This window comes from Opisthocomus hoazin, chromosome 4 (genome assembly GCF_030867145.1).
Source record: "Opisthocomus hoazin isolate bOpiHoa1 chromosome 4, bOpiHoa1.hap1, whole genome shotgun sequence".
In the NCBI taxonomy this organism is placed as follows: domain Eukaryota; kingdom Metazoa; phylum Chordata; class Aves; order Opisthocomiformes; family Opisthocomidae; genus Opisthocomus; species Opisthocomus hoazin.
Genome location: NC_134417.1, coordinates 75,311,156 through 75,584,104, shown reverse-complemented (window position 1 = coordinate 75,584,104; position 272,949 = coordinate 75,311,156). Strand labels below are relative to the sequence as shown.

The 272,949-nt window shown below is 42.4% G+C and overlaps 1 protein-coding gene and 2 long non-coding RNA genes across 6 annotated transcripts; 1 reads left to right on the top strand and 2 right to left on the bottom strand.

Annotated features, from left to right (window-relative positions):
• Positions 1-16,368: 16,368 nt before the first annotated feature.
• On the top strand, positions 16,369-45,961 carry LOC142361061 (uncharacterized). The gene is made up of 6 exons (XR_012763594.1): positions 16,369-16,438; positions 17,070-17,205; positions 20,293-20,355; positions 41,409-41,474; positions 42,703-42,743; positions 45,327-45,961. It is a non-coding gene; the product is annotated as an uncharacterized LOC142361061 (long non-coding RNA).
• LOC142361060 (uncharacterized) lies at positions 22,751-38,450 on the bottom strand. Of its 3 annotated transcripts, none has more exons than XR_012763593.1 (3): positions 38,361-38,450; positions 37,452-37,720; positions 22,751-24,449 (listed from the first exon to the last, which is right to left on the bottom strand). It is a non-coding gene; the product is annotated as an uncharacterized LOC142361060 (long non-coding RNA). The 3 variants fall into 3 exon arrangements; XR_012763592.1 differs by having other exon boundaries at positions 22,751-24,431; XR_012763591.1 differs by lacking the exon at positions 22,751-24,449 and adding an exon at positions 36,640-36,969.
• Positions 45,962-58,839: 12,878 nt separating the features above from the next.
• On the bottom strand, positions 58,840-267,958 carry GPR158 (G protein-coupled receptor 158). 2 transcript variants are annotated; one of them, XM_075419553.1, is made up of 12 exons: positions 267,021-267,958; positions 250,584-250,689; positions 184,779-184,881; positions 176,865-177,082; positions 156,476-156,544; positions 117,796-117,905; positions 86,272-86,510; positions 71,678-71,816; positions 67,392-67,497; positions 65,322-65,468; positions 63,720-64,542; positions 58,840-63,593 (listed from the first exon to the last, which is right to left on the bottom strand). In XM_075419553.1, exons 1-12 carry the CDS (start codon positions 267,875-267,877, stop codon positions 63,088-63,090), a joined length of 3,423 nt encoding a protein of 1,140 aa, XP_075275668.1. In that variant the 5' UTR covers positions 267,878-267,958; the 3' UTR covers positions 58,840-63,087. The 2 variants fall into 2 exon arrangements, with proteins under 2 accessions (XP_075275668.1, XP_009943736.2); XM_009945434.2 differs by having other exon boundaries at positions 58,840-64,542.
• Positions 267,959-272,949: the final 4,991 nt, after the last annotated feature.

Here is a 272,949-nt window from a genome sequence, read left to right as displayed (position 1 = left end):
GATACTGCCTTGAAGGAAGGAATATGTCCTTTTCTTGTGCCATGGATTTACCTCTTGAACCACACATGGAAGAACATTAAGATTTACAAAGCTATTATAACTGACAGATTAAATTTCATGGGGATATGTATTTTAATTGATAATCATAAAGGCAGTGCAGTAAAGGCTATCTTGCAACTGTATTTGGAAATTGCTTTCATAACATCACTTAATTCCTCCAGAAGTTATCTTTAATCAAAACAACTCTTTGCTGATATTATTACACACATTTTATCTGAAAGTGACCCTATTTTGTCTTGCTGTGACCTTATCTGTGATCCAGCAAGAAAGGGAACTCATTTACTTCCCATAGATCCTTTTACTTCAGATATCTTACGTAGATTTTCTATCCCCAAATAGACTAGCTCAAGCATATAACCACTTGTTATTGATATACTGAAATCCCTGCTCAGAAAATGGCTGGCACATAATGGTATCCTCAAGCAACTGACTACAAAACATTAGAGAATTGTGACAGAAAGCTGATTATTTTCCTCCTGATTTTGGAAAGTTAAGATTTTGTGGAGGGGAGGTGTGTTGACAGAAAACCAAAATAATACTGTGGTGTCACTTACTACATATCACATAGAGTTGTTTTCCTCATTAGAAGAACTCTAGTTTTTGTCTTGCCACACCGGCTCACGTCTCTCCCCAGCCACAGGTGGACAGTCCATCAGCACCGCAGTTTGCCTCCCCTCGCACTATCGGGTATCCACAACCTGAATGATGGTGTTGTGAGAAACAGCAATTTAAAAATCTCCCTGGGCTGTGTAAGAGCATCACCACTTCAGGGAGACATAACATCTTGGAAGGCAATTTGACTGGCAGCTTCAGCGTTTCAGTCTGTGTTTTCCCTCCTCCCTTATTAAAACATACCGGCTGTTCAGCTGTGCGGGGCTGCGGAGCAGGCAAGAGCGTATGAAGGCTCTAGGGGTGGCTGTAGGGGTGGCTGTAAGGGTGGCTGTGTGAGCACCAGAGAAGTCAAGGGGAGCCCGTTTCCAGCTACAGGGTGGACAGAGTATCCTGTGGTTTGCCTTCACTGGGGCTGTTGTTATCACACGGCTCCTGCTCTGACATACAACACTGAAGAAAAGCAGTGAGCAATAAAGACGGAGCGCCAGCACCCTCTCATAATGCTGCTGAAGAGCAGGCAGACAGACAGACACCTGGGAGTGTCAGAGGCATGATGGACAACAAGGCTGCAGAAGAAGTCTCCAAGCCAGGAGTAAGACACACAGTCTGTGGCCCCACAGTCCATGGGATGTACATGATGTTGTCCCAGCGGCTGGTGGGGTTCAGCCTGGTGGGTGTCAGCAGGAGCCAGGAGACCACAGCTGACGTGCTCTCAGCAAGGCTCTGCCACCCGTCACTTTGGCACCTCACACCTTTTCAATGTTTTTTCCATCCCACCAATGTTCTGTCAAACTTATTTGTGTGGGGTGTTAGCAGACACACCGTGTTTTTGGACCTTTTTATGCACTGTTCAAAGGAGGGCAGAAGGATTTGTACTGTTTTCCTGAAGAATTTTTTTTCCTTTGTTTTTAACATGACAGTTATTGTATTCATGACATAACACATCTAATTGTTAACAAAGAAGCAGCGTGCGTTAGGGAGTGTATCTATATTGTGCAAGAAAGGACAAGTGTTAGAATTACTTTCAGAATTGAGAAGAAGTAAAAGGAGAGCCCTGGTAATGCTCAGGTTGTTTTACCTTCAGGGCTCCTGTGCAGCACGTGCCTCATATGGTCTGCGCTCCAGGTGCTGGTTATGAACAATCAGACTGTACCAGAGACATCTAGTACTAACTATACATGGAGAAGACATCATGAAGGGTCAGAGGGAAAAGCTATGGAGCAAACAGGGACAAACTGAACTGCAACAGCTTACTGAGACCAGATGATTTCCAGCTGGCATCAATAGATCTAGACATCAATATACAGGATGTCACGGATTTAGATATCCAAAAGTTATTTGACAAGGTCACTTCTCAAGGGGCTTGTCAAGTAGTTCAGCTGTCAGGGAGGAAGAGAGATGGCCCTGGCCTGAATAAATTAGGTGGTTAAAAGAGAGGAAAAAGGTGATGGGAATTAATGGTCAGTTTTAACATTAGAGGTGGTTACCAGTGGGGCCTGAGTGGTGCAGCATAGTCACAGACGATCTGGAAAAGGGGTGAGCAGGGAGGTGACATGGCCTGCTGGTGACACAAAGTTATTCAGGGAGAAAAAGGCAAGGGCTGATTGTTAAGAGCAGCAGAAGAACCTACAAGTGCTGAGGGACTGGGCAAAAAAAATAGGAAAGGAGGTTGAATGTAGACAAGTGTAAAGAAAAAAGAAAAAAGTGTGAACTGGCTTGAGCAAAAACTTGGACTATAAGCATCCCATTAAAACTGTCAGCTCAAAGTTCAACAGCAGTCAGAGAAAGGCACCAAATGCGAGGAGTTATAGGAAAGGAATAGAGAACAAATCACAGAACATGGTTGTGCTTCTGCATAAACACATGACGTGTTTGCATCTTGACTTGTTTATGTAGTTCTGGTTCTCAGAGTCCAGCCCACGGGGGAGATACTGGAACTGGAAGAAGTTCAGAAAAAGGGAGTGGGATGGTTATTGGTACAGTGCAGCTTCCATTTAAGCATTGATTAAGTACACCAGGATGCTTTTCCTTGGAGTAGCAATAAATGAAAAGAGTATCTATAAAAGCATGAGTGACCTGGACAGGGTGAACGTCACAGTGAGGAAACAGTAGATGGACTTCAGATGAAAAAAATCATAGGATCAGAGCAAATCAAATGAGGTTGTTTTTCCCAGAGCAAATCAAATGAGATTGTTTTTCCCATGACGTACAGTAAAACTGTGTTACTCCTAGGTGCAGAATTGTGGCTTCTAAGTGTTGTTTCCATAGGACCAAGGAGATGAATTCCAGGAAGAAAAATTTACTAACAGATATTAAATATAAAGTAATTTCTGTCCCAAGAAGTGCCTCAGGTGCAGATTTTCAGAGGCTGGAATGGTAGAGCCAGGATGCCTGATTCCAAGCTTGCCCTATGGTTTTGCTGCTCTCTAGCTGCTGGGCACTGCTCAGGGCAAAGCCCTGGGCTGCCTGTGGTTGTGGCCTGGCCACTAGTACCACTCTTGTGAGAAAAAGCATTGAACAATAAGTACACCTTTCCACATTTTGCAATAATTATGTGAATACAAATATAAGGAAAGAATGGAAAAAGTGGCAAACTGACAAATGTCTTACAGTGCAGTAGTGGATCCCATGGTAGTTGCTGTCTTGTTGTGGTCTATCCAGGAGATATTTTCTATGTATTTCTACATGTTTCATCCATCTACAGTATGCCTGAACATTTTCACCAATCATCAGACTGAAAAAAATGGGACTTTCTGTGGAGTAAATCTGCACTGTTCAGCTTGGCAAAGGAGTTGAAACTGGTATTTTATAACTGACCCAGATCCACAACTCTAATCTGCCAGTACAGAACTGATAAGAGGCAGGAGGACCACCATTCTTGTTGGGGTCAATGTAGCTTGAGAGTTAGCATGACTAGGCTGCTTAAGCAAAACAGTTAGCAGAACTGAATAGGCCGCTGGAAAGGACAGCTAAGAATAACAATTGAGAAAGTTCTGATAGTGCACATGGTGTGGGTTAGCAAAAACAAGATGTGTTCAAGGACGTGGAGGCGGTCTGTTGGTATTGGCGTTAGTGCATAGTTACCAATCATAAGGGAATATGGGGTGCATGAACAGAGCGTGATTTATGTCTGTAGCCTATCAGAATAAGCGTGATCACGTGTACAGATATGAAAAATGTATATAACCATGCAAGCAGAGCAATAAATCGAATCGACTGTGCATTGTATCAATGTGTGAGAGTCGTTCCTGTCCCTGCATGGAAGCTGAAACTCAGCACATGCTCATATTAATTTAACACCTAGGATAAATAAAAAAATTTTGCTTATATAAGATTACCAAATTAAATAATTGCTGGCCTTTTTGCTGCTGTTTGCAGAAAGCACACTGGGGCTTCGTTATTCTTCTGTTATTTCTTAGGATTGATTCAGATTAATCAGAAAGCTCCTGAAACCTTTACATAGTATTAGAGAGATTATGCCGGTTCATCAGCATCTTTAGTCCAATTTTTTTGACTGCATAACAAGTATATATCATTTCCCTTTCCACTCCGGGAACTACACGTTAAGTGAATTAAACGTATGTGTACTGAAAAGTTCAGAAAAGTAGAGATGCATTAGGGGAAAAAAGAAAATAAACAAAAATTAGTACCTGCCAAGTGACTTCAGAAGCATATAACCCCCCTTTGCTCCCTGGGTGAAGACCAGACATCCTTGGAGAAAACATCTGACTTGAATGAGGAACTTGCATGCTGAGAAAATTCTGTTATAAAGAAAGAAAGGAAGTGTTGCAACCTGCCTCTTGGGGGAAAAAAATGTGTGTTTTAGATATGAAGAAACAAGGCTTCTCCCGAGGCTGATATTTTTACTTATCTTTTGGCACAACATATGACGTGATTTATTTAGCAGATCTCTTCTTTCACAATTGTTGTGGGTTCAGAAACCCTATAGAAACACATCCTGCTAAATTCCGAAGAGCTTTTCGATAAAATAAATATCTTCTTTTCCCAGTTGTTTCCTTTGTATATGTCTTCTTCAAAGGTTTGTGTTTGACTAAAGCTTTCTCCTTCAAAAACGAGACATTTGGAAAACTGCACTGCCAAAAAATCCCAATCAAGATTTAGAAGAGCCTGTTGCTATGGAAATAGCCGTGACATCATGTGTTCAATACAACTTCTGCTGTGTTAAAAAGCAGCCTGAAAAAAACAGAAAACTGGCCTGAGTGAAATAAATCAACACAGTAAACCAGTCGAGTGAATTACAGGAATGGTACATTAATAGTGAAAATTTAGCCTTTATTAATTATGCTTTCATTGGCTCTTTTTACCTGCAGGCAGAGGGACTGCGTCCCTCCCAGGTAGGGGGGTTGTAGCAGAGAGGAATTGCTTGCACCCAAGCGCCCCAAATGAGTTCACTATTTTGCTGAGTATATGTTTAGTTGGGGTGGTTGTATCTCCTCTCATTCAGCAGTGCTGACACCAAGGGTTGAGAAATCATGACTTTACTGTTCAAAAATTAAGTTGTTTTTGCAGAGCAGAGGCACCCGGCTCCAGGAGAGTGTGTGCATGGGGGCTGCAGTCAGGGCTGCCGATTAGTCTCATGAACTGCCAGGTCCCTACAAAATCTCAGCCCCACAGAAAGCCTATGGCAGCTTATTCTACACCCCAAACTAATCCGGTTGCACTGTCCAGGTATCATTTCTATCCCATCAAAGACCAAGACACAGTAGTCTGCGTCTCCAGCCTGCATGTCTGACAAGTCCCCTGCACCAATTTTGTCCTTTCAGCTCCCTCACATCCCATCCGTTCACCCAATTTTGGCCTTCTAATATTCAACTGCTATGCCACTTAAACTGAGGCAAAAACATCATGCTGTACTGCAAAAACTGACCACAAGTTCAGGAGTAACAGGGTCTAATCCTAAGTCTATCACAACATCAATTCTTGAGACTATAATAGCTCTCCTTTTGTTTAGTTCAATACCTAGTTAAAAGATTACTGAAGTTGAAGATAGAAATCATCATTTGTGCCTGGAGAGTTAACAACTCTGAAGGTGATTCAGGGGGATTTGCGTCCTGGCTCAGGATGTTTTTCATTTGAGGTAGATCTCACTGCTTTGGCAATTCTCAAGAACATGGAGTCAGTTTAAAAATGAAAGTTCAGGTTGTGGAACAAGAGCTGCTGCCAAGCAAGATGAGTAGATACACATCCTTTTTAGGGTTATTCATGGACAAATGGAGGTAGTGGGTACAACGGTAACTGAGTTCTTTACAGAAGTGACTTTACAGCACTGCCACATGCTATGCAGGGTTGCCCTGTGCATGTATAGCTCAACTGTATGTACATTGTGCAAACACGTTGCTTTTCTGGGTACCCTGCACCTGGATATCTGGTTTTAGATCTCAGCAATCACATGACTGCTGCAAAACCTTCCTGCAAAAGTGTATACTTTTGGAGAAGGATGAGGTATTTGATGTACAACATGGAAGAGCCCATGTTGTCCAGGGTGCCTAAATGTGGTGTTAGCGTATGGATCTTGAAAGTCTTCGGCCTGTGTGCTGTGAATCCACGCCTTAATACCAAGCTGATCCAATGCAGCATCTCGTAAGGCATCTCATGCCAGTGATGACTGCAGTGAAAATACTTTTAAAAACTAGAACAAAATTGTCTGGTTATCTCAGCTGAAATTCTGCACCTTTTAGTTTAACCTGATATGGCCTCAGGAGGCAAAAAGAAACAGGAAGAGTTAAGTCCAATGTTGGTGGAAGGACATGCTCTAAAAGCCTGATTATCCAGACGGAACAGATAAATCTGTTACTCTTTTTCTAAATATCAACACTGCATAATTAGCAGCTGCCAAAATAATGGAAGCCAATTGAAGAAAAACATGATATGCTCTACATTCATTTATTAAATACCTTATGTTTCCAAACAGAGCTTTCCATATTTGCTGCAAAACTTTGTAGCTTCATGCTCTACACGACCGAGCAAAGATGACAGCACTGAAATGAGCTATTACTATTTCCATCAGGAAGATATGGGAAACTAGTCTGTGTCTTTGAGGCAAAAATATATATTCATCAAATGGAAAAGCTTTAAAAAGCAGCACTATCTAAGACACCAGCATCCCGTCTCCCTTGGAGACAGCTAAACCCCACATTTATCTAAATTATCTTGGTAATATGACAGAGTGATTGCTCACTAATGGTCAGTAACAGTTTTCTTTGTCATTTTCCTAGTCATTACCTCCTCAGAATGAACTCCAGAATAAACTGCTGATGCGTCGTGACTAGAATATAAAGCGCACTGTTACAGCAGAGACCATTTCTGTTAAACTCACGAACCTGTACATTGGACTTCTGACATTTTCATTTACGAAAAATAATACCCCTCTATTCCAAACCCTGATGAGCTTAGAGATATTTTTTGCTTAAAACAGAAGCAAAGTAATATTTATTTTGCACAGCTGTCTTCTATTTTCTTCCTTTTCTCCCCACAGCTACTCACATACAGGAGCCACATTCTCTGCAAAGTGAAGAGCACCATTCAAAGAAGGCTAGTTTTGTAGATACTGTATTTTGTGGCCCATTCAGCTGCATTTTCTAATTTGGATGTTTAATTCTATTTGCCCTTTTTCAGGAGCTGGAGAAAATCACTGATTACACAGTCTGCCTGAGTCTCTTTTCCCCTGCTGAGTCTGAGAAAAGCCCTCACAGAAATGTTGTGTGAGTGGCAGCTGCTTATTGACTCCTTCTTCTCCTCTCGAAGAGCAGAAATTTTCAGTGCTGAAATCCATTGTCTTCATTTCAATTTAAATGGAGCTGATCTGTTGAACTGCAAAGATGGAGGAAACAAAAAACTCGAGCAGAAGTAGTAAAGGAGCCAACGTGCTGCTGTGCGAAGCTGCATGATTTTGAAATACTGCATCAGCCTAGAAAAACAGAGTTTGGGTGACCATAAAGGAGGCTCATATCTTCCCCAGTGTCACACCAAACAGATGCATACTGATCCTTCAGCGAGTCCTAAAGGCTAAAGGGTTGGGCAAATGCTGTGCTGCATCATCTGACATTCTTTTCTGCAAGAGGGGATCTTGCCTATTTGCTGTGCAAATGAGCATTGACAACATGGGCACCCATAGAGTGACAGAGGTGCTTCCACCTGTGAACTGTCAAATGCTCTTCCAACCTTGTAAAAAACACATGCACAAATAAACTATACATACAAAAAGCTATCAATACTTTTTTTTAAGCTCTGTTGTAATTAGGAGGGAGAAGAGGATCATAGCACACTCTGACTCCGAAAAAAGAGGGGCCTGCCTGAAAAGACTGAGATTGCTAAATCATTAGGGCACAAGGACTTGAAGAGTTAAATCAAATTTCTATTTCTTTTAAAACAGGCCACCAAGCCACATAATTTCCCTTGTTTTACAGAAAACGCCATGTATCTTTGCTAGCCTAACTTGACCATGGAGCTTAGGTCAGGACCATGGAGTTCATGACTAGTTTCCCATGATCAGGTCCTCAGTTTAGCTAATCCAGAGGTATACATCTTACAAAACAAAAACAAGGCATAAGACCCTCAAGAATAAGCAGTGGTTATTTGAATGCATTCAATTTCTTCCAAAAAGTGCCCTCCAGCAGCATCGGGAACCCCCTGCCCCAGAGCACCAGAGCAGAGAGCCCAGGGAGGAGCAGCCCCAAGCTGGGCTTCTGCCCTGAGCCACGTCCCAGGGCTGCACAGTGGTCCGCTCACCAAGGTTTTGGCTTATTTGTGGCAGGGGATGATACAAAAAGCTTGTTGCCAGCAGCTTTCAGGCACAACCTTCTAAGCAATACAGACATATTCTTTCTCTTTCAAAGGGTGAGAAAAAGACATGGACATGAAGTCTGACCGTGATTAGACTTTAAGAGTCCAGGCTGCCTCATTCCTATTGCCTTCCCTGAAACATAGTGTTGAAGATTTGCATATTTCTGTGTATATGCAAACAGTAGATCTCTTTGGCAGGCATTGTATTTACCTGAGAGGACAATGAAGGACTGGCACAGAAAGAAACATTTTTCCCTGCCAAAATGTTGGTGCATCATGGCTTTTCACCTCTATTCAGATTCTGTTTTCTTATTTTCAAAAAGCTGTCTACCATCTGAATGTGATCAGGCTCCTTGAGGGCTAAGAAACAAAACGGTGCATCTGTTCCATACGCTGAATGGGCCATGAGGCTCGGGCTGGGAAGCCATTCTGAACCATACGAGCCCTGCTCCCATGGGGTTAGGGAGCTATACCTTCAGCGTATACAGTAGGAATTCCCACTACATCATGGACTTACTTGTTATCTAATATTCTGAAACTAGATAAATTTCTAAATTTTCTAGGTGCAGGGTAAGAAATACAACAAGAACCCGAGAGTGTAAGACCCAACAGGCTGAGCTGGACAAAAGCTCAGTTTAGCTCATTACCGTATCTCCAGTGCCCAGCATTGCATGAGTATCCACATTTGGCATTTTACTACATCAGTAGCAGCAACTGAGTTCCACAGTGTAATTATTCATTCTGTGTCAGATTGCTCTGTTTTTTGAGCCTTGCTGGAAATGTCATTTAATGCCCTTTAGTTGCTGCATGTGAGAAACAGTCACTAATTTTTCACCTTCTCTATACTTCTCTATCTCCTAAGTCATGGGTTTTTTAAGCTGTGCTTATACAAAATTTATTCCCATAGACAAGTTTTGAATGTTAAATGACTGATTTGCAAATCAAGTAACTTAATGAAATGTTTTAAAATAAGGATAATATGCCTAAGAATAATAACTATTTGAAGATGAAGATCAGTTCAGACAGCACTGAGATCTGTAAGATTATTTGCACTGTTTAGTCCTCTGCTCTTGGAACAAACTCAAACACTCAAAGATTTGAAAATATATATATTGCAATAAAGAAGCAGTAAAAATATCAGCAGGAACCACCTAAATATGTGTGGGAGATGTGAGAGGAGGCAGGAGAAAAGAGAGAAGGAGTTTAAGCTAGCATAGAAAATTTCCTCCCCAAAATCATTTGAATGCAATAAGAAATTAATCTATTCTGTGTATTTCCCATTGTAGTGAGTTATTTTTGCCTCAGGCTGCCAATCAATTCTGCTGACAAAGACCCTAAACCTTCAAATGTCTTGCATCACACTCTTACACGAACTAAAAATTTGCACTTAAATGTAACAGAGGGTTAGGAACAGATACGGTAAAACGTTGCTAAATTTATTGACTAGAAGAGTGGCAATGGCTAATTTATAGCAAATAATTTAATTCTCCAAGGTGATTTAGTCTCTCTGCCTTTTATCACTGTGTCTAAGAGCTTAGCAATCTACGTAAGCAAAATAAGTCTTTTCAAAATGCGCGGTAGATCTGCAGACAGATATTTGGACCCTTAAGGAGATCTTAATCCATGTTTGCCTAATCCTGAACCCAAGTTTCCCATGGCCTTGCCTGAGGGGGAAAACGAGGTAAAGGAAATAGTAATGCTACAGAGAAACACCACTATCCCAGCTTGGCAAAAGGGGAAGTCGAGTAAGAAACCAGCCACATGCCTGGGGTGTGCCCCGCTGGTGTAAGACCAGTGTGCCAAAGTGGATTTTCACTTGCAAGCCGGAGTCTGGGGCTACCTCAGGACATCCCCTCTGGAAGTGAGAGCACAGAGTAATCACTGCTGATCACATGCGGGATGCTTCTCTTAGAAGACTGGCCTCTACAGAGTGAACAGAAGATATCTTAATTTTCAGCGTTATGCATATGGTGGTATTTGCAGGGAAACTGAATTTTTATACAAAGAAGTTTTGGTATTTTGAAAATGAATAGGAGGCCTTTTTGACCTGGTATGACATGCACAGTTCTCTAATCCTCTCAGAAGCACCCTCCTCAAGCCACACGAACAAGTTAGAGGAACTCCGGGCCACTCTAAAACTAGGGGGCATATGATTAGCATTAAACCAAAAAGCATTTTAATCCTGCTGCAAGATTAATAGGGTGCTGAAAAACAAAGTGGTGCTCCTGTTTCCCTCCAAATGAACTATTTCATTCAATAACCAAAGGAAGCTCTAGAGAAGAAATGCCTGCACATTGGAGTGGACGAGAGTGTGGCTGGAGGGCTTTTCAACTTCTATATATCCAGCTATCGACCTCAGAGGGGATGCTCCAAATCTGCATCTGTGCCGCTGAGAGCAGACCCTGGTCTCCAGACCTCAGACCTTGTCCAGTTCACAAGCGGCTTATCTATAACTCCCTAATAAGTGGCTCAGCTTGGTAAAAGCCACTTTATAAGCTGCCTGCTACAACAGAAAGCTTCCTTCTTTGATTAAAAGGTACTAGATTTATTGGAAGACAGCAGTGGTAGGCCTTCCTGTCGCTTAACGAGAGCACACTGTTTTATGAAAGCAGACAAGCCAATAAAAATGTATAGGTTGAGTCAAAAGTACTTTGATGGAGCTGAATAATATTATTTTAGATATTTCTAAGTGATGAACTACATCCTGGACCTAGAGACACAAATTGAGCACTTTTAAAAATGTCTCTATACGTACACACTGTGAACATGGGGGTGAAGTTATCCTATTCAGTTTTGGCAACTGGTTGACCATCATCAGCCTGGGCTATCTCTTGGAGCAATGGGATCAACAGTGCTCTGAAGGTGACTATTTATTTAGGCAGGACTGAGGGATCGTGGGTGATGAGGCTTCTAATTTTTGCAACCCAGAAAAGTTCCTAAATCCAGACCACAGACTGAAAATATGAGGAGGCATTACTGCCATCCTGCCATTCCTTCATTATTGTATCTGTTTAATTTGGTCTTGAACCAAGACAGGACAGGGATTTTACCTTACTATCTATCGATTTGTGCAGTATCTGTAATACATGGAACCATAAGAAATAAAATCCAGAGTGCTGTGGTAAGATGAAGTACCTACATTTATTCTCCCATCCATTTTCCATAGTTCATGGCAAGTTCCATCCCAGCTAATGGAAATTATAGTATATTGATGGAAGATGATCATTCAACATCTTGCAAAAGAAGGGACAGAAAAATCAAAGCAAAACTTGCAGATTCAGCATCCTTATTACAACATAATAACAGCAGAGCATATCTTTTCTTTTTGAGACATTTCATTAACATGTGACTTGCTTTGGATTCTTGGATTTAAGAAAAAAATGTTAACCAGCACTTGATGGGAAATGTACTGCGAGAGGAGCCCTGATGCTATGGTAACAGAGCTGCACGCCTGTGTGAGCCGCACTGATGCAAGAGCCGTGAAACCCCAGCTTTGCTCCTACCAAGTTCAATGGGAAGAGCCTCTGTGATTTCAGGTGTCATGAAATCACTCTTTGTTTCTACATCAGTGCAGGATAGTCTTTATCTAGATAAGTTCCCTTCAAAGAAAAATTTTTAAGGGAGCATGCGTACAAATCATGTACGGTAAAATGACTTCTTTGAAAAGACATCTGTCCTGGTTTCAACTGGGATGGAGTTAATTTTCCTCTCAGTAGCTGCTATGGTTTGGATTTCATGTGAGAATAATGTTGATAGGACACTGATATTTTTAGTTGTTGCTAAGAAATCAAGGAATTTTTCCAGCTTCCCATGTTTGGCTAATGAGCAGATGTGCGTGAACTGGGGGGGAGCACAGCCAGGCAGATAACCCAAGCTGGCCAGCAGAAATATTCCATACCATAGGCATCATGCTCAGTTTGTGAATGGGGGTTTGCTGGGGGCAGGAATCTGTGAGTTCTGTGATTGCTGCTCAGGGACAGGCTGCAGAGTTAGGCATCAGGTGATGAGAAAAATTGTATTGTGTATGGCTTGATCGCTTGTTTTGCATATTCATCATCACTATTAGTAGTATTATTGTTATTATTATTAATAACAATAATTCCTTTTTTGTCTCATTAAACTGTCTCTATCTCCACCCACGAGTTTTACTTTTTGTCCATTCTCCTCCCCATCCCACTGAGGGTGGCGAGTGAGCGGCTGTGCGATCCTAGTTGCAAGTTGCCGGGTTAAACCACAACAATCTCCTTTGTTCAGAGTTAACCACTCAGATACCAACTTCTACTTCACCTGCATCTTAGATTTACTCATGGTTCTGTTACCCTATTTGCAAATAGTCCGTGAAATGTAAGGAACTAAATATACATGCCAAAGATCTGAAAAAAAACATACACACCTTGCTCTGTATTTACCAAGTGGCCAGTGGCTTCCTGAGTCTGCCTTTTCGAGGTCCGATTTCAAGCACCGTGATAGGTGTGTACAGGCAGATAGCAATTCCTTCATACTAAGCTTCAATGATCACTAGTCATTTCTGAAAATGGAAGATGCGGACTGCTTGCATGGAAGCATTGGTGGGATCAGGGTCTGCTGGTGACTAGCAGGTATCTTCTGAACAGCCCCCAAATCCTTCAGGAGATTATCCGACTTGAACTGTAAATCTCTTCAATTATTTCTCAGTCTGCACTTACTTTCAGACCCTGACATAGTTTTACTGGAAACAAACCAAGAAACAAACAAACTGAAGTTGCTAATTTTAAATAGATTGCAAATGCAGCAGTACAACTAATTATGCCCAGTGTCATGACTCGATAAAATGGGTCACGGCAGAGATGGGGAAGCATACATGGCAGCTCAGTGTTTCTAGGGTAAGTGTGAGGTAGACTTAGCCTTTACTTTAGGAGTTTAATTTGGGTGCTGCATTCCCAGAATTTTAGGGGAGGGGTTGCCTACTCTTCCTAACTGCTGTACACCCATGGAGAAATGTGCTGTGAGTGAGACCCAGCCCACCCTGCATGGGAGCCTTGCTCCCTGCACCGACTGATTGGGGAGGTCTGAGGGACCGCAGTGGTCCTCTAGGCCATGGCAGTGGGGGGTCACCCTTTCCACCAACATAAGTAGCTGGAGGGGTATGATAGATGCCGTAACCTCCCATGGGTTTGGTCTGCATGGACCTCCCGTGAGAGCTGTGTGCTATTTAGGGCACTTCTCCAGGGCTGCAGGACTTGCTCAGCTTGGGAGGGATCAGACTCTGTCTCCCACATTTTAGGAAAGTGTTGAACCCACCAGAACAAGGGATGCACTGATGAAATGACTTTTCTTTTGGTGTGCTCCCCTGCCCAGTAACCCCTGGGCCACGCAGCCCGGTGAAGCCCGCAGAGGAGGGTGCCTGCCTGAGGACGTCTGCTGCCTGAGCCAGGCGGCTGGGGCCCTGTTCCCAGCCTGGCTTGCTTTTCACTCATCCACGGTCCCACAGTCTGGGAAGCTGGGACCAGAACCCCAGCAGAGGTGAGTAGGGGATAAAGCACAACTTTATTGCTGCTTTAACACACCTTGTTAAACAGAAGCTTACAGCCTCATGATTTTAAAATTGCTCTAGAGCAAGCCTTCTTTCATCTTTTGCCAGACAAGATAATGACTGTGGTGCTCATTTTTCCCCTTTAAAAGAAGAAGCCAAATGGAGACTGCACAAATAATACTATGACCCTCAAAAAAAAGAAGACATAAATATTGAACAGATGTAACTGCACTTCAGTAAAGATCTGCGAGTACAAAAAAAACCAACCCCAGCATAATATTGGAGACAGTAAAGAAATGAGATTGGTCTTTTCCAGAGAAGTTCTTTGAAGGAAATTAATCTCTTGTTGCTTGCAGATTGATCCTTGCAAAGTTTTGACCAGGCCTGCATGCAGAAGTAGGACTCAGGGTATCGTGGCAGCATTTTCCTCAGAAGTGAAACATAGTTTGAAAGCAGGTGTTTACACATCCAATACACAACACAGCAAGTATCAATGCAGAGACGCAAGACAATGACAGGACATTGCTTGTGCAACTTCCTTCAAGTGTTTTTCTGTGTTATTAGAGAACAAAATTTGGGCTCCAAGACCCTGGTGGGACTTTTCGTTTACCAAAGTGCAAGGAGTGTAGCAAGAAGTGGGCCCGTGTCAAGAGAAGAATATTATAGGGTCTCTTGAAGATATTTGTAATGACTTTCAACCCTGCCCATGTTTATGGCTAGGTGCTGCCCTCGCTGTCTTCACTGCCCCTCTTGTACGTCCCTCATTTCCTCCTGCAGTGCTCAGGCAGCCATCCCTCTCCTGCCTCTCAGGAGTGAGAGGCCTGGGGCAGGCGTTGTGGGGAGGAGTACTGAGCTACTTCAAAAAGTCACTTAGAGAAGGAGCAGCTGAGAGCAAGTTCTCATCACTCAAATGCGTGTCCAATGTACCGATCTAAAAATAAACCTGCGCAGTCTGTGAGATGTGACAGTCCGTTACAGCCTCCACCTTGCCTTTGCTCGCTGCGTCCTCACAAGCTACGGAGCAGCACAGCTTCGGAGGATCACCCGAGCTGACCAGAGTAAGCCTGCCTATGCCCCAACAAGTAAAATAATTACCCACTGAAGAATGAAGGTGGTTCTTTGTGTGTGTGTATGTGCTGTTCAGTGCAAGTAGTTGTCTAGACTGCAGCCTTAGACAAATCGGTACCTGTAATAAGGCTCGTCGTCTTCCAGTAACTGCTGCACTCTGCATAGGAAGACGCATGCTGGAAGAAGAGGAAATGTGTGCTCCTGGGGGAGAAGGCACTTAAGAGTAAATTCTCATTAAGTGAAAATTATTTGCTGATGAAAGATTAAGCCAGTTGGCAACTGGACAAAAGACAGGTGTACGGCAGGGAAAGAGCACATAAAGTTTCCCAAATAGATGAGCCAAGTTTGTGTTGTCCTCGTTCTACGTAAGCAGCAGAAAATACTGCAGTTTTGCTCCTTTCCTGTCAAGCACGGCCAATTTTTAATTACTTTTAAGAGTTTTCCCACTATTCCTACAGAAGAAATGAAAGACAAATCTATTGGAAAATAACTGGAAAGATTATTTTTCTGTCTTTAGTTAAATATTGTAAAGAAATTCATTTCTGAGAGAAAAATATGTTAATATTGTAGTGTGGGGTTTTTATCCCCAAATGTGTGGTTAGGCTATTAGAGATAAAAGCAGCGATGATTTTTTTATACAGATCTGATGGAACAGCTTTTTCATTTACATTTCAAAGGACGAATTGGATATGTGAATCATGCAAGAAAAGAAAAGAAGACAGAAGAAAAAGAAAGAAACTAAAGAAAGAAGAGCATCATACTGCTACAAACATCTCCTAGATGTACTCTGGAAAGAAGATTGTTCACAGCTCACTGTAGCTTCATGCCTGACAAATGGCATTTACAATGCAACAAATTTTGACCATTTTACTGCAGGGACAAGAGCATGCATTGTGTGTTCAGGAGCTGAGGGGGAGGGCTTCAGATGCTTCAATTACTGAGTGTTGGCTTCACACCACTAGTAAATGCCTCTTTACATGTGCCCCTGCAAACAACTCTTCCTTGACAAACCCAGGGAGAGATAGACCCATGCAGATGGAGCCCAACTCCCATCGATGTCCATGGGTCCTTGGGAAGCAGGACCCAATGTCCCTTGGGACCTTGCAGAACCGATCACCTCTGGCAGCGCACTCCTGCATCCAGTGGGACTCTGCACCATGATTGCTGAGGATGCTGGTGCAGAGGAAAGATTTGCATTCCCTCTGCTTGCTCTTGCCACAACAAAATAAACTGAAACCCACGGTGGGGAGGGTGTCTGTCTCTGACGCTCTGCCTCCTGCCACTTGATCTCCCAGCCATTCAGTCCCTCACTCTGCTTTCCAGCCAGCAGCAGGCGAGAGCCAGCAGCCCCATCCGGAAAGGGAACAGCCTGGTCGAGACAGAGTGAGTACGATGATTTAAATAGACAAAGTCGGATAGTTGTTGATGGAAAGGAAATGAGTTGGAATCTAAATCTAACTAAAAGAAGCTACCCAGATTACCAACGCTGTAAATTGGATTAAAATTGTCTTACAAGAAAATCAATGGAAAGTGATAAGAAATTAAGTCAAAATGACAGCAGAATGAGACAGGAGCTCTCTGAGAGCTTATTCAAGAGAACCGATCAGAAGCAGAAAAGAAATTTTAACTGACCCAATCCCTATCTAAATGGTAGAAAAATAAAGGGGAATTGGAAGAGTTAGAGAGAAAGCCCAAGGGACGTATTTTGAAGAAGGTTATAAATCAGTACACAAAACAGAAAATGGGGAAAAAATAAAAGAAAAGAAAGAGGCAATTTTAATTATGTCTTACAGCAAGTGAAATTAAGTGCCTAGGAATAATTTTTTTTACCATGCATTTATTTACATAGAAGTAGACTTTGATTGACATGCAGATGTTGTTTTTCAGATAACAGGTTGATTTGGTTTTTGCCCTGCATGTTCAGTTACGAAGCCTCTGAAATGCATGTGTTCTCACTCCATGCTCTGAAAAAACCGCTTCCCCCCCCCCCCCCCCCCCCTTATCTCTTTTACAGGTCCGTCCATTAGAGAAGTGCTGCCCTAGGCTGTGGGCAGCCGGAGCTGCCTGCGCCCTGCCAGCCCCCCCACCGAGAGGGACCCCGTTCCGGGGGTGAAGGGACCCCGTCCCGGGATGAGGGAGCCTGTCCCGGGGTGAGAAGGCTTCACCTTTCCTCGGCTACAGCTGCCGTGCCACTGGATGTCACTGTTGTTTCATGAAAGACAAAAATCTTACCGACAGCCTTTTTACAGCTGATGTTTAGTAAATAGAGATATATGCGTTTATATCCCCTTCCCCGCAACTGTTCTGCACCAGGATCGAAATTACCGAACGACTGTGCAACCCCCTGGCTCTCACCCACATTTTTGATGACTGTTTTACCGTGGTTGTGTTTATGGGTCCTTCTGTGGCACTCTAAGAGGCATCTTTTCCATAACAGATTGCTTGCTGCTGTGGTAGAGTGTGGCAGAGCTGACATGATGAATTTCAGTTGTGTTTTTGATTTTTTTCTTCCATTTGTATTACTTTATGGGAAATATTTCAGCTCGCCTGGGCTGGACGGACGGCAGCTGTGCCTGGGCGGAGGAGTGAGCGGCCCGGGGAGCAGCAGCATCGGCTGCGGTTGCTCTGCAGCCCTGGAGAGCCAGGCATGGCAGGGGAGCAGAGCCCATAGACCAGGACTGCCCTGGAGCTGGCTGCTTCTCTCCACCGTCACAGAGGCTCTGCCTCTAAATCAGGCACCTCTTGTACTAAAAGGCAGTGAGAATCTCAGACCCCATTGCTTACAAAGGGAAAAGCTTTTTTTTCCATGCCGGTTGCCTGAGGTGGTGTTCAGCCAGCCAAATGAAGACATATAACTCCCTTTAAAAGTCAGTGGAGAGGAACAGGCAATTCCAGGAAAGTGATTCACCCTGTCAGAGAGAACACTTCTAGCAGATAGGTCAGGTAGGTAAAGGCTTACAGGTACCTCTTTCTGCCAAGTGACAATGCAGGAGTCCTCAGAGACCAGTCGAAGGGTAGACCAGTCAGATGAGAAGAATCCTGTCTGTTTTACCTGCTATAGGCGCCTCTGCAGCACGGACAGTTTAAACAGTTTAAACCAGATCTTTCCTACATAAACTTCACTCCACTATTAATAATCTCTGAGCTGTCTTTTTACATATTTCCGTAATGCTAAACATGCCAGAAAAGGCACGCGATGCTGAGTGACCCACCCCAAGCCGCCCACCAGGAACGGCCCCGGCCTGGGCTATACCCCCTGGGACTGAGAGTGGTTCAAAAGAGCCCTTGATAACCCCTGTTGAAAACACACCAGGACCTGATCTGTCAATTTGACAGCCATGGACAGGGGCATTCCCCTGCCCAGCAAGGGTCCTACTGCCATTTCATTGTCAATGCTGCAGCCTAGGTGTAAAAAAATATTTCCTATTGGTGGCAGGTACATAAAACCCAGTTTCAGCATGGTCCCCAGCTCCCAAAGGCTTATCTGGTATATTGAGGATAACACAACTGTTGCTACCTACAACAGGATATGAAATACAATGCTGAGGAAGTGGTCCTCTATCATGAAAATAGACTGGCTCTGTTAGCTGTTCTCTATCTCACACCTGTATGAATTCCAAGCGATGCTGTTACAGACTTCTTTAAGACCTCAGTGACCTCACCCAGCACAAATGGTCCATTCAGTGAGACAGCAGCTGCAGACTTCCATACAGAAGCAGAGCACCAGAGTCTAGCTCTGCTTAGAAGGCCAGGCAAGTCCGAACAGTGTACATAAGGAGAATAAGAAATTTCTGATGGTTGCTTGAATCACTTCATGGGAGAGAACTAAAAGAAAAGGCAAAGCTTGAGACTTCAAGCCTAGTTATTCCAGCGAGGAGTTAACAAACTTGGGGCTAATGGTCATGAAGGCAGGCAGGCCTAAGAGATTTGCTGACTTTAATTAAAAATGATGCCAAAACCACTAGGTGGGATAATGTGTGCTGTGCCAATTGAATAGGAGCACTCCTCAGTCCCTGCTGTTTTTAGCAGTGCTATTTTCATTCTGTATCCCGACATAAAGGGTTGTGGAATGACTGCCATTCTTTAATAGGGCACAGCAAAAATGTGTGAATCATGCAAAGTTAGTTTCAGGGAATCAAAATGATAAGACATTTCTAGAAATGAGGATTCCAGGAGCGACTGCTTGGACTAGGGCTCCTCTGGGGTGTGACAGGCAATTGCCCTATTTCTCAATAGTACAAACCTTTGCCATCACCTGTGTCTTTGGGCTACTGGTACCTACAGAGGAAGGAAACTCATCTCCCTGGTGTATGCATAGACAGCTTAGTTGCATCTTCTGGGTTATCTTTTGGTTGCCATCAGTAGGTTGTACCTGCCAGGCAGCCTGGGCTCCTCCTTGGAGGTGTGCAGTGCTCGGCGGCTCCAGCCTGGTTCCCCACAGGCTCCCCTGAGGCTCCTCAGGAGAGAAAGCAAGGCTAAAAATGGCAGTTTTCCCATATGCATCTTCATATGCATTTTTCCCTAATTTGTTGCCATTATTTCCATCACCCAAAGCGTGACTAGTGGTTTACAGAAAATGGAGCAATCCTGGTCCTGCCCAGGAGAGCCTGCATGTGTTTGCTTCCCGAGCTGTTTCATGGTACGTGTCCCCATGGTGGCCGTGGAGATCTGATCTGCTCCACGCTCCTGGCTCGGGTGGCTGGAGATCATCACAGGCAGGGAGCTGGGAGACGTTGTTCCTTCACGCTCCACAGTGCAGGGAGGCCTGGAGATCAACACAGCCCACACCAGTGCGGGGCCTCGCAGACACAGGAGCTGCTCCGAGCACGCTGAGGGAACCCTGGCCCTGTGGGGAATGTTTCTGGGGACAGGGACACCCTGAGCGGGAGTGGGATGCTAACAGCATCGCTGCGCGGCATCCTTTCAGAGAATTTCTGCATTTGCTGTTATCTCCACGAGTTAAATGTATGCAAATTAAACATGGCTGGTAGCCACTAAATAGGTATTTCTTGCCAAAAATATCTGCTCTCTGGGGTCTCCACCTCTCTTCTGTTTGCAAGCTGCATCAGATGCCGCATAAGTCATTCTGCAAAATGTGCTGACACTGATACCAATATCAGGCAAGAAGTTCCCAGCCCTCCCTGCTTTTTCCCTTTAATCTTTTTTTTTATTATTATTGTGATTTTAGGCTTTTGCTTTTACATTTCTAAGCAATTAATTTTTTGGCTCCCATGCAGGATCAACGGGTGTGGAGTGACTGGCACAGCCCTGATAGGCTCCATCTGGTTGCTGCTGATAAGGTAATCCTGCGGGCTGAGGGGCAATATCTCCAATAAGCTTAAGAGGCAGCAGCCTAATCTATTTGCAAGAGAGAACAAGCCCTTCAGCCAACATCGTTACTCCACGGGAACAATTAGGCACAGACAGCACTTTCACAGGCGCGGTGGGGGGGCTTTCACCCAGCTATTTTTCCCCTGGGGGTGATGATTCACCCGGTGCAGTTGTACCCCCTCTCAGAAGAAGGAGAAGCTTTGCTTTGTGAGTTACTTGCCCCCTAAACACACGATTTCTGAATCAAACCGATTATCGCTTTGCTTATTTGCCTCCGTAAACTCTTGGGTCCTTATTTAATCTTCCCCAAAGCAACGGAAAAAGATGCCTTGGCTTTGTGTTGATAAGAAGTATGGGGTTTTATTCTGTAAGTTCCATAATACTATTGCAGCGGCTGGGTTCTGAACATGGGGGTGTGATGTGAGCGACGCGGCTGTGCTCGGGGTGCCCTCTGCAGATGGAGGGCTCGGTGCAGGTTCGGGTCCGCGGTCCCAGCCGGGAGAGCTGTACCTCCCCACGGGGTGCTGTCCCGGCTCACGGCACCAGCCACGGAGCGGTGTGCCGAGGGCATCCCAACCCCACATCTGTGTCTTCCACGGCACCCGTTTTGTGGGATTTCAGCCAACAGCTTCAGGGTTTATTGTATTGATGATTTCTGTTCCCCAGGCTGGGGAAAGCGCAGAGGGAATTTTCTAGCCAGCCTCTGCCTAGGAAAGCAAGCGGGCAGCGCGCCGGCAGGCTCATTTCCCCACGCACAGGACGGGGTTACCCCACTGCCGTCACGCAAGGGCAGTGGCGTCACGGAGGTGCATGCCTGCAGAGCTGCCTACCCGAGCTGGGCTTCATGCCCCGGTCATGAGCACAAGCAGCATCACCAGCAAACACGGCACTGCTCGCAGTGGTGGCAGTTATCACGTCGTTGTGTCATGCTTTCTACCTTTGCTTCTGTCAGCCACGGTCATGTCTGCTGTGTGTGTGGAAACCGAACACGCTTCCCTGTGCCCATGCGGGCTGCAGCCAGCAGCCATCCTCCGGAGCGGGGGGAAGCCAGGAGCATACGGGATCTCTTGCATGAAAAATTAAGCTTTTCTTCGTGTATGCCTTGAGCGGGTGCTGGTGCCAAAAGCTGCACCATCTGCTGGTGAGCCAGGCGGAGGAGATCGCAGTGGTGAGGGGGGATTTCTGCCGTCACACTCCCTCCCACAGTAGGAACGTGTTGCAGAGGTGTCTCGGCTGTTTCTGGCGCACGGGGGTGCGGGGAGCCCCTCACCCTGCCAGTTCCGCTGCAGAGGGGCAAACAGGAATGCACCCCAGAACGTGATGGGGGGACCACTGCTGTCCTGTGCGATGGAGGCACCATGATGCCACAGTGATGGCCTGGCTGCGAGGTCCCGCAGCAAAGGATCGGGGAAGGCACCACAGGAGGAGGGTGGGCAGGTGACCAGGGAGAGGTGGTGCTTGCAGGGGAAGCATGGTGGGAGATGAGGCTGCTCTTCATGGGGCATTGTAGCAGCAATGCCGGGCTACAGCTGGTGCTCACCCCTTGGCTGGGGGGAACACGAGGCCAGGAGCTTCAGTTTTAACCAAATATACTTTTCCTGCCCCCATGGTTTATGGCATTCATGGATTGACCAGATGAAAAGTTAGATTATCAGATTAAATATACATAGTTGATCCTCTACTCGGAGAGATCTTTGTCTCTGGTGCCTCCCTTCCAAATCTCCCAAGGATGTCTGAGCACTGACACAAGACTTCCCGTTCCCAATTAAAAACAGGTAGTGCCTCTGCCAGCACTTTCAAAACTTACAGCTCAGAGATTAAAAGCGGCTCTTTCCCCTCCCAGCTCTCCCCCTGCCCAGTCCCAGGCAGCCCCAGGGGCAGGGTCTCCAGCTGCACCCCAGCATCCTTTTTTCCTTGTTCCTGCAGACCCTCTGCTGCTAGGAGCCTGTGCCCACACCGGGCGCTCAGCTGGGCTGCTCCTGTTTGCACTGGAGACAGCATGTGAAGGAGGAATGAGCATCAGTGACTACATGGAACAGTTTATATGAGGCTCTAGTACATGAATTTTGGGACAAGCACAGGGCACAGAGGTGATGAGGGAGGTCTGCGTGCTGTTATCCCATCTCAGACAGAATGGTTAAGGCCAAAATTTTGATTGCTTTTACACCTGGGTAGCTTCACTGGTGTTAATTATGTGGTGGAAATGAAGGATCTATGTAAGCAAGATTCAAATCAGACACTGGTATTTAGCTCTGCTTCAGGTCTTCTCTGTAGGGTTGCTTCTGTCAAAGTGAAGAATGAAACAAAGAGGGAAAAACCTAAATAGCAATTAATGAAGAACAGTTCATATTTAATCACAGCTTTCAATTCAGACTTTATAATTTCAACTTCAGTAATTGTCTTCATGATTTTGGCATCTGCTTGTCCCAGCCTACACACTATCTTTGAACTAACAGCATGGCTTATCTTTGCAATTAGGCATTCAGTGTAGCAACAAGTCTTCAATTTGGTGTGAGTCACTCAGCTGCTACATCAAACAATGTGTCACTAAACAAACCAGTTTCCTCCTGACCTCATATGATGATAATAACGACTTGTGAAACCATCTCGAGATTTCTTTGGTATAATTTACTGGTACTTTCTGACACACTCATTTTCATAAATATAATTGAGATACAGCAGTACACAAACAATTGGTAGTAGTTATTATTATGGAAATGCAGGCACCCCACCTTGAAACCAGTTGCTCAAAAAGCAAAATAACTGTCTAAAAATCAGAGCTGTAAGTGCAGGTTGAGCCAAAGTTGCAATTGCATCAGCTCCGATGGGCGGGTGGGGATCTGGACACCGGCTACGGGCATGGGCAGCACGGGGGTGGGTGCTCCTGGTGCAGACAGCAGCCCCGTGCCTCCATAAGCCAGCTGCACACCCACTGCTCTGGATCACAAGTGTCTGTATGTGAAGTCATTATTAGAAGTAATTCGTAATTTTTAGCTTAATGTAGTCAAGGTGACATTTGGTGCCAAAAGGTAACAGTACCTAGAAACTCCATCGCTGCATGCAGCTAGAGAAGAGGCTGGGGTGGAAGTTGGGATGTGTAGTCCGAGGGTAGGATGGGCTCCCAAAACACACGCCGCTATTTCACACAGCTGAATTTTCTCAGAAGCTGGATTTGGAGTCTTGGTGAACACAGGCAGTTTCTTACGCTGGCAGCACTGCCTCATTGCAGTCACTCATCTCTGAAGTCCATAACGCACAGAAACTGGTGGTGTCCTTGTGGGTGTTTAGACTATTAGTGCTCTGTGTCCTTGGAAGCCACCAGAGCTCCACCACAGCTCTTTCTCCACTGCAGCTGAGAACAGCTGAGAGGGCTTTTACTTCAAAGGTCTAGCAGTGGGACATCAACGCAGCTCTGCGTGGCTTTTGCTGTTAGCTGCTGACACAACATGGTCAGCAGTCATCCTCGTTTCAGACAGCAGCACAGGCTGCAGCATTGAGCTGACACTGCTGCCTGCTATCTGGGTCTTCAGGGCTTCCTGGACCTCGCAGAGGCTTATCTAGCAGATAGATACTCTGTTGCAGTGTCTTTAGTGGCATACTTTCTCCTTAACTGAAGGGATCCAGGCAGAGAGTCATTCACCTGCTTTCCCATTCCTACCTCTGATACAGCTCTTTGTCCCTTGACATTAGCTTGTTCACCTCTTGCAGTGAACCTAATGCATGCAGACAAGTTCTCATGTCCGCGTGTCAGCCGGTGTCACATGAGGTTTGCACCTTTTGCGCAGCACAAAAGGAACTTGGCAATTTGAAAAATGTGGCCTGGAAGCTGTGCAAGAGTCAAGAAATCTTAGTCATGGTGGCCTCCTGCATTCAGGCAAACATATTAATCCAACTGTAGTATTTAATTAGCTTAATCGTATTTTTCATTGTACTGCACCACTTCAGTTCTCAAAATGATGTGCAAAGGCAGAATCCTCCTTTTTCCAAAGGCGGAGATGGTATGAAGAAACAGAGGACTCAGCATTAGATATGGGACATCACCTGCCTGAGTGAACAGATGAACCTGAATAAATAGGCAGGAGAGAGCCACTTACTAACACAATTTCACATTTCAATCAATGCAACTAAGGTGAAATGAAATAAAGTCACTCAAGTTTGATACCAGTGCCAAGAGAAATAGACTTCATGCTCTGTGTTCTCTTTAATTACTGCCTTTGTCTGGTTCAGGAGCTACATTAGCTATAGTGCTATTACTTACAGTAGAGCTGCTGATATGTAAAAAAAAGCGGTATGATCAGATGTCAGCAGCGAAAAGGCAAGACTTCAAAAATCGATTGTTTCTATTAGGAAGAAAGCAGGTATCAGGACAGATGACATTCACCACAGAAAAGGCAACCACTTAGAAAGACCCTGAAAGCATGACAAATCTCACTTGGTTTGATTATATGCACTTTAAAAGTTTGATTTTTCAAACCTTCACATTCATTTGTACCACTGAGTTCACCAGCATCACTCTAGCAGCCCAGGCTGGAACAGAGTCCCCCTCCCAGCCATTCCAAGCTTGGAAATGCTGCCAAGTTGCCAAACCATCTCATTAACACACAAAAATTGAAATGAACCAACTTATTCCCTTCACGGTGGAAGCATGATGGGTATTTTCAATTTTGTACCTACGAACTGCTCTTGCATCATGTTTTCATGTATAGTTTTCATCTGTAGTAATTTTTTAAAAGGTGATAGCTGAAATGTTCGTATATCCTATGGCTCCAAGAGCTGGAAGAAGCACGCTGCATGTCACAAGGCTCATGGTAAAGACGGGTCACACAGCTATAGGAATGTTCGTGCCAATGCATGCAGTCCCAAGGAAGTGGTGCTAAACAGATCACACCTTTCACACTTCCAGAGAGATGATTGAAAGATACAGTTCCCTCCAAACTCATGCCAGACAGAGTTGAATAGTATTAGCAGAAAATGAAGACATTTCATGCAACCCTCTCCAGACAAAATTAGTTCAGCTGTTGTGAGTGGTAGGTTTGGAATAGCAGGATGCTCTGAGCTTCACCATTTACTCATCCAAGCCACCACATTTGGTATGGGACAGGGGGTGACAAGCAGGTGGGTGGGAAGTGCACACACTGCCACCAAAGTTACATCCCAGCTCATGTTTTCTCCACCCTAGCACATGTTTTCTCCATCACTTCATTTGCCTGGATGCCTCCAGGAACCATCGCTGGTGGGGCAATCAGCCTCAGGAATTTTGGGTTTCATCCGCACCAGAGACTGCATAGGCGGCCTTTCTACTCATAAGCAGCTGTAGCTTTGTGAGGAAATCCGCCTCTGTGTGTTCCACCTCTGGTATTCACTCACAATTTACTTATTGTAAGCACCCTTAGGAAAAATCTAGTGGCAGGCAGATTTCCTCACGGAGCTATGGCTATAAGCAAATGCCAGGCCCAGTGCAAGTAAGTCTTCAAAGTATCCCTTCAGTGTTCTTAGAGCAAAAGTCGGTCAGACCTTGCAGCTTAAGTGTGCTGGGACTTTGACTTTAGTTAAAGTGTAAGATATCAGCACACCACCCTCACCCAGGCACACAACAGAGGGGATATGCTGCGATTACCGCTTACAGATGCAAAAGCACAAGGAGGGAGCTCCCCTTCCCTGTCTGCCTGCCTCAGAACGGAGCCCTGGAACAGGCTGCCCAGGGAGGTTGTGGAGTCTCCTTCTCTGGAGATATTCAAGACCCGCCTGGACAAGGTCCTGTGCAGCCTGCTGTAGGCGACCCTGCTTCGGCAGGAGGGTTGGACTAGATGACCCACAGAGGTCCGTTTCAACCCCTACCATTCTGTGATTCTGTAAAACACACAGAAACAGCACTTTTGATATTATGAATCCATTCAACTGATACACAAATTATGCGTCAGGTGGAATGACACTAACAGCGCTTTTCTTTACACCACTGGCCAGCAGAAAGCTTCCCGGAGGGAGATGCCATGTTATCCAAGCAGCTTTGCCTCCACAAAGTACTTGGCTTTGGCAGTGCATGATCCTGGGAGGTCCCTGTGGGGGCTACCAGGCTGCTGCAGAGCAGAGGGACAGACCAAACCCCCAACATCTTCAAGCAGAAACTTGTATTTCACCACAATTTTCTGTGGCAACTTTGTAATATTTGACAGTTACAAGAGATGTTGCTGAGAGTGAAGTGTCTGAGGTCAGTGAAAGGCTGACAGTGAGAGATGTGTGGGATGCTGGAGCTGGTGGCAGGAACTGGAAACTGGTGTCACAGTGTGTGGTGAGCTAATGGATCACCTCATTCTCACATTTCCAGGACACAAGAGTGATATGGCAGCCTAAAAGAAAATATTTTCAGCTGCTTTGTGTAATTTATTTTAGCTTCTTGTCTTGCCAAAACAGCGCTTTGCTCAGCCTGACAAAGTTAGTTCAATTTTATTTTTTTAGATGTGGCTGTGATGGCATAAATACTGATCTGGCTCTGAGAAGAGAGGTAAAGTAGGAATGCTGGTTCCAAAAAGGCTTTATGAATTGCACCTGATGGCAGACATCTTCAGGTATGCATGACCTTATATCTACTCTGCCTACCTGGGATGAGTGTCAGCTTTCAGGGCAGTTTATGCTTACTACCAGACCAGGCTAAATGCCTCCTAGCTGGTTTGCTTTATTCTATCAGTAAAAATGAATACACTTTTGAGGAAGCAACACTGGGCTAGCCAGACTGTCTTTTTTGGATACCAAATCCTGACCCATGTACATATACACTCATGACCCTTCAGAACACTCAATGCAGAAAGATGTGGTCTTGTTAAGTTCTCAATGTCCATAATAAGTTCCCAGATAAAGTAGAATATCTAATATTTTCATCAAATGAATGCCAGTTTTGGAAGAGGGTTCTTCTTTGGTTCTGCTTAAACAATCTCATTGCTTGCCTGTTACAGAAAGCCGTAGGACTACAACTTCAGGGTACAAAGGACCACTTTGATAATTTGTGCTGGGTGATGGTAGAAGAGTGAATGGCCATCCGTGAACGGGCACTGCAGGTTTCACAAATGTCCTCTCTGTGTGTACTGGTTTGGGCTGGGGTGGAGTTAATTTTCTTTGTAGCAGCCCGTATGGTGCTGTGTTTTGGATTTGTGACCAAAACAGTGTCAATAACACACCAAAATTTTAGCTGCCACTAAGCAGTGCTTGCAAAGCATCAAGGCTTTTTCTTTTTCTAATGTTCCCCCCACAGCAAGTAAGGTGAAGGGTGGCTAAGAGACTGCGAAAAGACACAGCTGGGACAGCTGACCCCAGCTGACCGAAGGGATATCCCATACTGAATGACACCATGCTCAGCAATAAAAGTTGGGGCAAAAAAGGAGGAAGGGGGGACATTTGGAGTGATGGTTTTGTCTTCCCAAGTAACTGTTACGTGTGGTGGAGCCCTGCTTTCCTGGCAACTGCTAAACACTTGCCTGCCGATGGGTTGTAGTGAATTAATTCCTTATTTTGCTTTTTTTGTGTGCACAGCTTTTACTTTACCCAGTGCTTGATGTGCACATCATCTCAACAGTCATGCCAGTTTTCAGAAGAAAGGGGAAAAAATTCTTGTCTCATTTACTCTGCAGGGAAATTTGAGTTATTTTACCAGTCTCCTTGAAGATTTTTAACATTTAATGATGGATTTTGGCTCTGAGATCTAGGCTTTAGATGCAGAAATTGCTGGGCTGATCAAAAAAGTGACACATGATAAATATCTCAGATGGATGCACTCACAAAGGGCAGCTCTTCAAAGAAAAAGATAATCTTCCATATTCATCCACATTTACATCTTAGAAAGATTGAGTCAGAAGATACGCAGAAGCTTGAGATCTTCAACCCTGCTGACAGCAGCATTGGTGCAGGAAGGATTTCTTGCTGGGGTTACCAGTGAGCTGAAGTAGTGATAGCAAATGCCAGTGGCTTACGGTTGCATCATGATCCCCTTGTTTCTATGTCTTTCAAAGCTTACGTTGCCATTGGTTTTTTAGCTCCTGTGAGAAAACTTGGGAGTTGGATCATAGAATCATAGAGTAGTTCAGGTTGGAAGGGACCTTTAAAGGTCATCTAGTCCAACCCCCTCCTGTAATGAGCTGGGACGTCTACCACTAGAGCAGGTTGCTCAGAGCCCCATCCAACCTGACCTTGAATGCTTCCAGGGACGAGGCATCTACCATCTCGCTGGGTAACCTGTTCCAGTGTTTCACTGCCCTCATTGTGAAAAATTTCTTCCTTACATCCAGCCTGAATCTACCCTCTTTTAGTTTAAAGCCATTACACCTTGTCCTATCACAACAGGCTCTGCTAATAAGTTTGTCCCCATCTTTATTATAAGCCCTCTGCAAGTACTGGAAGGCTGCAATAAGGTCTCCCCACAGCCTTTTCTCTTCTCCAGGCTGAATAACCCCACTACAACTCTCTCAGCCTTTCCTCATAGGAGAGGTATTCCATCCCTCTGACCATTTTGTGGTCCTCCTCTGGACCCCTTCCAACAGGTCCATGTCTTTGATGGGATTAATCTATTCAGGGATTAAAAAAATTAAATAAATAGAATCAAGCCACTGTCAGTAAAGAGCATTTCTGCACTGCTACAGTTACAGTAATACTGTAACCTGTATTTAGAAACTTACATTAGAGGAACACAGGAAATATTCTAGACTCAAGTGTACTCTAAGATGTTGTCTGTCTGTATCTGTCCAGTCATCCTCAATATTTCTGCCTTGTCCATGTCTGTGCTGTTCTCAGCCTATCCCTGAGTTTTCTCTTGTCTAACTTAGGAAAATCAAAATGCAAATATTTCATGTGAAGTAATCACCAAACTGAAAGTCAGTGGATCAAGACATTACTTCTCAGAGTTAGTTCACTCCCACCTAAGGTAGGCACTTGCAGAGGACAGGTAGCTAACCACTCACTACAGAGGTTTCATGTTTTGAGGACTAGAATTAGGTGAGATGCCACTCACTGTTCAAATGAGGTTCACCCTCTCCTCCTTGACTTTCTCTGCTAACCCACTCCTGAGGAAAATTTCCTCCCCCCGGCAAAAAGAAGAAACCAGCGAGTGCAATTGCCATTGCCTTATGAGGCTGACATCCACTGGTGAGGACAGAAGAGCAAATGAGGCAAGTTTATGTGTTATTATGGCAAAACCATGTCAGATTTGGCCAGATTTCACTTTCTAAAGTAGAGTTTGTTGCTATTTGGCTTGTCTTTTCTTGACCACTGAACTGGGAGGGGGCAGAAGATGGGCATGTAACTGTGGGGAGCATAATTTTCCCCAGATCTGGATCAGAGACAATTCAAATGTCAAACATAAAGGAGGAACAGGGAGAGGTAGTAGCTGCCAAAGGAGAACCAGCCCTGGTGTCTGCACCCCTTTCCCCAGGGGACACCTTGCGATGCTCTCCCACAGCCAGAGGAGAGAAGAAACCTGCACTGAGCACCCCAGCCAGCATCTGCTGTCTGGCGTATGCTTCAGAGCACAACTTGTTTTACTCACCTCTCACCCCGTGGACCGATGGAGACTGGCTTTAGGGAAGCATCTCGCACCTTCCCAGGCAGTCACACACATTTCCAGCACTTGCCCCATCAAGTAGCTGCTTGTCTCTGTGGCTATTATCACCTGGGTCTTTTTAGTGGTCATTTAAAACTGCTTTCTTCCAAACATTCTTTTTTGGCCTCAGAATAAGAGTGAAATATGAAGACCAGAAAGTGGTTTTGGGGTTATTCTCACTGTGGCTTCTTACTGAACTCAGCTGAACATTTGTTGTGGTTTAACCTCAGTTGGCAACAAAGAACCACGCAGTTGCTCTCTCACCCTACCCCCTCTCTGGTGGGATGGGGAGGAGAATCAGAAGGAAAAGGCAAGACTCGTGGGTTGTGACAAAAACAGTGTAACAGAACAGCAAAGGGAGAAGAAAACAATAACAATAATACTGATAAAAAGAATATACAGCATGCAATGTTCTCAGCACCTGATGCTTAGCTTGCTCCTGAGTAGCTAAATGCCCTTCCTTCAGCCAGCTCCCCACGTCTCCCCACTTAAAGAGTGGGCATGACACCTTGTGGCACAGAATATCCCATTTGATTGGCTGGTTCGGATCTGCCCAACCAGCTTCTTGTGAAAATTAACCCTATTCCAGCTGAACCCAGAACAACATCTCTTAGTGAAATCCTTAAGTTTATCTAAAGATTCTTTGATCTACCTTGGCAACATCTTATGAGAATGCCAGGAACAAGACAGAAATGCTTCAGATCAACAGCCATGCTGCAATTTCCATTTCCATGCTGCAAGCATGTGACATGCTCACTCCATCCCTCCAGCCACCACACGTTGCGCCTCTGGAGGTCCTTTCCAGCCTAAGCAAGGCTCTGATTTTATGGCTGCTCAAGCACAGCTCTGCATCTTGAACCGAGTTACACATAACAAGGGCATTTGTTAAACAGCATGTCCTTTTGAGGTATGTTGATGCTTTTAGATTTCTTTTCAGAGATGTTTCCTGGAATAAAATATCACACAGCTTTTATTCTAGTCACATAAAGGGTTTATGCCTGTCTTTTTCTGAGATGAGTGAAGAGAGGCATTCTGTACAGGAAAAAGGAGAGCAACACTTAATATGTTGCTTCTTATGTATACTGAAATTAAATTTTCATTTATCACCATGTTACCTTCTAAATTATATGTGCATGGAAAATTTACAGACCTCCTCCGCCCCTCTTAGTGTCTTCCTTCCTTTCTTCCTGGAAACTAACATATCTTGGGTATTTCCATTGCTCTTTCCCCAATATAAGGAAATAATTAATATAACTTTCACTGCATTTTTGGTGCCTCTTTTTCTTTATAAGGTTTACATCAGCTCTGGAGGGAGATTTTCCACAGGTATGCACTTCCACTGGAGGAAGCAGGCTCCAGCAAATGCCTATTATTTCCTAAAAGAAAAGTTCACACATATGTGGATAAAAACGTTAGTCCTGAGCAATTTTTTGGCCTCAGCCACCGTGGTACTTGGTGGGAATGACGTGGGTGTGGGTGCCCCATGGCAGTCACTGCCCTGTCAAGCCACTGGCCCCATAGTGCGCCAGAGCTACACATCCCTGCAGACAATGGGCTGACACTACATGCCCTTGGGTCATTCCAACAAATAAAGACATTTTAATTCAGAAGTTTGATTTCAGTAGCAAACGATGACATGCAAGTTATTCAACATATGTGATGCCACCTCCCTGGCAGTGTTCAAGGCCAGGCTGGATGGGGCTCTGAGCAACCTGGTCAAGTGGAATGTGTCCCTGCCCATGGCAGGGGGGTTGGAACTAGATGATCTTTAAAGTCCCTTCCAGCCCAAACCGTTCTATGATTCTAAAATTCTATGAAAAAGTCTGTTCAAAAAATTGTTCTTGTGGGAAAACTGTTCCAAATACTTTTCTCTTCTAAAGCGTATTATAGATGAGATCTCCAATGCAATTTCTAAGGAATTCTTCAGGGAATATTATTGTCCTGGTTTTGGTTAAAACAGAGCTGATTCTCTTTTAGCAAATCTTCCTTACAGCAAAGTTCTTCTAAGTAGCTGTATATTTCTGAAGCTGGCTGAATGTTTTACAGACAGTGTCCGCTCCAAAGCTGATAACGCCTAATGCTTATAGGTACACTGAGCTAATGGTAGGAATGGAAGGTAGAAAAAGGCCCCTGTCTATAATTATTACTATAGTAGCCAAGGTCACTGATAGACCTTTTAGGTCCCGGAAGTGAGGATTTGTAAAGGGTCGCACATGCAAGGAGGGGCGACAGGACAGGTGACCCAACATTGACCAGCGAGGTATTCCATGCCATACGTGCCATACTCAGTTGAAAGCTGGGGGATTACAAGTGTCTTGCTCTCTTCATCCATGCCTGGCTTCTGAAGAAGACCCTGCTCTGTGCCCTGCCTGCGATCCTGATCCAGATCCTGATGCATGAATTCCTGAGTCCAGTTTCTGCCTGCTGCCGAGGCCAGTCCGGGACTTTCTGGTGCTGCCCGGCGTCTGCTGGTGGGACACCAGCGTCCGGCACCCAACTCTGGGAAACTCAGTATTGGTTTTGTATATATTGTTTTATTTCTCTTATTATTAATATTATTAGTACTATTAGTGTTATTAGTAAAGCTGTTTTAATATTCAATTTGTAAGCCTCTCTCCCTTTTCCTCCTTTTTCCCTTCACGGGGGGTGGGGTGCAGCGGTTAACAGAGAGCATCTGCCACTCGGTTGATTGATACCCTGCTCGAAACGGTGACAGATTTATTGACGCCAAACGTGGGGCTTGAGGGCTCTGAGTTTGAATCCAGTTTACCTCAATGAAGAAAGGTGGTGACCTCTGTGAAGAGCTGCTACCTGCACGCCAGATCGGAGCCCTCCAGAACTCTGTGACATAGAGCAGAGAAAGGAACCTGCTGGCTCTGGCTGGCCCAGGAGTTCTCCAAAGGTACAAATTTCCCTTGGAGGAAGGGACTTTGCAGAAAATACGCTCCAGCCCCGCTTCACACACCTGTGCCTTCCTTCTGCCTCCTCTGGGCTGTGGGGGAGAGAAGGAGGCCAGCCCCACGTCTCCGTCCTGCCATCACGCAGCAATGGAAAAGTTCCCAGAACAAACATCAGCCTTTGCACAGCCATGAATTTCTGAAACTCACTGTACTGTGTGGGCTTCATTGGTTAACAAACCAATTTTACTAGAGAACACATTTTTTTAAGCCTGTTATCAGAAAGGAATAGAAAGTAATGCACAATTAATTGCAAGTCATAATAATTTAGATACTTAGGGATAATCAACTAAACAAACTGTACTGGAAATGCTATTCAGTAAACCACAGACACTGAAGTAAATCAAGCAAACTGGAGCTGTTCATAAATAGAGTTGAAAAACTTAAGAATTAGGACAGTGCCACAGAGCACCTAGCTGTTTTCTAGCGTTTGTTTGGGAATAAACATTTGTTATTCACAGCAGAGGGCAGCTCTTACTGTGCCAGCATTAAATAATAGTCTTCCCTCAGTGATTCCACCAAGAAAGGAGAATTGATCGGCTGAGAACACTTTGCTTTGCACTAAAGCAGATTTGGGGTATGACTTTGCGGGCAGCCTGAAGGAAAGTGAATATTCCCCATGAATTTTCTATGGAAACCCAACTTCAGAGTTGACTGGATGTGCTTGTCCTAAGCCCATATGTCTCTCTCAAAATGTGACCAAAACACACACAGTCTCACACCCTTTGCTCTAAGATGAAACCTTGAAGTTCAAATACCTTCCCCCGGTCTTCTGAAACCTTACTGACCCCCTCTGGCTCCCTCCACCTCCCTGGGGGGACTGAAACTCTCACCACCAGGGCCATGGGCTTCCCCGTCACCTCCCACGCCGTCCCCATGCACCACACTTTTTGGTTGCTGCTTTTGCATGGCTCAGCAGCCAGCATCTCTATGGCTCTGCCAGGGCCACCTCAACCTGCCCATCTGCATCTTATATGGCACTGAAAAAAATCTCATTTTGACAATTTCCTACAAAGCGAAGTTTTTAAAACTAGTAGGGAAAGAGGATGTAATAGCTATGAGAGCAACAGGAGCCACTGTGGAAGACGCGGCACCAAATCCGCAGGCTGAGTTTTAAATACAAAGAAAATGTATGTGGCTCTGAGGGTCTTGGCCACGGGAAGGAACGAGGGCTGCTCCTCCACTCACTTATGCTGCTGTCCCCACAGTGGGAAAATAAAAAAGAAACTTTAAAAAAGCCTTCATTTTGTTTAAAGTCCTTTGTGCACAAATTTTGCAGGGTGACTCCCAGCCCTTGCGGGGGGAGCCATGCCGAGTAGCTGCTTGCCTTCTAGAAACTAGAAAATTGTTAGTTTTCTGGAAACTAGGAAATTTTAAATTGTCATTTAAAGTATTTCTAGTTTATATCCCTTTGCTCGTCACTTTTTCAGGCTGTTTACTCTTTCTTTGAACAGTAGCTGTTAGATACTCTGATCATTTAAACATACACCAGTTTTTTAGGCCTATTTTATCCTTTTATAGTATGGGGAAAGAAGGTGGCTCCAAGTAATAACTCTACAGTACTTACGTCATGGCACATGGCGTTGCCTGTGTTAGTCACAACTCTCCCACTGTTAGTTCCTGAATATCCAGTTTTTCTCTTCAGCTGCTATCAAGAGAAGGGCTGAGTTTTTTCCTAAGACTCCGGGATCTTTTTCTTACTTATTTGAGGGCCATTTTACATTTGCTACTTACATTTTGTCTCCTGCTCATCTTCCATTCCTGATGCATGTGTAGCACATGGCTACCTCCATCATCTGAGAGGATTTCATGGGCCCCTGTGAGGTACCTTATTGCTATCGGGACCGTCAGTGTGCAATCATCTTTGGCATCATAGTTCAGCTATTTGTTGAAAATTAAATCCTCCGTTTTTCAATCCCACATTTGCCCTCACAAACTTGAGGGTTAAATGCCCTCTTGGGTGGGAGAAGATCAGGTGGTACCGAAGGCAGGATGAGCTGATGTGCTCCAGTTGTGCCATCCCTGCTGCCTCTGCTCTACTTTTCAGTCCTTTATCCTGCGCGTTTTGCCAAATGCCAGCTTTCTCTTTTATGATGGGACCCTCTGAGCTGTATGCAATGTTCAGACAGATGCTTTTCCTTTTCTCTTTGCATCCACCCTTGTTTGGGAAGGTGATTTTAGGGGGGTGAGAAATGTGGTTTCGCTCGTTAGCCCCTACCTTAGACAGATACAGTTAAATTGTCCCTTCCTCCCACTGCCTACAACCAATATGTGATGACGTCTGTTTGCGGATGTCACACAGATGTCAAACTTTTTGCTAGCATTCTTTACTTGAGGGACTCAAAAAGCACTGGGACACGAGCTGTAGATGCTGCTGTTTTGTTCTGTGTGATGAGCTCCCTTGAGCCTCACGTGCCTCGTACCCAGGCAGGGCCTGGTAAGTCCACAGAGATTTTCATAGGAACAAAAGCAGCAGCAGGCAGCACCTGCAGTAAAGCATGTGAAGTTAGTACGAGTCTTTTAGGCTGTCACCTTCATTTTTTGCCCTGTTCTTTATCCTTTGCTCTTCAGTGCTTACACACCAGGAGAAGGCAATGGCTATTTGCTCTTCCCCTCGCACGCCTGCCCGCAGGAGGCTGCCACACAAGTGTCCATGCAGTGCTCTGCACTGGGGCTGAGTGCTCAGCGCTTGTGCCTGTGCCTACGTGCTGCATCCTGGGCCAAGGGGCAGGTCGCAGTGCAAGATGCTTCCACTGCATGCTTGTCTTTTAAAACCGAGGTGTAAACCATCTTGCTGGAAGCACAGGCAGTTCCTTTGATTTAGATTACCAAAATGCTACCTGGAAAGGAGAAACTGGGCAGTATAGCAAAGACGAGAGGAATAAATGTTACATAGCATCCTTGTATATTCACTCACTTACCTTGTACCTCTCTTTTCTATTATTTTGTAACCACTACATAAATAAGAGCATTTTTTCTTCCACAGCCATCCACATCTTTTACTTTATGCTGCAATGGCCTTAGAAACCACTTGGGGGTACTTTTTCCATTGAAGTTAATTATAGATAAAGAAACTGTGTTGTCACAAATACATACTGATCTGACACAGCTGCTTTTATGAGCACTGAATATCATAGAAATCCAGCTGATCTCACTGAGAAATCTCAAATGCTTCGGACGCTTGAAAACAAAACATTCTTTAGATTCCCTACTCTGGGTGTATAGTTCGGGAAAGTTTGGACTTCAGTGAGTCCCTAAATAAAGATCAAACTAGCACTGAAAGGCTTTTTTTGAGTCTCAAACCATATCCTGACCTACAAAAATGGGGAAATGTTATTTAGTTGCTAAATAGGATTTAGTAGTTCTGTAAGATAATTACTGTGAACGGTTAGATTGATAACGTGCTAGAAATGGTTCAACACAAACCGGTGTAAATATTGTGGGGATTTTTCTTCTTAAAAATCCTTCATTTAATATATTGTTTGGGCCCTCGTAAGCAGAAGCCGGAGTGGAAGCCGGGATGAGCACGGAGAGCCCTCACCACCAGCAAAGAGTTGCAGAACAGCACATCACCAGGTGGAGCTCTGCCCTCTGGTCGCCTTGAAAATCCTCCCTCTCAACGCAAGGCCGTGCCTTTTACGTGTGTAAGGCCATACGATTCACAAAATACAGTTTTTAATGTCCTGCAAATTTAATTTTGAACGCTCCATAGCATAGTGCTGCTGTGCGGTGCTGCACTGCCCGTGCCGGGGATGCGCAGCGAGTGGTCCCAGGCCGGTGAGAGGGAGAGCTTGCAGGGATGCTCTTTTGGGAAGGGGCACTGGGGAAGGCTCACGGGTGGGAGGCACTGGGACATCTGCGATGGGCACCGGGAGGCTTGCATGTGGGTCTTCCCTTCACTGAAGGAGCTGTAGATTTTGTCAGACACTTACAATACGCGCAGTGGATGTTTTCAGAGGGCTGATCCAGCCATCCCGTCCTGGTGCAGGCACACGGCAGCCCCAGCAGCGGGGGAGCCACCAGCACTGGTTGTTTCCTGGGGACTGGAAGACACAGCACCACATCCAGACAGCTCCAAGAGAGGGGACGAGGCCACAGGGAAGGGCCCTGTGCCCCTCCCACTTACAGCCCTGTAACTCTGCCAACGGCTCCCGCTGTTTCCAGCTCAGCTGCCAGGCACCAAGCGCTGCCCTGACACATTTTGCCCATTAATCAGTTTTGTCCCTTGGACGCTCTGCTTTCTCCCGCCCAGCCTGCTGGCGTGCGCAGCCTTTTCCGGCCAGGCCGCCCAGAGCACTGCAGATACCAGGATTACAACTCTTCTCATGCTGTGATTTTTCATGAAACACCAACACAGTAAACCAATATGCTTCCAAGAAGGGCAGAAATGAAAACTTACACAGTATGGGGGCCAGTCAACTTCATGCCTCAAACTACATCTAACTCCAGGAGCAGCTTTACTTAAAACAAATGGACTAGTAAGGCTTTAATTTATGCATTTGAATGAATATCTAAATCCCTTTACCTGCAGCAAATCATGGAAACCTCCATGTATGTTCCAGTGAAATCAATGGAGCTCAGGTCCACAGCTGAGGTTCAGCATGTGGCTGGTTGCTGTCCAGGACTGGGGTCGGTGAACACTGCCCTGTCCCCTTCCACCTCCTCCTTCTCCTGCTCCTCTCCTCACTCCGTGGGGCCAAGGGGAAATGCTCTGAGCAGAAGCATTTTTCTCTGTGATGTTACTGAATTCTGTAGCAGAGGCCCAAGTGTCAGTCCTCCTCGAAGTGCAAGTGGCTGGAACAAACCAATGGACTGGTGTGAGGAAAAAAAAAAGAAGGAAAGGAAAGGAAAGGAAAGGAAAGGAAAGGAAAGGAAAGGAAAGGAAAGGAAAGGAAAGGAAAGAAGGAAAGGAAAGGAAGAAAGGAAAGGAGAGGAGAGGAGAGGAGAGGAGAGGAGAGGGAGGAGAGAGGAGAGGAGAGGAGAGGAGAGGAAAGGAAAGGAAAGGAAAGGAAAGGAAAGGAAAGGAAAGGAAAGGAAAGGAAAGGAAAGGAAAGGAAAGGAAAGGAAAGGAAAGGAAAGAAGGAAAGGAAGGAAAGGAGAGGAAAGGAGAGGAAAGGAGAGGAAAGGAGAGGAAAGGGAAGGAAAGGAAAGGAAGGAAAAAGGAGAAAGGAAAGGAAAGGAAAGGAAAGGAAAGGAAAGGAAAGGAAAGGAAAGAAAGGAAAGGAAAGGAAAGGAAAGGAAAGGAAAGGAAAGGAAAGGAAAGGAAAGGAAAGGAAAGGAAAGGAAGGAAAAGGAAAGGAAAGGAAAGGAAAGGGTTCTGCTCTTCCAAGATTCTGAGAAAGAGCCTTGTCAGAGGAAGCCAGAGAGACCAGAAAGCAAGGGTCTGCTGCTCCCTGCTGCTGCAGCCCTAAGGAGAGAACAGGGAAGCAAATACCTTTAGAGGTCCCTTCCAACCCAAACCATTCTATGATTCTAAGTGAGGCAAAAAGCTCCACAAAGTACAGAGGGAGGAGGCTGGCCCTCAGCAAACAGACGTGTCCTTTAAGAGAAGGGAAGGTTAGAGAGCTCAGAGGAGGAGTGTCTGTCACTTTGCTACTATTTTGCACTCTGCATCCAGAAGCCAAGCTGACCGAAAGCAATCAGGACAGGGTTTTGATGGCCTAAACTGCTGCTTCCGTGGAAAGTGGATTTCATCTGTGCCTCTGACTGCCTAGCTGTGGGAGATGCCTACCTCTGAGAGAGGGACAAGCACAGCATCAGTGCTGAATATTTGGCCCTCCAGCCTGCTGCCTCCTCAGCACGGCCCACACACAGGGCAGCACTCCTCAGGATGGAGGGGCACCTCAAGGCATGCCTGAGCTCTCATTTTAGCCACCTTCAAAATCAAGATCAGTGCTGATGGCCCTTTCTTCTGGCCTCTCATTTTCTTTTTTTTTTTTTTTTTATGGCATCACTGACTCTTTAACAACATTCAGTTTCTCATCTCTACCCTTTCACATGGTAGTTCTAGACAATAACTATGCCTAACTTAACATTTTATCTATTTTTTGGCTGCCATGTATTACCATGGACCCATGCATTTGGAGAATTGTGGGATAGGTACAATGCCATGGAAAGGTGGCTTTCTCAGAGTCCACAGGATATGTCCTCACGTGCCTGACAGCAGATGTGTTCCAACTCCTCTGCAGAAGAAACCCAGTCTGGTCTGGCCTGGAAGGACAAAAGGGTTTCTGGAACAATGCAGCTCACAGTTGTTGGGAATGTTATCCACTCAGCTGAGAACAGAGATAGTACTAGGACAGGATGTGACAAACATGAGACCTATGAGGAGATGTGATTATTGAGAACACACAAAGTACTTCATAGTGCAAGGTATGCATATAAATAGTTATTCTAAGGTTGTTTTTCAGTAATAAATATGATTTTATGGTCTTTGGCAGGTGATTGGATAAACCTCAGAGACTCAAAGCACAGCTGAGCTCATGCAGCTGCCCTTGGTGGAAGGCCATCACTGCGATTTGCAGGAATTTGCACTGTAAAGGCTTGGCTTGGACCAGACCATCAGGGGATTTCTCCCCTGGAAAAAACAACAGATTGGCATTTGGTATCTCCCTGGTATGACTTTACACAGTTAACAGGAATCAAAAGGTATTATCACGCGTGAGCTCAGAGCCCCAGCGCTGCCCAGCCAGCTCTCTGCAGGGCTCCAGTTTGCCCATCACCAATAGACTGGGTTTCTTTCACTGTCAAGAAAGCCCCCAGCTTCTATCTGGGACATCTTGGGAGCATGAGGATTTACATCACCGTTTAAATGTTTGATTCACAGCAAACATTATATCTGTTATGACAATTTTTGAATAGAGATTGAAATGATTATTTTTCTTCTTGCTGTAGGAGTACACATTTTTCTTCCCCTCCTAGTCTAGAGGCTTAGGGTTGCCTGGTTACTCTGACTCAGAAGCTCTGTGAGGTGTCTCTTGATGAAGGAGCAGATACAATTTGGCAATTAGAGAAGCTTGATTTGTCATCTAAATGTAGAAATCCTTAGGAAAATATAACCATTTGAAGAGCAGTTGTACAGAAACTGCAGTGAGAAAACTCTCAGAATGTGCATTGGTACTGAGCGCTGCTGTTTTTCTTACTGCAGAGGCATGAAGGTCATTAATAATATATGCAATAATTAGGATTTTTTTCCCAGTGTTCAATTAATAGAACTCTGTTCATAGCATATATGAATTGCAAATGTGATCAGAAAAGCATTTTTGTTGAAGAATTTCCCCATGGACTAGTGCTATAAAAAAGACTCCATTCAGCCACCAATCTACTCATCTCGGCTGGAGTTAAAGGAAAATGGTGCATTCAGGTGAGGGCCACAGTACCACTGCCACAGCAAGCCAAAAAGTGTCTTACCTGCTTAAGTGTGCATGTGTGTACATATATATATTTGTATATGTTATATGTGTGTGTATCAATGCATGCAGATGTTCTTACGACCATACTTATGCACTGACTTGGAAAATCTGTGATTGAAGAAATGGATTTATTTTTCAAAGTATTTTCTTTAGAAGTGAAGCCATGTTGTTTGAGCTGTTGCTTCATAGACGCCACTTAGTTGTTTGCATTTTGATGAATGGCAGCAATCACCTTAAGAACAAGGAGGGGCTTCTAATGGTTGGAAAGGTGGTTTGCGGAAAAGTGAGGTCTGTAGACTGACAATTTTGGTTGGAGGTCTCCGGAGCAGAAAGACTCAGCCAGTGTAAACTCTAAAAGGTCAGAATTTGGTTTAATGAACTTAACCTTCAAAAAAACGAAGCCTTTTTCATGTAGGGTATCCGCTTAGGCTTGCTTCATTCAACTAGCAATAAATGCAGAACAAACTGATTGATTAAAAAGTCCCATTTTGTAATCTTGCCATGTTTTTAATCAAGTGTAGCCAACTCATTTTATATAGCCTAAGATCAAATTTCGGCTACCTAATTCTGTACCTAGTAGGGCTAGTGTAAATCTATGGCATTGTGCTGGTTCCTTTCTACCCTTGTATTATGCCCACTAGTGTAACCTACATTGCCAAGGTCTGAATCATCATCTGTAACTTCTGCACCAGATGTGCTCTCATAGATTCCCTTTGCATACTACTCAGTTGCAATGGGCTATTGGCTTAAACACCTGCATGCTGCTGGGATTCCCTGCTTCTCACAGTCTGCTTTATTCAGCATTTAAAATGCAATGGCTGTAAGAGAGAGAAACAGAAAGCTATAGGTGTTTTCCTCTTGTTATTAAAAACTAAGGATAACCAGGAAGAACATACATCACCCTGGATTATTTTTAGTATATAACTGGCTGTAACAATCAATAATTTAAAATGTGAAACAGTGAAACTCTTCAGTAGTCATGGTATCATGGGATTCTTGCCAGAACTTTGCCAGAGAAAAACGATGCCTCATTAATCTCTTACTTAAGATTTTTATTTTTTTTTTTTCAGAAACAATTGCACAGCTAATGAAACAAAAAAAATCAGGATAAATACCAGTTTTCAGCATGGCACAAGGTGAGCCTGATCGACAGATTCATGACTACAGGGATGATATATAATCTATTTACTAAGTACTGTGGGTAAAGTCCAGTAAAGTTTGCGGCTAACTCATCCCCCCAAAATTTGCATTAAAATACGGGAAATGGAGAAGAGTTTGGAAAAATGTACTACAGCAAAGCTGGGTAAGCAGTGACGTGGGTAGCGGCATGCGGAGTGGTGCTGGCAGGAATAATTAGAGATAATGGCAGTCTGAATTAGCACCACCAGTTAAAAAGTAGCTACGTACTTCAGCTGCTTGAGGTGGAAGGTCTGTGGTAGCTCCTATCCTGTGTGCTCCGAGAACCTGCAGGCCCCGGAGCTCGGCATTGCTGGGTCAAACCCTGCCCATGCCCTCCCCATCGCTCCGCATGCACCAGCAGCAGGGAAAGGAGCAGGGAAGAAATGTGTGAGAAATCAGCTTGAGAAGAAATGGCCTCAGAGATTACACTGAGGATTCGTTGTTGCAGATGATAAATCAGCATTCTGTCTGTGACCAGAAAAAGGATTTAAAATCTGTTCACCACAACAAAACAGGATTTAACAACAGGAGAGCTAACATCAGTGATATGGTTATTCTGAGTGAGTGGCTACCTCCCGATAGGCTGGTTATTCTGTAATGACTGATTAAAGCAATATTTGCATTCTCCCTTGAGAGTCCTCCACTTGCTTCTTTACTGAGCCGGTCTACTGGGTGAGAGCTGTATGGGAGACAGAGATATCCGGAAGGCAGTATGACAATACTTGTGCTTCTATATTAAGATTCAATCACAGGTTTAACAACATTATTCCAACTACTGTTATAGTTTTGACTGATATATGTCTTATGTTCTATTTTTGAAGATTATATCCATGTTAACTCTCAGGGAATCACAAAATAAAATGAACTTCACCAACGTGTTTTGTATGTTTTCACTGGCCACATGTATGCAATACACTTTGTCTATACAGATAGTGTATTTAGGAGAACTTAAAGAGAAAATTGCAAATCAGAGATGCATTATATTTTTATTCCTGTCTGTAAATGCTTTTTAGCTATTAAGATTTATATTTGCCTTTAGTTAGAAATATGGTCTTTCACATCTTTTGCCAGTCATGTTATGGCTTATAGAAGTTGTCACAGTAAAGGGATACTTTGCATTTCCAGGTTTCTCCAGCAATTGCCCCACATGCGATATTCACAGGATTTCCATGCTCTCTCTTGCAGGGGAGGAAAGATGCAATAACACCGAAGTGGAAAGCCCAAGGGTAAGCAGGATCTGCTTTTACCACAAATTTCTCACAGCATCAAGCACTTCTTTGTAATGCTGCAAGTATCTGGGTACTCCAGCAAGATGCATTTAACAAAACCACCTTCTGAAACGTACACAACACAGATGCAGAAAAAGCTTTCAGGTCCAAACCTGAGTCTAAAAAATTTACAGAGAAAAAAAGAAAACACAGTGTGGAGCAGACTGACTTCTCAAGCCCTGAGGGACGGACAGTCTCCTAACAGAATTAGGTAAATACAGTTGCCGAAATGTTGGCCTAAATTGAAGCCCTCAGAAGGATTAGACCAGGAGCAAGCTTCAGAACTCATTTCCGCTCTTTTGATTTATTTTTAGTACAAGGAAAAAGATTCCAATATTGCTCTTTCTTGCCTAATGAATGATCAAAGTTTTCCACATCTTCAGATGGAAACATGCTGGGCCTAATTTTTTTTCCTAGTCTATGCCCACACGATGCACTCACAGCCTCCCAGTGGAGTAACGTTACTTGAGGCTCAGAGAAAGAATACATAAACTAGTAAGAGGCAGTTGTATGACATATACATTCACATATATAGCTGTGAGATTCTGGTCTCATGCTCAGAGCTCCTTTTTACAGGCTAGTCCACAGCCTGGTATGCTTCTGGCTTCTGATTGCGAACTAGTTTACCCCTTTTTAGTCACTTCATTACATATCTGGTGCATAATATTAATGACATTCCCAGCAAATAAGAAGAATTAAACACCAGTGATGATGGACAAATAATCAAGAAGGAGAAGGAAGTTTCTAATGGGAAAATGGAGCCTCCCACAGAGAATTCTGCTTAAAATATCCTCTTTTACTAATTGATATGGCCACTGATGTTGGAGATGATGTTGTTTTGCACCTGATTTAAATAGTGTTCAAGGAATGCTTAAATCAGACATGGAACTTGAAGTGCTTATTGTGTTTTTTCCTGAAGCAATCAGTGTTGTAAAAGGAGTATTTTAGGGACCCTGGAAACTAGCTGTGTGGAAAAGGGCTGGGACAGTGCAGTTTTGTATTGTTAGGTGGCCTAGATACTCACCCAGGCACATCCACCTCCGCCTGAAGGAGAAATGGTGATGGTTGCCTGGATCCTTACTCCCCAGAGGTCAGTGCTGCAGGAAAAGGAGGAGGAGACGAGGAGAATTAACTCACCTGCCCAGTGAAAGGCTCTCTATGAAACCTGCAGTGGGGTGGGTATGGATTAGTAAGAAGATTTCTGAAATGAATAGTCCAGTCCTTCTGGGTTTCCCAGGCTCCTCTGAAGGATTAAGTGCACATTGCTGTGGATTTTCTTGCGCCTGGAGCTGTGACTGCAGAGTGACAGTATTCACACAGGACCCCTGGGGACCCTTGAATCCATTGCTGACAAAAAGTAAGCTGCATGTGTGTGTCGCTGCATGTAGGAGTTAGCTGCTCCTCTGCCATGAAAGTATCCTCCTCAAAGTTATTTTTGTACAGCCGCTCTTTCTCTCAAGTATGTACAAAGCCTCAAGTTTTAATTGCCTTCTGATGTTTGAGCCTTTAGGATTCATGTTTGCAGCTATTTAATTCATGCAAATTCATATAAATGAAAGCTGATTTTTTCCACCTAATAAAGTCCCTGCATTTAAGTAAGGAAACTAAAGACACACATTTCTATCAAAGAACTAACTGTTCATTTCAAATTTTTTTCTGCATTATTATTTAATGGTGTGGGATGATGGGGAAAGGGAAGAAATGCGTTTCTCTGATTCAACCACAGAGGTGCAAACCATGAGCCGCTCCTCCAGCTGCCTTCCTAGCAAACAATGGTTCTTAGAACCAGCTTAAGATCACTTTTTCATATGATTGTTGACTTCCTCAGCATTAACTTTGAGGAAGAGAAGTAATGCTGTGCAGCGGTCTGGCTTAGTGGGAGACAGCAGCAATATCTACAGGAAGGTTTCTTAAGCCTTTCTGAAAGCAACACATCAAAGGGCAAAAGCTAAGCTACAGACGATGCTTACTGTGCCAGGACAATAGCACAGATACCCTCACTGGAGCTGGATATTTTTTCTCAGGAAGGCTTTTATTTTGCTGTCAGAAAATGCCAGCCCATTGAAACTTTTCATGGCAATGTACTGATGTACCTTTCCTCAGTAAGAGCTTCTTTAATTCATAACGTACACCTGGTCAAAAAAAGAGAAGAGAACTCTCCACAATGCACCAATGTTGCCATCATCTCCAAGCTGCAGTTACTCTTCCCAGATTTTTTAATTAAACTTGAAAAGAACCATAGAAGTAAGAAATGACACTCTCCATGGAATACAGTTTTTATTTTTCGAGCTCTCCTTAGTCCTCTCCTAATGGCAACACACTGTGTCAGCTCAAAGAACATACGTCTTGGAGAATCTCTGCCAGGAGGAAGGAAATTGGATTGCTGTTGCTAGAGGGGCAGAGATGGGGTTTCCAAGGTATTTTAGCATTGCATTTCCTTACTTTCAAAAATGCTTATATTTCTTTTAGATTAAAAATTGAGGCTGAATTCATAAATTGCTGCAGGTTTTCTTGTGACTTATACATTTTTGTTCTCTTCAGGCTGCTGCCGTATATGATGAACCTGAACTGTGTTCAATAAGATATTAGGAAGATAGTATATTGCCAGTATCAATGAAGACTACAGCTGCAATAGCACAGTCATCTATAACACTCCTGTACAGAAGATACAAGCGTTTTGTACAATGGAAACCTCTGATGGGGAATGTTAACACCACCAGAGCATTCCTCGACTCTGGGAAAACACTGCCAGAGAGTAAACCCCAATAAAACAAGACAAAAGATGACTTAGATTAGCATCTCATGTCAGAGTAGGTTGGAGTAGATTGGCTTCTTTTTACTTAAATGGATTTCTAGAACAAGGCTGATGTTTCAGAGCTTCTTGATGTTTCACAGTCTCTTGTCTAAAGGTCTGCCTGCAAAAAGCAGCAGTTCACTCCATAGTGACTCACTTTAGCAGATAAAACACAGAAAACCTCCCCAACAGCACTTAGTATTCTGAGTCACATTTCTCGGAAGTAGTATCTATTCAATCAATGTACACGGACTGACTGTCACCTTACTTGATCAATTAAAATCTGGAGCATTGCATAAACATTACTGGGGGAAAGGTATAGCCTAATGGATTTGCGGACAAAATGGTGATGGAATACATCTGCATAACAATAAACACACAGAACTAGTCTCTTGCTTTCAGAGCTTTTTGTATTTTTTAAACAACTATTTCTTATATGTCAGGGTCTTCAGGCAGCACCTAGGATATAACCAGGGATAGCTGGATATAACTCTGTGTGTGCCTAGGTATGTCGTTAAATGCATTATACTTATATAGACACACGCACGTCACACACACACACACACACACCTGCATATACATATAAGCACACACACAAATATTTTTCTACATAAATTACGTTGGTTGGCTATTCATGAAACCATGGTACAAGAGAGAGCTCGGAGACTTGTAGCAGAGTCGTGGTACGCTGGTGGCTGCGCACCATTGGTGCTCCCAGAGGGATTCTGGCTGAAGTCAAAGCAGCCTTCATGGGGCGAGAGAGCAGGTCGCAGAGAAGAGCCCAGGGCAACCGGCAGGCAGGTAGTGCAGGAACACAGGCACAGGGGCAGAGTTAAGAATCAAGACTTCACTTGCCCCCTGACAGCAAACTAATTGCAAATTAAGGTGCAAACTTGAGACTCCCCCAAACTCCTATTAAGTGTTTCAAGCTTATTCAAGACAAGAATATTAAAATGGATAATCGTAATTATGGAATATTCGGGGGAAAAATACACTATACCCACAGAAGTTAAATGACAGCTTAACAGTTATAGTTCTTGACAAACCTGACAAACACAGGTTTTGTTACTCATAATTAAGTAGGAATCCTACTTAACGGTATTCTGGGAAGGAAATGTGGCTTTCTCAGTAAAGAAAACAGTGGTAGCTCTTACCCTAGTTATACTTTAGATGTGTACAAGGTCAGCACTGATGTTCGAGCTTGAACTTGAACCTTAACTTCCTTCATGTTGAAGAGAGAGAAGTTAGTATAGAATCATAGAATCGTTTAGGTTGGAAAAGACTGGCAAGATCATTGAGTCCAACTGTTAACCTAACACTGCCAAGGACACCACTAAACCACATCCCTAAGTGCCACGTCTACACATCTTTTAATTACCTCCAGAGATGGTTGCTCAACCACTTCCCCGGGCAGCCTGTTCTAGTGCTTGACACGATATTTTGGGGTGTGTTGCATTTGATCTCTTAGATGTGGAGTTTAGCAGGAGACTAATTGTGTCCCAGACTCCATCAACTATATTGATTCGATCTCCGTTTGTAAAGGGGACCTAAGGAGACTCACAGACAGAGATGTTGGGTGGATGGATGGATACTCAGATGGATACTATTTTGGGTAGTCTTTGCAAAGAAAGTTGCTGATACTTCCCAAGTTTCCTCAGTTCCCTCTCCCATCCCTCCCACACACCTTTCATGGTGTTCTCTCTTCTTGTTGGTTTTTTTCCCCAGCCCCTGCAGCACCAGGGAATCGTGGCTCCACTCAGTTCCCAGTATGGGATTTGGCTGAAACATGGTGTGAAGGACAATCATCTTGGTGAACCATCATGATCTGTACAGCAGGTTTGACAGCAGGCTCTGGTGCTCACAGGGACCATTTCACCTGCTTGCACCTGGGCTCAGCCCTTTCACCAGGACACAATGCCAGTGGCCCTGTGGTAGAGCTCCAAAAGACATGAGCGGAGCCCGGGTAGTTGCTGCTGAGCACGGTGGTGAAAGAGCATGTCCCAAGGCTGCGGAGTCATGTTGCCATTTGGAAATGCTGTGCCATTACTGTGCTCCTGCATGAGGGAACACAGGAGTACTGTCCTTGCACATTTAAGCAGGGTTAAATACAGGGTTTAACCAACAAAGCATTTGGAAGGAAGTCAACTCTCACCTGCACTTGGATCCTAGTATCTGTTTCTTGGGTTAATGAGGCCATCAGGGGGGATATGGAGTCATGGTGCTCAACCACGGTGCATTACTGAGGCATATAGTTTACTACATTGATGGTTGCTATGGACTGTAGAGTTATAATGCAGGGCAAAATACAACACCCATGCACAAAGAAATGTGTGGATATTCATTTTGCAAAGAAAGGGTATGATATTTAGCTGAGTGGTGTAAAGGATTGGCTTCAACAGCAGGCAGGCCAGCTATGTATCTCGGGAGGTGTGATCACGCTGCATGTATCACACCTGTGCTATGGCATATAGCAGTTTTTGAGGAAGAGAAAGAACTTAAATGGCTAAGTAGATGTGCTGATTTAGCTCAGTGATAAGTGACATTTTGGGGGCAGAAAGCAGGGGTGGTTAGATTTCTGAGTGGGCTGGAGTGAGATGTACCATTTGCACCCTCACCATTGATAGGGCGAATCTCAGCCGCTCCCCGTAACTATACAGTAACTGTCCAGCTCTCTGCACTCGATTGTGTATGGAGCATCTTGTAAGCCTCACTTCATCTTCAGCATGACCTGCCACAACATTAGCATTATGATCCATACGCTTCACGGATATCCATTTTCACTGTCATACAGCTTTTCAAACTTGGCAAATTATGGATCTCAAATTCATCACATCCATATCTAATAGTTTCCAGTGCTGGAATAATTCTGTACTACCTAGCACTTCCTACTCATGATTAATAGCCTTAATATTCACCTCACTATACACATATATTTTACCTGATACTATAGTGTCACTCTTAATTTCAGTAATTTAAGGTATTCTTTCAATGTTTAAAAACTATATCAGTTTCAAGGGAAGTTGCAATCCATATATTATTTAAGTAATTTCAATCTTCAAGTCACTTTATATGACATCATTTCAATTACATCCTTGCTCAAAATATAGAGCACTTAGTCATAAAAGAGAATGAGTTAGTCAGATGTACAGAGTTTTCAAGGTCACTATATTGTTAATAAAACTTGTTAACTGACACAGACATTAGTCATCAAGCTGAGTAAATGTAGTGATTAACCCACTCACAGTTCCTCACCATTCTGTTGCATCCTGCCTTCTAAACAGAGAAGTTTTATTTTGAGGCCTGATTTAAACCTACTTAAGTCGGTGAAAGAACTCCCTGTGGCTTCATTGGGCTTCATATCAGACTGCCACTACTTAACAGAATCACACTCATGAAAGGAGCAGACAACAGGTTGATAACTTGGAGACACTTCTACCTACCAGCTCCTGGCACAGTTCATAGCTTTAACGTCTCAGCAAAACAGACAGAGCTTGACCAAGCTCTAGGTGGAACTGTAATTACATTTTAGTACTTCAGACATCTCTCACTGCAGAAAGCACAGAAATTCCCTGCTGCAGCAAGCATGAAATAATTATTGTTTGGACTTCCTGGAGGTTTGCTGACCCCCCAGTGGCGGGCTGTTACTCATTCGCTGGGTGCAAGGGATCAAATGAAAGTACACGTGCAACATGCAACCACACAAAGCGTGCAACAGACAGAGGGTTTGATAACGAAATGGAGACACTTCAATTTAATGAAATCCCCACTCAGCTCCTGGGAGAGATCAAAACAGCTCAGCTCTCTTGTAGTGATAAGGAGTACATTATTTCTGTATACATTACCACGCTATACTGAATATTAATGACCAATATGTATTATGTTTAAAAGTGAAGGATTTTGTCTGGCCTGTGTCTGCTCTGCCTTACTCAGATAGTCACCCATGCTGTAAGATTAGGTGTTCGAATGATCCTTGCCAGATGAAAAGTTGAGAGGCTGGAAAGAAGACTAAGGCATTGTCAGTGCCAATATGTACAACATAGGATGAATCACGTCCTATGTGGGATACCACATCTCACCTACTATGAGACATCTTGGATACTTCTAAATCTGAGCTAGTCGTCCTGATCTCCATTGGAAAATGGAAAGATGGCGATTTCAGGGTGCCATTTAAATGACCTCTGGTAGGCATTGTCTTTAGTGTGAAATTAATTACGCCATAGACTCCAATGACTACTGAATAAATCTCCACTGACCATATAAGAGTCCTAAGAAGACTTACTCATATGCAGGTTTCCACAAGGTGAGATTCACTCATATCAGTCCCACCCGAAACATCTGCTGCTGGGTACCACGAGGCAACAGAAAGACCCAGTTGCCAGTACACATTCATAGAATCATAGAATTGTAGAATGCTTGATCACAGTGCCACCAAAACGGCCAGCATCCCTGCCTGGAAACACTGCACTGCACCCCTTAGGAAGCAGAGTCTGCCACAGAGACCAAGGCAGCACAGAACTCCTCTGTGAGGAGACTCCACTGCAGTCCCACGTAGGTGCAAGGGCCTGCATACCGGAGAAAATGCCCAGTTGAACAGACAACATGCTGAACGAAAACATACATATACAGGGTATACATAAAGTGGCCACTGACTTCAGAGAGTGAGAGATTAAATATATTGGAAAGTAGTGGGGGACAGGTAGCACCTCAGCCAGAAAGCCGATCTGGTTAGGACCAGCAAGACTGTGAAGTCTTCGTCATTAGGGGGAGCTGGAAAAAACAGAGTGTATGAAGGGTACCATCAGAGTCACACAGCAGAGGGACAACAGCGGCAAGGTGAAAGGACTCCTCCTCTGGTAGTAATGATAATAAGGGAGCACGGAATTCAAAACCCAAGACACTTGAAGGATGAAGAGCATCCAGCAGGTACAACAGAACAGCAGCAAAGACTTTGTCCTTTAGCGTGATTAATTTAGTAGCAATACAGCCCCTGCTACAGGTAGCTGCCCACTGAAACAGCTTTTTCTAAACAAAGCAAATCCTAATCCAGCATGGTCCTAAGAAAGGAAAATCAGCGTTTTGGGAGATGGACCAGAAAGAAGCAGCAGTCCATGCACATCGTTGGATTGCGACTGGCAAAGCAGTTAGAAAATGCAGCTATAAAATTATCTTAAGAATTTGCAGTTTATGTAAACAAGCATGGAGTCTTCCTACATAGAATCACAGAATGCTTTGGGGTTCACGAAACAGTATGGATACACGCAGAATTTAGTTTAGTCAACAGAAATATTTTTATCTCTTAAAACTATTTTGATCTCTTTTATCTTTTATTTTTGCCTGAAAATACTCTTAACAAATCTTAAATGATATCTTAATAGAGAAAAGTAGCTCGAAAAGTGGTGGATAAAATTTTTTATTGACAGTGATGTGTTCGTTCTACTCACATGATAGTCACCTCTTTTCCCCATTTGTCACCATCTTCCCATAATCCTAGGCTGTAAGGAGTGAAAAAAAGAAAATCAGCAATTCTTTACATGTATTTTTGTACAGTGCCTAGGATAACCTAAATTGACGTAATGATACTGCCACTCCTGCCTTGTGCTGCTCAGAGAATTCAGCAAGGCTGAGGGGGGGTGAGGCAGAGCCGGGGGTTGAGTCCAGTGGGCAGCCGTGTCTGGAGCGAAATGCATGTGTCAGTGGGGAGAAGAGAATTCAGAGCAGAAGCCAAGGTGAGGGGTGATACGCTCTGTGCTAGCTGAAATGATTTTGAAGCTGCAAGAACAGGAAAAGTGGTAGGGTTTAGTGAAGGTACAAGCACAGGCCTAACTGAAAAGGCAGAGGAGAACTGGAACACAAAGTTTCCATGGCTGAGACAAAGATAGAGAAGCTAAGAATCAAAGAAGGAAACATGCAGGAGAGACAGGGTAAACAGAATTTTTGAAAACACCTAAATTCTCAGTGCTTCAAAGTCTCTTTTGTTTTCAGTGTCCTACTCAGAAGCAACAGATAGAGCTAAAAAGTTCCACCTAAGAGTAAGAGCTGGATCTCAAGCATGCAAAAAGGGTTATACAAGAAATCCGCAGCCATGGGTTACAGACATAAAGCGGCAAGTTTAGGAAACAGTTGTGCATCTGAGCCTATGTTAGTAAATGAGCTCATTTTGATCACTCTTTGTAACAGAAAAGAGGGGGAGAAAATGCAGTCCTTGAAGGAGATCAGTAGAGAACACTACAAAGACGACTCAGGAAATGCACTTAAAGCTTTCTTCAATATCTGGGTTTACTTTGCGTGAAGGTTGTGACAGTGACATTAAATGTAAATAAACTGGATGCTCAAGACAGATTTGATCTCCAGATTGTGGCACAACTTACCTTTCTCCTGAGCAGAGTCAGCTCTGTTTACAGACCCCAGCTATTTTAGTTAAGGATGTAAAGAACAGACTTTGATATTAATTCTTTGAATTTACCTGGCCCCACAGAATTGAACAGAGATGAAGAGCTGCTGAAGTTAAACAGACGTACCAAATTGTACCAGATGTACCAGCGATGCAAACACCCAGTACCGTCCCTGTGACATTTGGGCAGTATTTGGAGAAGCAAGGAGGATTTTTAATGCGCTCCTCGTGTACACAGGAATGCTACAACAGCACCAGCAAGCTGTGCAGGTGGGCAAGGGAAATTCTGGAGAACTCCTGATGCTGGTGCCAAACAGCACCAAGGATTAATTTCCTATGTTTGAACAGCTCCGGAACTTTAATGCAGGAAAAGGTCAGGTCAGATCATCTTTGAGTTTGTCTGGGTTTTATCTGTTTTGCTGAGATAAAATGCAAATTATAAAACAGCCAAGAGGAAATTTCACATAGTGTAAAATTGCTTACATTAACCAAGCTTCCATAACTTGCAAGTTGTTAATCACCTACTTGGTGAATCAATATGCATTTTACTGCCATTCAACAGCATACAATCCATTGCCACATAAAAGGTGAAGAGCAGGACCATGCTTGTGTTTCTCAGTGGTATCAGGACCATCTGAAGACTGTACGATTTTGACTGCATCCTTCTTCGTACCCTCTTTTGGAAGCAGTCAGGTCATCCTCACAAAATGATGGAAAACTAAGGCACAGGGAGCCAGACAGGTGCCTACATAAAAATCTGCCCCTAAATGATGTGCCAAATATTACACTGGAAGTTTACAGCTAGGCAAAAAATTGTTTGAGTGTGGCTTTGTCCAAGCTGTCTCCGGGTTGGGGGGGAGGTATTTTACCAACACAGCTCTAGTCTGTATGGTAGCATGTGATTTAGAAAAAAAGTGGGATGTTTTGAGAAGATGAGGACAATAGTGCTGCCATCTGCCCGGGACTTGAGCTGGTGAAAGTAACTGCAGGGATCAAAAGCAGCTGAACAGCCAGTAGAAAAAGCTGAAAAGAGCTTTAGTTTGCAGCACAATGCTTCTGGCCTCTGGCTGAAAAGAGAGCAAAACCAAGCGTAAGCCACTGCGACATTTCCAATGAAAAGGCCAACCTTTTGTGCTACCTGCAGGGTGGCAAAGGGCAGCAAGCACCTGGTGGGACCACCAGCTGGAGAGCAGGCGTGTCAGCGGGCAGCGGCAGCTCTTGGGATGATGAATGCTTTTTTGTTCCTCAAGGGTTTTGTATCAGGCGGATTGCTGACAGCAGGTTGCTGTTTCCCTGGCAGGAATGTGAACCGGACCCTGACTTAACACGGGCCAGCTCGTTCGGTGGCCTAGTTACAATGAGCTTGTGGTCTCTCCATCCCAGTCTTGGTGAAAAGGTGTCTATGCTGTCAAACACATTCTCCTGTTTGGCTCTAATTACTCATTCCTGGTAGTCCAAAATGCATTAATTTAGTGGACGTGAGGTCCTGAGTGCTGTTCAAAGGAGTTTCCCATGCCAAGAGTCCACTCGGCCTAGCATCAGCCTGTTTCTCCAAGTGGCTGTATGAGGGCATGGACTCTTTTGCTGACTTTGCAGATTTGCTAGTGCCATTTGTAAAGATTCCTGGCACCATCAAAACCAATAGTCTAGTCTCTCAGACCGGAGTTTTCAAAGAAGTAATTGAATTCAAAGAGGACTGTAGACTAAATTCCTTTTCTGGTGGCTTTGAAAATCAGTATTTCTATACTAAGAATTAATCAACTAATAGTTTGCCTCTCATTCAGTACCTTGATACCTCCTGTCCGCTAACTCTTTTTTTGGGTCTTACTAAGTTACACTAGCAAATGTGTTTCCTATGTGAGGAGACAAGAAACAAGCAGAGGAAAGTAGGAACTCTGCGTGAATAGCCCCTAAAAGCTGTGCTGTTTGTTTTGTGTATTTCCTTTTATCACTTGCCTGTTTGATACTCTGAACATGCACACACTTTCGAAGTGACAATATCCAAATAATTTACTTCCATAGAAAGGCAATTTACTGTGAGGTAAAAGCAGGAACAGAACAAAAGGGTGCCTTAACATAAACACAATCATACACCGGCACGGACTTTAATATATGCAGATGTGGTTTCTGCACCTTCTGTTGAAATCCATCCCCACAGGGTCAAATGCACCACCAGTAAAAATTGTGTTTGGGACAAGAACTACAAGATACAAATTTGTTTCAGCTGAAATCACAACTAATTTAAATACACGGAATGTACAGGGCAGTCTCTGATCAATCAGAAATGTAGTAAAGTTTTCTCTGAGTTCCTTAATACTAAAAATAATTGGTTCTGAATGGGAAAGTAGTAACCAAATTCCTCATTATTTTGTTTTGTTTTCTTCCCCAGGAATGCCAGGGTTTTCACATTTTCACTATTGTGTTTAACAAAGAAAAAGAATATCCAGTTTTATCTCATTGATTTTCTATTATTATCTGCTAGGCCATTATATTGACTTACAACGTTGATCCCAAGGAATTAAGAATAATATCTAAATTTAGAAGGTAATGCATAAAACACCAAAGCAAGTGGTTCAGCAAGTAGTTTAGCTTGTGTGTGAAAATGCTTGTCATACAGTGGTGAGATGGCAAATCTAAAAAAACCCCAAACCCCATCGGGGCACTGGATTTTCGTCATATTATGATTTTTCAGTTCCAGTTGTAGTGTAGACAACAAACAGTTGAATGGAAAGGTCATGCAGTGCACAACTGCAATCTACAATTAATCATAAAACCTGGAAGCAAAAACACATTTAAATACCACTTGGAAAGCAACAAAGGTAGCATTTTGCTAGCAGTTTTTACACATTGCAATTTTGTTGGTCATTAAAACAGTATATATAATCAATCAGAATAAAAACTGTTAAAGTTCTATTTTAAAATATTTAACTAATTCTGAAGGAAAATTCCGTAAATTGTGATCCTGTTGTCTTCTGACTTCAAACACAAAGAAATCTGTGAGGATAAGGATGGCCTTGCAATGGAGCAGCTAAGATGCAAATCAGTTTTGTAGCAAGTTCCTGTAAAATAATTTGAAAGAAATTCATAGAGACAACAAAACTGCTGTCAACAAAGGGAAACTGATATATTATGAGCATTAAAATGAGTAGAAACATAGCTATTAAAATACACTGCCTACAGAGGAGCACTTGCCAATTTCGCTAGCTTATACAAATCACATGCACTTGCCAAATACCTCATAAAATGTGATGTGGGAACAGAGTTGGACAGGTGTCTTCGCCAGTGCTGCTGTAATTTTCCCTTGGTGAAGTCTCCAGGACGACTGCTGGGAACCACACGGCTCTTACCACCCTGCAGCTTTAAAAAATCTTCATGGAACACAGACATCATTACACGATACTATTTTTAGCACTGAAGTATGTCAAACCAACATGTTTCTCATCTGTAGTACTGCAGCCAGTCTAAACTCCCTGTCAGCATCATCTGTCAGGCAGCACAGCTAATAGCGTTTAACTCCAGATGGATCCAGGCAGCCTCCAAAAGGCTTGCTCTGCCCGGCTCTGGCATCCCTGCGTGCCCACAACACACCAAACCAGCTCAGCGCCACGGCTCCTGTGAACTTCTTTGCAGCAGCAGAGGAAAAGGTACGACAGAAAGCCACCATTATGGGTGCTTGCCAAGCAGATCAGCCAAAATCAAGGTTTTTAAGTTTATTCCATGATACCCCCTCATGAAGTAAGGGCACAGCAGGGCAACCGCAAGCAGGAAAACAAGGGGTCACACACATGGGCACGACAGCCCACGCCATGGTGGGACTGGACAGCCGTCTGCATTTGCTCTGCCTCGGAACATCTCTCCAACAGCCAAGGAGCAAACATGTCAGCAAGCCCTAATTTAGCACATATTTTATGCTGGTAGACCTGAAAGACACCCAGCGGTTTGAACTTCATTAGACGACTTCCATTGAGCAGGCTTAGCAATCTTCTAATTGCTTTTAAAGGCTGCTACAAAAATGTAATAATGATTGTGTACACTTGTACATAAGATATCTATATTATACAGAAGATGATAAATGCACATTTCAAAAATATATGGCTATTTTGGGTACACATAATGTTTTTCCATGCATGGCATAATGAAAAATTGCACCCAACTCATATATCCAGAAATCTAAAATCCAGTAATTTGATGGTAAAATGTCCAGTGTTTGATTTGTTTGTACACTTTCAGTGACTAAAAAAGGTAACCCGTAAATAAATGAAAAAAAAGAAAAATCACTTGCATAAATGGAGAGATAATGCTCAATTTTCCAAGTATGAGAGAAGCAGAAGATTGAATATTGCAACATGATGGCAGCCGGCCAAAGCAAGTGAAATAATCAATATCTTTTATTAAATTTCTAACATTGCTAAAGCTAATTTCCAAGTTGATGAAAAAAAGCTGCTTTAGAATTGGAAAGTTTGCTTCGCCTGTCAGAAATACTATTTTAATAAGGGAAAAAAAAGGTGTCCAGTGTGAAATAATTTCTTTGCAGGCAGGCATGCAGCCCTGTCACCCTGACATAAATCAACTGCCAGTCTGAAGAACTGCATTCACAACCCCCTCCCAAAATTTAGAATTTAATGGTTCCTTCAGAATCCAGTAATGCTTTAAAAGAATCCTCGAAGTGTTAGAGAAAAACATTATCCTTTTTTTAGGGTTTGGGGTGTTTTTGGTGGAAGACATTCCTTCCACTGTGCACCAGCTCAAGCACTTACTCAACACAGGCAGCTAAAACTGTTCTTCCCAGCCAGCTCTAAGCAAAATAATTTCCTTCCTCACTTTGTCACCGTGCTTACTCTGGGCTGTGGGGATCAGAAGAAAAACAAAATGCCTTTCTATTGCAGCAGCTGGTGTCTGCTGAGGGGGCTTGCCCACAGTTACACTTTGTATAATTGACTACACGACCTGTAGTGTCAGGCAGGAGTCAAAGCTGCCTGGGGTGCCCACCTGCAAGCTTTCAAAAGGATGACGTGAACAACGTGTTCTGGTAGTGAACACTGTTCATAGGGCGATAGGATTATTCAGGCAGGACCTCAGGAGGTCTCCAGTCCAACCTGCTGCTCAAAGTAGCATCAGCTACAATATCAGCGCTTTATGCAGTTGGTCCATTAAAAGCTCCAAGGATGGGAAGTGCGCAGCCTCTGGGTAACCAGCTCCACTTCTTGACCTCTCTCATGGTGAAAAAGTTTTCTGAATGTTCAGTCTGAGCCTCTCTTGCTTGAATTTATGCCCATTGTCTCTCTCTTCCTCCCACCACGCACCACTGCGAAGAGCCCATCCCTGTCTTCTGCACGCCCTCCCCATGGGTGCCTGCAGGCTGGTGGCATCCTCTCAGATGAAATACAATAGGAGGAGAAAGAAAGGTTATAGAAAATACAGCTGTGGATATTTTCCAAAGCCACAAAACTTTGCAAATCATTCCCTTACTTCTTAAAAGCTGTGAAGATGTCAGCAGCGGAGCTCAGAAGGCTGCTATTAGTTACAACATTCTGTGCCTGAGTGAGAAAAGCTGCCCTAGGTTTGAGCTGAGCCCCATGAAGTGGTTCAGAGGAAAATCTCCAGGCCTTGCTTTCTGATAGCTGGACTTCTTGCTTGCAAAGGACTTGTACATAGTTCTTTTACTGAATGTAAGTAATTATCTTCCTCTTCTCTCCCCATCATGTCCCCATTATGCCCGATACCATGACTTAGACTGGGTACCCAAATGGCAGCATTTCAACCCAGGAGCCACTGGGGAACATGCAAACGAATATATATATGTCTGTGAAAGAACCTAGCAGAACTCCTACATCAATACTGGGTCATTAAAAAACCAGGGATGACAACAGAAAATAAACTAATTGCGGCTAACTATCTGTATTTATGCAGACATAAGAAAGTACAAAGATTGTGCTGGATGAAATGCTCATCTCACACTATATCCATCCGTGGGTGATTCTGGAAAGAAAACTGGGTGATAATGCAAAGACAATTCTCCTACTTATCAGCCATCTACAGAAAAGCGATTTAAGAATTTTGTAGCCACTGTTTTCAGGGATCTTAATGGATTTCTCTTCCATGACCTCTCCAATGTTTTTTGAACTCATGATAACCACAGCAATCTGTGAAAATGAGCTCTGCAAGTTATTTATGCCATATCCAGAAGAAAACTTCATTTGTTTTAAACTGCTGTATGATGGCTGCCGTTGGCATTCTGTAGTTTCTGCATGACAAAACCCAACAAACGTGTTTCCTAATTATCTTTGGACCATTAGTAATTTTATATAGGTCTCATCCCTCTCTCAGTCATCTCTTGTCCAAGCTAAGCAAGTTGCAGTTGATGTAGTCATTGCCCACACAGCAGCCATTCTCTGTCTCTGATCATCTGTGTTACCATTCTTTGTGCCCTTCCTGTATCTGTTAGACATATATTTTAGACGAGGAATCCAGGCATGCACACATATAGTACAGATGAACTACAGAAGTTTACAATATCACAAAACGCTATCGATGTGTTTCCTAATATTTTCTAACATTGTATTTGCCATTAAATTAATGAGAATATAGCATGGACCCTACAATTTTGCTCTCAAAATTGCAGCCACTGAGAAAAGAGAGCTGCTGGTCATGCTATTTCCTTCACCTGAAATTCCGAACACAGTACTCAGCTAGTCTAAAGGTTGATATCAAAAAAATACGAGGAAAATCTGGAAAATGCTAATGACGTGATCGGATCATATAAGCTGTAAAACTCATTGTCAGTTATTTTACAAGTTTGATGAGAAACCTGTTTAGTTTGGATCAGTAATGACTTCAGAAAATCACAACACAAAAGCCTCCAGACAGGCTTCATATAAATGTGCTTTATTGCAGAGAAGTTACATTATTTACATGCTGCAACACATTACAACATAAATCTATCAAGTATTTCATGGTGGATGCTGTTGGTTGCCAGATAACATTGTCATAAGAACCACATTATAAAGTGAAGAGACTTACAGCTTTATATACTCTACAACTTGGAGTAGCTAAAATGTTAAAAGTCAAAAGGCAGTGTTTTCTCAGGCCTGCCTGTTGTCATATGCATGCAAACGCCTAAGGAGAGCAAATATAAAAGTATTGTCTGGTTTCAGGTCTATGATGCCACCAAAGCTGATGATAGGTGTGTACTGATTTATATTTTAAAGCGTATAATCTTGCATAAATTATACAAGTCTAGTAAGATTGGTAATAAACCTAATCATTTATAAACCATGGCTTAGAAATAAAGGAGGAATGCAGCTTGCACATGCATTTAAAAGGACAACCTAGCAAATGTTTGTGACCTTAGTGTTTATTATCTTTTCCCTTAACAGATCTGCTAGAAAATACCTTAATTCTAGAGTTGCACTTCTCTTGGTTGAATAATGACAATGAAACTCCAGAAGAAGACAACTAAGCAATCTAGTCAATATAAGCTGGTGGAGAAAAATCTATGAAACACATAACATTATTTATGTCTAACTTAGTATGTCTTCATTAAGCAATGCTTCTAGCAGCATCATAGTGAAATAGAATAGTTGAGTGAAGTTTGGCCCCTCATTTTCTTAAGTGCAAAATAATTTAAACTCCCAGTTGAAGCTATAGCCCAAATATCCGCTGCTAAATAAACTGGGGAAAGCTTTGTTGCTTTCTAAAGGAAAAAGTTCTCCAATTGTATCAGTCTTAGGATATGTCACTACAACAAGCCTAAAGAACCATAACAGACATTTGTTAAGAAGTCAGGGAAAGGGTCAGGATGAAAGAAAACAAAACCAGACAAGAATACACAAGCCAGTGCCTTCCCTGGTAAGCGGCCGTCGTTCTTTTGCTTGCCATGCAGCCAGGCTGTTTTACACCAGCCAAGGAACGGGCTGTGTTTCTGGGTTTCCAATGAAGTTATCTTTTAAAAAAGAAAAGAAGGGAAAAGAGCAAGGAATTGTGGACAGGTAGTGGTGGCACAGACAGAGTGATGCACAAAGGGCTTGATCCTGCCAGGGATGCAAGGGGCAGCGGTACCGTGGGGATGCTTTGCCAACGCGGATCCCCTCACCCTTGGTGCACGTTGCACCCCGACACGGCTGCTGCAGGGCAGGGGCAGCGTGTCCTCGCTCAGTCCCGAGGGGAAGGAGGGAGGGAGGACAGGCGAGGGCGCAGGGGCTGGGGCCCGCTCCTTGTGACCGTCTGTCTGCGAGAGGCAGTGAGTATGTACATCCCCTTCCATGACTCCTCTGTGGATGCCCACTTCTAAGCTCAGTGCCTGGCTCCGACACGGTGCTGACTCCCGCTAGTGAGTCCGGGGACCCTGCCATAAGCTGTCCCCCCGGCCCCGCTCACACAACCACCGCCGAGGTGGGCTGCAGAACCTCCCTTCGGGGGTAGGGGAGGCGCGAGGTGGTCACCACGCTCAGCAGGTTTGAAGCTGTGCGTCTCTCTGCACACAGAGTCAGCGTGCTCCTGGAGGACCCCCAGAAAGCTGTGTTCCCAGGATGGACTTCTTCCCGTGCAGGGAAGATTAGGGTTACTTTCTCTCTGAGGAGCTGATCAAAGCCTGCTGAAGCTGATGGAAAAGTTACTGCCAAACCCCGTGAGTGTCTGGGAGTGGGAAGGGAGAATCTGGGCACACCGGGTCTAACCTCAGCAATTTTCCACACTAAGCAGAGAGCTGGATTTGGGCTGCACATGGGATGCCACTGCCATATTGTGTGCAAAGTGGGTGCACAGATGCCCAAAGCACCCAGGCTCAGATGTCTGACTCTCTTTCACAGGTGAACAGAAGATGTGTCCTGAAGGCAAAGACCAGATCTCCTAGGCCACAGCTACACCCTACAAAAGAGGGGCAGGAGAGTCAGACGAGCCCAGGGCAGCAAAGACCTAAGTCTGCATGTCCCCATGGTAGAATGGAGCACCGTTCAGGCTAACCAGGTTGGTTGGGGCCGTTCAGCCACTTTAATCGGAGCTAATGAGCAGAATTTATGAGCGAGGCCAATGTGTTTCGACAGCACTGACCTGAGCTGACTTGTCCCCAGCTGGCTCGGCTGTCAGCACGTTCCAGGTTTAGGCTTAGCAGATGCAGTAGGAAGATCAGATCCATCTTGATCTGCCTGTCTAGACGTGCCCATAGACTCCTGTCCTTCACAAAGGACAAAAAAGGTCCTCCTCATGCCCAGCATGTCTAAGTCCCTCTGCTCATTGCATTTTATCTTAAGCCACTTTTTCTATGATGCCACAAAAATCAGTTTATACTACATACGTGTAGGTGCATGTGTGTATTAGATATGACATTCTATATATATATTAAACATATATAAATATCTATTTTTTATATATATTATATATATATTAAACAACACATTCTATTCAATCATCCTCATTTCATGTTCTTCCACTGAATCCCATCACTTCTCTCAAATTGCACCAGTTCTTTAGGACTGAGCCGTCTTTGTTTTGGAGTACTGCATGTATAGCCAATTCTAGTGAATAGCACTTTACTGGTACTGCATTTAGATGGCTGAGGGTTTTTTATTATTCGTGATACTCCTCAGAATCTTTACAAAACATCCTCAGGCCCTGATGGCGTACCATCACTAAGACTCATAGTTATGAATGGGCCATCTACGAATTAAGCTAATATGCACGATGAGGACTGCAGATCTCACTGAAAATTAGCACTGTATTAAACACTAACTTTTATTGTTAATATATGTAAAAAAAAAATTTAAAAAATGAGTGCGGGAGAGATGCCATCATTTCCATTCCCACTATCTGTTACGATTGCATATATGGGGGAAGAGTAATATTTTGGACTTCTCTCCTCACTCCAAAGGCAAATTTTTTGAGGTCTGCCAACAGGGATAAACAGTACACTTGTTCTAGATGAGCTAGCTAATATATTTCCCAGAGTTGTGCAGTTTTAGTAAAACAGGTGATCATTTCTGGGGTATATTCATTGTTGTTCTTGCTTGTATTTTTAGCAGGATGTGCTCAGTATGAAATACTGAACAAAATCATCACCATGAATGTTTAAACTAAGAATTCTGGTTTGCTGGATGATATTTTAAAATTAGTAACAAACAACAGATAAGTTGTCCTAAGACTTACCAGAATATGCAGCTAAGACGACTGAATTTCCACTATTAACAAAGTCTATGAGCATTAAAGGGAAGTACATAACAAGTAACTTACCGTGTATAAAACCCCTGAATAATACAGTATCAAACTATAAATTTAAATAACAGAGAGTAAAACAAAAAAATTCACTATATAAACCACAGGAAAGGAAAAAGAAATAATCTCCAAAGCCCAAAGGAATTTCCCGATATGAATTACAGCTTCCATAGCCAGTGAAAGGTTACTGCAATTCTATATATAAACAAAAAAGTCTACAGCAGGTATTTTAACTTGCAATTAGAAGAAAGTATCTGCAGATTGCATAAATGTGTTGTTGTGTCACATAATATCAAAGTTATTTGCAAAAATTATACAATCTGGAATGCTTTAATATGAGACACAACAATGTACTTAAACACACAGTAATAAGAAAATGAGAGCATTCGTTTTATAAAATGTATTTTGGGGATGCATTGAGTTAGCAGTGCTATCTAGATTAAACACGTAAAGTGAAAAGTCGTCATTTTAATAAGCTGCTCATTGATACCTCTTTTTGCCATCAGGTCATTTTCTGTGCCCTGTTTCTGCTGGATCTTTAAAGTCCCAAGGGCAAATGAAAGCCAGTTGTGGCATTCAGAAATTATTCGGTTAAGAACTACACTGTGCGTTTGTTACCACCATATTCTTCTTCTTTTAAAAGAGAATTGATTTCATAAAGGCAGATTTCTTTCACTGACACAGTAAAAGACCACATTCTGGGCACTGCTAATCACATTGTTGGCACTCAACAAATAAATAATAACAACATTAATGATAATTTACTTTGCTTAAATCCTACTTATTTGTAGTGCTGATTCCCTTGATTTAAGTGATGCTCCTTAGGAATTTTCAGATCCTTTTGGCCTAAGTCCCCTCTGTCTTTCCTGTTGTCTTCTCAATGTCGCTACTCTCCTCAGTCCCAAAGCCTCTTATTTTCGAGGTGTTGCTGTTTTATTTGCACTTATAGCAGAGGTGTTTGATAAAGCTACACTTCTTTCTGCATTTGGTAAATCTGGTGTATCATACTCCCAAGGGCAGACTTCTGCTCGAGATGCTAAAGGTTGCTGTAAGTAACTACTTGGCTTATGGGAGTCAGATGAAAGCACGTTTCCCTCGGAAGAGGCATTATTTTTCTGTTCTGCCAATTTATTGAGGTTTTCCTTTCCTGCTGCTTTCTGGGGTGGCTCCTCCCGCTCCCCAGCACAGGTATTAGGTGCATATCTATTAACATTCTCACACTTCAGCCCAGGGGAGACCTGAGACTTGGAATTGGACTGTTTTTTCTCATTTTCAAAGACCTGCTGCTCTTGTGTCTCCCAAGCGGTTGCCTCCACCTTCTCTGAGCTCTTTTGATTTGATTGTTGATACCCTTCAGGTGTCTTCAGCTTATGATGAGGCTTCCCCTTTGGCTGGGAAGGGTAGTTTTTCTCTGGCTCTGAGGAAGCAATAGACACATGTTTTTGAACTTTAGAGTCAGAAGGCACAGGACCAGGAGTTTGGTCATATATCTCCCAAGGACAAACTTCTCCTATGTCGAAATTGTCCTTGTGCAGAGACTTACCTGGGCCTGTGTCTGGATTTGCAGGTGTTTGAATAACCCTTTGCTGTTTCATAATCCCAGATTTATGGGTTTTCTTTGTTTCCTCAGAGTGGGTAGAGTTCTTCCGCTGGGAATCTTTATGCTCCCCTTTATCGGAGGCTGAGTGCTTTTTGCTGACCTCCTTACTCTTCTGCTGAGATTTATGAGATTTAGTGCTTTCTTCTAGACTTTGTGTTTTACCCGTTAGTCCCAGAGTCTTTTCCTTGGCACTGGCAATAACACTGAGGGATTTTTGTAACACAGATGTTCTTGGATGCAGAGGCTTCTTATCGGCACTTAAGTTATGTGCGCTTACTGATTTGCACACCAAAGGGACCGATTCGGTGGAGACAGCTTCAACTTTTTCTGGAGTATTTTTGGTTAATTTGTTACCATTCAGGGAATCCAGAAGTGAATTCTCAGCAGCTACAACTTCTGTGCTTTCTGTACTTAAGCTATTCGGTTGTTCTGTTTGATCCCTAACATGATCATAAGTGCTGTGGGACTTCTTTAACGAAAAGACTCTGTTTTTCAAAGTCTCTTCCTTTGGCTTTGCAGAACTCGTGGAATCCTGTGGGTTTTTTCTCAGGGTGGCCGTGTTCTTCACAGCACTGTGTTCCATCAGGTCCTTCTCGTCCCTGGAGCACTGCCTGGTGACCGTCTCAGGGATTTCTGTAATACGTCGCATTATTGAGCGCCCCAAGCCCTTTTTAGAGCACCTTTTTTTCTGGAGATGTGGGTTATTAGCAATCATTTTTTTCCTTTTATAGATTTCAAGCTGGGCATATAGTTTCTTCAACTCATCCTGCAAAGCAAAGTGAATGGCAAAACTAGTATGTACAGAGCGAGTCTAGTCAAACAAGCAGCCTGATGAATGCATTACCTATTGCTCTAAAACAGCATTAAATTTATTTCACTGTTCTTTTCCTAATTCTTGAATATGCCATTTCTCCATCAACTTGAATCCCATTTCCTTCCACTGTAAATGTAAGTTCAGCCCTCGTTCACAAATCAGTTACGTTCCACAGCTGTGCATCATATAGTATGCACATATACATTCATGGTGTATGTTTCAGATTGTGCAATGCTGTGGTGCATGCTTTCCTACTGAACTCTATAGCTATTCTTTATTCTGGGAACATAAGCCCTTTTATCATGTAAGATAGGAATAAAGTATTTTCTTCTGTTAACCATATGATTTTAAAATTTCATGTTATATAGTTATGTACAGTTATCTATATGTTACGTACAAATGACTCATTACACTGACACCAAATGCTGTTTGCACTTCAAGATAATTGAAAGAGCCTATGTAAACTGATAAGCAGCTCTTGCTGTGGATGATGACTCCTCTTTAGCCTCCAGCCTGACTTTTACTACAACTAGTAATGCAGCTTCTCTTCATACTAGTGAGTATTTTCCATGAGATTTTACATGACTTGATACCACAATCACTGAGGCACCTAAGCTGTCCTGTTTCAGCTGATAGCTGCAAAAAAAGTCAAATGGATGTAATTCAGAGGTTACTGAGAGGAAAAAGTGTTGTTCTCAATAATAAATGATATTTAAATGAGTTATATATACCCGAATATCTTCAGGATCCAAACTATGTTCACTCCATGCTGAATTGATACTGCTGTTCAGATAGGATCCAGATCGACCCATATCAAGCTCATCTTCGTAAGCTTCTGTAGCTATATCATCTCTCGGGTTATTGCTTGAATGTGAAAACTGCAATAAGTGTTTATAAAACAGATGTTGCCATCAGTGCAAAAGTTTACTTCAACATCACTGTAAGAGTTTACATCAAGTGTTTTTATGTCACAATGATCTTTCTATGGATTTCATGTGATTTTCTGAACTCAAAACACTAGCTATAAGCATCACTGGTATAAGTACTGTCCTACAGAATATCAGTATTGTAGGAACTCCATAAATGATTGCTTAACTTAATAAATCTTTAGAGATTTGCATAAGGAAAAAACCCCACATTTATTTTGATGCTTATTTGAATCTCTTTAAATTGCATTTAAATTAAGGTAGTATAGAAATAGACTTTCAGCCAGTACTTCCAATTACGCTGCTATAACCACAAAACTGTATTTTATGTTCCATACAGTTTAACAATCCTGCAGAAAGCAATTCTCCCATTTTAGATCCTGATCCTGAAAAGGAAGAGATGGGGTGGCAAAAAAAAAAGGAAAAAAGAGAAGCTAACAAATAAAAAAGTAGACAAATTAATTTCTCTCTTCTAAGTTTTAGCAAATGCTCGGATCAAGAGTTGTAGAGAGGTTGTCAGCGATTTTTTTATTCATACTGATTCACTCATCTGCAGTTACTATTGTCCACAGTCATCTGGCCTCAGGACTTTATGAACAGAACTAAACTTTGTGAATGTTCTCTTAGTTCCCTGAATTCTTTGGTGTGCTGGAAGAAAAATCTGTGTAGTGTTACATGGATAATAAGCTAAAAATGGAAATGTTCATCAGTAGTTATGAGTCAGCTTCAGAAAGGTCAACAAATTTTCTAGATTACTTTAGAAAGACATCTCTGAAGATACATAATAAAGTATATGAATATAAAATAGAAAATAATAAGTCTATTGCTAAAGACCAGAAAAGTAATTTAAAATAAAACAAGGTTATTCAGTATTAAGGCTGCATCAATGTGTCCCCTTGTTATGACTGTTTAATGTATGTATATTTGACAGTTATCAGCATACCCTGTTCTGACACATAGGCAAAAGGCAGGAATAGCAGCTTCATTAAACTGATAATTCTATCAACTTGAACTGCTTAAGGTTCTTCTTTCATATGTAACTTTCACATTTATGTTCTCTTTCACTCTTGACCTTTCGATTAATACAATTGGTCACTCCAAAAGCCATTATAAAATCACTCGCGCTGCTGAGCAGAAAGCTCCATTCCGACCATGCGGAGCGGTGCTGGGGACGGGTGGAGCTGCCGGCGGCGCTCCTGACCTGGTGGGACTGACTCCGCTCCCAGCGCCTGATGCAGGCATGCAGCGGTGCTCGGACCCTTCCTCTTCTCTGCCCCATCTCTTGCCATCCTCCATCTTCTCCTGGCCCACAGGCACTCACCCTCTTACCCAGTAGCTGGCTCCGTATCATAGGCCACATCTCCTCTCGGTAGTCAGCATCTGCCCGTCCCTGGCTCTGACTTGCAAAGGGCTCTCATTTTTCAGTCTGTAACAACTGCCTGGTTTAAGTCCCAACCTCTCTATCTCATGGCTATTCCAAGCTCCTCATTCTAGTTTTATTTAGCAGTCCATCCTAGTCTTTCTGTCCCCTTGCCTAAACTCTTCGTCTGAGCTCAGCTACTTCTAGCAGCTTCATGGCCACCCAAATACCTGAAATAAGCATCGTTAAGGAGGATTCTTTCCCTCTTCTAATAATCACATAAAAATTTTAAGTACTTTAAACCCCTGGAATTTTGAAAGCTGAAAGAAAGGATCTTTGAAAGTGTACAAGAGTTTTTAAAATAAAAGAATACACAGCTTTTTAGGTAACATAGCCAAATTTTACATCTTCCTTTTCTACCAGCTGCTTGCTAATTTTGTACAGCATTGCTTCTGCATGACAACATTTATCTTCCTCAGTGCTGGCAAAAAAAAAGAGACGGGAGACTCAAATACCTTAGGGATCAGAAGTAGCCCAACAGTGACTGTCACAGTCAAGTGTGTGTGTGCAAAGAACAGCATCAGCATCCAATCAGACTGAAGTCTTGAAGCAAGAATGAATCTGAAAATAGAATTCAGGGTTGAAATTTACTGCCTTTTCTCCAGTGCATTAGATTTAACATTTTTAATGTTCTTTAGGTTTCTTTTCGTTGAAAGGCCAAACAGAACTGGTTTTGTTCTGTACTGTTTTCATATAGACTAAAAATTACATCCACATGATTTACTTCTATACCACAATTTCAAAACAACTCTGAAAAAACCCCCAACGAACAAGCCAAAACAAAATATAAAAAAAAACAACAGACCTTAAAGGATATTGCTTATTCCATCATTCTCACTCTATTTAGCTGTTTTTTGGGATGGTTTATATTGTCACAGCTTCTTTGGCTTGAACTGAGTTATGGCAGTTTACATACATTAAGGAGCTGAATGGATGGTTTTAGGTTAAGTAAGCACATGTACTATGATCAATTGCAGTGCACTTCATAAATATGGGATGTCCATAGATCGCAGCTACAGAGTGCAGCTGATGAGTCACCAAAGAGAGAACTGAACTGAAATGCATTTTAGCGGGGAGCAGAGAAATGGTCTTGATGGCAGGACCACCCAGCTCAAACCCGTGGGGCCCAAGAGCCTTGTGAATGCTAGGAAACGAGTGGCTGAACCTCCCGCATGAAGCAATCCCTCGCTGACCTTTCTGAAAGAGTGCTAGAACAAGCGCTGCAGTTGGAGGTAGCTGGAGCATGCTTGGCTTATCTGCTTTAGTGGGCTCCCAAAGACAGAAATGGTAAGCAGTGCAATGGATGAATGGATGTACCACTGGCTTGTAATTTGCGGTTTTATAAAAATAATTCAGATAGAAATGACATTTGCAACTTCGCCAAGTCCACGGAGGCACATTTTGCAGAAGCTTTTGTTAACAGAAATAGTCTGGCATGAAACACTGGCTTGTATGCCATAATAATACAGTCATCATTTCTTGTTTAATATTTTGTAAATGAAATGTTTCATGAACACAATAAAATATTATCATTATTTCTTACAGAGATGTTGTTGAGGTGTGCAGGGATATGAGGATGCTCAGGCCTGAGGTTTAACTAACAGAACACAGCATGAGAACTATTGAAGATGACATGAGAAACTACTGGATATAACAAATAACAGAGCAAAAAGTGAACCAGAATTACAGACAGTGCTGTGAGGGATGGCAAGATTTCACAGGTGGTTAACAGGGAGTCATTTGAAAGATGGCCAAACTTCACAGGTAACTGAACGGAGCACTGGGGGCCTTTGGGGAGTAGAACTTGCAACGTCAGCAGTACTGATGTAACCATATCAGTAACAGCGTATAAGGCTGTGATTACCTAGCTAATGATAGTAAAAATACTGAATTTGAGTAGAGATGTGGCAAAACTGGGACTGATAGGAAAACGGTAACGAGAGGTGGGTTGTTTATTTGGCTGAAGACAAGGACAGAGGCAGAGAGGGGGAAGAAGCAGCATGGAAAGAAGGGGGGATAAAAGGGGCTAAGACACCCACCGAGCCCTGTACCTGGTCACTGCAGTATCTCGTATCTTCTCATTCAGTCCTTCTCCTAATGTCTGTGTGATCGCACTCTCTACACTGTGCATGTATGTATGCTCAATTCACAAGCACGTTTCAGGCTGGCCTAGCCAGCACGTGGGAGACCCACATCAGGGAAGACCAAGGTCTCAGTCCGTGACTGGGTATGGGGCCCCAAATTCAAAGATAGACAGTAGATTGGCTTAAGGACTGTGCTCGTATTTGATGGACCTCTGAGTGTGGTGTGCTTGTGCACCTACACAGCATACACATTTCGTTAGTGAACAGGAGCAACAGCACCAGGCTGCCCGTCCGTGTTGGACCCGCACTGGTCCCTGTGGCCAGCCATGTGCTACGTGTGGCTGCACCCAAGGTGGATGTGCTCAGCCTCCATAGGCCTGCAAATGGAAACAGCAGCAGACACATCCATCAGAGATGGTAGAAACCTCCCAGGTCCTGATGCCCACCGGATTTGGCTAACCCTTGACAGCTCCAATCCTCAAATTCTATGAAGGCTTTTTGCTTGCTTTTGTGTGAAACCCTGACTGATTAACGTAGCCATGCCACACCCCTGAAAGCAAAACAGCATTTGCAGTAGCTTCAGACCAAGCAGAGATGGGGTTTCTATTTGAATTTTTTTCCATATAAATTTTTCATTTCTCAGTAATACAAGAGAAAGAGAAATGCAGGAATTTAATGCTATGCTGATATGAAGATAATCAAGAACACTCTGTTTCTGAAATGGGAATAATACTTTTAATGGAAAACAAAATGCAAACAGTTCAAGGTTTTATTCAGTGCTCACATCAATCTTATATGAGCTTCGGGAGTTTCCAGACTGGATGGCTACCTCATAATAGTAGGTGTCCTTCAAGGCTCCAATGCTCTCAACTTCATGACAACTCAGATATGTCATATAAATCTGAGTCTTACATTTCTGCTCTTTCAGTTATATCCAGAACTTGGCAGGAAAGATAGATGCAAAAAAAAAAAAAAAAAGTAAGGAAATGTGAACTTCAAATAGACTGGATTAAGACTTGTGTAGACAGAAATGGACGTAATCTCTGGAGGGATCATGTACTTCCAGTGCATTTTATTCACTCCTATCCATAAACAGTACATGAAATTTCTTCAACAAACCAGCATATATCAGATAGCGCAAAGAATCAATATGAAATCTGTGTGGGGTTTAAAACAAAAGCAAGAAAGAACAAAAGCAGACCGTAGGCTGAAGGAACAGGATCTTCACTAGCATAAACTCAAAGGCCTTTACTGTCTCCTTCATAAGGCATGTACTAAAATGCAGCACTTCCCCCTTTCTCCCTCTCTTTAATCCAAGATTACTTTCACCCTGTCCTAGTGTTAAAAGAAACTTGCAGCTCACATAACAGCTCTCCTAACGCACTGAACTGTATCTTCTCACATGGCCCGAAATACAGCTTAGGTATACTAATTAATGGCAGAAAATTTTAACTGAGAAGCTGTCATATTGGTTATAATAAATGCAAAATATTGTAACTGAACTTTATATCTATCAGAAATTAAAAGAAAAATGCTTCCATCAAATACAGATTTTAAACTTTGTTTTTGCAGATGTTTGTGTTAGGGAGTAAAGAAGAAGATTTTGAGAGTATGTGGATGTTGAGATGTGGGGTTAGGAGAAGGTGAAGGAAACAAAAAGTTGCAAGCCTGAAAAGTGCAGCAAACTTTACCACACTGATAGGGGAAATAATGCAGCTGGAAGGAACAGAGATGACAGAGTTGCTTTGCTGATGTTTACTCAGAAAAAATGACGTCTCATGGAAGCAAACATCAAAAAAGCAGAGAGAAATGTGAGTTCCAAGACAGACCAAGGAACAGAGTATCTGAAGACTGTCAATGGAGCAATGTAAAAAAAAAAAAAAAATCTTAGTAGAAAAGGTCTGTCAGCAGGCAAAGGAAGGCATGAGAACGTCATAAGCAAGTCACAAGAATCTCTTACAGCATGAGATGAATTAATGCCATCTTGCTATTTTGAATTTTCTAGGATATTTCATTTTTACAGCATACTTTGTAGGAAAAGCGTATATAATAACTTTCATGTAGCCCTGGCAAAGACCCTTATTTAGTTGTTACCATTCTACTAATTTACAAGTATGAAATGTACAGTTCATGATAAACTTTATAAGAAACACACGCTTTATATTACTGTTACAGCATCATATGCACAACATTTTTTTATGTCAGCTTATAAAACACTATACTTCATGCACAAACCAGTAAAATTATCTTAATATACAGCTGCACCTTGCCAATCTGTTACAAACCAGGAATACTTCATTCAAACCAACACTCTTACCTGCTGTTTTTCTAGGGATACAAACCAGTCAGCAGTATGTAGATGACTGTAGGCAGACAGTAGTTTTGCTATATCTAATTTATCATATACACTGAACTTTGATACAAGAACATATCAGCTAGCTATACTGATAAAACTCCTAATTATACAATCAACAAGTTGATTGGACATATTCTTGAATCCTTTGAGAACAGTTTTAAGTCTAGTAATCACTTAATTTTCAGAATTAAATATTTATGAGACTTTCCGTTCTGCATCCTATCCCATTCACCCATTTTAAGTTGTACCGCATGAAACCTGAAAGATAAATAGTTAATTACTAGATCTACAGATCACTTGCCTAATTGTATGGAATATAGCAGAGATAATGAGCTCATTGTGAACTGCAACAGCCATATAACGTGGCTCATGAAATGCTGATGGGACTGTCCGCACTGCATAGCAGAGATAAACACCCCACAAGAGGAATAAAAATTCAGCTGTGAGAAGAACAAAAAGAAATAATTTGCAATTAGTTTTATATATGAAAAAGGAAGGAAATTTGAAGTACTATAGTATCTTCTGTATGTGTGAGTATCTATGCAAAGACAGTATACACTCATATATGTAGACACATAAGCATTCAAACTCTTTCAGATATTGTCACTGCACAAGATACTTTTGGTTTTCATTTGCACACTTCTTTTTTCCAGATCAGGAACCTTTGCATTCATGGTGTTTCAGATTTTTCAACTGACAAACTTTAAGACAATGTCTAATAATGTCTTGGTTTTCAAATTGGTACTATAGAAGTTTGACATCACTTAAAATAGTAAGTGTTTTTATTTGAGGCTTTGGTTCTTGTTATAGAGGCAGATACCGCTGCTACTACTAGACTACAAGTTTTTCAAGAGAACAGTTTCATTTCAAAGGTTTGTAACTCAGATAAAACAATACATTTTGGGTTAAAAATGATAGTTCATTCTGCTGGTGCCCATAATATGATGAGTCATTTCCGAGGGTCTAATGAAATTATAACAAATGACGTGTTTCTCTTCGCTAGGAGAAAAATGAGTAAAGAGAGAAAGGAGCAGGGTAAAGGGTCAGGATCAGCTTAAACCATCCTGTTAGAGCTAACTCGTCTGCACCCAGCAGTACTCTGACTTCAGTTTCCAGCAGACAGTCTGCTGTCATATCATTTTGCTTTTGATACCAATGAAATAATTTCATACCCATCTTCAAAAACCTCCACTTCCAGAAAAAAAACAAACCCACAGGTCTTCCATGTAGTTATGAGTAGAGCTGGCGCCTCTGCCTCTCACCTTGCAGTCTGGGTTGATGATGGCTGGAAGTGGTTGAGCCTATCCAGCCACATGCAATTCCACGACAGCCCTCTGCAATGCCTGCACTGCTCTGAACCAGCTTCAGAAATTGAGTGTGATCCTGTTGTTACTCGTATGTTGCTTTTGCCTTGTGAATTTTTGCAACAAATCCATTGACCATTGTATCCCTTTACTTACTGGCTATTACGCTAGTGACGCCACTGTACATTCAGCTCTGCTGAGAGCAAGTTCGTACACTTGAGAGAAAAAAAGTAAAATGGAAGGGATGGGATTTAACTCACCTATACCCAGTCACCGAAAAGGGAGGTGTCTAGCTCAGCCTGTGATCCTTCTGCTGCCTACGAACGGAGTTAGTTGGCTCTACAGCGCAAATCATCACATCCTGACCCAACAGTTGGTGCCACATCTCTCCTTGAATACCGAGAGCACTCTAATGAGTACTCTAAGCACCTAAATGGCAGACATTCTGGCAGATGAGCTGAACCCTTCCATAGCCCACAGAATCACAGAATCACAGAATAGTAGGGTTTTATCACTCAGCTGTACATATTATACCAGTCTGAGTCTTACCTCTACTATCTCAACCTCATATTCCAAGGCACGGTGAGTTATCATACTGCCTGTTTCACTCTAGCAGCATGGATCACAGAATCACAAAATCACAGAATAGTAGGGGTTGGAAGGGACCTCTGTGGGTCATCTAGTCCAACCCCCCTGCCGAAGCAGGGTCACCTACAGTAGGCTGCACAGGATCTTGTCCAGGCGGGTCTTGAAGATCTCCAGAGAAGGAGACTCCACAACCTCCCTGGGCAGCCTGTTCCAGTGCTCCGTCACCCTCAGAGGGAAGAAGTTCTTCCTCATGTTCAGACGGAACTTCCTGTGCCTCAGTTTGTGCCCACTGCCCCTTGTCCTGTCACTGGGCACCACTGAAAAGAGCTTGGCCCCATCCTCCTGACACCCACCCTTCAGATATTTGTAGGCATTTATAAGGTCCCCTCGCAGCCTTCTCTTCTTCAGGCTGAACAAGCCCAGTTCCCTCAACCTCTCCTCGTAGGGGAGATGCTCCAGTCCCCTCACCATCCTCGTAGCCCTCCGCTGGACTCTCTCCAGTAGCTCTTCATCTTTCTTGAACTGGGGAGCCCAGAACTGGACAGAGTACTCCAGACGAGGCCTCACCAGGGCAGTGTAGAGGGGAAGGAGAACCTCCCTCGTCCTGCTGGCCACACTCTTCTTGATGCACCCCAGGATCCCATTGGCTTTCTTGGCAGCCAGGGCACACTGCTGGCTCATGGTTAACCTGTCGTCCACCAGGACACCCAGGTCCCTCTCCGCAGAGCTGCTCTCCAGCAGGTCCACCCCAAGCCTGTACTGGTGCATGAGGTTGTTCCTCCCCAGGTGCAGGACCCTGCATTTGCCTTTGTTGAACCTCATCAGGTTCCTCTCTGCCCAGCTTTCCAGCCTATCCAGGTCATGCTGAATGGCAGCACAGCCTTCTGGTGTATCTACCACACCTCCCAGTTTGGTGTCGTCAGCAAACTTGCTGAGGGTACATTCTAACTCTTCATCCAGGTCGTTGATGAAGAAGTTAAACAAGACTGGGCCCAGTACTGACCCCTGGGGGACACCACTTGTCACCAGCCTCCAACTAGACTCAGCGCCACTGATGACAACCCTCTGAGTTCTGCCATTCAGCCAGTTCTCTATCCACTTCACCGACCACTCATCCAGCCCACACTTCCTCAGCTTCCCTAGGAGGACATCATGGGAGACTGTGTCGAAAGCCTTGCACAACATCCACGGCTCTCCCTTCGTTTACCCAGCCAGTCATGTCATCGTAGAAAGCTATCAGATTGGTCAGGCACGATTTCCCCTTGGTGAATCCATGCTGACTACTCCTGATAACCTTCTTTTCTTCCACTTGCTTCATGATGGCCTCCAGGATAAGCTGCTCCATCACCTTTCCCGGGATGGAGGTGAGGCTGACCGGCCTGTAGTTCCCTGGGTCCTCCTTCTTGCCCTTTTTGAAGATTGGAGTGACATTGGCCTTTCTCCAGTCCTCGGGCACCTCTCCTGTCCTCCAGGACCTCTCAAAGATGATGGAGAGTGGCTCAGCAATGACATCCGCCAGCTCCCTCAGCACTCGTGGGTGCATTCCATCGGGGCCCATGGATTTGTGGACATCCAGATCACTTAAGCAATCCCTCACACAGTCCTCCTCGACCAAGGGAAAGTCGTCCTCTTTGTAGGCTTCTTCTCTTACCTCCGGGGCCTGGGATTCCTGAGGGCCAGTCTTAGCACTGAAGACTGAAGCAAAGAAGGCATTCAGTAGCTCTGCCTTCTCCGCATCCTCCGTCACCAGGACACCCGCCTCATTCAGCAGCGGCCCCACGTTGTCCCTAGCCTTCCTTTTGCTGCTGATGTAGTTGAAGAAGCCCTTCTTGTTGTTTTTGACATCCCTTGCCAGCTTCAATTCCAGGTGAGCCTTGGCCTTCCTCGTCGCATCCCTGCATGCTCTCACCACGTTTCTGTACTCTTCCCAAGTGGCCTGTCCCTCTTTCCACATTCCATGGACCTTTCTCTTCTGCCTGATCTCTGCTAGAAGCTCCTTGTTTAACCAGAAGCTCCTTGTTTAACCATCATCTCTGAAATGAATTAAATCGGCTGCTTGAGCTGAAGGAAAATCCTTTATTAAACTTTTTCTTGGTGGTTTTTTTTTTTTTGGTACTTTGTCATTTCATCTTAAATTATCACTGACTTTATGTAAAGATAGAAAAAATACATTTACAGTAAAAATACAGTCAATTGTAGTATCATAGAAAATTAATTCTTTCTCATAATTCTTTTAGCCAATACATGTTATTGTACTGTAACTACAGCAGGTGATGAGTGTCATCACCCCATAGTAGCTATCAGCAAGTCACTGCTCATCTGATTTGGATAAGGAAATAAATGTTTGTGAAGCCACACTAGGAACAGATTGAAATAAAACATCTGCACTGGATATCTCATGCGAGGTCCTCAAGTTCTTCCATTTTTAACAGTGTATAACTGCTGTAAATTACTTATATTATACTGTTATAGCATTTCAAAACTTTAAATTTTGCTACGAATTTCAGGTAAATCAATAAGAGACAAGTTTTGATAAAATTATTTCTGTTGCACCAACCTCTCTGTGCTCTGATGAATTCAGTTTGAGTAACACTTTTCTGCTTCTTATTTCTATTGAATATAGATGGCCTAGCTTTAAACTCATCATTTTCATATTAATAGTTTGACTTGGGACCTTACTGAGTGTCAATATGAAAAAAAGCGTGGTATAAATCTTCTGGACTATGTGTCCCAGCCTGGTTTTGGGCTTTACAAAAGCACACAGGTGGTATGGCTTTCCCACATCCCCCACACACTCACCGCTTGGGCAAACTGGCTACTAGTTCCACCTAATTCCTATATAATTAGCTATGCTGCCAGTGAAGTCTGTTACTCTGGTTTCTTAAAAACACTATGCAGGAATGACCTAACAAGCCATCTTGTTCCTGAAGTCTTTTCTGAGCAAGTGGAATACAAATTCTGTTTCAATGAAACAGCATTAAAGGCCCCTTTACAAATGTTGGCCATTTTGGTTTCTACCTTGTAAGTACACTTGCCTTGCATGTGCACAGTCGTGCCACTGAAATGTCCTGCTCCTCAAAGCACTGAAATTTATTGCTGTAATTGCCCCATGTTGATTTAGAAGAAATTGAAAAGGAGAAAATGGTTAGAATGAGGTTGCTAAAGCCAAATCACTGTATCTTACTGTCCTATGTTCTATGGAAACTCTTCCTATGAATACGGTTCAGCAGGTATTCCCCTGGACAGGCCAGAGAGCCTATTTCCTCTCATTTTGCCTTTCAACCAAAGTCCCCCTACAGTAAAAAAAACCTCAACATTAGCAGCAGACCTGAATAGATGAGCTAATTAAGAAATAACAGGTACACTCCACAAAACTATCCATGGTCCATTCTACTTTCCCTTCCTCAACTGAAGTGAGAAGAGTCCCAAGTCTCTTACTGATTTCAAAGATCAGTTACAAGTCCTAACAGAGACTGAGATTTCGAAAAAGTTTAGCTCTTAAAGGGATGAAAATGCATGTATAAAACTCCATGTGCTGAAGGTATTGCTACTTAAACTAAAGAGTGTGGTACAAATTTTCCTTATTTTTACAAGAAAAAAAATCTGCTCTAAGTTTGAAGATTTACAAGAACTGGGTTTTTCTAAATAGATTGAAAAAAACTTTCAAGGTATCTCAGGGAGCAAATGAAAGTGAAAAAGCCACACTCCCATAATAAAAACCAATTTCAGTGAACTGGGGTAAGTAGGAACCAAGGTAGCATTTGATCTCCAGATCTTATTAATTCCAAAAATTTCACAGTTTTCAGTTTCACAGTCATAGTTACAAGGAGTTCTAAGACAATGAGAGGAGATTCCAAAGTACTAATAGGCTGGAGCATAACAGTAGTTTGCACCATTTAATGCATAAGGTTTTTACAAAAGCTTTACATTTGGAGCAAAGCTGGCATTCCTGTCTGCAGATAATAATTAGTGTGACATCTGGTATGCAACACAAATAGGGAACAGCTTTTAAAACACACAGTAAAATAACAGAGTTCCTACACATGCTAAGTCCAATGTTACAGTAATTTCATTAGCAAAACCAAACAAAACAGACTGACAAAAAAACAGTTTATTATCTAAACCACTAATTACACAGCTTAAATCTATCATGTAGAAGCTGTGCTTGAGGGGGGTAATAAAGTTCACATAGCTACAGACTTAGTGCAATTTATAACAAAACTCTGAAGGTGTTATATTTTTACTGTATGGCAAAATGGTCTTGTTGGCTTCTCAACATAAACTAAGGTGACATATTAATGTATTTATTATACTGATGAAAAACACAGATACAACTAACTTCAAATAGACAGACAGGTAAGATACAGATAGATAAATAGATAGACAGATGATGGAGCACATATGGTCACCATGCAGCAAGGTTCCTATGCACCACTCATCATTGAGGTCTTACTACCTCTGTTTATGGCACATTAGTGACCTCTTTTCATCAAATATCTTTAATGATTAAAATCGTGAGATGTGATACAAAATTTCTATTTGGCTTGCTGAACAATTTTCCACTAAAAGCCTGGTGTAGAAGAGTGACTTCCTGACCACTAAAGGACTATCTTAGCATACTGCGAACCTGCCAAGACAAAACTCAAAGCTCAGAACATGCAATCTTGTTCCTTTAAGTATGTTTTATCTTAAGGCTTGTAAATTATCCTAATTTACTTATTAAGCACAGGAACATGAAATACCTTCTTTCTCCCTTCTGAAAAAATGATGGAAATTCCTAGGAGAGAGAGCTGTCAACTGCTCTCTGGACAGAAAATGTGAAGTTAAAAAAATCAAGCATAAAACAGCTCTGAAAAACTTGCAGTAGCTGCTCTATAACAATCCAAACCAGGCATTCAGATTTCGGGTGCAAATCTCTGATAGGTAAGAGAGGAAGAAAAGGGACAATTCCTTTAAAGGCGTAAATGGATGTAGATATATGAATGGAAGATAAGAGATGAAAAAAAATGTGGCCCTGTGCACAAATGAATTGATCTTTTAATACCTCTCTTGCTAGTCATTATGTATTTGTTATCCACCAGGATTTTATCTGGTTTTTGCATTATCTAAATCTATCTTAGTTACATCCTTTGGTGTTTAAAACCACAATTATTCCTTTTGTTTGCAATGCGCATCGTGTTTTCAGAATATGGAGCATTCTGGAACATCATCCAACGCATTGGACCTGTGACAACTCAGAGCACACCAGATCTGCTCGCTTGGGATTTGTTTAGGCCATTGTTCATATTCTACATCTTCTGATAACAAAGGACAACGATACATTCACAGTATGTGATACCTATCTGCTCTATAGAGAAGGACAGACTCAGGGGTAGTATTATTGACTTCATCAAAATTCTCCAGAAGATCTGAGTTAATATATTTACTAGGATTTGCTAAACATGCAGTTGTCTGTGTTGCAAATTATTCTTTCTTATTTAAAGCCAGTACAAGGCAAAGCTGTGTCCAGAGACAGCCTCTGCAACATTTTCTTTCAGTGTCCATTAGCTGAGTGGTGTCACGCCTGGCACAGCACGGCGCATGCGGACTGACCCACTCCTGCCTGTCCAGCCCCCAGCACAAGTAAATTCCCACGTTAATCCACCTCCTCCTCTCATGGCCCGCTCTGCAGATGTCTGTACTTCACCTGACTGCACGGAACTGAAGAGCAAGATATGATGCACTGAAAGCAGTGATCAAAGTCACTTTCCTCTCAAGATTCGGGAAAGTCATTGAGAGCCTCCTGACACTTGAGTGGGTACGGGAAGAGAACACCTATAGGCGACAAATGGAGTAACGGCAGTAAGGGCATGACTTCAGGAGAGTTAAGAAAACAGATTAAGAAAAGCAAAGATCATATAAGGAAACACGAAAAATAAAAAAATGTGAGGCTGGATTTTTGAACATGGCTTACACACCAACTCTTAGAGGCCTTAGGGAAGTACTTCATCCTTACTTCTACAGCTTTGCTGTCCCTAGGAATTGGACAGCGCTCAAATAAAAATACCACATATGCAGCCTGAACTTGCTCTCTTTTGCATATATAATCTTCAATTAACTGTATCATTTCTTAAGAGACCAGACTCATTTAATGCATGTGACAGAGCAGTTCCAGAAATAAATCAAGGTTGGCTAAAGAAGAAAGTTCTGTAATTTGCTGCAAATGACATTTAGAAGTCTAGGGAACAATACAAAAGCCTGCAGGGGAAAAAAAGCAGTCTTGTGCACATGCACAATTGAATTCTAACTTTGTCTGCACCTCAGGCTCCTGCGCATGTGAAGAAAGTCCCCACTCAAGCCAAACTTTGCAGAGATGATCACAGAGAGCATTTCTCTTGCTATTTGGGTGCCAATCTAGGCATTTTTGCTGCAATTTGCAGCAGAACTAAGCACACAGGGCTGTATTTGTAGCCAATGAGACCATACATAACATGTTATACATGGATTTGACTAAGCTCTGTAACTGAGCCAAAGGCATTGCAAAATGGGCACCCAGATTAAATGGACCATATAACCCTAATCTTATTGTGCCTCAGCTCTGGCTGTGTAAAATGGGGATAATGCCACCCTGTTACTGCCAGATGACAGCGGAAATAAATTTACCCATATTTGTGAACAGCTTAAATCCTAAACTGTGAGTTTCCTTGCAGCCATGGTCAGGAAAGGAAAGTGAGTTATTTCAGGCTGTCCTGGTTGCTTCTCAGCCCTTCTGTTCTGCCAGAAATGCCTTTCCCTTGTGCTTCTTCAGGCCAGACTCTCGATGGAGATGGCCGTGGGCTAGAGCTGCTGAAAAGAGCTCCCTGGAGCTAGGATCCTCAACCCTGGGCTCTGCTGTCCAAATGCTACCTGCAAAAAGAAGCCACGCCTGAAGGATTAAAGGCCATTTGTATGACTTTGTGTGATGTTCTATGTCTGACCACACTCATTTGCTTAAAAAGCACTGTCATAGGGCAAGACCAGGCCACTGCTCTCCAGAGATGGTGACATGATCTGTGTCTTTTCCCTACGCTAACAAGGAGAGCCCATTACAGCTGCGACTTGACTAAGTTCATTTGGTATTCTGAACTTTGCACTGTTGGCAAAACAGTACTGTTCCAACAGTTACACCATTTTTTTCCTCAGGTTTTGAACACAAATTACTGATTACAACTCTACTTCCAAGCATAACACAGCTACAACAACTCATCTACTTCTCCATAACACTTCATTTCATGAGACTAACGTCTTCTACATTTTAAATCCCCTTTACTGAAGTGAGTGATGGATCTGGAAGCACGGCTCTTCCACCCATTCATTCACTCAGGGTGACGGCTGGAGCCGAGCACGCGTCATTTTAAAACAGGAAGAAAATTGTGTCCTCAGTTGCCCTTGTGTTGCCAGCCAGCGCAGTCTCTTTCTGCCTCACTGCGTCCAATCTCCCACCAGGAGAGCTGCACCATGTCATAGCAGAAGCTTTTTTCTTCAAGTGAAAGGTTTTTCACATATTTCAATGAACTGTGATTACATGTATAAATCTTTAGTGTTGAGTTATTCCTAGCAGATTATAAATTACCAGAGGTTTATCTGTCTCTCTCATGATATCTCAGCATTATTCTAATTAGCTAGGCACAGCAATAGAGAGACCTAAGAATTAATGGTGCCAGATCCTGACTTTTTTTTTCTACCAGAACTTCCATGGCCTGCGGTTGTGCAAGGCTGAAAGAAGAGCAGGAGTCCATGGGCTGGTGCGGGGGACAGCATGCTCCGTCCCCCACACAGACACTAGCCTGCCTTGCAGGTCCACTGGAAGTGACATGAGGGACACGCTGACCCACGGTCTGCAGGCCCCATGGCTTGAGGGTGACCTGGATATTGGCTTTTGCTGTCAATGGGGACATAGTCACTGACGTGAGTGTGAGCAACATGCCTAGGAGTCTCACTGCATGAAACATATGCCAGTGCTCAGGTCTACAGTCTGCAGAACTCCCCTCGTTTCTGCACTTTTCTTAGCCCTTATACTCACACGTTTTATTCCTTTCTCTACTCAGATGTGCTGTCCTGCCTCATTCTTTCCATAGCCCACTGTTGTTATTAAAGCCAGTTGGCCACTCTTCTGTCTCTGTGTGTCCCATCATCCTCTCCACTCGTGTGTGGATGAAAGCAGGAGAGCAGTATCAGAAAGATCTACTACCAGCAGCTGAAAGCAAGCAAGCGTGGGACCTCTTCTCTCATGTCTTAAAGAAGATGCATGTCTTGAAGGGCTGGAAAGACTGGGAGTAGCACAAGAAGTGGATTCAAAAAGGGGCGGTGCAAAGACAAGAGGAATTCAGGTCATCTTCCAGCCTCTCCCAAAGCCATCTCCTCCTGCGGTGGCTTGCAGAAGCATCTGAATATGGCACTCACCAATACACAAACATTTGGCTAAGGCAACTCAAATATGCCTTCCTTAGCAGAAATACTTTGTAGAAATTGTGCCTAAATAAAAGCTATGCGATTTCGCCTGTGCGGTAGCAGATACCACAGAAATGCCACACTACTGCAGGAGGTAATGCAACCCAAACTGCTCAAGCTGGGGGTTCCAACTATTTTTGAGAAAGGAAACCAGAAAAATGTTGGCTGGTCATTGTTGAAAAAAAGAATAAATTTTTTTTTTTAAAAGCTCCATTCTCCATCATCCTTGTGCGTGTTTTATTTTGAATTAAATTGGAAGAACAGTTAATCTGAGATAAGCAAATTGTACCACTTGATTTAGTCTTTTTTCACATAGAGGAGACATTCTGCACCACTCATCACCCTTCTTGCTCTTCCCCTTACCTTTTCCAGATTTACATATGCTAGAGATGAGGGACACAAACCGCACACAGCATTGTGGGTTACAAGCAGGAAAGGGACAGAGCTGAAGGCTCCTTCGCAAACCAGAAGTCTTTTTCTGTTTCTGTTGCAGACATTTTATACAGCCCTGGTCTGATCACTTAGAGTAAGCTTTTCACAAGTGGTCACTATTTTTACATGATACATTTTCTGAGTATCTAATGTGAGAACTGAAGCCAGATCTTCATCAGTGCTGGATTCTAACGAGTACCTCCTGGTTGTGCTTTCCACTCAGAGGAGGCTATAAACAGTACTCCGAAAAACCAGTCCCTAGATGTCTCAAGACAGATAGTCCAAATGGATAGCTACTGTTGACAATTTTGGCTTTAATCTTTGTACAATGATGTTAAGGAGAACATGGCTTAAAAATGCCCACTTGGAAACGAAAAGTTCTTTATTCATTGCATGCTCTGAACAACACACCCCGAACATGGCATAGGGCCACATCAAATGGGGATAACAAAAAGACATAATAATCACTCATTCGCTGAATGCAGCAGTGGGCCTGTAGGAAACTTAATAAAGGGCCTTGTAAGGCTGTATGACAGTGCCCTAGCTGCAAACTGGTCAGGCAGTCCTAACGTCCAATCTGTCAGAGCCTGTCCTGGCAACTCACACCCTCTTTAGATGCAAAGATTATGTAGGTTAAATAGCAACAAATGAACAGTGGGAGGGAGCTCTTCTGGGAACAGCCTGAAATGCTTATTTTGTTCCTTTTCCTGGATGAGGGCATGCAGCAATCATGACACAGCCGCATGCCTGAAACCCTCTCGATGCCCAGGACCCAAAGCATGGCCCACCGATCAGCGGGCTGTGGCAGCAGCTCCGGCCGGCAGCGTGGGAGCAGCACAGCTCCTGCCAGCTGGGAACCAACAAGGTGCTCAGGAAATACCTCCTTGCACTTGGTTAATACCCGCCATTCGCTTCTGGTTTAGATAAAACATTGAAAAACACACACAAAATGCATGAGGGGATTTTTAAAAGCTACAGTTCAAATCCTATCCATGCTGCGTGAAACCCGGGCCCTGCTGAAGTCAGGAACATCCACCTGCCAAGTTTTCACCTCTGCTTTTTATTTTATTTATGCATACGTGTTTGTTTGTCTGTCTGCCTTTCTCTCCTGTCTGGGGCTTTGTTCACTAAACTTATCATTTTGCTTTTTTTTCCTCCATTTTCTGGGAAGTTCTTTCAAATCCTGTGCTGATAGCTGTTTCACTTATAGAATTTTTCCCTCAGGATAAAGTGTAATAGCTTGATTTGCGACACTGTGAGCGCTTAGGTACCAAAAGTTTATCACTCGTTTTTTTTTCTAACTTGGAATCTGGCTGTGACAAGTAGAGGTATAGAATATATTCAGGCCGCAGGAAACAGGCTTTTTGGGTGAGCGTTTGCAAGCCCTCAGGTCTTTCTCTAAATTCTCAGGTTGTCAACCATGCCATGGCTTGTCAATGAGACAGATGCCTCGACCTTGGAAGCAATGCAGAAACAAACACAAAGGAAACAAAAGAATCTAGGCAAGTGACAAGTATGTTACCCGCAAGTATCCAATCTCAAGGAAAATGCATACTAACTTACATTACATTACATAGATTTAATAAGATTTACTGAATGTTAATTTTTCTCACCAGCTTATCACAGGGTATAGAGGCAATGCTAGAAATGGCGACAACCTTTCTGTCCAAGTCCCTACTTCTCTCACAGAGAGCATCCTCTTAAACTTAATGGAAATGTAAATATAAAACATTCACTGCAATAAAAGTCTCCGGAGATAAAGCCTAAGTAGCATGATTAGTATGGAATATGCTTCATAAATCCTAACTCAAATAATCTCTAGTAGCGTAAAGGTTTCATCTCATTACTACTTTCTAACAGAGCCTTGTTAATTCTCACTTCACTAATCTGCGACCTTGAAAATTCTCTCTCCAGTACAGCGTTGACAGCTGAGTGAAAAAGGGAGGTAATTCCAGCAAGGGCTACAGGCAATGGAATATACTCCGAAACAGTCAGTACTTTTATATAAGATATTGTGCCTGACTAAATTAAACAAAATAACAAGCTTTTCATAAATGATCATCCAGCACTTTTATTTTAGCCTTTTAGATGAAATATCATAATCTCTCAATTAATTTATCACATAGAATCTTTCACAAGGTTGCTCCCAGTCAATTATAGGAATAAAAGGGGTTCTGCATTATGGGTATTTCTCCTGACGTATCTATGAGATGAAATTTATAATTTTGGAACTAGTTCCTATTGGCTGTAAGCTTTTCAGACTGCTATTAACAATAAAAAACTTGAAGTGCATAAACACACACACACATATATAAATATATATATATATATACAGACACACACATGTTAGTACAGATTTGTAGGTGTACATCTGGTACCACTAATGTGGCTGCACAGTTTACTGAAGACTTGCACAAACATAACTCTACTTATAAGGTAGTTTGGGTAAGAAGGGAAAATGACAGAACACAAGAAATTCTGCCCAATTTTGTTCAGGCTCGACACATGGCTTTGCCTCTACTGCCCTTGAGGATTTTTTGAAAAACACTAAAAACCCCTCTAAATGTAAATACATCCTAAAAAATGATCCTTGGTTTTTCCAACACTAGGCAGACAGCAACTTATGTAATTTCTTACCAAGCAGGCACTATTGATCATAATTAGGTATTAAGATGTGAGTTGCTAATCACTTCACTACCATAGCTATAAAATCCAGACACTAAAAACATTTGTTTGCTATTATGCAACAACCAGCACTATCAAAGTTTTAATAAAACTACACTGTATTACTCGCTGTGAAACGCAGTAAAACTTCAATGCAAAATGGATTAGTGCAGATAACATCATCAAGTGTTCCACATTTAATTCTCTTTTGTTACTAATTTTACAACATCTCTGGCAACAGTACTATTCCATTACTGGAAAGTATAGTTATATTTTATCAGTACACCCCCCCAAAAGGGCTCAAATCGAGACACATTTCACAAGGTACTCCTTTATACTCCTCTCCGCTTGGTGTATCAGTGAGCACATTGACACATGGAGTACCAGAGTGCCTGACTACCTCTGAGATCTTACACGAAGGAGAGAGGAGCAGAGCACGGGGCAGCTGTGAGCCACAAAAAGTCCTTGGTGAAGCTGGCAGCAGTGGTTTGCCCTTTGTAACTGCCGTGCACTACCATGCTGGCTTTCTGTACACCTCTCTCAGAGAAAACACTCTTGATACCCTCACGCTGCTTTGATCAATCTCCTCTGCACTCTCATGTGGAGAAGCCACCAGTACCTCTCCCTAATCCTCAGCAGAAGCTCTGTCAGTGGCACATCCATGGAGGAAGCAGGAAAAGGGCAGAAAGGTAAGAAATTATTTCAGATTTCAAAAGACTGATGTATTTGAGATAGCGGTGTGGCACACCTGGGCTGTACTAGAAACAATGGCTCTAGGTGCGGACCGAAGCTGTCTGGCCATTGGGATGAAGCACATTATACTGTATATCTGGAGCCTGGCATGGGGAATTCACTGCTTGTTATAAAATTAAGATAACAAAAACGTGTCATTTTTCTCCTCGATATGAGTTCTGCAGAGTGTCATTTTCTAGCTCCTGCCTATCCCATCCCTGAGAGCACATCTAACAAATACGTTAAATTGAGATGTTTGATGTTCATTTCCATACTGATTTCTGTAAGGTTATGAGAGAACAGTTTTGCAAGTTCTTTCCCTCCTCACACGCAAGAGCTAAGCCCAGTTTCGTGGTGCAGAAGCAAAAAGTTTCTGTTCTTCTAGCCACAATTTCTCATTTTAATAGTGTAGAAGAGCATGATATCTCCTGCCTTCAAAGATGAAATTTCTTGAGCACCCATCGCTTTGTTACTACAATCCAAATTACAAACCTTTGAAAGTCATAAAAGTATCAGTATATTTTAAATATGTTTTACCTCTCAGTCCATTTCAAAAACATATATGCCGATATTTCATTCCCCTAGCAACTTTTCACGTGATGTTGCACAATCTGACAAAACTTTAAGATATTCCAAAAGAAGAAAAATTAAAAGGCAACCAAGCTTTATTTTAGAAATTAAAAGAAAAGCTAGAAAACGCACATACCAACAGCCATCATGTAATCCCAGCGGTCTATGAGGCACATATTGAAGATCAGGTGGTCAGATGTTTGCCCTTGGCCAATGAGTGGAATGTTTCTCTCCAAATTTTGGGTTATTGCAGAAGTCCAGCCAACGAGAAACCAGAAGACTATCAGGAGAATAACAGCCAGCATCCTCATCACTCGCCCACCTGTCATGTATGGAATACGCTGAGCAGTTCGGGACAGGAATACCTTCAAAACCCTGAAAGATTCAGACAGTGCAGAATTAAAAAGAGCACTAGCAACTAAGAATTAGACTTTCATTTCATTTCACTATGAGATTATTGAAGAAAATTATCGACTTTCTTTTCCCTGACAGTATGTACAAGAGTGAAATTTGAAGCATTATTACTTTCACATTCATCATATTTAAATGGAACTGATTGCTGCCCAGAGCGCGCTACACAGCAGTAACAGAAAATATTAGCTACTTTTACGTTAGAGACACTCATTCACATGCTGTGTTGTCAAGCTGTTTGTACCTTCCAGCTCCCCACGGAAGACTTCTGTCTTTGGAAAAGGGGAGGTCATTTCCATGAAACAGCAACAGTGTGTGAGATTTCATTTTGCTTTGATGCTGTCTGTCTGCTCATCCCCAATCATACTATTCCCAGAGAAAAAATTAACACTTCTTGGATATTTTTCCCATTGAGTTTGATGCCTCTGAGACAATGCTCTACTCCTTGTAAAAATAACTGTAGAAGGCACTTTGCTAATTAAGTGTTTTCTGACCTGTTTAGAGACAGCAACATGTTTTTCAAGCTGGGACAGAACCATCATAAGAAAAGTCACACCATGTATCAGGCACATATACCATGTAACAGCCATTGAACATGTAGCACTCACTTCAAAAATACTTGCCCTTACTATTAGGATAGGTTTACTCCCGCCAAGAACTGTTCAAGGAAATATCACCTGCACTCTCTACCCATCACCACCTGCTAAAGCAGAAAGAGGTCCTGCTGGGTGCATGACAGCAACCAAAATTTCAGGAAATTGGCTCAGGAAGAGGGAGTAGTTTGACTCTTCACACAGCACAGAATATCTCTTTGTGTTGCCTGCAGCATGGGCTCTGCCAGGAGCATCAAACCTTCTGCTGGTGTTTTCCTACGAGAAAAAGAGGCTGCAGCAGCTGCTGCTGCCACCACACTGTTCCTGCCTTGACCCTGCCAAGTCACTAAGGCCGGGCAGTGAGGAAAGGCTATCATGGAAGTTTTCATGTACCCAAGCCTTTACAAGGGGACGGGCTGAAGTTTAAAGGCTTTTTTAGAGATTGTGGTGAGGAGCCTTTCAAAGTGAAGAGGTGAGCTGTTTCAGTGATTTTGTCCTCAAAACCACTGTGGTTCCTGGTGTCTGAGCATGAGCACGTCCAGTGAATACTCTTGATATCTACGAAGGCACAAATTATCACTGAGATTTAGGGAACTTGATTTTTTTCAGAAAGTTGAGTTTTTAAATGCCCTTGTCAGCTCTCAAGCCTTTTCAGCGTACCAAGCACCAAGCCACCTCCCACGCCAGACCTACCTCTTCAGAAAAAAAAAAAAAAAAAATCACAGTCCAGATTAATATTTATGCTTGTATTTGTCTAAGGGAAGGTAGAAGCAACTGGCATTTCCTCTCAAACAAATAACAGAGCAGTGTCTTTTAAGGCAGAAGCACAAAAGGTTTTCCACATCCATAAAAATGAATCATCATTTGACTACAAAGACAGCCTTCACAGTGTGCATTAGGTGAAGTCAGAGATCTGAATATGTTCGACGTTATTCAACTGTTTCCCTCCCAACAGTTACTCCGCAGGGAGTCAGAGTTTTTGATCATTCCATGTTTGATAGATGTTCTGCTCTCCCTTTACGGATGCTAAATGTTTTATGCTGGAAGCAGCTTCCCAAAGACGCCAGGCAGGATAGACAGACAGCTCTGCGGTGGTGAGGCAGGCGACTCCCTCCGCATTGCTCAGCAGCACCACTCCTCTTCCAGGGCAGCACCGGTAGTGACAAAAATCCTTGTTTTTAGAACACTAAAAGTGAAGGCTTTCCTCCTCCCTGTTGTGAATTCTGATCAATCCTTTGCTTCTCTGAAGAGAAGGAAAAGGGATTCTTTTCCTAACACACTAGAAAAAATACCACACATATTTACGAAGCTTTAAGAATTGCAGAAATTGTACAAACCAGCTGAGAACTACTAGAAACTTTTCATTGTATTTTGGCTCTCTGAAGTCAGTTCTTGGTGATTCTACTGAAAGCCAACATGTGAGCCTTTTCTGGCCATAAGAAGACAGGACCCATTACATTTTTTCCAGTACTAGCTCACTAACTGTTGACTGTGAGACAGCTTCCTAAGGGAGAGGGGTGCGCTGCTATTAGACTGTTCATCTGAGCACAGTGAAACAAATAACGTTTTGCAGTATAGCAGTCAAAACGCCTCTAATTTGGATTAAACCACATTTCTTTTTTTCTCTTCTTTTTCACAAAAATAAGTGTCCACCACCACCACCATTTCTACCTTGAACATGGAGGACTACACTTAACCTAACCTTAACAATTATTTAAGGAAAGCTGGGTAAGATGCGTAGTGTTGAAAATCTCCTTTCCACGGGCTGTGGCATAAAAGTACTCAACCAGAACATGAGCTCCAGAGTTGCAGTTCCCTCACTTTCCTGCCGCAACACGAATCCAAACCTGCGCTGCTCACCCCCTCAGCACTAGCAGAAGTGCTCTGTCTCCTCTCATCTCCTGCATATTATTGAACATGTATCAAAGCAGAGACAAGTGCCCAGGAGTTTCCCCTCCCAAGAGCATGCCTGCTCACCAGGCTGGAGGGTCATTCTCCTTCCTGTACCTCTGACTCCAATACTATCAAACTTCACTGTAAAAAATTTGAATCGCTGCAATACGAGATCAAATTGCCTCAACAAATACATGTTGTCTGATGACTGCTGCCCTCCATCAGCAAGCTGGAGAGCTCTCAATTCAAATCCCTGCCCTGACTTCTGGGTAGACAATGCACTGTCCCTATTTTTCGCACTGGTCTATATCTCTATATTGGGTTGAAATACCTACTGAAGAGAGATTTCTCGCAGGGAGGTGAGAAGTGGAGCTGGTGGGCTGCACCTATTCTAGGAAATCAAATATGCCCAGGGTTGACCCCGGCACTGGCACCAACCGGCACAGAACAGCCAGCATCCATACTGTTATTACCCTCTGACACAGGGCAGCTGGGAAATGGCTGGGGAGCATTCACGTGCCAAGGGTAGGCCAGGGACCACGAGAACAATTCAGTGGGACAGATCACGGAGTTCCAGCACGCAGGAATGTTCTCTGATGTTACTTAATTTATGAATATAGATGTAGCTCTGGATTCCAAGCCCTGAGCAAACCACTGTTTAATTATGAGTATCAAGTAAGGCAACACCAACTGGAAAGACTCCTCCTCCTGTCCTGTGTCCCCCAGAACACCTGGTAGGGCCAGGCAGTGCCCTGGTAGAAGCTTAGGGTACTGTTTGAGATGTATGGCCTCTGATCTAAGGCAGAAGAGGAAACTTAACCGTTTTCCTCAGCATCTTCTAGCTCTTCTCCCAGCTAAAGTATTCAGCATATGCAATCCACTTTTATGTGCTGTTGCTGGATAATCAACTCATTTTCACTGACATATCATCACCTCTGTTTACAGGCAGATCAGACAGAACGCTGCAATGTGCTCTACCTGCTTCGCTGTAAGACACAGCAGCCTTCAAGCAAAGCTTTGACCTACACAGCTACTGGCAGCATTAAAGCTGATACGCAACAGCCATCCTTCTTACAGAGTAAACAGAAGGCACAGCTCAGGCTGAATGAAGTGCCTGGAGACCACTGCAGGTAACTCCAACTCTGCTGGCTGCACCACCAAATGTGGGGAGGATTAAGCTATATGGTCTGAGGTTTTTTTGGGGAGGCCTGGCTCCATATAATTGGACAAAGGCAGGGCTTTGTTACAAACACCGAGAGCTGAGAGCCAAGGGAAGCCCAGCAGCTGGGAAGAGAAGCGAGCTGTGAGTGGATCTCAAGCAGAGGGACAGAGCATGCTGGTTCACAAGCAAACCATGTGGCTGCGGCTGTAGAAGTTACATCCTGAGATGTGTAATGTGCAATCTTAGAAATTACATAAAACCGTACTAAATTTTCATGTTATAACAATAATGTGTTCCATCAACAGAAAATACAGCCCCTAAACTATCAGCTGACTGCAGAAGTAGCAGGAACAACAGATGAAGGATCCTGCTTTGACAGCAATGACCTGCCATGGTTTGTTTATTTTTTATTTCTAGCATCTGTCATCTTGTGGCTCTACTGAGTCATCCTGTCAAACTGTTCTGTTCCAGACTGATGGCTTTTATTGTGATACGAAAGCTACATCAGAAAGATAACAGGTCAAGCTCTTATGAAGTATATTGCCCTCCTATGGTGCAGAGATTATGTTTTACCTGCTTTTTCTGGAGTAACGGCTAGTTACTTCGGGTTTGTGAACTGATGCAATTCTACTAAAGCCAGTGAAAACGTACCGATGTACAGCACCATGTCAATACACAGAGAGCCTACGCTTCACACTTGACACACAGGCACACATACAAACACAATACTGAGTGCAGGTTTTATTTCCACATCAGGAAAGATGACTGAAGAAAGGACATCTACACTTCAGGCCCAAGACATCACAATTCATATTTAGATGCATGCATACCACTAGTTACTGGCTCTTGGCTGGAAAGGATAAAACCCAACTGAGAGAGAGAAATGAACAGCTTTCTAAAGCACATCCCAGCTGAAAGTCTCTAAATTAGTCATTATCTGCTTCTCAAGTGATTTCTCAAGACCTCAGCATAGAACAGACATGCAGTCCAAAAGATACTCACTGAAATCAGGATGATCTTTTGTTTTATAGAGTCTGACCATCTTGAACCTGAGCAAACCTGGGCTGAGAGCCATGCCATGTCAACAGCATGACAACGGGATGGTGCGACCTGCATCATACACATCGCATCTTGCCCAGTGAAAAGATACAACTAGAAAAACAAGTTCTGGAAATTATTTGGGTGTATGAATACTTCTGAGTCCCCATCCTTTGCGTAGCCAGCAAACTTGACCACATACCACTGATAGCCATCAAAATACCTCAACTGCTTCACAACATACTTGCAATAAATTAAAGTGTATATAATAGCATATATCCCATATTTTCCATTTCAGGGAAGAATTTTGTAATAGCGAACACACTGCCAAGATGACCACTGCCATGAAAGGCAAAAAGTTCTTAGAAGAACTGACTAACCCTTCCAAATGCACTGGATTTTGTCATCGGTAACAGAGCACAAACTGGCTGAAGGCTAGAATGCAGAGTAAGACAACTATGGTATCATAAGCTTGCTAGACAGTTACAAGGTAAATCCTAGGTGCCCATGGTACTTGGAACTTGGGGAGGGAGGCTGTGCTGCAGTATTGCTTCCTCTGTACTGGAAGCGTGCCTTGCTTCAGATCCTCACCTGGGGGTCTGTGGTTAATAAATGGCAATACTCATATCTGAGGATATCCTGATGGTACATTAACAAATTATCAATCAGATAGTCTTGTGTACTGACTGGTCAGGGAAACAGTGGTGTCTTTTTTCCTTAACAAATTATATTTAGTTTCAAAAATGTGATTTTGAAAGTACAGTTTCCTTGATACCTTCCCCAGAGTTTTGAAGTTATTTCCTTTTGTGGGAAATTAATGTGATACAAATTTATCAGATATATGGCTAGAGAAGCAAGCTGTGAAGAGGAGTTAAAAAAAATATTTTATCTCAGTGCTTGGTAAAAAATACCATTAGTAAGCACAGACACATGGGTCATGACAATGCTAACCTACTCAGTACAGTAGTTTCCTACATTAGCTTTAATACTGCATGTATAAATGGAATTCTACAGTGCTTCGATGAAAGTCCCCGTTCTGGATCAATGTACAGGAGATAAACTGTACTGCCATAACTTCCAAGAGTTTGACCAGACTGAGAAAGGTGGGAGGGAAATCACTTGCCATTCAGGAGAAGGCTCTGGGTATTGGGAGGCAATAGGAGTCCAATAGGTCTCCCGCCACAACCAGAACCACTCACTCATTCTCATGTGAGCAGCACTGGACTCTTAGTCTCATGCATATTTAATAACATAGAAAGAGTCTAAAAACATGACTTGCTTTGATGAAAATGTATTGATTTGAAGTAGCATTTGTCTGTCAATCTGTAGGTTAGCCTGGAATGAACAAACAAAATGATTTGTTCTTTCTTTAAATGCAGCCTAGATTCTGACATTTTCCTTGCTATACATATGTTTTATTTACTCCTTTCACCTGCAAGTCTAAATTCCCACCTGGGGAAATCTCAGTTTCCTGACGGATTACAGATCAAAAAAACCTTTCTGTGTCTGCAGTCAGTTCCAATGACTGTAGCTGGACTCTTCTGACACATCAGCTGAGGTTTGCTTTTCCCCAGTGCCCCCTCGCTCCCCAGCTCGCTGCCCTGCTGCCCACATCTGTTCCAGCTGCCTGCTAGCTCCCATTGCAGGAGACACTGAAACTGCATGCACTTGTTGCTTTTTGAAATGCTTTTGTTCATATTACCGCATCAACCAGGTGGGTCTCATCAGAAACAGCTGTTCCTCAACTGGGTTTGCCCATCCTGGGTGTGTGCTGATGGATGTACCAAGCACCAGGGAGCTGAGATGTAAGAAGGCTCAACAAGCGCACGTGCCACGTCACGTAATTAGGTTTCAGTGATGCAGACCAAGTCTCCTTATTTATGAAATCTTTATCTGCTTTGAGCTAATTATCTCTTCTCATAAACCACTTACTGCACTAATACCCCCAACGAATCCTGCTGAGATTAGCAGAACTACACAGAGCGTCAGTAAAACATCTGATCCTCTGCTGTCAAACTCTGACCACGCAGAGCTCCTACAGAGCACACTGTGACTATGGAAACTATTAAACAAAACGCCCATCATCTGTCCCCAGACAACTAGCAGTGACATGTCTCCTGTTTGCCAACTAGTCACGTTTAATGTTACATCACACAGTTGCTTTGGTGGCACCAAAATCAAGAGCTCATGACCACAGAATCCTATGGGAGATTCCTAAAATTCTGAACCCCTGGGCCTTCAGACAGGCACAATGCCACCTCTTTCTGTGTCTGCTACCAAATGGTTAACATAGCCATTTTAATAACTTCTTCCTGATAGATACGTTTAAATAACCACATCCCTCACCCAGTAAAAATGATGTTAGGTCCTCAGACATTTTTCTCCATATGAAAACCAATCTTGTTGAGCTCTTCTCTTCATTCAAATTTGAGGTGGTTTTGTGGCAGAAACCTTAATTCATAGATCCTTAAGATTCCTGCTGGTAGTAGTTTAGACTGAAGATTATAAATCCTTCAGCCTACACAAGCTTTGGCTAAGCTAATTATTTTCATCTTAAAAATCATCAGGTGATTATTATCTTTTTGTAAATCTAAACCCATTCAGTTCTTTACCCTTATCAAGGACTTTCCAAACAGGCAGTACAAAAGATCTCAAGGTCACGACGTATCAGAAAGCTTACACTGAAAACAGAGACAAGAACTGCCTCCTAGTAATCCTTTCCTACAACAGGTCAGGAACATTTTCAAGGCTTTCATTACAAAATTTGCTTCACAGAGCACTGTGGAGTTTAATGTACAAAAGCCCACTCCCCTCCCAATGCTGACTCACAACATTTCATTTAACAAAGGCTGATGAGTAAAACCAGCGGGGCCGACACAAATTCCCCTCCTTGTTAGTGCTACTCCACACAGGCATCCTCTCCGGCTGAAAACATTCATAGACAATTTCAACAACCTTTTTGAATGTCAGAGGCATTTTCTAGCAATTAGCAATAAAGTAGCTGGTGAAAACCTTATGCCAAAGCTTGCATTTTTGTTCTTAAAATAGTCACTCTACAGACAGGAAAAATCTTGCCACGGATAAAGCCCAAATCAAGGCCAAAGTAAATTTGGGTGTGGTTATATGTCTAGATCAAGAAAGATTTTTCTTTCCTTTCTCCTCGTTCTTAGTTCACTGGCAAGCCCTGCACTTCTGATCAGAGAATGATAAGCCTCACTTAAGAAAGGACGGTACCTTTTCAGCATGTTTAGTGTGGCCACAGCAACAAAATACCTCCCTCCTTTTAAGCTAAAGACAGTAGATATTCTGATCCACTTGCATGACATGAAAAGTGGCAGCTTTAAGAAAAACAATACATATGAGATTTCCAGCACAACTGTAAGATTTCACTACTAATAGCAGCTGCACTACATGCTTCACCATTATAAATTTAAGTTATTAATTTATTAAAGTACTATATAAGAACAATGCAAGGCTTTTCTCCAAATCAAAAAGCAGTGAACAAAAATTTAGCGAACTTGAGCGAATTACAATTCACTCTGTCCGCAGTTGTTTGTTGTGAGGACTGAACTACATATCCGTAGCATATTTACAGATCATTATACTTTGCTTTTTGCGAAATGCACTAAATACTAGTCAACAAAAGAAGAAAAAACATAACCATAATTTCACAGATAAATGTCTTAATGTTCATAGATGGATGCTTCATTGTTTTCCCCCTTCTATCCCACTATAAATGTGGTTAATATAATATTGTAACTGTTAGCTCATGTGTACTACATGGTGGATTGAACAAGATAAAAAAAATTCCAATAAAAAGATCTCATTAATTTACTGAGTTTTTATTTCTAATTACATAGCAAGTTTCTATACTAAAGCACCACAAAATGAAATGTGCTTTTATGTGATCTCTTTTGTCTTATTAGCTGCTTTAATAACATTAAAAACTACTAGTGGTGCTCTTATAATAGTATGATACAAATCTGCTACTGAATTTTCTACAGCAGGATCTCAGATCCTACAGCTTGAAGGCCAGATGTAGGTCCTCACTTCATTTCACTGAGGCTGGGCAGTCACTGGCTGACATCCCTGAGAACCCACTAATGACCAGATCAGTACAGGTGTTTTGTGTGGTCTCCCAGGCCCCAGCAACAAGAAGGTTCCCCATCCCTGCTCTAAAGGAACAAAGTCTAATCATAGAGTATGAGTTTGGATTTGTCATCACAGGAGCTTCAGTGACAAATGATTTCTCTGAACACTCCACTTGCAGGAGGAGATGAAAAGCAGAGTAAAATTACTTTCTCTTTAGGAGTCGAACTGTGTTTTCCTTAGACAGTTTCTCATGCTGACGAGATTTTCTTGAGGATCTTCAAACTCCATGTGACATCTGGTATCAGCTTGATTTGTTAGATACTAAAGATACAATTCTTTAAGAAAAGATGAGGTCAGTAGAATTCTCCAACAGAAGTGATATTGCCCTGTTTGTCAATGGACTGCTGAGCAAGCTCAGGAAGAGATCTGGGAGATGGCAGTGGGTGACAGCAGGAGACCTGGAACAAATCCACAAGCCTGGAAACAAAATTCCCAAGAGCCAGAGAAGATTGTGGAGAGCTTGATGCAACTCCAGAAAACACTAAGTTAGATCAAATCAAGACCTGTCTTGCAAGGGCACGGTACACAAATGAAGAATTAGGCAGAAACACTGCTATTTCTAGCTCAATGTATCTAGTTGCCTTGATTATTTTTCCATTAAAAAATCAGTCATCTTGGCTGGACAAAGAGATTCCTCTTTTTCTGAGTTTTCTCTTTGCTTTTTTTGGGGAGGTTCCTGCAGGAGAAGGTGCACACAGCTCAAAGCTGTCGTTGACTGTGGATCTAGCTGCATTGTGAGAGAAGATTCAAGAGGAGTATTTTTCAAAATAAGCTGGTTTAAGTGTACTGCCTCAAAAAAATTCCAGTGAAAAGAAGGGGACTAGGAGAAGTACTGTACCTGGGGAGTGCTCACTAAAGCACTATGTACAAAATCTTTTGGCACTAAAGTATCTCCTCACCAATTTACTTGCAAGCACTTGTTTCCTTTTCTGTTGTGAAATGATGTTCCTACACACTACTTTAAAATGACAATACATTATTAAAGATGCAGAAAGCAAACACCAGCAATTGAAAGGACAGGAACTTCCCCCATCTTCATAAACTGTTACACATCACCATTTTTTGCCCTTCTATTTTTTCCATATCTTTTGGAGTGTATTTTTTTCCTTTTGCTTTCCTCTGTCACAATGGTTCAGTGCTGGAAGTTACTGTGAACCGGATGAGAGAGGTTCATACAGCTGCTTCCATACTCGATGATCAAGAGCACCTTTACATATCCAAATAAAGCCATATAACTGTTCCTACTTCTTTATCACATTATCCTCCCAATCTTATCACTTCATTGCTAATCATACATAGATATGGAAACCTTATTTAAAAAAAAAATCTTGAATTCTAGCTAATGCTGGTAAGATTTACATAAGTGGTATTTCCAAGATTCATGCTTTTTCCTCAAATTAATACAGTTAATATATGGGAAAATCTCTTTTTCTAGTAGTCCACATAAATTAACCATGCAGACTTGTTACATATTTGCACTCAAAGTTATCTACATGTTCCTAACAAAATAAGAGTCAAGTAATCATGAACAACACCAATCCAAATTTGCATTTCTTTTTAACCACACGGACACACTGAAAGGTCCAGTCTTTGATGTGTTGTACTCTCATTTACATGCGTTCATAACCATGGCATATAATAAAACAGCACAGATGTAACAGAAAGAACATGTCCTACTATTTTACTTCCTTTAGGTGTAAGAAAGAGCAATCACACTCATTGGACACAATCCTCCTCTCAGATCCACAGTGCAGACTTCCTTACTTCAGCAGAGGTCAAGAAGAGGTGCTAGGTTGCCAGTACCCTTGTTATAGGATGCAAAGCTGACGGGTTAATAAAATGTGGTAGAGAAAACTGCAGAAAGGCACATAACTGTAATATTTAGTTACAATATTTGTTGAGGGTTTTGTGTCCACTTTAATAAAATATGTTAACCACTTTATAATGTGATTGACAAGCAGCAGCATTTTATATCAACTCTGCTGAAAATGAAGCTCTTTATCAGTATTGTGTTCTCCCTCCACTTGTGGAATAAATATTAACTTTATCTCATGGTTGTGCATGCAGGTATAAGGCTAAGACCTTCATGTGTATTTGAAAGGAAAGTTTATTCTTCAGCTTGGCTGCAAAAGATAAGATTCAAACCACTCTTACAACAGATAAAATCAGGAACATCTCCACCTGTCACCAGATATAGCAGTGTTACCACCAATAGAAACTGAGACCACAAACAATGCTAACTTCTTTGGATAAAATTTCCATGTGATAAAATATTGTTATTACTAGCAATATTCCTCTGCAAATGTGTGCTCGGAGTAGATTACACTGAAGGGAATGAAAATCTGGGCAAGGGTATTAAAGCTCATCAGGCATCTGGGGAGTTATTGTGGCTCTGGTCAACTAACTCACAGAATGCCAGAATAGCTGAGGTTGGAAAGGAGAGATTAAGAAATTGCCTAATCCAACTTTCCTGATCAAAGCTGGATCAACAAAGCAGGACTTGTACAGTCGGGTTATATGTCACTGGTCTATGTTAAGCATCTCCTACAGTGGGGAAAGAAAGAGGCCAGTTGCTGGCAAGGAGACGCAGTGACCCTCCCACAGAAAAAAAAAAAAGCCCAACATGCAAGTTAAATACCAAAAACTTCCACAGCAGCTTCACGTCCTTCTGTGCAACTTCCAGGCTCACAGGAGACATTTAAGATGCAGGAACAACATCACATGTAAACACCCCTCTATTCTATTAATAGAGGTGCAGATATGGCTATGGAAGGTTGCAGTACTACCCACAGACCTGCCCTTGCTTTGGCAGTCTTCTTATCTTTCATTTTTAAATTCTCCATTCTCAAAAACAACAATGACAAAAAGTTCTAAGCCTTCATTATTTCAAATCCTGGCTTTTCTTCTGAATTCAGATGATGCAGAGGACAGACACTAGTTGGTAAGGAAGCTGCTAGTCACATAAATTCCCTGACATATTGCCCAACTTATTAAAGTTTTCCTCTTTGCATTCACTAAGAACTTTAGAAAAAAGGAAATTCTACAGTAAAGGTAAACAGATCGAAATAGTCTTCTTCAGGTCCAGTCTTGCTCATACTTCAGTATGTCAACCCCCCCTCCAGATGGAAGAACAAGCACAGCAATGACCTTGTAAGAAAATAAACATCAGTATGTGTACAGTAGTTTCTCAGCTAAAGCAGAAAACAAATTCTGGCCAGAGCATAATCAAATACAGAAGAATAAGAATGTATATCTTCTGTTTATAATCCTATAGTATTTAACTTCTGTTTATACTACTATAGTAAAGTAACTAAGAAGCGGCAGTTGTATAAAATTGACATCTGATAAACTGTTGAAGAGAGATGGATTCTTCTGCTCCGACTAGCCTCAGCTTGGCCCATGCAAGCAGCACAGTACGCAGCAGGGCAGGCTAGCCCCGTGTTTCTTCCGTATGCTATTTCTGCATGAATCCGGCATGCTACTGACTATTGTTATAATAACAGATCAGTTACATTAGTGTAATTAGTATTGTTAATGCAACAGATCAGTTACATTAGTGCTCTGGAGGAGATAAATTGCACTCTGTATGTTGTTTTTCCAATGCTTCATACAAAACATAACATACAATTAAAGGAAAAGAATCCTGATGTGTCAGTGTGTCAGGAATATCCAAATAAAGTTAATCCTTTCATAAGCTTCCATGTTCTATTGCCAGGTAAATGCTCATTCAACTATGTTTACTCTGAATATGTGTAAGCATGTGCAGCAATCTGAAAAAACTGCTAATTATGTTAGTCATGAGCACTTCTGAGGAAGCTACAGTTTCCTGGAAACTACTTTCTGAATGTCTGTCTGAATTTAAATTTCGTGAAAATAATTAAAGCTGCATGTCTTGACAAATACTTGCTATTCCCTCCCCTGTGCTGCATAATTCCACATTGCTAGGGATCTGCCTCAGCAGCGAGGACTACCTCCTGGAGCAACACCACTGATGGTGTCCTCAGAAATAACTGCTGATCCCAAACCTGGAGCACTCCATGGACGAATACAGGAACTTTGGGAAGGACAGACTGGAAGGGCAAGTTGCTCTGTTTGCGAGAGGGCAGCTGGGATGCACGGAGCTCTGCGTTGGGACACCAGCTGAGCCAGCTAAGAACTGTCATGTACAAACCCACTAACACCCCTCAGCGTTCTCACTGCTTGCCTCCCAGGTACTATGAGATTATATACACATATAGTCTTCTCTTAGGTCTTCTAGATACCCCATACTGTGGTGGGTGTCTGCTACAGATTGCCTGATCAGAAATACAAAAATAGCAGGTCCTGAGGTAGGCCTTCTTCAGACATCTGATGGAAGCCTCATGCTCACAGGTCCTGTTCCTCACAAGGGTTTTCAGCAACCTCAGTATCTGCTGGAAGTGCAACACAGCAAAGCATAGGCAGTCCAGGAGGTTTCTGGAATGCGCTGATAACTGCTTGACACTGATGACTGAGGAACCAAGGAAGGAAGACACTCTGCTGCACCTCATGCTTATGGAGAAGGAATTGCTGCTGGGGCCGTGCAGATCAGAGACAACCTTGGTTACAGTGACCATAAATGGTGGAGTCTGGGATGCTGAGAGAAGAGAAAAAAGCTTCAAGCTGCTCCAAGCTCAGGAACAGACCACACCAATGTACACGAAATCAAGCAAAAGGTGGCAGGAGGCCTGCATGGATGAACAGGGAGCTCCTGACTAAACTAAAACACAAAAAGGAAGCATACAAGAATCACCGAAAGTTAGGGGTTGTAAGGGACCTCTGTGGGTCATCTAGTTCAACCCTCCTGCCAAAGCAGGGTCACCTAGAGCAGGTTGCACAGGTCTTTGTCCAGGAGCGTCTTGAATATCTCCAGAGAAGGAGAATCCACAACCTCTCTGGGCAACCTGTTCCAGTGCTCCATCACCCTCAAAGTGAAGAAGTTCTTCCTCATGTTCAGCTGGAACTTCCTATGCTTCAGAAGTGGAAGGTGGACACAGGTGACCCAGGAGGGATATAGAGACACTGTCTGAGCATACAGATATAGATTTAGGGAAGCCAAAATCCACCTGGAGTTCAGTCTGGTGAGGGTAGATTCAACTGACAACAAGAAAAGCTTCTACAGGTGTAACAGCAGCAAAAAAAAAGAAAAAAAAAAAAGCATAGGGAAAATGCAGGCCCACTGCTGAATGATGCAGGGACCCGGTGGCAAATGACACAGAAAGGACTGAAATACTCCATGTTTTCTCCACCTCAGTCTTTACCAGCAGGACTTGCTTCAGGAATCCCAAGTCCCCAGGACCAATGGGAAAGTCTAGAGCAAGGAAGATTAGACTTTGATGGAGAAGAATCAGGTTAGGGAATGAATAAGTGAACTGGATATACTAAAGCCCATGCATGGGATGTGACAAGATGTGGCCAATGTCATTGCCAGGCCACTCTCAATACTCTTTGAAAGTTCATGGCGATCAAAGGTAGTTCCTATTGACTGGAAGAAAGCAAATGTCACTCTGACCTTGAAGAAAGGTAAGAAGGAGGATCCCAGGAATTACAGGCTGGTCAAACTCATCTCAGTCCTTGGGAAGATGATCGAAATAAATACTCCTGGAAACCTTTTCTAAATACATAAAGGACAAGGTGACTGGGAGCATGGATTTATGAAGCTGAACTCATGCCTGACTGACCTGACAGTCTAAAGCAAGAAGATGACTGGCTTGCTGAGGGAAGAGCAGTGAATGTTGCTTATCTTGATTCAGGAAGACTTTTGACATTGTTTTCTATAAAATCCTCACAGACAAGCTGATGAAATACAGGTGAGATAAATGGATATTGAGCTTGACTGAAAACTGGCCAAACTGCCAGGCTCGCAGGGTTGTGGATTAGCAGCAAGAAGTCCAGCTGGAGGCTGGTCACTAGTTGTGTACCTGAGGGGTCAATACTGAGGCCAATACTGTTTAACCTCTTCACTGATGACCTAGGCAATGGAGCAGAATACACCCTCAAGAAGTTTGCAGGTGGTACAAAACTCGGAGGGGTGGCTGTGAGACCAGATGGTTTTGCTGCCATTCAGGGGGAACAAAACAGGCTGGAGAAATGAGCAAACAGGAATCTCAAAGTTCATCAAAGGGACATGCCAAGTCCTGCAGCTGGGCAAGAATAAGCCCATGCAACAGTACGTGCTGGGGACAACTGGCTGGAAAGCAACTTTGCAGAAGACATACTGGTGGACACCAAATTGACGATGAGCCAGCAATGCACCCTTGTGGCAAAGAAGATCAGCAGCCTCCTGGACTATATGAGGCAGAGTATGTTCAGCAAGTTGAGGGAGATGTTCTACTCAGCACTGGTGAGGCCACACTTGGGAGTGCTGTGTCCAGTTCTGGGCTCCCTGGTACAAGAGAGACATGGACAATATTGGAGTTGAGTCCACTGAAGGGCCATAAAGATGACTGAAGGACCTGAATGTCTCTCATAAGGGGAAAGGCTGAGGGCTGGGACTACTCAGCCTGGAGATGAGAAGGTTCAAGGAAATCTTTATCAGTGTATATAAACGTCTGCTGGGAGGGAGTAAAGAAGATGGAGCCAGACTCTTCTCAGTGGTGCCCTCATAGAATCATAGGTTGGAAAAGACCTCTAAGATCATGAAGTCCAACCATTTGCCCAACACCACCATGCCTAATAAACCATATCCCGAAGTGACATATCTACACATTTTTTAAAGACCTCCAGGAATGGTGACTCAACCACCTCCCTGGGAAGCCTGTTCCAATGTCTGACCACTCTTTCAGTAAAGAAATTTTTCCTAATATCTAATCTAAACCTCCCCTGATGCAACTTGAGGCCATTGCCTCTTGTCCTATCGCTGGTTACCTGGGAGAAGAGACTGACACCTGCCTCACTACAACCTCCTTTCAGGTAGTTGCAGTAACAAGATGATAGGCAATGGGCACAAACTGAAAACCAGGAAATTCCATTTAAGCATAAGAAAACCCCCTTTTGCTGTGAATGTGGTCAGACACTAGAACAGGTTGCCAAGAGAGGCTATGGATCTCTGTCCTTGGAGAAATTCAGAACCTGACTGTACATGGCTGCATGTACATCATGAGCATCCTGCTCTGGCTGAGCCTGCTCTGAGCAGGTGGGTTGGAATATATGATCTCCAGAGGTCCTTGCCAACCTCAACTCTCCTGTGATTCTGTAATCCTTGTGTAGTCAGTATACAGACAGATGGAAGAAACTCATAAGTCATTAATATTTTCTTAGTATGCTTTCTGCAACAAGCTTTTTATTCAGACCTTAGATCTTGAGATTTAATACACTTTAGAACTGTATTAGCATTAAAAAGTACAGTGAGCCTTAGAAGCTCTTTTGTATAACTTGTTCTATGAACTTCTTCATAGTTTTGACTGAATATTCCACAAGGTATCACAAATTCTGCTCTCAGGGGCTCACTAAAGTACACCTTTTCACTTTTATTTTCCAAATTTATTACTAGACAACACTGTCACCCATTCTAATGAAGAGGGTAATGCACTACTCATACTACCCTGCAAGGTTTTATATCTATATATATATATATCATTGCAGCATGTAACTTCAATAAATAAATAAAACATACTGTTCATTTGTCATTCTGCAATAAAATATTCAAGTTAAAACAGTCAAATGCAAGAAACAGTAACTCATCTTCTGTATTTCCTTTTATACGCACAGGAAGAAATAGCATCTTCTGACAAGATGAATTCTGAAAAAGTGTTGCTTGGTGTGTTCATCATAAAATAATGAAAAAAATTACAATTTAAAGTATGGTCAAAGGTTTAGTTGTCAAGGGTTCTAAGCCAATGTAGAAAAACAAGAATAACATGTCTATTTAAAGATGAACTGAATAAAAATTCTGCCATTCTGAAAGAGCATTAAGCAAGCACACAGACGAGCTAATCTAAATGTCACAATTTTCAGGAAGAGTCAAGGTTCTTTGCTATGAGATACATAAAACATTCAGAGATTCTCACTGAAATCAAATGTAAAAGATGTAAAAGATGCAGACCAAGGCAATCTACCCACACACAGCAATGAGACCCTACTGACAACAAAATGGACTGAACAGAATGATAGGAAAATGCAATCAGCTCGAAGCTCTGTAAAATCTGCAAAGACGAAGTTAGGAGGAAGAGTCCCAGCTCCACTCTGACGTTACACACACATTATAGAAGTGTTGATAGCCATGAATTTTTTCTAAAGATTAGTTGTTTAAACAGAAATATTGCAATCAGAGAGACTGCTAAGAAATGTAATGGCAATGACCTTGCTTCAGAACCAAATAACTCAAAGAAATAAGCAGGGGAAAAAAGGGGGAATTAATAAGATTCCCTTCTTATTAATAGGCAGACATTGACCCAAATTCAGACTTGGTGACATCCATGCAACAAGAGCTAATCACACAAGAAACAGATCTGGACTCTTAAATATAGCAAGCAGCTTAAATGTGGTATTTCATATAGCAGGAAGATGAAAATAAAACAAATCTGCCCAGTCTAACTGAACATGGATACAAAAAAGGAACAGAAAGCATGGTTTGTTTTGACTGAAAATAGTCTTGAGATACATCATTTGGTTTCTGTATTCTATCTGACAAGTCTTGCAAACAACATTGATGACTCTGACTCTGCACGCTAATGCAGATGCATGCTGACAGACCCCAGGCTTTCCAGGGCAGGGTGTGCTGCCAGCTCTTCCTACGTCCTGCTAGGGCTGCATTCAGGCTGCAACGAGATAGGACACAGCTACGCTTAAATGCTCAATGCCTTCTGAGAAGACAGCTACAAAACCTGTCTCACTCATTTTGATATCCAATACAGAACCATAGAATCATTAAGGTTGGAAAAGACCTCTAAGATCATCAAGTCCAACCATCAACGCAACACCACCATGCCTGCTGAACCATGTCCCGAACTGCCATATCTACCCTTTTTTTGAACACCTTCAGGGACGGTGACTCCACTACTTCCCTGGGCAGCTTGGTTACCAAATTTTGCTATTCTCAACAGTCTTGTGTTCATTCCAGAAGTCAGGGACGCCACCCAGGAAACACTTCTGGGATTTGGGATAAATAGTATTGTTTAGGTTTGCAGGCTGATCTCTGTCAGTGGCTTTAACACAGTCACTCTGCTTCCAGTAACAAGGTGCAGAAAACAACTACAAAGTTCATTGACTTCATCTATAAATTCTACCTTTTTTGTCACAAAAAAAGTCAGCTGGTGGCTGTGCCCCTGCCACCGCGCAGTGCTGACTGCGTTGTGCCCACTGGGTAAAGCACTTTGGCTTTGCGTGATTTCTGAATACTAGCAAAGGAAAACAAGCAAAACACAGACAACTCTTCGTTCTCTGCGGTCGGCCTGTCTTTCTCAGCTCAAGAAGCAGTTCAGGTGTTTCTTGATGCCTGGAGTTGGAACTGGCAAACTCTTCAACCCCAGGCATGCTGCGCGCACACAGCCAGGAGCACTGAGGAGCAAGCAGCAGGCAGAGACAGTGATAGCTAGCTTCAAAATTGTAACACTTAAATTTGAAAGTGCAGGACTTTCTTCACAGAAGCTGTATTTTAAACAGACACCCAAAAGAAGGATCCCAATGATCAGCTAACAAAGTGTACAGCTAATAAAGAATACCTGTAGTTTTGGAGATAAATGTTGAGCAAATATCCCATCAGCTGGTAAATTAAATATACGTATGGACAAATAGATAATTGGAAAAGACTCAGTTTATAGCATTTACCAATAGCATACGAATTAAGAGGATAAAAGCATGCCTCACTCTTGGTCTTGCTCAGCTATACATTTCTTTGGAGAGGCAAGCAACAGGCAATTGAGGAACATCCTGGTCACAGAGCCCAAATGACCTACAGTTTTATGATGCCAGTGATTTATGCTGCTTACCACATGGCAACACCTGAAGTGGAGTGGAAGTCACTAGCTGCTCTGACAAACAAGCAAGGGATTAGGTAATTCTGGTTCTCCAGAAGGAAAATGAAGATGAGCCTTCCTCCTGTAAGGCTACAATATAAGTAAGAATATAAAAGAAACATTGGGACGCCCTAACTAGGGGAAACCTGGAGGACATGGACTAGGCCAAATGCTTAGGCAACTGCACAATACTCTCATCTTCAGGAGACATTATGCGACACGGCAGAGACGCTGTATCAGTACAAAGCACACCAGTATCAGGACTGGAAGCACCATGACTATGTTAGTGAGGTGCACACCTCAGCTATTTGCTTAAGTTGGCTTCAAGTTGTGCCAGGGGAGGTTTAGATTGCATATTAGGAAAAATTTCTTCACTGAAAGGGTTATCAAGCACTGGAACAGGCTGCCCAGTGAAGTAGTTGAATCACCATCCGTGGAGGTATTTAAGAGACGTGTAGATGTGGCTCTTAGGGACATGGTTTAGTAGTGAACCTGGTAGTGTCAGGTTAACAGTTGGACTCCATGATCTTAACGGTTCCAACCTAAATAATGCTATGATTCTATGTTTGGCACGCTGTTGCAGTGCTCTACTGCTCTCAGGTAGCTGCATGACATTGTACCTTCTGGGAGAGAAAATCAAGTGTCGGCATTTGTTTGGTACTCCTGTACCATGATTCAATGCATGGCACATGGCTGCTGCCTCCTCTGGGTGAGATACAGGCTATCTTGGGCATGCCTAAATTTTCAGTCGGAAACACAACAGCCGTTTGTTAGCACAAAAAGCGTTAATCCACGTAAGCGTCATTTTGGTACAGGCAGAACTCTACAACAGCTGTCCAAGGGTCTAAGGATCTTTGATGAGACCTAGGGGTTCTGGGTAAAGATAAGCGGATACCAGAATGCCACAGCAGAGAAAGAGCAAGCACAGGAACAAAGTTCAAAGAGGAGTATAAATAGACAGTGGCCATCACCATTATGTTTCCTCCCAAATGAGAAAAGGATATGAAAAGACATAGAATGGTCAACAAGGATTTTGTGTCTTGCCCATATCAGCGATCCTGCTGGTGCAGCTGTGCAGCAGATGTGAGTGCAAATCCCAGTAAAGAATGTGAAAAACTGTAGGAGTTTGTACATGCGGCTCACAGCCCTGAGGTATCATTGTAGGAAGCAAAGAAACCGAACTAAGTGCCAGCCACTATTTCTGAGGAGGGACACTGACAAAGTTTCCTTACAAGAGACCGAGCCACAGACAAAAGTGAACATTACATAATACACGTCCTTGCAAAACCCTACATTTTAATACGTTCAAATAGTAAAATGGTCAACGTCTCTTTTTCAGGGGTATAACAGGTTTTTATTAATCAGAAGCAATGCTGCCTGATACTCACCAGAAGCCATCAACTGCTACTTCTAAAAAGAGTTTGATAGTCACCACCTACAAGGTTTCCCAGAGCAATACACAGGCTATTTTCTCAACTAGCAAAGTATGATTTGCAAATTGAATAAAAACTTGGAAGAGATGTGGTCACTGCAGTCAAATTCTCCAAAGCATTTGAAAAAGTGCAGAGGAGCAAAGTCCAGAGCTGGATTACGTTAACCCGATTTAAAAGGAAAAAAGCGCCTGTCCAGTAGAAGATAGAGGGCAGACTTACTGCTGAGGAAAGATCCTGCATAAAGTAATTAAGGCTGTTACTAAGGGATGGCTGGGACAGTGTAATTCCAGCCCTTTTATCAGTTTCAATGCTCTCAGCACTATACAGAGTTTTGTTCAAAGCCAACAAGAGAGTGATTTCTGAGGTGCTAGAGAAATATGTCAGAAGGAATATACGATGGTCATTTAGAGACTGAAGGAAACCACCGGAGAGCTAGGAAATACACGGTTTAATAAAAACTAGTATCAAATACAAAGTTCAATACAGAACTCTGAAAAAAATATGAACAGCGGCATAAAAAAGGTTATAAAAGGTTGTCACACACGCTAAAACTAGAAAGACAAATCAAGCAGAAAAACAGAAGATATCCTGCAAAAATGTGAGCATGAATTTGTTTGCAACATCTGGAAAAAAAAGTTCACAGATTTTTAGCCTTTTTTCAGTGAAGCAACGGTACCAAACAATTCCACACTTCTACATATCAACTCTCTTTTTACTTGCCTTGGTGAAACTGTCACAGTGCCTTCTGACATCGGTTCTTGTTTGGAAGCTGTGAATTTACATAGTTTGAACTGAATCAGACAGGTAACGCCAACTGGCATTACCCACAACCAAAGAGTAGAAAATGATGTCAAAGCAATGCTGAAAAACCTATCAGAGAAAGACCTTGGTCCACATATAGCAACAAGGCAGCACCAACGAATCCCTGGTTGCTTGTTTTGTAGAATAGAAAGCTGAAAACAAGAATGCCTGCGCTGGAGAAAATTGATGCCAGAGTCAGAGGGGCCTAATGGATATATAAAAAGACAGGCAAGGACAAACAAAAATCTTAGGAAGATTTGTGGTCACAAGAGTGCCTGCCACTTCCCAACAACTCTGTGCAAGCCAACGCCTGAGGCAGAGGCTGCCAACAGCAGTGGCTTCACCACCAGCAGCCCTGCACTCACACGCAGCTGTAACCTCCTCTGCACACACCCTGGAGGAACAGGTGGCATCTCCCCAAAATCCCAGCAAGGGAGAGAGGGGTTGTTTTGCTGAAGAAGATCTTGGAACAATAATAGATGTTACTGTTGTGGAGGCCAAGGGCAGAACACGGCTCCACCAGAACGACTGCACTATGAACTGTTGGAGTGCAACGGTGGTGATGCCTGGGAAGAGACCCAGAGGGCCTTGAGGAAAGCAGTGCTGCTAGCTAACTTAATCCACACATCAGAAATGGGCATTCAAAATTTTACACTGATTATTAACCCCTAGCATTTTTAGATTTGCCCAGAAACAGAGGCCCCAGCTTGAACTGTATACAACTCACTGCGATTATGTACAGAAGTTCACATTGTGCACCAGAGGGCTAAGACTCAAGAAAATCCAAAACTCAGCTGCATGTAAAACCTGCCAATGCACTGTATTGTAACACTCTGCAACAGCAAAAGAGTTTTAATTTTTAATAAAATTTTATTGTGGTAATTTTACATTTAAAATATTACAGATTAACTCTAAAAGAAATAGCTTGATACTTGCAACTGAATTAATAAATACTGCAGCTTTCTTCAGGACCTACTCTCTAGGTACTCCTAAACTTCAAGTAGCTAAGGCAGCATTGTCTCAGCCTTTCCATTTCAGATCATAGATTTAATACATTGCATCTAAAATTCTTAGTGCACCTTGGACATCTTTCAGAAAAGCATACATGAGGATAACTCACCAATGTTCAGACTGGTACAATGCTGACAAGCTTCACTCCTCTGTATTTTACACTTTATGTCACAAGTGGTTTGTTACCACTGGTCAGATAAAGACTCAATTTTTCAGGATCATAATGGCAACTTTTGGCCTTCACAACAACCCAGAAAACAGCAACAAATACGTGAGAATATTTGGTCGAGGCACCAGTTTTCCCAGTACTAAAGATCTGCATTAGAGTAAGTGATCAGGACTAATTTCAAAGCAGCTGGTACTTCCCATTAAACAATACAACCATAAATATGTCATTTCAATTTATAAATATGCTTAATTTCTCAATAAGCCCACACTAACACGAATGCTATCGCTTCTATTGCGTGTTCGTAAAACAAAGGCCAAATATAGGACAAACCACTAAATTCTATAGCTTGATCAGTTGTATAACACAGACCATTACATTTTCCTATAGAAACTCCTCTAATTTGTAGTAGTAACCAACTATAGAATATCTTCCTGTTTTCCAAGAAGGGATTCAGTCTGGATCTGAAAGCAGCACAAAAAACTCCTCATTTCTCTTGTTAGGTTTTTCTATAGCTAAGCACCCCTCTGAGAAGAATTTGTGCCAGATTGCTCATTTGAATTTCTCTGGCTTTGGCTTCCAGCTACCAGATCTTATTAAACCTCAGTCCAATAGATTGAAGAGTCTTTTGTGACTACTTTTTCTCTCCCCACTTGTTTATACACCACACAAGAAGTCATCTCTCAGCCTTCTTGCTGATCTAAAAAACAGATTAGGTTTCACAGTATCAAGCACTTTTCCCAGCCCTCAAATACTTTCTGAACCACATCCACCTATTGCACATCTCCTTTGGAAATGCATCTCAGGAACAGGACACAATGCATTTGTATTACTCTGAAAGATGTCACCTCCGGCTGCAAAATCAATTCTCTACTGACAACGTTTAAAAGTCCTATTCTCCACAATTTTGTGTCTTTAACTAGTCCCTAACTATAATTTGCCTTTTGACCATATTCAAGCGTACCTCTTTGACTAAGCCCAAGCTACCAAGAAATAAGGATTATTCTTCATTATTATCCTTTTTGAAATAAAATTTACCATTTCACCAAGCTTTGTGTTATCTACAAATTTAATGATTAATCATTTTGTGCTTGGTCCTTCACTGCAACTGAAAATGCTAAGTAGTATCAGGCTTACTCCTAATCCTTCACAGTAGCCCACCAGTAGCCTCCCCTCTAGTCATGATTTTTCACTGACAATCAGCCTATGTGATCTGCAAATCTCTGCTTCCACTTAACTGCGATCAGTCCCTGTGTGTGGAGCGCGAGTCACACACTTAACTCCCTTTTCACACTCCTCCACAAATAGCCTATAGGTCATGTATTGCAGTGCAATGCCTGCTTTCTCTTTCATGCCATAATCCCACCCAGAAGACAGCTGGGCAGCAGATCCCTTGTTCCACTGACCAATTCTGTCCTTCCACGGAGGAGAAAAAAAAAAGTCTGTAGAGCTACATTACTTGTATTGCAAATGCATGCACAAATGCTCACCCACCTGGAAGGAAGATGCTGCTGTATTGCACCACAGCACAAAGTTTTGCCAGCTGATGGGGTCCTGGACTTGGATAAGGTCTCTGTGAGGATGTTTTCCCAATCCAGTCCTGAAGCCCTCCCGCTGCCGTGTAATCTGATGTGCAAAATCAGTCCTTTCTCCCTTTATCTGCTATAGTGCTCTTGCATGACATCAACACAAAAGAGATCTGAAAGATCTTGTGATACCAGTGGATCATTGTGGAGGGTCTTCCAACCCACTGGTGGGTTTTTTTTTTTTAAATTCATGATGGGAATATAATTTAATATTAAAACACCAGATACTTTATTTTCTCTTTGAACTTTCCTAGCCAAACTGGATCTACTATGATAAAGCAGAATGTGTGCTATATTAAGGTGATTAAAAAAAAGCAGCCCATGGAACTGTACGGCTGTATCTACAATATTTTTATATAAATTAAATATTAATAGGAATATGAATGAGAATATTTTCAGGATCACAGTGCTCTAATAATCTTACGTACTTTACATGCTGCTGATTTTTTTGCTTAAAGATAATGTTTATTAGTCCCACTTCTACACTGTGCTCCATCAAGATTAATTCTGCACTGAATGTTTTTATAACAGTTGTGCTACATTTTATTAGTTTATACATATGAAAGTAGATATTTTATCCAGAAATATGAAACAGAACCATTATGCTGTCTAGTTAAGGCTAATTATTATTTGAGAATGGCAGGGATACAAAAGAGCTAAACAGGATTTTAATAATGCAGATTTTATTGGGAAAAAAGCCACAATAAAACAGAATGTGACTCTTATTTAATCTAGAAGAACCACCAGAATGAGAATTTTGTCTTGAATGTGCATCATGCAGGAATGGTATATGGAATTTACTAAACCCCCTAAGTTCTTGTCTAAGGCTCATAAAAAGAAATAAACAAATTAGCAGAGGTTTGAGAAATTAATTATACTCAGGAAAGGAATGAATTGGGTTAAGGCATGCTAACAAGAAGAGAGATTTTTCCATGACTAGCCTAATTAGTGAAACTTTGTTCCTTGTGAACCCCTACTGTCTGTGCGTGCATTTTTGCGGCCAGCCCAGCTCCCTGCCTCTCCGAACTGCCCCTCCCAGGCTCCGACTCTCCTGCAGCCTTGAAGCCCCCGTTTCTCTGCCGTGCCCCCGCAGCTGGGCACGCAGCGCAGCGTGGCACCAGCCAGCAGCAGGTGCCCACCACCCGCTCGGGGCATGGCAGGCAGAGAGGGACCTGCTCAAGCTGCAGGTTTCAGCCTTTGCTCTGCGGGAACATTCATAAGGTCTGTTTTCCGCCTGCTTTTCACAAAGCTTTGTAGGGCTTTGTGCATATGACCTCTTCTTCACTGCTATTTTTGAACTATCGCTTTTCATAAAAAGGAAGCATTGGTGATGTGAGCTTCAAATAACACAATCGATACGAGAATCCATGTATGTTTTCCATGTACTGCTTTACTTCTTGCTCAACGATGGGTAAATGCGTATGGCAACAGACTGCTACACATGGAAAAAGCAGTGGAAGAGGACAGAGATGCCCTGCTTTCACAGAAGCTTTACTTTTTCCTAATTAAGTTCATAATAAATGCAAAAAGTACCTGATGCCTCTCTTTTTCACCTATGTCCCTCTTTTACCTGAAACTAGGTACTTCCTCTCATCTCAGTCGTCACTACAAGAAAACAAAGCTAAAAGTGAAGTGACAGTAACACAGGAAGGTTCTTTTTTAATCCTCACAGTTTCCCCATTGCTGCTGGCTCAGATATTCCAAGCAGCACCATGGAGCCCTTGCAAGAACACAAGTTAAAGAGGCAGAATAGGGAGCAACAGTTGCAGAGCGTCGAAGAGGCATGGCGCTCCAGCAGCCCACAGCAAGAGCTATATGGCTGCAAGCCTTTCTGCCAAGCACCGGCAAATTTTGGAAGCTTCTTGAGTTAATTTTCCTTGTAGAAGGAAACTGGCAGCATGAAACATGTATCTTCTCAGTGCAGGATGTTTATTTTCAAAAGTCCAGCTGCCCTTCTTCCTGAAGCCGGAATGATAACAAGCAGTGCTGAGGCAACTCTGTTCAGCCAAGGCTTCAGACTGGGCGTTTCCCTCCTCTCCAGAAAAGTGTCTTCACATCTTCATCTCCCTCTCTCCAGGGGTCTGCACAGACTTGTGTGCCAGCCACAGCACTTACTGCTTCTCTGATGGCAGCTTCAGGTCTGACCACATACTCCTTCCTTTCTCCTGCTTAAGACAACGCAGTCAGAGATGCACATCGAACCTCCTTCCCTGAGGTGGCATGGTAGATACAGAAGTGTGGTGTCACTGAGCTTTGTTTGCATTATCAGGAATTAATAAGGAAAAGTAAGATTATGCCTTTGTTACATAACTACACAAAACTAACCTGGGTTTTTATTTGTTAATTCAAACCCCATTCCTACAAAAAACCCAGCCCACCCAAGACAGGATGAAGTTTATGAGTCTTGGGGTAATTCCCAACTCGAGTTGTAGCCTGCCCGCTTTCAGAAGGAGGAGAGGGGAAATGACTCACTTGCAGACAATTGAACAAATCCCTTGGAAGAAGAGGAAGACAAATTCTCCTTCCAGAGCCTGGGCAAGATTTTGAGCAAGTTTCAGCACAAAGAACCATGGAACAGACCCTGTAACATACACCCATAGTGTTCACAGCAAGTTTGTCTCTGGATGGTGGGTCTTCAGTGTTCACAGTGTTCACAGTGATGGGTCACCTGGCTTTCTTACAGCTGACGCTGTGATTTATTTTGTGGGAATACAACAAACAGGAATAGCTGCCCCCAAGCATTTACCGTAAGATCACACAAACTGGATTTACAAAATGAAGAGAGCTGCATAAATATAACAAAGGTCAAATTTTTCAGGTGCTAAAATATGCTACTTCCAGGGAAGAGAAAGACAAATGGCCAGAATGGTTATAGTAAGCCCCTATGGTATAATCATCTCTGCAGCTTGACTAAACCCCTCCTTTTCCTGGCTTGCAAACAGACTCAAACACCTCATCCCGCCAGTCAAGTTAAAGCAGCAAAATTCCAAACAATCCCACAAAGCAGTATCAGACCAGAGCTCAGGACACTGCACTTCTGCAACAGCAACATCTGCCTCCAAAACACTTTTCCCTCCCTTTTGTTTCACGTGGGATAACAACCACTACAGACCCCACCCAGTGGCAAAATCCAACAGTGAATGCATCTGCCTGAAGCCACTTCACACTTGCCTTCCATAAGAAGAAAAGCAAATAATGTGAGAGAAATTAAATCTCCCGCTTTTCTGGAATGTTCAACTAAAATGACCACAAGGGCCTGATTAATTTCAAAAAGAAAGGGTAGCTCACTGCTACAGCCGATGCCCTTCTCACTTTCCTTGCCCACCTAAGCTGAGGTTATACAGTAACCACTACTCCAAGACAAAACTTCTCTCTGCAGTCCATCACTAGTGCCCCTTTTCACGGAAGCATTGGGTAGTGGTGTGTTGGCACTATGGAATGATCATCTATTGGCACTATGAAGTGTTAAATACTGGCCTAAGGACCACCCAGCTGTACAGGCTCCAGCCGCCGAAGTACCTTCTGCCCCTTTCTGCACCATGTTCCCACTAGCCACTTTTAGATGGGATTACCTGTATGTTCTTTCCCTTCCCTAGCTACGAGAAGGGGTTACGCCATGTCCTCCTCTCTCATGTTCTCACCATTGATGCACACCTCCACCCAAGTGCTTCAAGAAGCAAACTGACATATCCTTTGGTTTCTCTGCTAGCACGAGTCTTCTCTTCTGTAATCACAGAATCACAGAATAGTAGGGGTTGGAAGGGACCTCTGTGGGTCATCTAGTCCAACCCCCCCGCCGAAGCAGACAAGCTGAACCACGACACATGACACGCTGCACAGCACACTACCCACACTGCTCTCCTCCTCCTTTCTTTATCATCTACAAAGATCTGTAGGAAGGGCCACTAATTGCTCCAACTGTACCAGATGGCAAGGCACAGCAATGTGATCTCAGCACAGCATTTAGATGAAGTGCAGAGTTCCCTCACAGTGTTAATATCTTCTTGTTCCCCCACTAACGCGCCCATCCCTCCATCACTACTTACAAAAAAGCCATTGTATGTCACTGTTTTGTTTTCCGTAATTGGAATGTTACTTTCTCCATACTTTCTCATTCTCCTCACCTCCTCACTCTCCTCTTTTTCTCTTAGTAACATAAGAATTGGAGACTCCCATAAACTAGAGACCCTATTCCTGGGTTTCATTATTCTAAAATGTCTAAGTTATCCTATGTATACACACACAAGTCTGTATGTATATACCTACAGCTTGCTTCTATTCTTATGCTTCAAACCAGAATAAAGGATTCTATATTAATCCTGACACCAACATCGCAGAAATTCACAAAATATTAAAAATGATGAGATAACCTGTTCATAAAATACAGGGCTTGAAAAAGGACACAGAGAATCTTCAGTCAGATAAATATCCTGAAAGAAGCAACATCAGCAGCTCTTTTAAACCCAAAAGGTTAAATTTGAAATATCATTATTTCTTGAGAGAATTGTTTTGTAGAATTCATTGCTGAGGAAAGTACTGAGTTTTATGTTCATGGCTCTACAGCTAGATTTCTGAAATCAAGCTCATTTCCTTACCCCATCCTTCCACCCCCGTAAACATCAGCACATTATTTTAAAAATGCACAATGAATACGAAAGAGGCAATTTAAGATGAGGCACTGCAGAGATCGACTGTAACGGGTGTTCAAAGAATGAATCAGTACATGACTTTCCTGTTCTTCTACTCTTTCTTAAGCATCTGCTTTTGGCTACTTTTCTGATTTCTCTTTGATGCTTGACCCTAACAAAATTTCAAAGACCTCCTTGGGAAGCAGGGAGCCATGGGGAAAAAAAAGCCACAAAGAAAACAAGTGTTTCCAGTGTCTCCTACCTGGCTTTGGATAACCTTCATGCTCCGGTGATACTCAAAGCACCTCATTTGTTGAGAAATACAGCTTTAGACTTTCTAGTTATCATTAATAGCTGCTTTTACACAGTATTGGTTTTCCCATTAAACTTAGAAAAATCACAAATTCTTTGCTAGCAATCAGTTCTTCCCCCAGGCAAGACACAGGCTACCTGCAGGAGGGAACCAGTGCTTGTCATGAGTATTTGTGGTGCCTGCAATAAACCATTCTTCAACCCTGCAATGACTGTGGATTAAATTAGATCTGTCAAAACTTTCTACCCAATTCTATCAGCATCATATTATTCCTAATTAGTATAACTTGCAAACATATAAAATAAAACATACATCTAAATTGACTCCATTTGTTGCAACGCACACTCCCCGACTGAAATATTCAGTGCTAAAAAAGGGACTACAATAACATGAATGTAGGAAATGAATGGTTGGGATACCTGGGTGGAAAACAAAGATAGATTCCTACAGAAAGTAATTCTAGATTAATATACTAACCAGAGTTTCTTTTCTCTTCATGTTTCACAAGGAGATGTAGAATTATGCAGGTTGGAATTAACTCAGAAGGCCATCCAGTGCTCACAGCAGGCTTAATGCTGAATCCAGACCAGGTTGCTCATGGCTCTACCCAGTCAGCACTTGAAAACCTCCATGTATGGAAATTCACAGCCTCATGGGCAACCAGCTCTACTGCTTAATTACCCTGATAGTGAAAATGTTTTTCTTGTATAACATTGACCGTGATGCTAATTTATATTCTATAAGGATGACAACTCCCATTTCAATCTGTCATTGTCTTTTGTTCTCCCAATATACATCGCTGCAAAGAGCATGGCTCCATCTTCTCAGTAATCTCCCTGTAGGTGTCAGACAGCTGCTCCAATGAATCTCTTCTCCAGGGTGAACAAGCCCTGTTCCCTCAACCTCTCCTTGCAGGGCAAGTGCTCCAAGCCCCAACCATCTCGACGGCCTTTTGCTGAACTCACTCAAGTTCACTGATGTCTTGGCAGAGTCCAAAACTGGGCACAGCATTGCAGATATGGTCTAAGGCATGCCGAGTAAAGGAGAATAATCACATTCCTCAAATTTCTGGCTGCTGTCCTGTTGATACAGTCCAGTCTGTGCTAGCCTTCATTGTTTTGTGCCGATTAAGGATGAGGATGTCGTTCACTCCTGGTTTCTTATTCAATCTTTGTCCTGGTTGCTGACCCCATCAGCACAGGTGCCAGGTAACACTGAACAGCTGAAGATCAGCTGCCCTGTCAGGATATTGCTTCCTCACATCATGAAAAAATCGTATACACAACCGAGTCTTCCATAGTCTTAAGTTGTTTCTTTATATGTCTGAGCTATAGATAATGAACCATCCAAGCATAGTCACCAGTTCTGTTCTGTATTTTCTATAATGATCTAGTTGTTATTCTTTTTTGCATCAGATATTGTTCATCCCAGAAAATACCATGAGGGGGTGGGATTTTCTGGATGAATTTCAATGCAAAGACGTGGCCAGACATAGCATTATACAGAGTTTACAGCAAAATGTACACATGTAACCAGGGATACAAATAAAAGTGAGCTGCAAGAAGCAGCTCTACTTCAACGGGAAAGCAGGGTTTTCCACCTAAAATGTGACAAGCCAGTAGTGAAACGTGAAACAAGACATTCTCAGTCCTCATTCAGTTTATGAGCATTATATCAAACCTCCTTTATCCAACATGCCAATACAGTAAGGAAACTAAGACAAAAAGATGAGCAAGCCTACTTCATCCAAGATGTCCAAGTACCTATATACACATACTGCATATCTCTTCGCTTCAATAAAAATACTTACAGAATATACCACTAATATTTTCATGAAAGATTAAAGAGGAAAAAGCATTAGGATTTTCTCCAGCACACCCAAAAAAGTCTTCAGTTTTTAAGGGGACTGTAGAGGTGGGATTTAAAGTTGGGTGTCTGAATCGCATGTGAATGCACTGCCAAACTCGTGGAACCCAGAACTTGCCACACATTTGTGCTGGCAGGCACTGACACTTGTGAGGATGCAGCCTGTCTGCTGCGATTGCCTGAAGAAAGCAGCCCTTGACTTACAAGCCATAGGAAAATACAGGAAGCATATATGCCATAGTGCAGAATTTTACCCACCATTGCTGTATCTAAACACTTAGAAAGCACCTCTCCATGAACACTTGACAGGGTAACTTTTTAACACTTTAACACTCCATAAACACTTCTGTATTTTCCTATATTGAAGGAAAACACATTCACCTTCTTTGAAAAGGGGTTCTTGCACAATTTTACAGCTGATGTATGTATTTTTCCATCAAATCCTGTCTGCATTCATAGTTCTCTACTGCGATTAATAGCACATAATTTGAGCAGGAATAGTTAGAACACACAGTGGTTTTAAAAATCAGAAATGGCACTTGTTTATGATAATATTTGCAGCGCTTCCATCTAAGTACCCACACAGATTGCACAAACTACCACAGAGATGGAAATTAATAATATGTGAAATACCTGTGCAGCTTGAGCGTCACAGTTCCATAAACAGTAGCAAAGCCCAGAAGACGAACCCATCTTAGGAGAACACAGCGAAATACACTTGGCTCAAAATACAAAATGACAACCTATAGAACAGAGAGATAGAGAGAGCTTCAGTACTGCTTTAATGTGAAAGTAGTTCTTCATCCAAATGCAGAATAGTTGCAAAACAGGACAGCAGACATATTTCAGCTCGTACTGCTGTATATTTAGATTTTCTAGTAAAGTGACGGGATGATCAGATCAACCAGCTGGCACAGTTCTAGGCACCAACTCCTTTTGAAGGGAGCTGGCAAAAGCCCTGTGACAGACTGTGAAGTGACAACACTTTTAAATGCAATTCCACTGACTTTTCTTAACTGAGTGAAAACATGTACCCAGAGAAGAGGATAGAACAGACAAGGGCATTTTCCTTCAGCTATTCCAGTAATATGCAGCTGGTCTAATTCTGGTTTGATGGTTTGTATTTACTAGGTTACACTTCAAAGTCATTCCCCCTAATAAACCTAGCAAAATGATAGCTGCTCTTTTTTCTCTGCCAAGTGATTCTGCCATGCTAAAAATGATTGCACTAGCCCTTCTCTGTCCAAACCACCAAAATCTCAATGTCATATCTGACTCTTTCTTCCTTGTATATTTTCCCTAAGCTATATCAAATCTCCCTACGCATTACCATTTTCTGAACAAAAATAACCTTTTTGTTCACTTATGAATTTCTCTAATGGCAACAACAGAACGTTCCTACTGGCCTTTTGCTCTATCTACCATGTACCATGCATGAGGACAACACTCCTTAAACAGTAACATAAAGCTATTTCTGCAGCTATAGCATGTATACAAGCATCATTACCAAGTAAAATGCCACCCTTCTCTACAACAGAGCTGCTCAAATGGTGAACTCAGTCACGAGCTGAACCAGGAGTCCATTTCTTCTCATTCCAACAGATGTTGTCCCTGGTGTCCTGAGGGATGATCCCATACTCCTTCCCACTCGCCTGGCCCCACCAGCAGACTGCTGTCCCAGGGATTCAGCTGTGCACTGCCCCTAGCCCACCGGTAGACCCTGCTTGGTCCACCAAAGCTAGATCCAGTGCACCCACCTGTCTGACCAGAACCTGGTTGAATGACCCAATGCATGGTAGTACAAATTAATTGGGTAATCCTGATCTAGAGAAAGAAAGCACTGAAACATTTCAGGCCATCTGCCACAGTTTCATTTAGAGTCAGTACATTCTGGCGGTAGAGGTAGTATTGTGCCTACTGGCTGCCATATGATATTATTTCCCTGACTAAATGCTTTTCTATGTGGGAATTCAAGCCCAGGATATTGGCCAAAAGCCCAGGACTACGTCCTTTGTGTGGCACAGACATATTTAGGAGAGTGGGGGCAAAAATGGCAGACGTGGGCTGAGAGAGATAGAAGAAGCTGCTGTGCTTTGCTGGCATGTGGTTCTTTTTTTTTTTACAACAGAATCAAGTTATTTCTTTAAAAGCTATGGCTTGTTGAATCAAACCACGGTGCAAAATTTCATGTGCTTTTGTCACTGTTATTGGACTGACATGTTTCAAGGTAGACGTGTTCTGGGAATCTGACAAATTCTACATATAGGGAAGGGAACAGCATGCAGCAAAAGGCCCACTCCTCCTTGGAAAATTAGCTGGAAAACCAAAATGAATCCACACACACATGAACACGCTTGTGTAAATAGAACATCCAGTGAGAAGTTTCTCAGAAAGACCTGAATGATATAATGACCTCTTATCCCAATATACAGTTACACACATTAGGACAGCTGCAGAATCAGAGCAAAGCCTGAGGTTTGTCAGGGGGTAGCAAACACACTGTTTCATCTTTGATTCTTCCACACTAGAAAAACAACGCCAAAAAAGACTGGCAGGGAGAGACTCCGAACATTTTAAAGTTGATCTGAAAGCAGAATTTTTCAGATGATTGAAATGGCAAGGTTTGAAAACCTTCTAGGCACAGAATTTTCTGAGCATGGGCAACAACTCTTTTTGCCGTGAAATTCGACACAGCAATTCTATGTGCGGTTGCTCATTGAAATATTAACTGCTTGTGTCTAGAAAATCTCATTGATTTGCATTGAACCATTTGTATGAGCAGCTGTGGCATTTGGCTGGATATCAACCAAGAAAACATCACTTCCAATGCAGCATGGTGTGAGCTGGCATGTGGCAGCTCACCGTGAAGGCTGCAGAGGCAAGGCTCTGTTGGAGAAAACTGTTCTCATTTCCCCATTTCAATGTAGACACTTCTGAACTACTCCTTCGCCCAGCGGTCAAGCACATTGCGGAAGCTGTTAAAGATGTGATCCAAGTTTGATTCCCTTTTGGGCCTTTTGAAAATCTCCTCCTACGTTTGTATGACAAAAACAGTTGCAATGCCCTCCCAAGGGCCAATATCCATTTCTACCTAGTCTTCCATAACTTGCATGTGGTCTGGCATGGACTTTGAACAGCAAGAATTGCTATACTTATATTTTGCTTGCTTCTTAGGCTTTCCTGAAAGTTATTCTTAGAGTATGTCCTTCCCATCAGGACTCACCAGGATGTTCAGCTGACTGCCCTCTCTAAGCTTTTGTCAGCATCAAGTCTCCTATAGTGAACTTTCAGGGCACAATTTTAAAACTGAATAATCTTTAATGGATTGGAGGCAAAGGGCTACAGAAACACTGCCCTGGAAGCTCAGTACATGAAAAACCATGCTCATGTTTTTCATCTTAGTGGAATCACATTCTTGCAAAGAATATATAAACGTATGGCTACTGCATTCCATCCCTCACTCTCCCTAGCTAAAAAACAAACAAAAGAAACATAACACAGAGAAGCCTTGGGTTTGCTTCACATCAGCCTCTTCTGCCTTCTGGTTACCAAAACCCCCATTCCCTACTGTTCTTCCCAGAGACAAGCCTTCCTTACAGTGACAAACAACATGCAGCAATAGGTTGCTGAGCTAGGAGTGTAGGATGAGCACAGGATTCACCCACATACCCAGGCTGCTCTGAAGAGAACAAGGGAATCCCTCTGCAGTTCTAAAAGACTATTCTGCCCACCAAAAATCTGACAAGAATTAATTTTTCCTTTTTGCTTTTAGAATGCATTAGACCATGATAGCAGCATAAATCTCATTAAAAATGCTTAGAGGTTTTGCTGATGGATGTCACAAAACCTATTTACTGTGCATAAGGAAATGTGGTATCCTCTGTTTCGTCAGCTCCTGAAATTCATTTAAATACTAGACATCAGTTTCTGTTCCTTAAAGGACAAAGATCTGGGGAAAAAAATGTTTAGAAACCAGAAGAAGAAAAGTCAGACAGTGCCTGTTAATGTACCAGTTACTGCAGCTGTGCGTGAGACTTCATAAACCGTAGCTCATCTTTGCCATATGGACAAATGCATGTAGATGTTTGCTTTTAACCTCAACGTGTTTTAGGCTATTATTACCCTTGCCAAAACATTGTCCCAGTAGTCACGCTACCACTTGTGGAGTCAGAGATGAAAAGACTTTCTAAGGTCACCAGCTAACTGTCAAGTATGTTTAGAGCTGGAGAATTACAGACAAGGAAGAGAGACTTAGCTGGCTGACACAGCATTCAGCCAGCTCAGTTATTCAGCTGACATGATGGACAGGCACACAACGCTCTCTAAAGACAATGACTAAAGTCGACATAGGTGCCTCGCTCACTACAGTAAATTTTTGTTATCGGGACAGGTAGGACAGTAACAGTGCAAAGAGAACTAACATTGAACAATTCTATGTTCAAAAGCATAACAGACATTGTCCTCACAAAAAATGAGCAAATAATGAGTTTTATAGCCTCAGTGTTACTGCTGCTTAAAAGATATACAGCATTTAGAAAGACTCTTTAACAGAACAAAAAACCTAGAGCTCTGTAATGTTAATAGTGAGCAATACTTCTGTGCAACACAAAATAGTCTTCTGTTTTTCAGATTAACTTCACTGTGCATGTTATGATAATTTTGCCCTTCACCTTGGGCATCAGATCCAGGTGAAAATATTTTAATTAATATTGTGCAGATTCCCAGGGTGTATTGACTGGGATTCAGTCTGCCTAGATCAGGCATATAATTTCCGCCTGTATTGTAGAGTTCTGGTAAATCAGTCCTACTAATGCAAGTCCCAGAGATAAACCATGGATAAAGTCAGGTACCTTGAAGAACCTTGAAGACGTTCAGGACTTCAGCTACTTGGACAGAATCTTGGCCTAAACGCTTCGCACACGTATCTCCACTGACTAGAAAGGTACTTCAGATGTATTTTAGGGAAGTCACTTCACTATATGTCAATTAATAATATGCATTAGGAGGACTAAGCCAAACACTCTGTAGGCAGCTCTAACAATTTTATAATGTATTTAAGACACATTGCCTTTTACTTTGATTCTTAAGCTATAAAAATCATACAAATAGATCAAAAACTCATTTTCCTTTTCAATCATCAAATTTCTACACTCCACATTGAGAGGGAATGGGCAATGTTATAATGTCTCAAAAGATCAGAAGTCAAAGATTTGAAAAAAATACATGGAATTGTCACTGCTACAAATCCTAAACCTAAAAATGAAAAATTTTGAGCAGGACCTTAACTCAAAAACCCCAAGGTGTTCACTTTTGAACTCTTTTTATTTTTGCCCTCAGTTGTAGAATCACAAATGGTTTGGGTTGGAAGGAACCTTTAAAGATCGTCTAGTTCCTAGTGCTGTGGACAGGGATCTTATCCATGTCAGATACATGGAAATGAGATCCAGAGCTTAGAATTTGAGCATCAGCATCATCTGGTTATGGATCTGAGATGAAAGTCACCTACTTTAGATTAAAGTGACGCAAAAGTATTAATGTTTTTTCTTATTTTCAAATAACCAGATTTCTCTTGAAATTGTGCCTGCTTAACTCAAAAAGCTTTTCAGGACAACCACATACATTTTTATTTAACTTCAGAATTTGCTGCAAGTACTCTGCACCGTTCAATGCAGGACATTACGCAGCCATTTAAGATAATGCCTTTTGGCCTAATTCCGTTAACAAGCACCAAGGAGATATTGTGAAGAGATCCATCTGATCTGTTCTGCTGCCCAACACCATCTGCCCTTGCCTGACTGCAATAGCTGGCTTCGGCTGTCTCTAGGCAGTTCTGCTATGGAACAAGCCATCAGCTGCCTCCTCTCAGTATCCCGCTGTGCTTGGAGATGGGCGGTCTTCTCTCTTCTGCCATGTTTCAGTAGTTTCTTGCAACACGTAAAATATCCTCCCGGGTAACCTAGTACACCAAGTCACCTATTAATGCTTCAGCCCTAACACTGAGAAGGGATTTCCAGCAACAGAGATGCAGTTTGCAACGTTAGATAAGCTTGCCATCCAAACTCATAGCAGTCTGGCACTACGCTTTTCAGAAAAGGACCAATCCACTCGTATGTGGGCACACTGCCACCTTAACAGATGGGCATGAATGAAGGCATTCATGAGCCTGTGTACACTACGGGCACCACATACCACTGTTTGAAACACGATTCACAGCTCAGAGCATCTGCTTAAATATTAGTGAATGCACAACTCATTATCCAATCCTCTACTACCAACAAATATTTCCAGTGCAATTGCACAAAACATTTTAGAGGTATCACAACAGCTGAATATATGCTTAGGCTAATGACATAAGAACACTTCCCTCCATCTCTATCCCATTTTTTCTAAACCATACATGCTTTTATGGACAAACAGCAGCATCAAACCCTGTTATCCTTGCAAATGTCACAATTTTAAAGCAGAGTTGTGCTGGATCATTAGCTCAATGCCTCTATAAAGCACACAGTTGCTGCAGGAAACCACAGTAACTACTTGGTAGGTTTTATGCTTGCCTCTGAATTGGAACTGAATCAACTCCCCAGTACACAGCATTGGAGGCACTCTGCTGCTGGGGGCAATATATTTCAGATAAGATGTATGTCAAAGTCAAAATACTTACAGCCATTTAAGATCTTTTGGGTTTCTTCATAAAAGAAGACAATTTTTCCCAGCCACCCACACCAAGTCCAGCTTGAAATCCTGCCTACTGAAATCCTCTTTCCCTCTCACTATACCTTCAACTGTAGATAGGTTTTCTCCATTGCCTGTCTTAAAACACACGTTAAACCTCTGGCTGTGTTTCAGAAAGGACGTGTGTTGCCTGTAAAGTCTTTTGGAAATCCATGATGCAGTGTAAGAGCACAACCCCCAGTATCAGTGTAAAATACCAGTACAGACTTCTAGAACTTGATTCATCAGAATGGTTTGCTATCACTAAGTTTTATTATACTTCGAATTCATCCCCATCAGGCAGTAACAGCAGATCTCTAAAGCTCTTTATGGAACATATTTTTTTACAGTTGAGCCCATTTAGCCTCCTGAGAGATTTATCTGGTGATTAAGCAAACGGAACCTTCAAGATAATTCTGGTTTGACACAAGACTGCAGACTTAAAATGCCTTTTTGTTGATATACCTTCAATTATTTTACCTCTTTTTTTTTTCCTGTTCATAAGGCAGATCTCAGCTAATGCTTGATAGGGCACCTCTGAATAGGTTATTTTGAAGAAAATAAATCTCCATGTGACTTCCAACATGCCATCATGTCTTTCCTCCAATTTGAAGACAAAAAGTCACATATCCTACCAGCTCCGGAAATCTTCCTTTATAAGTAACCTGAACACACGGCCTGAAAAGGCATTTATTTGCCATAAATTCTAGCCTCTACTTAGAGTTATTAATGATCCAGCTTCACTGTTCCTATTTATGTTGGCCTACTGAATAGTATGCTGAAGTTCAGTAATAAAAAGTTAACATACAATCCACAATGTCTTTAAAAAAAAGACATCCTTGCACTCCATAAACAGATTTGTTCACAACAAATGGAGTGTTATGCTCAACAAGGCCCATGCACTACAGCAGGGCATTACAGGTTTTTTTTCCTAATAATGGCTAAACCGTTGTCAGAAGACAATTGCTTAGCTTATGAGAGATGCCCTGGCTGAACCAGTAATAAATGCTAAGGGTCACAGGGTTCCCTAAGGATGATCTTACAACCAACAAGAGAAAGGGGATACAAAGAAAGACAAGTTTATATCCTCTTTGGAGAACGAAAAGGTTAAAAACTAGTATTACTAAAAGGACTAGTCCCCTGCCCCAGGCAGCTGTGGGAATCACGTGGGGAACTGAGGAGAAAGAGAAATCACCTTGAAATCCAGCTAAATCAAGACATGTCTTAGCACATGCTTTCTCTGTATCTGTCTTCAAACACAGAAGTTAATGCCTAGCTTTTCACTGTAATAAACTATTTATCTTTAACTGTAAACTTCTCAAACACAAAGAGATATTTCAACGGCGCTGGCCCAGGTAGTGGTGATCCTAAAACAGTAAAACATTGTCATTCAGGAAGTATTCCATCTCCCAGCCTAAGGGGCTATAGGCACTGGGCTGCTGGAGGTGGCAAATGCAATTTCTTGGGGGCAAATGTTTACCCAGGAAAGGTGTCTCCCTGACCATTGGGAGTTATTGGATGCTTCTGCGGCATCCAGTACAAGACAGTGAGAAGGTCTGAAGCTCAGAAGTTCTCTTGAGAGAATGACAAGTTGTAGCACAATGAATAAAATACCTAACACTGAAAAATAATTAAAAATCTATATAATAGCTCTAGTCACATCCCATCTTAAGAGAGAAGAGAAAATAAAGTCTGAACTGCATACTACTCTTTCCTTGTTCTCATTCAAATGTATTTCTGCTCCACCACCACAATAAAGCAAAAGAAGCAAATACTTTTCAGGGAATCCAAACAGGAATGGGCTTGGTTGACCCAACGGATCTTCTTATCCATCCGCTTTGATGTGCCAGTTATTTCTCCACCTTTGGTATCTATGTATCCCTCATACGTATATTGGCTCACTTGTGACAGCCTCACATTCTTTAATACAGTTACCCTAACAGCATCCCGAACAGCCTCCAAAGTCAGTCCCTGAGGACCTAAGAGCTGGCTGATTTCAGCAGTTCAGAGACTTCAAGCCGGCCAGATGTGGACTTGGCTGGATGTCAGAAGTTCCCAAAGAAATCCACACATTAACACAGAAGGTTTAAAATCTGTTTAAACAACATTTTTAAAAACAGAAACAACTGTTGTGTTTGAAAATTTAAAGCCCACCAGAATCCATGTAGCTAACTGTGCATAGGGGAAAAACATTTTTCCTGTCTCGTGTAGGTCACTAGCCACAGCCTTGAAGCACAAAATTAATGTATAGTCACTAATCTGATTTTAAAGATACTTAGGATCCAGCCAGGGAGTTAGAAGCCTTTAACTTCACTAAAAGGCAACTACCCAAATACTTAAAAAATATCTAGCTCCCTGTCTTCAAAAAGAGCTGCAAGTATTAAGAGCACTGTATATCACATTGACACTCTGCACTCTTTCATTTGATGTTTTCTCTTCCTAACCTTATACACAAAGGCCTTGGATTATTTTCCAATTAAATATTGAAATACATGTGAAAATATGGGTTTCCTGATCATCCAAATGGTCAGGATTTGAGTGAAGATTATTAGACATGCTCTGCCAGAAGCAACACTAAAAGCAAAGACGAGCAGGTGGGACATTCAGGGCTTCAGCCACACGCACGCTAAGGATGAGAAAAGCAGCACGAGTGAAATGTAGAGGAGACCCTGAGCTCCTTAACCATTCAATGCTTCTATTTTCAACGTTTGCACTACATTCAAAAAATGTAATTCAAAATTAATACAAGTAATTTCATTGGAACGCTTTATCTAGGCAACAGGTATGTATGCATAGGCATACTTCAAAAACTGTTCACACCAATGCAAAATATGAAAGTGGAAAATCAAAGGAAGTTGTAAAGTCAAAATATCTTCTAAAATAGTTAATTCTTCCACCAGTTAACTTTAATCCATGTATTTCTTTCATCTATTCATATGCATTTTTTTCAGTGTGACATGCCACTTGGGTAGATGACAACAGTCAACTGCATGTCCTAGTTTACCTATTTCATATGTGAAAAAAAGAACTTTCTTACTGGATGTACTACTGTCATCTTTCCTTAACAAAGATGTGGTCACCCAGGAAGCAGAAAGAGAAACATTTTAAGGAGCTGAAACATCTCTAATGAAAAAGACAGACATCTATTCAGCCCAGTCATTTGCCAAATACATGACACATTTTAGCAGGGTTAAGAATATGCTGGTTTCGTTTTATGAATAAAGAAATGCACTACACAACGCACCATTTTATTAAAACCAAGAAAAATCTAACAATTCTTTTTAAGACCACATCTTTGATTTTAAGAAAAAGGAACTTCTTCAAAACATAATGGTAGCCTGTATTAAAATAAATCTTGCAAGAGTTGCAGCTAAATCAAGACATAATAGACTAAATTATTCAGAGCAACTTGCCAAGTATACTTAATGCAAGACACAGGTCATAAACCAGACTCACACAGACTTTTGCATTCCATTACAATATGGCTGAAATCCGTACAAATACACAGTGCAGAGAGGGGTTTTTACATGAGTGTTTTCAAATAGTGACTTCTACCTTTTCTGGGAAAAAGAAAACATGCAGCTATTTGGAGTTCCAAAAAATCCTTATCTCCTGGTCTTAACCTAACAAAGCCAACGAAGCATTTAACACCAAGTTTGAAAGAAAAAACTACCCAATGGTTTAGGTTCTTCAGGAATACCTCCTTCATGGCTGCATGCTCTCTCTGAGGTACACATTGGAAGGTTCCCCAGCCAAGGTAGGAATTCTATTGACACCAACTTACTTGGAAAAGATAATAGGGACAGACCAGGTCTTTCAAATATCCTGTTAAACCACAGAAAGCGTAGAACAGAACTGGTTGTTTCCCTCTGCGGGAAAGTTCTTGCCTGTATTTATTTTGACAACCAGCAATTTAGAAAACCTCTTGCCACAAAACACCAGCCGGATATCGCAATCCAGCCAGTTCTGATTAGTTTACTGCAGACATCACTGCTGGAACTATTGACTTTTCATTTTCAGCTTACGTACCTGTAGCAACAACAGCAGTGGGGACAAGCTAAGGCCACAGCGTAACAAACCTCTAGAGGAACTGATGGGAACACTCCATCTCTTCATGTTCCCAAATCAAGCACGAATGCCCGTCTGGGAAATCCGCTTTAGGTAAGCTGAAGCTATTGGCTTCAGTAGAGAGGTAATTGGGTGAGATGTGAAAACGGGTGACATACTCCAATGACATGATCCCACTGGTCTTAAATCTACATTAACCATATTAAGCTAATTATGTCATTAACATAATTAATTAATTATGAGTAATTAACAAAGTCCAGAAGATACCAGCCATGGCTGCAAACTCAAAATTCACTCCATAGTAGAAACTACAAAAACAGGAAAGAAATGCTATTTCTCTTCCTGCTGACAGTCTTATGGTTCTCATGTCACACGGATATGAACATTCTTGCCTTCCAAACAAATTGTGGACAGTTTGTGTGGCTAAGAGGGCCAGAGTGCTCGCGATCTTTGGTTCTAGTCAAAAGGAAAAAAAAATTGTTTATATAAATCCAGGCAAGAAAAATACTTATGCAGTGTTGTGCAGATATTGATAAATTATTATGACTGAGAAATTAAAACAAATATAGCAAAATAAATTTCTATTTTCAAAACAATCAGGCTCTTCAGATATTTTCTCAGTCACATATGCTCTCCAGGTGATTTTTAAAGAACAGCGTAAATCAGCTCCACTCTTCTCTGCATCACTGGAGCAAATAAGCCTGCAGAATCAGCCCTCCTCTGCGCAGAGCGTAGGCACATGCGCCATGGGTCCTCTTCTCTGAAAACACAGACACATCCATAGGTAAGTCACTGCTTGCATACAGACGGCTTGGGGATGCTGCAAAGCAGTAGTCTAATAATCGCCTAATAAAGGCGAAGTGAATGCGATAAATGTATGAGTGGGATTGCTACCGGGGTTGCCTGGAAGAGCACAGGACTGATCTCAGTGAAGGAGGAGAACTTTCTTCTTATGCGTTCCCAAGACAATTCTTTTCCTCCAGATTTTCGTTAGCAACTTTTTCTTCACAGAACTTCTATTTTGTGATGTATTCTGCCATTCTGGTTCTTAAGTACGGGCAGAAAAGAAAAAACTCAATCACCTCTATAATTAGAGAACAGCTGAGATTACTGGAAGGACTACAGACAAGGAAATATGCTTCTCATTTCCTCACTGCATTTAGGCTCCAAGGTGCAGGCAAACGAAGACTACAGCACAGTTCCTGTCTTCCTATTCTCATTGTCAGTCGGCCATTGAAAACATACTAGAAATAAATTCTGCTACTGTACATTTATTGTCACCAGGGCTGCCATTTGTCTAGGCTTGTAAAGCATGCACCACATTTCTGACTGCTGCTCTTGCTACCTAAGAAGTGCCGGGAGCTGAAGACTCTTCAGAAAAGCATTTCCTTCAGGTAGGAGCTCCCAGGTCTTGGCATCTGAATCTGAATTCAGAGGTAGCTGGGCCCTTACACTCTTTGCCACGTACATGCAAGATACTGTCAGATCAATTAATCAATAACATTTTGACTCTTTTAGAGATAGGATATCCTGCCTCTCAGGGAATTTAACCAGCACACTTAACCCTTAAGCAGAGAAGTCTGACTCACCAGCCTTTCAAGTCCTTGCATTAAAGTGAACAACTAGGTCTCAGGAGACATATGAGTTTTACTTCTCCTGTCACAGAGCTTCAGAGGAGGAAAATATTCTTGAATAAACAAAAGCAGTACTGAATAAATACTTGGATTCTGCAAAAGTGAATGCTTTCAGAAAACTGCGAGATCCTACAGACTACAGAGCTACATTGACACTATGGTGCTGCAGAATTTTATTCTGTGTTCATGAGTATATGTGTTCATGTGAGGAGATAGTTGTAAATAAAACATCAATCCTTTATTTTTAAGCGTAAGTTCTATATACACAGGCATTTCCTAATCCCTTCTCTAGTTGACATGCATGTATGTGTGTGTTTGTATATATAAAATACATTGCAGTGCTTGTACGTATATATTTATATCTATACATTTATATACAGAAATAGATTTGGTGCTTTCCCTGTCATTTCCTTTTTGCCTGCAAAATCATGACTCTCTTTCAAAAGTTAACTACTTTTCATACCATTTCTACAGCGCATGCATTCCAGAATAGCAACATAATTCAAGTATATCTGTGCTGATATTTTCTTCTTTATGAAAAGGAAAACAGAACTTCATCAGTATCAGTCTCCTCCAATCCTAAGCAACTCTGAAATACACTTGTAGTGCAGAAGGGTTCACAGGGCATCTCCATGAGCCACAAAATACTCATTCACATGGTACGTGAGAAAGTCATCTTCTCTATATTCACTCTTCTTCACCACATTCAACTAGGATGATTTGATACTATAATCCCTATATTTCTATAGGAAACAGAAAACGGGAGTGGGGCTTCTACACAGCTGAGCTAGGGAAGACAAGTGAAACACCTAAATCCAAGACTGTCAGTGTCAGCTCCCTCTGTATTCAACGGGGAGCATCATGGGCAGAGGGCAACTCACACCGTCCTTCCACAGGCACCCCAGGTGGGTTACGAACGCTGTCCTCCAGAGGTACCTGCTTTTTCCACAAGCTATCAAGGGAGCCTAGAGGTAAAATGTGATGTTCAGAGTTAAAATTAATAAAAAAAAACCCCTGCACTGCAAATAGCCACTCCAAAGTTTCACTCACAGTTCTCAGCACCCTCAGCACTCTCTCCTTCTCAAATGAGTTCACATGCAGCTAGTAACCTGGTAGACCATATAAAGCCAATTCTTCAAATCTGAAATACTGGAGAACAAGCTGGAAAAGGTTTATTATTTAGCTTAATTTAATATTTACTACTATTTTAAACTAGGGGGTCTCCAAGGAAGCAAAGAACTTTAGGACAATCCAACTGATTTGGAAAGAAATGGGCCTAGAACACAAGGTATGTTTTGTAGATTTTAAGGTAACTATCAGGGAATGCAGAAACACAGAAATAAGATGGCAATGAAAGTAACACAGGCATTAGCTCGTTGAGGGTTATGTTCAGAATGGACATGTGCCAGTTCCATTACAGAAGAAAAATGCAACAGTCTTAAAATAAGAAGCAATGATCTCAGACTAGCCATATTGAATATAAGTTGTCAAGAAGCAATCTCAAGCAATGTATCAGCAACATAGCCAGATGAACTTGGAGAAGCCTGAGAAGAATTCTTCTTTACGGACCTCAAGAGGAATATTTCTTTCATAGTACAAGAACAACACACTCAACTCTGAAAGAGCAGTCTTCAAACGCTTCAACAAGGTGGCAACCAACTAAACAGAATAACAAATCAGAACAGAAATCTCCTCTTGGAAATGCTGCATGGAAGTGGAAAGTAGGAGGGATAGATGTTGGAGCAAATCTTCAGGAAACTGAGCGTGGACTTGAAAAACTTTAAAGAGTCTGTGGAGTCACTGAGCAGCTGGTGAGAAGTTTGAAGTACAATGGTGCAGGAGAGAAGTCAGGTGAAACGGGAGTTGCACAATCTGAAATCATTGACTGGGGGAGACTAAGGGTAATAAATTCTCCTCTGGAAAACAAAGTTTCATGACACCTCAATGATCTGTATTGCTGCTTATCACCTGAAAAATCAGCAACAGTAAAATCCCTAAGGAATAATAGGCACATGTCCTCTTCCAAATATTGCATTTGCTAACCTTTGCATAGATACTGGTTATCCGTAAAACGGCACTGGCAAATGCATGAGTAAACATATTGATGAATTCTTAGTTGTCTGACATGGGCAATTTCTTTTTCAAAAAGAAACAGATAAAGCACAAAAATATTTGAGATGTAAGGTTGTATTTGATGGACATACCTTTGATCTTTAACATCTTTTTCAGCTGTCATTAAAAACTTTAACCCTCTCTCTCACTTGATATGAAGTCTTTTCAGGTCTGAAAGATTTGAACTCAAACACCCAGAACAGCATTAGGACTTGCAGTTTGTTTTGCTGAACTATGCTTTCCCTGTATCTTAGGGTTTGGGGTTTTGTGATTAAAATTGCCATTCATTTCAAACATGTAAATTAACTGCAGAGAAATCAATTGTGGATAAGGAGAAGAAACTCAGAGAAGCAAATCTTTTATTATTTTGAAAATTTAGTGGAATTAGACAAAACAACAAACCTGTCCTCAGTGCAACAATTAGCAGGTTTCTGAGTAAAGTTCTTGACAGTTAATGCTTTGACCTGGAAAATAACAAACTTCAAGCTATGTTTTTCCAGTGATAATAGCTGAGGTCTATATGCTACTTACTGCTCGTACCTAAAAATAACTTAAGCATTCATTGGAGCATGCTACAGCATCTCAGAGCCAAAGTGCTAAAACTTTCTTCAAGGTAGTACAAGTTTGTATCTTCTGAGCCAGAGAGGGGAACTGAACCTGGATGTCACATCCAGAATGAAAACATAAACAAGTGGGATCTTGGATAAAAAAGCTACTGATAGGTTGCTTTTTTACCACCTATACTTAGTAAGAAAGTAAAGCTTGCATAGCGCACCTGAAGAAAGCGTTCAAATTTGCAGCCCTTTGTGAAGGAAGGCATTTTCCCACGCATGAAAACTAGGCAGACCATAAACCACAAATTCCTCTCTCTTCAGCACATTCAACTCTTGGAGCTACCAAAGCAGGCGTGCTGGCTTCTGTGTCTCTGTGAGCACACAGCCCTCTAATGTAAAGAGCACCTCACTTGACCTCAAGGCACCAAAATTAGGCACTGCAATCAAGAGCTGCAACGCCTAACCCTTTAGTAAGTTGAGTCCTTAAAAGACTCTCCATGATAAAAATTGAAGCTATGTTAGGAAACACGTTCTCTGCTAATGGCTTAACTATTCAACCATCTTTGGTGTCCTCCTTTCATAGACACCAACCAAAACAGCAATAACCCGTAGCTGCTGGTTCCCTCCTGTTGATGTAGCTGTAAAAATAAAGCATTAGAAATACCAGTCTGCCAGGACAAGATCTCTTCTTTGCATTCCTGACACATCTCACTTGCACGGTCCACAAAATGCGTCCATTAACAGACCAACAACATAGCAGAAGGAGGCTTTCTTCAAATGTTCCACTCCTTTCTGAGCACAGGGGGAGTCCTCCAAACATTTCATTGATTTATCAAAGGAAAGACCCACTCTCTGCATATTCTACTGCATTTTGTTGCTAGTCAGGCCTCTGCATTTCACAACAATTATTTATTTATACGAACTTCCTTCTCCATCCTCCCTACCAAGCTGCTTGGGGTGTTGGATAAAAAACTGTACAATAAAAACAGCATAAAAGCAGAAGGACAAAATATTTAAGAGCAAAATGAACAGTTATCATGAGAACTCAGAATAAGATGGTAAACAGAAACCAAAATAACCAAACGCCAGGGGGCCAGGAAGAAACACAGCAATTTTTTAAAAGAGAAGTCAGGCTGGTAAGATAGACAGAAAGACAGATAGCAATGAGATAAAACAGCCGAGCAGTGAGACCCCATATCTGAGACTGGCCAAAACAACTTCAAGACCCACATTTAGATAAGGAGCTGGGAGTACTCAAAAGGCCCTGACCTTCTTTTTCTTTCAGGTTTGTGAACACTTACTATATATATATCACAACTATTTATGATTTAAACCAAACCCACTAAGGCAAATTTTGACAGGACTGTTTGTGACATGTCTGAGAAAAATGCATTACTTTAGACGGTCTAAGGAAATGAATCTAGCAGATTCAGTGTATCATGCTACAAATTTCATCTACTTTATGAAAGACACACAGGGAAGGGAAAACTCCCATTTCTTTGTAACCACAAAAGCTCAAGAATGTCTGCCACGCTCTCCAGACCAACAGATTACTCAGGTAGCATTTAGCAACAGGGACTTCTCTGTCCTCTATTTCTTTTTCTCTCTTTCACTCTGAGTGCTTTAAACTTTATTTTGTTCCTGCTCTCTAACCTATTTCTTAATCAGTAAAGACTAAACATTACTTGAAGCCAGATCAAGGTTCCAAACTTTTTTTTTTCATTTGTTGAAAATAACAGAGAACGACTTTTCCCAATTTTACTGTCTTCTCAATAATTCATTCTCTGTCAACTTGCTTGTTTGTTTCATCTGATCCATATCTGGGGCCTTGTCATTAATATAACAATAGCACATACTAATTATGATGGAAAATATTAGTTATCTACTATGAAATTAATTTTATGTCTACAATTTCTTGATCACCTCTCCTGTCTGCTATGCACACTGGAGAGTCAAAACAGAAATGAGTGCCTCTCACAACTACTTTACCTGCTATGAAAGGCTTTTGATGTTGCTATCAGGTTAGCCCAGTTTAGAGATACTTGAGGAAAGTCTAATATACTAGAGGTTTCTTTTCCAAATGTAGTAAAGCACTGATAGCACTTACCCTAAACAGAGAAGATACCCTGCCTAAGAAAAGAAGTGCTCTTTATTATTTGTTAACACCCACCACCAACAGCAGTAACTATAGCCCACAGAGTCATCTCAGCTCGAGGTCAAAAGAGATCAAGTTTCTTTTCCTGTAAACCTCGTAGTGTGTCATGTCTGTTGGTTCCAGAAAAGTTACGTAAAGAGTAACTAAAAATTAAATTTAGATTTTTTTCAATATTCCTGGTGACATCTGAAATTGGCAGATACCTTATTGTTACCAATACCAAATCTGTTAATCTTGCTTAAGATTTACACGATAGGTATTTAGGGTACATTCTGATTCAGCTATCTTCCAAAATTCCTGGGTCTTCATAAAACAGACAATATGATTGCCTAACAGAGACTTGTGTTGAATTAATGGTTAATATAGATGTCCCTAGGGTTTTAAAAGATTTGTTAAGACAGCATTTTTCTTTCTTTTGTAGCAACAACTGGTGACTTCTTGATCATAGACTGGCTGCTACTACAGCAGTAACTTACTTGGAATATGATTTCAAAGATGTAAATATGCCTCAAGGCTTGGAAAGCACATACAAGTTTAATAAATACAGATATAAATAGCTGACTAAATAACCAAGCACACAGACTTTTACAGATTAGTTCTTCACAGCTTTCAAGGCGATGCCATCAATAAAGACAAAAGAAAGGATGAGCTGACTCCGTGGGTCAGGAAGCTCTGCCAGGGTTTCAAAACAACATTTCAGTGGTTCAGCATGCTGGTGATTTCAGATTGGGAGTTTAATAGCGTGAGCTGAACATTGAGAACTCGTGCTCGCTACCCCAATACACGCTGTATTTGAGAGGATTAGGCTAGTATAACAAATTAAGCAAGATCCGTAGATTTAACAACATACTACTGGAATATATAAAATTATTTTGGACTAATGTGACAACTTGCATACTTGGATTTTCATGGAAGAAGACATCTGAAGATTAAATCATAGATCCAAGATTTAAAAACAGTGGTTATTTTAACTAATTCCTACTAAAAATTCCCAAATTTAAAGGAAAGATAAAACTCTAAACAAGATAAAATGCTTGAAGGAAAAGTGGAAAGAACTTCCTTATGCCAACAAAACCTTACTTTTCTTCCTGAATGTCATTATAGTCTGCATAAATACCACCATATGCCACAAGAAATATACCTGTTGGATATATATGTAGCAGGTTTAAACATTTCTTTCAGTGAAAATGACCAAAAAAGTTTTGATCATACAGCAAAAGCAGTAACAATATGCATTTGACAGAAAAAAAGTTAAACGAAGAGCTATTAAGATTTCCTTTCCCTTTATCCAAAAAATGTTTCTTCACCAAACTTTGTACACACACCACGAAGCAGAACCAAACCGCTTTCTAATATGCTCTCCGACAGCAAATGCCCGCAGTGGCGATGTGCTGTTGCCTGATGGAGCCCAGCCACGGCGGCAGCAGAGAGCATGCTTTCCTACGAGAAATTCACAGCGCATCTTTCCTCCATCACAGAGCACTGAGATTTCAGCACACCCCAGGAACACGCCTGGCCTTCACGTCAGATCTGCTCACGTGCGCCAGTCCGATGCATTCAGAATATCTCAGAATTAACGTGTATGTACACTATGACTATGTTTTGCATTTTCCAGTGGATTTGGCCCTTCAGATTACTTTTAAAACCAATGACCCTGACACTGACAAAGTTTCCAGGTATTCTAGCCTGCTTAGGTTTACTTTTGCCTGCTTTTTGGCTTACTGCCTTTCTCACTACACTTGAATCAATCTCACACTGGACGTACAAAGCAAGGACTTCATAGTGTCTGCAATATGTAAGAGGACAAGAAGACAAGTAACTGGTAGTCTGTACTTGCCAAGGGGTGTAAGGCATCTAAAGGATTACATTAACTTCAAGACTTACGCATTGCTGTTAGTCACAAAAACCTTGCGTAGTCTTACCCGCAGCTGAAGCCCCTCCAGCACTACCACTCCACACAAACAACCCCCCCAACTCATGCCAGTGCCTAACTATGCAACACCCAACTTTCTGAGCCCTCTGCAGCTGTCAGCATATAGGAGGAGTCAGTCTGGCTGGCAAGGCCAGACCAGGGGACTGAGTAACCTCACTCAAGCCACGGAAAAGCAGTTTTAAATCCCCAGTTAGTCTGAGAGAGTTCAAACACCCTTATCCGTAATAGCAAGCCAACCATGAGGCAGCTCCGTGATCTAAAGCTGGCCTGTTCTCAACCCACACTAGCAGAGCCGCTCCAGTTCACATGGGATGCCTGAAAGCATTCACTGGGACAGTCTGTACCTTAGGAGCTCAGGTCACTCCCCTAAAAACAGTCAAATCTGAGTTCCAAACTCACAGTTCTGTGACTATTTAGTAGAAGACAAAAATATTTATTTGCGTAAAACTGGGACCTCTTCTTGCTCTTGCCCCTTGACATGTCAAACATGCCCACTGTTGTCCCCGCTATCTTAAATCCTAAAATCTTAAATCCTTAAATTTCTAGTGGGAGCAATGGATTTTCTTCTTACTATTCCCCGCTGCTTTCTTTATCAACTAATATCTTGTCATGCAAGTTGGGTGCAGCTCCATAGAAATCAGTAGATTAGCTCTGAAATACAGTTCACATTGGACTGGAACCAGGTTTTTTTCTGTTAGTATTTTTATGGCTTAAATCTTTTCAAGTCTAAATCAAATATTTTCAGATCATTCTCATAGAGTACCTATCATCTCTAGCAGTATAAAAAGTTGCATACTACCAGACATCTGCGAAGATGAAGAATTCACCATCAAATATGTCCTTGCTCATACTTTTAATAAAATATTTTAAAACACTTTCATTGTTATTATTAGTAACAGCCATTTGTAATGTAATTCTTACTCATTGATCAGGACCCTGCTGTGCACGGCACAGATATGCCAAACACCCCTGTACCAAAGAGTTCATAATTTAAGTATGAGATGAGAAACCACACATCAATACAGAGGAAGCACAGGGAAAGACTAAAAGATTTATCATCTACAATTATGTAAGTGGTGGTTTAGGAAAAGAGAAGAAAACTTGCAAGGAGAAGTGAGAATTAACTGTGCAAGCAAAGAACAAGCACTGAATGTACAATCTGTGGTTTTACAGATATCTTCTATTACATGTAATTGTGACAATGAGAGAAAAGTCAGCACTATATCAATTGTCCTGGGTTTGGCCAGGACAGGGTTAATTTTCACCAGACTCCAGGAAGGGGCACAGCCAGGGGGTGGGGGCTGACCCCACCTGGCCAAACAGAGCCCGGTATTCCATACCATGTGCCGTCACGCTGGGTTCCGGTGGGGGGATGCGGCGCGGCGGGAAGGCACTCGCGGCTTAGGGGGGCGCAGCGCCGGTCCGGTTTCGGGAGAGCGGCTGTCTGGGTCATTACGGTTCGTTGTTGTGTTTTCTCCTTATTTGTATCGCTGTTGTTCCTGTTTTCCCTCTGTTTGCTGTTCTGTTAAACTGCCCTTATCCCGACCCACCAGTTTCTGCCTCTTTCTTTCCATTCTCCTCCGCACGCCGGCGGGGGGAGGGGCGGCCGCGTGGCGCTTTTGTTGCCGGCAGCAGCCGAAACCAAAACATTTAATTTGGCGCCCAAGCGTGGGGCAGGGATAACGGCAGGGCTGAGCAGCGGGTGTTAAAACTGTTTTCTTAGATTTGCTTAAATTTTGTTATACGCATTTTTCTGTGTTAAGTAGTCGCCGGTAAAAAAGAAAAAAAAAAATGTTTCTGACTTTGATCAAGTGGCTCTGCTATGTAAATCCGTACTTGCACTATGTGTTCATTGCCATGCTGTTCATCATGGCTGGGAAAAAGATCAGGATGATGATTTTCCTCTACTGTACGATATCGACTTATGACATGATAGCATCACTGTGTATGAAATTAGGCTTGTATTTGCATGCGGCACTGCGGTCATTTCCATACCTCGGGTCCTATGTCTTAGAATTTGTGAATAATCAAACCCAGTCTGTGGGGAAAACCGAAGGGGATACCTTCCCCCACTCTTTCGCCCCCCCTCTTTCCCTCAGGCTGGTCCTAACGGCTTTTGAGAATTTCGAGTACCCGTGGGATGCTCAGGCCAGCACTCTCCTTTTGTTCTGCCTCCTGAATGGGTTTCAGCTTTTGTTTAGGGTTAAGCAAGTCGTTAAGAACATCGTGCAGAGACCTGCCCCGGGGCCGGATAGCTGTGAGTGGCTGGGTGTGTGGGACAGCATGGGCAAGTACCTAGGGCAGTGGACACCCCCGATGTTTTTTAAACTCACCCCTGAGCAAGTACAGAATCCGGAAAAACTAGTAAAATATCTGCAAAAAGTGTGTTGCCACCCTGGGAACTCCAGAGAGACACAGATCACAGCAACGTGCTGGGGTCTGGCCCACGCCTACCGAGCCCTGTTCAACACTGTTCAGTGCCTTAAAGGGGAAAGGGGGGGAAGCGAAGCGGCAGGCGCTGTGACTGGCGCTGCCCCCCCAGCCGGCCCTGCAGCCCCTCCAGCCCAGCAGGCAGTCCCAGCCCCCCCGACCGGCACCACGGCTGCTGCAGCCACAGCTGCAGGGTCTGCCTCGGTTTCCCCAGCGGACACAGCAGCTGCTCCAGCCCCAGCTCCAGCCACAGGCACAGTGACTGAGCCCAATGACCAACCTGTGCCGGTAGCAGTCGCCCCCGTAAAACTAAAGAAAGACGCAAAGAGAGCAGATCGCTCCGGGAGGGATGACGATGAGCCAGGGTCATCACGGGAGACAGAGATCATCACCCGGTCCCTGTCCCTGGGCGAGCTGCGAGACATGCGGAAAGATTTCAGCCGCCACCCAGGCGAGCACATTGCCACCTGGCTGCTGCGGTGCTGGGATAACGGGACCAGTAGCTTGGAGTTAGAGGGCAAGGAAGCCAAGCAGCTGGGATCCCTGGCCAGGGATGGGGGCATTGACAAGGCCATTGGGAAAAAGGAACAAATCCTCAGCCTCTGGAGGAGACTTCTGTCAGGCGTGAGGGAGAGGTACCCCTTCAGTGACGATTTTGTATGCTATCCTGACAAGTGGACCAATATGGAAAGGGGTATTCAGTACTTGAGGCAATTAGCTGTGCGGGAGCTGGTTTACTGTGACACAGACGATGAGCAGGTACCCACAGACCCAGATGAACTCCAGTGCTCACAATCCATGTGGAGGAAGTTTGTGTGGAGCGCACCCTCCTCGCATGCCAACTCACTGGCAGTTGTAAACTGGAAAGGTAAAGACGCACCAACAGTGGATGAGGTGGCTGTCAGACTCCGCCAATATGAGGAAAGTCTCTCTTCCTCCCTTGTCTCAGCTGTGGAGAAACTGGACAAGCGACTAGACAGGAATATGTCCTACTCCCCACCTGTACGGGCCAGTGTCTCAGCTATTAGGGGCAGGCGTTTCTCTGCTCAGGAGAGGGAATACAGAGGCTATACACCCCGGGGCATCCTGTGGTTCTACCTGCGTGACCACGGAGAGGACATGAGGAAGTGGGATGGAAAACCCACCTCAAGTCTAGAGGCACGAGTGCGTGAGTTGCGAGGTAAAACAATCACCAAAGGGGATTCTGTTAGGAAAAATGCCGCTCCAGTTTCCAGAAGCCAGCTCTCCAGACCAGGTAGACAGTTTGACCTTGATTCCGATCCTCTGGAGGGGACCTCCAAGTCATTTTTACAGCAGGTGAGCAGCAAATTCTCTGACGAGGATTAGAGGGGCCCTGCCTCCAGCCAGGTGGAGGAAAGGGACAACCGTGTCTATTGGACGGTGTGGATTCAGTGGCCTGGCACGTCAGATCCACAAGAGTATAAAGCTCTAGTGGACACTGGTGCACAGTGTACTTTAATGCCATCAGAGTTCAAAGGGTCAGAGCCCATTTGCATTTCGGGAGTGACAGGGGGGTCCCAAGAGCTGAGTCTACTGGAGGCTGAAGTGAGCCTCACTGGGCAGGACTGGCAGAAGCACCCCATTGTAACTGGCCCCGAGGCTCCGTGCATCCTTGGGATAGACTATCTTAGGAGAGGCTATTTCAAGGACCCAAAGGGGTATCGGTGGTCTTTTGGCATAGCTGCTGTGGAGACGGAAGAAATTAAACAGCTGTCCATTTTGCCTGGTCTCTCAGAGGATCCTTCCGTTGTGGGGTTGCTGAGGGTTGAAGAACAACAGGTGCCAATCGCGACCACAACGGTGCACCGGCGACAGTATCGTACCAACCGAGACTCCCTTCTCCCCATTCATCAGCTGATCCGTCAGCTGGAGAGTCAAGGAGTGATCAGCAAAACTCGCTCACCCTTTAATAGTCCCATATGGCCAGTGAGAAAATCTACTGGAGAGTGGAGACTGACAATAGACTACCGTGGCCTGAATGAAGTCACACCACCGCTGAGTGCTGCCGTGCCAGACATGCTAGAACTTCAATATCAGCTGGAGTCAAAGGCAGCCAAGTGGTACGCTACAATTGACATCGCTAATGCATTCTTCTCCATCCCTTTGGCAGCAGAGTGCAGGCCACAGTTTGCTTTCACCTGGAGGGGCATCCAGTACACCTGGAATCGACTGCCTCAGGGGTGGAAACACAGTCCCACCATTTGCCATGGACTAATCCAGACTGCACTGGAAAAGGGTGAAGCCCCAGAACATCTGCAGTACGTCGACGACATCATTATATGGGGCGACACAGCAGAGGAAGTTTTTGAGAAAGGGGAGAAAATAGTTCAGATCCTTCTGAAAGCCGGTTTTGCCATTAAGCGAAGTAAAGTCAAGGGACCTGCGCAAGAGATCCAGTTTTTGGGAATAAAGTGGCAGGATGGGCGCTGTCAAATCCCAATGGATGTCATCAACAAAATAGCAGCTATGTCTCCACCAACCAGCAAAAAGGAAGCACAGGCCTTCCTGGGTGTTGTGGGTTTTTGGAGGATGCACATCCCAAATTACAGCCAGATTGTAAGTCCTCTGTACCACGTGACCCGGAAGAAGAATGATTTTGAATGGGGCCCTGAGCAACGACAGGCATTTGAACAGATTAAACGGGAGATAGTTCATGCCGTAGCCCTTGGTCCAGTCCGGTCAGGGCACGATGTTAAAAACGTGCTCTACACCGCAGCCGGGGAGAATGGCCCAACCTGGAGTCTCTGGCAGAAAGCACCAGGGGAGACTCGAGGTCGACCCCTGGGGTTCTGGAGCCGGGGATACAAAGGATCCGAGGCCCGCTATACTCCCACTGAAAAAGAGATTCTGGCAGCATATGAAGGCGTTCGAGCTGCTTCAGAAGTGGTCGGCACTGAAGCACAGCTCCTCCTAGCTCCACGATTGCCAGTCCTGGGCTGGATGTTCAAAGAGAGGGTCCCCTCTACGCATCATGCCACCGATGCTACGTGGAGTAAGTGGGTCGCGCTGATCACCCAGCGTGCCCGAATGGGAAACCCCAGTCGCCCAGGAATTCTGGAGGTAATCATCGACTGGCCAGAAGGCAAAGATTTTGGAGCATCGCCAGAGGAGGAGGTGACACGTGCTGAAGAGGCCCCACTGTATAACCAGCTGCCAGAAAATAAGAAACAGTATGCCCTGTTCACAGATGGGTCCTGTCGCATTGTGGGGAAGCAGCGGAGGTGGAAGGCTGCTGTATGGAGCCCTACACGACAAGTCGCGGAAACTGCCGAGGGAGAAGGTGAGTCCAGCCAGTTTGCAGAGGTGAAAGCCATCCAGCTGGCTTTAGACATTGCCAGTCGAGAGAAGTGGCCAGTGCTCTATCTTTACACTGACACTTGGATGGTGGCCAATGCCTTGTGGGGGTGGCTGCAGCAATGGAAGAAGAACAACTGGCAGCGCAGAGGCAAACCTATCTGGGCTGCCCCACTGTGGCAAGATATTGCTGCCCGGCTAGAGCAGTTGGCTGTAAAAGTCCGTCACGTGGACGCCCACGTCCCTAAGAGTCGGGCCACTGAAGAACATCAAAACAACCACCAGGTAGATCAGGCTGCTAAGATTGAAGTGGCTCAGGTGTATCTGGACTAGCAACATAAGGGTGAACTCTTTATAGCTCGGTGGGCCCATGACACCTCGGGCCACCAAGGAAGAGACGCGACATACGGATGGGCTCGTGACCGAGGGGTGGACTTGACCATGGACACTATCGCACAGGTTATCCATGAATGTGAGACATGCGCTGCAATCAAGCAAGCCAAGCGGGTAAAGCCTCAGTGGTATGGAGGACGATGGCTAAAATATAAATATGGGGAGGCTTGGCAGATTGACTATATCACACTGCCACAAACCCGCCAAGGCAAGCGCTATGTGCTCACAATGGTGGAGGCCACCACCGGATGGCTGGAAACCTACCCTGTGCCCCATGCCACCGCCCGGAATACCATCCTGGGCCTGGAAAAACAAGTCCTGTGGCGACATGGCACTCCCGAAAGAATCGAGTCGGACAACGGGACTCACTTTCGCAACAGCCTCATAGATACCTGGGCCAAAGAACACGGTATTGAGTGGGTGTATCACATCCCCTACCATGCACCAGCCTCGGGAAAGATCGAACGTTACAATGGGCTGCTAAAAACCACTTTGAGGGCAATGGGGGGTGGGACTTTCAAAAATTGGGATACCCATTTAGCAAAGGCCACCTGGTTGGTTAACACCAGAGGGTCCACCAACCGGGCTGGTCCTGCCCAGTCAAAACCTCAGCGCCCCGTGGAAGGGGATAAAGTCCCTGTAGTGCACATGTGGAACATGTTAGGGAAGACGGTTTGGGTTAGTCCTGCTTCGGGCAAAGGCAATCCCGTCCGCGGGACTGCTTTTGCTCAAGGACCTGGGTGTACCTGGTGGGTAATGCGGAAGGATGGGGAAGTCCGATGTGTACCTCATGGGGATTTAATTTTGGGCGAGAATAGTCCATAAATAAATTGTATAAAGTTAATTGTTAAATAACCCTGTCACTGTCTGTTATCACTGTTATAATTGTTATATTTTGTACCAGTAGTAGCATAGTAAGAATCGTCCAGATTAAAGAAGGATGAACTTTTTCGATGAAAACCTAGCAGAGCACAGCGATGATGGAACTGGACCTGGTTTTCAACAACTGGCATCCAGCAACTTCATCAAGATCAACATCTCCTGCAGACTGTGGGCACGGGCCGCACCAGATGCATCAGCTGTGAGCTCCGGATGCAGCAAGTGACCGCCCATCACCACACATCACCTCCCCTGCCACGGAAGACCATTACGACAGATGGAGCCCGAAGTCATGGATTAAATGAACTCAATGGACACTTTAGAGTGATGATCCATAGACTAAGGGAATGATATCTGGAGACAGGAGAAGTGGTGGTGATCAACTGGAAAATGGGGGACCTGGGCATGACGTAGATGGTATGGAATAAGGGGTGGATAATGTCCTGGGTTTGGCCAGGACAGGGTTAATTTTCACCAGACTCCAGGAAGGGGCACAGCCAGGGGGTGGGGGCTGACCCCACCTGGCCAAACAGAGCCCGGTATTCCATACCATGTGCCGTCACGCTGGGTTCCGGGGGGGGGGGGGGGGGGCGGTGCGGCGGGAAGGCACTCGCGGCTTGGGCGGGCGCAGCGCCGGTCCGGTTTCGGGAGAGCGGCTGTTGTACGGTTCGTGGTTGTGTTTTCTCCTTATTTGTATCGTTGTTGTTCCTGTTTCCCTCTGTTTGCTGTTCTGTTAAACTGCCCTTATCCCGACCCACCAGTTTCTGCCTCTTTCTTTCCATTCTCCTCCGCACGCCGGCGGGGGGAGGGGCGGCCGCGTGGCGCTTTTGTTGCCGGCAGCAGCCGAAACCAAAACACAATGTACAAGATGTCAGTTCTGTCTTGTTTTCACTTCTATACTGTTTGGTTGCTCAATTTTGGATTAATTTTCCCTTTGCTACATCAGACTTTTTGCTGTTTTAATTCTCAGGGGCAAAGTTCTCTATTCTTTTGTCTCACTACCATCCTTTCCTTTATCTCTTTACATTGCTTTTACTAACTAAACAATATGCAAGAAGGATTTAGCACCCTGGTTTATTTATAAGATAAAGATCAAAAATGAAAATGGTGGATGATCTAAACAATTTAAGTTAGAAAAATGATACACTGTAAGAGTACTGTATAAAAACGCCATTTTCTTCCACTTGCAACTTTCTGTGTGATGAAAGAACGTCTCACTTCACCTTCTTATTTTCTGTGGGGTTTTGTCCATATACATTACCTTGGAATTGCTTAAAATTTTTTTAAGCTTTGAAATCCTCCCGTCCATTGCCGACAAGTTTTGATTTAATTCATGTTTCTCTCTTTGCTCCTTTTTTTTTAAAGAACGTGCAGAACTTGCTGAACTGTATCATGCTACTACAAGAAATCTACTTTGGATTCAGATTTCAAGGAGAGATCAGCACATGGATGCTGTATATTGGCCATGAAGGTCACGATATTCCCTAATAGCTTCCTCAAAACCCGCGTATATTTGCAGATCCGTGCTTAGTCCCACAGATGCAGAGGAACTGGAAATCAAACAGCTTATACAAAACACTGTTTGCTGAAAATACTATTGGTTTTTGTATGTGGTCCCAATATACAGAGTTGTATGCAATAAATCAGAAGGTTTATATCGCATAGGAAAAGGCTGTTTCTCATAAAGACTTAAGCGCTTTCTCTCATGAACATCTTCTATTCCATCCCTAGTACTACTGTTACTTCTAAGAATAGAAATCTCACCTCTCCCTACTTGATATGGTATAGATTTAGACCCAGGCACTACTCTTTTGAATGTCTCATTTTCAGAAATCAATCTAGCTAGTTTCTGAACTTTTTATCAGCTGGCCTCTAACTCTTCATTTTTTTAACACTGGCAAGCTAAAATTTTGAATGTTTCTGCCAAATTACTCTATTATTATTAATAATAGAGGAAATACAGCATAGCTTATACACTATTACTTGTTGATCGGCTTAGATAATTTTATATTGCAACTTATATTTTATGTTGTAAACTTGTCCCTGCTCTCCTAAGTATTTATATTACTTTTTCCAGTTCCTCTCTACAAGTAAAAAGCTAATTTCTTATTTACATCAGGTGACAAGTACTTTCACGGTAAAAGCATTCATTTAAATCTCACTACTCTTTTATCCAAGAGTTTAGAAATGAGAAGTTTAAAAGTGCTACACAGCAATGAAAACTCTCCACTATCACTATTATAATTCTCTAAGATTTTTCCAGTGCACAGATTTCACCAGTTCTCATATCATTTTTCCTGCAAAACTGAAAACTGCTTAACAACGTCTAGCAGTTGGCATTAAAAATGATAAAGATATCATTGTCTACATCTTCTCGGTTCTCAGCATGTAGAACGACTGAATAAGGACAGTCCTGTCTCCGATGGATGAAATCTCCTTTCTCAAGGATCTCATCATCACGTTTTCTCTTTCTCCATTGTAGTGCATTGAATTTCTCATCTCTTCTAATCATTAGCCATTAATCATCTTCCATGGTGTGACACTTAAACTCTTAAGTAAATGTTTAGGAAGTACCTAATGCATTCATACACGAAAGAAGAGCGACAGAGAAGAAAAACCGAGTGAGAAAAAAAGCATATTTCAGCTCTTGTATTATTTGCAGTGAACAGACTTAGAGATGGAGATTCTGCCTTTCCCTTTTCCTCTGTGCTGACACAGAGTACTTTGTCAAGTGACAGGGAAGCTGGTAGGTAAGATACCACGTTTTATCACTCAGCTGTACATATTATACCAGTCTGAGTCTTACCTCTACTATCTCAACCTCATATTCCAAGGCACGGTGAGTTATCATACTGCCTGTTTCACTCTAGCAGCATGGATCACAGAATCACAAAATCACAGAATAGTAGGGGTTGGAAGGGACCTCTGTGGGTCATCTAGTCCAACCCCCCTGCCGAAGCAGGGTCACCTACAGCAAGCTGCACAGGACCTTGTCCAGGCGGGTCTTGAAGATCTCCAGAGAAGGAGACTCCACAACCTCCCTGGGCAGCCTGTTCCAGTGCTCCGTCACCCTCAGAGGAAAGAAGTTCTTCCTCATGTTCAGACGGAACTTCCTGTGCCTCAGTTTGTGCCCATTGCCCCTTGTCCTGTCACTGGGCACCACTGAAAAGAGCTTGGCCCCATCCTCCTGACACCCACCCTGAAGATATTTTTAAGCATTTATAAGGTCCCCTCGCAGCCTTCTCTTCTTCAGGCTGAACAAGCCCAGTTCCCTCAACCTCTCCTCGTAGGGGAGATGCTCCAGTCCCCTCATCATCCTCGTAGCCCTCCGCTGGACTCTCTCCAGTAGCTCTTCATCTTTCTTGAACTGGGGAGCCCAGAACTGGACAGAGTACTCCAGATGAGGCCTCACCAGGGCAGTGTAGAGGGGAAGGAGAACCTCCCTCGTCCTGCTGGCCACACTCTTCTTGATGCACCCCAGGATCCCATTGGCTTTCTTGGCAGCCAGGGCACACTGCTGGCTCATGGTCAACCTGTCGTCCACCAGGACACCCAGGTCCCTCTCCGCAGAGCTGCTCTCCAGCAGGTCCACCCCAAGCCTGTACTGGTGCATGAGGTTGTTCCTCCCCAGGTGCAGGACCCTGCATTTGCCTTTGTTGAACCTCATCAGGTTCCTCTCTGCCCAGCTTTCCAGCCTATCCAGGTCACGCTGAATGGCAGCACAGCCTTCTGGTGTATCTACCACACCTCCCAGTTTGGTGTCGTCAGCAAACCTGCTGAGGGTACATTCTAAATCTTCATCCAGGTCGTTGATGAAGAAGTTAAACAAGACTGGGCCCAGTACTGACTCCTGAGGGACACCACTTGTTACCAGCCTCCAACTAGACTCAGCGCCGCTGATGACAACCCTCTGAGTTCTGCCATTCAGCCAGTTCTCTATCCACTTAAATTTTACAGTTGCACTCCATTTCATATCAGAAACAGCTTGGCGGTATCAGATTATCTAAGTCAAGTCCTCCTTAGGCATGAACTGCTTCTGCTTTCATTTTGCTTCAGATTCTTGTTGATGCAGATCACAACAACCCTGAACTAAGGCAGCAGGCAATAGCCGAGTCTTGCAAGTTCAGCAAAATTTGACGACAAGCTACAGGCCTTTCACTTGACTACACTTGTTGCTCCTTGGGTCTCAGGTGTGAAAGCATGAATAAACAATAAGAAAAGACAGTTGGTAGAAAAATAGGAGCACACTCCTAGCTTTCACTGAAAGACATTTTGGTAAGTGAAAAAGAATGACCGAAATTTATCTCCCACCAACATGCAGTCTCTCAGGTGCTACAGTAATTAGTGAAGGTAAATCACTGACGTCAGGACTGTGTCCTACTGAGAATACGTGAAATGTTGACTGCAACTGTTAATATTTTACTTTCTGGCACAGTTCAATCCTGGCTCATCTGTAATATAAAAACCTCTTGCCTTTGGTTTTACATTTTAATGAAAATGTGGTATATAGTTTTACATTATCTTTCCTGTAAAAGTTCGGTCATGGTTGTATTTTGAACTAATACATGAAAGAGCCTTTTTCATGTGTTGATTTTTTCATAAACTTAAGTCACTATAGTAAAATTCGGACATGTTCTAAAGCATTGTGCATATCGACTCAGTTAACTTGCCCAGTGGTCAATGAGATCATCAAAACACGTTTGGCTGAGAATAATATTCCTATCCTTTCTAGCTCATATGCCACTAGGATCCAACAAGAGTTATACAAAATAATCATTCAATATTACTTTTTTTCCTGTTTTGTTACTCTAATTCAGCAGAAACAGGGGGGCCAAGTCCAGACTTTCACTAATTAGATTTTTTTTCTACCAGGTATCGTTCAGTAATTCCTTGGCTTGACTATGGCACTGCTGTTGTCTCTCGCTCAAGTGCCAGCCAAGCCCCTAATGGTTTAGCTTTAGAGGATGCATTATTAAAGCATGGTTCCAGGTGTTAGTAAGGAGCACACCATGACTATTTCCAGCACTATTTTCCTCCGTGTGAATTTACCCACATTGCACCCTTTGATTACTTTTGTGTGTCAATGCTTTCTATGACCAGGAATGAGCTCCCCACAACTTTTACTTTTCAAATGTAGTGAATTTCTAACTTGTTATTGGTCACACTGTATCAAAAAAATTTAAAAGCGCTGGCTAAAAAATATGCTTTGTTTTTCAGGATTGTGGTCGGCTTTTATAATTCTACTGTGAAAAGAAGATGTTAATGTAAAAAGTCATAGTAGTCAGCCAATGTCCCTGGTGACTGGAAAAAGGGAAACATTGCATGCTTTTTTAAGAAGGGTAGAAAAGAGGACCCTGGGAACTACCTACCTGTCAGCCTCACATCTGTGTCTGGGAAGATCATGGAACAGATCCTCCTAGAAGCTATGCTAAGGAACACGGAGGACAGGGAGGTGATCTGAGACAGCCAGCACGGCTTCACGAAAGGTAAGTCCTGCCTGACCAACCTAGTGGCCTTCTATGATGGCGTGACTACAGCAGTGGACAAGGGAAGAGCTAGGGTTGTAGTCTACCTGGACTTCTGCAAGGCCTTTCACATGATCTCGCAGAACATCCTTCTCTCCATATTGGAGAGGTATGGATTTGATGGGTGAACTGTTCAGTGGGTGAGGAATTGATTGGATGGTCGCATCCAGAGGGTAGTGGTAAACTGCTTGATGTCCAGATGGAGATCAGTAACAAGTGGTGCCCCTCAGGGATCCGTACTGGGACCAGTACTGTTTATTATCTTCATCAGTGACATAGACAGCAAGATCAAGTGCACCCTCAGCAAGTTTGCAGAGAACACCAAGCTGAGTGGTGCAGCTGACACAATCAGAAGGACGGGATGCCATCCAGAGGGACCTGGACAAGCTTGAGAAATGGACCTGTGTGAACCTCATGAGATTCAACAAGGCCAAGTACAAGGTCCTGCAATTGGGTCAGGGCAACCCCTGCTATCAATACAGGCTGGGGGATGAGGGGATTGAGAGCAGCCCTGTCTAGAAGGACTTGGGGGTACTGGTGGATGAAAAGCTTGACTTGCGCCACCAATGTGCACTCGCAGCCCAGAAGGCCAACCGTATTCTCGCCGCGTCAAGAGAAGCGTGGCCAGCAGGTTAAAGGAGGGGATTCTGCCGCTCTGCTCTGCTCTGGTAAGACCTCACCTGGAGTCCTGCATCCAGCTCTGAAGCCCTCAGCACAAGAAAGACATGGACCAGTTGGAGCGGGTCCAGAGAGGGGCCACGAAAATGATGAGAGAAGACATCTGCTATGAGGAAAGGCTGAGAGAGTTGGGGTAGTTCACCTTGGAGAATAGAAAGCTCTGGGGAGACCTTACCGTGGCATTTCAGTACTTAAAGGGGGCTTATAAGAAAGATGGGGACAAACTTTTTAGTAGAGCCTGTTGCGATCGGACAAGGGGTAATGGTTTTAAACTAAAAGAGGGTAGATTTAGGCTAGATATAAGGAAGACCTTTTTTACAAGGAGGGTGGTGAAACACTGGAACAGGTTGTTCTATGTAGGGTGATTATCTACAAATTCTTACGTATACAAGTATAATGTAAGTATATTCACGCGAGTTACTTCAGTGGAATTATGAGTAAAGAGGAAAGACCACAAGATCTTGCCCTGCTCCCCTAACCGCAAGATTAATTTCACTGAATGAAGGGCTGACAAGATTGTATCACATAAGTACCTGCAAGCTAGCAGTGCAAGATAGTAATTTAAAATAAATAGGTCAATGAAAACCCAATGTTGCATTTGGTTCAGGTCACTGACTGATGTCCTTTTCTCTCCAGCGCTCAAGCCCTGCATGCACACATATACTTGGCTATTCAGTGAACCTAGATTCTGACAAATCTGTCCTTCAAACCCAGTTCTCAAAAAACATTCAGAGTAGCAAAAATAACACCGCTTTCCTACAATCCTGTACTGCACCTTTCAATCCGTGGAATGAGGAGATTGTTTTGGCTTGGTATCGCAAGTAGAGTCACAAGTATGAGCGTGGGAGTCCAACACACGAAAGAACAGTACCATCAGTATCTGTACCTTCACCGACCTACCTACAGCCTGTCATTTATAAAGCCCACTATATGTTCCAACAACATCACATATTTCATCACATGATTCAAAAACTACAACCATGTGACTGTATTATGTGTCTGCACACTGCCTGGTTGGGTAGTCTATCCTTGCAGATTTTTAAGACCTATCTGGATAAAGCCCTTAGTGACCTTGTCTTCTAGCTAGTCTTATAGCAGACCCTGCTTTGAGCAGGAGGTTGGACTAGAGGCCTCCCAAGGTCCCTTCCAGAGTGAGGTACCCTGTGAACCCAGCACATAGACATACACAAACACACAGAACAATCTCCTCACCAAATTCCACTTTAATAATTTCTTAGAATTTATGATGTAATAGCTCTACTGAGTTTCCAATATCCCAGACATTTATCATCTACACAGAGATACCAGATTCAAATCAAAGTCATGAGACATAGCTGTGGCTAATCACAGTTCTAGATGTGGATAACCATATATACTACGGATTCTAGTTATCTCCTTGAGAGTAGCTACTAGATTTTTTTAGGACAGCTATGTAGATTAGTGACAACAGAACCATGAAGAACTATTGCACTGTGTATCTTGTCTTTCTGCTGTTTCAAATACACTTATTCAAAAAGCAGAAAATCTTCAGTGTCTGCTTCCTGTTAAAAAAAGCAGTCATAAACATTTTTTTAGGGAGGTTTAGGGCAAGGACACAAGTGTTCCCAGTGCCTATGAGGTTTCTGTACTTTGAAGCACAAGCTTGTAATGCAGAGGCTACACCAGCTTAGTTTTGGCTTCTGCATTTAAAGCAAGAAGGCTCTGAAAAAAGCTATTGGTTTACTGGTTGCACGTTAACGTCAAAAAGTATGTTTGTCTGACAAGGACATTGAGAGAGACAAACTACTGCATAATCTTCTGCCCAGTCCCCTCACTTCTCTGCCCGAGCAAGACAATGTGCATACAAAATCCTGGCAACATGATATTTAAAATCTGCTTTTTCCAGTGGCTGGACATCTAGAGTCTTAGAATCACAGAATCATAGAATCGTAGGTGGGAAAAGACATCTAAGATCATAAAGTCAAAACAGCAACCCAACACCACCATGCCTACTAAACCATATCCTGAAGTGCCACATCTACACGTTTTTTAAACACCTCCAGGGATGGTGACTCAACCACCTTTCTGGGCAGCCTATTCCAATGTCTGACCACTCTTTCAGTAAAGAAATTTTTCCTAATATCTCATCTAAACCTCCCCTGATGCAACTTGAGACCATTTCCTCTCATCCTATTGCTAGTTACCTGGGAGCAGAGACCAACACCTGCCTCACTACAACCTCCTCTCAAGTAGCTGTAGAGAGCGATAAGGTCCCCGCTCAGCCTCCTCTTCTCCACACTAGACAGCCCCAGCAACCTCAGCCACTCCTCATAAGACTTGTTGTCTAGACCCTTCACCAGCCTTGTTGCCCTTCTCTGGACATGCTGCAGCACCTCAAGTCCTTCTTGTAGTGAGGGGCCCAAAACTGAACACAGTAATGTTTAGTTCAGTTTAGTCCGGTTTAACGCACCATGATCCAAATAAAATCAAAAGACCCTTTTCTAGAGTACTAGGGATATCTGTAGTGATTATCTCAAAGCAGAGAGTTACACTGTGTCCTTGGACTTCAGTGACATGAACACTATAGTGAAGACAGGCATGTTCTTTAGCTACTGTGAAACCAGAATAAAATGATGGGCATTTACTGTAAAAGATTTAAAAACTATTTTATGAGTAAAGAAAATGTAGTTATATGCTGTAAATTAAGCTAAAACATCTGGTGTATCAGAGAGGGCTTGCAGTGTTAAAAGTGTTGGAAAAAGCAAAATCTTTCAGTTGGACTCATTGAACATCAACACGTAAGCAATAGTAACTGAGCTCTTGTAATGCATCCCTTATAGGCATACATGAGGGACAAATGCATAAAAGTATTATGCACTATTCCATTTTCATGTTCATAAATGCCAGAATCAGACCTCTCCGGTGACCTTCTTGCTCTGCTCAGGGCTGTGATTAATGGAGCTCCCACAGCCTAATCCTCCCAATGCTCATGGCTCACTTCTCCCATGCCAAGTGAAAAAAGCCCACATCCACATCTTAGCTCTGCTACTCCCCACTTTCTATGCAAAAGGGTAGGTCATTGTAGCTTGAGTGTGAAAGAGGGAGTAGCACAGTCCCAGAAACAGATCCTAACACCTACTGCATGCACAAGATGTCTGAGCACAAAGTTTATTCCAGGCTTCACTACCGCACTGATTCAAGAGCATTAGTAAGTCAATGCTCTGCCACCCAGCAGCTCCATTTCTCTAAACTGATACTAATATTACCTCACTAAAATTAGAGGTTTGGAAAAACAAGGAATAGCAGTAAAAAACAAATAATTTGGGTTCTTTAGCCAAAATAAAACTGAGGAGAAAAATCCTAACAGTCTTTAAAAAGATACTCCACAGCCTCCTAAGCTAGTTCATCTTATGGTCTAACTGACCTCACTGTTACAAGCGATCCCCCCCACTGTCTAATGTAACTTTCACTTGCTGGAATTCAAATCCAGTAATTCTTATCTGCTATATCAAGAACATGGGGAGGAAATTATTCCCTTCCTCTTTGCATCATGGTATTCACTAACTTTTATCGCTGGCTGTAGAAATTGTATCATAATCTTGCATGGATTTTCGAGTGCATTTCTGAGTTTCAGTTAAAGTAGACTAGCAGTATGAAGAATGTTTAATATATCAAATAACCCACAGTTGCCTAGGGTGGAATTTATCACCATTTGAGACAAGTACGTCAGGGTTCCTTTGTAGTCAATGAAGCCTTGGCCACGATCACCCTCATCTTCAAGCTGAAGTCTAAAACGAGTCATAAAAGGCCCAGTTTCTCTTCACTAACTATTTTGCGGGCGTAGGATGACTGTTTCTGCTATGGATACATACATAAGAAACACAGATTCATGGAATAATTTTGTTTGCAAGGGAGCTTCAGAGGTCATCTAGTCCAGTCACCTCCTCAAAGCAGCTCTAATCAGGTCACCTCACTCAGAGCTGTGTCCAGTCAAGTTCTGACACCTCCAAGGACATGTATTCCACCACCTCTCTGGGCAACCTGTTCCAGTATTTGACCATCCTCATGGTAAAAAGTGTTTCCTGGTATCTAACCAGAATTTCCTATTTTCCAACTTGTGTCCATTACAGATGTCTAAAATCAGCTGAGATCTGATCCCTAATGCTACTCTATTACAACGCTGTGTTTGTGCTTACTTGATCTGAAGGTCTTTGCAACATGCAAAGAGTTTTCAAACTTGTGTTAATGCAAGATGTGTTCCAAGCATTAGCGAGACAGGGAGTTAGGAAAGGTCTAAAAGCAACACCACAGTCAGTATTTCTGGAAAAGCAAAGTAATGAGAATCCTCCCCTCAGATGTCAAGTATAGAAAGTAAGAGACTCCTCCATAAGACAATCAGGTTTTGGCCCTCTCTTCAAAATCTAAGAACAAAGAAATATAAGCAAAATCAATTAAAAAGACCAGCGTTCATTTGGAGGAAGTCCATCGATAACTGAAAAGACTAAGTAAAGCAAAATCAGAGATGTTACTGTGAAAACTAAAGAAAATATGAGAAATGAGAGCCTCAGAAATGAGAGCTGCCCAGCAACTGCTGGGTAAAATCTGTGCATTTGTAATAGACAAAGCTCATCTGCCTGCTTATAATTCAGGAAAGATCAGTGTGTTGTTATCAATATAGCAGAATTTGAATAATAAATTTTGGTGGAGACCATCATTTGCACTTCCCATTTGGTTAGAAGGGCATTACAACAGCTGTTTTTCTCACCAAAGGCAGCTGGCTGGTGATATTATTTTTCAATTAATGATGCTACGCTATGAATAGATTACTGCATGTAGACAGGAAAACAATGAGAATTAGTGAAAGAAGTTAAGCGATGCAACAAAGTAGGTTTTGGCTTCCATCTAATTGGAGGGTAGGAAAAGTCAGAGATGCAATAAAGCCCTTCTGGACACAGCAAAATTTGTATGCTGAAGGATCTCAAAACAATCCAAGACAGGCTGGGTGAACGGATCTAGAAAAAGACAGAATTAGGAAAGTGTAGCGGAGCAGGGAGTAAAGACGCAGAAGACTTAAAGCAGTGTTGAGAAAATCCAGGGGTATTTTGATCTTTAAATACGAATGTAATTTTGCACTGAATCCTTAAATGGAAATTTGAGTTATTCAGAACTGAAATGCTGTCATTTTATCTCTTTAGATTGTACATGCACTAAGGCAAGCTGCATAATTCTGCATTTAGTTGAGTGTGAAAATAAAGATTTTTGGTTTTACCTTCCAAATCACAATAGAAGAGGAGATGATACAAAAAGGAAACCAGGCTTATCTTAAAGGAGAACACCTTACTGCAGTGATGCTTGTCTGGCCCAAACTGACGAAGTCCATTTCGTATTTTAACTTGCATTTCATGCTAGTTGTGGAAAACATAGCCTAATTCAGGTGTAGAAGAGGTGAGATCTATGTTAGTTAGTCTTAAAGCTCTAATGTACTCCTCTATCATAAAATGAGGACCAAATCAAAGAGCTGAAACAACTCTAACTCTGTGCCAATGTTACAAAGTCTTTAACCACATCACTGACTTACAGAATACTCCCAATTCTTCTCAGAAACCAATAAAACCATCAAATTCTTCTCAGAAACCAATAAAACCATTCAACCAACTGGAAGAAGTAAACAAACAATGGATATGAACCAGGAAAAATATCTGCTTTGCAAGTAGGTGAGTAGGAGGAGAGAGGTGATCGCGCCCCTGTACTCAGCACTGGTGAAGCCGCACCTTGAACGCTGTTCAGTTTTGGGCCCCTCACTACAAGAAGGACATTGAGGTGCTGGAGCACGTCCAGGGCAGGGCAACGAGGCTGGTGAGGGGTCTAGAGAACAAGTCTTATGAGGAGTGGCTGAGGGAGCTGGGGCTGTCTAGTGTGGAGAAGAGGAGGCTGAGCGGGGACCTTATCGCTCTCTACAGCTACTTGAGAGGAGGTTGTAGTGAGGCAGGTGTTGGTCTCTGCTCCCAGGTAACTAGCAATAGGATGAGAGGAAATGGTCTCAAGTTGCATCAGGGGAGGTTTAGATGAGATATTAGGAAAAATTTCTTTACTGAAAGAGTGGTCAGACATTGGAATAGGCTGCCCAGAAAGGTGGTTGAGTCACCATCCCTGGAGGTGTTTAAAAAACGTGTAGATGTGGCACTTCAGGATATGGTTTAGTAGGCATGGTGGTGTTGGGTTGCTGTTTTGACTTTATGATCTTAGATGTCTTTTCCCACCTACGATTCTATGATTCCATCAGCTTCATTCCATTTACACTGTGATGTCTTGCTTTATCTAGTCATTACATTGGGTTTATGTGTCAATTAACAAACTTAGGTTTTCTGTGATTTTTAAAAAGAGAAAAGACCTATATTTCTGTAAGTTTCATGATATATTCCTCATGCGACTGTCAATTACTTTTTTTTCCACTTACAGCACAGAGATAATACCGTCTCATTATCCCAAACACATGGTATTGCAGATGTCATGTAGCTTCAGAAACATCAAAATATATGCTAGTAATGCACTGAAATAATTACTCTACTTTGTACTACATTCCAGAGACATACTTGGTATAATCAGTGTCTTCCTTTTACACACCTTGCATATTTTTCTCATAGCATAGTTTAGAGAGGTATAGTCTTTCACAGCAAAAACTCAGCTTAACCCAGAACAACTAAAAACTTCCAAGTAAAAAACACTGGAAAGTTCCCTAAACTGAAAATGGAGAATTATTATAAATATATCAAAAACTTTCAAGTGTTCATAAGAATATTTACAGAACACAGCACATTTTATAGTCAGATTAAACTAATCATTACATAAACAGGTTTGACATTTATATTTTCACCAAGGTGATTCACACAATGTTTTAAAATATTGGCAAGGATATAATTTTTCAAAAAAGTTACAGTTTGACTTACCGGGAAGTACAGAAGAAGTGATCCAAAAAGAATGGTTTCCAACAGCACCAGGCCTGAAGCCCTGATACTCTAGAAGATAAAAAACAATACAAAATATTAGAAAATTCTCTCTGTGTGCCATGTAGATGCTAGGTTCTTTGCAGAAGACACCTTCACTTTTGTCAGTATAAGCCTTCCACAGTAATGCTTATAAAGCACAGTATTAAGCTGTCATACTGGCATGCTCCACATTCTTTAATTCATGGGCCCATTACAATGGTTGTGTCTTACAAAATCTAATTTTAAAAAATGACTCTTTCCTGTGTTAAATACTATTCAACACACATCACCTGGATATGGTTTGAAACTGCTAAAATTACTCTCAAGTGTGAAGAATTATGGATTGTAGTAATTACAGATATGAATTTAACTGTAGAATTTGTTCTGTACTGTTTAAATTTCAAGAAGCCCTTTTGACTTATGTAATATTAATGACTTGGCTTCTATAATGCATATGAATAATCTACAAAGTTACTGAATACAGAGTGTGCTCTTAGATTGAAAGCACCTTTATTTTTCCTGAAATTTTGTACAAAGATGTTGATTCAGACATTAACTTGTCAGGATTATAAAATATCATGCCATTTCCTCACTGATTCTAATGCAGTCTCTCCATCAGTTTTCTTACATTTTAAAATAATAATAATAATAATAAATCAATTCCTTTTCCTAACAACTAGCATATTCCAGTAAGTTTGGGGGCTTGGACTAGACGACCTCTAAAGGTCCCTTCCAACCCAAAGCATTCTATGATCCTATGAAGTCTGATAATTTATGTATAGTGCATCTGTGCCTTATCTTAAAGACAAAACATTAACACTGCTCCCCATTTCTTTAACCATCTCCTTCCCCTGAGATACTGTTTCGTACACTGTTCTGGAAGAAGGCAGTGTTTCCCGACTGCAAGCAATGCAGGCAGATAGGACAGCAGAAGAGGCTTTGCCAAAAATCTTCTGAAAAATCCTCTTCTTTCACATCATAAAATCCTCTTGTAGGCTGGAATCAATGGTTTGTGGTAAACTCTCTAATGGTTTTAGATGGGAGAAGTTTATCTTTCAGAAGCAAGGCAATTATAACAAAAAAAAAAAATCTCTTCTGAATGGATCTACAGACAAATTTTTGGTGCCCCGGGGTTTCATTTCTGCTTGCACAAGACTGGTGTAATCTTCTAGATAAAAATTCAGCATTTCACTGAATCTATAATCTTACTCAGATTTCCTACTTAGTCATTCAGTTTTTCAGCTGGTCACTTTCACAACATCTAATGTACTGAACATACATTGAAAGACAGCGAGAAAATTCTCAGGAAACCTTTTTAATATGAGACAATTATGGAGCTACCTAATTTCTTACAATAGTGAAATTTTGCAGCAAAGGTTGTCTAAAGCATGGATATCAGCAGGGATGTCATCAACATCCTACACAACTGTCCACCTCATAAATTATCATGAGAAGTTTCTTCCAGTGGGTATTCACACCAAAGCTTGTTTTAAAGAAAACAATAATGTAAAGCTCCAGGGGCATCTTGGTGCTATTGATGCTACTTAGTTTAACTACCTCTATCATACATTTTCCACTTCTTCAATTTTGTTTGCTTTTTAATTAACTGAGATCTTGGCTAAAACTATTATTATTATTATTACTATTATTAAGTCAAAGGAGGAAAAACAATGATTGAACTAGGCATTACCTTCAATCCCACCTCCATCCATGAACACTGGAATCAGATCAAAGGGAAGCAATGAAAATAGTATGGCATGCATTACACTAATGGTCACAACCAGGTATGTACTGGTCTCTATCATCTTCTTCATCCTGAGCCAGACTTTTTTAGAGAGTAGCTACCATCCTTCAATTCTGCAGTGAACAACAATGTCCACTAAGACAATTCCAACAAAGCTGATTTGAGCTGTCAGCCATGAGAGAAATTCAAGTGAGCTGCAGTCAGATATTTCATAGGAAGCTATCAAAAGGGCCAGCTAGCAAAATGCAAGATAGGTTTAGGTACATGGTAGCAAATGCAAATAATGAAGTAGTGTGAGGACACACAACATAAAGGCCCCTGTTTGGTTGGCTCGGTAACTTATGAATCACTGGGTATGCAATGTTATACCTACACAGAAAAATCAGCATACCACAGCAGTAAAATGTCTTGCGTCTGTACATAACGTATTTTGAGAGGTGTTTATGCAAAAAGTGAGTTCAAGTAAACTAGCATGACTTAGGCCATGGCACAGGACTCAAAGCTGAGCACAGACCCTCATGTTACACACTCACGACAGACTGGACCAGCACTCCAACTTCAGGAGCAAGACACCAGAAATATTCACCGCAATTCCTCTCAACTGGGATGTAGCTACTAACAGTTATGAGATGCTACTGATCACTTTGCACTTCAGTGACTACTCAAACTAAATGAGTGTTGGTGATCTAAAGTAAACTGATAAAACTGTTTACAAAGTCAAGAAATATTCATGATCATTACCGGCTCAGCGGTTAGTTAACACCTCTGTGTGAGATTCAGGTATATGGTCACAGTCATGGCACATGACATGACGCTACATGACGTAGCATGTTAATTTATAAATAAGTTTGGGAGCAGCAACACTGAAACTGCCTTTGTAGGCTTCCCCTTGGAAAACAAGACTTAATAGTGGGTCATGGTAAGCCCGTGGCACATTCTTTTTGGTCAGTCAAGCAAGATGCATTGATGGAGAGGAGAAGGAGCCTTGGGGCAAGGGCAGGGAAAGCAAAACCAGAAGACAAGACATAATAGCGGGTCATGGTAACCCCATCGCAGACTCTTTTTGGTCAGTCAAGCAAGATGCACTGATGGAGAGGAGACGGAGCCTTGGGGCAAGGGCAGGGAAAGCCAAACCAGGGTGCTGGGGTCCAAGGCAGCGCTGTGAGAAAGGAGACCTTGTCTGACTTTGGTATGGTACAAACACATAGACAGCCAGAGGCATTTTTCTTATCAATTGTGATTTCAGTACTGAAATCTCAGTTCAGCACATACAAAAATTCTGATTTAGGAAGACAAGGAAGTAGAGGCTGGTTCATTACTTCTGCTCTCCTGTGACGTGAACTTAGTGGTCTCTGGAGCAATTTCTTTATGGAAAGCCTCATTCACTGTTTATTAGACAAATACAGCTATTTTCTAACTTTCTCATACATCTTTTCTCATTAATAAAAACAAACCAAACCCACTATTACAGAAGGGAAGGCATTCACCATAGGTCTGTGCTGTTCCATGAATGGCAGTCCAGCTGAGACAGAAGCACCTCTTTAACACAGAATAACTCACGGGACTCATCCAGACCAGCAGGACTGGGGCCAATGCCTGCTTTGAAAACTGAGGACTTGAACAGAATAAGGAACAATGAAAGAGAGAGTGTGTGCCCAAGTGGAATACGTTAGATTCTTTTTATATACCTTCACCAGAAAAGGGATAAAACCCTCAACATATCAGAGCAAAATACAAAAAGGTCACGGCAGTCAGGCAATGTCCCTGGTGACTGGAAGAAAGGAAACATTGTGCCCATTTTTAAAAACGGTAGGAAGGAGGACCCTAGGAACTGCTGATCTGTCAGCCTCACCTCTGTGTCTGGGAAGATCATGGAACAGATCCTCCTAGAAGCCATGCTAAGGTACATGGAGGACAGGGAGGTGATCTGAGACAGCCAACGTGGCTTCACCAAGGGCAAGTCCTGCCTGACCAATCTAATGGCGTTCTATGATGGCGTGACTACAGCAGTGGATAAAGGCAGAGCTCTGGATGTCATCTACCTGGACTTCTGTAAAGCCTTCAATACAACGCCTCACAACATCCTTCTCTCTAAATTGGAGAAATCTGCACTTGATGGGTGGACTGTTCAGTGGGTGAGGAATTGGTTGGAAGGTCACAGCCAGAGGGTGGTGGTCAATGGCTCAATGCCCAAGTGGACGCCGGTGATGAGTGGTGTCCTTCAGGGGTCCATACCGGGACCGGTGCTGTTTAAAATTTTCATCAATGACTTAGTGAGATTGAGCTCACCCTGAGCAAGTTTGCAGAGAACACCAAGCTGAGTGGTGCAGCTGACACAATCAGAAGGACAGGACGCCATCCAGAGGGACCTGGACAAGCTTGAGAAATGGACCTGTGTGAACCTCATGAGATTCAACAAGGCCAAGTACAAGGTCCTGCAATTGGGTCAGGGCAACCCCTGCTATCAATACAGGCTGGGGGATGAGGGGATTGAGAGCAGCCCTGTCTAGAAGGACTTGGGGGTACTGGTGGATGAAAAGCTTGACATGAGCCACCAATGTGCGCTCGCAGCCCGGAAGGCCAACCATATCCTGGGCTGCATCAAGAGAAGCGTGGCCAGCAGGTCGAGGGAGGGGATTCTGCCGCTCAGCTCTGCTCTGGTGAGACCCCACCTGGAGTCCTGTGTCGAGCTCTGGAGCCCCCAGCACAAGAAGGACATGGAGCCCTTGGAGCGGGTCCAGAGGAGGGCCACAAACATGATCAGAGGGCTGGAGCACCTCTCCTATGAGGAAAAGCTGAGACAGTTGGGGCTGTTCAGCCTGGAGAAGAAGAGGCTGTGGGGAGACCTTACTGCAGCCTTCCAGTACCTGAAGGCAGCCTGTAGGAAAGATGGGGAAAATATTTTCAGTAGGGCTTGTTGCGACAGGACAAAGAGCAATGGCTTTAAACTAAGGGAGGGCAGATTTAGACTGGATATAAGGAAGAAATTTTTTTACAATGAGGGTGGTGAAACACTGGCACAGGTTGCCCAGAGAGGCAGTGGAGGCCCCATCCCTGGAAACATTCAAGGCCAGGTTGGACGGGGCTCTGAGCAACCTGGTCTAGTTGAAGATACTTTGAAGTTGCTCACTGCAGCGGGATTGGGCTAGATGACCTCTAAAGGTCCCTTCCAACCCAAAGCATTCTATGATTTTATGATTTCAGTGTTACTGCACTATTTGGTTTGCTCCTGAGGCTTTCTCTGTGGTAGGAAGGAACTATTCATCAGCTCCATGCATACTACCACCAGTCAGAGCTTTACTGTAGATTGCCTGTGAAACTGTTGAGGGGGTGGGGAGTTCCTAGGTAGCACAGACCAAGAATCCCCCCTCTTACCTTGTATTTCTCCCTACCAATTGCCTTAGCAGAGCACATTTACTTACCCAGGCCTGCAAAAAACATTGTGAAGGGCTGCTTTATGCCTTGGGATTTGCTCGGTCTTCAGTCCATCCACACTATCTAGACCACATTAGTAGCCTTTGAGATAAACAGTTATCCCTTATCCCTGTATCTCAGAAAGTAACACCACTTCTGTGGCAAATCACATTAGGAAAGATATTCAAGTCATACATGCCTCTTGGGCACTGCTAAAGAGTCATAAATAAATGCTTAACAATTATTTGCATGAGGGAAATTAAAAACAAAATGTAGCTGGCCAAGTTGTATCAAGTGTAACAAAATAAAAAGCTAAAACAATGGATAAACAAGCATAGAAGATACTGCATTTCAATTCTCTGTGGTCCTAAGCAATCCAGGAAATACAGCAGCATTAATTAGCATTGAATTTCTGAATATCATCACACAGTGATATGAGTGTCAACGTATTTTCAGAGAGGAGAAGAAAGAAGAAATTAAAAGCCAAAATAAAATTAAAGTCATTCCGTATCTGCTACATTGTATATTACTGAATTAACAGAACTGTAGACTTTTGGTGTCAGTCCAGGAAGACTGCAGATTTCTCCAGGGCCACGTGTCACTGTGTATTACATGAGCATGGTACCATGGAAACCTAGTGAGGGGAAAAGGTTGGCATATTTTGATTTTTTTTCCTTTTCATTAAACAGTTCTGCCACTTTTACAATATAAAGAATGTTTTACAATATAAAGAATGACCGAGCTGGGCTCCGATTCAAAGAAAATTTCCTTTTGCAAAGGTGGCTTATGACCAGAACGTGAGCTTGCCTTACAAATAAACAAGGCCTACATGAAATTATTAGACAAAAGTGAAGATAGATTTTGTCTTTGATCTCAACTTTGAATACAACAGATTCATACTTATTAAACTGTAAACGATATCTACCACTCAATGTACAGTTGGAAAGCACATATGGCTACATGACAGAATGGTACAGAAGCAAAGAAATACAGAGAACAGATACAGGTTTGGTCTGCTGTGCTAAGCTGATTTATTTGAAGTGACTAGATAATACTGTGCAAAACTGTCCCAAATCAAGAGAAACAAAAAGTTTTGCTAAAGGTACTTGTGATGGCAGTGCGCTCGCTCTCCAGTGCTCCCAGGAGGAGCAGCTCTGGCGTGACCCTCATGGTGCAGGTCTGGCAGATCCATTACTACTCTACACATGAGGACACAGGAGATGTGATGAGAAGTCATTGGATTGTATTCCCATATCTGTCTCTCACTTCTCTGAAAACTCCTCCTGTTAAAACTCCTGTTTCCTGGTATAGGTGGTTCTTTACTTCAGTCAAACAACAGAGGGGAGAAGAGATTTTGTCAAGCTGAAAATATTTGGTCTGAAGTGGAGCTAGTTGAAATATTTTATTACTGCTTTTCTAAAGACCATTGAACCTTTTTCCCGCCTCTTATTCCACATAACTTTTCCCAGTTACAGACACATTACCTTTTTCAGTGAAGAAGCTGTGTGGAAAAACTAAAGTGCTAATTTTCAGAAACTTTATTTCACTTGAAATTTACCTTTAAGAAATAGAATACAGAGATCTTTCTTTCTGTCCCTGAGGTTGAACTCCAACGAGCAAGACGTTCGGCTCCTCTGTTAAGAGACACAAGCTGGACCTGCCAGTTCCCAGAAAGCCGCTGACGTAAAGACAAGCAGAAAAGAGTGGAATTGCATTTCATTGTGGTGGCTACCTTAACACTGTTCGCACCTGGATGAGGACTACTAGGGACTAAAAAATGGGAACAAAAGCAACTGGAAGGACTCCCCTGAAGCCTCAGTTAGGTACCCTGGAATGGTGCTGCCATAATTTTTTTTTCTTGATAATAAATTCAGGGACTGATTAGGACTGCTACCCAGGAACAGGGAAATTTCAAATGCCGTAGCAAGTCTATGCTTTAATTTTGTTCTTGCTGGTTGACATACAAAATTCAAAATTCACTCCCAGCTAACTGCAGGAAACACTCTTCACTTTAAGGGAGAAAGGGTTGTATCTCTTTTGACAATTTCTTTGTAAAATAGTCAAGCTGAAATTCTGTTCACCCTCTTACCACACTGACAAATACTTTTAATGATAATTGTTCTATATGAGTAATTGCCTCCTAATAGAATATGGATTACAAATACAGTAAATTCCATAGCAAAGGCCAATTTTCCAAAGATAGGACTACAGTTATGTGCTGCCACTTAATCTATATTGGCAAACTGTCAGAATTTTCTGGCATTTGCAGGTTTTGTGCAGTATTCGTAAACCAAATCAATATAATCCTCATGTTTTTTCATTTCCCTTTAAAGAACACTTACACAAAGGTCAATTTTTTTTTTCTATTACTAGCTATAGCTGAGCTCAAATAGAATATAATTATTTACTTTTTACTCAAAAAAAATCAGGAAAAGCAAAGGTCAAGCAGCTATCAATCATAAAGTAATTTCATTAAAAGGGCACAAGATGCCATGGATCCAAGAAATCCCCAAATACTTTATTTTTCAATGCATGTGGCCCTTGATCCTTTCTGTTATACAAGTAACAAAACCCACTATGATATATCATGATGAAGATAAGGTGTTCTGCATTTTGAAACATGTGTCCTGCTGCATATAAGTTGCACTACACCCCCTGCAACACAGATACTTGAAAAAACAGTATTTGTTCATGAAGAACCCTCACAGTGAAAATGGTTAATGGCCCAGGGACATCTTTTCTTACAACAGCAGGAATTCCTTCCTTAGGGACATACTGCTCCAATCATGATACCTGGTTCTCACCAAATAGTGATGAATATGTAGACGAAGGAAAATCAGTTCAGTCTATTCACTTCCTTATGGTTAATTTAAAAGCTGAATGTGCAAAATGACGATCATCAAAATTCTGGATCACTTAAAGTGCCTGTTTCACTAGGTTATGCATTCAGTTAATGCAGAAATTAAAAGAAAGAAGATGCAAAGGCATTGTGATCTTCAAGAATAAAATGCACTTTAATATCAACAGTCATTTAATCAGAAAGAGATCAAACGGAATATACAAAAAATCTGATGGAATACAAAACCAAATTTCACAAGCAGGGGCTGGGGCTCAGTTACCACGTTCTCCCAATTTAGTTTACAAATAGCTTCAGAACACCTGAACTGAATTTCAGCTTTCTTATTAAATATGGCATCACCTATTACAGAAGATAATACCAGAACTCACTAGAACAGTCTGTATAAATTGTAGTTCAATCATGTAGAAAGAAATAGTTTATGGTACATTACAGGAGAAAAGACAACCTGACTGCAAAGCTCAAGATTTGTAATATCTCAGAGGAAACAAACTGAGAATGATGTAAGAAAATGAGAGTTAGAATAAATCTGATAAAAATAAAAAATCTCATTATTCACATGACTGAGAAGGCAAATGAACTATAGATGATTATTCTAATTTCAAATCAAACAAAACCTCATAATTCTGAAGATTTTAAATCCAACTCCAGTTTATTTTATTCACTCTTACTTTACAAGAGCTAAACTGCTTCAAACTAATAGCTTATGATTGGATCTGAGAAATGCTGATCCCCAAAATGGTGAGATTTTTCAGCTCTTCAGAATTTATTATGCTAAACAATCTCTCATTAAGTTTAGATCATGGGTTGTAGGTTTCACTGGAAATAAAAGCACATTTGCCTTTGAAAGAAATATTGCTATGTCTAACCTTAATGGTTCTTCCTACAACTGTTTTGCTGAAAGCCCCAGCCCCAGGTTCGCCTCAAGTTATCGTGGACCCTGCACAAGGATAAAGTAAAAAGACTCTCCTTCCTCCATAAAGTTAAGAGTTTAAGATAGGGACAACAGACAGACAAGGACAGATGGAAAGAACAACGGAACAACAAGGCAATAACGAACAATCAATAGTCCCAGCCCATCAGTATCCCGCCTGCAGTCACATACTTCGTCAGCGTTTGAATCTGAAGACGTCATATGGAGAGCAGGGGATGCTCTCAGAAAGGCCCTACCAAGCATGAAGAAAGCACGAATGGAACAAGGGGTGTTTTTTGAAAAATGTAACAAGATTATGATGATGCAGGCTGATGTTGACACTTCTGCATCAAAGAAATAGCATCAGGACAGAGAGAAAGCTCATGTGGGAGTTCAAAACCCAAGAGCTATAGCTCACATACGATGCCAACAAGCAGATGCAATAAGAACACCACAAAGTGGCAGGACAGAAAATCATTTGCAGCATCATTTTGAATAGATAGGAGCAGGCCATGACTGTATTTGCCAAGACCAGCTGAAAGGACACTGCAGTAGTCAAGACACAAGATAATACATTGAGACAAGAATATTTGGTCTGTGGACCAGCAGAAAACATGTATTAATAGGGAACTCAGGAGTTCAGTAAGGCTTAGACACAACTGAATGCAAAGTGAGCTCCAGAATCCAAAATGATGTTAGATAACAAGCAGGTTGCTACAGTAACTAAGAAAGCAGTAGCTGGGATGTCTTAGAGGGAAGCAGGAGGAGATCAAGATTTCTTTTCAGCTATATTGATATTGATGAGAACATGTCAGAGAAAAATGTCAAGATTTTATTCCAGACAGAGGCAGGCGTGGCTGGGACAGGGAAGGCAGAAAGCAATCTGACTGTGTTCACAGCACTAAGTCCTAAAGAGAAGCTGACAGCATAAGGCTGCTGCTTGTGAGCTATAAACCTTCAACTTTTGCCCAAAGAAATGAAAAACAGAATGAAGAACAGGCATATGTTTTAGTCTGCATGATCTGTGTTCAGCTTCCACCACATGATGCAGTCAAAAAAACACATAAAAAGCAGCACATAAAATCTGAGGATGCTATCAATAAATAAGTTTTATAATAAAAACCACGTTTAGTAAAACATGCAACACTTTTCCTAGAATAAGGTTTCCAATGCAGTTGTATTTCTGCTATTTGAAAGTTCTCATGCTACATTTTATCTGATATTGTTTGTTTTTCCAGTTTCTTCATTTAAGCTATTTCTTCCTTCTCTTTGAGTGAAAATTTTTTAAAAAATAATTTTCTCATCTTCAGATGTGCTCCTCCTTAGTTTTACTGGTTTTCAGCATCAAAATGAGGTCCAGACATTGGCACACTGGAATGCAAATCCCAGCTGCATCAAAAAACACATTTCAATCTCCAAACCTTGGCCCTGACTATTGGCCAAATGCATTTCCCAGAGACAAGGAGCTCATCAAGCAAATGACTGCCACTATGAAATTCTCAGCCTTGCTGGTTCAAAAGTCCCTCTGCTACAAATTGGGCTCACACTTGGAATAGTTCTTTTGAGCATACTCTTAAACTCTTCAAACAAAAAGAAAAGCCTACTTCAGACAGAAGTCTCCTCTTGGAAAGGGAGGCATGCCAAAGACCTTGTGCAAGCCACAAGGGACTTTGTTATTGCTATTGATTGTACAAGGAGGTTCACAGCAGCATACAACTCCAAGACAAATAGCAGGATAAATAAATAATGTGCTGTTATTCTGCTGACATGACAGCACGTCCCTTCCCAGCAAATCTGTAAATGCCCATTCACAAACCCAAATGAAACTTCAGGTAAATCCAACTGTCCTGAAGTTACTGCATCAAAGAATCAGTGGGGAAAACTTATTATCACCTGACAGATGATTTGGTCTACGCAGCTTCCCTACAAGGGCCACAAATACAAGACTCAGCAAGAATCAAATACAGAGAGTAACAGACAACCAAAAATCCTAGCAGATTGCTCAGTTTAATTTCTAGCACTGAAACAGCTTTGTAAAAATTATCTATGCTGTAATAGTTCTTATTGTTGGAAAATACATGCTGAAAATCCAGGATTTCATTACCATTATTTTACATAATTTATTGTAAAAGTGAAATCCTAGTGTAATACAATTAAACTCACTTATGCCTTCAAGACTAATATAGCCTTGTCTCTGGTGACAGCAATCTTCCCGGCCAGCACCCTACACTGAAAGTGCACTACTGTCAGCTCCATTAATTTGAACTTTGGGGCTCTGTGTTGTCAAGCTTTGTGGAGTACTGGCAGAACAGATGACAATGATTCATAGACTGCAAGGTCTTACACAGCAAGACCTTAAGGTTAAGAAAGTAAAGGCCAGGAACCAGTCTCATCGCCAAATAGAGCAAAGGTGTCATAGTCCACGGCTGATCCACATCACTTCGAAGGCCGTGCACTCCCCGATACACCATGTATGTTTTCCAGATGAGCCCTAAGATGCTATGTAATTCAACTTTATGGAAACAAAGGTTCACTTAATATAAAGATATATAGAGAAGATTGTATCTTTTGAATCCTTAGAGGTACTGTTGAGTACTGATGAAAAGTCATTTTTAAGACCTACCTTGTCCATCAGGGGTAGACTTCGTCTAGTGCACACTGTATATAGCCTTTATGCGCTTCCTACTGCCCTGCTCTTCTCAATATCTCTTCTTCATGAGACTGAACTGAAATCAACCAACATATTTTATATCTAGATCTTTATTTTCTTCATAGTTCAGTTTTTCCTTGGGTCTGAAGTGTCTGTAGTGAAACTAGGTTTATTTTTCTATTCACAAGTACTTAATTCCTCTAAGCCACACATTAGAAGGCAAACATACACAGATGTGAAACCTTCAGGCTTATGAAATGAACGCCACAACACCCTGCAAACAAGGGCAATACCACTATTGCAGCCATGCCTACCCAACGCCTGCTGTCTTTGGGAACTCCAGCAGCCAGCACACCATCTCTGATTCTCAACTGCTGCCGCAGGCTAACAGCCCCTGCACTTCTTATCTTTTCAATATGGCACTCTGCAATTATTTATGTGAGAGTTAAAAAAATACAGCATCCCTAAAGACATATCTTAACTATGCAGAAAGATGGAAAAGGACATTTTATGAGTTCTGTTTTATGAATAAAAGAAATGAGAATTCCACTAAAAACAACAGTTTTGAAAACAACATCGCCAATGCCTTTAAGCTGCATGCTTCAAGACTACAATAAACTTCCCTGAGAAATCACAAGAAACTAGGTTCTCATTCTAGGATATGAAGAAGAAAGGGTGTATAAAGCACTGCACAGAACGTGTATGTGCTGAGTGAACTGTCAGGTATGCCCACCAGCACAGTATGTAAAGGCAGCTGCTCCATCTGCGCAAGATCTCTCTATCAAGTTTCCACTTCAGCTGAAATGTCAGAAAGTGGTGTCTCGGGAGAAAAAAGCAGAATGTGCACCAAAGATGAAAGGCATCCAGGCATAAGCACATCAAGATGCCACTGTAGAGCTAAAAAAAACTGGCAAAAAAAGGTATGTTTGCAAAGCTAGCGTGCTTTAATATTTAAAGACATATCACACATCAATAGCCTGTGATTATCTCGCTCTGAATTACTGCATCCTATCATGGCTGCAGTAAGGCAGAAAAGACATTCTTGATTTCTCAGTGTTAGAAAGTGGAACTACAGCATTAATTTGCACGCTGCCTTTCCATCTATGTGCAGTTTTGTGCAGTGTTTAAAATTGCGTTGTTTAGGGACTATCTTCACAGTTTTGAAATCATATTTATCAGAACATTTAAAGGCATTTACACTAAATGGAAGAATAGGAAAGGGGTGGCACAGACTATCTAGCCACCCTGAACTCCAAACACTGGAAATCTGCACTCAACAGAGAGTAAAAACCATATAAAAACAGTCAGTTGCTGCTATTTGCCATGTTTCCCTCAAGAGAGGTAAAATTATTTATTCTTGTTGATGATTAGCCAAGTGGTCTTGTTAACTGTAAGTTTTGGCCTTGATCAGTCTTCCAGATATATATTTTTCTCCTCTCGTTAAAAGTATTTGTACTTCTGTATTTCCAGCAGTTCTTGAGTGCTAATAAACAGGGGGAAAATAAGACCAGTACAATAAAACGTCATTTTGTTATAAATTTCTAATATTTGGCATTGGAAATGGTTTTGAATGGGGCAAAGCCCTCCACTTCAGTGGGCTCTATCACAGTCCTTCATCACTGTTAATGCCACACGACAGCGCCATTCCAAACTGCTGTTCTGAAGACTCTCCTCTAAGCATTTTTTCCATTATTTTTCAGAGCTGAAAATAACTTTTTCCAAGTGTGCAGCTTGCTGTCATTTTTACCTTGACGTGCTGGTTTTACATCCAGAGATGCTGGCTACAGATACGTTAGAAAGACAGAAAGACCAGATCCTCCTGCGCGGCCACGGTTCCCCTCCCTGCTCAGAACCTGGCAGCACTGCAGTGCGTGACAAGGAAAGATGATGGGAAAGTGACTTGGCTTTAGTGCAACTACTCTGAAGCTTTTAGTGTTGCTGTGAATGAGAATTCACAGCAAACAAGACCCTTCTGAACAGGTCTAGTGTGAGTCAAGGCTGGCATCACTTTCTCATCTCTCCTTCATCACTGAAGTAGCAATTAGCCTCTTCCATGCTATGGCTGAGATCAGCTTCTCTGCTCTCTTTGCCAGTAGTGGTTCTTAGCATTTCTTAAGGGCACTTACAGTTCCTCACAGCAGTTGTATTCTACCTGATAGCTCCATGTTTGAGTTGGTACGCCGCTATGCAAAGGTCAGTTATTTTCAGCCCTTCTTTCCGATTCATTTGAAAAGGCAGCATGACAACTGATGAGCTCTTTAGGTGCTTTGCTGATAACGGCTTCCACCGTCTGGTATTTTTATAAGAACATGTTTACAACACAGCTGGCTTCCTCTCTATGGCTTGTGTAGATCTGTAGCCCTTATCCTGTGTTAACTTTGAAATAAAAAAAAAAAAAAATTAAAAATCTTTTTTATTTATTCTTGTTTAAATATTCTGTTTCTTTCTGGTGCCACACAGTTTTGCTACCGTTGCACTGCATGCAATCAATACTACAGTTGGTCACTCCCTATTTAAGCTCTCCATTGGTTCACATAACACTACTCATATAGACGAATTCTCCTATTTTGTTGATACTTTTTTTACAAAACCACTGTTCAGCTTCTCATTTTTCAGAATATTTGTTTTAGCATCAGTGATTTCTGTCCTTGCCTAGGCAGCTACTTTTGTTAGCTTAGCCTCACACTTTTTGGATGTGTTATTAGTAGTAATGTTTGCATTATCCAAACAATAATAATGCCACAGCACACAAGGATGTTTGCTAGTGTTCACCTTGAGCTGATCTGTTTCTTCGTTGCTCACCTTAAAGAATGTTTTGCACCTCTGCACACAGCCATGAAGATCTGATTCCATAGGGCTGAAAGTTGTTCTGCAAGATGGTTTCATAATCTGTCAAACCTTTTGAAAACCAAAGAAATAAGAGGAGCCTGTTCCTTTATACACTCCTCTACAACTGCTAGGGCACATATCTAGTCCACCCAAAGTGCTGACAGTCTCAGTTGAGCCTGTTCCTTGTTTTGCACCCCGTGTCCCTTTACTTCTCTCACACTGCAGATGTCTCAACGTCTCCCCAGCTGCGGTATTCAGCAAGCTCATCCTGTCAGGGCAGCCTACTAAAACTCCAATGTTTCCACTACTGAGGAAGAATCACTGTTTCCCAGGCTTCACTGCACGACTCCCTCGTTAAACTGGCGCCATCAGGTGCCGTCAACTTTTCTGATGGGATTTCATCCATTTTCATCTCCCAGGAGTTTTTCAGCCTCTTGCAGCTTGTGTTAATGACAGGCTCAGGGTTTCCAGCTTTCACTACTGCTTGGCATGAGGGTTGTCTAGAGTAGTTCAAGATTTCTTTGAAGTGATCCACACATCTGTTTTCCCTTCTGTATTAGCTGTGAATATTTTTTCCTTTTTTTTCTTTGTTTGGCACACTGCCTCCATTTAGTCTCCTGATGAAATGCTTTGTCTTTTCCCATTACAGCAGTAGCATCTGCTTTATCTGTTACATTTTTCATCTTTTTCTGTCTTTCCTTACAATGCTGTTCACTAGTGGTTTAGCGTCTGCTACTTCTTCTGTGCCTTCTTCCAAATTTTTTTTATTCTTATTTTGGAGTTCTCCCTTCTCTCGGCAAAGGGCCACATTTTCTGCCTGTGATTTTCTCCAGTTATGACTCTTGCAGTTTAATAACATTGCTGCTGAGCTAAACTTGGGGCTGCTGACTCACTATCACTTGTGTTTGACAAAGCCTCAAATGAATTCCTCATCATCGATCTGAGCTTTCTCACGATATCTTTCTGCAGATCCATTTTCTATTGTTTGCCAATGCTGACTGCTGCCTGAAGTCACTAATCTGCGGTTTCATTTGCAGGTCCACATTGCCAAGATTTTGGTCGGTGGTACTAGTGACAGTTTGGAGTAACTGTGTCTTGGACAAAGGGGTTAAATTTTGTTTTGCCACCTATCAAACGTGCAAGTTTATATGAGTAACTACAATGCTTACAAAAAGAGGCATGAAATCTAACTTCATGATTTTTTTGCCAAGAGAACAAAAGAATGGCTTTCTGATTCAGACTCCAGTGTCCTACCTCAGGTCATGGCCTGTGCTGCATTATTAAAGGAGGAGAACAGCAGAGAGTGGTCCTTCCTGGTCTATCCTCCCAGTTTCCAACAACAAAAATTATGTAATTCCTGCACCAGACATTTCACCAAAACCACTGTATTTAAGAGCCAATAATGGAAATATCCTTTATGATTCCTTCTAAACTCTATTTGAATTGATTTATACTTTGGAATCCATTATATTCTTTGCCAATGAGTGATCTAAAGGAACTATAAGTTGTGTAAAACGTCTACTTGATTTTTTTAAACCACTTGAGAGATTCCTTGGCCATGCTCTAGTGATATCTTCAGAGAAACCATGAATATTTATTTACATGTCAACATCTCCCTGTCTTACATGATTTTATACTATTTTTCCTGCACTGTCTTTTCCTCTGTCATCTCTTGGTTACTTACAAGAAGTGTAGCTCACCTGGTCTCCTGAGATCATAATTTTTAAGAGCTTTTGGTGGAGGAATTTGGAAGAAGTACTCTCCTATCCACATGCTCATAATCCACCTTCACAGAGCTATAAATACATTTGTAGGGCATCACATTCTCACAAAAGCCCACTTCCCACACTTATCCAATGACCCACTAGTTCTATTTTTCATTACCATTTCTATAAATGTGCAAGCATGTAAGTTGGACCTACTGATCTTTAGTTCTCATCACCATTACAGGAAGTCTTTATAAACACAGATGTCACATTTCCTATCTTCCTTTCCTCCTCTGCTGCTATTAATGTAGGCAGTAGCATACTCCACAGTAAATAATTCAGCAGTTTTGCAGACGACTTCTTTCAGAAGTCTGGAGAGGACTCTTTAGAGGAACCTTTAGAAGTTCTAAAAGAAGAGACCTAAAACTTCAGAGGCTTCTAAAGGTTCCTCTAAAGAGAAGCCTGGCTTTTAGGAGCCAGTCATCTGGCTTGCTATAGGCTTTGTCTATTTATTACCATTCATTTTGTCAAGATCTTTCACTTTGGTTGGTATTTACCAGGTTTCCCTGCAGATCATTATTACATCCTAGGTCAGTAACAAAGATCATGCCAAAACGAAAGTCGTATCATCACATTCTGTCAGTAACACTTTGGCAGTAATTGTTGAAAACAGCTCTGTTCTCATTACTATGTTCTTTGGAAGTGGAGCAGTAGAACTTTTACCAATGGTTGATCTTTTAGTAACTGTCTTGGATCCAGCAAGTATTCCGCACTGTTGATGAAACTAAGGCAATGAGAGACTCTTCCACAGCAGTTTCCATTATAAGTACTGCTTGGTCATAATATGGGTAACCACTATGATCTGCACGGCTGAGATATTTCTTCTCTTCTCTAAAATACTCCTGATCTGCATCCTCTCTTACCGATAAGCTGATTGTTTTGAGACCAAGGTTGTCACCTCCATCACAACCTAATGGGTCTTTATGGACCTTTACAATTCTTTGAATTATTATACTCACAATATCACAGTCAAGGTGCCAGGAGTGTTTCTTCTCAAAGTGCTTCCTGTTGGCAGACCTGAACCTTTTTGTCCTTGGCTTTTAGAAGTTAATATTTACCAGGAGCCTCCAAAAAGTACAAGCGTTAAGTAGTGTTTTGCACAGTCCCTTTTACTAGAGTGGTAACCTGATCTCATTTGCCTTCCCATTTTATTGAGTTCTTTTTACTGATCAAAAACCGTACCAAAATGCCATGTCTACTCTTCGTTCTCTTCAGCACTGGGGCCTTAATTTAGCGTTTTTTATTCTGAACCCCCACCTTCTGTGCTTCTAAAGATATGAAGATTGTTTCTTGATATGGTAGCAGTACGTGGTTCTTTCTGTTAAAATGCTATATTCAGAATTACTTTTTGTAACTACCTGAATATTGTAGTGCCATATGTGGGAGAGAATCCGAAAAATGTTCTTCTCTGACACTCATCCAGCACAATGGAAAGGAGCAGTTTAACACAGTAACTTTAATCAGACAGATATCTGAACCTAATTAAGGTTTGTTTCACTAACAGTTGGAAATTCTCAAAATGCAGATATTTTGAACACATTTTAATACCTGTTCTTTCATTTTCATTACTTTCTCCCCTTGGTGGAGAGTGCACAGTCAGTTACTAGCTTTTCTCCTTCCCTCCAAATTTCTGCCATTATTCAATGTAACCAGCAGTTTTCTTATGCAAATACTCATTGTTCTCAGTATGTTTGCCCTTCATACAGCTTCTCATTTCATGGCAACCACACAAGATCTTTTTCTTTTTAAAATCATGCTGTACCAACAAGATAAAGCACATAAAAGGAATCCAAGAAAAAAACTCTGCTGAATGACATGAAAAGCAATGGAGCATCTATTTATCAGTTTCTATTCCTTGAAAACACTGATCATACAGGAAAGGACTGTTAATCACCATATTACTTTTTTGTCTCATTTTTTCTTCCCTTTTTCTAGTGAGATATACATTTAGGGCAAAGTCAACTATCTTCTAAGGTAGCAAAACTATAATTGAATCTATTGAATTCTTCAGCCTGAAGAAGAGAAGGCTGCGAGGGGACCTTATAAATGCTTACAAATATCTGAAGGGTGGGTGTCAGGAGGATGGGGCCAAGCTCTTTTCAGTGGTGCCCAGTGACAGGACAAGGGGCAATGGGCACAAACTGAGGCACAGGAAGTTCCTTCTGAACATGAGGAAGAACTTCTTCCCTCTGAGGGTGACGGAGCACTGGAACAGTCTGCCCAGGGAGGTTGTGGAGTCTCCTTCTCTGGAGATCTTCAAGACCCGCCTGGACAAGGTCCTGTGCAGCCTGCTGTAGGTGACCCTGCTTCAGCAGGGGGGTTGGACTAGATGACCCACAGAGGTCCCTTCCAACCCCTACTATTCTGTGATTCTGTGATTCTATCTCTGTCCAACTGTCCAACTGAATGAAACACAAAGGCTTCACTTTTCTTTCTGGAAAAAAAGAATGTTTTGGTTTATGTCTGGTTGTCACTCATTCAGATGTCATAATGTCTAATGGTAAGAGGTAATCTGGAAAAAAGTAAGCTCAAAGTTTTTCACAAAGACTGAAAAGTTCTTTAGAAACAAGGAAAAGTGCATATATGCCTCATAGGTATTGCTTTGATATTAAATATGCAGATTCCCATCTGGTTCCTTACTCATAGCCTAACTTTGGAGAAATGACTATCATCACAAAAGTAAACATGCACCTTTTGTCACTAGCAGGTTTTGTGAAATACAAGATTTCTGTAGCATGTTTAATAAAGTAGTATTTTTTTTTTTACTGTAGTGGATACAAATATCAGAACACATGTAAGTGTACAAGTGCAAGAATGCATGCAGTTTTACTCATCTCTGATCTCAAACTATTTATGAGAAAAATCCATAATTATTTTATAAAACAATCAATATTTCAGTGTGAAAAACAATCAAGCGAAACTTGCAATATCTGCATCTGAAGTAATCTACTCTGTTCACTTTGTAGAGTAAAGCTTTTCCTCACAAGAAATGCCTCTTTCATGTTGTTGTCTACGACATTAAAAGCGAGTAACATTACCATGAGGACTAAAACCTCACAAAACTGGAATGAAGTTCTTCTGCTAAGTTAATGTTAAGCAACGAAACAGATGCCTACAGACTTTTCATAATGAAAAACTCTAGAAATACAATTAAGTCTGTAATTTGAATCATTTTATGCAGTATCATTAAATACAAAGACTCTGTCAGAAACAGAAAAGTAAAAAAAAGAACGTTACTTCTCCTTCTGTGATTTCCTGCCAGGATATTAAAGTCTTTCAAAATGAGCCACACATTTGCAACACACACACTGTAGAATCAGGAAGACTGTGGGATCAAGTGTTCTGAAAACCAAAATGGAAATGCTTATCTAGTTATGGAAAGTGGATGAAGCTATTAATTTCAACAACGTGGCATACTGTGTGCACACCTCTGCCTCCCAAATGTAGGTAGTGAATATGTGCCAGCTTCAATTCTTTCTTTTTTTTGGTAAATGGGGAGTTTCAGAGAATATTCTGCATTTACAGAGGCAACAGTGAGATTCCACAAGATATTACATGTTCAAAAGATTTTTGAGTGAGGTAAAAGCAGAAAGTTCATTAGGTTAGTACATAAAACGTAACCATAGACTGCATCAGCAATCTACAGAGGCTCCTTAATATATTCATACTTTAGAAAAAAAAAATCTTTAACCGCAGAATCAAGTTTCAACTCTCTAGGAACTAGAATTATTTGGAAAGATTTCTCTTTGATATAATAATTTTCCAGCTAGTCTCTGAAATATATTGAAACCAAGCATCACTCCCAGCAGTGGTAAAACAGAGACTTTTGAGATCCCGAGACTACATATACCCGCATGCTTCCTTAGGTACCTGTGTAATTGGCCTGATTTTCCAAAATTTCTTCTAACATGATAGGTTTCCTTGATTTTTGCTGACCATCTATAAATGTAAACAGATTTCACTGGCAGACACAAATTGTTTTTTTCAAAAATTACATAGACAATTTAGGTACCTCCACATCTAAAGCAAAGCATTTCTGTCTGGAAATAGCCCCCTCTCCCGAGTCGTGCTCCTTACCTGAGAAACTGACTGTCAAAATAAGAAGCTATACACCTAACGTAAATGAGTCTGTACCACAAAATGAGCAGGAATATCAAAGTAAAACATGTCTGCTTACCTTTGCCTTGCGAAAATGGTAGACTACCAGCATGCTTATGAAGTCCAGCAGCATACAGAGTGTTTGGAATGAGATGATAGCCAGACGTAAATACTTGTCCTCCTGTGCATAGCAGGGAGTATCATCGGTACAGTAAGAACATCCTTCCCTGCAGGGTAGGCAGGTGTAGACTTCCTCCGACAATTCACTGCCAGAAAAGCGATTTTCTGCTTCTTTTCCTGAAAGTATCAGATGGGTGAGGGGAGACACCTTTAGTTGTACCGTATGGGCAGTTCACCCACACAGCAGCACAACAGTCCTCTGCTGACTGCCCTTCCCTCCCTGTTGGCCTCTCTCATTAAGGTACAAAATGGTTTGCCAGGGCTGCTTTTCTCATTTCGCCCTCCTTTGTCACATTCAGAAAATGCAGACCCATTTAGACATGAGGGAAAGTGAGCTTATTAAACGCCAAATGCTTTTCCACTGTATTTAAAGTGGGCTAAAGCTGTGCACGAAATTCTTCAAAGGAGACTTCTGAATGGGGAAAAAATTACATCAAAGATTTGGGAGTAAGGAAAGGTTTTTACACAGATATATGAAGAGTAGACCCATTAACTACTTAATGTTCACAGTACAAACTATGACCCTATTTCAGATTGTTCCTCAATTTCATAAAGATGCTATCTAATGAATGAATTAGCTTCAAATTAGATAAAATCCTTCTTAATTAACATTTCTTCAACACGCTCTTGTACGATGGCACTATTCTATCCCCAAATCAAAACCAGTGCACTTACACCAAGTATAATTTTCCATTGCTCACACAAGCACACCAGGAAATCTGGAAAACCTATTGGCAAGTTAATATCTTGTCTACAAAAATCAATGATTCTTGAGCTGACATTTCGCCCATCAAACGGAACCCACCAAGAGAGCATACAGGAGGATTGCTACTTTTTCTGATCCATGAACACTTGCCCCTAACCCTCTGCAAGACTGCTTATGCTAGAGGCAATTAATGGAATAAAAAGGTGAAAGACAGAAAAAGGAGGTGAGAAAGAATATTGTTAACTAAGAAGAAAAAGTGAATTTGCTGAACATGTTTAATATATAAGCAAGACAGGCTTAGGAGCTTCCAGAAGCAAGAGAATGTGGCTGAAACCAAACCACTGGTGTGTTAAAATGTGTGATAACTTCTCTCACTTATCACAAGACTAGAGAATTGCTCCAACATCTTTGATCAAAATTCTCCTCTTCTTGTCAGTATAAGTAGTGAATCACACATTGTTCAGTCTTAATTCAAGAGACAACCTGTGTCACTACTGCACATGCATATTTGGCTTACGAAACTCTCTTCAGACTTTCAGCTTCAAACATTTAGAGCAGAAGGTTATCTACAAGGGTAATTATTCCTTGCTTTCTCAAATCTATGTACGAATGCGCATGAGCACGCGTCTGCTGACAGGCAAAGCCTATGAAAGCGACAGATAGGCTGTATAGCCAAGCCGGTTTATTTGGCATGCCGTCCCAGCAACCCTGTGCTCCTCATCCTCTGTGCAGGATGCTTTGCTCCCGCATCCTGCAGCATGCAGAGAACAGGCTAGTATATCTCACTGAGATGGCGGATTTCTCTTTGCAGCTTTATTCTAAACAAAGATGTTGGAAATCTGAATATAGTAGAGTAGTGCTGTCTCATGCTGGTAGCCAGATTTTCTTAGATACAAGCAGACAGTAAGAAGAGATCTTGTGTCTTTTTGACCCAGACTGTGGGAGGCAGGAATGAAAACGCTGGAGAATAACCGTGCTTGGGCATCCCAAGAAGGTGGAGAACCTCTAAGGAACATTAATCCTTAAGAAATCCTAGGACTGGAACTTTTTGCAGACCAAGCACCTAAGGACCTCAGCCCATTATAATTTCAAGAGCTTTGCCACAAGCCACTTCCTCCACATCTAACGTTATATACCAGCTTTTTAAACTGCAGCTAAAGCAATGGATGCACACTGTCCCATCAGAGACTGAAGTCAGTCTCCCGCCTTCCATCTCTGTACCCAAATCAAGAGTGCACTACCTACTGTCAGAGGTTTCCACTTCATTTCCTCAACATCTGCACTCACGTCAACCTGCTTTTCCACCACCTACCTGTTACTTTATAATTTCCACAAGGAGTTGCCCTTCAATTAGCCCATCTCTAAAAAGACCATAGAATCATTTAGGTTGGAAAAGACCTTTAAGATCATCGAGCCCAACCGCAAACCTAACACTGCCCAGTCCTATGCGAGTGACTGTAAAGTTACACAGAATTTTTGGTCTGCCAGCTGTAAGTGCATTAAAGAATATCCTAGTGCCAGTGTGCAGATGTACAGTTTCACATGCCCGCCATTGCAATGACATTTTTAACTTAACGTCAGCGTGCTAATTTAGGTTTCCCTATACAAAGTTAAAGAAATCAGACTTTGTACAGGTTGTTTGAAGTCCTAGAAAGACTGAAACGGCAATATAGCTTTTCCACATCTGCTTTACCTTTGTTCTTCTGACCATGATTTATGAGCTACTGTACCTAATAATTGCTTCAAGACACCCCGATTTTAAGTTTGCCTAGGTGTCTACCACGTCAGCTAGAACAAAGTCAGTGGAAAAAATCTCACAGCCACTATTATTTATCTAATCGCTTTAAAACTTCACATTTCTGAGCGACATGAGCCATGTGTTAATGTGTTTTTATTGTGGTAACTAAATAAATTAAAATATTTTCAGTATAAAAACTCCACCACTGCAAAAAATATAATTAAAATATTAAAATATAATTAAAAACCTAAAGTTATGAGATCACTTAAGTAACAAATATTATATGCATATGGCTTGACAATTTTGCTTAATCTTAAACCTGATATTCTTACTTTAATTCTGAAATGTTCAACCTTAAAAGCTGTTGCAAATACATTATAATCCATTTTATCCAGTATTTTCTTATCTGAGTCATTCATGGAAGTTCCTTCATGTGTATGCTCGTCACATACTACATTGATAACAGCCAATAAACAGTTGCACGTTGCTGTAAACATCCCAAGGATATGACTCCATAATGCAACGGCAAGCCTTTGCTTAGATGTGTCTGGTGTCATGCTGTCTGCTGTATACAAAGGAAGGTCACCGATATGCATCTCCTGCACTGCCAGCTACGACCGATTATCTTGTGAATATCTTTTGACTTTGAAATGATTCTTCATTATAGCTAATACAAGAAACATCCAAAAAACTGGATCTACCTGAGATTTTAGACAAAGGGATGAGGCATTATTTACAATCCTCTTTTTTTTTCCTCCTTGCCAAAAAGAAAGAACACTTTCCAGATCTTCTAAAAGAAGGTTCCAGAAAAGACAGAACCGATCATTGTATTTAGCACTGACTGGGAGCTTGTTTGTCCCCCCACACCCTTGCCCTCACTATATGTCTCAGGGCACTGCTGCTCACTGCGTAGCTGAACATGTCTAACCTTTATGCCTGGCCCTGTCCCCTCACCAAAGTAAATGTAACATGAATTTAAACCATAGACAGTCCACACCAAACATGAAGTTACTGCCTGTTACAGCACTGCTAGAGATTTCTCTGTGCCAAGCCTTCTCCTATCCCAGCAGCTCTTTGGGATAACACATACCTCTTCCAGTGAAGAAAACCACTTTTTCCTCCCCAGAAGATGGCAAAAGATTTTAAGCACTGGTAAAGGATTCTGCTGTATGTAAGGCAGCAGTGGTTTTAGCACTGACACAAATTAGATGGAAGCAAACACTGAAAGACTAAGTGTACTGCAGGAGTTCAAACTGAGGATGAGGGAAGTGTAAAAAAGTACCATCCTCAAGGAAAAAAGTAAAGAGAAAAAAATTAAATGCAATATCAAAGAAGAGGATAAAATGGAAGGAGTACAGAACAAAGAATTGGTGGAAAGTAGGAATAGGGACACAAACTATTATGAAGTATAATAAGGAAAATGCTTGAGTAATGGAAAAATAAAACAAAAAGCTTAAACGCTTCAGCTATGTCCCCTCTACTTTTTTTTTTGCTAGTTCTTCCCTCTTCTATCTTAGTCTTCTTTTTCTGTCTGCTCGGCTCATCTGTTTTTGAAATGGTCTCCTGAGGGTAACTCTTCATCAGCCTCGGTTCTCTTAAGCACACTCTGCTATGCAAGGGGTGCCTCAGCAGTTGCGACGGTGCCAGTTGAGATCTTTCTGCAAAGGAAGAATGGCACCACAGACTGCTAAATGCCAGGACAGGGACTGCCACCATCCCACACAAAATCTTCCCAGACCCCAGTCAGAATTCAGCAGATGAACACAGAGAGCACAGCGCAAGTCGCAAGCTGTGCAGAACAACAGACTGATACTGCGCCTGTTCTATAATAAACTAGGAACATCACCAGCAGCATCGGCGGTGCTGCAGTAAGTCAGCGGTGTGTGGGAATGTAACTGGACCTGCTAACACCAAAACCTGGTAATCAGCCACGGTCATAATCCTCACCTGAGGCAGAATCACTGAAGTCAGTGACAGCCTTCATACACACAAAGATCTGCACGTGCAAGTTCTGACGAAGAATCAGAGCTACAGGGCAGGTGTAAAAAAACGGGAATTCCCGTTGAACTGGAAGTCCCTCTTGGGACTTTTTATACGATCATAGCACCATTAGAGACAGTAAAGTCCCATATCCAAACAAAAGAGCCACTTTTTTGCACTGGGCAGGTTCCACATCTGAACAGCAAGAGCGGAGCAAAATCTCTGTGATGTATGGATGATACATTGCTAAAGAATGAACTTTTAGGTTGAACAAAGCACTGCTGTTCTATGAAGGATCTTCCAATGCAAACCTGATTACGTCATGAGGCAGAGAACGTAAGTGCTCTGGAGAGGGGTGTTACAAAATGTGAAAATGTATGTAGTCAGCAGTTAGTCTATTCTACCTATACAAATAGCGCTACCTAAAAATGAGCCATTCAGGAAAGTGCATAATCATGTACTCGAGCACTTACAGGTTAATGCACCTTGCATACATGAAATTCTAAAGTCATTTTCTGTCCTCAAAAGAGACCCTGGAAATATGGCAATAACTCTGCGCCCCACTAGTACCCAGGGTCCTCATTAACTAGTTCAGAAAAAATAGAAAGGTTTTACATCTTTTGGCACTGTCAGTTCTGTAGAACAAACTCAGCCTCGGGAGGGAAACGCTCTCCTCCATGGCTTCCTTTTCAGTAAGACAGCAGCCTAAACTCCAGCCCTGCCTCTGTCCCACGCACACTTCAAGAACCCGCAGCAAGCTGCGTGACCTCCCTGCGAGCAGCAACACCATGCTGCTTTAAGTCAGAAAAGCAAGTTGGAGAACTTTTCCTACGGACGACACGGTTTACGCAACATTGCATCTTGGCATTCAAGGTCCCAGCCGAGTTTGCAGGGGAGGCAGATAAGCAATCTTTTAAACCTTCACGCCTGCAAACCGTGTAGAGTGTCTAACATCCCTGCAAAGACATTTTATACAGCTATCTGAAAGACAGCCGTATATCTTCCAGATAGTTGTTTTAACCACGTCATCTTTTCCCCTTTTATTTTTTTTTTAAATAGAGTTCATCTGGGTGACAGGGCTAAGTTCCCCTGAACCACTGTTTTTTCTCTTTACTTCACAGTCATTTCCAGTCTCACACGAGCTGTGTCACGGTTTGCTTTTTAAAATCACCTATAGAGCTTGGCAGATTGAGCTGCATCTGGATGAATTAAAGCAGTTCTTTATTACTGATTGTTTCAAAACTCGTGCTTATGTTAGCTCACAGTAACACATGCTCAAATCAAAGTAGCCCCAGATCATGTAATTATACACCTTAAAATATCAGCATATGCAAACACTTTCATGAGACCAATTTCACTCTGTGTTAGCTATTTTGAAGCTAAATATTCGATCTAAGGCAGCTATATAGTCTCCTCCTTCTACAGTAAGTGGAGAAAAAAAGGTTATTTGCCTGAAGAGTTAATTTTCCCATCTAAAGATAAATTCTGCCTTTCTAAAGCAGCAGAGATACCCTCCAGTAGAGCCATGCCCTTGCTGCTGACTGCAGTTGAAACCTAGGTGACTAATACATACCAAGCATATACATTTTAGACAGCTGATACAAGATAAAAATGAATCTCATCCCCAACGATCAATGCTGTTACAAGCTCTAGCCACATTATTTTTGTGTGTTCTATGGCATTTAGTATGACAAAAATCTAAGAATGATTTTTGGTTTTATACGCTCATTCAAGGAGTTAAATCCCAACTCACTGCACTGCAGGAACAACCAAACATCATCATTACTTTATCAAAAGATTCGCACAGAGCCCAGCAAAAAAGCACTATCACAAGGCTGCCTTCTGCAACACACCACAATATGAAAGGAGAAGGGAAACAAACACTCACCAGGTAAACTGTTGAAGAAACACACTGTGCCATTTATGCTACATATATATACCGGAGATACAATGTATATATAGCTAAGATGTACTGAGTTAGGGGTACGATATCTTGGCCAATCCGCACCCAAACCAGATCAGGTCAATAAAAACCAGGCCAATCCATGACGCAGATCAAAGTATTTAATATCCAGAACTCAGGGCTGCGAACAAATAGCGAATTCTAAAGCTTTCCTGATACTTTAAGTTACTTACCTTTCAGCTATAACCCCTGTCACTTCTTATGTAAGAAAGCAGAGCTCATGAGTAACTAATGCAGGAAGGAACTTGGAAGCTTTATTTGCAGCTCTGGAGTCCACACTGAATAATGTATTTAACCCAGTTATCAGGTACTCTGTAGCACAGGGACATGCTTTTACAAGTACCACGTCATACAATTCTGTCACACAATTTACCAGCATGGAACACCTGAATCCGTATCTGTGAGTATTACAGGGGTGCACTTTGAGTGTCGAATACTACTAGAGATATTTCTATAGTGGAACAGGAACAGCTGTGCTCACACAAGGCAGGAGATAACACACGCAGTCCTGGACCGTGCTTGATGAAAGCTACTCATCGCCATTCCCTGGGCGTCTCATACAAACCGCTCCCGCAGCAGAGAGCTGACGACACGAACCTTCGGCTAAAGGATGGTGCGAAGAAGCTGGGGACTGTATTTACTCAAAAGCAGGAGGCAGAGAAGGATGCTCTGTTACACCTTCAAGCAACACCTTTACGCCTGTGACTGCAGCACGAGCTCTACTAGTATAACTGCAACAATTCTGGCACGAAATCTGTGCAGAGATTACACTTTGGTTGTATGATGAAAGTAACAGACATCGACTTTTGGCATTCAGTTTATGTATTTTCCCTGCTGAGTATCAACTGAGTTCTGTTTCCCTTATTGTGGAAAACTCAGTCTAAGTACCATACAATGTGTGTCCTCAGCACGTGCATCTGTCATTCACGTCATGCAGCCAACCAGACTCCCAGGCCTGACCCACCTCTAATACCTCATCAGCAACTATTAGAGTTTGGATGCTCCTTTGGATTCTCCTTTGCAAACGAAGTCAAACGAAAACAATTAAAGCCCACCAAAGCCAGAGGCTAGGGCATTCTGGTTTGCCCTGACCAAAGAGAAAATTACTAGATTAATTTCCCCAACACTTGCGCTTGAGCACAGATGCCAGAAATCTCTATTTCCCCATAGCAAGACCTCTTTTCATGTTTTTAAATTTATTTACAAATCAAATATTCTTCAAGTGGGTATGTTTTACAGGATCCTCAAGAGTACCACAAATGACAAACCAAAGGGCTAGAACTCCTCAAGCGATTATATAATCCGAGAGTTGCAAACCACTGGGATTTTACTGTATAACCCTGACAAGGATAAAAAGGAGCCCTGCATTATTAATGCTAGCTCTGCTTTCTTTTTTCTTTTTTTAAACTCAAGCTAAGGCACTTACTCTGAAAGCTGTTCACCGAGACGATGTTGGGATGATAGAATCCAGCCTTGCAAATACATTTGTAGGCTCCGAGCACAAATCCAAGGCCTTTAATTGGCATGCACTGTGAGAAAGGAAAAAAGAAGAGTCATGCAGATGATCATACAACTGTATACTCAGACATACATTCAAGCATAAAAACACTACAAGATACTGTGAGCAGACTTCTAAGAATAAACAGGCACTCCTTCCAGTCTGAGAATATTTTCTCAGAGACTTATCCCATTTTTGTCTTGTTCATCACCAACAAACAGCAAAGACAGCTACAACCAAACCCGTCTCACTGAAAAACCAAGTGCCAAATTTGACTCTTGTACTTTGGGTACTCTAGGTGGGACATCAGACGAATATCTTTTTTCCTGGAGAGTTTCCAGCTCTGTTTCCCGGCAGAGCAGGTGGGCTCGGACGGCTGGAGCTCACACTCACGTGGACACCTCAGCTAAGCTACCAAGCTTCTGTGGGCAGCACGTGCTGGTGCCCCCGCCGCACTGGCAACCCTAAAGAGTGGAGACTGACCCAGCCAAAACAAAGCCAACAACTGGTTAGAGAAAATGGCTGCAAACCTAAACCCGACTTAGGCAAACAAGAGCAAACCTATGCCAAGGGAGCCACATACTTCTAAGCTCTCTTGTCTCTTTTCGAGGAAGTAATATATGAAACAAGTTTTGTTTTAACTCAATTTAACTTTTGCTTAATTTTGACATCAGGACAACCACAGCAGTTCTTACAGTGACAGAACATCTACTGTCAGACCATTTATGTACAACAAAAACTCTGCCTAGTAGAGAAAGAAGAAACAGTTCAAAGACATAAAGGTACAAACACTGGTAAAATTATTTTCTCCCAGTGTAGCTTATTTCACAGAATCACAGAACGGTAGGGGTTGGAAGGGACCTCTGGGGGTCATCTAGTCCAACCCCCCTGCCGAAGCAGGGTCACCTAGAGCAGGCTGCACAGGACCTTGTCCAGGCGGGTCTTGAAGATCTCCAGAGAAGGAGACTCCACAACCTCTCTGGGCAGCCTGTACTAAATTTTCACTTTATCAAAGCAAGGTAGGCTACTGTACTAGATGCCTTTCCCATCAGTACAGGTGTACCTATACCAACACGCCTCCACGGATAGGAACTAGACACTACTACTTCCTCAGGGAGCAACTGAATGATTTAACTAAAACATCCCCCATCTTCCCACTTCCTTACGTTTCACTTGTTTGTGACTGACTGTGACTTTACAACATGCTTCATCCTCTAGCTGCCTGCAACTGGGAGGAAGATGTAGAGGACAGGCTTTAGTAAAAAAGAACTCCGTTTCAAAAATCAAATGCAAACCAAGAAAAGAGAGTCTGCACCGACACTTACGAAAAACTCCTTTTTTTTATCTCAAATTTCAGAGCTGTGACCTAATCCTGCCTGATGTTGGGAAAGCCACTGTGCATTTCTTTGCCCCAGTTCCCCAGATGACATTGTCTTTTCTCACACCCTTTGCCTAGCTGATGTCCTTGCACGCAGTGCGGGCCTGCGGGTGCTATTGGAAAACAACTAATAAGCAAGACACTGCCATGCAAGAACATTGAAAATTCATTCAGCCTTTGTATAAACATGAAAACAAGAAAAAACAGGAAGAGAATGGATAAATCATTTTTCTTCACACTTCGTCTTCACCCTACAGAAATGTGACTGTTGACAAGGTCGAGGACAGAAAAAATCGAAGCAGGGTGAGCGTGTGTGCAAGTCTCATGACAGGAAAACCTCTTTAACCAAGCACAGAAAAGCAGTTAAAGTAGTAAAAAGAATTTTTCAGGTGAAAATTCTGTTCTGCCTTTCTGGCTTCTTGCTTTGTAACAGGCAGGCACACGCTGCTATAGAGACTGCATTTTCTTTTTGAAGGCAAGGAAAAAAAACGTAGCTTCCACTGAATTCTGTGAACAGCACAGTACCCCTAGTACCATATACATAATCCATTCCTGCTGAATAAATTCTGCACATAAAATGTGTGACAGTCTGATGAATCTGTTCTGTATTAAAATAAATGCTTTACTGATGATCCTTTCACACATGTCCAATATTCACACCAAATAAAAGTCTGTAACTTTTATTTTATCGTCACTGACAATGAATCCAGAACTTGAATAAAATATTTCAAACGCTGTTATCTTTCCTTGGTCTAGGATATTATCCTTGTTTCCAGTCTTTGGCAGCTGTAATGCACACCTTAAAAACCATCAATCAAATTCTGTTTGTTGCAGTCCATATAATCCCATGCAAAGGTGTAATAGGGATCAGAACATCAGTCTGCTGAAAGGAGGGAAGGGGAGAAGGAAAGAAAGCAAGCCTAGATCCTTGTCGATGCAGTTTCAAGCTCTGAAATTCCACCATGTTGAACACTGCATGGAAACAGAACTATTTACAGCCTGACTTTATTTAAGAAATTGTAACAGCAAAGCAAGGAAGAACACTAAATATCATGCAGCCAAAAATGGGGAAAATACTTTTCCTGGAAAGAAAAGATTCCACTCTTTCTACAAACGATTCAACAGTTAATATTACATTAAACAATGGTGGTAAATATTATGGTGAAAAAGATAATAAACAAACTGAGTAAGAGTCTGCTGGTGTGCAGAATGAGTTTAGCAAATGACGTCCAGATCCGTTTAATCGGGGTTCTTCTGGCAGATACAGAGGCTTTTCCTGGCTGGCTGTGGGTGACCCCACACAAAGCATGGCAGGCACACGCAAGCGACTTCTGTCCTTGCCCTGGCGAGCGGCACCCCGGTTCCAGTGAGCCCCACGGCACGGCAGAGCCCCAGCCCTGCGAAGCTGCACCAGCTCGGCCGCAGCAGCCCACGGCGCCGGTCATGGGCTCCAGCCCACCGGGAGCACAGAGACTGAGCAGCCCGCAACAGACTGTGAGGACACAGCCAGAGAAACATTAATCTGCTGCTAAGTTACTTAAGATTTGATCCACATAAAACCTCGCACCGAAAAAAGCAGATGTGTGAAAAATATCCACCTCCACACAGGCAAAAAAAGGAAGCATAAAACTGACCTGGTTAAAGCTGTGGGAATAAAACCACCATATTCCTGAGTATTTTTTTTCTTCGTCAGTGATCACCAACTTTTAAAAAAACATGCTTTATCTAATTCAAAAGAACAACTACCTTAGCTTAGACTAGAAGCTCCATTTAGGCTTGTATCACGTCTCTCGTGTGCCCAGCAGCCAGCGTCAAGGCAAATGGTAAAAGACACAGGGTGACTATTGAGTGAGCTTTCCTCTGAAATGCTCTTCAGGACATCACACTCCTAAATGGAATTTGTGTTGCTTTAACTGCCAGCCATTAGTTCTTATAGATGGCTTAGTTACAATTCAGATCACCTTTATCATAATATTTGCTAAAAGGAAAACAATAGAGATCTGTACAATTCACACAGCACATTTATTCCTGCTATCTGTTCCCTGGTTTGCAAGTTTGTATTTTAAGCTTTACAATATTTGTATAATGCAACAACTCACAGGCTTAATATAGTATGCTTTAAATTATACAGTCAGCTCATAAAAAAAAGATATTCACTGAATAATTATCTTAAAATTATTTATAAATAATAGGTCTTGAATCAACACAGACACACCATCTAAACCAGTTTAAAAGGTTGTATTGGTTTAACTTTCATGCTGCTTGTTGTAAAGGGCAAAGCTGGAAAAACCTAATGTGCTAAAGCATATATCTGATTAACGTGCTACACAACAAGCTTACAATTTCTCCTCTCCTAGAAAACAGCGCATGAATTACAGGGGAACCTGTTAGCAGACACCAAAGAGACTGAGAATTTTATAGCCATTAAATAATGCAGTGTGATTAATTTGAAGGCACTTTCTCAGGGCGAGATTTCCTTGGCTTTGAGGATAAATTAAGAATTTTTTCACTATTAGCCCAGGTTAAACTGCATTCAGAGCAAACTCAAATTCACTTCCTCAGTATATTACCTACATCAGAAAGAATTCTCTTTATATTGAATCTCTATTCCATTTTTCCTACCACTAGGATAATTTTGTGCTTTACACGTGGTTAATACTGGAAATACCAAACACTATCTGCAGAAGACCTTCCAGAAGCTGACAAGGAACATGCCAAAATACACATAGGTCTTTTACCTTTGGATGGCTGGCTCTGCCAACTACTTCTGCATTCATCTGTGACTTGGCAGCAAATGTTGCAAAAGTTCGCCTGGAAAACCGGCCACGCGGTAACACAGGGGATTAAGAAAGGTTGCCAAAACCTGGAAGAATGTGAGGCATTTCCAAAAACATTTGGTGGGGGGAAAAGCTGGATCTATTCCTGATCCCCATGAAGGGTGCAGTTCTGAATAGTGGAGTACTCTTTCTCACCTATTCACATTTCCCTGAATTTCCATATCCCTGCCAATAAATGTGATTATCTACACTGTGACAATACAAATGACTACCATTCTGAAATCCCTTTTGTATATTTCTAAACTTCATTAAAAATATTTATTTACAATACTAAGAACAATCATGCACATTTTCTTCCAACCCAGTAACTCATCAAAAGAATTGTGGAGCTTAAGCAAGTAACAGAGGGTGCACAGGAATTGCACAGCTCATCTCACAGAAGTGCATGGCCAAACATCTTGAGACTCCACCATTCTCTAGAAACAGCCTGACTGTTAAATCACCCCCAGTGTGGATAGTCCGCTGGCCCCGTTATTTGGAAAGGGAAAAAAATTCCTATAGTTCATCCAAAAGCTAACAAGTAGCTGCTATCATCAATGGGTAATTAAGATGCATAATTCAAAGAGGCGAATAAAATGGTGGGAAACAGTGCACAATGTTTTAATAAGTTAACATGGACAATATTGCTAAACCAACATTTTCTAGTGAGCTGCTGTATCTGTCATCTCTATTGCATTTCCCAGCAACCATTAATGTAATTACTTCTTGAATTTTAAACATTGTTTTTAGGCTGATTCCACACACTAACAAGAGACGGGATCACACTGGAAAAGGTGTGTAGTGGCTTGTGTCTGTTTTCCCAACCCACGGTAACCTTTTGGACCTACTGGCTTGTTCAAGGCAGTGCAGTACAGGTCAGAAATGTGCTAAGTTCCTACAAGCTTCAGGAAAATAACATCGTGGTAAAGAGGAGATGCCTTATCAGTGTCCCTACTGAGGGAAATACTACATCATGAGAACATACCTTTTATTAGACTCTAGAGAATGTTCTTTGAAATGCCACAGTCACAAGAAAAGCTTTAGCTGGCACTGGTGCCTTCTCAGATGTCAGCTAACAGCATAAGAAAATGCGTTAGGAAACCAGGCTACAATAATCTGATGTTCCTGTTCCTTGGCATTCAGTCCATCTCTGGGATAAGTTGGCCCATTTTTCCAGAGGTTTTTACTACTGAGGACTGCCAGAAGTCTTGAGTTGAGTCCAAATATGTGAAGTTGGATAAATGATGCTCCTAGCCACAAAATCATGTCTTACTGAAATGCCATGCAAGCACTTTGCGTGACACATGATTGAGAAGACAGCTGCATAAAGGATCCGAATTTTAATATCTTTGCTCCATTTTGCAGTATACTTTCCTTTTATATTAGTGTGACATTAGACAGCAGTTGAAGGAAAATACCCACCTTGCTGGTACTTGAATGAAGACACAGCATCTTTTATCACAAAACAGAGTCTGACATGGTCAGTTAAATAAGCCCTTTTGTTTACTTGGTAGTCATTGGCAAAACAAAATGCCCAGCTAGGTTCTGTCCATCAGCAGCATGCATTTTAAAAGTATATTTCTTTCATTCAAGAAGACAGTCAAGTCCTGCAGCAGAGTGACTGCTCTGTCCACAACTTGATCAAAATCCTTTTATTAATTTTGCTTTATTCTGGATTGCAGCCTCTACAGCTTGACAATGTGTCAACTCATCAGGAAAGCTAATCTTGCTTACAAGATAGTATCAGACAAGTTTTTCTACTTGTCAAACATATCTCCACATTCCAGCCACAAGTCTCCCATCCTCAAGGCTGGGATGTCCCTCAGAACTGAAGTTCAGAGCACAGTTTCTAGGTTTAACCTACGACTTGAGCCCTGTTAAACTACGGATTCTTCTTGATTGCCTTCAATCTCATCACCCAGCTTCTTTCACAATTTCATATATCAAAGGAAACAATGATTTTGTGACAAAGCCAGCATTCCTCCTCTTGCCCACAAACACTGGAGACCATGGTCTGTCAGACTGCTGTTCAAGCACCATTGTAAGGGTCATCACAGTCAGAAGCACCACCATATTATTGCTGTCAGAAAAAATTCCTCTCAAATTCCCATTGTTTGACATACCTGCTTCACACTGATCTTCACAGCCTGGAGCTGTATACTCACTCATTACAAGGCACAAGTCCCACAGTGGTGCTACATGTCCCACTAGCACCATGAAAATACGGCACCCACTATTTGCCAGCTATTTGCTACCTCATTCAGCCTCTTCTTTAGCACTAGGCAAGCACAAGGGTTTTAAAAAATGCATCAGGGCAAGACTTTTGGGTAACAAATCAGAAACAAAAGGATGTAACTGAAATGAATATGAAACAGCAACATACTTAAGAAATTAATACCTGTCTAGTTGCTTACTGCTTCTCATCCAGGACACCAAAAAGAGATCAGCCATAAGAGTACACCATGAAATCCTGTTTTTTGCTTTGAACACTTGCTTTCTTCTTGCAACCTTTAGCAACTTTGAAGAAAAATGCCCTAATTTTGAGCAGTAACTGTCCTAAAGGTAAGCCCTCTCTTCTAAGTCACAGGCTAGCCAGAGGGCTGGTGATCCAGCTCCCTATATGCCCACCATATTCTAGACATGCACCTTGAAAAATCTTTCTTCTTTTCTTCTGCTTCCCTTTTCTCAAGTCTAGAATTTTACTTTTTATCCAAAGCCAATGTAGCCTTGATGACTCACGCCTCGCTCCTCCATTGCCTTCAGGAGCTGGAGGGTTTGGCTGTGAATGTAAATTCCTTGGAAAGCTCTCTCTAACTGTCCACTTTTGCTATTTAATGATGCTTCTCTCTGCCCATCATTATTTTTCCCTCAGGTTTGCACTTCATCCAACAAGGCTATTCCTGTGCCCCAGTGATTAAAAGCCACTTTTCCCTGTTCTGCTTGACTGCCTTTTCCTTCCCAAGCTGAACTCCTTCACACAAAGCTACAGCCAGCCTCTGTTTAACATTACAAAAACCACCCATTATAAAGATGCTCTCTGAAGCTCACGGTATAACACCACCTTTGATATAGACCTATAAGAAGCATTCTTATTTTAACAGACTGAGAACAAACTATTGTGTCCGGACGTGTATGAAAGCAAATATTCCCTTGTCCTGTCTCTGACAGTGAGTTTCGTGTTAGAGTCCTCTTGTATCCACAGAAGTTTTAGGTGGGTGTCAGCTAGGGCACATCGCCCACCGCTTAACGGGTCCCAGAGCCCTGCAGGGACTCTGTGTCAGTGTTGCGCCAGAGACCTCCACACAGCAGTCCAGACTCACAAGTGTGCCGTAATGGCTTAAAATCTTCGTAGCAGCCTCCTCCATTGTGAAAGCTCCAGCAGCTTTCTTTTCATACAAATCTGAAGTATAACTAATCTTTACCACAGAAATATAGCCACTTTTAATTAATCCTCCATCAAAAGGAAGGTTAAGTTCAAATCTAAGCTGGAAGGATGAAAACCACCTACAGTTCTAATTTGTTCAGTAATCTGCTTTCGATCAGTTCAGCAATGCACCATTTTTGAGCCAAGGTCCCAAACCGACAGACGGCTTAACCAATTCTAAAATTAGTTCCCGGCTAACCCCTATGGCAGATGGCAACACCACAGAGATGCAAGAAAGATGAAGTCGTTCCAGCTTGCAGGGGGAAGCGAAAGCAAAGCATCAAACAGTCTCTGGAACCAGAACTCCAGAACTTTGTATTCCCTCTCCTGGAAGGGTAACTACTGATAATGCTATCCAAAAAGCATGCGACGGCAAATTTGGAAGCCAATTTCCTAGGGATTATTAAGAAAGTCAGAAAATTCAGCAAGTTTATCTGCACTGCAATTATTTCTTCCTCAAGCACTTGCAAGTATACAGTGGCAGAAGGGTACACTGTAAACATGGGAATCAAAGTGGCCTTCAGGCAGAAGGGTACTTATCAGCCACAAATTCTGTTTGATGAACTTGCATGAAAACAGGGACTAATGAATAACAAGTAACATGGTATACCCACTGGAGAGAAAGCCAGCTGGACTTATTCTGTATTATTCAGCAGGTGCCAGGAGCTGGTTCACAAAGCATGATGGACTGGATCTTTTCTGACATCATTAAAATTAAAAAGGAAATTGTTTTCTATTATTAATTATAGAAGTGTACCACTTGTTCTCAGAGCTCTCAGAAATAGTGAAACAGCATCTGGTAGCAGTACACTATAGACATACAAACCTCAGCAGACAATAAGATGCTTGGAAGAGTTTGCCTCAGATTCAACAAAATGTCAAGTTTACTTTCCATCTGACAGAGCAAATCCATTTTATTGGAAGCCACCACAGAAATAGCACCAAAGACCTTCCAGCCTTAATGTGACACACACATGCACACACAAAAGCCTAACCTCGCTCCACACCATCTCACTTTTTAACTCTCACTTGAAATCACTTGAAGAGGCTGCAACACAGTTTTCACCTCTATTGAGTGGCAAAATCCCTGAGACCCAGTGAAGCTAAAGCCAGGACAACTGAAGGCAGAACCAGGTCCTGTCCCACATTCATAGGTTTTAGTTAGTAACATGTAGATATTATAAAGGTGACAATGGAAAAAGAAACAACTTTTAGGTTAAGAGAGAAAATGTTTGGTTAGTAACTTCATTAACCTGCAGTTAATGGCATCAGGTTTTGTTTTGTATTTATAAATAAATAATGCTCACTTGTCTTCCTAGGTTAACAATTCCACAAGAATGACAACATTATAGCATACAGGCTTGTAAAATTAATTTACTGTTATGTTTTGTGTTACTGCTTTCCCCTCTCTGTCCTTTGTGCTCTTATTCTGCTGTAAAGGACATGAGACTCATGACCCACCTCCCCAGAAAAGCCTCCCACCTCACCCCCAGGAACGACATGGACTCTTCATTTGCATCACTCCAACGAACTCTTATTCCCTACGCTTATGAAGCAAGAGGTAACACCAGGCATCAGTCTACCCAGTAGTCTGAAGCGCCTTCCCAGTTCAAATGCGTTGACCAGTACTTTTCCAAATCTTCTAACAGCACAAATGGGACACAGATCGGATCTTCCAAATTTCTATTCTGAGACTTCTAAAATTCCATCTTGACCGCTGACTTCACTAAAACAAAAAAGCCTCCTGAGTTAAATTGTGTTAACGTGCTGCTGTGAATTATAAACAACCCAAGTTTGAAGATGAGTTTCTACTGACTTTTCTTGAGTCTGAGGCAAACTCTGCAAAGTACCCTCATTGTCTCATAGTGTCCAGGAAGTTTCTGGATTCTATATTCAAAAGTTGTAATTCTATAATATCATGAATGCAATCCTATAATATGATAACTACATCCAAAAGCTTTTTTTATATAGTTATCATATTATAGGATTGCATTCATGATTTTATAGAATTATAAAGCTGCATGAACAGACCACAGCAGAAGCTTATGGTGAAATCCTACTCCCACTCACATCAACCTTCCAGAGAGTCAGTCTCAGATAATGTAATGAAATACTTAAAACTCAGAAACAATGTTTTGAAAGCTCAAAAAGTCAGAAACACACAAAAAAGCAAAGCACTCTGTTAGCAGCATGAGAGCCTTGTCAACTTGCAGAGCCCACATGAGTCCAGGTCAAGTTTGGAGGTTCTTGATGAGGTTTGAAATGCTCAGCAGTTCGCAGGCATCTGCATGGTCACTCCAGGACAAATACTTCAGCAGACTGTGAATGTGACTCACTCACTCACTAAAAATTCTTACCTCTCTCACTAGGAAGATGTTTTCTTACTTATCTACAGGCTTCTTTTTTGCTTGTCTTGCAAATGATACATCTTCTTTTTCTTATCTATGGACTTTTTGGAGGTGGGGAACTTTCTTTTTTGATCCCACTTGCAAATCCTCAAAGCATCTCAAGATTAGGCATTTCATACAGCTTTGTACCATGAGAAGTGTTTTGGTGCACTAGTATAAATACCAGGATATTTAGTGACTATCATATCCATAAGGAAACACAGACAAAACAGAAAAAAAGAGGGGAAAATAAAAAAGTTTCTTGCTCTAAAATGTGATAACTTGCTCATTATAATGTAAATACTATTAAAGTATTCCCATGACATAGAGAATGTTACGTGACAAGCTAAATTGTACTTAGATTTTGCTGTAACTCTTTGCTATCCTTATTTGCCCATTTGAGCCTAGTATGCTGCTTATAATTAGCCTGACCTGTAAAAAACACCCTGTTCATATTGGCAGGGATGCTGGTACTGGCACAGCAAGCTGTAGACACTGAAGTTAATTATATTCAAACTAAAGTAAATTTGGGAAACGTATTTGGATGCACTCAGCATTTGGCTACCTTTCAAATCCCAGTCTACTGTAAACGCAGAATTTCATTTCCCCAATGAACTTTTACAGGCTTCTGCTACAATTAACAGTTTTGTGAAGGAAAAGTTCCCTGGGTGGGGACCAAATGTAAAGAAGTGGGTGGGCAATCAAACACTCCACCTACAAAACTCATCCCTCCAGCAGCAGCCAGGTGAGTGCCAGTGCCCCTGCGTCCACCCCCGGCTGTCACACCAGAGAGAGGGGAAGGACGGGCATTTATGCACCCACCATACCTCTTCTCATTACAGTTTCCACAGCTGCAAGACATGACTTAACACAGAAACACTACTTTCAACGTCACTCTTTAGCACCTTACAAAATTTTACACAGGTATTCACACAAAACTATTAGTATCCTGCAAACTGTCTCCCTTCCTAGAGATACAGCCACATCTCGTAACCAACTCCTATTATAAGACTCCGAAATAAATAGGTGGAGAGTGAAAAAAAAAGACATCTCATCTCACACTAATGTCTTAGGAACAAAAGTAAATACCACTGTTAATTTAGAATAATAAATATGAATTATATAAATTTACATGAATACCAGCCATATGAAGTTAATATACAAGAAGAATACATAACTCACACCTAGCCATCAACGAAACGTTTGCATGTAAACCTGCACTGAAAATAACAGAAATAATGACTAGAGTGGATATTTAAGATCACCAGCAGTTAGCTATAGCTAAAGCAACAACGTGTCTCTGTTTGAACTACAAGGAATTTCAAATACTTTACAGTAGAAGTTATCAGATCTATTAATGACATTAGTAATAACGAACACATTTTTCACAAAATCTTATTTTTGTTTTGTAGCAACTCTATACTGCAATGTACTACAGCAGTCACTTTGCAACATATGTCCTCACTGAATTGCACCTTAATGTATATAGTCTATATATCTTTCATTTAATATCTCTTACATATACAGGTTACAAATCAGCAAATTTCAAAATTAGTGTTCAGAATTTGGATTAAAGGATGGCTTGGCAATGAGAAATTTCTAACTGTAATAGTGTAATATAGAACAATATCAAGCAAAATTCCAACAAAATGTAGATACAATCTAATAAAAACCTGTAATCAAGGATGAAGAAGACAGGAACAAGTCTGTAGCCGGAAGGCAGCTCACTGGAGAAGCAGACAGGGGCTGCAGCCCTGCCATGTACCAGGGTGGTCTCCTTGCCTTTGTGCACCAAGCTGAACAGAATAGATACGTGCCCTCAAAAAAGTTGCACCAGTTGGACTAGCATTTTTATAAAAACCTCCTTCCATCAGAAAACTGTGGCTAAGCTCCTCTTATTTTAGTTTCTCTCACTTCAAAATTAATGTAGAGGAAGGGAGGAAAATTTATCTATCTTATTATCCCAAGGACCCCATCCTGTATCTTCCTCCCTCACACTCCTCCTCCAACCTTGTAATCTCGAAATCTTCCAGACAAAGCCATTTATCCTCACAGGCAATTGTGCTGCTGAACCTGAAACTACAGCTGAGGAAACACATTTGAAAGGCAAACCAGCTTTTAGTGGCATAATGTCAAAAGCAGCTGAAAATACACAGTGGTTCATTAAAATGGACAATTCTTCAGGAAGTGATTAGCAGTTATTTTCAGAATCACAATAACATGCTCAGAGTTGCACAGAACAAAAGACATATATGGTCCCTGTGACATGAAGTTTATTGTAACAGACTCTTGAAAAACAAAATGAGAAGGATCCAATTCTGTTCTCATTTGCCTTTATTTTAAATAAAACAAAATTCCAGCAACTCCAGTGCTTCCATTCACCTCACTGAAATTACTGGCTAATGATGCTAGAATCAAATCCACTTTGCTTCATTCTGCTTTTATACTTTAATTTCTACTCAATTCCTTTAACATAAATTCACTTGTTTGGACTACTAAGAAGTTATAAAACCTAAACAACAAAGACCACTGATGGTGGTGATGCCAGCTTCCAGTAGATTCCAGAAGGCCCAGAAGGCAGGGCAGCCTTGCTGTTATTGCCAATTAGCAAGTAACACCCATTTACCCACATGATTACCCAGGTCCTCATCAAATTCCAGCTTTATTAGTGAATACTTTCCTAAAAATTTCCTCAAATCCTGTTTTTCAAGCTGCAGTTTCAGCAAGCCCCCCTCCTTGCCACAGAGTAAACTTGCTTTGAGATGCCAATCTGTTGCCAAGTTTTACCACTGAAACAGCTGGATTTCAGTGTTAGCAGGTGGAAAAAAATCCCTGAGCTATTCTTGAAGTGGACTGGGGGATCTTGGAGGGAGGAAGAGAGTTATATGATTGTATGACTGTTAGCAAGACTAATTATTTTTGCTGCATACCCTACTCACCATAATCAACACCAGAGAGATTATGGACACAGCCTGAACTTCACTGGTAGGACTAACAAAGTGCCTCCTTCTAAGAAAACCGAAGATCCCTTGGAATGTCTATTTGTAGCATGAATTGAGGTTACAGAAAAAGCTGGCTCAGAACTTCACACTGTGCCACGGCCTAACTGATTCACATCTTTATTAGACAACCAAAATAGCTACCAGGTTGCAACGAGACCCTGCCTCAAAAAAGCAGTTCCACTGGCAGAACTTCTGACAGCCCATGAGCTGATTTTTATGCAGCAGTAACACACAGCTGAGCTACGAGAATTTCACTGTTTCAATAATCACCCAGATCTCTCCACAGACAGCATCCTCTCCCTTTATCGTGCACAGCCACCATACTTTTCATGTCCCAGTTTATCTTTTATGCAAACCGCCTGCTGGATTGGAAAGTCCACGTCCCCCAGTGCACCAGTTGGGTTTGCCCTTTCCCCGCTCCTGCTGGCAGCCCCGTTTTCTTCCTCAGGAGGTTTCTCTACCTGCACAACCTGAAATGGTGCCAGTTAAAGAGCTCTCTTCTCTGCTTCTCATATTCCTTTATTCTACTTTCCTTTCTGGTTTATGACACGCTTCTTAATTGATAGAAAAATTGGGGAAGTCACTAAATGTTTTTAGGCGGTCATCTTGGGACTCACATTCACTACACACATCTCCTTAAAAGAATGTGTCAGCAGCTCCTTAGAGACGAAAATCATTACAATATTATGCTTATTAAGACCATGCAGATTTCAATCAGAACGTTTATTATGAAATTTCATCCTTTAAAATAACTTTTCAGAATTCTATTAAACTTCTTGTAAAACAAACAAATTACCTCTTTCACAGAGGTTAAGAGGCACTCCCCACCTGAAGAGACTAACTTCGGGTATATTTTCACCTCCTTTGCTCTCAGAGAAGTAGGCATCATAGCTGCATATGTCTTAAATCTACAACAGAAATTCCTTCTTTGCATGTGAGATTCTGTTGTCTTCTCTCCACTGGTTTGCTTCTTACACTGAAGCAGCTCCTCGGATTTTCATGGTTGCTTTGCTGGACGTACAAAGCTACCAAAATGAGCAAGACAATCAAAATACAGCCCTAAAATAAGGTGCTTAACAAAGCTGTTATCCTGTTATCTGTGGAGATGTCAAGCATTCCTCAGCTTTTGGAAGAATCATTTATACAAATATTTAAGCCCTCAAAGCCAACAGATTTACCAATCATTTAGACATAATCATCTTGTCACTTACATACAGCTCAACAAACATGTCATTGGGGAAACCCTACGGTATAATTAATGTTGGGTTGAATGACAACTGAAGAAAAACATTACAAGCATTTTCATTCAAACCTGAAAGGCAGTATCTAGTATGTCAACACTTGCTTCACCAGGAAGATTGATTTTGCCCATTATTATTCTTAATTGTACACATGTAGCTTTCAATTTAATTTCACTGAGTATTTTAATGGGGCTTGGCTTTAAGGTTTTCTGTTTAGCAGTGCAGTCCAAGGTTTTATTCTCAGGAACACAAAAGACCAAGCCATGTTGCCTAATGGCACTTTTAAGAGATCTGACGGTCAGAGAGGAGAGAAAAGAAAGAGGAAAAACTTCCTGCAATTTTTATGAACCTTCAATTTTGTAGGTAAAATTTTAAAAAAGAAAAAGTGCCAGTTCCACTCCAATAATCATGATATTTTCCTAAATATACTGTCCAGTCTTCTGAAAGAGCTGTGGCCTCAAAAAGGTCTTATTTTGCTGTCAGTGTTGTAAAATATCATAGAGCGAAACAACTTGCAGTCACGTTTACCTGTGTTATAATATATCTCCTCTACATTGACTGCAGAGATGTAAGCCAAGCTATCTGTCAGCGTATCCTTTACAAATGCAGACACAACCGTTCTGTAAGCAGCACAACAGCCCGAAGATCCAAGATGCAGCAAGGTCTCACCAGCACATCTGAATTCTGCATAAAGTGCTATTAGTGTCTGATTAAATATTAATTACAAGAATGCAGTTGCACAGCATTTAACTGGGGAAAGGCCATTAGCGAATCGCAATTTTTCTGCCAAAAAAACACCTAGCACAGCACAATGTTACTTTCTGCCCTATTTAAAATGGATCACAAGGAGGTAGTAAGTGGCCTGAAAGCACCAGTCCCACCCAGTGGCAAAGGCTGTGGTCCACTGTGCTCCCCACTTTTAACCAGACAAAATCCTGGCTAAAAAAGCATGTCTAGGAGACACGAGGACTATTTGTTTCAGCAGGAGCAAGAGGAAAACATTCCATTTCAAAGAGAAGCCAAGCCTGTACGCAGGGAGCCAAAGCCATAGCAGCTCCTGACCTCTCCTCCACCCCCTGTCCCCTCCTGCGTGATGGAGGTTTCAGGTGCCTGCCCTCACACCAAGCACACGTGGACCACAGCCACCTCTCTCCAAGAGGGAAGGACCATCTCTAGCTATCCATACGTATCTCTTGCAGTCAGTCTAACCAGCAGACCCAGCTAAGGACCCTTCCCATGCCCCTCGCCTTGCCCAGCTGCACCTGTGCCATCCTGGGGCAGGACACCAGCTCTGCCCACGAGCCCTGCCTGCACCTACGCAGCCATCATTCCACTTCTTCCCCAACAGATTTCTGCCGTGCGATCAGATCACAGAGACTTGAATTCTACCAACTGAGCAGGGCAGCACTAGAGCCTCCATTGAAAAAACTGGGTCATTCCTATTTTGTTAACTTACAGCAATGAGATATAGGCCAAAGGAAAGCTCTAGCACTACCACAGGTAGGGCTGAGAAAACACTATTTAACTATTATTTGCAAAATAAAAATTATTTGAGTCAAACTACTTAACCATCTGAATCCACTCCAGTGAAACACACTGGTGAAGAGAGGGAGAGCTTAAATTCTGTATGATTAGAACACGGGTTCAATAATAGTTGCAGAACAGTAGTCTTCCACTGCGTACTGAAAAACCAGGAGTACCTACACCTACCATGGTGCAGTAGGCATCACAGGTCCAGGTCCTTCCCTTGTGCTGAAGGGCCCAAACTTGCATCTCGCATTCCCAGAGACTGCTCTAGCACTAAAAATTCTTCTGGGAGTGGTTTCTCTCAGACTCTGCCAGAACAGTGCAAGATACTGGTCTCCAGGCATTTTAGTTGAAGTCTTTGAATGTACCTTAGAAAAAACATCTCACCTCTCAGATGCAACCTTTAGCTACCAGGCTACCAATCCATTCACACCTCCTTGGTGTTTCCATGCCTCATGGAAGCACTTTAAGGGATTTATTAAGTGGCACTAGTGGGGTAGAGTCGAAGCGTAAAATTTAATTCCCATTTCCTCACATCAAAACATCCCCCTTGCATTTTTTTTCACAAACTTCTCTCCTGTTCAAGGTGCCCTCTACATTTTCACATGTTTCACTAGAGCACTGAAATATTTTATAGCACTCATGAGAGCACTGAATGGCAGAAACACGTGATCCCTGCCCCAGGAACCCACAGCTTGGAGAAGCAGGCACGGGCAAGGCAGTTCGGTGTCACAGTTATGGAGCTCTGGGAGATGCTTCTCCTGGGCTTTCCCACATAGTGCTGGCTCCTCTCCTGTCTGCCCTCCACAGCCCTCACCTTTGGGAGGCATCTTGACAGCCATGAGCTCTGCCTGCAGGAACTGTTCTGCTGTTCTTTTTTTTCCTTCCTCCTTTTTAAATTTCTTTCTGTGTCTTTTTCTGCTTCTTGCTTTTCTCTCTTTTTGCATTCATTTATTAGCTCAGTTTGATACGACTAAAATCAAACCTATCACTTTTGATATGAAGAACAAACCCAATCACACTATTCCTCCCCATAACACACGACACATGAAATGCTTAGGAATTAAGAAGTCATCAAGCAGGTCTACATGAGTTAACTCTTTTTTGAGAGAAACCTATGCAATCAAAAAAGGACACTAACTCAGAAGCACCTTTAGGGTGGCTGGAGAAGCTGAGCATCCTCAGTCAGAATGAACCAGCTCCCTACAACCCCTTCTGTCAGCCTCCCAGAGCACGTCCTCTCAAGTGATCCGCGTCACCACATTTTCAGTACTTTCTGTGTCTTCAGAGCAGTTGTTAATGGAAAGCGGGTAACCTCCAAGAGGGTTAGAAATGAGGCATGCAACCTGGTAGCGCACCATCGCATTAAGAGCTCCCAAGGGCTCTGTGGGAAGCACTTCTCCCACCTGGGGCCTGCGAGAAACAGCGCTGCAAATAGCACCGCTTGCAGAAGTATGAAACTACGCTTGGGGATAGAACTGGAGAATGTTTTCTCACTCCACTCATTCTTTGCCTGCAGCTGCCTTAAATACATGTGAAATTGCTCCACATGCTCCAACTTCCTCAGGTTCTGCACTGGGTTTTAGAGTAACGGAACAAGCTGAGCTTGTGATTTTTTTGCTTTAGTTGTTGCCTCTGTATTAAACAGGTTATGCTGAATGCTGAGAGGGAATGAAGAAAAAAGACTTTTTTCTTCTCACGTGTTGTCAGCGTAGGATTAGCCTGCTAGGAGATGAATGCCAAGGAACCTCTCACTGGGCAGCCTGGATTCAGGCACTCTCGAGCTGCAGATGCCCTGGGAGAGCACAGGCTTTTATTTGCAGATTCACTTGATCCTAGCTTACACTTGTAATTATTTGTCACTGCTCATCTCCATAAAAATGAAAGGATTTACATCTTTTTAAATAACTGGTTTAGAATAATAGGTAAGGGTTTGATGAATTTTCAAATGTATCTTAAAGACAATTAAAAGTGTTCAGTCTGCATTATCTAAAAAGCTGCTAGAGCAGAGAGGCAAACAAAACAGTATTACTCCCCCTTCTTTCACTAATGCATTTTTATGTTCTGCATACTTGGATATTTAGCTATGCACTTTTTAAATTGATAATGGAGAGCTGCAAGCACTATTTGAATGTTACATCTAGGATCACTGTGCCAGTTCTCAGGAGTCACAGGGAAGATTTTTAATAGGTATTTTTTTCTGCAGTATTGCTCTCCTTTCCTTTCCGATGTTTTTCAACTTTCTACTGCAGTATTTGGAAACAAAACTGACCAAGAAAGCCCAACAATTAATTCCAGAAGCAGTGATTGCAACAAGAAGCGGATATAATAGATTTAAAGTAGGCTAGTGCTCTGATGGCCCTGCCTTCCAGAGTCAACAGTCATAAATCCTAACTCACTCTTTGAAATCGGAAGCAGGTTGCTGATGCAGACAGATCCAGTTTCACCTGGGAGGTAATGAGGTGAAGTCATTGCATGGGAGAGGAGAAAGATACAGCCAGCTGACTCTGCACCATTTAACTCAACGGCTCCCTAGAGGGAAGCATCAACAGCAGGGGTGCAGCTGACAAGTGAAATGCTCCTTTGTATAACACTATACTACCCATTTGTGTGCTATCGGAATAGCAAACAGTTAAAAGGCCACAGAGGAACAGAGCCCCATCAAAGCAACCTGCAGAGGTACCCTTTGTGGTTAGCAGGCAAGAATTCAGCAAGCTTGTGGGTTGGCGCAGGGCTTTGTCCCTTGAATTTTGTTAGAAATCAGTTTTCTCAAAAATGCCTGCCCAGACTGTGTGGTGCTTTATAGTACTGAATGAATATAAAGTCCTTGCTTTTAGACCTTAGACTATATAAAGGGTGGGTGACAATAGGAATTAACACCTCTCTTGCTACTCTGGATACCTTTGTTACCATCTTAAAAAAAATTCCATAGGCAGTACAATGGAGGAAATCTGGTTTCTTAACAGATGTACCTTATGTTTCACTGCAAGCTCTACTTAAATCATCTCACATGGCTGGGACATTTACATCTCCTGCACTTGTGCAGCTTCTCCTATCTGAAACAGATGGAGTCACCCCACGGCTTTCAGGAGCTTCCACTTTCCTCCGCTCCTTTCCCTTCACAAAATGTGCAGGTCCATAACGTATTTGTGACCTCCTCCTACTGGCATATTGACCAACTGGTTCAAAATTTTCTGCGTGAGATGACCTGACAGTCACACAACACAGTCAGCAAATGCATCTTTTCCATGGGAAACCAGGCTAAAATTACAACAGAAAAACATCCAGCAGTAACACGGTTTCCCCCCGCTCCCGTCACTCACAGACCCCAGATTCTGTGTTCATTACCCACTGAGCTGCAAGGCTGTCCCTACTTAACCTAGATGGCTCGCCTCCAAAACACTTCCAAGCAGACTCCCCGTTTTGCAGCACTGGGGTTTTGGAGCGTGCCTACAAATTTGCCAAGATCTGGCTCTCTTTATCCCAGGGCAGCACTGAACACCATTAGAGAGAGCTCAATTTCATCACTTTTCTACTGTTGAGCTTGTACATGTCTGCAATCACAACTTCAGCTGTATGAGCTGGATAGAGAGGTGACTGTAGAAACATAGGACTTTTCAATATATTTGACACTCTACCAATTAAAAGTAGATTGTCAGAAAAAAACATTCTTTTTTGTAGAATCTTTTTATCTCCACCACAGGTTCCATGTTTCTACAAGCACTGCCACAGCTGCAGTCAGGTTAATCTCGCTATAGCTCTTCAAAAGCTTGTCTCTTGTGCCCGGTACCACTATGTGAGTCAAGTATAACAGATCAAAGTTGTGACATTAGCATGCTAATAGCCTCTGTAACCGTCCAACAGCAGAAAGAAGATGGGCTCCTACTGACTGATAGTGTCTTGAGAAGAGAACCACCTAACACTCCATGCTTTCCGAGCAAGGGCAGTGTAATATCATTTCCAGCCAGTCCCATCCACTTCTCAGTCAGCTGCAAGGAAGTCAGCAGCACCAGCCGACCACTGACCCCAAGCAGCTGACCACCAGCTGCTTTATTTGATGGAACTCCGAGGCATCCGTGCCCAACACCGCTGCCATGACTCGTTCTTCCCAGTACGGCTCCTGTCCTGTTCATGGCAGCAACTAAGCAAGGATAATAATATAATCCTAATTGCTTAGTGATCAATAATTAACTTGATTATCAGCAGAAACCAGCTTCCTGAGCAAAATTTACCCAGTGGCCTCACCACCAGACACTCTATCCTTCCCTCCTAAAAAAAGAAGAATTAATAATCACCATAAGCAAGAGTATAACAGTTTCTTCATGGACTTTTCCCAGCCAGGAAGGCCACTTGTCTGCAGCCTAAAAGAATCTGCTACAAAATCCAAAGATAATACAAAGCTGCCTAAAAAATTCGGTGAGCACCACTGACCTAGAGCCAGTCAGAAAACACAGCAGCATTTGATCCATCATCTGCCATATTTGTCGCCCTGGCAGCAAGCTGGGCAGCCTCGACCCGCATCATCTCAATTTGAGAATCACCGGAAATTTCCTCACAGCTGGGGGCCACTCCACCTTGTTGAAACAGACATTGTTAATCAGACTGTCCTATAATACGAGGATGGACTACAGAGAACTGCGTATGAAAAAACGTAATTTCTAATTTTGTTTTCCCGATGGATTCAATTCAAGACGTTCCAATTTGCTATGTTTAAAAGCAAGCGCACAGCAACAAATCTATATTCTTTCCCCCCATACCAGGAACACGTCTTTGCTGTCCTCTAAGCAGTGCAACAACGCTGTAGAAAGCTTTCTAAGAGACACAGGAGTCAGAGTCTAGGACACAGGCAATATCTATATTCTTTTTTCTCTTAGTAAGTCTCCAGAGTTTTAATAATTATTAGATGTTTCAGTGTCAGAACAGAAACATATAAAAAGCAAGAAAATGCAGAAACTGAAGTGTCAATTCACTAAGGTCATTTTTTAATTTAAAAAATAAAATCAAATTCAAGGTTGAATAAACCACTTTTGGGTTTTGCCAATATCATTACTGACAGATAAAAATGTCTTTGATTTGTGTGCTGCTACTCTTTCCAGTGAAGACATCAGTACACATTTGCATTTGTGCTTAGCCTTCTGTTTGAATTTAAGATTTGCTTTTTGGTGTATTGGGAAATTCTAACAACACTCTAATAAGATTTTTAATTAACAGATACGTATTTACACTTTTCAGCTAAATTAAGGACAGGATTTTTGGCTGAGAATTACATGATTTTTCATTGCATTTCTCAGTGGCTGTGGACTGAAAGCAGGCAAGGCTGATACTTCTCTCAAAGTGACTTTCCATAAAAGGATTTAAATTTTATATACCTTCTTCATTTGCACTGCTTCAGTTCAAACACGCACTTATCTAGAAACTAATGAAATGTTTATATTAGGATCATTGTATGGCTTTCATAAACAAGAAATCATGCTTTCTTTTTCTGTCATTCCAAATATGCATTATCTTTATAATTCATAAGAATGGTTTTAAATCATTAAATGCACATTTTGATATCTTATAATCATATTTTTCACATAATACTCTGGAATGATTAAAATTTTCAACGAATCTTCCCTTATCCAAACTCCCACATATAATCAGCCAAGCAGTTTATCAACAGAAATAATGGTGCAGACAATGAAAACTGCATGACAAACGACCAACAGCAAGCCATTTGTAATGTAAATAAGGGTAAAGAACATGTGACAAGCAAAACCAAAAGAGATGGCTTGAATTTGGAATATTAAATTGTACAGAAAAGCTAAGGTAAACCAACAATTAGCCACCTAAATATTTTGTAAGTGTCTGTGAAAAAAAACATATGTAAGAAGTCAATTTCTAAAACCAGCCTGTGTGTTTTTAAGTTTTCCCAGTTCTAACTAGTATAGCTGTAGTAATAGTACTATATTTCTAGTACTACAGTCTAGTACTAGAAACAAAAGAAAAAAACAAAAATATCAAAATTATGCAATAAAGCATTTAAGTCAAATACAGTCAAAGTTCGTGGAAAAATTCCTCCTGACTTATTAGGGTGTTTGAACCAAGCTTTAAATAAATACCAGCATGAAGACACTACATAGATTTCCGAATAAATATAGTCCATAGAATTCTAAATGCATTTTCTTTTTGCTTTAGTAGATAACTTGCTTGCACAGCATCTTTGCTGTTTGTCACTTCTTCCCTATTGCATCACTCCTCAACACCACTAGGCTAAGGTTACTTGAGTAGCAGTAGTTTCCTCCTTTTATTTTTCTTTTTTTCTTCTTTCCCAAGATTAATTGGATAATTATATATTACCACAAATCTTCCACAGACCATATGTGAATAATTTCAATCCGCCCCAGGATCATTTCTGTCGTTCTTGGCTATTCATTCCCATTAGAAGCTGTTACCCATCCTGCTATTCAACATAAAAATGAAATCCTGTACTAGCTATTCCCTGCATCACAGTGATGCCAGGGTTTGCCTCCTGCCATTTGAGCAGTTTGTGGCAGCAACAAGATCACCACTCTTAGAAAGTTTGCAGAGGCAGCTCCTCTGCTTATTGAACAGATGGTGCAAAGCAAGACATCTTGCTCACAGACATAACACACGTAATCCTACCAACCCTATTATTAGGCTGTCAGGAGTGGCATTATGTATAAAAACCATTCTGTATTTGGCAGCAAAGACTCAGTTGAAAAGAGGTCAGTGTTTACAACTCCAATAATAGTAATAAATAATATTAGTAATAATAAATAATAAAAGAAAAGGAGAGGGGTTTAAGTTTTACTGGTACAAACATGCAAGTGTTCAGCATGGTAAAACTGGGCGATGACATTGCTTCCCAGAAACTAACTGATCCTGGAGCATGGAAACCTGACCTACTTTCTGCAGGAAAAAGAACTCTGACTTTCTCCCCAAAGAACAGCCAAATAACCTTTACCCACAGTAATTTGGGGAAGCAGAGGCTGTAGGGAGAGGTCCAGGTCTATCCACTGCTCTGGACTTCTGGACAGTAGTAGGAGAGGACCATGGAAGGACAAGTGATCAGCGGTCTCTGTGGTCCCACTTCTAGATTAAAGAAAATCTTCTTCCCATACTTTGAGTCTTTGCTCACGCTTTACTTGCGGAAGACACGAGTCTATCTCAAATGCGGTATATACCTACCAGGTTGTATTTCAGAGGACTACAACACAAACCGTGAACTGTCTGCTCCAAGGTCTGACCAGCTCTGCCACAGCTTCTCACTGGTGGGAAGGAGCAACGATTCCGGATGTGTTTCCAGCCCCGGTCCTACACTACACCATGGCTCCCAGGAGCCCGCTTGCTCCATCACAGCTCCTCCTATAGAGGACATCAATCAGAAAGGTTGCTCCTGGTAAGGCTGGGGAGAGCAAACTGCAGCCTCGCTCCCCTCTAGTGGTTCCCTTGGCTTTCTGACCTTCCCAACACAGCTCACAAAGGCCAACACCATACCAAGGGGTAAGGGCCATTCCTTATCAGCACCCTAGGATGCTCCGGGTGACAATCCAGCATTGGTGAGCCACACGTACCTCTCCGTTGCAGACTCCCTGGGCTGTCCTTTCATGGCCATGTCATTAGCTGCATTTCTGAATGCCCTGCACCGCCTCCTTTCTCTACCATTTTCTCAAGCCATATACCACAAATATCACACATCTACTTTCCTCTGATGTGACTGATTATTCCATTTTACAAATCCTGATGTAATTTCCAGCTAAACCACCTGGACTACTTTTCATTTGTTTTTGAATCTAGCAACAGACTTTCTAAGATGACTTGTCTGACCTTGCCTCCTGTCTCCGCCCCATGGTCCTGAAATTCATATTTCTGTGAACCTTATAGCACTGCTTTATCTGACACGAGAAGTAAGGAGAGGAACTCAGGATGGCCCAGCAAACACCAAGACAAAGAGGAGTATCACAGGATACCATCTGTAATTGCACAGTCCAAGGCTGTCTCCTCTCCTTCGTTCAGGACACAGGCTGGATCCGGACTTGGGAGAAATCCTAGTGCTTATTGACAGCGCCTGCTGCCTGAGTAACCCTTGCTTCATTTGTTGCAGTGGTTGAGCAGTGCACTGAAAATGAGGCAAAACATTAGACGACTTGCAAGATGATTCTGTGATTCAGATAACTACATACTTCCCTGAAGAACCTGTTTCTATCCCTGCCCAGGCTGCCAAGGGTACGTATAGTTGATCTGGCAGTCTTGAGCTCACCCTGCCCTTTCCCCAAGTCAACATGAGCTCCCCTACCAGCGAGATCCAAGACCATGCACATCCACAGCACAAAGCCCAGGCTTGTATGCCCCGCGCAGGAAGTCAGGCACCCAGCCGCATGTAAGGTGCCCAAAGTCAGGAGAGTGAAGTATTTACTAAGAATGTGAGTTTTTTCTACTGAGGTCCCTTTGGTTGAACACCATCATACCCAGGGACAGCTTGTGCCCTGGTTGAACGCCATCATACCCAGGGACAGCTTGTGCCCTGTCCCAATAGCTGCCGCGAGGAAGGTGTGCTGCTCAGGGCAGTTCTTCTGGGCCCTCCTGACAGCTCTCCTATCAAGACAGGAAGCAAAAAAGAGTTTTCCAAGAGGCACAAATCTGCTCAAGCCTGGGCACAGTGCAGTTTGGTTAAACCAAAATCAAGAGAAGCAAAGCAGCAGAGATGACAAGCAAGAAACAAGCGCCCAGCAGATGACACTGGACTCAGGTGTTTTTGCTGCTGGGGAGCAAAGCCAGCTGAAGCAGTCTGATAACCACATGTGGTACGACCAGCAACTTCAGTGGTTAGCCAGATGGGAGCAGGAAGAAAAGATGGCATAGAAACAAAGCCCCTGAGTAAATAATGGAAAAAACTCCAGCAAGAGCCACCTTTAATAGTGCCTCCAAAACTTGTGTGTAAACAGTCCTTCAAAGGCCGTCTCACAAGAAACCTGAAATAAATGCTAGTCAGAGTGCTCAGCAGCCTGCAGCTATTCGCAGGCTGGAAGCATCCTGCCTGCCGAGCACCAGGGCTGACAGTCTCACGGGGTGCTTGTTCACCCCCCAGCCGCACAGCAAGCGGCACGGAGCCCGACGCCACTGGGCTCCGGCAGCAGGAGCGAGCTCTGCTGGCTTCACTGCACGCAGACCCGGCCCCAAAGCATCCTGCACACATCATCTGCGTCTTGCCTGGAGGTCACCTCTGTCCCCGGCTGCCGCCTTTGTCAATGGATAACAACTGCTGCAGTTCTTGCTACACATTTGTATGCAGTCATACCGCTCCACCTATTTCTGCACGGCCTAGCAAACGCAAGGTGGGTTGCACACTTAGTTTTACTTGCATAATGCTACATCTAAACTAGTATTCCCAATGGTGTGTTACAGTTGAATCAACCTGTAAATATTCTAGGAGTCAAAACGCTAAAAGGATGCAGACTGTGCTGTTTTATTTTTAAACAGGCAACTACTGCATTTCATTCGAGCAAACGTTTCTCTTCACTCTCATTAAAGGGAAAAAATGTTTTCACACAGGGGCTGACAAACTGAGTTAAGGATGCTATATGTCTTATGAATCCTATGGAATTCCCAGTTTTCACAAGCCTTCAGAGTTAACAAAAAACAGGAAACATCCAGCCAACATTTCATATAATTTAGCCAAAAAAATCAGAAACAAATATTGGGGGTTAATATGCTCTGAATGACTCCAACAATAACCTTAGAATAAACCTCCAAACAGAGTTTGATGATCAGATGGCATGCACCAGGGTGACAAGAAGTGTCCTCAGAGACCATGAGTTGTTTTTTTCCTCCCCCCTCCTGTGATCCCCGACCCTGCTCTGCAGTGATCATACGCTGCAGCTTTCCTTTTATCTAAAAAAAAAAAATCCTTGAAAAGGTTACAACAGGTGAAGTGACAATGCTGTAGACATAGCCTACTTCTCCTTTTGTGTAGCAGTTCTCTGGAATATTCATAAAATATGCATGTTTTAAGCTTCTTCGTGGCACTGACTATTCTGCTAGTTAGCTTGATGAAAGCAGTGCAGCAGCAAATTTAAAGGGACACCGCCAACTGGTTTGAGGCCTTAAAATTGGTTTGACTCAAATTCAGCATGTGTGTTTGGAGGTGCTGGATGTTAAACAAGTCTAATAACTACAGAAATTCATGTTGCAACAAATATCTGAAACTTTAATTGAGAACAATTTGAATTATTTCATCATAAAGTTGTGAAGCCCCTTCCAAAACATGACTGTGCCAAAATAAGAGTATAAGATAAAGAACTCTGCAAACTCTGTAACATAATCAAAATTATGTAATTTTTAAAAATTATTTTAAGTGTTTCTCTGGTTTTGCACAAACACCCCAAGCAAAGGTCTTTGCCTATTCCACTGTTCCTATCTTCTAAAGTAACAACAAGATTGCAGGGAAGTTCAAGCATCTTAGTTCAGTCTGAAAACTGCTCAGTCTCGGTGACAAAACCTTCAGAGAAGGTAACGCCAGCCTTCAGCTCTGAATCTCCATTACCTCAGTCCACTCAGGAAAGCATTCAAAAGCGGCAGGCAGACTTCAGCCTTAACACTTCTTCCATTACTAGCCTTGACAACCCACCCACCATCCCCTGCAAAAAAAGTGCAGAACTTGGGTCATACCATACTGAAGGCCTGTTGACAGTGTCCCGTAACAAGAGCTAACCAGGCTTTTACAGTCTTTGAACAGATGCTGACATCTGAGGGAGGTGCAGAAACTAAGTGCTCCTGACCTCACTCTCCCCGTACCTGGCGTGCAGCCCGGCAGGCACACGAGCCCGACAGACGCAGGCTCCCTGCAGAAGGCAGCTGCTGCCGGTGCCTAGCTGAGCATCTGCCCCTCTCCTCCGTTTCTGTGATAGCTTTTGGGTTACAGCAGTTGCACGGGACATGGAAAGACATAGGTTTAGGTCCCTCTTGTCTGAAAAAGGTTCAAACCCACACCTTGCAAATCCCATGAGCGAGCATCAACCACCAGACTGTGCACCCTGCACATGTGAAAGGAGAGGAATGGCAGCAGGAGGTGGGGAGTGCTCCTCAGCCACGTAGCTGAAGCATTATCAAACAGAACTAAAGATTCATTGTACAAGACAAAGAAACAACATATGCAGCAGGAAGAAGACAAGTCTCCTCCATATCTAGTGAGGTCCCTGACAATCTGGCTACACAACAGTGCTTTCCCCAACCCTTTTCTCCCATCCGATTCATCTTGAATCCTTGGTTACACAGTGACATCAAATCAAGAAGAGATGTGAGGGTCCCAGCTAAGAACAGCATTAGCCTGGTGGCATGTTACTTTTCTGATCTGAGTGGTTTTGTATTGACTCAGAAAGAATAATATTGGAATATGGTTTCCTTCATCCTGGGTGAGAGTTTTAATTACTGAGCCATTGCAGAGGGAGGATACCAGCAGCAGCTCTTCCTCCAACTGTATTTTAAATTAAGAATGAAGCATGGTGAGTTCCATGGGAAAAAACAAAAAAGCCTCCCGGTAATGAAGGGGGGTAAAGAAATCTCTCTGCTGCCTTCGGTGACTTGCCAGAAGTCATACAGTGGGTCAGCAGAGAGGGGAACTGAATCTAAATCTGCCTCCTAACCCAGTGCCCTTTCTGCTGCATCTTCTGAGCTCCCAGCTTCCACTATTGAAGTGGAGCTTAGCCACCTAAGATTCCCTAGCTTTACATTAGTTTGCCTTTCAGGGTGCCGAAGCCCTTCAGCATGCTCCTCTTGGACAAATCCAAGAAGACATACACCCCCTATTCCTCCCCTGCTGGTATTATGTCTCAGTGCCATACCCCTACTTCAAAAAAAAGGACACAGCAGAAAAAAAGTCAAATGGGGGAAGATTCAGAGAGACAGCCTGCCTAGCCTCTGGGGAGCCTTCACAGAATGTCTGTCTACAGTCAAATGATGAAAGTAAATCCATTTTTGCTGTTACCACTCTTCTCTGGGCCCTCTGAAGAAAAGAAATAACAGCTCACAAAAAAAGTGAATATCTACTTTTGCAGTTTGCATCATATGTGATCACTATCCAGCTTGTTTGGCTTTTGCTACAGCTGCTGACACGCTTCTTACAGCTATTGGCGGGGGAAAGCCTTCTTATTTTCAGACATCTGTTATTTCAGCCTCTTAAAGATGTCTCTCTCTCTTTTCCAGTTATCCAGCAAAGAGTCTCTCTTTAACATGGTCTCCCAAAATGCTGCCCAAGGAACTTGGCAGTCAAAGGAATAACATCCATTAATGTCACCAGAATAACCTATACTTTTTCACCAACACCACCTTCCACTTTCCCCTCTCCCTCAAAAGGATAAGTCAAGCTAAACATCACTTCCTTAGAGATCTTCCCTCTCTTTTGTTACCCCTCTCTAATGTCTCCTTCCAACTGTGTGGCTCAGAACATTTCTCAGTGTACAGCAGATAATACACTGATAGACAGTAGGACAGTCTTCATGCAAGAAAATTTGGAGTGACTCATCTTCATGAAAGCAAGCCATGTGAGTCACAGCCATGATGACTCAGAAGCCTAAAGAAAAGGCACCTTTCTGGGAGGAAGAACTGAAATCATCCTACTTTTCCAAATATACAACTTGGAGAGGAGCTTCTCATAGGGGCAGATTTGAGGGGCAAGGAGTGAGGGGCAATTACACCATCAAAAAGTAAAGGGACAACATGTATATAAACAGCACAAACAAAAAACACCAGTAACATTGTGACTCACTATATTTCCATTATTAGACATCCTATTTAATAAATAACATCCTCCTTTTCTTGTTATGGCAAATTAAATTGTGTTACAGGCTTTTTACTGAAGTGCTTGATTGCCTGACTTCATTGACCGTTCAGTAATCATTTCGTGAGTGACCAGAGGGAAAATAAAACTTAGAAGATCTACAGTTCATTAAAGCTGTCAGCAGAAGTGGATAAATATGACACATTGAATAACAAATTGTAATGTTTCTAGATGTAAGCGTGACAACGCATTTATCCGTCATGCTTCACTTGATTGTAGCAGAAGTATCACATTGGATCATCTGAAATAATCAGTATGAACTTATAAGTCTGCTTATCATAATTTATATATAAACCTTAAATTATAACTCTGGTTATCAGAAATTGTGCAAAGACCTAAATTAGCAAGCACCCAAATGTGATGGCAGACACGATGCAAATTTCCATCTATGGACCACATGGGGTCCCAGCTATGTGAACCACAAGGCACAACAGTCTTTACTTACAGAAGTTATGAGGCTTTTCTTTCAGGGTCTTACACAGAGCTACAGAAGGGAGACAATTCATTAAAAAGAAAAATCCAGTGACTACAGAGACAGGTAAGTTAGAAAACTCCATCTAGTTACCGGGTTTGATCCATCAAATGTTAGCTAACCTATCCAGCCGGTGCTGAAGCAGGTGCCGCAAAATGGTCTCTCACACCCAGCACCTCACTACCAAAGCTGAGGGCACACTGAACCGCATTGCACAGTTGTTCATCATTCATTTTGTTGCTTAACACACTCCGCTCCCTCATGCTCTTTATCTTTTTCATCTGTCTTTTCTTCCTTCCATATGCCCTTAAACAACTCTCTAGGTAGTCTCTTCTGTGATCTCACCTTCAAAGTTTTTAGCTTCCTTTTCTAAACTCTGCAAATATGGTCTCGCTTTTTTTTTTTACTGCTGCCAACAGGATCTGCACTACTGTTGAGTAAACTGTCCTTTGAGTGCTTCCAGTGTTAGAATCACTTTATTCTTCAAGTTCCAGCCCTTGCTGACAGATTTGGTTTTAGAAATCTGATTTTTCTTTCTGGAAATTGACCATCCTATCTGTGGCTGTTCTGGCCATGTCCTTGAAGTACACTGTTGCATGGACTAGACTAATCAATGGCTGTCTCTAAATACCTTCTCTTCATATGCTTCCTATTCCCCTGAATTTCTTTTTATATTTTGATTCCCCATATTTGTCCTAGAGTTATGAAGTAATGCAGTTCCACCTAAAACCTCAGCAAAACGATTTAAGCTAGCACATTTTATTTGGGAAGACGAGGAATATGCAGATGAACCCCTGTGGTCCCTTCCAATGTGAATTGCTCGGAGTCTATCAGATTGATACTTACAGTGTCTTAAATCACAAACAGCAGCTTGTTACCCCACCATAACTTCACTATCTGTCTGGGACGACAGTGCCATATGCAGCTTACAGCACACACCTACCACACGGGCAGTCACGCAGAGAGCTGCTTGAAAAAGCTGTCAGTGTTCAGACACTTCATAAGGAGAGGAAGCACATAAGTGTGCAAAACAGACAGGTTTTGCAGATGTTCCTTGGAGAATCCACTTGTTGTTAATTATTTTGAATATTTAACCTGACAGCCAGCAGGGCTGGCTCTAGCTGCCGCTGCTGAGGACATGACTGCCCTGAGCATTTATTCTGTCCCAGCCACAGCTGAATTACTCAGCTCACACTTTGGCCTCACCATCACCAGCTGGTAAAGGTGGGTTTGCATTAAAGCGCAGGATGGAAAACTGATGCAGGTAAGATACCTGCCCACAATCCCTTGTAGGCACCCTGCAGCAGGGGTGTGGGTCTCTGACAGCAGGGACATGCAGAGGGCTGGAGACAGCGACATTTCAGTCTGACACACATAGGTTTGCCAGCAAACATCTGCCAGAGCCTGGAATTTCCCTGGACTTAAATTCAGATAATTGTTTGTCGCTCCACCTGCATCCATAGGAACACATTTCTATTACTACCTCAGAGGTATTTATAGATCTTGGCGACATTTTACATAGCGGCCAGCTCTTGTATGTATTCTGATTTCAGGACGCCTCAGCTCGATTCACCTGCAAAGGCCGGGTTTCCAAATGCACCGAGTGCCAGCTCTCTCCAGAAGCAGGTGACGTTGAGGAGGTTGAGCTCCCCGGCCCCTCCGCACAGCAAAATACTTGACCCACCTCCCTGACTCTTCCTCTCTGCCAGGCCAGATCTGTGGTGGGCATGAATGAGCAAAATTACTGCTGGCTAATAGAAATCTTAGTACCATCTTCTCACAGGTTTTCTACTTCAGTTGTCACAGACATCCTGCCCTTCAGTTTTCTCTCAGTTTTCCATATTTTTTGTCATCTCTTAGAAACAAACTTGAGGTCACAACACAGAGTGCTTACCTTGAAGCAGCAAGTAAAGGCAGCTTAGAAGAAAAAGCATACAACAGAAGTACTAACCAAGCCAAAATGACTTGCTAATCTATGCGTATATATGTGATTATATGGTATTGCTACTTTTTCTGATGTACACTATTAGGGTCAGTGGTTTTGGAGCTGCCTTCAGAAAGAGAAGCAATTGATTAGAGATCCACAAATTCCTCTGACACAATTGTGTTTTAAAAGTCCTATTTCCCTGAGCACAGGCAGAATCAAACAGCAGGAGACAGTGGGTGTGTTGATGCTGCAGGACGCAGTGCAGCATAGAGATACCATCTTTAAACAGGCTGGCTTGCACACTGGGAAACCGCGCTGCCGCAGCACCGCAGAGCTCTGCTTTGGACCAGCACATCCACCCAGGTTTGCATGTTAGCTCCTTAACAGTTTCAAAAAATTTTTTCTTTGGTCCCTAGCTCCCTGCCTGTAGTGTTAAAAGTCAAAGGAAATGTGACAGGAGCAGGCTGAAGCAGGCTGCAACGGTGCCATTCTCAGCCAGCGTGCAAGCCCTGTGGAGCTGCTCAGGGCGGGTTTGAGCTCTCTGCTCTGCAGAGCAGCCCGGTATCACACCCAGGACTGAAGTCCAGGCTGCTCCAAGCAAGCACAGAAGTTTCTGGAGCCAGAGCGACTCTTCCCTAAATCGGGTGCCCTTGCTTTTAAGCATCTCCAGTGCTGCTGCATGTTTTGCTGCTATTATTTCTCCTACTCACCCTGAACGATTTACATGAGACTTCAGGAGCTATCCCAAGGTAAGACTGCATGTGGGAACAGTGCAGTCACTGTACCTTAGAAAACACACTTACACCTCAGACGAGTACACATTCTTAAGGAGTACTGACAAAAGGAACTTCAGCAGCTCCAGGAGCTAAAATCTGGATTAGGCTCAGGCTTGCCCATACTCTTGGCTCAGTCTGCGAGCCCCCCTGTCTCCCAGTGCCCAAGTACCTCTGCTCTTTCCTTGGCTCTTGCCATTCCCTCTGGGAAAAATCACTCAGAGATGCTGAGTGAACAGTGAGGACACTTCTTATCCCCTGCACCACACCCCACCTTTACAAGCTGCTTCTGCAGTCAACTGATAAGATCCTGAATTACACCAACAACAGAAATGGGCGTTGCTGCACAGCAGTGTTAATGCCTCTATTAATTCACAACCCCCACTGAAACCAAGGCCAAAATTCACGCTCATCACTTACAGGCGACTCCAGACACAGCCCAGATCAGACATAATTACCAGACCTTACATCTAACAATAAGGTATTGATACTATTTGACATTGAAATTACTTCAGAACTTCAACTCACAAAGGCTATATATTTTAATTATAAAGTTATTTATAGCTCTGATAAGAGGATAAAACTAAGTCCCTTCTGCCTATCTCTGGTTGCTGAGCACACGGATGTCAAAGATCCCCCTTGCTTTCAGGGATCAGGATAACCCATCTCACTTCTCTAAAATAACATTGTTCTTGAAACTAAGTTCACAAGAGTTGACTTTGTGCTTGTCATCATGTTTGAACATAAATAAATAAATATTGTTAGGGACAACTGCCTACACCTTAAGGTCCTAGAGCAGTATAGTGTTAAACTGGAAATACAAGTAAATTGTTCAGTTTTCACCAGTTAAGAGCACAGCTCATATTACAACAGTTGGTACAACTGTTGTATACCTAACATCTACATAATTGTAAACACATGTTCTGATCTAAAAAAAATTAAAAATAATACTTTCTATAAAATGCTGATTACCACAAGAATAAAGATGCAGAAGTAGATTCTAATGTGCTTTTTCTTGTGTATGCAGCTGACACATAATGCGAAGTTACATGGATAAAGGAACAACATATTTGAATTTACCTCTCAACACCCCAGACACAGAGCTGCACTGCTACCAGAAGGACCCATGGAAACCAGCAGTACATCAATTCAGAATCTATAAAACCACTTCTACAGTTTATGAATTCTGACAGAGTAGTTGGCTGTACCAAAAATGGTGCGACCATATTGCAGATTGGAATGACAGCATGATATTCATTTGTAATACTATTTTCATAGAGAGAGGTGTGAGAGAGATGGGTGACATTATGTAAAACACACACACAAGTCCCAAGTATTTTCTATTCCAAAGCATTCTTGAGTTCCGTATTCAGAAGTTGTAACCGCCTGTTCCGAAGAGTTACCAAACACGCAGGTAAGTAGGGGAAAAGCACAAATTACTGAGCACAGCAGACAAGGAACAATCCTGCTAGACCCAGAAGTCAGAGATGTGCCTTTTAAAATCCAGCCTTGCTAAGCCTTTCGGAATTAATAAAGAGATAAGCTACATACTTTCCTATCACCTCTTCCACAACTCCCAGTTCAAAATATAGGCAGGTTGTGCAGTCCTTTGCAAGGACTAACGTCTTCCTGCCTATGCAAGAATTTTGCAAATAGAGCTTCAAGAAATACCCTGCACAATGAGCAGAAGTTCCAGAACATTTGGACGGGACTGCTCAAATAAACATTGAAGACATCTGTTCTGAAAACTAAACTGATCTTCGTGGTTTCATATGAGTAATACGCTAAAAATGGATCATAAGTGGCCAAATTCTGTTCTCAAACTTACAACTTCAATGATTTCAACACTACTACCCTAATTATCTCAGTTGATATGCACCATGTCTGTCTATTGGCAAAGAAGCTGCAATATTCACTATATTATAGGATGAGGTGCTGCTCGCAGTTGAAATTCTCTCCTTTCATTGTCTCTTCTCTGGTAATTTCATTTCCTTGTAGTCTTCAGCCTACTATAATTTAGTCATTCCATTTTGCACATTTTTCATCAAGTTGGGAATTACAGTTTGAAAAAAGTGCACAAGGAGAAAGGCAGAAATGGAGAAAGGCTAGCATTAGCATACATTTAATTCACTCAAATCACACCTCTGTTCAGTCCAACAGCAGAGTATGAGCTAATCACAGCCATGAGTAACACAGCGCGATAGATTACCAAAGGAACTAAGGCATTTCTCATTGATTAGAGTCTTGAATTTCAGATTGTAGGTTTCTCTCAAAGACATACCTGAGTTCAGCTACAATTTATCAGACTTAACAGCGTTTACTTACATCCTAGAAAGATGAATTTCCTCCACAGCAGGAATTACTGAGTGACATTTTGTGCTTTGAATTATGCAGGTGATCAGACTAGTTATTCACATCTTCTCTATGTGGCCTTGAAATCAGTGAGTCACGTCTGAGGCTACAATATCTGAGCTGATGTGGCCTAGACTTTCCAAGACTACTTCACTATGCAGACTGATCTCTGCCTAAAACAATTGTAACGTGGCACAGTTCATCAAGTTACCAGGTCCTGGCTGACTCCAACTCTTAGTGTTCTTAGATAGGAACATGTTTTTCAGCTTTGGTTTAATCCAAGTCTGAAATTAGGAAACATTTCATGTACGCACAAGCCATAGCCCTAAAGTAAATTAATAATCAGTTTTAGATTGTATGAGGGAAAGAAAACAAAACCCACCAGCATCTTCTTTCAGTAACATTAATACATTGATCCTTATCACTGTTAACTTGCAGTAATTTTGAGACAGAGGAATACCAAGTGATTTTGTAATGTTTACTGTATTCTTTTTATGTCTTTGGAGAACTCAAAGAATAAAAACTACGCTACTGCAAGACTCGGTGAATTCAAATTTCCACAGCTCTCCACAGAAAATCGTTCGAGGCTGGGGAAGTTAGTATCTCACGGGCCATCATCAGCAGAACATCCCTTGTGCTAATGGAACACAGCAATTCTCAATTACCAAATGGTAGAAAGCATTTTATTCTATTCCTGGCAAGTGGCACAATGTCAGACATTAAAATCACATAATTTCATTTTTATAACATTTTTACTTTCCTTTCCCCTCATTTCAATTTGGATGTGGTATTTGCAACCAGTAATCCCAGAGCAGCCAGAAATAGAAATCAGATCCTTGTACTATCCAAGAACTGCTTAAAAAACATTTCAAAGGCTATGAAGCATTAACCTTCTCCTTTACCTTTTAAGAAAAAGTATTACACACTGGATCCTTCAGTCATATCTGAACTGGGAGGAGGCAAGATTAGAAGCAGATATCAAAGGGTCACATCTCAATTCAGATTAAATAAATACTTTGGCAAAGGCATAAATAATACAAGGTTACATAAGAATTTCCAAGCATTATTTGTACCCCATAATCTTTCAGTAGCAGCACCATAAAGCATCCTGCAACTGACAGCAATGTATTCCTTGTCTCATTGCTTTTTTACACTGCAGTAACCAGTGTAATGGAAAAAAAAAAATCATTAAGGCTAAATTTGAGCAGGGAAGTAAACAGGGACCAAACTCTGCCCTTCTGTGAGTATCACACTCCAGTGGCAGCAAAAAGGGATAAATATGAGGCTTTATTTGGGCCTAATCTAGAGGAAGTTGAAGTCAGTGGAGTAAAACAAAATCTTTCTACTTTCTGTCTCACTCTAAAGGGTTCTCAAAATTGACAAGAAAAGATTAGAAACTTGTTAAAAATTTTGTAGAAACAATACAGAGTTGTAGCAAACTTCCATTGATACCACTACACATAAAATTGGAAGTCTCAAGCATTTCAGTATCTATAGAGATTAAAAAAAAAAAAAAAAGCACAATTTTGTATTTAACACCTTGGCTTTAGCAGTCTCATTTTGTACCACCAGTGGTCCAGAATAATATTCTGAATTTTGTAGTGCTACTATAACACCCAAGATACTGTGAGAAAGCATATTCAAGTCTGCTTTCAAACGCAATGCAAACCCAACACCCCAGGAGAACCCAGAGCACCTCTCCATAGCAGAGAAAGGATCTGTCACCACTTTTACATTACTGCAAGGACCATCGAAGGTCTTACGATGTCTTGACTGCTTTCATCAAAAGAAACCACTTAAAGTGACTGTGGGATGTTGCCTGCTGAGAATAAGGATATCAAGCAGGGGGATTTTTGGCTGTGTTATTATGACAGCTCAGCAAGGTCTCAGACACTTCAATATTACATGCATTAGAATAACATATATAGTACATCTGCCAACAGGCAAAATTGCTTTACACTGAAAAGGGACTATGCTAATTGCACAAACCTGTAAATGAGTTAAACACTAATAACAATGATCCCAGTAGTACTGACAGGGTTGAGTAAGCAGGCAGAACTAACAAAGCCAGCAAAGAATAGGACACTTTTAATTAAATTGCAGTATTTGTCATTTTAACCAAAAATAACTGTATCCGGAATCAGGGTACCTATTATTTGCATACCATAACAATCAGAAACAGCTACAGACTTGTGTACTTTAGCTGTACACAAAACATGAAGGAATAAAAGGAGCAAATTTGGCACCTTTTTTTACTATGCACAGATAGGCATGTAGTCTATGAAAATTCAAGATAAAAAAGCATGATGTGATATACTGGGATGTGTACTAGGTAAACAGGGAGATATAATTCAAGCTGCTGGATTGCTAAACCAAAGTGTGGGCTGCTTGAGGTGCTGTAGGTGTGAGCGGTAATTTCTGTCCTGAAACTGTAGAGGGTAGAAGACAAGAGCAAGCTAACGCCTTGCCGTGGAAAGTTGTATCGTGCAGAGTTACTGCTCAGCCCAGAACGAGTATCTGCGTGTAGTCAGTGCCGCAGACAAGTTAGTAAGCCCCCTTGTTGGCAGGAGTTACTAGCTCGACAGCCAGCTCAACAAAAATGCAAAGCGAAAACAAGCAGCTGTCATCATCTCACTTGCTCACCCTGGAAAACCAGGGTTGTGTGGGAAAGCCTGCATCACCTGCGGCACAGCCCCAGACCGAGCCGCCCAGCAGGCCAGGCGTGCATCAGGAACCACTCCCTGCTTGAGGGGTGACACAAATTGTCTGTAGCAGAACTCAAGATGCTACTAGCCATTCACAATCAAAACATAATCACATACAAAGTAGACTCAGCAGAAAAAAAAAAAAAATGTAACCGCACTCAGCAACGGGATAAAATTTCTAGGTTGCCTGTGTATTTTTCTGGGAGCTGTAGTGTAGATTTCTAATTTTAACACAGATTTGTAATTCTCCAGCTTTTAGGAGATCACTGTACAGTTGTGTGTGTCCTGTCCAAAATGATGCTTGTAAGAGGCTCTCTTGGGAAAAAAAATATTGCTTAAGTTTAGGACTCAGAATTCAGAAAGCTAAGCAAAAGAAAGAAATTCACCACTGTTTTTAACCCTTCCCATTCTCCATAAAGCTAGAAAGCTGCAGCTATACAGTGCCAGCAACCACTCCCACTTTCTGGTCCACATAGCCAGAGACCTCAGCTGGGTTTCCTATTCCGAGCATCCTTTGAAGAAAGCCCTCAAGAGCACAGGAGAGACACACTAAATCAGATCAAAGGTGCAAAGGCGCCTAGCATCCAGTTTGGTACTGTGGCTAACAGCAAATGTAGGGAAGCCCATAAGGACTGGAATAATATACAGTGATCCTCCTCTACAACACTCTCCCAACTTCCAGCTCGGCGTAAGAGGTGATATCATTGATTTGATTATCCCCGTTTAAATTTGCTTCCCTTCATATGTCCAGTGAACAAAGAAATCTCTTATTTTTGTCACCCGCTTGATGCATTTGGTACCTTCCTCCCTAGAATGTCACTATTACAGAAAGAGAAAGCATCTCTGGTACCTAGTCACCACTTGCAAGGGAAAGAATAAAAACAAAATAAAATCAGACAGATCTTGACCGCCTTGTATACAATAACAAGGCAGTGCTGGAAGAGAAGGTTGATATAGGATGGTATTCTCCCAGCAAGCTGAGAAACTAGAGCCCTCTTCTCCAGGAGAGAGCTGTATCCCAAAGGCTACAGCAGACCACTAAAGCTGGTGGTTGTCACTGCAGCTGGTGGCAGAGGTTGCAGGGCTCTGTCTCCCCGGGCTCTTGTGAAGAAGTCAAAGTGTTGCCACAAGTATCGTAGCCATTGAGGAACCTGAACTGTTTGCTGTCTGTCAGCCTGTTTGGGAGGGATGGGAAGCAACACTGAATACACTTAACAGACTAATCAATAAAATTACTCACATTCAAAGGAGTTATGTGCATGCTCCAGTGTGTATTTATATCCAGTCACTTAACAAGATTTTTATGTAAATGTTGAAAGAATACTCCTGAGCGAAACAGATACATACAACATATTTTCACAGAAAACTCCTTACAACTGCATTTCTCAAGTGAACATGGCAGGCAATTACATAAATACGCCAGAGTCAATAAGCATAAACTTAGGCAAGTTAACTAATCTAGAGCTAGTCCCAAGGAAGGGAGCTGAAAGTACTGAGGAAACAGCCACCTTACAGCAAGAAGCAAAATTGCAGTGGTTTTGTCACCACAGGCTTCCACTATGGTCACATAAGGCATATAATCCTGGGAGACAGACAGCAGACCCTGCTTAAAAGTAACAACTGTTATGAATAGACGGTGAGCAGAGCTGCTCTGTACCAGAGAGCCCAGTCCTGCCTGGTGGCACTGGTGACAGGCAACACGCTTTGGGCTCAGACACAGATGTCAGCCATCGCATGCGTTCCTCCCCAACACCAGCAAGGAGTGTGGCCTGGCTGCACTTCTTACACACTCACACACAAAATCCCTAACAAACATCTAGTCCATACTGTACAGAGCTATTTACAAAAACCTCTGAATTTAAGAGATATTCACCAATTTTAACTGGAAAGCTCCACTTTGATTCTAGGGCTACAAAGATGATGAGGGGACTGGAGCATCTCTCCTACGAAGAAAGGCTGAGGGAGCTGGGCTTGTTTAGCCTGAAGAAGAGAAGGGTGAGAGGGGACCTTACAAATGCTTACAAATATCTGAAGGGTGGGTGTCAAGAGGATGGGGCCAGACTTTTCAGTGGTGCCCAGCGACAGGACAAGGGGCAATGGGCACAAACTGAAGCATAGGAAGTTCCGTCTGAACCTGAGGAAGAACTCCCCTCTGAGGGTGACGGAGCACTGGAACAGGCTGTCCAAGGAGGTTGTGGAATCTTCTTCTCTGGAGATATTCAAGACCCGCCTGGACAAGCTCTTGTGCAGCCTGCTGTAGGTGACCTTGCTTAGGCAGGGGGGTTGGACTAGATGACCCACAGAGGTCCCTTCCAACCCTGAACATTCTGTGATTCTGTCCTGTAATTTTGATACATATTATGTTTCAAGTTATAATGTTCTTGCATTTTTCTGTTTCATTATTTGGGGAAAGGAGTAAATGTCCTTTTCTGTTAACCTTTCTTTGAACAACTGTTTCTCCAAAATGAAATCTTCAACAGCTATGCTATGTGCACATGTATACAGACACAAAGCCATGCCTTTTCACATCCACTGTTTTAAAGACAGCCCTCAGTCAAGATTAGCCACACGTCTAAGCTGATTTTCAACACTCTATCCATTTAACGAAAAACCAGGCTGCTTTTGCTAATACAAACAAGAACACAGATAAATTTACTGAAGAATGCAAGATCTCTTCCTTTTGCTTTTACACACCATCTCACTTGGCTATTAATTTATTGAGCACATCACACGATGTGCTTCATCAACACGAAATTCAATTTAACGCTCAAATAAGAAACAAAAATAAGCAGACATTCATAACTAGAACAACTTCAGATTTTTCATTCTGACTTTTTTTTTCTATTTGATTTAGTTCCGATTACTGTTTACTTTTTTAGTAGTTGATTGAATTTGGGAATGATGCTTGCTGACAAATTGTGCATTCTGCTTTTCAAACATTATCCGGTGGGTTCTGCTGGTGTTTACCATTCCAGACATGTGTGTTCCAAGAAGTGTCTTCACTGACATCTTTTTAAACTAGACAGATAATTATCTGAAAAATGTATTTAAAAAACTGTGCTAAAGTACTGGCCTTTATATTTTAAGTCCTTTTAACCATTAGTTTAAAGACAAACAAGGGCAGGGGAGTTGGAAAGGATCTTTCAGGTCCCTTCCAACCCAAACCATTCAACGACTCTGATTCCACGCTGCATATTCAGCGCTGTATACTGCCACAGTGGACTAGGCTATAAGGGTCACCCCAACCAGCCACCGCCACACCACCTGATGCTACCTACCACTCCAGGCAATGCTTTCGAGAAAGTAAGTGGACGAGGCTACAAGCCTTTTAAGCTTAGTTCTGATATATCTCCATGGTCTGCCCTAAAATTAGAAACACTTGTTAGTTCAGATTACATTTTCAAAATTAAAATGAGCTATGGGATAGCTACTTTAATTTAAAACAACTGCCATAGGGATAGACATTGCCTCTCTACGCTGTAGTCTACATTCTTACTGTAGAATACAGTGTATTGATGCACACCCTGATTAATACTACAGTCATCAAGGAAACTGCTGCCAATTACAGCTGAACATCTAAAGTTCCGGGCTTCCACAAACACAGAGCCAACACCTCATGGAAGCAAAGTGGTCAGCACAGGCTCCTGGTATCATCTTAGGAGAGGCACGACTGCGTATCCAAGTCCAAATTAGAAAGGAATGGAAACACTGTGGGCCCTGTGGCCCTGCTGCCTCTTGGCACTGCTCCTGGCAGAGAAAGCTGAGAGTGCTTCTGACCTCTGCTTCTCATGGGATCTTCAGCTGGCAGCTCCCTTGCACCACAAGCAACACTGACCAAGCAAAAATGAAATTAAGAAGAAAATGTATATGAGTGTGAGCAACTGAACAGACTGGGACTCTCCAGCTTGGAAAAGACATGCTTCACTGGAGGCATGACTGATTTTTATAAAATGACGGCCACAGAGAAAGTGAACAGGGAGGGACAATACACAGTTTCTTATAACACAGCTAGAGGCAGAAGAAAACTACTTTTCCCCCACAAAACATGTTACACTAAGCAGGGGCAAGGAGCTGAGACATTTTACCCCAGTCGAGTCAGCACTGAAGTCTTATTAGCCTTGTCGGATTTTGTGCGCGTTGGCTCTCGGAGAAATCACAGACATGAATCTTAGTAAGTTAGTAAGTGATTTTGTTGTTGTCAAGATAGAGTATCAAATCTAGGAAGACTTCTCCAGAAGAGCAGAAACAAAACTTCACAAGACTAAAGGGCTTTCATTTGTTCTACAGAATTATCATTCTTCTGTTGTTAGTGACAGCCTAAGTAGATCATGCTTTGCTTTCCTGAAGCTTTGAAATGTGTCTATCAAAATGCATTACTGCAGCAGCAGCCATTCCTACTAGAAGCCATTAGCCAGCAGCAAATAACAAAACTATTCAGACACAAGCAAGAAAAAAGAGCAAAAATTAGAAATGTGCTAAGACAAGAACAGGCTAAAAATATCAGTGAGCAAGTTGCCAGATATAACTGCAATACAGTCATAGGAAACACATCCAGCTCCCAACAAATGCTCATGCTTGCTCTACATGGGCAATGGTCACTAACTTGAAGCAAAATATTACACTATATACAGAGTAAACTCTCAGAACTTGGTTGAAAAAGCTAAGAATACTTTTCAAGATCATAGATCTACTTTTTCTGTGCTAATAGAGGAAGATCTGCTTCTCCCAGGCCAACAGTCACATCAGCAAAAGAACTGTCCTTACTGTACAGACTGAAAAAAGTCACCATTTTTTCATAAAATCTTCACTTTAAGTTTATTGCAGGATTTACTTTGACCTACGAAGTCAGCCCTGCGGTAGTATTTAACTGTGTTACAGAGACCAAAGGGAAGCATTTTATTTTCTGTTTGTATGACAACAGCAGCTCAGGGCAGAAGCAGATCAGCATCTCCACGATAATGGAGGTCGAACTACTCTGTTCGGAGTGCACTGGGCCACCTTCAAAAGTCACTGGAAAAGACATAGTCCTGACCACACTGTGAATCGTTCCCACTGCTGACCATAAATGGTTCAAGATGATGGGAGTTTTAACTGCTTATTGTGATCATCTCCACACTCGAAAACACCGACTGCAGAAAAATGCATAGCAGTGCCTCTGGGTGTATCTACCACAGAAGCAAAGGGCTGTGATACAGGCTGCAAAGCAGACAGAGAAACAAGATGGCTCAGCCTTGCTGTGACACTCCATCTCTAACTGGTCATTCACTTGGCCAGACCTTACTAATTTGTAGGTCTTCAAAACTTAAGTGCTGTCAATTTTAAAAGGCTACAGAACATGTGATAATCAGTTTTATCAAGAAAGACTTATAACGAACAGTAACAGCTCATATTTAGGGGCAATTCAAGCCTTCAGTGAATCACTTCAGGAATTTGCAATAAAAATATAAAGTAATTTCTTCTGTTTCTGGATACACATGGGGTTTTTTTCTGTTTGGGATTTTTGTACATTTTTTTTTCCTATATTCTGTATGGCCACTTAGTGCATGTGACAGGGACCTGCTCTGTGTCAGGTTCCATAACACAACGCAGTGATCACATTTCACAGCCGAGGCTCAGGAAAAGCTGAATTCCTACAGCTGCAGCTGGCAGGGGGAGTCTGCAGAAAGAAAAATCTCATGCCCTGAGAAAACATCAGGACAAAACCATCCTGACCACTTCCATTAGGATGCCAGGACATTCTGATTTTAGAACTGTCCCAGCCAGACAGGGATGTCTAGACATGTTATACAGCTACTAGAAACCTGAAGCTTCATCTGAACCCCAGTTGCTCATGCTGCCAAGCTATTGCTGAAACTACAAAGGAAAGAGTGTATGTCCAGTAGGCTACACTGCCTTTCTGCTACAGAAACATCTGCAAAAATTTCTCATTTGTATGAGCAGAACAAAATTTTACCCAAAATGATGACGCAAACTGCTTCAGTTCTGGATAACAAAAAACAACAACTCTTAGTAGCAAGAAATCCGGGGCCAATGGTCTGGATAAGGTTACTTGAGTCTTCTGACACCTAAACTAAAAATAGGCTTGGGCAGGTAACTCAGATAAGATGTCAAAGATACCATCTTCATCTAATATCAAATGCATAAGTAGTTAAATGTAGAAAAGTATTCCTTTTGAAAGAAGAGGAGAGACATTTTCTTTGTTTTTAACATATGGGAAACTCCTCCTGATGTCCTAGGAAATGGAAAGCCAAACTTGGAAATCCGCTGTTTAAAAGGAAGGCATAATCAAGAACAAGTGCTACTAAGCCTACATAGAAAAAGCCAGTTAAAGAGGTTCACAGAACATACAATTTAACATAGGTCTACCTGAAATTTTATACCTAAAGGAGCAAGGAGCTAAGGCAGATGAAGCACAGTGTTAGGGAAAGCAGTTACGCAGAACATGACTGATGTTCAGATCTGCAGAAAATACTTACGAGTCTGCTAACCACTGAACTTAAAATCAGGGAAAGGAAATTCTCAAGGACTTCTGAAGGATTAGAAATTAGTGATCAAAATTTATCACCAATTTCTATTGACTGCTAAGACAGCAGAAGTGATCCTCGCATATATCAGGAGCGGAATATTCCAAGAATGAAGAGATAACATTAATATACTATGGCATTCACGCGGCCATAATTAAAAGGCAGTGTCCTGTCTTAGCATCTAAATTTCAGAAAAGATATGGACAAATAAAAGGAAGAAGTCAAAACCAGCTATAGGAATGAGTTAAAGGTTGAGAAATATGCACAATGATAGTCTAATTTATTAAAAAATAAAATAATAATCAAATCAGTTTTATAAATACTTCCCTGACAGGCAGACTTCTACTATTGGTTGCCTCTTTATCCGACACAATGGCCTGACTCATTGCAATTATTAGAAATTGAAGTTATATAACCTCAAAATGGAAATAAGTGTATTATTTTTGCAAATTAAAGTCACAAACTTTTGGAACAGCCCGTCATCTCATGTGGTTGGATATAGATCACTAGAAGAAATTCAGCCAAGATCAGAAAACTTTACAGAAACCTTGTTGAAACTGAATGAGTAATCACAAACATGCTGTAGAGACAAATGAAATTGTTTAGCCAAAATTATACAAAGACAGTGGGTCCTCCCACCTCTAGTTGACAAAGCAATTTTAAGCTTCAGACATCAGTGCATCAGGGTAACTCCATTGATTTCAGATAATTTATCCAAGACTCACTTCAGTACAGCTGACATTAAGCACTGGCACAGTGACTCTGAGTAATGCACCAAAGATTACAACATGCAGTTCAAACTGAAATAAATCTATCTGGAAAGTTTTAATGCTATATTGTTGAATATTGCCTCTGAAGGATGTTAATTAAAGCCATTTGGTATTATGCCATCTGCTATTTTTAGTGGCACATTTTAAGTGGTGCAAGATATAATAGTCATACCAGTGTCAGGCCAACCAAAAATATAATCACGGCTGGTTCAAGTAACCAACCCGCTTCGGAAAGCATCCTAGGAAAATACTGAAGCATCACAGATCTGCAAGCGCAGTTCACTTCAAATTTCCAATTCTTTTTCTTTTTCGTATCAGTTACAGATATATAAATACACTACTTGCATGTATTTCACATTTCAAATTCTCAGCGGCAGCAAAAAAGTAAGTAAAAATATCAATGCATAGAAAATTTATGAAAATCACTTCCTATTTCACTAAAAGCTACAGTCAAGTCCACAGTCTGGGTAAAGATACAAACAATTTTTTTTTTTTCCAAAAGTTTTGATCCACTCAGAAGTCTAAACATGTTAAAAGAACAAAGGTAAACACTCCAGTCACCTGAAAGACTAAAAGAGAACATACTCTTTGAACAGAATACCAGGAAAAATATCAAATAGTGAAGTAGGGAGATTATATCATCTCTGAAGTCAGCAACGGTGAAGCACATTCTGGGATGTATGCCCACTCCTGGTGTATACATTTTGTGAAGGATCAGTGGTACACTGGAGAAAATTCAGAAGAAGATCCATAAAAAAGAGCTGAACACCAGAAACTGGGCTTTACAGGAAGACTACTTCATGATAAACGACTGAGTTGTCCAGATTGAAACATGTTTTCTGAAAGGCAAATTTTATTCAATTACCAGCCAAGCATCTATAGTGGAAGAAGTTAACCAATAGTAAAGGAGATCTTTAGATATATGGCATGACAAGGCTGATATTTACACGTTATATCTGAAACAACACATGACATTCATGACAAAAAACAAACTGAAGCTAGACAAACACAAATATGGAATAAGAGACTTCTGTTCACCAGAGAATCTATCATGCCACCAAACAGATTATTTACCATTTGAAATGCAAAACCAAGAGGGGATCTCCCTCTTCAAGTCATGACCTTGTGGTCTGCCAATTTCATGCAGGAATTCGTAGGTAACTCTAGGTAAGCTGTGCTGCACAAGGGCTTGGTCTTTTGATTTCTTTTCTCAAGAAATTACTGCACAGAATTGTTTCATGAAAGATGTAACAAAGCAAGCCTGGGGTACTCTCTTTGAGTAATAACAGAAGACTAGAAAGCTTCTTGCTCAGTCTCTACACCTGCTACCACTGCCTGATTTTTAACTCTATCAGTAATTCAGCGGGTGCCTTTGATTTTTGATAGCTTCACCTTGAAATACTTACAATCTTAGCATTCTGCAAAAATAGAAACTGTGAGAGCACCTGCAGTTTGTAAACAGAACCATGAAGACTTTCCTGAAAGCAAGAGAAAAATGATACCAAATAAAAGTAACAGCAGATTGATGGAATATGGCTGTTCCTTCTGTAAAAATGGATGACAGACTCCCTCAGCTTTTTTTTGAGTTAAGAACATGACTCTGCTTTTAATGTTCGTGGTAGGTAGGTCTAGTTGAGACTAGGGTGACAGCGAGAATAATTTCTCGTACGAAACAAAGAATTATTCAGCATCACTATTCATTTTAAAAAAAATGAAAGAAATAAATTATTTTACATTACAAAAAGACATGCATAAAACTATGTGTTTTTCTTGCTCTTGTGAAGCCTTAATGAAAAATACATCTTTATCCAATGGCAAACTAACTGATCTTAATCTGAACAAGCTGTGGATGCAGAGGGTGATGGCTCTTATCTGTGTTAACCACCCAGTAAACCTTCCTCTTTCCCTTTAAAAAAAAAAAATCCCTTGGAAACAGCTAATACCAAACATTGCAAAAAGGACTGTCCAGGCTGAAATGTTTCTATATTGTAAGAAATCTGGAGATTGCTGAGATGGCGACTGAAGGTGGAAGGACAAAAAAAAAGCTTGAAAATAGCTTTTAATAATTTCTAATTAAATAAAACTTGATGTTTTAAAAGACACTTCATAATGAGTGACAAAGAAATGAGGATAACTAGATTCTGTGACTCTTCCATTAAATAACACTTTTTTCCTAACATGACCTCACTATACCCAGTAGAGCTGCCTGTGAACTGAGGTGCAACTGAAGGCTCTTGCTGTCCCTCCCCACCCTGAAACAAACCCCAAACACACACTGTTTTCTTTGCCTGGGGAGTCTCCCCAAGCTCGCTAGATGATACATCAGCACTCTTAGAATTCTTTGTATGCCTTTATCAGTCTTCAAATAAAAATGGCTTGCTTTGTGTCTGTCAGACCAGAGAGGTTTCTAGTGTTCAATCACTTTGACAAATGCTGACACACCCTTTTGATTACCACAGGCAATATTATGCCATTCGTTGCAGCATTTTCCTCAGCTTTTCTCCTCCTCATAGAGTTCATACTTTTTTGATGTTACTTATGAGGAATGGTATCACAAAAGTACCTATGCAACACTTGGGAAATCATGTCTTCAGCATGAAGCAAAAACAACTGAGCTACCTGTGCTTAACCAGGCAACATATAGACATGTAAACTGCTGTAATCTGGCCCAAACTCTGTGTTACCTATCTTTCTTTGCTGCGGCTGCTACCTGGGCTAGGTAGATGAAAGTTGTCTTATGGACAAACTTTTGTCACTTTTATCCTTATTTACGTGTGAAAATACCTTTGCCAGAAAAGAGTAACACAAGATGGACCTACCAAACAATCCTTTTCAGTATAACAAGTCTCCTCCCAGAGGCACGTAAAAAAACTCACTACAAAGATGGGTAGCCCATACATCCAGAGAGAGGGGGTCTTGTACCCTTTTCTGATTGAAGACAAGTTTTACAACATACTGACCTCATTTCTTCAGTTACCGCCAAGCCAGACTTCATATCAGGAATGCACTTAAGCTTGTGCTAAAAACTAAGGCAGCATTTGAGTACCATTGAGGTTTAAGTCCTTCTGTCCTGTTCCTGATGGTTTCCTAATCTAGGACCTTTAACCAATATGTGAATAGATTCAAGGTCTGGGTCTTCATTTGAGGGTGAAAGACTTCAGACAGCCAACCTTACTGTTGGCAACTTTATCGCTGGTTCTCTTACTGTTGTTTGCAGTGTTGTAGAGAAACAAGGCTCTCAAACTTTTCTTCCTAGCATTGTTTTTTTAAAATCAGGTCATTAAGGACTAATGACCCTACAGCCACTAAAGACAATACAGGCATCGTCATTAAATTCCTGAGAAATGTAATTCTTCTCAGCACTTATCAGTCACAAGAGAACTGAACTTTCAAAGTCTTCAGGAGCTGAGCTCTGCTTCCAAAAACAGCTTGTGTATTTACAGTCCTGCTTTTTGACCTACTTTTCTTATTTCCAGTGAGAATACACAACCTAAAAAAAATGGAATTTAATTGTAGTAACAGTTCATAAATAAAAACTCCATTTTGGTACTATTAACCATACAGGGTAAGCCCCGGAAGCCTTTTCACAGACTACACATGCATACTAGTTTCCTTACCTTTCATTACTGGCATTACTATCTCCTGATTCATTAACAAATATTGTAGACAAAGTGCATACAAATACTTCGGAAAAGCAAGGTCAAAACAACATTAAAACACTGAACTGGAAATTGTTTAAATACATACTTGTATTTAACACTCAGACAATACTGAATTGTTCAAGCTATTCATAAGTTTGGTCCTGCTACAGACCTGGACAGGAAGAAGATGGCACTTCCTTACCCACAAAATTTTTTCCCCTAATTTTAGCAGTAACGTACACACACAGCTCCGGAAAAAGGTGTTCCTCAAGTACCTTAAAGACCAAGTAACGTCGTTTCAAATGGATAAACAAATTTCATTCTTATTTCTGAATTCAATCCTTGGTATCTATATGATACACTAATATGGTTGGACAAACATCAATCTGATTTTGTCTCTTGACTCTAATAAGCTCTTCATTCTCTCTAATGAAACAAGAGCACATATTATCTTGATATCAAGTTCAGTTTGGGTGGATGTTAAAGTAAAACCAGCTGTAAAAAAAACATGAATATAGAAATTAGGTAGTAGCCACATATACAGAAAGGAAGGGAAGGAATAATAACTGAAAAAAACCCAAGTCATGTTTTGGGACTTTTGGGGGAACTAAACATCTTTTATGTGACAGTTGCTAGAGCAATGCCTCTGGTTGAAATTCCTCAGAAATGCAAGGCTTAGTGATGATTTGACAGCCTAACTCAGAAGCAGCTCCTTGGAGTCTATGCAATCACATTCAAGTAAACCCTGTGTAAGCAAGAGGAAAAAGTAACCCTTCATTTAACCTGTCAGTGTTAATCTTCAATAATCTTCAAGTATTCTATCTCCTCCTGCCAGGGTAAGAGTGACAAGTGAAACAAGCGGCAAGATATGCTCCCTACCATGCAGTATTTCAGTTGGGCTCTTTCTTAAAATACCTAGTTCTCAAATCAGAAGTTTTCCTCATCCCATCCAGGCACGCAATTATATAAAAGCAAACTCAGTTACCAACTTTAGTAGTAAAACAATTCTCAAAAATGATGTCTACTGCTGGAGTTTCCAGTTTTAAAGCTAGGCCCAGCCTTTTCACTTTGGGTAAACTGGACACCTTGGCCTTGATCCATCTTAGAAGCCAGCACCAGCAAGCACATTGCTAAAATTTAAAAAAAAAAAAAAAAAAAAGAAAAGAGTAGGATCAAGGGTTTTTTAGCTTCTTCATTAAATGGAAGGAAATAGATCATATACAAAATGCATGAACTGGGAGCGACAGAGATGAATAATGTATCCGTTACTTGTTTGCATAATGGAGTTATTTGATCTACTTTGACTTCTCGGGCAGAGGAAAAGCAAAAAGTAATGGCTTTCCCACCTTCTTCCAAGAAAGTCCTCAGCAACTTCTGTTCTCCTAAAGGCCACAGGATGCTGTAGAATACTAATAAACTTCCAGCATTTGTGGGGACATCTGTAAAATAGCATATCAGATTTTGCCACCTGCATTGGGAAGATACAATCACTGGGCATCTGCCTGATGCATTTGTGCTCAGATGGCAAGAAGAGAAAATTTGCATGGGGGAGTAAAGAATGAAAGTATTTCAGACAGGTTATTTTAATGTATTTAGGGTCTTTTTACCCTAAATAAACAACCCATACTCTTGTGAGCTTTTAATACATTAGTTTCTCCCTGAATAAGCATTTTAGAAAGCTCTGAAAACTTCTAAATGCTGTCAAAAGCCTCTGAATCAAAAGGCCATCTGATAAGGTTAAGTCATTTGTAGGGCAAAGTTCTGCAGTGAGAAGTCCAGTCCTAAACTGAAGTCAACAGTAGCACTGTTCCATGAGGAGCGAAGTTGAACATCTCCAGGACCTACACCAGACCAGCTTCCGTTGACTTGACATGCAGTAGCCATCCTTGTGCAGGTAACACAAGGCACTGCCAACTCCTATGGTCTTAGTGCAACTTTTATACAACTGCAATGATTTTAAGGCTACAGGTCTTCGAGCTCCTGCAATTAGATCTCTCCAAACCCTTTTATGCTCCAGTGTGTGAACCAAAAGTATTTAGCCCAGATTGGCTTGAAATCATTTGTGGGCTGTGGAGGGCTAAAGGAGGATGTGGATTTTGTTGCTGAAAAAAAGCATTCCCAATTTGCACCAGCACCCCAGGATAAATAAATTGTGTTACTTTTGTTTGAAACACCAAAAATGAAAGCAAAGCACTATCCACAAAAAACAATCAGAAAGATTGTTATGTCTGGGATTTTTTGTTTGGCTTGGGTTTGGTTTTTGTAAAATCTTTTAAACTACACTTGAAAGGATGTCATTCACCTCAAACCCAACAGACACGCTTCCTCTGTGGCTCTTCTGCAGTAATATTCTGCTACGACATTCTGCAGAGGGGAAGGGATTTTCAGCTTCTCAAATAGAGTTACTCCACTTTTATATAAAGTAACATAGTATTCATGCAGAAACGTGTCAGGAATACAAAGGCACTTCTGAACAGGGAAAGACCCTTTTTGGTAAGAGGAATTTCCTCTGAAATTGCAACCATTTTTTCTACCCACACTCACTCACTTCGGTACCACTTTCTTTCTGCAAATCCCTACACAATACTTGTTCTGAGAACTATTCCCTCTATTTTTTTTTTTTTTTTTAAGAATACTGTTAAAATCAATGCACAGAGATAAAAAATAGTTTCCAATGTTTTCCAATTCAACGTGCCCTTAAGACAAATTATCTTGTACTCTGAGTAACAATGCCAAGTCTATGCACTAAGAGCAGTTTTTTGCATTCTTTTAGACTTATGCAGTTAATTCCTTGCTCCTAGCATCTTCATTCATGAACACTAAGATTTATGACTTAGTAGTATGAACCTTTACAGCCAAACATCAGCGAGAAAGGAGTAAAACAAGACAGAACTCTTCAACCATAGCAAATTTTTTGTCCTCATTTCATCCCACAATGGAAGTTAACAGTTCCCAAATGCCTGCAGTCCTTCAAATCATGCTTAAAGTCAGTACCAGATCCCTCAGGAGATTTGGTCCAGAAGCTGAAAAGGACTTCCTGGTCTGTTCAAACTGTTACCATGGCTCTTACGTAGGATTTTAGGATGTGGGCAAATATGGTGTACTTCAAAACCTTGAGATCACCTGTGGACAAGCTAACTTTATAGGTGGTTATTGTCATCTCTATGGGAATAGCTTCTTGCTCTGCTTTTTCTAAAAATTGCTTAGGAATCCTTGTCTCCTGTAATGGCAGAACTATACACCTACTGCGTAAAAAATGTCTTCTTACAGAACAGCTTTGGCATTACTTTTATCCTGGATAACCTACCATTAACATTAAAATCTGCAATTTTCCAATAAAAAAAACCATGCCTGATAGAAATTTATATACAAGAGAAGTCAAATTTAGAGTCTAAAATATAACGTAAGGTAGAACTAAGTTATAACAGCTTCCTACATGGTGCTCTACTGAACAAAAATGGTTCACTTACCTTAATGAAAACAATTAAATTAATAGGACTGTATTTTTCTCAGTATTTACATATGTAAAATTTAATAAAATGTGTTTTTTCCCCCACCTGATTTGTTTAGTTAATATCCTCACTGTGCTCTCTCTAATAACTGCATCCTCAAGTAAGAGGGTCCTGTTACTTATCTTTCATTACACTACTATTTTTTTCAACTAAGAAGCTTGCTGATCTCTTTTCCACCTTACTTCTCATACCTAAAAGCACTTTTTATTTTATCAATAGAGTATTGTTGTAGTTTTTAAGTTCTAGGAGAAAAAAAAAAATAACTAAGTAAGGATCTTCTCATTGTGACCTAGAAGATGTTGAGCTGTGTTTTACAAAGCAATAGCACATAGCAAGGTGCACTGGCAATATGGCAATACCACATGGCTCCTCTGTCAGAGCTCACTTGGGTGCACTGACAAACACGGTATTAATGCTTTAATCACTTCAAACGTGACTGTATATAGCCAAATACAACTCCGCTTTTAAATTACTGTCTTTATACAATAACTAACTTAATGGCATGACTTTCAGCGACAGAGGTTGACAAAGTAGTTCAAAAAACCTCAACTTTAGTCATTATGAATATTTGCAGTGCAAGTCATAATAAAGAGCAGTTTGCTTCCAAGATTCCTATCCAGCATCCCTGACTTCCTACCCAGCATGAGGAAAGGGATCATCCAAAATTGCCCAGCCAGGTCTAAATCCATCTCACCATTGTTAATTTTCACTACAGAGACAAGCTTAATAGGAATTAGACTCTTAACTGTCCACCAAGTTAACAAGTCTGAGGAAGATGTATGAAGGGAAAAAAGAAAGTTTCTTCTATCACTGCTCTATTTTTGTTTGGCTGTGCTAAGAAGAGTTTTCATATATATCAGCTGAACTGGTTCAAAACAGCTGCTGATTCGGCAAGCCAGACGCTGCCATTTCTGCATTCTCACCCCCGACAGGAGAGGCAGAGAGCTTTGCGGTACCCACCTGCAGCCACTCGCCCTGCGCAGCCCTGGGAACGCACCAGCCTTTGCTCCACAGTCCAGCAAGTAGGACTTTTACAGCAACCACATCAACTCCTGTCTTCTTCAAATTCATTATAGAGTAGTAAAATTTTAAGTTTTAAAGAAGTTTTGGAGTTTTTGCACATGCATTATGCTGTTAATGGCAAAAACTTCACAAGTGTGAGTGGCTGAAGCAAGAAGGAAACCAACTCTGAAGCAGAAAGCTCTCTAACGAGGTTAGGTGAAATAAAATTGGACTGGACTGTTGTGTAACTGTCTGGGTTTGGAAGAGACTCAGTCAATTTAGTTTAGAATAGACCTCCAAGAGGGGAAGACACTTGCTATACTTCAAAAACCCTCAGCGACTTAAAGAGTAACACAGGTACGTATGATGAAATGATTCAGCACTTCTGTGACTTTATCGACTATAACTTAAGCCAAAGGGGAGTATTAGATAACGTAATCTGACCAACTATATAACACAGACCACACCGCTTCAATCAAAACACCTCTGCCCAGATCCCAACAGCATATGAATGGCTAATAAGTCTTCCAGAAAGGCATCTGGTCTGCATTTGAAAACCAGAGCGAGAAGAGGTTGGGCCCTATTTGGATTTGATTTTCCTGGTTAACAGTGCAAAAAGCATCAGCCTACAACGCATTTGCGCTCACAGTCATCAGGGCAAAATAAACACCACAAACAAATGCATAATTAAGCCTTCACCCCCCCACCCTCCTCTGTGGCCCGGCTATAGGACAGCAGAAGGGACTTCACGTGGACTGGAGCAGAGGAAGGCCCAAGTCCAAGGGAGGGTGTAGCACTTTGCCGCTCCCCACACGCCTCAGCACTCGCACACTTGTACGATACAGAAGTTTCTGCCAGTGGCAAAACTCACTCCAGCCCAAAGCATTCCAGCATATTTACTGGAGGTGCTATATAAGCTGGTAAGAAAACAAAAATAATATGAAGAGAACAACAGAAGATATCAGAAATATAGTTAGGAAGAAAAGTTGAAACGCCAAAGCATTTCACTGGACTGTCTGTCTAGAGAGGAGAAAACCAAAATCAGATTTACGGCAAAGAGTTGCACACAAACAGTTTCATTTACATCTGCATACTTCCCAAAAGCAGGAACACAATCTAAAACTAAGGCTAGGCTAAGCTAGAGACTCCCTTTAAAATAAGACTGCAGGCTCAAGAGCGCAAATTTATATAGTTGTTCAGGATTGGTTTTTTTCCAAAAAAGCAAAGTGTGGTATTTTGTGGGAGAAGAAGGTAAAAGGAAAACTGTCTGATTATCCCAATTATGACACTGTATCAAAAGGTGAAAATAATTATCGGTAACATCCAAGCACGCCAAAAAGCCCCAGGGTCTCACTGTATCAGGTGGCAGACAGAGTCAGATTTCGCCTCCGTTCAGATAAATTGCCAGTGAAAGAAAACATTAAAAACACATCACTACAGTGGTGGCTATCAATACAAAGCTGTTTCTTGAAAGGTAAAATACGACCACTGTGATGTCTATAGTCATTTCAAAAATGAAGGGAAATGCCGCTAGTAAGGTAAGTGGTAATTTTATTTCAGAAAATACAAGGCTTCTCCTTTCCAAAAGAGGAAGCAGAAAAGAAAGACTTTTTTTAACCTGCACAGAGGTGCTCCAGAAGTCAGAATGAATGCCTGCCAGAAACCGGTCTGACCTCAACAAATTGGACCACATCCACAGAGCTACACTTACTAGGAGCACGCTGCTTGTACTGATGGTTAAATTGAACAAGAAGATCAATAGTACCCGAGAAGGTGGTAAAGGGAGAATGATCCACTGAAGGGTGAGCTGATTAGCCATTGTTGCAAGAGGGAAGAACACATCCCATTTGCTTTCATTCTGCCTCCAAGATCTAAAATACCTTGCTTACAGAGGATACTCAAAAAAGCTGGTCATAGAACAAGGCACAACAGGGGCTCTGAGGGCCAGCACAACAGGTGAGCAGCTCCGCTCATCTTTGCGGAGATCACAGATTACTGTCTCTGTTCTTCATGATCAAACAAGGATTAAAATCATATTAGTGAGAACTGTCTGCAATGCTCCGACTGAAACACCAGCTCCTACTGTAAAAGTACTCTTATGAATCATACGGCTATGGAACATCTGAATGGATAACTATAAACATATTCACAACTGCAACCCCAAAGTTATTTGGGACTTAAGGCAAGAAATAGGGGGGGGGGGAACACCAAGGTCTGTTCCCTGTAACAGTGTTTGTATCTTTGCAGAAAACAAATGGAATGGAATCAGAGCATAGACAAAGTCAAATGTTTGACATTTGCAACCACAAAGTGAGACATTATTTCACTGTAAGTGTTAATGTTAATAGGGTAATTCTTGTCACGTAACTCCTACTAAGAAGTAAGCATTCAGCTGTTGTACAGAATTTATCCTTTTCAAGCCCTCCTCTTCTTCCACCACTCTCTTCTCAACAGCACATTGAAGCTTGCAGCTCTAGTTTAAGGGGAGCCTTCCATGGCCATAGGATCCCACTAACATACACGGTGTTTCACATATGCACCAACTTTGCCTTCTTTTATACATCTGCGAGACATGGCAATCCTTTCTCGTGTAACATATACATATGTTTAAACACAGAATTCACTCAAGGGCTACGGAAAATTCAGAGAGAAGTGAAGACTTAAAAAAATCAATGCATCTTTTAATTATTCCAGGTGTTCCAATATTCTTACCATTTAGTAGTGTAATAACAAAGATATACAAATAGATAAAATACTTTTCTATTTCGTGCAGTACAATACAATGACAAAAATGAAAAATGTGACTCCTTATAATCATGTAATCACTGAAGAAAATATTTTTAGGTTACACTTGCAACAAAAATGACTGTTATAATGTATCATTTTTGTTAAGCAATGTTAGCAGCTAGAATAATCCACGGACGCATAATCAAATTCAGCTCTCAGTCACCTATGGAAATGAAACGTAACTGAAATACGCATTAAACTTGTAAAAATAATCTTCTTTAAGTGGCTTAGTGAGTAATACTTCATAAAACTAGCTTCTTGTAATTACACAGACTATGTAGCAATAAAGCGGTCCCTTAGAAAGCAAACATTATTATGGAGTCCTATCCTGCAAGAAACTCTCAAACTTCAAAAATCAAACTTCATTCCATTACCAAGGAAAAAAAAAAAAAAAAAAATCGGTCTGGGAGTTTTTTTACAAATGTATTCCAGAAGATTTACAGCAGGATGACCGGAGCATTTTATTTAGACATTTATTTCAAACCAGCATTCTATTAGTTCTCCATATAAAAATTCTGTATAATTGAACAACGAAGAAATGCCTCCTTCAGCTAGTGTAATGCAGTATTTACTTTTAAATGCTCTAAAACAATATGAATTCAGCAGTTTAAGCTCTACAGAGCAAATGTGTGCTCTCACACACTTAAAACCAATTTGTGTCTTGTACATATTAGAATATAAAGATGTTTTATCACGTCTTGCAAAAGTTCACAAGTTCTGGAGTGCTGTGTTATTTTAATTTCTTTCTTGGGAGACATACATACTGTTTGGTTGAGCTAAAAACCACAATGACTATCTAACAACATAAGATAGATATTATTAGTGATGGAACTGGACAAACAGTATCAGAAGTTTCTAAACTTTTCAAGAGGAAAAAAGGACATGTTTTTGGTGGGGCTTTGACTGTTAGATAGGTTTCCAGAATTGCTCAAACTGTTATCACCAACCTGTTTTCAGTTACCATAACAAAGGACTTTCTCAAAATGTCGTCTTTTCATTTTTTCCCCATAAGAAAGGATTAAAACTAATGCACCTTTTTAATCAAGTTTTATCAGTCTTTCAAATCATACAGTTTCCTAGAGCAGCTCCCTGAAATATATATTTTCATATTTCCAAATTATTACTTTTTAAAAATGTTAATTCAGGAAAACGCCCTGCTGGTGTTGGTTTCACTCTATTTCACGATGAACAGTACCAAAACATCATCATTTCAAACAAGCCAATAATAATTTAGTGAACAGCCCTAGGAGTTCTCCTCTCTCTCTAGGATGGTATCCTATACATTGTAGACTAATTTGCTCTCTTTAGAAAACTCACATTTTGTAATACAGCGTATGTTATCCAAATAAAACCCACTACCATATCTATATCACAGATCTTCCCCCCTTCCAAAGCTTTAACCATTAGATACTTGGATAATATATATGAAGGCATAAAAATATTTCAACTCTAGCCCAAGCAGCAAGCCAGTATCATCATTCAAAATCTTAGCGTAATCTCTACTAAATCAGCTTCTGAAGTACTGAAAGCAGATATGTTTGCAGCTGATAACTAAAAAATATGAATCTGAATATACTTACTCCATTTCTTCTATTGCAGTAGGAGAAAGAAGCATTGAACTTGTTATAGAAAAAGTATCTGAAGTAAACGATGTCTTAAAAAACTCACATGCACATTCTTCAGACACTTATGAGAAGTTTAAAAGAAACAACTGGTGAGCAAAAGCAGTTGGCAATAGAAGAGAATCGTGACATAAGTGTGAGTAAAACAGTGGAAACAAAGCTCAAAATGGATACCGTATTCTCCAGATATAAATCAGACAGGAAAAACGAATTGTGTGAAAGATGAAAGAAGAGCTGGCCACAGAATCACACAGCAGGCAGGCTGGAAGGCACCTCTGGAGATTATCCAGTCCCAACCCTGCTCAGAGCAGGCTCAGATAGAAGGTTCCGAGTATCTCCAACAATGGAGATTCCACCATATCTCTGTCTCTGGGCAACCTGTTCTAGTGTCTGACTACCCTCACAGTGTAAAAAGAAAAAAAGAGAAGAAGTTTTCTTCTTCTATTTCAGTTTGTGCCCTTTGCCTCTTGTCCTGTCACTGACTACCCCTGAGAAGAGTCTGGCTCTCTCTCCTCAGTCCCAGCTCGCTCAGCCTCTCCTTGTTCAACAGGTGCTCCAAACCCTTAATCATTTTGGTGGTCCTTTGCTGGTCCCACCGTAGTACATCCATGTCTCTTGCACTGGAGAGCCCAGAACTGGACTCAGTACTCCAGATGCCGCCTCACCAGGCTGGGTGAAGAAGGATCACCTCCCTTGACCAGCTTGCAACGCTCCGCCTAACGCAGCCCAGGAGGCTGTCAGCTGCCTTAGTGCAAGGGCACTTTGCTGGCATGTGGTCAACCTGGTGTCCACCAGCCCCACGCAAGCCTCTTCTGCAAAACCACGTTCCAGCCATTCAGCCCCACAGCCTGTACACCAGCACCCCGGGGTTAGGTGCAAGACAAGGAGCAGCACTTCCCCAGCCTCTGTCACGTCTCATCACAGAACAGTTCCAGCAGAACACCTACGTGCAAATGACCAAGTCATTCACAGTTCCCTATTTATAGGCATGCATGCGTATGCATTTAGATGATGTCCATACGTATACACACATATACACAGATTAGTGGTAAATAAATGTGTATATAAATACACAAAAAAATATTTGAGGGTTGCAAATGATTCAATTTGTCAGCTATAAAGAAAGCTCAGTTTGCTTCTCAGGCCAGGTCAACCTAGCTAGCTTTATTTTCAAATGTAAGAGTAAGACCATAACTGTTTTGGATGAAAGTTACAGGACTCACTTCGCCTAAATTAGAACGCATAGTTATACTGCTCCATGGATATTTTTTTCCATAGCCAACCATATTTGAAAGATGAAACAATTAACAGAATGATTAGATGGAATTGGTGGTGTAAAAAAAAGTAACTACTACTACTACTGCCTGAGGAAGCAAACAGCTAAGCATGCAAGTCAGGAACAGAGTCTGCACAGTTCATAGGAAGCTGGTGTCCTTTGCAATGGCAGCAAGCACAACAACAGTGTGTTCATCTAAGAGCAGGTGGGTGGCTTCATTCTTGACCAGAATGCTATCACAAACCCAGATCACTAAGAAAACTATGGAGCTGGTCAGACACTGGTTTCAAAAACGTATCAGGATGCTTAACTCTCCCTGGCAGTATCTGAAGCTTTGGGTGGACGCATGCTGTAATGCACCCTAAAACCCCACTCTGAAGATGATCCAGCCTGGGCCCTGCCTGGAGCACACCAGGATTCCCGTTCAGCTCACATGCTTGGCGTACTGTTCTGCAGAAACCAAACTGTGAAGAGGCTAATTTGCACACCTGGAGATCACACCTCAATTTGAGTCTTGAGTCAGGGTGTCTATCAGTTTAGAGATAATCATTTTGCCTCTGCATCCCAGTTGTAAGACGGGAGTAATAATCTTTACATGATCTCACAAGATATGGGAGTACGCGTGTTTCTTTCAAGATAAACGTATCAAATCTCACACAGGATGGACCAGATGCTTTGATACCGAAATGCTGTGTATTTATCTAATTGCATAGATCTAATTGTGTTCAATAGTACTAGAGAAATTTTCTAGATGTTGTACAGTTCTCTGAATGTAGTGATAACAAATGAGAAGCCGGAATAAAGCTGTGCTCTCTTTATGCCTACATCTGATACAGCTACTGCCACTTCACCTCTGGGAAAGGTAACTCACAGCCAGCCCGCCAAAGGAGAACGGTCCAGCGCAGCTACAGACCCCAGTCTCCTGGCTGCAAGCTCTTCTGTGGCTCCCAATAGACCAGGATCTTCTGTCTCTCACCCAGCCACAGACAGACAGTTTCTCATTCTCTCTCCATGGAGGAGCTGTTCTCTGCACCTGCCTCCCTCTGTGACTTCCCCTTTGCTCCCACCAGGTATATTTTGTCCACGTCCCCCCAGCTAAGTACACTTGTGGGCCTCCACCTCTTTGCTTCCCAAAAGCAATGGGGAGACCCACCAGTTCAGCTAATTGGCATCGCCTAGTACGATGCTCTGTCCAGGAGAAAGATCTGAAAGAACTGGTAATTGAGGCAATGCTGTCATCGCCTCTCAACTGCAAAAGAAATCAAATATCTCCCTGCTATCTTCATTTTTGTCATGCAGCTTCATTCAACCAATCACCTACTGCTTTTCACTTTTTAACTCTGAGAGAAGGAAAACAGCAGCAAATAGAACTGGCCTGGATGAATTTAAATGCTCAAGTTAACACTGCTAACTAGGATGAAAGGAATTGTGGCAAAGGTATTCTTCTTCTGAAGAAAACACTTATAACCAAGACTAGCTCCTGCAAAACACAGAGTCATTTAAATTTTATTCAAAAAAGGCAAAGACACTGTAGCTAAGCAACCTGACTCTTCCTTAAACTGAAGGTTGGTTTTCACAGCACCTTGTTTATCACTGAAAGCTCTGACAAACTTCCACCTTATTTTATGTAATCATGTCTGGGGGAGTGCCAGATTAGTTCTGGTATACTGTTGCAAAGGGACTTTTCCCATGAATGCAGATGATGCAAAGTTATTCTTAAAATAGCATCCAAAATGTTCTCTGTCTCTACTGCATGCTCTTCAAATACACTGAGTTGCGTGAGCAGCCATCAGTCTGAGAGAACAGATATGCTTTTCTGCTTTTGGATCCAAGAAGTGCTGGCTATGTTTTCTTTACCTGTGTACTGACCCAAGCCGCACCCCGTTCTGTCTTAGATTGTCCCTTTAGCCCAGGATTTGATACAGCATTTAGTATTTGTATTCTACCACTAAATACCTTGTTTTCTTCTAAGAGGAGATAGATCCTGACATATACTTTCTACCCTGGTCTGGGTACTTCTCTTGCCCTATCTTGGATGCAATCTGTAGCTCTGAGGATGATGATCATTTCCAAATCAGAAGTTAACTATATTCCATAAACCCTGTTCACCCAGACTGAATGGAATAGCTTTCTTTTCAAAATCTTCTCATTCTGACTGCATTTTTCGTAATGGATAAGACAGAAAATTTATGCAAGTAATAAGCAAAACCAATGATACTGGATATGACCCACTGGGTTATGACTTTGCATGCTAATCTGTCATGCTTCCCCTCCCACAGAGTATGTTATTAATAGCCTTTTCCCATTTTGACAAGGGCACTGGAAAGCATCTGTTTGAAAAACATGGAAAGCACTAGGTTTTTTTACCTCTCTTGCAACTCAGTCTCCATTACAATTTCATTTTTAATCAGCCCCTGCCTCCCCCTTTTTCATTTGGTTGTCTGCAACACAATGTACAGTATAATAAAACATGATGGTCCCAAATGTTTTGCTGAACAATAGAAAAAAGATTTTGGCTGTACTGCTCATTTGTTTTCCTTTAATTGGTTTTGTGTTTGTGCAGAATAAATACACACACAGTAGGCCTATGCATCTTTCTACAAACACAGATATACACACACCATATACAGACAGCAATGCAGCTTTTTTGTTTACTCTGCCTCTCTCGTTCCCTCTAGATATTTTTGCACGCTGTCATTTGTGGAATACTGTTGAAACCCAAAGGGATGTCAGCTGAGCCTGCCTTGCATTGCAAGCTGTTGGCAGTCTCATTAAGGATGGGGGAACAGCGTGGAGCCCGCTGACATATTTCATAGGCTGATGCTGCTGGTCGGAAGCATTCGGCCGAGCTCTACGAGCTCTACCGGCCGATTCCTTCAGATGCTTCTCAGCCTTCATTTCATTGTTGGTGTCTCAACAAGGACTCTAAAGTTGTTACTGAAAGTGCCAGCAGCTGCTACCAGCATCTATGGGGAAGGAATCTAATATATTAAAAGAAAAAGCTTCAAAAGTTTCAAACAGGGTAAAAATACATGTTTTCTTAGCCAGCCTTGCCTGTTCAATGAGATTACTTTTTTGATTTGTTATTGGCTGTTTTTTCTATGTTCACTAATTTCAGAATTATCTGCATCATTTTGCTCTCTACCCAATTCATTTCCATTATTTGTAACCCTGCAGATATTACCCACCTCATCTATTGCAGCCCCACAGAATCCAAATCTCTCATCTGCGTGTATTTTCAGGGAAACTGTTGCCTGTTTGGGTGTCAAGGTAGAGGGCAGGAATAAGAATGTATCTCTGTGTTTCACCATGAGTTGTCCCTTCTTCCTCCAGGTCAAGGAAAGAACACCTGGCCATCAGACTCTTTTTGGCCAATACAATTAAAAAAAAACAGAAAAATCACAACTGAAACAGACTTTAACCGCTGGTCACTGCTGCAGCATGGCTCTCCTGTGTAAAGTCTCACCTAACTTCATGCCTAACTGGACTGGGCAGTTTTCAGTCATTCCAAGGTTCGTCTAGGCTGCTATGAAATCAGGGACACATGGGTCCTGTACACAAAAGAGAACAACTCAGGGAAAAATATGACTATATAAAGGAATTTAGGTAGTCAAATTAAATATGGGGAATCTAGAATTTCCAGTGTTTGCTTTTGTTTTGTATTCAATTTCAGGGCACCATACATAAAGCAAGATATTTAACAGTCACCAACGCACCTACTGAGGAATGCCTAAATCTAAGGACAGATGGCACTTAGAGGAGGAATAGTATGTCTAAGCATTTTGTTTATTTGAGTTGTAATATTTTTTAATTCCCAACTACACACTATTTTTCTTTAAGCAAGGACTAGCACTACAACTGTTAGTCAGGTTACTCTTGACGACCTTCCAAAGCCAAATCCCAATGTCACAGTTACCATCATCTCCTAGTGATTCTGTGCCAGAGCATGTGAAGGCAGCACAGTACGTTCAACAACAATCTCTATTTTCTGGTAAAAGTTGGGTCCTATGTATTCCTTCCTTTTTTCTGTCTAGCACATACAGATCACTGGCTCACCATATGTAATGCACCTCCATCTCCCTCCTTTCAATTAATTTTTATTTAAAAGATAAACACTTCAAAAGAGCACAGAAAGTAAGAAAATTTGTCTGTGATGTGTCTAGTAGATTTTAGCCACTATAAAATTAGCTGCAATATAAGACAAAGTAAAGAAGCATTTTGGTAAGCCATAAGTGGCTTTTTTTCCTCCTCTTGTCTCCTTAAGACACTCCCTTTCCCTTCTCTGTCACTTGCTATATTTTCACAGTGTTAGGGAAGAGCGGAGTTGTATCTCTGAAATACTGAGCTTTATGCCTTAGATTTAACGGCACTAGTAGCCCGGCCATATAATATGGGCTATGCAGTAAACACTTTCAGAGCCAAATCAGAAATTCACTACAGCAAAGGTTTACCAGTCTGCGGAAAGGCTATGCTGCACTAAATACTCAAGTCACCTAACAAAACTATAGAGAGGAAGAAGGGTTTAAGCTAAGAAGAACTGGAAATACGGAGATGTCCATTCTCTTCCTTACTCTGCTGGAGACAGACTTTGTTATCTGGTGCAGAGCATTCCAGCATCAGCAGGTATTTATGTATCTGCCTCTGTGAGGGTAAAAGAGAGGATGGGGAATATCATTTCATTAGCATTTATAAGGCAAACTATGGGGAAAGCATCGTTGCGCAACTGTGTAATTTACCCTTTAGCCATGGGCCAGATTCCACTGAAACAAAGTGTGAAAAGCAGCATGTGGGACCTCTTGTAAAGAAAGAGCAGAAGCCCCCATCAGACTGAACTCTCCTGAACTGGTGACCACGGGGTAAAAGGAGGGAAAGCTTCTCTACAGATTGTTGCCAGCAACTCCCCATCCCCAGGGTCACGGTTATCAAGCAAGGAGTCTCATCCTCCTTAGGCACAATAAGGAAAGAGACACTCCCTGCTTGGAAGTTCCATTTTGGGTAAGGTTTGTATTACCTACAAATCCTTCTCATAGCCTTGTTGATTTAACACTAATAAGTGCTGAGGAGAATGAAGAACAGCTAGCAGGTTTTTGCTCTACATACAAACTGAAAAGACATTCATGAAGTGGCATTCATCTCCTTACTCATGTTATTGACACCTTAAGGCGTGAGCATGAGCCAGTCTCACATATTCAGCATCACTCATTAAAGAACTTCTGCCCTAGAAAGTATATTTTAATTCCTTTTTGCATCACAGGAACTCACTTATGGACTACAGCATCACAGTTGGCCTATTAAAACAAAAACATGCAATTGTCCAGTATGAAAAACAAAACATCCTTTGTAACATCAGCAAACACAGTGCTTCCTATTGTCAAAACGGCACAAAGCAGCTCTGGTTTTATACTGATATATCAGGTTGGATTCAACAGTAGCAAAAGTGCTGTATAGAAAAAGGTTATTGAAAACTACGTAGAGCAATCTTTGTTAGCTCTAAAGAACAAGGAAAACAGTATGCAGAATAAACAGGGACGGGGAAAAAAAGAAACAGAAACAACCGTGCAAGTGAGGGTGGTAAATAAAAGCTCTGCAAAGAAACCTACTTCAGCACAGCCAGCTTTACAACAACACACCGCAGAATCCCAACAGCAAGAACTGATCTGTAATATACATTTTAAATAAAAGAAATGGCATTCTCTCCTTCAGCAGACAGGAAACACCCACCACCCTCCCAGCAGGAGAGTGAAGCCCAGCATGCCAAGAACCCAGTGCTGGCTCAAAGCTGGTGGAGACAATGTCTCTGCATCCATGGTCCATGACACTGACCTCGGTTCCTCATGCACAGTAAAAGACCAAATCATAGAGGTGAGATTTTCCAGCTTGCCCACCAAGACACTAAAGACTGGGGAATTAAAATGTTTTTTGCAAGTCAGAAAAGCTTTCTGTAACCCTCAAGGTCTTTCATGCAGAAATTCATTCTGTACTCTGTTTCCTAAATGACACTCCACTTGCTCATGTGCAGTAATAAAAAGGAAGGTAGATTTTACTGAATGTCATATTCATGAAGAAAACCCCTTTTCATAATCAGAGAGAATTCCACAGAGAAGTAAAAACTACTTTCTACTCCCATGAAAATGAATTGTGAAGAGTGAAAAAAAATCCTTTTATTTCCCCCCCTTCTCCAACAAATTGTTCCAGAGAGAGTAGGTTTTTGCATTGTTCTCTCCAGGACACACTCTTAAGGACAGATTTGGAAGGGAAGTGTAATTGTGGAATTATATCCAGTTTGGTTTGACTCGGATTCTGTTTTCCTATATATTAAGAATAAAGAGCATGATTCAGAGCCCATTACAGCAAATGGGATGTGAATCAGACCAACTGTGCACTAAAGCCTGCCATTGATCTTTCTTCTTTATTTCCATTTTACTTTTGCCTTGTTTTTTTCCTAGTCTTTGCATGGGGGAGGGGGTTCCCCCCCCTCCTTTTCTTATTTGTTGCAGAAAGAGATACAACTTACAATCCCACCCCTCTGCTGACAATTTTGCCCACAAGACATTAGGAAAATGACGAGCACTTGCCAAAATACATATTCACACTCAGGATAATTAGCACATTACAAAACAAGGTTCACCAGATCTCATGGGAAACAATATTTTCTTCTAGGAAGAAACATGGTACTTTAAAAAAGTGTTCCCTTGAATTCAGAAGTCAAAGAGTAATTGACAAAGGAAAAAAAAATTCTTTTCCATTTGCAGAAATATTTCATTTAAAAGGTCTTTAACAAAGACTACTTGATTTCTCATTTCAAGTTTATTTTAAGAAAAAAAAATTCAAGCACAAAACACCAAAAAGGATGTTTACAAAAATTCTGAGTTTTTCTTGCCTAAAAATGTTAGTAGATTGATTCATCACAACCAACTCTTTTGCTAAATTTAGATTTGGCTTTGATAAATTGGCATTTTATAACAAATTAGGCAAACATCCCCTGGCTTCTGGAAGACAACCGTCAACTTTCCCTACATATTAATTGTCCTTTCTGAAAGCACAGAAGTGCATGAGGTGCCTACTTTCACATAAACGCCTTTTGCCTTTGAAAACAACATCATATGCCATAATAAAAAGAAAAATCATCAAATGCATTTTTTTATTAATGTTTCATTGACTGGCCTGGCTGAATGATCTATGATATGCTGACAGACGGAGCCAGACACAGACCTTCAGAAGAAAGGGGAAGCAGGAAGGAGCTGAACAGAAACATTTAGTCAGCTCTGTCAAAATGTTGGCATTTCTATTAAGAAAGAATTACAGTATCCAATTCTGCCTGTTATTCTGTATCATTCTACCAAAAGACCATGTATTTCTGAATAATTATTATTAGCATTTGAGCTACTTCTGCTGTATTTTGCAAGGCTGTCCAGTCAAAAGTGACACTGATATTAAAAGCTTATTTTGCTTTTGAGTGTAAAATAATTGTTTGACTCACAAGCAGAATTTCATAAATCATTTCACTTGTAAAATTCCTTTTCTCTATAGCTGTTCCTTCTGCACAACTTAGCTTCTGTTTTATTTAACACCAGTATTCCAAAATGCAGGCACTCCTGAAACTCACGTATACCGTAATGCCTTGCGCAGAAAGATCTTTTCAGCCTACAAGCCACATTTAAAGTCTATAAAATGGATAACATTTGTACCACAGAAAGTTATGCACAGTGGAAGACTTGTTACTGAAGTGCAGCTCAGTCCCTTAGGGACAGACGTACCTCAGAACTGTTGAGATGACACCTGTGCGTCCCCGAGAACCACCCCTCACTCGAACACTGGTCGATGTCCACCTTCTGCAGATTGATGTCGACTTTGACAACACCTCTGAAAACAGAGAAAAACAGCCTTGAACACAGCAACTACAGAAACAGGTTAAACTTCTTTGTGATGCTGTAGCCTGCAAAGTGGAGCTACATCTTTCTTCTAAACACAAAATTTGATGTAAAAACAGAAGTTTTGCGTTCCTGAAGCCACGACTGCAGAGACACATTCTTGTGTTAGACCCTATTGAGATGTATTACAACAAGATCTCAGTAAATCTAACACACTAAGTGCAAGGCAGCAGGTAAAAAGAAGTTATACACTCACAAAACTTAATGCCCTTCGCATTTTACAATGCAGCCAAGAACTAAAATAAATACATTGAACAACCTGCACTACTTTTTCTGAGGTCTGGCTGACCCCCGAGTGCAGTACCAGGGGCCGCACCTCACCCCCATGCCCGGTGACAATGACATCCTCCCCTTCGCTCCAGGGAATGCTGTTTGGCAACACAACTGGCAAAAGCCTTTTTCCGTGCTCTCCCCAGAGACACCCCGACCTCCAGAGACTTCAGGCCTCTCCCCCATGGCCCAGCAGGCACCCAAGCCCCTCTGTCCCCATCTCTGCCAGCCGACGCTGGTGTGATACCCGATACAACATCAAAAGGGCAGCACAGGCCAGGAGTGGGCCGCTGATGGCTGTGAAATGAAAAAAACATTTCCTACACACACAGGTCCTCAAGGACTGTCTGAACTGTATTACTTCTAAGTTTTTCATTAAAAAAAAAAATCTGAGCCAGCAACCCAATTTCAAAGCCAACACTGTTTTAGAAACAACTCGGAAATCACCAGATGAAAAATAGCTGTAAGACTGCAGTTGCATATCTTAAAACACCTTCCAAAATTTCCTTATTCTCTCTAAAATAACCTCCAGAATGACTTTAGATGTAGAACATTTATAGCATCATCTTGTAAGAGTACGTACCTGTGACTGCTTCATTGCTGTCTGGACTTAGCAAAAACGCCAGTATGAAACTTCTGGTAGCTGGATCATTACACGAACTCACTCATAACATAACATACAGATGAATGCTCTGTACTGATTTCCTAAACCTAGGGTACCACTCCTTTTCAGTCAACCGTTTCAGCCACTGTAGACAAAAGTTTTCATCTCCACAGCCTGAACTTCCACAACTACAAACACCATCATCCCTCCTTTCAGCCTGTGGACTACCAAAGGCACGGCCCAACCTCTATCTCCAGAAGACCTCGCTCACCTCAAAGCATGTTGCCTCTTTAATTAAAACTCAGTATATATAAGCAAGCTAATAATAATAAGAGTTACAGAGCTATATATTTGAGAAGCTGCTTATGAACAAAAGCACAATAGGCATAAGAGAGCAAGTTTTATCAAAACCAGGACAATACCACTTCCTCACACCTGAGCCCAGTACAACCAAGTGCAAAGTGTCCAAAACAGCTATATGTGGACAACCATCTTCAGACATGCTATATAGTCCTTGCAGAAACACAAGCACATCATTTAAGTGATCTGCAGAAGAATGTGTTAGGAAATTATGTAGGATAGCCAGTAAGAAGTTAGACAGTACAGGTACACTTCATGCCCCTCAGTATCCTGCCTAAAATCTAAATAATCTGATCCTAGGCACACTTAGAAATGACCTGAAATATTTGAGCACTGGCTCTAGCAAGTTCAATTTGAAATAGGACTCTTGCTTTGAACAACAGCTGCTCCAGGGACTGCTAGAACTACACTTCTACCCCAATTAACTGTTTTTGCCATGTTCCAGGTGACCAGTGACCTCAGGGGAAAAACTGCCATACTGTACAGACTAACACTTTGTAAAATGTTGATGTCAGTGGATTACAAGCTTATCTTCACCTGATTACAAGGTATGTGTCTCAGATGCTCTAGGAGTAGAGGTAACTAATGCCGCATCTGGTCTCGTGCGGATCCCACCAGCTAGGTTTCTAATATTTTCTGGACCTTTCTGAGCACAAATATTAGCGTGTGGGCTGGGGACATGACCTGTTCTGCAAGTGAGTAATCTCACCGTGGCTGCATACAGACACGAAGTAGGCAGCAGGACCAGGACCAACAGTACTCTCCCAGTTCATGTTTTATACCAGGCATCTTGGCAAGGGTCTCTCAAGGATCAGCATCATTCTGACTACTCTGAAGAAATCAGTTTATATAGTAGGAAAAACAGATTCACCTGGATACTTTCAAGAACCTTAGGTGAGCAGGTCTTTATTTCCTTTTCATGGAAGCTTTTCCCTTGCGTACATTTTGTTTTTAACTGGCAGGAGAGGAAACTCCGCTCTCCCTCTACGAACACTTCCACGAAGAGAGAGGCACAGACTGCTAATTAAGGCTAAACTAATCACTGCCAGGAGAGGAGCAACACCTTAAGAGTTTGCTGTGTGGCATACAAGCAGGCCCTGCAGAAGCACAGTGTCAGTACAAAGCGATATAAAAATTTTCAGAAAAACAACTTACCTAGAGGTTACTTGTGAGACAGGCAACACATACCAGCCAGAGGAATCAGGGACATTAAGCACACTGAGCAAGCATTTGAGTATAGCCTTACAATTAGAAGAATTAGCGGCACGTTCTAATGGGCCAAGAGGCAGAAAGCAGGGCAGCATCCTAAGGCTCAGAGCCATGTAATGGAACAAAAGGAAATGTATTTTTTGATTTTTCACATCAGAATTTATTAAATAACCTGTATCCCTTAAAAACTCTTTGCTATAATTATTTTGTTCAAAACAGATGTGAAAAGTACAGATTCATACAGCAGTTATCATTGGAAGAAACCTCCTCTGATCACCCAGTCCAACTACGTGCTCCAAGGAGGCTCAGTTCAGTTGGGTGTTTTAATACCTCCTGTAACGGAGACTTCACCTCCTCTGGGAAACCTGATCTAGTTAGTGTCTGACCTCACAGTATCAAAAAAAGTCATCAATGTTTAAATGCAATTTCTTGTCTTTTAATTTGTGCCTCTTGTACTTTCTGTCCTTTCACGGACTACCCCTGAGAAGAATCTGGCTCTGTCTTCTTTACGCTTTTCCATCAGGTATTTACACACATGTGTAAGATTGCCCTGGAGCCTCCTCTTCTCCAGGCTGAACAGTCCCAGCTCACTCAGCCCTTCTTGTCTGTCAGATGCTCCAAGCTGTAATCATCTTTGTGGCCTTTCACTAGGCTTACTCCAGTACATCCATGTCTCTTGTACTGAGGAGTCCAGAAGTGGGGCCCCATCAGGCTGGGTAAAGAGGAAGTATCACCTCTGTCAACCCGCTGGCATCACTCTTCCTCTCACAGCCCAGGAGGCTGTTAGTCTTTGCCACAAGCACACGTTGGTGGTTCATGCCAAATTGGCATCCACCAGGACCCCCTCAGGCCTTTTCTGCAAAGCTGCTTTCCAGTCATTCAGTGCCCAGCCTGTACTGGTGTGGGGGGGTTTTCCTCCATAGGTGCAGCACTTGATATTTCCCATCGCTGAACTTCACAAGGATCTCATTTGCTCCTTTCTCCAGCCTATTTTACTCTTCCTGAATGGCAACACAACCATCTGGCCCCTCAGCCACCCCTCCCAATTTTTGTCATCTGTAAACTTGCTAAGAGCACACCCTACCCTACTGCCCAGATCACCAAACGAAAATGTTCCAACAGAACAGGCTCCAGTACCAACCCCTGAGGTGTATGAATAGTGACTGACCCCAGCTATCTACACACAGTAGGCTATTGGGTTGGTTAAACACTATTTTCACTTCATAAACTCCTGTTGAATACTCCCAATCACATTCTCCATGTGTTTCAGAAGTGGTTTCAAGGAAGATTTGCTCCATTGCCTTCCCAGGGATTGAGGTGAGGCTGATCAGCCTGTAGTTCTTGGAAGATACCAAGTACCTTGGCCTTTTCCATGTGTCCTGTCACAAAGTCCACTTCCCCATTCATTAGCAGGCCCACACTCTCCCTAGTCCTAGTTTTTCTGCCAGGGTACTTCTCATTGTCCCTCAGATTCAGCCCTATATGGACTTTCGTTTCCCTAACCATATCCCCACATAGAATCATAGAAACAAAGAATCATTTAATTTGGAAAAGACCTTTAAGAACATCAAGTTCAACCATTAACCTGCGAAGTCCACCACTAAACCATGTTCCTGAGCACCCACATCTTCATGTTTTTTAAACACCTCCAGGGATGGCAACTCCACCACTTCCCTGGGCAGCCTGTTCCAACGCTTGAACACTCTTTCAGTATAGAAATTTTTCCTAATATCCAATCTAAACCTCCCTGGATGCAACTTCAAGCCATTTCCCTTCATCCTATCACTTGTTAATTGGGAGAAGAGAGCAACACCCACCTCACTACAACCTCCTTTCAGGTTGCTGTAGAGAGCAATAAGGTCTCCCCTGAGCTTCCTCTTCTCCAGACTAAACAACCCCAGTTCTCTCAGCTCCTCCTTCTAAGACTTGTACTCTGGACTCTTCACCAGCCTCACTACCCTTCTCTGGACACGCTCCATCACCTCAATGTCCTTCCTGCAGTGAGGGGCCCAAAACTGAACAGAGTATTCAAGGTGCGGCCTCACCAGTGCGGAGTACAGGGGGACAACCACTTCCTTACTCCGGCTGGCCACATTATTCCTGATACAAGATGCTAATGCTCATGGTCACCCTCAGACCGTGTGTCCATATTCCTCCCAGGTTACGTGACCCTGCTTCCATCTCCTGTGCACCTTCATTTTATACTTGAGTTTTGTCAGGAGCTCCCTGTTAAGCTATGCAGTCTGAAAATTATCTAATTTCAAAATATTTTCACAATACTTCTTCAAGAAACACTACAAAATACTTCCATTTGAAACTGAATGTGTTTTGCTTTGCTTATCCTGTTTTAAAACTTATCTTACAAGAACATTTGCCTTTCAAAAAACCCAGTTGTCTTGATCTCAATGGAAGCATATTTACCTACAGTCTTCTGTCTGCAGCTCTTCTATAGCACAGTCTGAAGTCCTGATATGATTAAGTTGCTCTGCTTTTTCCTTTTCTCAGAGCTTTATGAATTTCTGGTGTGAAAATCTACTGGCATGAGAAACAGTGCAGTCCAGTAGCAGTCATATGAAAACAATCTCTCCTGACAGTAGCAATCTACCACAGGCTTTCCATTTTTCCCCTCCATGGTGCATATTATTCTCTTTTCACTTGACTTTTGCAATATATGTTCATGCTTCTTGGTAACACCACAGTTCTGCTGAGGTAGTAACAGGGTCTGCAACTGCTTAAGGATATAAAGCTTTCAAAAGAAAAGTTTCTTTAAGTGTACATGTGGCATTTACAGAAAGCATCATGACAGTACAAGACTTTTACTGCACTCATTTGGGATGCCTTGCCATTTTAAAACACCATCTCAGACTTCACCCCACCATTATTACACAAAGTACACCAAAATGTACATGATGATATATTTCTGAAATTCTGTGATTAATACAGTAGCTGGCACAGCCTGGTTAGCCACCCACATTTATAGTTATTTTAGATTCAGCATTCGGAAAACAGAACATATGGAAGAACATATCCTCCTAGAATGTACACAGACCAACTACCTATAAGTGTAATATTTATTGAACTAACTGGGAATAATTGCAGCTCTGCTATCTTGATAGAAGTGATGAAGACAAAATATCAACTGCGTAAGAGTAGACTCAGCTTATCAGCGTAACACACTGACATTCCTGCCTGGCTTAACCCAAGCCACGGTGATAAGTTAATAACAATATTACTGGTAATTGTAGACCATCTGGCAAGTAAGTATATTTTGTTAATCTCCTTTAATAATAAACATTTGGGTTTTGCCACAATTTCACTGTGCTTACACAAAAAAATACTTAAGGATTACACGTTCATGTTTAACATTTAGATAAAGAATTAGTTGAATTGTACATAATAGATAACCATTGAAGAATGATGTCATCAAGGATTTTGTTGGGTCAGAGGTTTGATTTAAGAGGCTTTCATGTCTGTCTTAATTTCCAGTACCACTGTTTGTTGGCATGCTGTTTGCTTTGAAATCGGTGCCAGAAATTGATTTAAGCTTATTTTCCCAACCTACTGGCTATCTTGATAGTTTTAGTAGTTATAATATTTCATTGTAACAACATGTTGTAAAACCTGTATCTACAGAAGATTTTTTTTTTGCCTGTACTGTTACATCATAAAACAGCAGAAGGAGCATGTTCTCTTTCTCCCAGCCAGCTTAAACCAGAGCTGCACAGACTAATAGCCTGCCAACATTTAAATGGTGACAAATAATATCTTTGTCCTCTAGATCTTCAGAAGCTTTTTGGGACAGAGGTCATCACAGCTCAGCTAAACAGGCATTCAAAGTTTGTCTTCTAAGTTTGTACACTTCTCTTCGTACCTGTAGGCATCGCAAGCAGCCGTAATTAAGGTATAAGGCACAGTTATCATATGCTGAAGCAGACATCATTCCCCAAATCTAAATGCCTGCCTAGATTCTTGCTGCCATGTTCACTCACCCCTACATGCTGTCCTGCGTAAGTCCTCCTTACCACAAAACAAGGAGGTTGTCCCAAAACCTGCAAGTGCCCATGCCTCTAGATAAATATCACAGAATATCACAGAATAGTAGGGGTTGGAAGGGACCTCTGTGGGTCATCTAGTCCAACCCCCCTGCCGAAGCAGGGTCACCTACAGCAGGCTGCACAGGACCTTGTCCAGGCGGGTCTTGAAGATCTCCAGAGAAGGAGACTCCACAACCTCTCTGGGCAGCCTGTTCCAGTGCTCCGTCACCCTCAGAGGGAAGAAGTTCTTCCTCATGTTCAGACGGAACTTCCTGTGCCTCAGTTTGTGCCCATTGCCCCTTGTCCTGTCACTGGGCACCACTGAAAAGAGCTTGGCCCCATCCTCCTGACACCCACCCTTCAGATATTTGTAGGCATTTATAAGGTCCCCTCGCAGCCTTCTCTTTTTCAGGCTGAACAAGCCCAGTTCCCTCAAGCTCTCCTCGTAGGGGAGATGCTCCAGTCCCCTCACCATCCTTGTAGCCCTCCGCTGGACTCTCTCCAGTAGCTCTTCATCTTTCTTGAACTGGGGAGCCCAGAACTGGACACAGTACTCCAGATGAGGCCTCACCAGGGCAGTGTAGAGGGGAAGGAGAACCTCCCTCCTCCTGCTGGCCACACTCTTCTTGATGCACCCCAGGATCCCATTGGCTTTCTTGGCAGCCAGGGCACACTGCTGGCTCATGGTCAACCTGTCGTCCACCAGGACACCCAGGTCCCTCTCCGCAGAGCTGCTCTCCAGCAGGTCCACCCCAAGCCTGTACTGGTGCATGAGGTTGTTCCTCCCCAGGTGCAGGACCCTGCACTTGCCCTTGTTGAACCTCATCAGGTTCCTCTCTGCCCAGCTTTCCAGCCTATCCAGGTCACGCTGAATGGCAGCACAGCCTTCTGGTGTATCTACCACACCTCCCAGTTTGGTGTCATCAGCAAACTTGCTGAGGGTACATTCTAACTCTTCATCCAGGTCGTTGATGAAGAAGTTAAACAAGACTGGGCCCAGTACTGACCCCTGGGGGACACCACTTGTCACCAGCCTCCAACTAGACTCAGCGCCGCTGATGACAACCCTCTGAGTTCTGCCATTCAGCCAATAAATAAAAAAACTGTAAATAAATAAAAATACTGTAATTTGTATAGCCAGTGTTTTCAGGGCAGATACCTTTTCTGACCATTCTCATTTTGGAGGCTGACACTTTCAAGAATATTAATTCTCAAACAGTGCACACTACCTGACACCTGAGGCTCCTTCAATGTACCATCAGCTGAGCATCCAAATATACTCCTGGTGTCAAATTCACAAGTGACTTTCAGCCATAGTCTTACTGGTAATCAACAGTTTCTGCAGGTTCAAGTTGCTGTTGAAATTTAATATTTAGGATACTGCATCACCTAAATATTTTTTTAAAACTGCTACTGTTGCATATCCAGACAGACTCACAAAAGACTACTGGCATATTACATACAACATGATTTTGATCTGGTCATGCAGTTACCACTATTTTCTTACTAATAGGGCAGAGACAGACTTACCTAATTCCTCAGCCATAGCACGACTGCTGCTTTTCAGCACACATTTTCACAGGAGAACCAGCTTTCACTAAAAATAAACTTAACTGAAGAGTAAGGTATAGAAGTGTGGGCACATGAATTAGGATCCACCTGCAAAGAATACTCCTCTAGGCCATTTGGAACAGTACTACAGGGACAGAATACTTAAAAGCTGAATCCTCTGTTGTCTGAAGAATGATTTTGGATTTAAATCTGCCTTCAGATTTATGGCATGTAGTGATGCCTCTGAGGATTTCCCTGCAGTTAGTCAGAGAGCTTCCTAGATACTTTGACAGGCAGTGATTTTTTTGCTTGAGGATTTTTTTGCTAGCATCTTAATTCTGTCACAAGGCATCACCTTGTATAGGAATGCAAGGTGTCAGTGATGATGGGGTACCACTTACATTACATTCTCCCTACGAAAAAAAGGTCTTGGAGCCAAATTCAAGCTATTTAGTATGAAAAACAGCTTTTTTTCAATGCTCCCATTACTATCCATGGGGTCAAAGAGACAGATGGAAAGAAAGGGCCTCAGGGAACAGTGTAGAAAGTGATATAAGAAAAGAGGTTAAGAACAAGAAAAAGCTTTTTAATTAGAAGGATCATATATGGGAGAGACGGCCTCAGCCTAACTACACCCAATCCACTGACATTGAAGATTTATTTAAAGGTAATAAGGGAATTTAAAAACTGAAAAGTAAGTGGAAGCCAACATTAAAAAAAAAAAGGAAAATGGAGAGGCATAAACCTGGGCAAGGAACACACAAAACTACGAGAATGTAAGACAAAACCAAAAGACATTTTCAGAAGCAGCAAGTTAAAGCCATAGCCTCTATTAACTAAAAACTTTTCAAATGCCTCAGAAAAATGAAGCCTGAAGTAGAATCTGTAAGGCCAACAGACACTTGAGATATAAAAATTGCTCAGAGTAGAGACAGCCTTTGCAGAAAACAAATTATTTTCATTACTGCACACTTCAGAGCCACTTTTGAGCCACTGTTGAGTGCATGCGAGCTTTCACATGCAGGGAGGTTAAGAAGCTGGGCACCACAACTATCTCTTCTTCGTTCAACACATTCACAGATGACCACAAATGTGTGACCAGTGACAAAGCTTGCAGGTGATAAAAATATTTAGTACAACCCAGAACTAAATCTGACTCAGAGAAGATGAATGAACACTTTCCAAAGTGGGTTGTTGTTTTTTTTTTTATCACAAGAATCTGGGATCTTCCAATGAATTTAGATTCATAGAGCAAATCTAAAGACAGAAAAGAACTTTTTTTTCCCAAGCAGTTCATAATTACAGTATCAAATCCATTGCCAAAATACATTGCAGAAGACAAAAATGGGTTAAAATGAATTAGAATCATGGAGGTCAGTTTACTCCATATTTACTGTCAGAACTCATTCAGATAAAGTCTGAAAAACAATTTCTTTTCATTGCTTATTATTTTTAAATGGGATATACCCAAGATAAGAGCAGAACTTGGCACTTCCACTGCTCTTACATTTTTCCCCTAAGTACCTGCCAGAAGCTGCTTTTTGAGACAAAGCTAGGTCAGCCTTTCATCTGACCTAACACAGCAATACTTTTGTTCTTACCTTTAGCAACATTTCTCTGTCTCAGCCAAGGTTCACAAATAGACAGAATAGGAGGTGACAGTCCTGGAGCTGAATCTCAGATAGTAACGACTGTCACACGTCCATTCCCTTCAAAACAGCTTTGATAACCTGCTGTGCTGGAAGCCTTGCCCAAGGGGGGTGGGGGTAGAGAAGAGAGAAGCAGAAACAGGAGTTTAACCCAAAAATCTAGTTCCTTTCATTGCAACTTACCATGTGCTACACAATTGTTGACATAAATACAGCACCTGTTTCAATCCTCTCATGGCCACATTTAATGTCTTTCTTCAAAGACCCACTTCCGTTTCTCCATTAGTGAAGAAATATGAACCACATTTCTAAAACAGAAATCCCTATTTACTGTTCCTTTTGTTTCATCACCATCCAGTTTTCTACCCTTATCCACGACCTTGTATGAAAGACGCAGACATAATTGATTGTCTAGAGAATACCAATAACACACTGGGGGTTTCTGTAAGCACACAGTAAACCATAGGAAGACATTTCTTGGTTCTCACCTCTTTTCAGGAACATAAATCCAAAGCTTTCAGAAGTTCCAGCAAATTAATTATGCTTTTTTATTTTTAAAACCTGTTCTAAATACACCCACATCCTCAATCACTTTATATAGGCCAGGGAATGTTATAGAAAAATGTTAGCCTGACCATTTTGAAATATTTTCAGGATTACACAACTAACGTACGTCACAAAAAATTAGAAAGTCTCCTTAAACAGTTAAAATAAGTTTTCTTTCTTAGTTCCATACTGAGACTAGATTAAATAAAAATTAGCTGGGAAACTAAAAAAGAGGCCTAAAGTAATTAATTAAACCATATTTAAAAGAAAAAAGTTACTATTTCTTACAATCTCTTTTTTTAATGTCTACATTTATGGTTATTTTACCAAACAATTTAATACCTGTGAAATATTTAGCAGAAACCACATATACTCCCCAAGAAATTAATTATTTGCCATATATAATTCTACATCCATGGTTTAATTTACCTTCAATAATACTTCCTCAACTAAGAGCCCCATTGTGGCCTAACACTGGTGTGACCCAAGTCATTGTTAATAATACACTGGAAATCACTATATTACACTGCCTTTAGGGAAGAAACAGATAAATTTAACCATGTAATAAAGATTAATCTTTGCACCAAGGACTACCGTTCTAATAGTTGAGAGAAGGTGCAAGTGTCAGGAAGACAAAAAATATTAAGAGGTAACACTTGATTCAGCTAAACTTCAGAATGAAGTTATCTGCAAATTCTCCAGAACATACCATCATTTAAAAATAAAACAACAAACCCAAACTTACTCAGCTTGATGGTTTTGGACCTTTTGGCAAAAACAGCCATTATTCCATTGCATTCTCTCAACAGTCCTTAAAAAAGATTCCAAATACTGCTCTTGATTTTTAGGACAACACCCTGGATTTAGTGGGAGAAAAAACCCAACCCACCTGGCGTCACTGGAACATGGGAAGCAGAGGGGAGTTGAGTGTGTGAAAAAAAACATGTGTTGCTGTACTCTAAAGATATTCCAACCCCTCAGATGAAAAATAGTGTGAGAGCAGTGACCAGTTCCCAAAATGTTGATATATTACAGCACATTAACCAAAATGAGAACAGCACGCAAGAGAACATTTTGAACTGCAAAAGCAGCAATTCATTCATCAGAGTTTGGGGATAATTGATGTCATCACACAAGGCTGGAGGATTGCACATGAATCTGACTAACCATATTCAAGAAATACTGGAACAAGACTTGGGAAGAGGGACCATGGCAACAGAGAGCTTCTGCCAGGAGACTAAAGCAAGCTGGTTTGTGTAGTCTAGTAAACAAAGGTGGAGAAAGGACTGTTGCCTATAAATAGGTCAGGGCAGTAAACATCAACAAAGAGTGCTATTTCAGATAGAAGGCAGTTCTGGAACAGGAATAAATAGACGAGAACTGACTGTGAATAAATGTAGATCAGAAATCAGATGTTGTCATTCAAACATTAGGCCTGGCATGCCAGTGGACTGGAGAGCCAAGAGGGAAACCCACCTACTTTAAGATGGAGTTTGGTCAGCAGATGACATTAAGTGGGCTTCTGACAGCAGGAGATCAACTCAGGAGGACTTTTTTTGAACTTGTAGGTTTCTAGCAGCTGACTACTTGCACATCTTTCTTCCAGGTAAAGGACTGATCCTCCCCACGGGCCTCCTAGACCGATGAAGCAATGAAAACCTCCCATTTCCTCTCCAGGGGCCAAGCAAGTGCTTTTAGAGAAGGAAATGCACTCACATCATGCAGCTTCTCACACCTTTCCACTTCCACAGCAGGGCTGCAAAGAGACCAGCTGGATCACCACGCACCTTGGAACATGGTTCAGTCTCATGTGGCAATGTGCACTGGCAGCCCAGAGGGCCAACCGTGTCCTGGGCTGCATCAGGAGAAGCATGGCCAGCAGGTCGAGAGAGGTGATTCTGCCCCTCTACTCTGCTCTGGTGAGACCTCACCTGGAGTACTGCATTCAGCTCTGGAGCCCTCAGCACAAGGACATGGAACTGTTGGAGCGGGTCCAAAGGAGGGCTACAAAAATGATCCGAGGGCTGGAGCACCTCTCCTATGAGGACAGGCTGAGAGAGCTGGGCTTGTTCAGCCTGGAGAAGAGAAGGCTGTGGGGAGACCTGATTGCAGCATTTCAGTACTTAAAGGGAGCCTATAGGAAAGATGGGGACAATCTTTTTAGTAGAGACAACAGTGACAGGATGAGGGGTAATGGTTTTAAACTAAAACAGGGTAGGGTTAGGCTGGATATAAGGAAGAAATTCTTTACAATGAGGGTTGTGAAAGACTGGAACGGGTTGCCCAGAGAGGTAGTGGAGGCCCCATCCCTGGAAACATTCAAGACCAGGTTGGACAGGGCTCTGAGCAACCTGATCTAGTTAGTGGTGTCCCTGCTCGCTGCGGGGGGGTTGGACTAGATGACCTCTAGAGGTCCCTTCCAACCCAAAACTTTCTATGATTCTATGATTCACCATGTAATAGGAAGTCGCAGGTCACCGGAGATCAGTGACAGATGCTACCATGCTCTACCCTCTGCAGCACTAGAGTTGTAGAGTGATTATGCACACTAGATAGTGAGTTCCAGCTGCAAACTGCATCAGCTTACACTTTTTAAAGGAAGGAGAAGGGAATGGTTAATATTAAGTGATTACTTCTAGTCTTGGTGGATCCTCATTTCTAAACGAGAGCCTACACTGTATTTTGTAAGCAGGTGGTAAAGTTCTCTGCCCGCACTTTGGGCAGAACAAAGACCAGTGAACACAGACACCAGAACACCAGCAAGCACTGCTAAGCAGCTGCAGACAGTCAGCACCACCAGCTTAGCATTGTGCCACGCAAATGTGGTCCCACCAGGCCTGAACAGCTTCTGGTACATTCATCAGCACAATCAAGTCATCTTTGGTTTCTCCCTCTCAGTAGTGGCCTACAGTGCTAGCCTTGGCAAGGCAACCTCAACAACCATATTCTCTCACCTTGCTTGGTCTTCACTTTGGACAGTTTGGTTGTCATCTCTTGGGAAGGGGGCGGAGAAGGTGGAAGGTGAAATTAAAGACAGCAACAGTTTGAGACACTCGCTTCCTCTGGCAGAAGGCACTATAAACCTTCACAACATGAAGAACAAAGCTTTTTTTTCGCTGCACTTTCAGAATGTCATTGACAACAGCATTGCAGTAGTAGCATGTATTGAACGTAACCAGTAGTAGTTATTAGTATTGCCTTCATTAAACCCTTTCCATTGCTACACCACACGACATACCCATCTGTTACCCCAACAGAAGAGATACAAAGAAGCAGGAGTAACGGCTTTTCCTTCCATAATCTGAAAGAACTCTCTTCCACTAAGATAATGTGTTCCTGAATGTCTCTTACACTAATGTACCATGTCATAAACCTGATGTCAGCAAAGAATAAAGTACATAAACTCTTAGAAGAATATTAAAGGGGCATGCACTACATTACCATCAATGACCTCATGCCAGACTATTAAATGGAAGGAGCATGTAAACTGATCCATTAGCGTGTTCCTAACAGATGGTTCAGAGATACTGTGTTGGGAGAATCAATGTAGCTTTCTCAAAAGACGAAGGTTAATACATACTGCTTTTTACCATATGGGCCTTAAACAGGAATTTAAGGTTAAACCATTGTCACTCAAAGACAGATGGTGAGGGGAAATAAATCTTATTTCAAGAGGCATCTTACAGTAATTAATACTAATGTTCTAATAACTACATTAGATTTTACATTTTTATATTACATGCTTATACTTTAAAGCATTTCTTCTCTTAGGAACTCACACTGAGGCTGTGTGCCTATCAAGTATAGAAAGCATTATGTGAATATTAAGACATTACATAAGTCTTGGGAGAGTGTGTTTTGTTTATAGTATTTCCTATGTAGCTGCAGAGTTATTTTTTCAATATTCTAAATATAGAAGCCCATCTTTCATGTAAGATACCTCAAACTAGGAACACAGGAACTATCATTTAGCCTTGTCAGAATACGTGCATGTATATACATGTATACACACACCGTACTTCTTCCACCTGCTTCCTTATATAGTTACCAAGGACGTACTGACCGATTTTCCTAGAAATGCTTACCAACGCGTCTCTAGTTTTGATACTAGAGAACTTTGTTAGTTTTGTCCTAACTGTTCAGTACAACAGCAATACAACACTTTGAACTTGCACAGCACACCCTGTCGCAAGATTTTCTAAGTTCTCCAAGCTTAGATGTGCTTAATGGATGCCCTTTTCAGTATCAGAGTTCCAACAGGTTATTCTATTTCTTCCAGTGAAGCGACTCCCACATGGTAAAGAAAGGCTGAGAAGACAAGGAATTGAAGGCAGTGCTTTGTACTGCACCCAGGAGGACCTCTACTGGTTGCCTTGTTTGGCCAGGGTTACTCCAAAATGGACCTAGTAGTCTTCTACATGCCAAAGCTACCACAGCAGAAACCTGCACCACTGAGATGCTTCCTGGCATCACAGGATCTTGGCACAGAGCTGAGACTGAAACTTTAGACTCTTTTGCTTAAGACACATTTTTTCTCTTCACTGAAGTCAAGACTGAATTTGAGTTAAGCTTTATATCAAGATTAAATTCTCAGATAGCTGGTTAGCAACTGCCACCCCACTCCCAGCCTGGCGGCTCTTCAGGGTATGTGAACCTCGATCCCCAACAAAAGATTATCGGCCTACAACTAGATTTCATCTGCATCTTATAGTTCATCAAGTGTGAAACGCTGCATTTCAATGACATATGAGAAGTTTCCTGAACTTTTCTGAACCCCCTGGGTCCGTAAGAGCTCTGCAGTAGAGCTGTTCTTGGGTTGTGGTCTTGAGAGGAATTCAGCAGTCAGCCCGCACATGAGCTTGTTTCACCTTAATCCTACCAGCCCTATAAGTGTGAAAATTTCAGAGCAAAAGGTAATTCAACAGAGAAATAAGCAGTCAGCCTATTCAACAGATCTCCCCCACCCCACCCCACCCCCAGTATGCGTGACTGCATTCATACCTGTTTGATCCCACTGGACTTCAGACTAAGCCAAGAAAACCACACTACTGCCTTGCCACCTAGGTGTGGCAAAATCTCTTCTGCATCTACTGTGTTCTTGTCTACCTTTACTACCACTTCGCAGCACAAAGCGAGTTCTGTGCTCCCCTCTCACCCTGAGAAATGCCAGCTGCTTCTGGGCAGTGGGCATTCCCCAAGGGACAGAGTGACCACAGAAGCGCCAGTGCGAAAGTCTGGCTTCTCGTGCCCCACAGGATGCTCTCACTGCTGTAAAAACACAAAGACACCAGACCAGGCCTTGTTATACCCTCCTCTCCGCTAGTCACAGTCCAGCGGCAAAGTCCTGGGGGCAAAAGCAATAAAACCCAAGCAATTCTCTACATACACCAGGTATCAGCTACGCAGCCATGTAACCGGGGGGTGTCCTAAGGAAAGCTTTCCTACTGCCAGTTCAGGTTGTAACCACATGCACTATGACAGAACTGCAGTCACAAACACATATCACTCAAACACACTGACCACCGACCAGGCTCGAGCACCCCACAGTGGATGTGCCCTGGAGACCAGAATTGCAGTTTACCAGCATAACAATGTTGCTTCCCAGCTAATTAAAGTCATAGCTGGGGTCAAGGTATGTTTAATTACGCAGTGTAGTTAAGAACTAACACCTCAGTAAGCATCTTCCTCTTGCAGTCGGAAATAAGCTACACCCGCAACCGCTGCTCTCCTCTCCCCACCAGAGGCACACCAGGAACGTAACCCAGACGCACACCCGTTTCAGCGGGAGCAGCTAAGGCAAACGCTATCTTACAGACGGAGATGAAAGCGATTCTTTCACTGAGCAACGGCCCCCTGAGGCACACGAAGGCAGAGCTCCACAGGAAGGCCCGAGGTTGCTCTGCGGTGTGACTGAGCAGCCCGCCTGGCAGGGGGATCGGGCCCCTCCAGAGACGCAGCATGCCCTTCCCCAGGAGCGGGACAGAACCAAACCCTACCCCCTTCCCGGCAGAAAGCCAGCAGCGGAACGCACCCCTCCTACCTGAACTCGGGGAGGAGGTTCGGCCGCAGCCCGTAGAAAGCCGCCGAGAGGGTCACCAACCAGCCGGGTTTGTAATTCCCATTCTCGCACTCCAGGTAAGGCGAGGACCACCTGATGTGGTTCCTGTCAGCGCTGAAGCTCTCCCGCCTCTTCCAGCTGTTGTCCAAAGTTTTGGGGCCCGCGTTTAAGACCTTCCTGTGCAGATGCGGCCTCCACTTGCGCTTCAAGCTGTGGAACCACTCCGTCTCCCCGGAGGCATTGGCCAGGCGGTGAGCCGAGGAGGACAAGTCCTGCAGGAGGACCTGGCTCTCGTGCCTGCTGGCCTGGAGGAAAACCTGGGGCGTGGAGGAGAAAGGCTCCGTGCTGAGAGTGATAGCCGCCCTGGAGATGTTGGGGTCCCCCTCCAGCAGGCTCCTGATCAAGGCGCGGTACCACTCCAGGTCCTCCTGCAAGTTCTGCTCCCGCGACTTATTGCTCTGGAGGATCATGTTGAGGAAGTTGGTGGCGTGGGTGAGGGTGTCCAGGACCCCGTGCAGGGCAGGGTGCGAGGCAAAGCGCGACTTGCCGACCAGGCCGGCCAGCTCGTACCGCCCGGAGCAGTTGGCGCGCCGCAGCTCCCGGGAGTCGCCCGTGTAGAGGAAGGAGGCCACGTCCCGGGGCACCTCCTCGGCCAGCCGCTGCGCCAAGATGGTGCTCTCCGGCGAGCGGCCCCGCGGAGGCTCCCGGCTCTTGATGTGGTTGTAAACCGGCTGCCGAGCGCCGAGCGCCCGGCCCCGCGCCGCCTGCCCTTGGCCGCCAGCAGCCCCCGGCGCCCGCTGGGCGAGGAGCAAGAGGAGAAGGAGCCGGAGCAGAGCCATGTCCCCCGGCGCTCCCGGCCGCGCAGGCACGGCGAAGCGGCTGCAGACGGGCAGCGCGCAGGCGGCCGCGGCGCAGGGGCACGAAGGCGCAGCGGCGGCCGAGCGGCCGCGGGACGGAACGCGGCCCCCGGCCCGCGAGTCACCTGTGGCGGCGGCGGCGCCGCCCGCGCCCGCCCCAGCGCGGGTCGCCGCGCAGCCCCACCGCGGCGACGGCAGCGGCCGCAGCGAGCCCGCCCGCGCCTCCTCCCGCCGCGGCCACCGCGCTCACTGAGCTGCTGCCCGGCGCAGCGCGCAGGGGCGGCGGCGCCCGCGCCCGGCGCAGCGGCGGGTCCCCCCGCGGCGCCTCGCCGCCGCCCGCGCTCCGCCGCTCCGCATCCTTCGGGCGCCGCTGTCGGAGAGGCGGGGGGGGCCCGCGGCGCGGACTGCCACTTGCTGCGGGGATCGGCGAGTGGGTGGGCGGGCGCCCGCCTCCGCGAGCGCTCGGCTCTCCCAGCGAGGACCCCCCGCCCCCGCCGCAGGAGGCCGCTCACCGGGCGGCTCCGCCACGGGCAGCCCCGCACCGCCCGGCACCCCTTCCCCGCCGGCCCTTATAGGTGTACGCCAGGCAGCCGCCGCCCTGTGTGGCCGCCTCGCCTGTCAGTCAGCCGGCAGCCATTCACGGGGCAGGAGAACGGCGCCGTGCGGCGGTGAGGGAGGAGGCGGCGCTGCCACTGCGGAGAGGCGTCGAGGCGCCTCGCTTCACCTGCCGCCGGCTCAGCGCGGGGCGGAGGCGGAGGCGGAGGAGCCGCCCGCCGCACCGGCTGCCGCCCCGCTCTCCCCTCGGCCGAGGGGCGGGGGTCGCGGGAGCGGGGAACCGGCCCGCGGGGGGCTGCGCCGCGCCCGCCCCCGCCGCGCCCGGGCCGGGGCTTGCCCGCGGTGTGTGGCAGCGACACCTGCTGGCCGGGTGCGGGCCGGCGCCGCCGCACTCCGCGCCTACGCGGCGGGGGCGGTCCGGCGGGAGCCGGCGGGGCGAAGGGGGGAGGCGGCTGCCGGGTGTTGAACGCACCGCTGCGGGGACGGGGAGAGCCCGGCGCTCCGGGGGAAGGCCGCTGCCGCTCCGTCCGCAGCGTGGGCCGCTGCCTGTCGGGGCTGCCTTGCCTCCAGCGCTGGCGGGGGTGGGCGGCAGGGGGGGTGCAGGCCGGCTCCCCGGCTTCCCAAGATGTCACCAAGCAGGTGACACCAAGCTGGGCGGGAGTGTCGATTTGCTCGAGGGTCGGAGGGCTCTGCAGAGGGATTTGGACAGGCTGGATCGATGGGCCGAGGCCAGCTGTGTGAGGGTCAGCAGGGCCAAGTGCCGGGTCCTGCACTGGGGTCACAACAAGCCCAGGCAACGCTGCAGGCTTGGGGAAGAGTGGCTGGAAAGCTGCGTGGTGGAGAAGGACCTGGGGGTGCTGGGTGACAACCAGCTGAACATGAGCCAGCAGTGTGCCCAGGTGGCCAAGAAGGCCAACAGCATCCTGGCTTGTATCAGGAATAGTGTGGCCAGCAGGAGTAGGCACATCGTGCCCCTGTACTCAGCACTGGTGAGGCCGCGCCTCGAGTACTGTGTTCAGTTTTGGGCCCCTCGGTACAAGAAGGACATTGAGGTGATGGAGTGTGTCCAGAGAAGGGCAACGAGGCTGGTGAGGGGTCTGGAGAACAAGTCTTAGGAGGAGCAGCTGAGAGAACTGGGATTGTTTAGTCTGGAGAAAAGGAGGCTGAGGGGAGACCTTATTGCTCTCTACAACTACCTGAAAGGAGGCTGTAGTGAGATGGGGGTCACTCTCTTCTCCCTATTAGTAAGTGATAGGATGAAGGGAAATGGCCTGAAGTTGCATCCAGGGAGGTTTAGATTGGATATTAGGAAAAATTTCTATACTGAAAGAGTGGTCAAGCATTGGAATAGGCTTCCCAGGGAAGTGGTGGAGTCACCATCCCTGGAGGTGTTCAGAAGATGTGTAGATATTGCACTTCAGGACATGGTTTATTAGGCATGGTGGTGTTAGGCTGACGGTTGCACTTGATGATCTTAGAGGTCTTTTCCAAGCTTACGGATTCCATGATTCCCTGAGCACACATGGGGCCAGCCACGCAGCCCCGAGAGGGGGGCGTTTGGCAGAGCACTCGACGTTTGAGCACTCCTGGCGTGGGCTGCCCCACGCATCTCCCTCACCTCAGGCCTGTGCTAGAGCGACCCAGGCACAGGGCGCATCTGCCACAATGGGAACCGAGCCACTGCCCTCTTCCTTCAACTACAGGGGCTGGCGGGTTGTATTTCTGGAACTGTAATCTTTCCTCCTTTTTATTCTCGGTGTTTCATCCGCCACACGTGTTTTAACTCCAAGTGCTGATTCCCGCTGCCGTCTTCGAAACTAAGCCCTAAATGCAGTGGCTTTCGGGGCTGACCTGCAGCGCACTTGCGTGGAGCCGAAGCGGCACTGGCCGGTCACCTGGCTCTGCTCCCGCTCTGCTGAAGCCGCCTCTGGAAACACCCAAACGCGGTGACGGTGTTGTTAGGGTTTTCCCGGTAAGCTGCCAGTTGTAGGGCCGTTGTGACCAGTAGTAAGCATCTAGTTCAGCAAAGCGTTTGAACACGTCGAACTTTGTGCGTTTTCGTGGGCAGAAGTATTTCCCCGCTCAGTATCTCACTGTTGGATGAAGGGTTTGTGACAGGAGGCAGTTAGCAAAGGGTGAATTTTAGGGGAGATAGTCCACAACAAAATCTCCTAATTACAATTAATTCACTTCTGGTTTAATATAAAACTCCCTTTGGAATTCAAAAGTGCAGATGAAAGGAGTAGTAAAAAGAGGGTCCTTTTTTTTTCTTTCTCCCACACACACATGCGCATGCACATCCTATATGGAGCAGATTTCAGTCATGCAGAATATATGATCTAATTTTAAACCACTGACAAGATATATCTGCTCCTTAAAGCATACTCTCATTTTAGAATTATTTGAAACTATACTTAAAGGAATAGTCGTTCCAATACAGCTAACTGTAAATTACATTTGCAGTCCATATATCCTAGCGATGTAATGCACTTTATTTTTGCCTATGGTCACTTTAATAATTATAATATCACATATGGATAAGAGAGAAGGTCATAAATACTTTTTTTATGTTTTCTTGTTGCATGCAGCTGAAGAGGATATTCACTGCTTAAGAATAATTTACTTGGACTGAACTTTCCCGCGAGTGACTAGCCTGTGAGATTATTTAGAAACCGCATATACTCAGCACCTCAGAAGCTGGTATTTACAGTTTAGCACAGCACAGGGAGCCTGTGCTTCCCAGTCTGCACTGAGCAAATACCTGAAGATGCATTGTTTGCTGTGGATAAGTGGGAACCGCGGCTTTCGACAGGAGCAGCTGTCAGGACTGAGCTAAGCTAACATGGGATCAGTTATGTGGGGAGATGTCAATGGCAACATAAATAAACAAGCTTTTCTTTTAAGGATGCGTCTGTGTGGATTCTCTTTACTGACTGTCACAGACTGCTCCAAAGGAAAGGTCAGTTCCCTGGTGGGAATTTGCTTTCCCTACTGTAGCCTGACTATTAATACCTATCTACGTTGCACTAGGACTGCTGAATGGCCACTTCACACTTTCTTGGGATAATCTCAGAATGATCTTAGAATGGTTTGGGTTGGAAGGCACCTTAAAGATCATCTAGTTCCAACCTCCCTGCCATGGGCAGGGACACCTTCCACTAGAGCAGGTTGCTCAAAACCCCGTCCAACCTGGCCTTGAACACTGCTAGGGAGGGGGCAGCCACAGCTTCTCTGGGCAACCTGTGCCAGTGTCTCACAGCCCTCACAGCAAAGAATTTCTTCCTTATGTCTCATCTAAATCTACCCTTTTTCAGCTTGAAGCCGTTACCCCTTGTCCTATCACTACATGCCCTTATAAAAAGTCCCTCTCCAGCTTTCTTGTAGGCCCCTCCAGGTACTGGAAGGCCGCAGTAAGGTCTCCCCGCAGCCTTCTCTTCTCCAGGCTGAACAGCCCCAACTCTCTCAGCCTTTCATCACAGGAGAGGTGTTCCAGCCCTCTGATCATCTTTGTGGCCCTCCTCTGGCCCCGCTCCAACAGCTCCACGTCTTTCCTGTGCTGAGGGCTCCAGAGCTGGATGCAGGACTCCAGGTGGGGTCTCACCAGAGCGGAGCAGAGGGGCAGAATCCCCTCCCTCAACCTGCCAGCCACACTGCTTTTGATGCAGCCCAGGGTACGGTTGGCCTTCTGGGCTGGCAGCGCACATTGCTGGGTCATGTCTGGCTTGTCATCAACCAGCGCCCCCAAGTCCTTCTCCTCAGGGCTGCTGTCAATCCATCCTCTGCCCAGCCTGTATTTGTGCTTGGGATTGACCTGACCCACGTGCAGGACCTTGCACTTGGTCTTGGTGAAATTCATGAGCTTCGCACAGGCCTCACCACCCTTGTAGTAAAGAATTTCTTTTTTATATCGAATCTAAATCTACCCTCTCTTAGTTTAAAGCCATTATCCCTTGTCCTATCATTACATGCCCTTGTAAAAATAACCAAATATCCCTTTAATGTACCTGTATAGTAACTTCCTTGATGTCCTCATCTCCTCATAGTCCTTGCAAATACTCTTCTCCAGTGGCACCCACCACTCCCCCACTCGCTTGTCCTTCACTAACACCCCCAGAAGCTGTTGTTCTTCACCTAAAGATCTGCCAGGAGCAAAGACCCAAACAGGACAGGGCACAACTCCAGCTGCTGGAAGTCTCTCTCTTACCTCCAAGGCAGAAGGCTCGCTTTTTCCTGTCTCATCCTTTCGCTCTGTGTTTGTGCTCTCTGCGCTACCGAGTCGGTGAAAGGATGAGAGGTTACCTGCAGGACTTTCTCATTAAGCGTGCCAGGTTCGTTGTTCGGTCTTGCACAGCTGCATCGCAGAGGGTTCAGAGAGCCTTTCTTTATCCTCTGGGGCTTCCTCCTGCAGTCAGTTCAGATCTGCTCCCAAACAGCTCTTGTGTACAGCCAGGTCCAAAATGAGACACAATCAGATTTTAAGTCATTGCCAATGTGCATCT

Coding starts and splice junctions, on each gene's coding strand:
- GPR158 (XM_009945434.2), bottom strand. CDS start 267,877: ATGGCTCTGCTCCGGCTCCTTCTCCTCTTGCTCCTCGCCCAGCGGGCG. Junction 71,817..86,271: donor GGATTACATGATGGCTGTTG/GTATGTGCGTTT, acceptor TTCTTCTCACAG/CTGAATTTTTATTCCTCTTG. Junction 65,469..67,391: donor GGCTACTTCTGATCCCTAAG/GTATTTGAGTCT, acceptor CACTTATTGCAG/TTTTCACATTCAAGCAATAA.